The sequence below is a fragment of the Eschrichtius robustus genome, chromosome 10, assembly GCF_028021215.1.
Source record: "Eschrichtius robustus isolate mEscRob2 chromosome 10, mEscRob2.pri, whole genome shotgun sequence".
Taxonomy (NCBI): Eukaryota; Metazoa; Chordata; class Mammalia; order Artiodactyla; family Eschrichtiidae; genus Eschrichtius; species Eschrichtius robustus.
This window is the reverse complement of record NC_090833.1, coordinates 35,851,793-36,140,150: the sequence shown is the minus strand read 5'-3', so window position 1 is coordinate 36,140,150 and position 288,358 is coordinate 35,851,793. Positions and strand designations below refer to the sequence as shown.

The window sequence follows — 288,358 nt, the reverse complement described above, 5'->3', positions numbered from 1 at the left end:
ACACGTGACCCATGGAGACCTCTATAAAATGGTAGCTGCAGGCTGCCAAGGCCTTCCTACTCCAATCCCTGCGGCTAACTGGCCAGCGCCAGAGGGTTCTGATTCCGAAGTCTTGGGTGAGAGAATCTGCTGGGTCAGCTTACGTAAGATGTCAGTCCCTGGTGCAGTCACCTGGGAGCAGGGGCAGGCGAGGCCCTCACACACGATAGCTGTCCCCTTGCCAGCTGTGTATGTAATAGAGAGATAAGGACACAACAATAGTTCTTTTTTTTTTTTTAATTTTTTTAAATTTATGGCTGTGTTGGGTCTTCGTTTCTGTGCAAGGGCTTTCTCTAGTTGTGGCAAGTGGGGGCTACTCTTCATCGCGGTGTGCAGGCCTCTCATTATCGTGGCCTCTCTTGTTGTGGAGCACAGGCTCCAGACGCGCAGGCTCAGTAACTGTGGCTCACGGGCCTAATTGCTCCACGGCATGTGGGATCTTCCCAGACCAGGGCTCGAACCCATGTCCCCTGCATTGGCAGGCAGGTTCTCAACCACTGCACCACCAGGGAAGCCCAATAATAGTTCTTTATTATGTCTCTTCCTTTTAGAAGTCGAGCGACTTCCCTGCCAGTCCAGTGGTTAAGACTCCATGCTTCCAATGCAGGGGGCACGAGTTCAATCCCTGGTTGGGGAACTAATATCCTGCATGCTGCACAGCCCGGCCAAAAAAAAAAAAAGGGAAGTTGAAATTATATTTCTCTCTTATTTAGAGGAATATAGAGCAGTGATGTATAATAGAACTTTCTACAAATAATGGAAATGTTCTATATCCAATACAGTGACCACCAGCCACCTGTAGCTATTAAACACCTGAAGTGTGGGCAGTGCAGCAGAGGAACTGGATTTTTAATTTTATTTGATTTTAATGAACGTAAATGTAAATAGCCACTTGTGGCTAATGGCTACTATACTAGACAGTGCAGCATAACATTATTATTATTTTTTTAAATTAATTTATTTATCTTTATTTGTTTATTTTTGGCTGCACTTGGTCTCCGTTGCTGTGCGCGGAGCTTTCTCTAGTTGCGGCGAGCAGGGGCTACTCTTCGTTGTGGTGCATGGGCTCCTCATTGCAGTGTCTTCTCTTGTTGTGGAGCACGGGCTCTAGGCACGCGAGCTTCAGTAGTTGGGGTATGCAGGCTCAGTAGTTGTGGCACACGGGATTAGTTGCTCTGCGGCATGTGGGATCTTCCCGGACCAGGGCTCAAACCCGTGTCCCCTGCATTGGCAGGCAGATTCTTAACCACTGCGCCACCAGGGAAGCCCAGCATAGCATTATTAAGCTTATCAGCCACACCACACTTGGGGCTCTCAGGTGGAACAAAACGAGGTAGGATGAGGAGAACAAAACATAGAGACAAAGGAAGAAGTTTAATTACAACTGGACAAAAGTTAGAGAGGATGTGTGTTTATGTATGAGAGGGCATCTGAGGTGGCATAAACTGAGTTGTAAACAATAAGAGGCAAGGAGAAGTGGGTGCTTGATATATTCAGTATTCTCAGGCGGGGTTAGATAAGGAAGGAGGTGCGCAAACAGCAGAGGTCAGACAGTTCCATGTCTCGGCCACCAGGGGTCCCCATAGATCCAGCACAGCTTGGTTGCAGAGATCAGCGGTGAGGTGTATGTGGTGGGAGAGGGAGGATGAGATACAGAAAAGCCAGCCCTGGGTGGGTCACAGAGGAGTGGGGGTAATGTCTTATCACTCTGTGTTAAGCGCCACTTTAAGTACCTTATAAATAACAGTCCCGTGAGGTACGTACATAGTATTTTATCACCCCCATTTTACAGATGGGCAACTAAGGCACAGCAAGATGGATACCTTGGCCAAAGTCGCAGAGTGTTAAGTTCATAGTTAGGAAATAAGGTCTGGGTTTATTAAAGTCTGGCTCCAAAGTCTGGGTTAACTGTGATGCTCTGTTACTCCCAAGGGGAGCCTGCCTCTACATGGTTCTAGCCCAGCCTAGAATGTGTAAGTATGTCACCACTCAACTGGGTTATCTTCATTCATCTCTTACTGTTAACCTGTGGGGAATGTTTCCATGAAATATTGTACTCTTTTTCCTTTTTTCTTTTGCCTACAGCCACTTTTCGTTCATTTATTCATTCTTGGATTCAACAAGTAAACATGGAACATGCTATGTGCTGAGGCTGGGCATACAAAGAATCAAAGAACTTGCTTGGGGCCTCACAGCTCGTTGGGGATATAGGAAATGGAAATACCTGCTACACAGGGTATGAAGGGCTGAATGTCTCGGGATAGGGACAGAACACAGGAATGGGGTCCTGACCAGTTGGGATGTTCTAGGTTTCTTGGAGGAGGGGGTCCTGGAGCTGAACTTGAGGACCAGGCAGCCTTTGAACATGTCCCCATGTCTCCATTTTGGGTTTCAGCGCCTTCCTGCTGCCTGCTGACAAGATATGTCACTACTGGGAGGATGACCTTTTACAGGAAATTCAGAACTCAAATCATCAATGTCCAACTACCCCCGGTGCTGAGTCCCAAGGTAGTCACGGCCTGGCTGCTGGTAATGCCTCCTCCACACACAGACCCTCAGACTTGCGAGAACAGTGAGAGCTTCCCTCCAAGTCCCAACCTTCAGTGCAGGCCTTGCCCACCCTCCGGGCGCCTGGATTCCTCGGAAACCGGCTCCTGGGGCCTGGCCAGCAAGGCTTGGAAGCCCAGGTCCCTGCAGACTTGCTAGTTAATGAGTTCGGCAAAAACTAGGTCTGTCTGTAATCGAAATGGGAGCACAAGGCTCGCACGGTCCCCGAATTAATTCAGTTCTGTTAGAAAAGAAGCGAGGCAGAGCTTCCGCTGCTGCCTGCAGGATCCACGGAGCGGTTCTGAGTGCTACTACTTCCATTTTGGGACCCGTTGTTTCTCATCACTTCAGCATAATCATGAAAACATTCTCCAAGTCTATTATTCCTGTCTCCTGCTGCCACACTGAGGCAGTTGTTAACAATGCCCTCTGCCCACCCCAGACCCCTCCTCTATTTAAATACTAGTCTGATGGGCAAAGAGAGCATTTAATGACTGCTCCAGACTAAAAAGTTCCTATTATTTTATTCCCTTCTTACTCTCACTTGATTTCCTTCTAGATGGGGACAGGTGGGTACAAAATAAATGAAGCTGGAATTAAAAATGCAAGAAGACGGGTCTGGATAAGGTGGAGAAATTGGATGTGGCTCAAAAATTTGTCCAGGTCGTTATGGATGTGTCCTCTGTGAGCTTGCAGGCCACCAGCACTACCACCCCCAGCCTGGCTTTCCTCTGAGTGGTCTGGGAATAGGGAATCAGAGTGACCAAAACTTTCCCTCCCATTGGAGTGGTCTGAGTATCCTGACTGAAAGAAAGGAGAAATTCAGCAAGGGGAACTTTCTGTGGCGGCCAAGAAGCGGTGCAGACAATGCCAGCTTCAGGCTACCTTGATCCCCATACCCTTTGCCCCCAGTATAAATAGTGCATAGCCTTTGTGCCATTCTTCTCTCCTGTCTTTATTCAAATGTAATCACCTCTGGGAAGCCTTCCTTGATTACCCCTCTTCTGTGCTCCCTCCTAACCCTGTTTATGTCCCACTTACTGGTCTATCGTGCCCTTCTGCATTACAGGCCTGTCTCCACTTTCCATGGCTGCTGATTCTTGTACAGAGGAGGTTTTGGTGACATGTGCTGGGTGGCGACTCTTCTTTCCCTGTTTGCTTGCTGTGTGACCTTGTGTATGTCTATCTCTGGTCCTCAGCAACTCCTGTTGCAACATAGGGATGCTAAGACCTACTTACAAGGCTGTTATGAGGAGTAAACTAGATCCTAGCTTCCCTCTCTGCCTCACAACCCTTTGTATTCACTACTATTAGGGCACTGGGGCTCTGGAGCCAGACCAACCTGGCTTTGAATCCTGGCTCCACCATTTTCTAGCTGTGTCTTCAGTCCGGTTCCAATCTCTCTGGGCCTCTGTTTCTTCGTCTATAAAATGATGATGATGACTCCTAACCCCTATCTCATACACTTGTGGGGAGGATTAAGTGGGATAAAACATGTGAAGTGCCTAGCATAGGCCCAGCACAGAATGAACATTCAGAAGCTTAGCCATTATTATTGCTGTTTTTACTAAAATTGTGAATTGGTGGGGGCAGCCATGTCAGCCTAGTACGGTGCCCAGTGACCAGTAAGTGTTGAATATATAAAGAAAAGGAAAATGTTTTCAATCTAAGCTGGGGAGTATTGTACAAATGCAATGCTCGATAATGTTACCCTTCGTCAATCAGGAATGATTAGGACTTGATGTAGGTGATCAGAGAATACGGGCCTGAGAAAGTGCCTGGGGGTCCCTGCCCCTCCCTAACTGTCACGGTCCCCTTCAGCCTCCCAGCTCTCCCAGGCTCTGCGAGATGCAGGTGAGCTGGAGGTGACAGAAACTCACCCACTGATAGCCAGAAATTTAACCTAGAAGGAAAGAAAATCCATGGCTGCCAGCTTACATGCAGCCAGGAGCAATTGCTAGTGAGTCAAGGTCGATGGCCAGACAGACGGGAGGAACCAAGGGGAGGGTTGGCATTTGCTGAGGTTGCTAATTTCCAAGCTCTGGCCTGTGGTGGAACAGCAGCAGTGTGCTTGTGGAGACCTTGGCTTTCCTTCCAGGCTGAGATGGTCTGGGGGTTCCTCGAGCCATCCACTGGAAAGACTTACTGGCCCAGAGCCGTGCCCATGTTTGTATCTGTGCCTATGTCTGCAACTATAATAGCTAGCATTTAATAAGGGCTTATCATGGGCCAGTTTACATGGACAAACCTGAATATTACACAGGCTTGTCCATGACACAGATACTGCAGTTTCCTCACTATAAAATGGGGACCATAACAGGCCCCACGGGTATTAGTCAGCATCAGCTAAGTTATGCCTTGGTAACAAGCACCTCCTGGATCTCAGTGGCTTAAAGTGGCCTCAGTCACACCATGTGTCCCTCTTGGATCAGCAAGGGCAATGGTCTGTGCTATTGCCATTTTCACCTGGGGAACAGACTGACAGAACAGCCATTATGTGGAAGACCACTGGTCTCTCTCTTTTTTTTTTTTTTAATATTTATTTATTTATTTATTTTGGCTGCGCCAGGTCTTAGTTGCGGCATGCAGGAATCTTTTAGTTGGGGCATGCAGGATCTTAGTTGCAGCATGCATGTAGGATCTAGTTCCCTGACCAGGGATCAAACGCAGGCCCCCTGCATTGGAAGCACAGAGTCTTAGCCACTGGACCACCAAGGAAGTCCCTGCTGGTCTCTTGACAGAGGGAGAGAGAGTGACAGATTGTGCACTGACTTGTAAGGCTTCCTCCTAGAGGCAACAGACAGTGTCTGGTACCCAGTAAGCCCTGCATGGATATTAGCTAGGAACACCTCTGCTGTTATTATTATTTGTTTTAAAGATGAGGAAATAGAGCACAGAGAGGCCAAGTAACTTACCCAAGGCCACACAGGGATTGCTCACAGGTTGCCCTCCTAACCAGGACACTATACCACCCCACCCCCAGAGTGCTGGGCCGACTTTGAGGGCTGAGCTGGGTCAAGACAGACATGATGTGCCCTTGAGGAACACCCAGTGTATTGGGGTGTGCAAAGGGAAGCTATTGTTTAGTGAACACCACGTACACGGACTCCTTGAATTCTCACAGCAGCCCCGAAGTACAGATTATTATTCCCATGGCTAGGATGGGGAGACAGGCTCAGAAATGTGACGTCATTTGCCCCAAACTAAAGGCTGGTTGGGGGTAGAGCCAGAATTCACACCCGCCTGTTGGACTCTGAAGCCTGTGGCTCCTTCACTGCATCAGTGGGGCACGTGGCCAACAGCGTCGGGTGTTTTCTTTAGGACAGACTTGGCTGTTTGAGGGGACTTGGGTGAATTTAGGGAAGAACAAGCTGCACTATCTACTCCCTAAGAGGAGCCTAAGGTGTGTATGAGAGAGAGAGAGAGAAAGAGAGCGATCAGAGAGACAGAGGAGAGACACAGAGAGACAGAGAGTTGAAAACAGAGCGAGGCGGCCCACTCATGAATCATCCTGGTATTAACTCGCTGAGGGAGAAGTACAGGGGAGGTTCTGTGCGGATCCCTGAGGAAGCAGATATGGCTTCCAGTTGGTGGGATTGGGCAGGCTTCAGGGAGGAGGTGGCATTTTCTCCGTGCTTTCTAGATTAGATGTATCTGAAGATGGGGAGGAAATTGCAGAGGAGGGAGTAATGTGGGCAAATGCTGGGGAGTCGGGATTTCTGTTCAGTGTGTTTGGGGAGCCAGAGTATGGGCTGTTGGGGAGCCAGAATATAGGCTGTGTGCTGGGAAGAGTGAGACCTGGGATCAGGTCTGATTATAGCAGGGCTACCGCAGACCAACTTCGGGGCTGCCATCCATATTGTAATCATGGATTAGAATGTTTATCATGACATCCCGGCAGATGGCAGCAAAAGTCTGGAGGAAGGGGTACTTGTTGGCCACCTCTGTTTGCCCCTAGCTCTTCTCTCCCTACCCCCCACCCCCTTCTCTGTGCCCTGGAAGACCTACCGCCATAGCCTGCATCCACCAAGCTTCCTACTCTCTGGCTTCCTGTTTAGCCAGTGGGATGCACCAGCAGGAGACAGGCGGACTGATGGAGAGAGAGGTGGGGTATTTATTCCCTCATCTCCCTCCTTTTCGGGCTGGCAGTGGCTGTGACCCTCTATCAAGGCCCCCCGCTCTTATGAGGTGCCCCTTACCAGAGATGTGGCTCAGTTGGGGTTTCCATAACTGCTTTCTCCTGATGTCCCTTCAGGCCTATGGGTGGTAATGACCCCCCTCTCTTGCTAGGGTGTTTCACCATCTTTTGCTGGTTTTTCTTAATTCTGGTCTCACTTTGGTAAACCATCTTTTCACTAAACTCTCTCCAATCACCCATTTTGAGTGAGCCATCTATCTCCTGCCAGTACAGGGCTCTTTCCTAATTGACCCAGAGATGCCATTTGACTAGCAGCCACTTCGAAAGCCTTCTGACCTTATTCTGTGGCATTTGGGGAGTTATTCCCATCAGGGGACCAGGAAGCAGCCCAGACTCCACCACTCATGGGGTGGCTGAAACGAAAGTGCAGGGGCAGAGCAGGGGCAGCATGGTGAGATCTTTTGCCTTTTTCCAGACTCCTGGCACCTAGCAGCATCCCTATGAATGTTGTGCTGAGATCACTTGAATTCTGAAGCCAGGGCAGGAGAAGCTCAGAGCCTCAGAGAAAGTGACCTACAGGTGCTGCCCCTCGCTGCTCTCACCTGCAGGTGCCCCTTAGATTGTGAGTCCTCCAAGGGCAGCTGGGCCTCTCCCATCTCTGTCTCTGCCAGCACAGCCCCGTGGGAGCAGATGGGGAGTGGCTAGTGGAATGACCAGAGCTGGCTTGAGCTGATCTGAGTGCTCCTTTGGGCATTCTCCAGGTTTCTACTGGAAGGTACACCTGCCCGTATCCGGGAAAAGCCTGACTTAAAAGGATTTTAGAAAACATCATTTTATTCTTTTTTGAAATGTACAGAAAGTAATCAGGAACATTTCTCTTGAGTCCAGTACTATTTCTTCTCCAGTTCACTGCCCCTCAAGCCAAATCCCGAAGTCTGCTTTAATGAATATAGAAAACTCACTTGTCATTGGTTGGACAAAAGCTAATGGACTGGAGTCCTTGAGAACAGTGGGTCTCTTGAGCAAATTAAACAGTCCCCTTGCAATCTTCAAGTCTATGTTAAATTGTTTATCAAACCCTTCCCAGGTAGCATTAAGGAGACAGAAAGAAGGAAGTAATTTCAAAACAGTTTTGTTTTGAAGAAGAAAAAGTCACACTAGCTTAGGGAAGGATCCATAAATATACTTCACCTCTGGTGTCACGCTTACCTTCACTCATGGCAGACATTACTAATCAATCATGTATTCTTTCCTATTCACTCAAAACAAAACCTACTTGTAAAAAAAAAAAACAAAAAACCTACTTGTAAACCAGGGCCTAGGGTAAGTGAGTCTCCATGATTTTGGTGGTCAGAAAAGAAGATGAGTCGGGGGGGCAGAGGAATGAGCAGTGGGCTGGGCATCAGGAAACCTGACCCCAGTTCTGCTGTGATCTCCTTCTTTGAGTCTAGTTCCCTCTTTGTTCAAATGGGAATCCTTCCTAGCCTGCCACCTGATGCTGTTGAGAGGATGGTCAAGGTCATGACCAGAGGAGCTTGCCAGTGCTGTGGAGTGCCGCCTTGCCAACTGGACCGTCATGGCTGGGCACTGCCACTGAGCACGTTCAGAAACAAGCTCTCCAAGGAGTCAAGATAGTCCTTCTGAGGTTTCATCATCATGGGACTGTTGATGTTTGGGTCCCATGTGCTGTGTATCCACATGTGGCCATGGGGTGAGGGATGTGACTTGTGAGGATGCCCTGGGTCCAGGGCTCTGAGGGCAGCATCAGAGAAGCAGAATGATGGAGCACGGGGGAGGAGAAGGGAGCCTTGTCCTAAGTGGCAGCAGTTCACTCAATTGTTCATTTATTCCTTCGTACATGTTTCCTGCCAGGGCCTGAGCTGGGCTTTGCCGACTCACTATCAGTTCAATTTGGAGCTGGCTAACGCCCTTCTCTGACCTGAGGTATCATGGGTGACAGGGGCCTTAGGAAAGGGCGTGGCTTTGGAGAAAGTTCCGCTGCTGACTGGCTGTGTGTCCTTGGGAAAGCCATTTCACCTTTCTGAGTCTCCGTTTCCTCATCTGCGAAGTTGGGGTAAGATGGCCCCCAGGGGGTTCTCATGGGGATTAAAAGAGATCATACATGTAAAAATGCCTGCCACGTAGTAAGCAGTCTGGCACGTTAGCCAACTGCCTGGTATCAGGACCAGTAATGCCTCAGCCAACGCTTACAGAAATGGAATTCAGTGCGAATACCCAGAAGAGGGGCTTTCAGAGTGCTGGAAACGCTTTTACATTTGCGCAGGGAGAAAACAAATTATTATTTGCCGTTAACTGTGAGGAGCGGGCTAAAGGCTCGGAGTGAGGCCACTGGAAATTGAATAACTTCACTTGCATCAATTTCATTCAATTTGTAAGCACTTGTCTCTGTATTCAGGAGGAAAAATGAATTCAGCTCAATCAGTCAGCCTGTTCCGGGTGGTTTGGGGGAAGCCACCCTCTCTCAAAGGCCCAGGGGATTCAGTGCCGCCTGGAGCCACGTGTCTGGAACTTGGATGTTTTTGCGGTGAGCTGGGAATAGTCCAGCCTTAATCACTGCCTTGCTCTTCTTCTGCGCTCCCAAATCAGGCACCTGCAAGGGGCAGCTTTGAGAAGGTGTCTCAGCCCCAAGTTGGGGGACATTTACAGAGGGTCAACAAGGACTTCAGTGGCTACCCTTGTCCACGGCTCAATGGCATGGGAGTAACACAGAAGCAGAACAGGGGCACGTCCACCCAGGAAAGACAAAAAGCAGACGGGGAGGAATTCCAGGAAGCAGCCACTGTTTCTCTCTCTCCTTCCTTCTTACCTCTGTTTCACAACACTTAACCTGAATTGCCCTGGGCATGCCCCTGGCCACGATTTAGTACAGAAATAGCCTTTCTTTGGGCATGGACATCACCGTAGAGGAGTCCAGAACTGGATCTCCAACACTCACCTTGTCACTCCTGCCCTGGCCCGTAAGTAAAGGTTTGACCCCAGAAACTTAAAGGAAATGAGATCCTAAACATAGACATCATTTAAACCTTTACAGGTCCGTTTGCCATCCTCTCTCTCCTGTCTCTCCCCTCTTCCGTGCCTGCCATTCCGCCTGAAGTTCCACGGGGATTCTTTAAGTTAGGATTTTCCACCATGAGCTGCTCTTACATAAATTGAATGTTCGGGCACAACAGTTGCTACTAAAGGCATGAAGAAGTAAAAATGACCTATATTCTCCCCTCCCTGGCCAGTGACTGCTGTGGAGTGACAGGTAGGTAAGAACACTTAAATGAGGCCGAGATGGATGGCCAGGGTGAGAGAGGTGAGCCCTCGAATGGGGCCAAGGTTTGCACTGGTCCTGCCCTACCTCCTTGATAAAAGGCAAATAGGAAAGGGGGAATGAGGAGGAGGGTCTCATGGGAGAATTCCGTCTGTAGGCGTTCGTGCTCAGTCGAGAAGCCGAGCCGGACTCAGCCCTGCCAGCCCCCCACCCCAACCTCCCCACGACGGAACAAGCTCTGATTGTGTTAAATGTTGACGATTCTCATGCCACAGCTCCGCGGGGACAGATTCTGGCGAACATGATAGATAGACCTTGGAGTGGGAAAGCAGATGATGTTTGAAAGCATAGCACTGGGGGAGAACCAGTCTGGGGCTTAGAGAAAAGAGCACGTTTTGTTTGTTTTTGTTTGTTTCAGCTGGATTTGTTCAAGGGAGGTGGAGGGGACACTGCAAAATGCCATTTTTGGTCCGCTGTGGAAGCTTAGTCCTTGGGTAGCTGCCATTTAAGCATCCTCTTCGGCAATGTCAGAAGCCCCCACTCTGGGTCTGGCCTTGTGGGGTCTCCAGGGATGCAGAAAGAAGTCGATGTGGTCCCTGCCCTGAGAGCCTCAGTCTGGGGGGAGACAGAGCGCGCACAGACAGGGATGATGCAGAGCGACTCATGCGGTGATGGGGGAGGGTACGAGGGGTTGGGCGATGGAGGCAGGGGCAGCTGATGTGCATGTGTGTGTGGGGGGGGGTGTGTGTGCATGTGCACACGTGTGTACATGTACATGTGAGTGACTGGCTGAAGAAGATTGAAAGGATCAGGGAGGAGGGGATTCCTGCACGCTTGTGCCTGGGAGGTCGGGGTGATAAGCTGTCTTATGGATGGTGGCCGGCAACAGGGTCTCATGCAGAGGAAAGACAGGAGTAAAAACTGGAAAGGAAGCAGGGACCAGCTCATGGTGGCCTTGTGTGCCAGGCCCCTCCTGAGGGCAATGGGGAGACATGAAATGGTTTTAATAAAGTGAAGAACCTAGTGAGGTTGGAGTTTTAGGGGGAAGGGTCCCTCAGAATGGGAGGGAGGGCAACAGACACAAGAGGATGGTCAGGGAACTGTACGAGAGAGGAACTCCATTCACTCTCTCCCTCAACCTTGGGACCTAGGCTATATTTGTGAGAAAAAAAAAAAAAAAAGATGGGGAACCAAGGAGAATTTCCAGAGGGAATTTCTGACTTCCTGTTGGTCAGAGTGGAGTGGGACAACATACCCGCGGAGCACAGTTATCCAACCTGCAGGCTGGGATGGAGAGGCAGTGGGGCAGAGAACCAGGGAGATAGGAAGAGAGGGACAGTGTAATCATGTAGTGGTTGGGGCACAAGCTTTGAAATCAGACAGACCTGGCTTCCTATTCCAACTCCAAGGCTGTGTAACTGTAAGCATGTTATTTAACCTTTTTGCATCAGTCAGGATAGTCTAGGGAATGCTGCAATGACAAATAGCTCTGAAATCTAAGTGGCTGTAAATGACAGAGGTTTATTTCTTGCTCATGCTACTTTTCATTAAAGGCAATAATAGTAACTCCAGAAACCAGGTTGATGGAGGCTTCTTTTCATTACGGCTTCTCCAATGACTAAGGCCCCGTGGAGAGAGAGCACAGTGACTCACTTAAAATGAGCCGCCTCACTTCCACTCTCATTTCATTGGCTAGAGCTTGTCTGGCTGTGACTATCTTCACAGGGTGTGGGGCAGTGAGAATTGGGATAGTGGTGAACAGTTTACATAGTGAGTCTCAATTTCCTTATCTGTAAAATGGGAACAAAACTACCAACCTCAGGTGGGCATCTTGAGTCTAATGAGAGAATACACATCAAGGTCTAGTCGCACTCAGACAATGAGAGCCAGGGGAAAAAAGATGTGGGCCAAAAGGGAAATGAAGCTTTTGTTGCTTTTGGAGTTTCCTAGACAGCGTGGTCCATTTGCCCGGAAAAAGCCGCTGTACCTGGAATAGCTGGAGCGAGCGCTTTTGCCTTGTTTGGGACCCAGGGAGTCCCTGGTGCTCCTGCAACTCCTGCTTGAGAAAGACTTTCCCACCTCCAGGAGTCTCAAGGCTGAGCTGGGTGTTCTCCGAGGCAGCCTCAGGCCTTCTCTCCAAGACCATGCATTTCAAACACCGACCTAATGCCTTTGCTGCTGCCGCAAAGGCCTCATGGAAATTGCATTTCTATTCCAAGAATCAGTTCCCATTCATCACCGTGAAGCACGATACCTGGGGGAAGCGGTAACTGAGACTTTGTGAGTCTCCAAAGACAGGAATGTGTCTGCACGAGCTGAGTAATTAGAGCGGTTTTCTGCACACATGCCTAATCTTTATTTAAGACATTTCACTTAGGTACACATCTAAGTTATTCAAAAGTCAGTTCGATTTGAGACATGTGTATCATCCAACAATCTCTCTTCTCTATTTTAGAATAGTTGAATAAGCACCAATAACCATAATTGCAAATGTTTACTGAGCCTATGTGCTAAGCAACTGCACTCCACACTTAACTTGGAATAACTCAGTTTTCATAATAACCCTCTGTTCTTTCTTGTACATGATCTTAGAAACTCACAGGACTCTCACTTGTTTCCATATGAAGGAGTCTTTAGTAATCTTTAAGGGGAAAGTGGTGAATAAATGGAGAGTATTTTGTCTGTGAGACTAAGAAAATAATGGTAGCTAACATGTATATGGAGCTTATTATGTGCCAGGCACTGTCCTAAATGTCTCCCATGTATTAAGTCATTAATCCTCTCAATAGCCCTGTGAGAATAGGTACTATTATCCACCCTTTACAGTTGAGGTAACTGAGGTATAGAGAGATTACATGACTCTCTCAACATAATCATAGCCAACAGGTGCTAGAATCAGCACTTGAAACCAAATAGTCAGGCTCTTCACCACTCTATCATACTGTCTCTTGGGGTCTAGCAATCTCGATGTCCTTAACTACTGTAGGGACTGGCATGTGGAAGAGGATGATAGGAAGACTTTTCACTAACTTCTAGATCAATAGAACCAGGACCAATGGTACAAGACACAAAGAGGCAGATTTGGACTCCACCTAAGAAAAAACTTCTCTCGACTAATGTGGTTTAAAGATCAAAACAGGGCTTCCCTGGTGGCTCAGTGGTTGAGAATCTGCCTGCCAATGCAGGGGACATGGGTTCAAGCCCTGGTCTGGGAAGATCCCACATGCTGCGGAGCGACTGGGCCCGTGAGCCACAATTACTGAGCCTGCGCGTCTGGAGCCTGTGCTCCGCAACAAGAGAGGCCGCGATAACGAGAGGCCCACACACCGCGATGAAGAGTGGCCCCCGCTTGCCACAACTAGAGAAAGCCCTCGCACAGAAACGAAGACCCAACACAGCTATAAATAAATAAATAAATAAATAAATAAATAAAAATTTTAAAAAAGATCAAAACAGAGTTCCTTGTAGGCAGTAAGCTCCCATCACCAGAAGTCCTCAAGAGTAGACTGGATGACCTCTCCCAGGGAGCCATGGGTACAGTTCCTTCCTTGGGCTTGAGGTTGACTTAGATGGCCTCTGTGATCCTTTGATGTGACAATTTTATGAACACAACAAATATCATGACATCTGAGTATGGCAAATAGTTTTTAAACTAATATATCCTCTCCCTACTTAAAATTAGGAGCAGATGACCAAGGCACATGAGTGGCTAATATGAAGGCCCAGGATGTACCAGAGCTCAGTGGTATCATCAAATTAAACTTACAGTGAAGGTACTCTGACACATGATAATGATGCAAATAATTGTTGTTACCTGGATGATCAATTAACCTAAGTTCACTTCACTGACTCTAAGTAGGGTAATTTTCATTAGTCAAACCTGCATTTTTATGTTTTTCATTTCTAGCTTTATTAATCTACCTGACTTTCACAGCAATGCTGAATTTGGTAGTTTCTTTTGGTGCTCTATAGGGTTTTATTCTTCTTGGTGCAGCCACTAGAGGATGAGAAGTTGTTGGAGGTGGTGGTGGGGGGTCACTTGTTCGTTGGCGTGGGAGAGCCAGGCAAGGCCAAGGACCTGGCTGGTGAGCAGGCGCTGTGGGCAGGGGAGACTGACAGGTACACAGGGCAGACAAGCTTGGGAGTCTGGAGGGAGGAGAGAAGCTGGCAGCAGAAAGTGCAGTGCCCACCCCCACCCCCCAAAAAAAAAACCCACAACCAGACCCTTGGGGCTGAAGCCCAGGGCAAGGGGAAGGAATTGGTCACAGGCTATGAAACAGGGTAAATGCAGGAGGAACTGTGTGGATGAGATGTGGCCCCCACTTCAACTTCTGGACTTTTGTCTGGGTCCCCTGGGGCAGGAGGCAGTTCTAGGCAGGAGGGCATAGGTTCTGGATGTAAGGACAAGAAATCGGTGGTAACCGATGAGTAAAAAGGACCCAGCACAGGAGTCCCAGGAGCTCCTGGTAGCAAATCCAGACCAGTGCTTGTAGGCAAACCTCCTCCCTGCTCAGCTCTTACTCTCGGGGGGGTGGAGGGCACAGGGCCAGGATGCCAGTCCCAGCGATGCTCTGATTCAGCGCGCAGCCTTGTCAACTGCGCTTCCTTCTCTGGCCTCAGTTCCTCATCTCTACAGTGGGACAACTGGCATAGATATTCCCTAAGGACCTCCCAGTTCTAAAGCACGGTGAGGGCTCTCAAACATCTTCTCCTTCAAACGGGCTGTCGGGGAGGTTAAACCAACTTTGAGTCTCTCTTTCTCTCCTCTGCATGAGAATTGAGGATTTCTGTGAGATGGAATTTTTGATTTACAGTCCCAAGAGCAACATGGTACAGGAGGGAATAATAAACTCTTTAGACTTGGAAGCTCCTGCAAGAAATGATGGATGTCCCCAAGGGAAGGTACATCCAGGAAGATGCCCCCAGCCCCCCAGCAGGAATCAATCTCCCTGTCCCCTGAACGCCCAACACCTCCCTGGTAGTGTTTTGTACTTGGTATTTCCAGCAGCTGCTTATGTGTCATATCCCCCAGTGAGGTCCCAAGCCCCCGATATCAGCAACTGTGCACCTAGTAGGCTCAGGCGAGACCTGAGGTATGGATGCTGTCTGGCTGGACGAGGGGACTTCTCTTATTTTCAACCAAGTGTCTCACTTCATCTCGTTGGGAAGATCTACTAGGCTTTGTGCTGCTTAAACGCACGGAAGCCCTACTACTTTGGAGTTCTTGCAAATAGGAAAAAGGCAATAGGGGTAGAGGTGCGGTTCTAGGTGGAAGCTGCCCAGTCTTCTGGAACGCAGACCCCTCGAAGCTTTGTGTCTCCCACCTGTGGCCCTGACTCCACTGACACTTCAGAGCAGACGCTGGGGGGATGGGACCTGGGCTGGCCTGCAGGCTTCTAAGAAACCTTCTTGCCACTTTCTTAGTGGTGGAGGCCCAAGAGCTGGGACCTGGTGGGGTCACACTCTAAATGATAAAAATCATCACTGATGGTGAGTTTACATTTTGGCAAAGTCTGTGCCAAGCCTTTACCCACTGAATCCTCATCACAACTCTATGGTGATAGAACTATTATGACTCTCAAGTCACAGATAAGAAAACCGAGGCCCAGATGCACACAGCCAAGGATGCTTTTCCTCTGGGTCCTCACATGGATCCTCCTCATCCCTGTGGCCTGAGCCTTGAGCATCACTTCCACAGACCAGCCTCTTGACCGCCTTCAGTCAGGAGGCTCTTCCCTCACCCCATCATTCTATATCCGGGTCTTCAAACTTGAGCATGGGCCAGAGTCACCTGGAAGGCTTTAGACACAGATTGCTGGGCCCCACCCCAGAGGTTCTGAGTCAGTACAACTGGGATGGAGCCTGAGATTTTGCATTTCTAAAAAGTTCCCAGGTAACGCCTATGCTGTTGGTCCAGGAACCAGACTTTAAGGTCTATCAATCATAAGTCTGTTTATTCACTTTGAAACACTAATCAGAGTCTGTAATTGCTAATTTATTTACCTGCCTAATTGCTTATTGTCTCCTCCACCAAATCATAAAGTTCAGGAGAGCAAGGACAAAATCTGTTTGGTTCGCTGCTCTATCACCAGCTCCCAGCACAGTGCCTGGCACATGGTAGGTGCTTAATACATATTTGTTGAATGAATGAGAGAGTGCGGGAGTCGAGACTAAACCCGATCCTGTCTGACTCGAATCCATGTTCTAAACACCACTCGGGACCATGTGCCTTTGAATTCACACCCTCTGGCTGTGCTGGCCTGTTGTTGCTGGGTGAATGGGTACCAAACCTCTCATGTATCCACAGTGACCGTTCCACACAGTCCAGTCTATACCCTGGAAAATACCACGCATACCCTGGAAACTGCCCGAACCTGGAGAGGCCAAGAGGCCGGGCGAGCAGTGTGCGGGGTACTGTGAGAAGCAAGGCCCCCAGTGTCTGACTGTGCCCACACGTGACAGGGCAGCCGAGAGTCCAGGAGGAACCCACCCACCCCATCATCGGCCCGCTAGCTCTGCTGAGGCTGTGTGCAGCCAGCCCCGGAAGCCCTGGGACCCAGCCGGGTCTGACCACTGAGGCAGCTGGTGACACTGGCATCCTTGCTGCCTGTTGAAGCCCACAGCCTTGTCGATGCGTCCTCCTGAAGAAGGCAGAGGAAGAAGAAAAAGGAGTGGAAGGACAAAAAGAAGATAATATAAGCAAATTGTTAATGTGCTTCTCTTTGGCAAACTAAGTGCTTATTGAAATTAAGATAAGCTTGACAGACTTTTGTAAGCAGTTTGGGGGCCTATCTGAGAATATCTTGCCTTGAGAGACTTCTATTAGAACTCACCCCACAACTAACAATGTGGTCTCTGTCACTTAACTCAAAAGTCCCTCCTGGACCCGCACAATGAAGCGTTAAGGAAATAAAATCTTTTTTTTTTTTTTTTAACATATACAGCAAAGTTTGATTTGTTGAGAACATTTCTTCAACTGACAAGTTACAAGCCATGTCTGAGAGGCCCACTGGGAACTTTCAAAATTTGAGCAGCAGTTTCTAATCACTGATGATCATTAGCATTTTAGTGAATAGATTTTTGATAAGAAAAATCTTTGCTCTGTGGGAAGAAAAAAAAAAAAACCCTGACATTTGATAATGCAAACAGAGTAGAAATTTTAATTAGGCCTCCAGTCCTCCTTGGTGTGGCAAACATTGTACAAGATCCAGATGTTTTCCATCTTGCAGGATGTGAACTTAAGTCTGTGTCAAGCCACTGGTGCTGGGTACCATGCCACCGATTGGGTCTCCAGGGCAAACAATAATAACCACTGTTTACTGAGCAATTATTGTGTGCCAGATGCTGCGCTGTTTCACGTGTATCCTCTCAATTAGTCCTCACATCAATCTGATGAGATAGCTACTATGATTATCAGTCCCACTTTACAGATCAGAAAACTAAAGCCCAGAAAGTTTCACCAACCCAGAGTCACCCAGCTTGTTAGTGGTGGGGACACCAACCCACGTCTATGTGACCCCAGAGTCTCCACACTTACCCACTGTGTCATCCTGCGTCCCAGATGCTACTCAATGGGGACAGACAGAGTGAGCAAGCAAGAGCATTGGGCTCTTGCCCTGGCTCTGTCATTGTGTTTGACGAGTCATGTGACCTCCCCCAGCCTCAGTCTCTCAGTCTGTGGAATGGGGATGCTATCAGCCATCTCTCCTTCACTGGACTCTGGGGGGGCTCTGAGGAAAGAGTGGCTGTGCTAGAACATTTTTTCCTTTTGTAGAACTAGACCCTGGCACTCTGTCTTCTTCCCATTGATCTTAGCCTCACCCTTTGGGGCCACTCAGAGCCCTGATCCCCTTTCCCTGTGATCTTTAGGAATTTGTAATCAGTTCTTGGGTTTTCTTAATTTTGTGTTCTCAGACTGAACACCTCTGACTCCTTCATCCAGTCTCCATATGCCGTGGCATTGAGTTTCAACACTCTCTGTAGCAGAGGTCTGTCATCAGCAAAATGGGGTTAATAATGGTCATTGTGAGGATTGAATGGGCTTATGTATGATGCTATGAGAACAGGTCTGGCACATCATATGTAAGTATGTGTGTGTGCGTGCGTGGGCATGCACGCACGTCTGTGGTTCCTGCCCAATTTCCATTCTCCCCTTTACTTAGTGACAGAATCTTGATTTTATTTTGAGCATCAGGAGAACAACATTTTCCAGCTTTCCTTGCAGATCGGGGTTGACCCACGAGGTATAATTTGCACACAGTGCAAAGATCTTAAATGAACCATGCCATCAGTTTTCACGAATGCACATCAAGACAAAACATTTCTAGGCAATCCCCTCTCTCCCCCGAAAGCAAACACTAATCTGAGTTCTATTAACACTGGCCAGTTTTGCTTATTCTAGAATAAATGGATAAATGGAATAATATATTCTACACTTTCTGTGTTTGGCTCCTGTCCTTCATCGTAGTGTTTTTGAGATTCATCCATGTTGTTGTATGTATACGTAGTTTGTTCCTTTGTCTTATTGAGTGGTATTCCACTGTATGACTCTACCCCAGCTTACTAATTCATTCTCCTGTTAATAGACATCTAGGTTGTTTCTAGTTTTTAACTATTATTATAAAATTTCTGTGACAATTCTTGACCTAGCCTTTTTGTAGATACATGTTTTAATTTCTCTTGTATGAATACCAAGGAAATCTTGGAGAAATTGCAAAGATAGTTTTCAAAAGTGGTTGTACCATATTACACTCCAAACTGTGGGAATTACAGTTGCTCTACATCTCCAACATGTGGTGTTGTCAGCCTTTATCATTTTAGCCATTCTAGATAGTGTATAGTAATATCTCATTGTGATTTTGATTTGTATTTTCCTGATGACTAATGATGTTAAATGACTTTTCAAGTATTCATTAGCCATTTGTATATCTTCTTTTGTGAAGTGTCCACTCAGATCTTGTCTATTTTTTTTAAAAAAACTGTGCTGCTTGTCTTTATTATTGGGTTGTAGGAGTTTATATCTTCTGGATAGTCTTTTATCAGATAAGTGTGTTGTGAATATCTTCTCTTCATTCTATGGCTTACCTATTTATTTTCTTTTGTTTTTGGCTGCATTGGGTCTTTGTTGCTGCGCGTGGGCTTTTTCTAGTTGTGGCGAGCAGCAGCTACTCTTTGTTGCGGTGCACAGTCTTCTCAGTGCAGTGGCTTCCCTTGTTGCAGAGCACGAGCTCTAGGCACGCGGGCTTCAGTAGTTGTGGCGCACGGGCTCAGTAGTTGCGGCACACGGGCTCAGTAGTTGCAGCACGCAGGCCCTAGAGCACAGGCTCAGTAGTTGTGGCGCGCGGGCTTAGTTGCTCCGCAGCATGTGGGATCTTCCTGGACCAGGGATCGAACCCATGTCCCCTGCATTGGCAGGCAGATTCTTAACCACTGCGCTACCAGGGAAGTCCTTATTTATTTTCTTGATGGCAGTTGTGTTTTTTTTTAAACATCTTTATTGGAGTGTAATTGCTTTACAATGGTGTGTTAGTTTCTGCTTTATAACAAAGTGAATCAGCTATACATATACATATATCCCCATATCTCCTCCCTCTTGTGTCTCCCTCCCTATCCCACCCCTCTTGGTGGTCACAAAGTGCTGAGCTGATCTCCCTGTGCTATGCGGCTGCTTCCCACTAACTATCTATTTTACATTTGGTAGTATATATAAGTCTATGCCACTCTCTCACTTTGTCCCAGCTTACCCTTCCCCCTCCCCATGTCCTCAAGTCCATTCTCTACGTCTTCGTCTTTATTCCTGTCCTGCCCCTAGGTTCTTCATAACCATTTTTTTTTTCTTTTTAGATTCCATATATATGTGTTAGCATACGGTATTTGTTTTTCTCTTTCTGACTTACTTCACCCTGTATGACAGACTCTAGGTCCATCCACCTCACTACAAATAACTCAATTTCATTTCTTTTTATGGCTGAGTAATATTCCATTGTATATATGTGCCACATCTTCTTTATCCATTCATCTGTCGATGGACACTTAGGTTGCTTCCATGTCCTGGCTATTGTAAATAGAGCTGCAGTGAACATTGTGACACATGACTCTTTTTGAACTATGGTTTTCTCAGGGTATATGCCTAGTAGTGGGATTGCTGGGTCGTATGGTAGTTCTATTTTTAGTTTTTTAAGGAACCTCCATACTGTTCTCCATGGTGGCTGTATCAATTTACATTCCCACCAACAGTGCAGGAGGGTTCCCTTTTCTCCACACCCTCTCCAGCATTTATTGTTTGTAGATTTTCTGATGATGCCCATTCTAACTGGTGTAAGGTGATACCTCACTGTAGTTTTGATTTTCATTTCTCTAATGATTAGCGATGTTGAGCATCCTTTCATGTGTTTGTTGGCAATCCGTATATCTTCTTTGGAGAAATGTCTATTTACGTCTTCTGCCCATTTTTGGATTGGGTTGTTTGTTCTTTTGATATTGAGCTGCATGAGCTGCTTGTAAATTTTGGAGATTAATCTTTTGTCAGCTGCTTCATTTGCAAATATTTTCTCCCATTCTGAGGGCTGTCTTTTCGTCTTGTTTATGGTTTCATTTGCTGTGCCAAAGCTTTTAAGTTTCATTAGGTCCCATTTGTTTATTTTTGTTTTTATTTCCATTTCTCTAGGAGGTGGGTCAAAAAGGATCTTGCTGTGATTTATATCACAGAGTGTTCTGCCTATGTTTTCCTCTAAGAGTTTTATAGTATAGTGGCCTTACGTTTAGGTCTTTAATCCATTTTGAGTTTATCTTTGTGTATGGTGTTAGGGAGTGTTCTAATTTCATCCTTTTACATGTAGCTGTCCCGTTTTCCCAGCACCACTTATTGAAGAGGCTGTCTTTTCTCCATTGTATATTCTTGCCTCCTTTATCAAAAATAAGGTGACCTTATGTGTGTGGGTTTATCTCTGGGCTTTCTATCCTGTTCCATTGATCTGTATTTCTGTTTTTCTGCCAGTACCATACTGTCTTGATCACTGTAGCTCTGTAGTATAGTCTGAAGTCAGGGAACCTGATTCCTCCAGCTCCGTTTTTCTTTCTCAAGATTGCTTTGGCTATTCGGAGTCTTTTGTGTTTCCATACAAATTGTGAAATTTGATGGCAGTTTTTTAATGAACATGAGTTTTAATTTTGATCAAGTTCATTTTCTCATTTTCTTAGTCTTTTAAAATTTTTTTAACTTTTTATTTTATATTGGAGTATAGTTGATTAACAATGTTGTGATAGTTTTAGGTGTACAGCAAAGTGATTCACTTATACATATACATGTAACTTCCTTTTCAAATTCTTTTCCCATTTAGGTTGTTACATAATATTGAGCACAGTTCCCTGTGCTATACAGTAGGTCCTTGTCGGTTATCCATTTTAAATACAGCAGTGTGTACATGTCAGTCCCAAACTTGATCAAGTTCATTTTCTCATTTTTTAAAATGCTTTATGCTTTCTGTGTCCTTTCTAAGAAATCTTTGGTCATAAAGATATTCTTCTACGTTTTTCTGTTTTCACTTTTACTTTGAGTTTTCTAAGCCATTCAGAATTTATTTTTATGTATGGTGTGAGATGAGGGAAGGTTGTTTGTTTTTCATATGGATGTCCAGTTGTTCCAGCACCACTTGTCAAAGACATTTTCCTTTCCTCAAGTGACAATGTATGTGTTGACCTATGTCTGGACCCTCTATTCTGTTCCAGAAATTTATTTGTCTATCCTTTTACCAAAATCACGCTGTTTTGATTTTTATAGTTTTACAGTAAGTCTTAAAATCTGGTAGGAGTCTTTTCATTTTGCAACTCATTTTCAAGATGTTTGGCTACTGTTAGTCCTTTGCCTTTCCAAATAAAATTCAAAATCATCTTGATTGAGATTACATTGGATCTTTAGATCAATTGAAGAATATTGACATTGTAATAATATTCCTATTAGTCTTCTAATCCATGATTTTTCATTCAAGTTTTAATTTACTCAATTTAGATCTTTTTAATTTATTTCAGCATTGTTTTACAGTTTATATAGTTTCAGTGTAGAAGACTTTCACATGTTTTCACATTGTTAAATATATCCTTAAGTGTTTGACTTTTTAAATGCTATTGTAAATTATATTCATTTTTAATATCATTTTCTATTTGTTCACTTCTAATGTATAGAAGTACAATTGATTTTTATATATATTATGATATCCTAAATTCTTTTATTAGTTCCAGCAATTTTTTTCTTTGTAGGTTCTTTAGGATCACAGTCATGTCATCTGCAAATAGAGACAATTTTAGTTCTTTGTTTGCAATCTGTATGCCTTTTATTTATTTTTCTTGTCTTGTTGCACTAGCTAGAGTTTTCCCTTCAATGCATCTTGATTTTGATAAAAGTCAGTCTTTGCACAGGTCTCAAGTTTTTTTGTTTTTTGTTTGTGTGTGTGGGGGTTTGTTTTTGTTTTTGTTTTTGTTTGTTTTTTGCCTTTCTTCATAAAACGCACAAATAATCAGTTGTAAAAATCCCTTCTACCCACAGAGTTGATATTTTTCCAGACCTAAGAAGAAACTAAAAAATTTGGCTTAACTCTTTTTTATTTTGGCATGGGATGAAATTTAACTTGCATAGTAGTTATTAGTGCTGTTTGCCACGTACTTTTGGTCCTCCGACCTTCTGGGCACAAGGTGGCATTGCACTTCCTGGATACCTTATGGTTAGGTGGGGCCATGTGACTGGTTTCAGCCAATAAGTGAGTGATGAAATGATATGTATCACTTCTGTACCAGGACATTGAACTACTACTGATGCAGGAGTCTCCAGAACTCTGTTTTTCCTCTAGCATTAACCAATTTCCTCATACGTTAACCAGTGATGTTTAAGATGAAAGTTACTCCATCTCCCTGTATCTCTGAATGTCTACAATGAGCAAAGCCCCCACTGCTGACCCACAGGGACATATGGCTTGAGGTAGAAATAAAATTTTGTTGTTTTAAGGCACTGAGGTTTGGGGATCATTTGTTACAGCAGCATTATTTAGTCTATCCTGACTAATTCAACTGCATGAAGTTTTAAGAGAGATGGCTAAGCAAAATGATAGGTGGAGGCAATGTAAGAGAACATATTGCTCTTCTTCTCTAAGTGAGTCAAAGGCTATATATCCCCAGAGAAGCCAGCAGTGAGCCAGAGCTCAGAATCTTACTCAAGTCTTGTGTATAACTAGATTCCCAGTGCCCGGCACATAGTAGACATTCAAACAAAGTGTTTGCTTGATTCAATTAAGCCAGAGTTCTCCTTTCAGATTGTGCTTTTTTTTTTTTTTTTAAATGGAATTTCTTGGAGGGGGGAATCAGATTCTTTTTAATTTTTTTTTTTTAAACTTTGGGTTTATTTGTTTGTTTATTTATTTATTTATTTATTTATGGCTGTGTTGGGTCTTCGTTTCTGTGCGAGGGCTTTCTCTAGTTGCGGCAAGTGGGGGCCACTCTTCATCGCGGTGCGTGGGCCTCTCGTTATCGCAGCCTCTCTTGTTGCGGAGCACAGGTACCAGACGCGCAGGCTCAGTAATTGTGGCTCACGGGCCTAGTTGCTCTGCGGCATGCGGGATCTTCCCAGACCAGGGGGCTCGAACCCGTGTCCCCTGCATTAGCAGGCAGATTCTCAACCACTGCGCCACCAGGGAAGCCCCTAGATTGTGCTTTGTAAAGAGGAAGCACAGCATTTTCTGTCACTTTCCCCCACTACCTTCTCATTGCCTGCAAATGGGAGTGACAAAAACAACCTGTCCTCAATAATTGTTGGGAGAAATTGTGCTGATTACAAAAAGCTTTGCAAAATGTGAAATCCTATCTAAGTAGCAATTTTCTCCATTGCTATGCCAATTGTAATAAATAAATATTGTTTTTAAAGCTGACTCCTGGCTTGCTTTCCCTTGGCCATCCCATAAAACACTCCAGCACACTGGGGGTTATTGTCTACTCTGGATTTGCATGTGTGTGCATGACGCTTGTGTAATGCTGTTTGTTTATTGAGGAGTTGAGTAATCCCATCCTGTAGCAATAAAACTTGAGAACGATGTCATACCCCATTGGAGAGGTGATGGGTCAGAACGACTCACCCAGGACAACTGTACTATATGTTCCCCAAGGGCAGGGGGACTTTTTTCAGTCATTTCTGCAGCCCTAGTGTGCCTGGATTAGAGAATGTTCTCTGTGGGTATTAACATTTTTTAATTCTTGGCCCAGCTTGTATTGAGAACCTAAGTTCCTGGCTCACGCATAGCTATGGGTAGAGTCCAGGAACTCCCATAAACTATGCATCTGCTGATTGTTAAATTCATGTTCACTGACCACTGAGCATTGACCACATGCTAGAAGCTATGAGGGATGCAAAGATTACTGACATACTTCCGGATTCCAGTGAGCTCCCAGTTAGTAGGGAGCTAAAGGAGACATTCATCCATTCATTCATTCACCCATTCAGTCATTGATTCTACTAATACTAAGTCTACTAATGTCAATTGTTGTTCTAGGTACCATTCTAGCTACAAAACAAAGTCATGGCTCTCATAGGAGCATAAATTCTAATAGGGGGATACAGGCATTAATCAAATCATTACAGTGGTAAATATTTTATTATAACTTATGATAAACACAGTTGAAGAAGATTTTAGAGTTCTGTGAGCACAAAAAACCAAAGGAACAGAGTGTTTCAGCGGGAGGCAGCCAAGGAAGTTTTCTCTGAGCAAGTGACCTCTGAGTTTAGGCCTAAAGGGTGAGTTAAGAGTTACTTGGTCTGGAGGTGGTATGGGGAAGGGGAACAGGTCAGGCAGGAAAAACAATACATTTAATGTGAGAAAGACTATATAAGGTGCCACAAATGAGAGGCAGATAACATGCTAGGGGAGGTTCCAAAACAAGTTTCATTGTTACTAGGGGAATGAGGAAGGCTGCCTATAAGAGGTGGTGCTTGGGGGCTTCCCTGGTGGTGCAGTGGTTAAGAATCTGCCTGCCAATGCAGGGGACACAGGTTCGAGCCCTGGTCCAGGAAGATCCCACATGCCGCAGAGAAACCAAGCGTGTGTGCCACAACTACTGAGCCTGTGCTCTAGAGCCCGCGAGCCACAACTACTGAAGCCCGTGCACCTAGAGCCCATGCTCTGCAACAAGAGAAGCCACCGCAATGAGAAGCCTGTGCCCCTCAACGAAGAGTAGCCCCTGCTCGCCGCAACTAGAGAAAGCCCACGAGCAGCAAGAAAGACCCAACAGAGGCAAAAATAAATAAATTAAATAAATTAATTAAATTTAAAAAAAAAAGAGGTGGTGCCTGGGCTGGACCTAGTAGGGCAGGGAGGACTCGCACAGGTGGATTTTCTAGAGGAAGGAGGAAGAATAGTACAAACAAAGACCCAGAGGTAGAAAAGAGTAGAGGATGAGGAATCTAGGGCAGACTGTGAAGAGCCTTGAATGCCAGGCTAAGGAGTTTGGACTTCCCCCACTGGTGGTGGAGAGTCACTGAAGGTTTTGGAACAGGAGAGTGATGTGATCAGAAAACTTGGGTGAGAGGGGCTCCTTTGTCCCCCCTGGAGACAGCTCTGTATGTAACCCAAAAGGATCTCAGAGCTTCTGGCCTCCTGGAGCTCAGCGAAGGGTTTCAGGGGCTAGTTCTCTGCCCACCAAGGAGAAACCACATATGCAAGAGAGGCAGGGAGTAAGGGACACAGGGTCCTGCAGCTGGCACTTTCTTCCTTAGTGGCAAGGAAATGTGTGTGTGAGCATTGTACCCAAAGTGGCCCAGAGCAGAGGTCTGTTTGTGTGTGTGCTATTGTATGAAACAGGCTGATATGAGAAAAGACCTTGTATTAGTTTTAGGACCCTTTAAGGTGCGAGGAAAAGAATTTCAACTCAGTCTAAAAGACTAAAGAGAATTAATTGAGCTATGAGACTGGGTACCTATAGGAGATGACACTGACTTTAGGCATGGCTGAGTCCAGGGCTTAAACCAAGTCATCAGGATTCTCTTTCTCTCTCCATCTCTTGGGTTTGCTTCCATCTATATATTGGACTCATTATTTCCCATTGCGGTTGGGCTTCCTCTATGCAGGTGAGGAAAAGAACTGTTGAAAGTTCTAGGCTTACACTGCAGTGCAAAGAGGGAGTTTCTGTGTGTCAGTATATAAATCCCAGGGAAGCACTCTGATTGGTCCTGATAAGTCACATGCTCATCTCTTGGACCAATCACTGCTGCCAGAGGGAAGAGGTACTATGGTTGGTCAGGCCTGTCTGGAGACTGACTGCCAGCCCCAGCCAAATCACACACAGTGGAGGAGAGCAGAGCCCCAGTGGAAGCAAAGCTGAGTTGACAAAAAATAACCCAGAGCCATTATGGTCCTTTTCTCAGGCTGTCCACTATAAGGCAAGTGACCCATAGGAGTGTGTTTGTATTCATCCTGGCAATCTGGGAGGCTGGGTCATTTAAGGAGAGAATAATATAATAATATTTATAAATATAATAATTATATATTTTTTAAATGAGCTTTTTTATAGAGACATTCATTTTTTAATATTCTTTTCCATTATGGTTTATCACAGGATATTGAATATAGTTCCTTGTGCTATACAGTAGGACCTTGTTGTTTATCCATCCTATACATAACAGCTTACATCTGCTAATCCCACACTCCCAGTCCTTCCCTCCCCCATCCCCCTCCCCCTTGGCAACCACAAGTCTGTTCTCTATGTTTGTGAGTCTGTTTCTGTTTTATAGATAGGTTCATTTGTGCCATATTTTAGATTCCACATATAAGTGATATCATGTGGTATTTGTCTTTCTCTTTCTGACTTACTTCACTTAGTATGATAATCTCTAGTTGCATCTATGTTGCTGCAAATAACATTTTTTCATTCTTTTTTATGGCTGAGTAGTATTCCATTGTGTATATGTACCACATCTTCTTTATCCATTCATCTGTTGATGGACATTTAGGTTGTTTCCATGCTTGGCTATTAAATGAGCCTTTGAAGTCAGGCATGGTCAATAATTTTGATATGACAAGATTAATTAAAGCTATGGAGTTCTGCTTTCAGTAGAGGTCTAGTTGCTCCTCTAAGGGGTTTTAATGCAGAGGGGTCGGTGGCTCTGTTATTTTGAGGGAAGAGCCTTGGAGGGAGGTCAGGTGATTGAGCTCTGGCTCTGGGCCTGCCCGCAGCTCACTCTGTAATCTTAGACAAGTCCTTTCCTCTTTCTGGACCTCAGTATACCCATCTCTACAACAAGAGGGGTGATATCTGCTGGTAGATCTCATGGAATTGGGCCCCTCCTGCAAGATCAGCTCTTTCTGAGTTAAATCACATTGCAGGAGACGCCCATTGCTCCCACAAGCACAGGATGCCCCACAGGGAGCATGTGAGTCCTGCCCCCACCAGCTTCTCTCTGAGAACTGAAGAGTCTGGAGCATGTGGCTAGTGCTGGGGTAAGGGATGAACTAAAGTTCAGTATTCCTGAAACGCCTGGTCCTGGCTCCACTCCCCTGACAGGGGGCTACAAAGAGGGCATTTGCCAGCTGTGGTTTCTAAGAAGCCAATTCACAGAGTCACAGAGACCCTGGGCTAGAAGGTCCTGAAAGGTCCCTGAGCCAAGACTCTCGTTCTGTGCTGGAGCTCCTCCCTAACAGCCAGGAGAGTGCTCCTCCAGCCACTGTGCACACCTCCCGTGATGTGGGGCTCACTCTCATCCTTGGACCCCTCAAGAGTACAATTTGCCTTTGACATCTCCCTACAAGTCCCAGTGGTACAAAAGAATATTCTAGTCAGAGATATGGGGAAAGAAAAGGTCAGAATGGCTGGAGCACTGAGCAAGTGGCAGGCGCCGGAGATGAGGGGGAAAGACGGCAGGGCCTTGAAGACTGAAAAGGAGTCTGAATTCTGCCTCAAGGGCAAGGCGACAGGGGCCCGTTCCCCCCTCCTTGATCCTGGAGGTCCAGACCAGTGGAGGTGGGGGGAGGCTGGGGGGCAGGCAGGGTTGGGAAGGTAGGACCCCCTGGTGGGTGGCGGGAGCCCTGGACCCTGAGCCTGCTCAGCGCCGGGCTCTGGCCTTAGCCTTCGCCTCTGGAAAATGGGGCGAGGCGCCTGCGGGGCGTCCAGCCTGGGGGCTGAGCTGCTGATGGGCACGAGGCAGGGGACGGAAGGAGCCGGCTGGAAGCTGGTAATTAATAAATGAAATGCCCTGGGACTACCGCTGAGCCGACTCAGATGACATATCTGTCGCGGGCTCGGCAAACCATTAAATGACCATTTTCTGACAGAACGACTTCCCCGCTGCCGCGGCAGAGCTGCCTGACTTGCCGGGACGTATTTCCTTCTCACCCTCTTTCCTCCCCGCCCCCCGCCCCTCCCCCACCTGGTACTCTGCCCTCCCTGGGGTGCCGCTGTCCTTGGTGTATCTCCCTTTCTGTCTCTGCATGTGTCTCTCCATCTCTCTGCCTCTCTGTGTGTGCGTGTCTCTGTGTGTCTGTTTCTGCCCTCTTGGTCTCTCGGTGTCTCTATGTGGCTCCATCACTGTGTGTCTCTGTCTCTCTCCTCCCCTCTCACCCTGGTTTCTCTTCTCTTTGTGGCCACCTCGCTCTTTCTCGGGTCTCTGGCCCTCTCGTCTCCCGGGCTGCGCGCTCTCTCCCCCGCCCCCTTGCCCTCTCTCCCTCTCTCGGTTTCTCCCCGTCTGTATAAGGTTTAACTACCCCCACCAACCTCCCCCCACCCCGCGTCTGGCTCAGCCTCCCCCCTCCCCCTCCCCCCCCTCCCCGGCTGCCTGACGGCTCCAGTTCATTTCTGCCTGTTTAATTGGGCCCCGGATGAGTTTGGTCGACAGGGCCATTCATCATGTGGCCGCGGCTGGCGGCAGAGCCCGGGGGAGCGGGGCTGACAGCTCCGCCAGGCTGGGATGCGGCCTGCGTCGGGAAGTTCACATATTTGGGCATTAGTGCAGCTATTAGTTTAACAAGCTTCGTTTATCCTTGTCACTACCACTTCAGCTTCCCATGTAATCATTTGAAATGTAGATTACAGCCAGACAAATGGGACAGCACAAGATGCGCAGGGTGGAGGGAGTGACATGCTGCCGCTCGTTAGGGCTGCCTTCCCAGCCCCATCCCTTCCCAGGCACAGCTTTGATTAGCTTAATATTCACATGATTTCGGTGGGAAGCGCCAGTCACCTGTGCTGAGCCCCTAGCGCTAGGCGGAGGTGCCTAGGGTGCCCCCAGGTGAGGGTTTAGGTCCTGCCAGGCTAGGGCCCCTCTCATCCAAAGGCCATCCACCCTTAGGCAAGAACACACGTGGGTGGCCAGAGCCTCAGAGCCTGTCCCCAAAACTCCTCCCAAAGGGATCTTCCTCCCGGGGTGAGGGGGCCTCTAGACCTCCTTCTCCCTCTAGCTCTGATTTCGGCAGCCCGGAGGCTGGGCCACTGTCTCCCTGTGACCTGAGTGAGGTCTGCCCTTCTCTGGGCCTCACGTCCCCATCTGGATGGGGGAGTTTCGAATTAGACCACGTGGGCCCACTTGTCTCGCCTTGGTTCCTCTGATGGAATACCCTAGCTTCTAGTCATTTCTGTTCTTCACCCGGTAGACTGAGGGCCCTTTTCAAAATGTGAACCTGGCTGTCGATGCCCTGCTCCAGAGGCCCTCGTGGCCCTCAGAAAAAAGGCAGAGCCCCTTGGTAGAGCTTGGGGAGTGGTGGGGAGGGGGAGGTCGTCAGGCTCCACCGCTGCCCCCCTCCAGCTTTACCTGGAGCCCCCTCCTTTGTTGGTGCGCAGCAGCTCCCTGTGCCCCTGGCAGTTGTCAAATGCCCGAGCTCTCTCTCACCTCTGGGGTTTTGTGCGTGCTGTTTTCTCTGCCAGGAACACCAGTCTCCCTGTGGCCCCTCCCCCCACTCCTCTTCTCAGACATCTTTCTCATCCTCCAGATTCTCAGTGTAGAAATTCCTTCCTCCAGCAAATCCTCCCTCCCCCTGGTCCTTCTGCCCAGGGCCTCTCCTCCTGTGTGCATCTCAGAGCCCTGAACCTCCCTACAATAGCGCCTGACACACGGGATCAGGCTGTTTGCATCCCCACTGGACTGTAAGCTCCAGGAGGGCTGGGCCTGACGAGCAGGGACGCTGCCCAGCCCAGGTTTGCTGGAAGAGTAAATGCAGCACAAGCAGCGCCGTGCCTGAGGAGCCTCGGACAGAGAGGCCTGGCCCCAGTGTCCCTCACGGAACAATTGCGTTGTGTCAAAGCTCCTTTTCCCCAGCTCCCTTCTTCCCCGTCCTGCTGACTCTCTCTGGAAGGGTCGGAGTCTGGTTCTCATTGGGGAGGCTCCTCTGAATCAGTCAGGTCCCAGGAGAAAATGATCAGCCCACTCAGAGTTCAGCCGAGAAGAGTTCAGTGGTGAGATTGTGCAGAGGAGTGAGTAGCGCTGAGGAGACTGACGCGGATGGCGAGGCCTCCGTGGGGACCGGTATAACCCTGGGCTGAGGGGCAGCGGGAGCGAACGTCATTGCCAGAAGCTGCAGAAAGAGCAGGAGCTGTAGAAGAGGGGCCGCAGGAGGATGGAACTCTAGAAGCAGCCACACAGAACTGGGGTGAGGCGAGGAGGGAGTGGGGGCTGAATTCTCTGATGAATTTTCTCTCCCTCCAGCCTCTGGCTGCTGTCTCCTGGAGGACCAGCGTTCTGTGTGATGTGGGCCACAGAGACCAACCTCCTGGGGTACAGGGCAGGGCAGAGGAAAGAGAAGGCCTGGTGGGGTGGGGGACAAACGGGGAGTATGGAGAACACCCCACATACTGTCCCCTCGCTCCCTCAGGCGGGCCCCTTTGCACGGAGGCCAGGACACCCCAGAAGGGCCACAAGAAAGCACGTCTCAGGACCAAGTGGACTCCTCTACAGAGGGCTCCACAGGGTGTGGACACCATCAGCAGCTGCCTTTACCTCGTGCCTTCACTGCCACATCTCCCTGCCCAACCCGGCGGGCCGGGCAGTCCTAAACTCAGTTTCTTTTTCCACCTCTTCCCCTGCCAAGGTGCTTGTCTCCATTTTCTTCCTGACACCTTCTGAATAATGGCACCAGACCTTGAAGCCAACGAATCGTGAGTCAAAGTGGCTTCTTGATATCATAAAAGAGATGTTCTAAACCCCAAACATAAAGATCGTTTTATCTTTATTAATAGTTTAATGCATCTGAGAAAGCTATTTGACATTTTTTACACCTCCAACTCTTTCCTTCATGCATTGCTGGTCAGATTACACCAGGGTTCAGCCACTTAAATCCACTTAATAACTGACTAAATTCTACACTGAATTTACATTGAGCTACTGATTCTAGGATATAGATGAATTTTCTAATGGGGGGAAAAAAAAACCCCACACCAACAGATTTCCAAAGTTGTAAATCTGCTTTAATAATGAAAAAGGAATTAGTTAAATTATTGGGATTGATGTCATGTTTAACAGCATTTCCTGATGAAGACTCTGCAGCATAAAGTGAAGAAATAGACCTGGATTAATAATTGGGAGTATTTTCTTCACCTATTTAATTGAAGCACCACATTTGCAAACACACGTGAAATTAATTGAAAACACATGGAATTTGAGACACAGAGAACACAGAGACTCTTTTCAACCTCTGGCAGACCCAGTGCACATCAGTGCATGACACTGTAAGGAGAAACGTTTGGTCATTAATGACACTGACTTGGAATAACATCTAATTGGCTAATTGTTTCTACTGTAAATACACACACCCACCACTACTACCACCACCATCACAGAAACATATCCAAACACATATGACCACATTTAACATATAAACGCACACACAGTGGAGCCTAGCGCACCACACACCTGCATACATGCAAATATTCTCTCAACAAGAGACATACATGTGTGGGTCAATAAATTGTACACACATACTCCCAAGCCAGGCTTAGTAGAGAAGGGGGGAAAAACCTGCTCTCTGCCTCGCCCCAGCTTCCCAGAAAGAAAAAAAAAATGTCAGTGTCAGAAATGTGATAGGACTGTCAAAGACATATGGGGAAAACTCAAACAAACCATGGAAGTTGTGAAACATAAATCTCAGTTCTATTTGTTCTGCGACAGTGTACACACCACACATTTTTCAAACCACACATTTTCAGATAGAAAATTAAAACCCTCACCAGGTTCAGAATTGCTGGGGAAGTTGGATGGAAATTCTAGTATCCTGGCAAAAGAACTGTTAGCTGGCCTAGGACTGAAGGATGCTTCTGGACCACTGTCAGCAAGGCTTAGCTGGCCTCTTTTCCTCCACATTTTAGAGGGGTTGTGACCATGTCTGTGCAACCCAGGGCTGTGATGGGACAAACATTCCATAGATATGTTCTCCACTAAAAAACATTCCTCGGTTAAGCATAGGTTCTACTTCTGGGGAGTCCCCAAGCAGCCCTGATCTCCACATAGCTCCTGGGGCTGTCCTCTACTCGCCTAAATCCATAGCCAGGTCTGTTTCTCCACTGAAACTCACCTGATTCATTTCAAACCTCCAAGTGGCCTGGGAGTTTTTCCAATGCTTTAGTTCCAAATGTCTTAACTTCTTCCTCTCAAGGAACTCTCCCTAATAACCATCTAATATTGACTAAACCAGTTAATCCCAGTCCCTACTAGAAAAGTAGATAATGTTACTATGTACCATTCAGAGTAGTGTCTGTTTAATGCCCACATCTGGTTTTTCTTTCCCCTAAGCCAGTTTGTTAATCATGAAGAAATGTCCCAAGACTTCTTAAAAAGCTCCATGTTTTGGGTGGGTTTGTTGTGCAATGTCCCTAAAACATTTGAAGACCAAATAATGACACCTTTTGGTACATTCTCATCCAAACATCATTCTTCCTCAAAAGAAGCTTCCTGGATCAGACAGGCAAGCTTCTCTTTGTGGAAGCCTCACTCCCCCCTCCCCACAGTTTGTCCCTTATGGACCCTCAAGCCACCATTCTTAATAGCTCCTGCTAGAAACATTCAACGGACAGGCAGTCTGTTGCCACTGGCAGCCTGACACTTCTTTGGCTTGGGGTTAATTTCCAATGCCAGGTGCCTCATTGTGGCCAGAGTTCTGCAATTTTATTCTCCACTTTCTTCCTAGCCCTAGGGTAGACACCCCTGTTGACTGAGATCCAGATGGTTGGCTAAGCAGAATCCAGTGCCCAGGGGCTTTCAGGGGGCCCTTTGAGGGATGAAGATCACAACGTGGAAGGCCAGATCCAAGGAGCCCTCCATATCTTTGATCTCTCATTTTTGACTCTGAGTCCCCCTGGTCAGTGCTTGGTCTCTTGCCCTTGATTCACTGAGAACCCCAGTCTCACTGAGCATTTGAGAGGGAAGGACTGGAGAACATGTGGTTCAGCTTTATGTCCCCTACCCTGTTGTGCGGACGGAGACACTGATCCCCACGTGAGGACCTTCTGACATGGGTGCGAGAGGAATTAGGCAGGAAGATGACTGTTCTCTCTAGGGGTGGAGTAGGGTTCTTAGATGATCCCTCCTGAGTTTGTGAAGCAGGTCTGGGTCCTCTGTCATCCTCACCCAAGTCCACCCTATCTCCTGTCTCCCTTCAATTCAATTCAACAAACATTTATTCAATAACGATCAGCTGAATAAATAATAAAGGAATGAGTCTCTCTGAACCAAGCAGTGTGCGGTAGGCAATGGAGACGTGGTGGTATGGCAGAAACTGCTGCTCGTGTTCCAATAGCCACCCTCTCCTTTGCCCATAGTAACAGAAGCTGTAGCTGGACCAATAGGGCCGCTCAGAATAAAGATCACCTTCTCCAGTCTCCCTTGCAGCTAGATGTGGCCACGTGACTCAGTTCTGGCCAGTGAGATATAAGCAGAAGGGTCAGGTGCCAGCTTCCGGGAGACGGCTGGTTCTCTTTTCTTCGTCTCCTCTGTCCTGTTGCCTGGAATCCTGCTGCTGCCATCTTGGACCTCGGGGCTGAGGGATGTAGTCCAGGGAGAGCCGAGGATGTCTGAGTCTGGTCCTTGTGGGCCTGCTGCAGCCAAGTTGCCATATCAACCCCGATTACCAACTTCCAGGCTCCGTATGTGTGAGAGAGAGTAAATCTTACGTCTTATATAAGCCACTGTTATTCTGGATTTTTCAGTCATTCATAGCCTATCTATTCTGTTATAGGCAGTAAAATAAGTACTTAACAAGTGTTTGAAAAAAAGATTGTATTCTTCCTAGCTTTGCCAAGAAAACATTGGACTTTTTCAAGGGGAAGTTTTATTAAGAAACTAGATCCTCTTGCTGAAAATATTTTAAATGTAGAGATATGTGTATATACACACATACAGCTCACGTTGCCCCAAGCCCCCACCAAGCATGGAGCAGAGATCAAGGAGCATTTACTGGCCGAAGGGAGAAGAAAGCAATGGGCATTTCACTTTAAAATGCAGGTCCTGACAGCAGTTCCCAGTCACCCCAGTTGATTCATGCTTTTTCCTGGAATTTTAGTTTTTCTAGTATTCAACTTTCAGCCGCATCAAGGCATGCCAAGGTGAGGCATGTAAACACAAGGGCAGGCCACCAGATCTGCTGGCCAAGAATATACCCACACAGGAAGTGACATCCCAGTCTCTCCTTGAAGATACCTTCAAACTTCCAAGGGATTCTCTTAAAGCCACTTTCCCTTGGCTTTGGAGAGAGGAAGCAGCAGCCCTGCCCACAGGGCTCCTGAACCTGCATTTCCCCTAAGCTCCCCACCACTTCCTCTCTGTCTCTATATTTGAAGTGGTAGGGTGACTGTAGGAGAGTGGTACTGGGCAGTCAGGTCCCTTCTCTGAATTGTCACCTCTCAGCACTGCAGGAGGTGACTGGACTCAACTGTTAGTGCCTCCATGAACTTTTAGCTTCAACTTTGGGCTTTGGCTATGCAATTTTTGGAACAACAGGAAAAAGTCCACTAAGCATCAGTGCCTGGAAGATAGTTAGTGCTCAATAAATGCTAGTAGGTATTATCGTTCATAACTCAACCCAAAGAGTCTTGTATTTAGAAGCAGGGCAGAAGATCAGAGTGGACCAGGAGCATAGCTGCTGATGACAAGACGTGGGACACCGTCAGTTCTTCAGGCCAGGAATACGCTTGTCCTCCAAGCCTGGTGTCAGTTTGAGTTCAACTGAGGGTAGGACAAAGGTGAGGAGCAGGGAGCTGGGCATGGCGGAGCTGGGCATGGCTCAGCCATTCTTTTGCTTCAGCCTATCTGTCCTTCACTGCCCCAGAGTTAGTAGAAAAGAACTGGGTGAAGCTGAGGTTGAAATTCTCTGGAATTCATGAGTGTCATAAAGATACAGCCTGACTATCTGTCCCCAGGCCCATTTCCTCTTCATCAGCACACAGCTAGACGGCATTTCTCAGCCTCCTTTGCAATTGGGTGTGGCCACAGGACAGGGTTCTGGGCAATTGAATGTGAATGGAAAGGAAAACCTCCCAAGGCATGAACCTCCATGCTCTTTCCTTCTTTGCAAGCTTGATGCAGATAAACAGGATAACCTTGGAGGCCATACCTTAAAGATAGCAGAGCCAAAAGATAAAAGGAACCTGCATCCCTTAGTCACCTTGTGGAAGGCTGCCTGTCTACCAGGAACGCCCACACTTAACCGTTGTGTAAGTGAAAAACAGACTTCTATTTTGTTAAGACACTGAAGTTATGAGTTATGTTTGTTACATCAGCAGGCATTGCCTTAACCAATACGCCAAGTTCACACAGTAAATGAGGAAATGAGTCTGTGCCCACATCGTCCATGCTTTAAGAACCTCTAGGCATTTCAGGAGTTTATCTGCCCTGCTCTATAAAGTATGCACAATGTTTTAATTCCACTTTCTAGAAAGGTTTTCTTTCCAAACCTTCTTCTGGGCCTTCTCTATTAAAAAGGCCCATTTATAGAAACTACTACTTAGCATTTTTGGAACTTGTTATCCTATTCAGCAGAGTCTAAGTCAGGAGGCTTTGAACTCGGACAATTACTGCTCTTGATTAACAACAAGAACCGATGAGTTGGCCTTTCCAGTGTGCTAAGCAAACTCAGCCAAGCAGAAAATATCACTGAAAGGGAAACAACGGGAAGTGATTTTCTTGGTTACATTATGCGCCGTCGCGATATTTACACATGTTTGTGGATAATGTGGGAACCTCTGCTGCGCGTGCCCTTCCAGATGACACCATTGGGCTTGAAACGCCATGTTCCCTACTTGACCTGGGCTGTAAACGTCATCCTGTGACTGCAGGCAGCCAGCCTAGTGGGAAAACCACAGACCTGGGAGTGGGAGTAGGCAGACCTGGATGCAAGACCCCCGCTGTGCTCTTTTAGAGTCCCTGCTCCTCTGAGTGTCCCCAGAGCCAGCACCCAGGCCTGGCAATCAACAGGCAGCTGTGGCCTCGTACTGTCGGACGGCCCAGAGGCAGCCTGGAGGAGCGTCCACTTCCTTGCACCCTCACCCAAACTGGGTATTTAAAAAAGATCTTTGTGACGTTGAATCATGTTTTTTTCTAATCTTGGACTGGACATTTACTAATATTTAGTATTACTTCATTTATGAGTGATCTATGCATGTCCGTTACCCATTTCTCTTTCTTCGAGATAATAGTATTTTTCATATAATTGCATACAGCATTTTCGTATATTAAGGGCATTGCACCTCTTCACATTTCATAGGTTTATTTTCCCAGGTTATTTGTCTTTTGTTTCTGTTAAAAAAATTTTTTTTGGTATATATAAAAGTAAAAGAAGAGAAACAGTCAAATATTTCTACTTTTTCCCTTAAGACGTTTCTTTATAAGCTTATAAAGTCACATTCCATATGGAGATTTGAGATATATTTATCTCTAAACCCCTAGTTTTATTTTAAAAAATTAAAAGTATTTGTTTAACCTACCAGGGATTTATCTGAATGTAAGATGTGAGGTAAGGATCTTCCTAGGGGCTACACTGGGAGTTGAGATCTGGGAAACAGAGCCTCTGGCTTGTGTGGAGGTTTGGACACACAGGGGCAGACGTCCCTGGACAGAGGTGGCACTGGACAGGCCAGGGAGGAGTTGATGTGTGAAGGGCACATCCAGGCTGGGCTTGGGTCTGGGGGTCTCTTTTTTCTCAGGTGATTCTGTGGACTGAATTGTGTCCCCCCACTATGCCCCCGACCCCCCGGCCCCAAATTCATATGTTGAAGTCCTAACCCTAGTGCCTCAGAATGTGGCTGTGTTTGGAGATAGGGTCTTTAAAGAGGTAAATAAGTTAAAATGATCATTAGGGTGCTCCCTAATCCAATAGGACTATTGTCCTCATAAGAAGAGATTAGACAAGTACAGAGGGAAGTCCATGTGAAGACCCAGGGAGAAGTCAGCCATCCACAAGCCAAAGAGAGAGGCCTCGGAAGAGACCAACACTGCTGACACCTTGATCTTGGACTTCCCCACCTCCAGAATTGTGAGACAATACATTTCTACTGTTTAAGCCACCTGTCCTGTGGTACTTTGTTATGGCAGCCCTAGCAGACTAATACAGGTCGGCCCTCTGCTAAATGCCCTCAGAGCTGGTCTGAAGTGGGGCTTGCAAAGCCTCCCATTACAGTCTGCTGGTGATACCGAGTCAAGATAGCAACGTGAATTTTTTAAAATTATCTATACATTGTGTATAATGCATATTCACTAGGAAAAATCAGGATATACAGATTAGCAAAAGAAATAAGATCACCTGAGGTGCTAATGCCCCCAGTGGTCCAAACTCACACTGGCTGTGTGTCCTGCAGGGGGCCCTCCTCCTGACCTGCTCCAAGTGGTGGCTACCCCCTTCTCCTCGGGCTGTGTGGACCATGTATCTCTCCCAGAGACAGCTGTTGCATCGCGTATGGGCGAGGCCACTGCAGTGCTAAGGCTGCCAGAAGAGTCCCTTTACCCCATCACCACACAGCTGGCCAGGAGGTCCAGAGGCTGCTAGATTCGCAGGGCTGGAAGTCCGCCTGCTCCCACCCCCTCTGCAGCCTCCAAAGAGTCTTCACCCTTTGCTTGCACTTGCCACTGCCTCCTCCTCCTTAAGCAATCCTATCTGTTAGGAGATGACCTGAACCCAGTCTAGCCCTTACCTTTGACCCAGTGGCACCCACAGAGCCCCTGAAGGCAACGTGGGGGAAAGGCCACAGTGCCTGGTTAACTCAGAGGTAAACTGTCTACTGGCTCTTTCTGACACACCCCTATTCTCACCCTGGGGTTTTGTGCACTGTCCCTGCTGCCTGGAATGCCTTTCCTTCCTACTTTCTCTAAAATTTCTTATTGGAATCCTGCCCACCCTTCACAGCTCTGCTCAAAAACCATGTCTTCCAGGAAGCCTTTCCTGATCACCCTTCCCCCAAATGAATGGAATCCCCGCTCTGAGCCTACACCTCACTGTCTGCTCCACCCATAGGTGGCACTGGTCACGTTGCCTGGAATTAAAATATGCACATCACCTGCCGCAGATGGCAGGCTGCTTGTTGGTTCATTTCTGTATTCCACCCTTGTCTTGGCCTATTGGGGCTGCTATAACAAAAACACTACAGACTGGGTGGTTTAAACCTGGGGTCCCCAACCCCTGGGCCATGGACAGGTACCAATCTGTTAGCAACCGGGCCGCACAGCAGGAGGCGAGCGAGCGAAGCTTCATCTGCCACTCCCCATCACTCCCCATCGCTCGCATTACCCCCTGAACCATCCCTCCCCCACAACCCCCGTCCATCCGTGGAAAAATTGCCTTCTATGAAACCGTTGGTCCCTGGTGCCACAAAGGTTGGGGACTGCTGGCTTAAACAACAAACATTTATGTCTCACAGTTCTGGAGGTTGAGAAGTTCAAGATCAAGGCCTTGGTAGATACAGTGTCAAGTGAGGATCTGTTTCCTATGTCCTCATATAGTAGAAGGGATAAGGAAGTTCTCTGGGGTTTCTTTTATTAGGGCACTAATGCCATTTATGAGAGCTCCACCCTCATGACCTAAGCACCTCCCAGAGGTCCCACCTCCATACACCATCACAAAGCAGAGTAAGTTTCAACATACGAATTTTAGGGGGAACACAAACATTCAGTCTATAGCAATCCTCCTCCTGCATCTAGCACTAAGCCTGGCTCAGAGAATCTTCCAACTAGAGTTTGACCTTTGGATGTAAAATTTTGATTTCTTTGTGGCAGAGAAAATAAAAAATCTCACACAATGCATAACATGTTCCTTATAACATCTTCCAAGTAAATGTTATAAGGTTTATACCCATTGTACAGATGAAGAAACCAAGGTCCCTAGAATTTAAGAGAAGGCTCACATAAGCAAACTGACCATCAAGAACTGGAGCTGAGACTCCCAGCCCCGGCTCTTAGGAGCCTTTATCCCTCCACCTTTTTCACGGCCCAGGTGTAATCTCATCCTCCCAATGGATCACCTCTGTCCCCATCACCCAGCATGGGACCTGGCTGCAGTGAAAGTTTGAGGAACAAATGGGCCTGAGGCTTAAGCCTCACATGGCAGGCCTCAGGCATCTGCTCTGCCTCTCTTGGTGATGGTCGCTGAGGGCAGAGGTGTTGCTGGAGACAGAACATGCCTGAGCGTATTCAGGGTGGCATTTCCACCCTCCCTACTGGAGGCCTGGCCCGAGACCTCCATCCTGCGTCATGAGGGGGTGGCACATGCCCTGGTTACTGCAGATACTGGTGCCCCACGAGGAGGGCAGAGGTGTCTCCTCTCTGTCCCAGGAGAGTCAGGGACAAGGTTCTGCAGCCTCAGGGACGAAAGCACAGCTCTGCCTCACCGGTTCCCCTAGGTTTGGAGCCCAGCTTTCAGTTCCCAAATGCCGCTGCTTCGCTTTGAAGTTTGTGCCTCTCAGTCCTGAGCGTGGGGAGGAGAGGAGCTGGACCAGTTCTCCGCGCGGCATCTCTCTCTCTCTCCCTCAGGAATCACCTCCGTCACCATCCATTGCCAAAATGAATGGAGGCTGCTCAGCTGGCTTTATTAAATATGAATGAGTCGCAGCCCACGGCCCCACGCGGTCACTCGCCCACTCCATCTCTGGCAATTACTGCATCGCACACACTGTGCCAACGGGCGCAGCGGTCCCTGCCTGCCCTTGCAGACTGACACCGCCCAGCAGGGGCAGGGCTCGGGCTGTAGCTGCCCTGCCCCCTGATGGAAAGCCACCCCAGGCTCCCGTGCAGCCAAAACCCTCAGCTCTGAAGGTGTAGCGACAGGGCACCTCCCACAGAAGGATTGTGGATTCTTGGGCTCTGGTCTCCTGGCACGAGCGGCTTCCGAGCTTTGCTGCACGTTAGAGGTGTGGGAAACGCCCAGACTGCTTAGGTTCCAGGCAACTTAAAGATTCAATCCAGATCAAGGTTAAGAGCATGTTTGCATGCACGCACCATTACTGAGCATATACTCGTGCATGATAACCTTCACGAGAACCCCCTAGCAAATAAGCTTCACGTTAGCAGGGTCCTTGTTTGCCAAGTTCTCCACTGTGTCCCTAGTGCTGGGGACAGAATAGATGCTCAACCACTCTTTGTTGAATGAATGAATGAGGTGGGTGTTACTGACCATTCTGGAGCTAATGAAATTGAGGTTACAGAACTCAGCCAAGGATCCCCAGCCAGTGAATCAGAGCCAGAAGTCAAATCCGGCGGGGGGCTCAACCATCACTCCCCCCTGCCATGGCTGCTTGCCTGGAACCTCTCAAGGGTGGGGAATCTGCCTCTCCTGCCCCTGCCCGGGCCACAGTCCAAAGCCACAGCATACCGTTCTAGCTGCACGGATTTGTTCTGACCCTGATTTTATCAGGAGAGCCAATAAAACTCCCCACAAGCCCAATGGGCTTTGTCAAAGTTGTAAAAGACCATCTATGAAGTTGTATAAACAAATGAGATCAAATTCTTTTTCTGAACTTAAAAAATTACTTTTATTTTAGGAACCAATAAAATTATGGCAAATATTTACAAATAATTATCTCACATAAAGGTTACATAAAATCAATTCTTCACAAGTAACAGTCACTCATGAAAAGACACACAGATATTGAAACTACGCCAGTCTTATTGCAGGTTTCTCCAACTAACCTAAAATAAATGTGTTGCAGTCAACCATTTAACTTAGAATAAAACCACAAATTCCAGGTTTGACAAGAAAAAAAGTTAAAAATGAAACCAAAATCCCACCCCTCTTTTCTCCCAAGTCCCACCCCCAGCCCCTGCCCTCCTCCCAACAAAAGAAAAATATGTCCAACATCTTTGGCAAATTGGCACTGCTGTAATTACATTCAAATATTATTACACACAAAAGCAACACACATCACTAAGAAAAAAAAAAACCACCAATATTTCAAGTCAATTATTTTCTACTAGAAAAAAAGAATACAAAACATACACATTTTTAAGAAGCATTTTTTTTTTTAATCTGTTGGAGACAGATCATCTCCCACTTTCAAAGGCAATTCAATTGTGGTTTTTTTTTTTTTGTACATTTTTTTTTTTTTTTTTTTTTTTTTTTACAAGTAAGCGTCTATGCAGGCATCACAAACTTTGGCGGTAACAGTAGATATGTATTTCTTTGATGCTGGAAGGTCAGTCCCTAAGACAAAGTCAACTGTTTCAAAGAATGAAAAGCAAAATCCACGTGTCTTCCTGGCAAAGAGTTCCATTTGCAATGTAATCTGCATTTCTACAAATACTCCATGTCCAAGGCCACTAGAGACTGAAAAACCAGGGCAGCATCTTCCAGCAAGAGTCAGGGCAAAACCCGAGTCAGATTTCCACTCTTGGCCCAAACTTGGAGGCCCAGAAGCTGGGGCCGAGAAGTGTGGCCTCACTGCCCGCTACCCCACACCGTGCTGGTGGCTTGGGACCAGGGCATGGGCCTGCCTCTTCCTGAGCCCCGGGATAGGCTGCTGCCAGGTCTGCTCATCTCCTCTGACCAAAGGTGAGAAGAGCAGGCAAGAATTGGCATGAGGAGACTCAGTGCTTTCTCTTGAGTTTCAAGTACGTCTGAGGTGTCGGGGTGTGCATGCCTGTGCGTGCGTGTGTACACTCACCTGGGCACGTGTGGAGGGGGAGGCCAGATTTGGAGGCTCTGAGCTTTGCAGGGTGTTTAAAATAGACTCAGGACTTATTTATTTTCTTTTTAGCTTTATAGCAATTAATTGGCTATTGACTGGTTGGAATGTTCAACTCTCCATTTCCTCAAATACAATAAAATAGTTTCATTAAAATGTATTCATGCTTGAAAATAAGGGAGCCATTAAATGGTTTCCTTTCTGTTCCACTCCAAGGGAAATGCACCATTTGTAAATCAAAAATCCATCATCGAAAATCACTTGTTCTTAATGGTGCTTTTGGAGAAGATGAGGGATGTGGTCGTGAGCGTGGCAATTGTGGGGATGAGGGGCCCCTCTGGCTGCAGGAGTGGGTGAGCCCAGGTTGGGATGGGTGAGGCTGCAGCTGGGCCTCCTCCAGCCAGGCCTCAGAGTCAGGGCGGGAGGCACGTAACTCCCAAGGGGTCCCTCCCCCTGCTGTTCCACACACCTCTCCCCCTGCCAGGCTCAGAGCTGCCCGAAGCTGAAGGGCAGGATTCCTGCCCTCTCCCTCCTGCCCAGAGGCCAAATATACCACCTGAGACTGACTCCCTTTTACAATTCATCAAGATTTCCTCAATAAATGGATATACTGCTGCATTTTCTCCTCATGTGGCTCAGGGGTCTAAGATGTGGGAAGAAGAATAGACTTACTGACTGGTAGTTATGTGTACCCTTAACTTGGAGATGAGCTAAACAGGACCCCTGGGAACATGTGGATTGAAACTCTAAATGGCAGGGACGTGACCCTGAGGTCCCCTTTGATCCGGGGGGTCCAGGAACGGGACCCCAGTGTTGAGAAATTACAGTGAATGAAAGATAGGCTGGTGCCTGCCTGCTCCCGGCAAGCAGCCCGTGTCAGAGAAGCTGCAGGTCCCTGGTCAGGAGAGCGGGCAGGCAAGGGGCTCGCTCCCAGTCGGCCCCCTGGGACCTGGCCGCCACTCTGGAGGCGCAGCCGCGCTGACAGTGGGGAAGGTGGATCGACACCTCGGCTCTGCCATGAATATGCAAGAGGAAATCCTGAGGTACGGGAACAACAGGGGACAAGGGGCCAAAGGGGCTGCCAGGAGGTGGGGCAGAATGCAGGCTAGGAGTCATGGCCTGACTGTCCAACTTTCCAGTAATGTATTTTGTTACCTTTTAAGAAATGCACTTGCCTTGGACCTCTCCGAGGCCAAAAGAACTAAAGGAATGTATTCTCCAGGAGCGCTGGTGTGCGTGCCTGGAAACCGTCAGAGGCGGGCTCCTGGATGGGTGAGAGGCCAAGGCTGCAGAGCCGCCTCTTAGCGGGGCCGCCGGGGAGCCGGTCTAGCCCCCGTGCTGTGGATCCACCCACTCTGGCCTGGGCCTGGCCTATCCAGGGGCCTGGATTTTTCCTCTACCCTTGTGGCAGTTGTGTCTCAGACATATCTTGTTTCCAGGTATTTGTCAGGAGTGCTTGGCTTGTTTTTAAGATTTGCTCTCCATGGCTTGGAGCTAAATTCTAACTGAAATGTCATCTAGAAAGGGGTGGCTGGAGTCAGAGGCTGCCAAGGCAGGGCAGACGCTCTGGGATGTGACTTCTCATAAAGGGATTTCATCCCTCAGTGCCTTGTGGCCACATCTGGGGCTCTTCCCTGGGCATGTGAAAGACGCCGGCAGCACTGACCTCCCCTCGAAGCCAACAGTCCCCTATCCCGGTCTACCCGTCCCGCCTGCAAAGCCCAAAAGCCTGCAAGAGCCCAGAGTGTGGGAGGGAGAGAGTAGGTACTGGGGGTGCCTGTTCCTGACACTGACTTGCTGGACAACTTGAACCTCATCTCTTACCTCTCTGAGCTCCCATCTCCCCCGTTGTCCTTCATCTGCAATGAAGGACAAGGAGGTGAAGAAGAAAGGAAGCATTGGACAAAGAATGGGGGTCACAAGCTGGTGACCCGTGGGTCAAATTTTACCCACAGACTTTTTTTTTTTTTTTTGGCTGACAGAGCATTTTAAAAGTTTTCACACTTGAATGCCACTAGGTAGGGCAAGCCCCCACTGCCCAGGCTGCCAGTGCCTTGCAGAAGCGGCAAGGTCACCCCCACCTGCCTGGCCTGGGAAGCAGCTGGTCCAGGGCCCTTGAGATAGTGATCTGTGCTTCCCAGGGCTCTGGGCACCCCTGATGGCCCGAATCTGGGGACTGCTGCATATTGTCACAGCCAGATTTGAAGTCTGTTCCACAGCAAGAAGGACAAAGACAAGAGGAGTGTGGGGACAGCTCATGAGGCTGGAGCCCTGGACCCTGGGAGTCAGAGCTGGGCCCACGTCCAGGCCCTGTCAGGGCTTGTGCTATGGCCTTGGATAAGCTCCAACTCCCTCTGAGTCTCAGGCACAGCAGGGAATGAGTCGGGGTGAAACCTCAGAAGAGTTGGTGTGAATCTGGCAAAAACTCTGCAGTTTTCAGTGTTAATGGGAATCAAGTTGGACCAGCAAAGCTACCAACCCCCTGGCCCCTACGTCAGGCCAGCCTCTGAGTCTCTGTTTTTTCTTTCCTCATTGCAGGTCTGGGGGTTTCTAGGGGACTGAAGGGTGTTTCTAAGCCACACATGCCCATGACAGGAGCATGAATCTGGAGAGAATGAGGCCTGGAAATCTGAGAATTCTCTTTACCTCTATCTTGCCCTGTGAGTCTTAAATCTCAGTTTTTCCATCTATAAAATGGGCATTGTGATCTTTGCCCCATGGGATGGTCAAGGATTGCAAAGCACCATACAAACATCAGTTATGAAAGGGCTAACCCTAACTAAGGCGCCTTGGGAAAGGGATGTTGGGTTTGATATGTCATCAAATTTTTCTTGGTTTCAGATAGACTAATGGTATGAAAAATTTTCGTAAAATCTACAATGTCCTTTTCAAAAAGAGCTGGAACACAGGGCTGAAGGCCCATGGAGGAATGCCCCAGGCCTCCTGCCACAATGCTGGTGAAAGCCCTGGCCTTGTGTTTTCCTTCAGAATTCTCTGGCATCTACTTAACGGCTTGTGTCCTTTGGAACCTTCCTCTCCAAGCTCCCAGGAAGCTCCTTGGGCAGCGTGGGGAACTCAGCTAGTGAGAGCAGGTACATGTGTGGCAACATGCACGTGCGTCCATGTGCGCTTGTGCTTTCTGCCTGGCAGCCCAGGAATCAAGTGGTAGTAATCAATATAAATGCAATCTGAGGACCTGCAGAGCCTCAGGGGAGAGAGAAAAGGCATGGAGGGAGCTCATCACAGGTCAGGAGGAGGAACAGGATGGGGAGAGTGGTGCACTTGGGGCCAGGTGGGCTTTGCCGAGGAAGGACGGTGTGCGCCTTAGGTAGCCGGTTCAGGGAAGGCTGACCTCCTCCCAACAGCCTGAGACCATAGGAGCATCAGGATCCAAGGATGTGGGTGCCAGAGGCCAAGAGGCCGATGCTGCAGGCCCCAGACTCCACCACTTTCTCTGGAAGGGAGGGAAGGTGGGAGGGTCCAGGTAACATATCTGCTCCTACCTTGCCCGGCAGGTGGAGGCTGGAGCTGGTTCATCTGGGCTCCCGGAGGCGAGCTCTGGCCCCAGCTGCCTCCTTTCTTGGCACAGCAGGTTCCAGGGCGGTGGGTGTGCCTGCGGTGAGCTCACTGGCTCCACTGCTGCCCTGGGTGACTGGGCTTCCTCGGCAGTTCTAGCAGCTCCAGGACACCTCGTCTGAAGTGGTGGCCCAGAACCATCTCCTGCTGCCCTCACTGTCGACTTCCTGCCCCAGGGATGAGAGCATCGCTACATGCCAGGGGTCAGGGGGCCGAGTCCCAGCCTCACCTCCACGAGTCACTGCCTGGGGACTCCACCTTGCTAAGCCTTGGTTTCTTCTTCTATCCCACCACCTTGTAGGGGCATTGTGGGGCGGGGGGATACTTGGTGGTGGCCAGAGGAGATCCACTCTGTCTCCCTGCACGGTCCTGGGCATCCCCAAGCTGGGCCTCAGTTTCCCCTAAGGGGAGCTGACCTAGGTCTTCCTCAAAGCTGAGTTTCACCCCCCTAGGTGTTCTTGTTTTTCACTTGGTCGGAACATTAGCAGGACTCCGGTGCCCCACTATGCCTGCTCAGACCTGGAGGGCTTGCCCAGAGGCCCGTGTCACAGCCTCAGCGCCCCGGGAGAAAGGAAGGGAAGGAGAGAGCTGTCGGGTAATTCTGCAGGGGACCCTGCTCTACCAAGGCAGCTGAGGCTCAGAGAGGTGAACGGTCTTGCCTGAGGACGCACAGCAAGGCAGGCAGAGGTGCGGCCAGGACAAGACCTCTTAGGCCTGATAACCTCAAGTGCAGGCTCTCTCTGCCCCAGCTCTCTGCCAGCTTGGTGACATGCAGACATCAGGCACACTGTCACAGGAGAGGGCAAAGTCCACTGTCATTGTGGTAATTCAGTCCATGTTTGGATGGGGCCTCTACCTGTCTGTTCTGAGTTGGCAAGAGATATTGTGCAAGGAGTTGAGGCCCCAGGCAAAGAGATGGTGGCCCTGGTACCTCCATTTCGAAACCATTCCCAGTTCACACACCAATTCCTCACTGCCTGTCCTGTTCCTCTCCAGGAAGCTTTCCTCTGTCCCCCAGATCCTCCCAGGTGGCTTTTTCTGACCACTCCAGCCCACAGTGAGTTATCCCAGCTCCCACTCCAGGCTCCCGAGGCCCTTGGCCATGGCCCTGACCATCACAGCCCCTTGCATCAACAGGTAGATACCCACTGTGCAAGTCAGGCATCCGCCCCCACCAGAGCACCTCTGTTCCTAGCTGCATACTAGGCTCCATGAGGCCAGGGAGGGGCTGGTCAGGAAGTTCTGGCTGACTGCTGTAGGTGTTTGTGGTCCTTGGTCCAGGCAAAGTCCTTTTTGTTAATCATTGTCTATGTGGCAGGGACAGGCTTGCCCAGAATCCACTCACCGGCATCCTGGAGGGTGGGAGAAGTGTCCATGGTAGGTGTCCAATGTGACTGGAGCCTGGGCACACCTCAGAAAACACATCCCAGTTCAGTTCAGTGGTTCCAGGGGCTGGGGGTCTGGAGAGCCTCAGGCCCGCCTTGGACCATCATCTCCTGGGTCCCGTCCAGCCCTAACATTCCAAGTCCACAATGCAATCAGCACCTTGGATGACATCTTACTTTAAAACAGAAGCTGAGGAATCTCCTAGACAGTTCTTTTTGAGTCCTTTGATATGGAAAAGAGCTGCTCGCACTGCACTGGGCCCAGGGAAATGGGGGCAGGAAGCCAGGGAGGGGTCTTGGGGTGGGGGGTGCTTAGAGCAAAGCCAACCCAATGAGACTCTTAGTCCAGATATTAAAGAAGTAGCAATGAGCAGGGAGCTGGGGCCTGGGGGTGGGCATCCTTAGTCTCAAGGGCATCTCCAAACCCACCTTCAGGGGGCACCCAGAGCAGAGGGGATGCTCTGTGCACAGGTCTAAGTCATCCTGTGACACGACGGGAGTGCTGGATGCATAATGGCTGGGCAGTCTGCTCAGTTGGACCCTCGGGCCCACAAAAAAGCAATAAGGTATTTACACGGGTGCTGTTGAAGCAACAAAAGCAAAAACTCTCCTTCCCAGGCCTGAGGCAGGAAGACGCACGGGTGGTCAGACAGCTAGGGGGCTGGCAGGCTGGGCTGGGGCTGCAGTTGTCTGCAGAACAGTCTGTTGGTTTGTGGAGACCCAGTCACATCGGGAGAAGCTCATCAACTGACTCTTAGAAATGGACGGGTGTCTAGAAGTCCAACAGTCCTACCACAGAAGCCCAGAGTCCCTGGCAGGAAAAGGGGGAGGGAGTTTCAGGCGAGTGGGGGGTTGCTGGGGGACGGTCTCATTGGGCCCTCTGGCTGTGTTCGGAGGGGGCTGGGAGGCTATGGCCTTCAGTGATATGTGTCATAAGTGCTTGGCGCCTGCCTGGCTCCTGGGGTCAGTGACGGTCGTAGGCCGTGGCAGCTGCGGGCGGGGCGGCTCCTCGGGCAGCGGCGCTGTAATAGTACGGGGAGCCTGGAAGAGACAGAAGAGGCCACGGAAGTTGGAGGGAGACCCTGTGCCCCCAGCTCCGTACCGGGGGTCCCCTTTCCACCAGTGTCCCCTGCCTCTGTCCCTTCCTCCCCCTCCCCCAGTCCAGGCCACTGTCCTCTCTCACCAAGATCTCAGTCCCTGATCAGGGCCGCTGCCTGGTCATAGGTTTCAGGGCCTCCTCACCACCTAGAGCTGGGGTGGGCAGATGGGGCCAAATCCACCCACCCCACCCCCGCCCCTCGTCCCGCCCCCACGCTGCTGCCTGTTTCAGTAATTAACGTTTGACTGGGACCCAACCTTGCCCATTCCTTTCTGTATCGTCTGTGACTGCTTTCATGCTGCTACTGCAGAGCTGAGTGCTACAATAGCAACCACACGGCCTGCAAAGCCTAAAATATGTACTATCAGGCCCTTTACAGAAAAAGTTTGCCAGTTTCTGAGCAAGATGATGAAAAGTCATCACTTCGTAGTCTGGCCTGTGGAAGCTTTGTGACCTAGCCCTGCCGACCTCTGGATTTCCCTCTAGGACCACCACCCCTCCGGCTCACTCCCAGGCACCCCGCTCCTGCAAGATCACACTCTGCAGCCATCTCAAATATACCAGAGGGCTAATGGCAGCTACCACAGGCTGAGCACTTCCTGCCCCACCCTGCCATATCCTTTACACACGTTGTCTGATTTAATCCTACGGGGCAGGTAGAGCTAGCCCATTTTATCCAACTCGCATGCCTCCGCGCCTTTTCCACGCTCTGCCTCCTGCCTGGAACACGTTGGCTGCACCTTCACCCCCTTTCCTGTCTGCTGAATAGTGCCGCCTCCTTCAAGTCCGAGAGCCCCTGTCTCCTCCTCTGGGCTGCCCCCTGTCCTGAGCCCACACCGTGCTGCAGGCTGGCCACGGGCTCTGATCATCTCTTTCTGTGCTTCTTCCCCCTCGCCTGCACGGAGAGCCCCACACGGGCAGGGGCTGGGTTCTGCTCTGCTCGGTGTCCGTCGCCAGCCCCCAGCCTGGAGCCCGGCACATGGCACGTGCTCGGCTAGGTTTGCTGAGAAGATGAGCAACAGCACTGAGTGAACCAACAATAGTAAAGACCCTGCCCATTCATTCATTTATTTTCCAACCCTACTGGGTGCAGCACTGGGCAATAATGAACAAACGCAGGCCAATGTTCAGAGTCAGGAGGGGGATCAGAGCTCTGGGAAAAGAGCTCTGGGAATGCAAGATTATTCTGGCAGGGTCAGGCTTCCTGGAGGAAGCAGGTTGGGTTGAACTTGGAGGACATGAAGATTTGGATAGATGAGTACGTGGGCGAAGGGCAGGGGGCAGCCCTGCTTCCTGTGACCTCCAGACAGAGCCAGTGTGGGGCCTTTTGTACCGATGCTGGGTTCTTCCCACTGTCTCGGGGCTGCTCTCTTTAACTGCGTGCTTTGGATGAGGCCTGCTGGAGCCCTGCTCTGTGTTCAAACTCCTCTCCAGGGACAAAAGGGTCTGGGGGGCTCAAGGGGACGAGCAGACTCTCAGAACCACAGAAGTTAGAGACACTAGGCCGTCTCTTCCTTTTACAGGTGGGGCTGGGGGTGGTAGAACTGAGGCTCAACAGACCACTCATGTGCCCAAAGCCACAGAGCCTCTCAGGGCCAGAGCCTGGCCTGGAATTCTGGTTGTCGGCCCCTAGTTCAGGACTCTTTCTGCCATGACACAGTTCACAGCCTGTACAGCTATGTCGGAGGGCTGTGTTTATCCAAGTGGATAGCAGCTGGGGTCCTGTCAGCCACTGTAGGCCACGTGTCTGCTGGGGCAGGAATAGTAAGCTTCTTAATTCCCCAGGGGAGGTGACTCATACTTATTCTGAAATCTCACCCAAATCCAAACCAATCCTGGCAATTCTCCCAGATGCCATAACTGGGCACCAAGGCCTGAAGATTGCCAGTCAGGCTCTATCGCTCCTGGCTGAGTGAACTTGGCCAAGTGGCTTCACTCCCCTGAGCCTCAGTTTTCTCATCTCTAAAAGCGGGGTCACAGTGGGGCTATACGAGGGCACCACGAGGTAAGGATGTGAAGGTGCTCTGGAAATGGACACTTTTCTAAGCCCTTTATATGCTTTCACTCTTTTAATTTCCACAACAATTCTATCAGGTAGGCACTAGTATTGCCCCCATTTAGCAGATGAGGAAACTGATGCACAGAGAGAATAAGTAGCTTGCCCAGGGTCATGCTGCTAGGAGGTAATCAAGAGGGCAAGATTAGCATGTGCCACCGCCCCTCCAAACTCAGCCCCATTTAGTGGGTATAATTCTCCCTCCCCAGCCCCCAGGAAGGCAGTAATGGCTCAAGCAGCAGTGACGATGGGGGAGCAGGCAGTGCCTTGCTGTGCTGTTCCGGAAGGTATGGACACCAGTGCCAGGCTGAAGTATTCCCAGAGATGGATTTTTCTGCTGCCTTCTGTCACCTCCCTGGCCAGAGCCCTGACTCAGACGCCTGGCAGCCTCCTCTGCTCTCTCTCCTGAGGGAGGGGGCCAGTCACCCACAGAGTATCTGCAGTGCCAGCCCTGCGTCCTGCCTTCAGGGCCCAGGTGAGAGCAGTGTGTGTGTGTGTGCGTGCGTGTGTGTGGGTGGGTGTGTGTGTGTGTGTGTGTGTGATGTGAGGGCCAGCCCTGTGGGCCCGGGAATGGCACAGGAGCAGGAAAACCACAGGGGCTGCCCCCGCAAATGAGGGACGGGAAATCCTGGCTCGGGCCTCAGAGTTTCCCAGGGGCCAGCTCTCACCCTGGGCTCCGACTCGCTTCCCTCTCAAAGCCTAATCTCTCGGCCAGGCTGTCCAGCGACCTCAGTGCGAGGGCCCCATGGCAAAAATCAAAAACGCTTGCATTTACCGTGAGAAATGAAAACATCACCTCACGAAGCTCTCTGTCTTCCTGGTGCCCATTAGACCTCCATCTAGAATAAACTTGTCCTTTCTTCTGTCATTTTTCCTCTCTAATTCACATTATCATCAATTTACTTCTTGACACAGTCATTCCGGGCTCCTACTCGCTCTCTAATCCCTTTACAGTGGCCACAGGCGCTCTGGTTCTAATCCTAATTGACTGTGGCAGCCTTTCTTCCTGCCACCAGCCTGCCGCCCCGCCTGCCCGGGGCCCCAGTGGGATGCTGGATCCCGGCCGCCCTGGCTGGGCCGGGTGTGGGCAGACCGCAGGCAGCTCCTGGGGAGGAGGCTCAGCGGGAAGGGAGGCTCTCCTGCAGCTTCGTTAGGTGGCATTGCCCATCCAGGTGTGGGCAGGGTGTGTGAGGGTCCCACCTGTTTCCACAGCTCCCACTGATCTAGCAGAGCACAGAGGCACCTCAGAGCAGGTTTCCCCGCTGGCACCCTCCCCAAGTAGCAGAAATACTCTACTTCTCCAGCCCAGTGGGATTCTTTCAGCTAAAGCCCTGAAGACACTGGGGGAAGGGCAGGCTGGTAGATGGGAGAGGGCCTGGAACTTATTTGCAAGACTATGGCAGAGCAAGCCTGGCATCTCACTCATCTTCAGGAAAGTGGGATCACCGCATTCCGGGCCTCAAGAGAGCATCGGGTTCAGCTCCTGCTTGAATGAAGCTGCCAGTGGCCACTATCCTCATTTTACACCTGAGGCAACTGAGGCCCAGATTGGTTGATGACCTGACCTTGATTCCCCAGGTTACAGACTTGGGCAGAGCAGGGGCCATTTCTCATGTTTGTAACGGTCCAACATTGTTTAAACTTTTCTTGCGTTTGCAGAGTTTTCTGTGGTATGAGGCCTGCCTCTTTGAGTTAGAAGTCAGAACTCATTCTCCCAGTTGCCTTTGCTGCTAGGGCACAGGGGTGTCACCTGGGCCCTGCCAATTGGAATCTCTTGAGTTTGACCTCAGTTGGGAGGGGAGCAGCTTGAGGAAGTGGGCTGACAGCCTCTACCTGCTGGAGGTGGGTACAGAGGCAGGGCAGAGCTCTCAAGCACCCCAGCTGAAGCAGTAGCACAGAGCGGGCTGCTTGCGGGTACCAACAGTGGAGGTGTGTATGCTAGAGCAGCCCTGGTGTTGTTCCTGGCTGTGTGTCCCATGCCTGTCTCTTTGGTCCTCCTGGAGATTCTGGGAGCCCCCAATATTCCTTAATAAATTCACTTTCTGCTTAAACCAGCCAGAGTGGAATCTGTTGTTTGCAACTGAAAGCCTGACAGATAAATACAATAACCTGGCTTTCAAAAATAGATCAGCGCTGTTCTCATGGCATACAAGGTCTGAGTAATTGGGACTCCCAGGCTTGTTAGTATGGAGAAATGAGCCTCTTTTCCTGGCTGTAGTACTGTTCAGACTGAATTGGTCAGGAAGAGTAAGAGTACTACATCACACACTGATTATGAATACAGGCTCTAGAGTCAGGGTGACGGGAGTCTGAGTTCTCATTCTGCTCCCTGCATGCTGTGTGACCTCAAGTAAGTTAATTAACCTTTCTGAGCCTCACTCTCTTCATCTGTAAAGATAATATTGATACCTTGTGCCCCCTAGGACTGTTGATAGGATAAAATGAGGTAACCCCCACGAAGGGTTTTGCCCAGTGCCTGCACAATTAGCAAGTGCTCATTTAGATGAACAGAGTTTTGATTCTTTTTCCTCTTCTCCACACTGGTTCTGGCCCCCCTCAAGTCACTGAGCACATCCCAGCCCAGATACACTTGTCTGAGGCTCTCTCACCCCCAGCCTGTGAGCTCCCTGGGACATTGTCCACAACTTTTCCACACCAGACACATAGTCCACACGTATAATTGGGGATATGAACTGGATTTCACTCCAGCTTGAGCAGCAAAGGCCTTGGATGTGGTCTAGTCCCCTCCTCCCCTTGACATCCCCTTGGGGTCCTAGCTGCCCGCACAATCAGGTGCAGACTTCTCAGTGTGGCATTCAAGGTCCCCCACCTGTGGCCCTACCTCCTACTCCATCCCTTTGCTATGCTTGCCTGAGCAGCTCCTTTCTCACTTCTCTGATTCTTGAACTCCCAGGCAAATAAGCCTATAAGATACCTCATAAACATTAGAAAAAGCAGCCATACTCCTGTGCCAGGGCTTGGGGCTTTGTACCATGCATGGGCTCGATTTCAGCCCCCACTTGTCCCCTTGGGCAGTACACGGCCATATGTGGAGGCCCTAGATCAACATGGCCTCATTGGGATCATATCCCCATCACAAGGAACCCCTCTTGCAGCCTGGCCCAGGCCTCCTTTGTGCCACATCCCCTGTGGGTCTCACAGCAGCACTGGGACCAGGGCTCTGTATGAGGCCGATTTGCAGGGAGCGGCTCCCAGGCTCAGGCCTCCTGACCCATCCCTCCACCCCAACCCCTGCCGAAAGACTCTGGTTCAGGGTCAGCGTTTGCCTCCTGACACTGACAACTGGGCCAACTCAGAACCCAGGGCCTCTCAGGGGGGTTGTTTAAGGAAAAGCATTAAGTAAGCGGAGACCTTACTTCATACCTAGAAGTAATTTTTACCAAAACCAAAAAAGAAGTCTGAGCAATCAGTCCACAGATTCAGCCCCTCCAGGAGGCCACAGATGGCAAGAACCCAGTCTGCTATAAAACGAAATATTCAGGCACAGTGCCTGGAGTGCTAGTTGGCATTGTTCCTTATTTCACCTGAAGTTTTGCATGCTACACCAAAATGCTTTGGGTGGCCCAAGGCTCAAACGCATGGAAGGATTGCAGCCAGGAAGGGATGGTGTCTACGTCATTGTCTGTCCTAATCACCAAAGCAGGTTGGGGAAGGGGCCAAGGCTGTGACTTCATGGCCTCCTTCGCAGACCCATGCCTAGCAACTTGAGTTTGAAGACACCAGGTTCTTGCTTTTTTGATAAAGTCTATGTTTCTCAGTCCTGAAATAATTCAGGATCCAGGGAATTAACAGGTTCTTAATTAAGCAGGCCTTGTTAAGCTGTACAGATAAACCTGGATGGTCTCAGAGGCCCTTCCATGCCTGACCTTAGTGGAAATTCCTCAGCTGACTGCTGGGGAAAGATCGGTGTTGCTCCCTGCAGGCTGATTCACTGGCTCTGCCCCCAGGGTGTGTGACATCTGCGAGCCCTGAGCCCCTGCTTCATGCTCCAGAATCTTCAGCTCCAGCTGGCACTCACCAGCTGGTCTCATGTAAGTTCATTGCAACAAAACAAAGGGCTCTCCTTGGCCTTTTGAGGGCTGAGTTAGCCCTCCTTGGTCTTTGGGGTGGCCCAAATATCTTTGATGATGTACACAGATCAGGCTGGCCCCAGCCATGGACCATCTGCAGTCTGAGGCCTGGGCAGAGTCTGGGCACCAGCTGAGCTCGGAACGGCATGACTTGGCAGGCCTTCAGCCACAGGGCAACCCATTTCTAATGGAGCTGGCTCTAGTGGTGTCCATGGCAGACATCACTAATCAATATCCATGCCTCAGAGTCCTTACCAAGACAGATAGCCACTACCAATCAATCCAAGTTGGTCTCCTGGCTGCTCTTATTTAGAGATTTCTCACCAAAATATTCAATGATTCTTAAGAAATATGTTACTCTTGGGCAGGCACTTTTCCTACCTTTCTCTTTCTCCCTCAGTGGCCTTTTTAAATCTGTTCCCCTTCTGTGCCATTTTCCCTTATCCACTAAAACATCTGGGGGAGGGCTGAGGGCACAAGCAGGGCTGGAGTGGTGTTTACTGTCCTGAAGCCCCATCACAACTCCCACGTTGCAAGCATCTGGGGAGAGCTACCCACCCCACCTCAGTGACCGGACCTGAGGATATTGAGGGACCCTGGCCCAACGGGGCAGCTGATGGCCCAGGGGCCCCACAGGGCCTCCGCCAGTACTCACCGAGCAGCCCCGGGTTGGGGAACCTCCAGGAGTCGTTGTACGAGGGATATTGAGGGTGGCTGTAGGGGCTCCCAGAAAACTCACTCCCTGCATGTGGTGGGTGGGGAGAGAAACAGGAACCAAATGTCAAGTCAGGTTCGGAAAATGCCAATGGCATTTGTCTCTTTCATAAACTGCGGGTACTTTGTGTAACCAATAAAGGCAAGTCCGGTCCACCCCCTTATCAAGTGGACAGCTGTCATTGGCATTGTCTACATTTTCCCCTATAACCTTTTTCTTATTAGTGGGATTGAATACCAACCTCTCACATGAGTACCATTGGATTACCATGTGCCAGGTGTTCCCTGGGGTTATTGGCCCATTTTATAGATGGGAAGACTGATGCCCAGGGTCTCTCACAAAACAGCCTGGATTCACCCAACCCAAGTCCAAAGGCCCAACTGCTTGGTTCTCAGCAGTAGCCTAAAAAGCCACTCAACAGCCAGCTACCTATACAACTGCTGAGAACCAAGCAGTCTGGGGCTTGGGACTTGGTTCTCAGCACTGACAGAGGCCACTCCAGAACCCCAGTGTGGATGCAGTGCCACTTCCCATGTGTTTCCTGAGTGGCTCTGGACTGGGAAGCCAAAGATGACCCCAACTCTAGTCTAGACCTCTGTGCTGTGAATCCAGAGGTGACTGCTCCCCAGGCCTCAGTCCAATGGGGAAGATGAGACATAAACTCAGGCCCCCGGCACTTTGCTGAGATGAAGGGACAAGCTGAAGGGCTGGGGGAGCACAGAAGAGGGACTGGGTGGGGACTTCTGGGCATGGGGAAAGGACCAAGAGCTGCAAGCTGCGCCAGGTGGAGAGAGCAGTGGGTGTGGGCGGGCAGAGTGGTAATTGAGGATGGTTCACTTTTGCCCAGCTGTTCGTGGAGCCATGATACTTGCATCTGGCACTTCCTTGTGCCCTCACTTCCAGCCACAGGAGAGCCTCTTTACCACTAGCCAGTGTCAGGAGAGGAGCTCAAAATCCCTGCCCTCAAACCTTGCTGCCCTGGCTCTGTAGCAGGACAGGCCCCTCCTGTCTCCTCCCCGTGGCTGGAGCTCTTGGGGTGTGGGTGCCCCAGTGTGGCAGCAGTTGTGTAGGTAGCTGGCTGTTGAGTGGCTTTTTAGGCTACTGGTTACAGAGCATGTGGGCCCCACCCTGGCAGTGGTGACAGGAGTCACACAGCCCCATGAGACCACCCTTGGCACCATCCATGCTTCCATGGATTCTTGTTAGGGATGCCAAAGGGCCGAAGGGCAGGAGCCTCTAGAAGGACAGCCAGCCAGAAGTCAGGACGTGGAGCACTGCTCTTTCTCTGGGGGCCTCGGCCCAAATGTAGGGGCCCCAGGGCTCCACCAGGTGCAGCAGGAACAATAAAGCAGGCCCGAGGGCCAGCCGCTCCCACCCACCCCCGGGCCCAGCTAGCCTCCTCCCCACTTCCACAGGCGACTGCAGGCAGGTCATGCGCACGCGCGCGCACACACACACACACACACACACGCACGCGCTCGCACGCACACATGCGCTCCTCCTCTGGCCTCTCTGGGGGCCACTCCCAGCCTGACAGGCTGAGCCTTCCAATTCTCTGTTTTTTATGCCTCAGTGGTCAGGGTGTCAGGTTCCACCGTGCAAGGGAGAGCATGGTGACAGTGCTGGGCCGCAGCAGCCCAGCCTCTGCATTTCCATCAGCGCCACAGCACCTCCTCCTCCTCCTCCTCCTCCTGGGGGGTCAGGTGGGGGAGCAGAGCCACAAGCCGCCTGGAGAAGGGGGACAGCCACCCTCTCCCCAGGGCTCTGGGCAGCCACGGAGCTGCCCCATCAGAGGCACTTCCTGACAGCTCTGCGCCTGGCCCGGGGCATCGGACTACACCAGCAAAGGCCGTCTCTGCATCTCCATCTAGCAGCATTGCACCTGTCTGCTAGGCCCAGCTCCAAGGCCACCTCTTCCAGGAAGCCTCCTTGATCTCCAGCCCCCAAAAGTGCAAGTCTCGGGCCTGTTCAGCTGGAGTTAATTAATTAATTGTATCCTTGTTATCCATCCCACACCTTTCCCCCAACTCTGTCCCCAAATTGGCAAAGGGCCATAAACAGCTCCAACTCCTCGAGATGATGTACCTGTCAGTGTTGCCCACCATCCTCGACCCCGTCCCCACTTGCCTGGCCTTCTAGAATCCCACTCAGGTACCTCTTCCTCTGGGAAGCCCCTCTCCTGCCCCTCCTGGGGCGCACCCTGTCTCCCGCTGTGCCCCACAGCGCCAGATTCGCCCTGACCTGCACGGGAGTCTCCTGTGACATGGGAGTGTCTGTCTGCAGGTCAGCGTCTGATTCCTCTCAGCACCCACATGCCACCCACCCCCAGTGTAATACCCCGTCCACAGCAGACAGTCGGTGCTCCATGAACCGCCGGTAGCTCGCTGCCTCTACCTGTAACATGATGCTCTTGTCCACGTGGCTCTCTCCCTCACCTCCTTCCAGGCTTTGCTCCAGTGTCACCTCCAAACCATCGCATTTCCAATGGAAACTCCTTCCACTTTCCCTGCTTAACTTTTCTCCATAGAACCGATCACAATCTAACATATCTAACTTATTGTGCTTATCTTTCTTGTTAATTCTGCTTCCTCCACGAGGATGTAAGCTCCATGGGGGCAGGGAGTTCATGCCTCTATCTCAATGTCTAGCAGGCCCTGAAAACTATTTGTTAAATGAATGAAAGAATGGGAACTCCTCCCATTCTTTCATAGATGACAGCTCTCACTACTTCCATTATTAGTACCGATAGCCAGGGGTGTATTGTGCACCTGCTGTGTGCCAGGATTCAAACCAGTTTATCTGATCCATTGCCCAGGTTCCATCCACCACGCGATCCTTCTCCTGGTGGAAGAAATGAACCCCCAGGGACCCACCCTGCCTGGTGTGTTTAGAGCACTGGCATGACGGTAACTTTGGTGGGGCCCCTGTCCTGTGAGATGCCCTGTGAGAGTGTGCCCTCTGGGTAAGGGGAGCTTGATGGTCTCTGGGGCATGAGGCTGACCTCAGGTCTGGTCCAGCCACATGCTGGGGACTCCGGGATGGTGTCATTATCTGAAGTGCCACACAGGCAGCTGGCTGGGTTTAGGGAGTCCTCACCCATGAGATGTGGGGAGACCAGGTCATCAATTGCCAAGAAAGCTGCCTGTCTATGGACCCGGACTAGCTCGGCCACAAAGATGGCTGGGAAGCAGCAGACCACCCAGATTCAAGCCCACATGCTGCCACTGAACCCTTCAGAGCAAGGGCTCTGGAGCCAGACTGCCTGGGTCCAAATCCTGCGTCTGCCTCTTCCTAGCTCTGTGACCATCAGCAGGTTACTCAACCTCTCTGCGCCTGTTTCCTCCTCAGTAGAGTCAGGACAATTAATAGATCCCACTGCACGTGGTCACTGTAAAGACTGAATGAATGATACACAGTGTCTGGCACGCAGTGACTGCTCAGCAAATGTCAGCCACAATGACAATGACCTGACTTCGGTCACCAAGGCCTCCTTGGCATCTAGAATCTCATTTAACCCTCCCAACAGTCCTGTGACGCTCATGAGATGGATGCAACCGTCTGCATTTTATATGTGAGGAAATGGAGGCTCAGGAAGGTGTGGGGGACTTGCCCAGGCCAGGAGGCAACCCCAAGTCCAGCTTCCTGTCTCCCAGCCCAGGGCCCTCTGCCCATGTGACACTGTGACACTGCCTTCCCACCCTGGGCCTCTGTCTTCCATTTGTGTCTAAAGGCCCTTCCTATCTGCTGAGCCTGAATTTCACTTCTCAGGGGCCACAGTGCTCCCAGCAGGGAGGGAGGCCTCTCCTTGAGGCTCTGTGGGCCCCACCTGATGATGAGTTTCTTTGGGTCTGGAGGCTCCAATCTCCTGCTGCGTCTCCCCTGCTTGAATTCGCCACCATCATGACACCTGAGGCGCATTCACCTTCTTTCCTTCAAATCTTAGGACTGCAGCTTAGAAAAGAGAGTCTGGTCCAGCCAAGAGAAGGTCCGGGGAAAGCACTGGGGATGACTTCTGGGTGGAGGGGAGCATGTGAGCCAGGATGGATAGGAGTTTGATATGCAGAGGCAGACAGGGCATTCCGGGCACAAGCAAAGGTATGGGGTGGGATGGACAGAGTGTGACCCCCGCACACCCAGGTCTTCATGAGGCCCCAGCAGAGGCAAGCCATGGAGCAGAGTGGGGCGGAGCAGAAACGTTATGCATTTCTCCCATCAGGGCTGGGACCCGGGCAGCCTTCAGACTCAGGAGGACCAGGACCTGGAGGACGGGCTGCAGGAGGTGAGCCCGTGGTCAGGGAGAGCAGCTGGGAGGCTGCCGTCACAATCCAAGCCAGAGGGAACGGGAGCCCGAGGGACAACACAGCTGCAACATCCACAGGCACGAAGCAATGCTCCTCCAGCGCAGGAATGAGATTCTCAGGCATCACATGAAAGCCCCACTTCTGGCTCATTGTTGGGAAACCCAGAGGTGAGGCCAGATGGCCCAAGACAGAGCTTGCACAATAGACGCTTCTCTTACGATTGCCCAGCACCAAGGACACCACGGGACCCTTGCCCCATTCCACTAACTGATCCGTGCTTTGGGCATCTCTCAAAAATGCCAACCCTTTAAACTGGGAAACCTTTTCTTTATGCATTAAAAGAAAAGCTTCTGTGAGGCCTGACTGTGGTGCCAGCTCATGCCCAGCAGCTCATGCCCAGTAGGCAGTGAGACCTCCATCTGGGAAGCACACAGCACATGGACCCTCCTCAGAGACCGTGTCTGGAGGTGCTCCGACAGAAGCCCCAAGAACTCTCAACGACGAAACATGGGTCATGATCTTCTCCATCTTCAGCCCCCCAGGAGCGAGCAGTCCTGAGGAGAAAGCAAGACTGGACCTTCTGAGACCAGGCCTGGAACTGGCACTGTGAGCTGGGCCCCCGCACTGTGCTGGGCCACCAGAAAGTGGGGAGGGGGCGGGGAGGAGCCTGCCCACAGGGTGGGTGTGGGCTTCCCGTGGCAGTGCTGAGAGGGAGCCTGCCCCCATGGTCTGTAGTCAGCCTGCCGCTTATTGGCTGTGTGGCCTTGGGAAAGTAATGGAACCTCTCTGGGCAGAGTCTTGTCATCTTGAATATGGACCTAATAAAACACCTACATCATAGGATTGGTGACAGGTAAACGAAATAATATTATTGGAAGAACAAAACTACCTTCTCCTGTGCCAAGGAGACTGGGGAAGCTGGGGAGTGAGGCAAGACTGAATCGGTCCCTAAAAGGAATTTTAGAGCGTTATTTATTTTTATCGCTGAGTTCTTGAATATGCAAAAGGAGGCCCAGAGCTGGGTTCAGGGGTGGGGATGGTGACGGCTCACGTGCGGTGCGCGGACTGAACGGCCTGAACTGAGGGAGGTTCTGCTATCAAGAAGGAGAAAGCGGGAGACAAAAGGAGACGTCCGTGCCCCATGGGGTGGGGGGAGCGAAGAACATTCAAGAAGTGGGCGTCTAATTCCCATTTTAAGTCACCCACATTGGGACGTAAAGCCTGCTACACACTCAAATGCCGGTACGACTGGGCTGGTGTTTTCTCCCCACGTGGAAATCGAAGGAAGCAGCTGCGTGCCACGTTTGGGCAGCCAGTGGGGTTGAGGTGAAAGACTGTGGTCCAAGAACAGTGTGGATCACAGGGCCCAGGAATTCCGTGATGTCAGGAAGCCTGAGCCACAGGGGTGGGCGTGCGAAAGTTAACCGTCCCCCCTCCAACACCCCGTCTGAGTGCAGTTAGGAAGCACCCAGAGGGCGTGGCACTCCATCTCATGATAACCCCATCCAAGATTTTAGAGCAGAGAACTCAGGGGCTCGGGGCCGAGGGACTTGGCTTTTCACTAGGTATCCGAGGGACTAGCAATCACTCCCCTCATACCTACCCAACTCCAAGCAACTCACTCCTTCCCAGAATTAATGGGAAGTAAGATAGGCCCGTTCCCCCACCACAAACTTATCTTACATTACACCTCGCCAACCTCTGCTGGGACTCATAGTCCCAGATTACTTGGACTGGACAAACTTGAGAGATAAGTTCCTTCAACCTCCCCTCCCGCAAGCCACACACCAGGCAGGGCCAGGGCAGGACCAGAACACCGGCCTATTCCCAAGTCCCCGGGCTTCCACCATCCCAAGGAAGACATCACTGGGCTGGGCCAGCGGGGGAGAGAAAGTCTTCCCCTCACCACCCTCCCCACCTCTGGTATGTCTGAGAATTTTCAAACACACAGCAAAGTTGAAAGAATTTTACAGTGAACACTTGTGTACCCACTACCTAATTCCACCATCAATATTTTCTTATATTTGCTTATCATCTATCTCTCCCTCCAGCCTTTCATTCATCTTATCTTTTATGTATTTCCAAGTAAACTGGAAACATCAATACATTTTCCCCTAAGTATTTCAGCATGCGTATCATTAACTGAAGTTCATTATTTGTTTAAAAGTTTTTTCTTTGACGTAAAGTGTACACATAATGAAATGCACAGATCTTAAATGTACTATTGCTGCGTTTTGACAAATGTATACACCTGTGTAGCCCAAACCTCTATGAAGATATAGAACATTATCTTCAACCCAGAGAAGGAAAGTTCTCTTCTGCTGGAGAAGGGGGTCTTTTGACCATGAGAACCCAGTTATCTGGGGATCTGACCAAGTCATTCCCCCATGAACACGGGGCTCTAAGATTAGCGCTGATATCGTTCCTTCTGTTAACTAGAAGAGGGCAGTGAGTACTTTCATCTGCATTGTCTGTTAGAGCAGGGGACAGTTAAGTCCTTTGTGCTTGGCCGACATATCAAGCACATTAAGGAAGTTATCAAGCGTGACGTCTTGGAGGGTATAACCCCGAACATCGAGGACTGGGTACTGTGACTAAAACAAAACAAGGCGGGCTGACTAAATCTGTTGATGCCCGCTACACTGTCTTTTATCTCCTCATTAAGCAGCATCCGGAGGCTCACTGGCCATGGACTAACATTCCAGCCTTTTCTCCAGCCGCCCTCCATACGGAGCGCCGCCGAGTTTTGATCGCTCAGTGGAAGAAGGATCTGCAGCCAGAGCCCTGTGGCCCTAGTAGCAAGGTACCTGTTATTCTTAACAGGACCACTCACAAATACAGCGAGGTTGTGGACTGGCTAGTCGAAAACGGAATAACTTCTGAGAGACAATGGCTGCTGGAAGACAAAGAATCCTTTCGCAGCTTTCAAGCGAGCTCAACAGGGCAGCACTGGAGAACACGCGAGCCGAAATGCTCCTGACGAAGTCGGCCGAAGACTACCTGCTAGGCAAGCTTCCAGTCGGGGACACCACCAAGAACAAGGTGTTCCAACGTTTCCAGGTGAATCGGTACGACCACGTCTTGGCAGCGAACATCCTAGTTCGCTGGGCCCGGTGGGAGTTCAACAAGTGCAACGCCATCTGGTTCTACAGACCTGCGACCACCAGCAAGACAAGCATCGTGGAGGCTATTGCCCGTGCTGTGCCATTTTATGGCTGTGGAAACTGGACTAATGAGAACTTTCCTTTCAATGACTGGGTAGATAAGATGGTGATTTGGTGGGAGGAAGGAAAGATGACTAGTAAAATTGTAGAGTCTGCTAAAGCCATTTTGGGTGGGTTGGCTGTGCGGGGTTGATCAAAACTGTAAAGGTTCTGTGCAAATTGAACCAACGCCTGTACTTATTACCAGTAATACATATAAGTGTGCTGTGGTTGATGGGAACAGCACTACCTTGGAACATAAGGAACCTTTGGAGGAAAGAATGTTCCTTTTTAGGTTCACAGTAAAACTCAGGCATGATTTTGGGAAAATAAGTAAATGGGAGATAAGAGAATTTTTCCAGTGGGGCCATGACAATGCTATACCAGTTGAACCGGTGTTGGAGGTTCCTACAGGTGCTAACAAACCCCGCTTACCTGAGACCGCTATGACTAGACCAGTTGTAGTTTCGGTAGAGAGGGGATTTCCATTGCCTTGGTGAGCAGCTCCTGAAAGTTCCCCATGTCAGCTGGAAAGTGCTGACGTTCCCCCAGCTCCTCCCTCGCCCCCTGCCGCATCTGCTGAATCAGCAGCTGACACAGGGATATAAGGGCCCACCAGGAGGCAAGGGAAAACACACCAGAGGAGTCTCTTGACCTGTTCACAGTGTGCGCTCTTGACACCACTGGTCTGGCTGAAATAAAGGCGAGGTGCCCAGAGCGCAAGTTTAGCCGTGATAGAGCTGTCCTGTTGTGCGAGGAACATAAGGGGTTGGCGAAGCCGGTGGCTTTGGATCAATCTAATAAGCATACGCGGGAATATCACACGTGCGTGGCTCATCACAGTTTTGACTGTTAATGAATGTTATCCTTTCGACCCCGCTGAGTTTGCTTTGCCTGGTGATGGTGACTCGGAACAATAAATGAGTAAAACATAGATATGGCTGGCTTTCTAGGTGCTTCTGAAGAGTGGTACGAGCAGGCAGCGGCTACTTGGTGCAACTCAAAACCTGGACGCGCTGTCCCTGAACCAAACCAACAGCAGCCGTGGCTTCCAGCTTTGTCTGGATCTGGAGGACGACCTAAACACTCTGCAATGGGTCTTGTCCTCCCTGGCTATAAGTACCCTGGCCCTTTTAACGGCCTTGCTAAGGGCCCTCAGGTCAACAAGGCGGACGCAGCCATGCGAGTCCATGACCTACGACAAAATAATCGAGGAGGGAAAGAACCCTTATCTCACTTTTAATTCAGCAGACCAAGAGCTGATAGACTCTTTCCAAGGAGATACCTCCTTTGGTGGAAACCTTGCCCGAGGTGTCTTCCAGGCCAAGAAGCGCCTGCTGACACACATGGGCCTCACAGACACACACCCCCTCCCCCCCGCAGCTGCTATATGTCCCAAGGTCGCAGACACCAGCCCTGGAGAGCCCAGTCTTCCCGTGGGAGGACGAGGAGGAGAACGTACCCCTTTGGTCCCCCACAGATCCTCTGGAGGGGCTACCACGAGAAGCACAGGAGGCAGTAATGCGGAGATAGCTACACGAGATACAGAAGTTTCAGATGCAGGCGGTGGCAACAGAGGCATTGGAGAGTCCTCAGGAAATTGGCATGTGATTCTCAATGGCAAGGGAATCTCATCACCACTCGTTCCACCAGAACTTGGGTGCTCCCCTCCTATGACAACAATCTCTACAAGCAGATTAAAGGCAATGCCTCTGACATGTCCTACTTGGGTTACAGCACCCCTGGGCCTACCTCGACTTCAACAGATTCCAGTGCCACTGGAGTCCCCGAGACTGTCAGCGGCTCATCAACAACTACTGGGGCATCCGACCAAAGGCTTGTAGAATCAAAATTTTCAACATACAAGTTAAGGAGGTCATGGAGGCAGCAGGCACAAAGACAATTGCCAATAACCTAACGTCAACCATCCAGATTTTTGCAGATGACACACACCAGCTGCCATATGTGATTGGAAATGCCACTGAGGGGTGCTTGCCCGCTTTTCCCGGTGATGTTTTTATGTTGCCTCAGTACTGGTACTGCACTGTGCACACGAAGAGCAGAGGGAACACATCCCCTACTCCACGCTCAGCTTTTTATTGCCTAGAATACTTTTCCAGGCAGATGCTTCGCACCGGCAATAATTTCAGTTCTCAATATGCCTTTGAAGACCTCCCTTTTCACTCTTGCTTTGCGCATAATCAAAGAGTGACTCATCTCTCCAACCCCCTTGTCGACCAGTACCTATATGGGTTCTACCAAACTTCAGAAGATGGCACAATTCAAACCACAAAAATTAAGAAGAGTAACTATGGGCAAAAATACACCAACTATGAGCCAGGCCCGTGGCAATGCATGCAGGGGTTCTCAACCAATAAAGAAAACAACCAACCTAACATGTCTGCAGAGGACCAAGCAGTGGAGAATTGGTTGGCAAATGCAAAGAGCTTTTGAAGGCCCAGACCAAATGGCAGGAGCAATTGGAACGACAATGCAGGGAAGGTGGTGTGGATAACAGCTTGATAATGCAGACCACCAACAAAGCACCTACCCCACATTTCAGCAAAGAAGATGAGACTGAAACAACAAATATCTATGCAGCTACTTCTGGCAGAAAAATTCCATCGAGTCAAAACAACGCCAGCAATAAACCACAAAAGGAAGTGCCCTTATATATGGGTGTACAGCCTGGTCAGGTATGTATGGATAAAGACATCTATCTCCAGGGCCCTATTTGGGCGAAAATTCCTGACACTGATGGCAATTTTCAGCCTCATCCTAACATGGGAGGCTTTGGGTGCAAACATTCACCTCTGATGATTCTGCAGAAAAATACTCCAGTCCCTGCAGAACCTCCTGCGGCCTTCACTGAAACGCCTATTAAGTCTTTATTAGTCAGTATTCCACTGGTCAGGTAACAGTGGAAATTGATTGGGAGCGAAAATAAGAATCCAGCAAACGCTGGAATCCAGCGATCCAATTCACAAATAATTACACCCCAACTGATTGGGCAGAGTTTTCTCCTAATGAAAAGGGAGAATACAATTATTTTCCTCGCTTTATTGGGTCAAGATACCTTATTAAGAACCTGTAACCCTGATCCCTCTATAAACCGTGTAATTCCTGAACCAAATATAAGTGTGTGTGTATTATTTTCGTCTTTTGATGTTTCCCTCTTATCTGGTTCATTCATTCATGGTCACGGCGGTGGCGGGGGGTGGGGTGGGGCGCGGAATGGTGGCTGGTACAACCGGAAATCAAGATTGCATCAGACGGAAGTGATGCAACTGGCAGCACATCACTGGACCGGAAACACGTCATCAGAAGGCAACAGGGCGGGGCTAGTGTTAGGGTTAACCTCACCAATGGGATGTGCCAGGGCCGCCCGATTGCTGAAAGGCCCCTGAGTGGCAAATGGAAAGCTCTTCCAAAGCTACTGAACAGACTCAAGCTGAGGAATAGATGTTCTCTCCTCAAAGGCCCAGAAAGAAAGTAGAGGCTTAAGAAATTTAGGATAAATGGTGGATTTTCCCAAAACAGCACCATCTTTCAAAGATAGAAGAGCTGGCTGTAAAAAAGCAATAACTATTGTAAAAAACAATAACTAGGTAACTAGAAAGGAGTGATTGAAATTAAAAGTTTAAAGGGGGCCACAAGAAAAGGCACTGAATGCAGCTGTCCTGGAGATTCCAGGGCCAGGAAAATCGTCAGAATCAGAGATGTTTTCAGTTTCCCCTTTGCTAAAAGCTCAGAGATGGCAAGAAAGTCAAAAATTCTCACTCTCACTAAAATTCTCAGAAGTGACAGGTAAAGGGCTCAGTGTAGCTCTTAATTAACCCAAAACGACACCTGCCAGATGATGGGGATTTGCAGAGCGCGCTGGGGGCCGACCCCATCTGCAGATGGTGGGCTCCCACCTCTGCTCAAGACCTTGGCCAGCTGTAATTAACATACAGAAAGTCTTTCAAAGTGACTTCGCAGCCAAGTTCTATTTCTGAAGGATTCAAACTGGGCTTTGAGAGAAAATCTCTGCAGAGGAAGAGGAGGAAGAAGGAATGATTTGAAAAGGACCGTGAGACTTCTGCAGTCCTTCCCTGTGGTTTTGTAGAACTGCATGACGCCCCGTGGCTCAGGGGTCAGCGGGTACCTGGGCATATACAACACTGTCTATGGCCAGAGTGATCCTGACCAGAGCACCCAACACAGGCACAGCCAGCCTTTCAAATATATTACATATTATTTATATAATCACATTATATAATATACCACATACGTTATTATAATATACACGTATATATACACTGGATATATACATACACATATATGTGTGTACATACAATATATATAACACACGTATCCACAGATATCCATATGCACATGCACACACTTGCAGGATTCTGGGGCTCCATCAAGCCTCTCTGAGTGACCTTGATCAAGTCTTTTCTTCTCACCAAGACTCAGTTTTCTCATCTGTAAAGGCAGTGTGTACGGGAGAGATTGAAATAACTGACCTCAAAGGGCTTTCATGGCTCAGATCCCCCCTTTCCTATCTTCCCTGCACCCACCCCCAATCTGGCCCCCTTGAAGGCCAAGGTTTCTCAACTGTCTTCTCTCCAGAGCAAGACCTTCCTGGGCTCCCAACGGAGAAAGGAAAACCCAAGCAAACTCGGTAAAGGTCAGCCCTGTCAGCCCGGACAGCCCAGCACACAGAGCATTGATCTGTTCCTGGGAAAAACCTCTTCTCCCACCAGCTAGGCCAGCCATGAAGCCCTTCAGAAAAACAGAGAGAGGAGAAAAACCAAGGGAGAGGGTGAGAGTGAGGGGGAGAATGCAGAATGTCTCATTTCTGCTTCTCTGGAGCGCCGTGGACTTTGCAGTTAGGTGGTGGTGCTGGCAGGGGCACAGCGAGACGGAGCTGAAGACTGGGGTTGAGTCGTGGCTCTTCCACCATGAGGCAGTGGAGTGACCATTCTGAGCCTTGACTTGGTCCCCAGTAGAGAGGAGGCTGCTGTGCCCTCAGCCCACTTCCTGTTGTCTGCAACTCCAAAGCCCCGAATGCAGGGCCCCTTCAGGGAACTTAGGGGAAACAAGGCCACAGTCACATTACAGCGCCTCCAACACAGACCACAGAACGTGCACAGACCCCACCTGCTGGCCACCCATCAGAGGCAAGATTGGGGCCCCCGAGCCACATGGGGCCAACAGAAACATATTGCTGGTCTGCTCAGTGTTGTTTGGTTTTTTTTGTTTGTTTATTCCCCACACTGTGCATTTCTTCCCTGGCTGCCTAGTGTTTTAAAGGGGCAAGTGTGTCATCAGCTACAGAACAAGCAATATACAATTGTCTTGTTCCCAATGCTGATTTCCCCTCTTTCTGTGACGTGCCTGGCCCCTGTAGGTATTTCAGTGTGAGACCCATGGCTATGCTATGACTCACATTGAGCACTTCTGGTTCAATTTTAATCTGTTCTCTTGGTGTGGTGTTATTCCAAAATTCTGTCTCAGTGCTCTCATTTAAGCAAACAATGCACAAGACAACGTAATGTCTCACTAGGGTGCAAGACAACACCTGATTTGTGAGTATGTGTGTGGAACTGGGGAGTTCCTGGTTTCTAGCGTGCCCTTACCTGGGAGTGCCCACAGGCAACACATGTGTGAGGACCAAGCCTGCAAGGTAATGCCCAGAAGCCTCATAGTGGCATTCAAGGCCCTGCAGGGTCTGTCCCAATGAGCTTCCCAGCCATACCTCCCACTGCCCCATTGCTCTTCATCTGAAATGCCACCTTCCTCTCCCTCCTCATGTCCAATCCCTCACCTTGTCAAAACCCAGCTCAAATACCACCTCCTCCAGGAAGCCTTTCTGGATTGATCGTCCTCACTTTTCCGTGAGCCCCCAACCCTGGGTCGATCCCTGGCTATGGCCCAGAGCACTTCCTGCCCAGACTCAGGCTGGTTGTGACCCTATCTTGCTTCCCCTGTTGGTAAGTCTGTGGCTTCTCCTTGAGGGCAGGAGCCAGGACTGATCATGTGTGACTGACAGATCCCAGTGGCCCCGGCTGCCCCCCAGCGCCTGGCTCCACCCATAGTACAAATGCTGGCTGAGTGAGCACTGCGTGTGTCCGACAGCTGTTCCTTGAGCCAGGTGCTTTCAACGTCAGATAGAAACAGATCGTGAAATTATGCTACAGAGCATTAGTGAAACACTGGTCCTTGCTCTTTGATAGAGGCATGAAGCATGAGGCAGAAAGACAGACAAAGGCAACAAAACACACAGAAAAGAGAGGTGGGCTATGTCTGCTGCAGGGGCCAGGGTGCAGGTCCCGCAGGTGGAAAGGGACACTGGATGGGTGCCATCCTGAAGGGCTAGGACCCCCATCAGGCCTCTCTGGGCCTCCCTGCCACATAATGACAGCACCAAGGTTGGCTCACTCCAAAAGAAGAAAGAAGTTTAAAAAAACGAAAGAGAAAAAACTCTTTCGTCTGATAGTTACAGCTCAGAAACCAGGACCAGACTGCATTCCAAGGGGCCGAAGCTGGGTTGGAAAACTGGGCAGGTTTTTTCCTGAGAACTCATTTGGCCATCAGAAGATGCTGGGTCTGGAAACCTGAAGACTTTCTCTGAGTGACCAGGAGGTGGCCAAAAGCCCCCATTCCAAGCCTAAACTGCCAGACTCCAGGTTCTACAGGATGCTGCGGGAATAACACTGAATTGCATTCCCGAGAATATCCAGCTCACACATTTGTGATGGATGTCTAATAAATTCACAAGAATTCTGTTTATCCATTCAATTCAGCATTCACAGTGGCTCTATTCAGAGCTCTCTGCTAGGCCCCCCTTCCCCCGACTCGGGATGGTGCACAGGCCCCGTATTCAGGGCACACCCTGCATCTAAGAGACTTCCTTAGACCCAGAACTAGGCATTTAGGCACCAGCAAATGGTGAGGAGGACTTAGAAGCAGAGCAGAAGTTATCATTTATTCTGGCTGGGGTATCCAGGAAGGCTTCTTGTAAGAAGTGACTGTGATCTGGGCTTTGAAGGACCTTGAAGCACCATCATTTAGTGGGTTACTGAAATCTGTTCCTATGCACCTCCCACCAGCCCCGGCTGCATTCTGAAGATCAAAGTGCACTGCCACTGTCCCCATGGAAGGGAGCCTGGGGGCGAGGAGGCAGTTCCGCAGGACACAATGTGTCCTGGTGTGGAATGGGCCACAGAGGCCTGACTCTTATCTCTTTCAGCTCCGTCGACGCAACTGCCGATGAGGCACATTGACCGATAAACCCTGAAACCCTTGGACAGCTCTGAACCACATCATGACTTTTGTAAATTATGGTAAAAAGGTGGGCACTGATATTCTGCACAGGTAGTGAGAGCAGCCGTGGCTGCCACTCTGTGTTGATAACTGAGGCGATGGGGAAGACCATGGGCTTGGAGCCGGTCAGTCTCTGTCAAAACCCCTCGGCCACTCAGCTGAGTGACCTTGGAGGAGTCACTTTACTTCTCTGAACCTGAGGTCATTTGCAATGTGGCATTGCAGCATTCACAGGACTAAACTGTATCAACGCATTTCAAAGTCTTCTGTGAATCAAAAAGTGTTCTACAGACGTGAGGGGCTATTTGATGCTTAACCCAGGCCTTGGCACATAACACACGCTCTGTGTGACAGTTGAAAAAATGGATGCACTGGGACTTGTTTTTAATGAAAATTATATTTCCAGATGATTTTCTCATATTTCAACAAGTGCTCCAAATTCTTGATTGTAGGGGAAGCCTTGAACTAGGAGTCAGGGTCCCAATCTTGTTCTGCCTCTACCACTGTGCGACCTTGGATATATGCCTTGGATGTTCACTTAGCCTCAGTTTCCCCAAGTGAACCATGGCAGGTGGGAAGTAGACAAGATTGGTTTCCAATCTCTCTGCACTAAGGAACACTTTTTCTCCCGGACTCCTGCTCAGTCACCCCTCTGCTTGCTTAAATGATGAGCCCAACCCCGTGCCCTTTGAAAGTGTTCTTTGAGGTCTTTTTGTGGGCAAATAGACAATTTCCACCAGGCCGCCTATAAAGCTGAACAAGCCCCCAGCCCCAGTTACCAGCTCCCAGACTCAAAAAATGGCCCCAGCCCCCTGCAACTCAGAGGCCCTCTCACCTCCCAGCACATTCCCGGAGCCTCCTGGGATGCCTTCTCTCAGCTCACGTCAGCCCAAAGCTGAGTTACTTTCCTGTGGCCGAGACCTTGGCCTGTCCCTCAGAGCAGCCAGGGGTCCTCCTCTGAAGAATCGCCTCCCCCCTGGCTGGGCCTGGCTCGGCACGGAGGCCTGAGCGTCCTGCCGCTGACTAATGAGAGGGAGGTGACGGTGTCATACCTTGCTGGGAAGTCGCAGTGCTAGTGCCGACCCGCGCCGCCTGCCATCAAATTTTAATGTTGCTGCTGACAGATTTACGGAATGCCTCACCAAGTGTTTGCGAGGAGACCAGCCAAGATTTACCTCCACAATTACTACCACGATGTGCAGGCTTTGCTGTGTGCCGGGAACTTGCAGCAGAGCGGCCCGGAGCCACAGTGCACCCCGAGGATCGCACTCAATTCCGCACACCTTTCCCGCCCCCAGAGCCAAGGGTCCGGGGCCGGAGGCAGAGATGAATCAGACTTGGTCCCTGCCCACCAAGAGAGCTCGCGGTCCGCGGGAGGGGGCAGCACACACATCAATTACTCAGGTCCTGGGTGGCTGGGGACCAGCACACAGATACAGGGAGAGAGGCAGGCTGGGCTGAAGAGGGGAAGGGGGTTATTTCTCTATCAGGGTCAGGGTCAAGGACGGAGCCACAGATGGGGCTCTGCGGGACCATCCAGCTGCTTCAGCTCTCCTGGTCACTCCTCTGCCTGGAAGGGCTCCGGGGCTCTCCATCCCTCCCCACTGCTGGGCTCAGGGTGTCGGCAGCCCTCTCCATCAGTAGCTGTGCCCGCCATTCAATCCTTGGGGTGCCCTCTCCCGAGGCTGGTGGAGTGGATGTAGCCTCCCAGCTCCTCACCCTTCCTCACCGTGTCAACGAATCCCTTGCTCTTTAAGTGGTAGGGCTCTCCCCGAGCAGAGATGCGCCAGAGGGCAGGAGTAACGTGCAGTGATCCAGGCCCGTGTTCTCAAACCTTGCTACCTGTTAGAATCATCTGGGGAGCTTTAGGAAATCCAGACGGCCAGGCCACACCCCAAACCAGTTAAATCAGAATCTCTGGGGTGGGGCCAGGTGTCAGTATTGGTCTGAACTCCTGAGGTGATTCCACGTGCAGTGACTTCAAGAAGTAGTGGACAGGCACTTGCTACTCAGAGTGCAGCAGCATGAGCGGGGAGCTTGTTAGAACTGCAGTGTCCTGGGCCCCAGTCTAGTTTTACTGAACCAAATCTGCTCTGGAAGACGATCCCTAGGTGGTTGGTGTGCAGTCGAGTTTGAGAAGCACTGACCCACGTTAAAGAGTTTCCCAGCATCCTCAGGGGCACACTGTGTCTAGTCCCCAGGCCCTCTGAAACCAGCCCCCTAAGAAGGCCGGCCTCTAAGAAGGTTAACCTCCCACAGCTGACCGCTAAGAGGGGCCGCTGGTGTGGGTGGACCGGCAGGGGGCTGGGCACCTGCCACAGGTACTCGGCAAGTTTGATGAGGCACTTGTTCTGTGGAGGGAGCTGGATCAGGACACCCCTCAGGCCAATTCTCACAACTGTCAAGGCTGGACCGGAGGCAGGAGCCCCAGTGAGGTCCCGTCTCTACCACAGACTCACTGGAGCAAGGGTCTTCCCCAGTCCAGGCCTCAGTTTCCCCATGGGTGAGAAAATCAGCCCTGAAGTTTGCTGTGCCAGTGGAGTCCTCTTCTTTCTTAAATTCAACTGACACTTTCATCCGTGTTCTCTGTGACCCGCCCACAGACCTGGCTGAGATGAAGCTTTGTGGGGAGGGACCTGGGAGAGGGGAGGGGAGATGTGTTTGGGGGCCAAGGAAGGAAGAGTGAAGAAGCTTCCTAAGGGAATAAATGCAGGGCGAGGTGGGGGAGCCCCCAGGTGTGCCAGGGAGACCTGGTGTGTGTCTACCTTGATGCCAGGCACACAGCAGACGGTCAACGCTTCGTCCGCCTATTCATTCGGCAGATGTTGGCTGAGTGCCTACTGGATACCAGGCACTGCTCTGGACACTGAGAATATAGCCGTGAACAAAACAAATGTCCCTGTCCTCGGAGAGCTTATATTCTAGTGGTACAAACAGATAATAAATAGGAAAAAGTAAAGCATAGAGTGTGCGTTAAGGAGAAAACATAAGGAGGTGATAGGGTGGCTGGGGACGGCTTCACCAAAAAGGTGACCTTCGAATAAAGAGGCAAAGGAAGTGAGAGTCACCACGTGAATATCTGTGGGAAGAGCACTCTGAGCAGAAGGAACGGCAGGTGCAAAGGCCCTGAGGCAGGAGAGTGGGTGGTGTGTTGGAGGATCAGTGAGGAGATCTGTGAGGCTGGAGGGGAAAAGCGGGGGGGCAGGCAGAAGATGAGGTCAAGGAAGGAAGTGGGAAGGGGAAGATCAGGTAAGGACTTTGGCCTCTACTCTGAGTGAGCAAAAGAGGGACATGACCCAACTCAGATTGTAACAAGCTCACTCTGGCTGCTATGGTGAGAACAGACTCAAGGGGGCACGGGTGGCACTGGGGAGACCATTAAGGAGGATTCTGCATATATTTACTGAAAGATTGACCTACCCACAGAGTGGGCACCTCCGGCCATTTGGAGCTTAATGCTATGGGGCTGGGAAGGGCCAGGCTGTGTGGCCATGCAAGCAGGTGGTCAGCTGGCCAAAGCCAAGGACACTCATAGGGTGAGGCCAGATATGGACGGCTGGGTTGAGGGGAGCGAGCACCTTGGATTCCAGTCCTGGCTCGGCATGGCCCTGGGCCAGCACCCTCCTCTCACTGAGCCTATAACAAAAGTGATAACCAAGGGCACCCACGGGTTTGTGGTGAGGATTCTGTGAGAGTGTGGATGTAACAACTGCGGGTAAACTGAGGAGGGGTGTGGCGGCGGGGTGGTCCTGCTTGTCCTGCCCACACCAGGAACGCCACAGGCAGGAGGGCGATGTGTCCCGATTCTCCACTAGGGGGAGCCTGGGCAATTCCTCCTCCAGCAGAAATGAAGTTTGCAAGCGTTCATCCTGTCTCATCCGGGGAATTGCGGAAGTGCCCGGGTCCCTGGATGAGAATGTCCTGAGCTGTCCTCCTAGCCTGGGATTCTGTGTCTGGGGGGCTAGTCCTCTCCAAGACATGTGCTGAACAGCCCAGCAGCAGCTACTGAGAGGTCGCTACCTGGAGACCTAAAGTTCCATCAGGCTCACACCATAGCCCCCAAATAACAAACCAAAGAGTAGGTGGAAAGGAAAAGCCACCCATGGCTGAAGGCATTTGGTCTGAGGTAAGCAGGATGGGTGGCTTTTAGTTCACCCCTGCACGTGTTTGTGTGTTCACTTCCTCTCTTGGTCCACACATTATTAAATGTGGCTTCTCAAACCTTCACTGAGCGTCTGCCCTGTGCCAGGCTCTGTGCTGGGTGGTGCTGTGATGCAGCAGACACTCAGGCTCATGAGCCTCCTTTGCCCCCCAGACAGCCAGCAGCCAGCTGGGGTTTTGAGTTTCTTAGGGTCTCTCTCACCTCTCCGTTTATCTGAAGGCTAAAGAGTTCCAATAAGATTCCCTTAAAACAAAGGGGCAGGACAGCCCTGTAGGGATGAGTAGGTTGTTCACTGCACAAGAGCAACCAGCTAATTGGGCATGCGGGGACTGAAATCCAGCCCCCTCTCCACTTGCCATACCCTGAATCTTGGAGTGGGGCTGCATCCACCCACCGGGAGGAAGGAGCAAGGTCCTGAGAAACAGCCTGGGGGAAACTTCAAGATAAGCTCTGTGGCTTCCCCTCTCTCTCCTGCTGTAGCTTCTTCACTCTGCTGTCACAGATCAGGAGGAGAACACAAGGGTGGATACAGTGGATCCCAAAGACTGTCAAACCTGGGCCACCTGGGTTCTCTTCGTTCAGCCCACAGTTATTTAGTACTAAGAATGTGCCAAGCACCGTTAAGAGGCACAGGTTGCCTGCAAGGCGGTGTCATCACGCCTTTCACTGTTGAGGCAGAAGCATGATCTGGCTTTCAGGGTCCTGCCTTTTCTCTTGTTAAAAGGGCTCTGAGCAATCAAGACTAGACTCTATCCTGGCCCTGCCCCTTGGGCAAGTTACTCTGTGTGAGCTGAGGCCTCAGCCTCCTCCGCTGGCAGGGAAATGGGGTACCATCAACACCAACCTGGTGAGGTTACTGTGAAGGGCAAGCAAGCTGGGAAATGACCAGCCCACAGACGTTCTCACTAGATGTCAGCTACTTCTAGAAAGCAGGGCCTTCTCCTCTCTCTTATGCTCACGGCAGCCCTTGGAGGAAGACCATAAAGATGTCTCCACCATAAAGATGCCAAGTGGGGAAGGTGACTGGAGGCAGGACTGAGGCCACGGGTGCCGAGTCCTGGGCCAGGGCGTCCAAGACACCCCACACACCTTCTCAGCCTCCCCCAAATCTCCCTCCCAGCTGGAGGAATTCCACGCATAGATTTGGACAGAGATGTTCCAGGCATGCGAAGGCTGAGACGGATGTGTTAAGTCAGGCCTGGGAGACAAAGAAGGGAGAGCGAGGCAGGACTTGGACTTGCTGCTTACAGGTGTGCAGGTGGGAGAAAGTGCCCCAGGGTCCCCACGGGGCCACTCGCAGAACCCACGCACTGAGAGGCTCCCTGGGCCCCGGGTCAGGGGGCCCCACTCCACCCTCACGCTGCCCCACGGCTCCATCCAGTCAAGGCTGGTGGAGCTGAGCACCGGCCGGCCTCCCCCAGCAGCCCGCCCGCTTCCTCGCTTCCTCCGGCTGGCCGGCATGGTGGCAGGCCCTGCCTGCTCCCCGGGGAGCCTGCCGCCAGGCCTGATGGCGCTGACGGAGGGAGGGAGGCCGCCAAGCTGTCAGTCTGGAGGTGCCCCTCGGAGCCCCTCCTGGCTGGAGTGAGGAGGGCGGGCCGGCGCCAGAGCCGGGCTGTCAGGGCCTTCACAGAGACGAGGCCGGAGAGGCACTGCCTGACAGCTCGCCCACCGAATTAGGACCATTTGCATGCTAATTTCCAGCGCTCTAACGGGCTGGCAGGCTGGCTGGGGTGTGGAGAGTGTGCAGAGAGAGGCGCCGCGGCCTCCCTGCCCGCGCTGGAACAATGCTTGACTGATCTAGCTGCGTTAACGAGCAAATTATGGTAATTTTGTTATTACAAATGCATAGAAATTTCCAAAGCAGGCAGCCATTCAGGGCAGCTCCCTGCTCCTCCCCGCTCTTAAATACTGAACCCCTGTTTGTACACATGGGCCTGGCACCCGCTTCAGGGACAGAGGTTCCGAGGGGCCAGGCTTCCATGGGAGCCTCTCGCGGAGTCCCAGGGTGAAACGGCCTTAGGCCAGGGGATCCCTTCCTGTCTGCAGTCCAGCCTTGCATCCCCCAAACCCCACCCTCCTGTCCCCCAGGAGTCCCTGCCTAGTCCCTGGGCCTAGCGGTCCCACAAACCTGCCACAGTCAAGCTGGTTTCTTTCCATTCTGAGCAGGTAACATGGGTGATTCTCCTCATAGATGCTCTGAGGTCTTGAGAAATTCAGTGATTTCTGTATCCACTCTGTGAACCGGGCTCAGCACCCATGAGGAGGAGCTCAGGGATTGTCTGATGAATGAATGAATGAATGAATGGGAGAGTAAGTGAAGGAAGGAGGAAGGGAGGAAGGAAAGAGAGGAGGGAATAAGGGAAGGGGGGAAGGTTAGGGAGGGAGGTAGTGAAGGAAGGAGGGAAGGAAGAGGCGGAGGGAGGGAGGGAGGGAGGAAGGAAGGAAGGAAGGAAGGAAGGAAGGAAGGAAGGAAGGAATGGAGGAAGGAAGGAAGGAATGGAGGAAGGCCAGAACTTATCCCACAAATGAGGACAATTAAGAAAGACCCCGGTCAGCTCACTGGTGATGTAATTAATCCAAGACCTCACCAGAGGAGTTTATTTGCCAACTGGCAACCCCTCCTGGCATTTATAATTGTCCACTGCTGGACAATCACAATTTGTCCCAGTTTTTCTGGTGACCTTCTTTTTGATTACAAGTATGTTTTTGGAAGCATGCTCTGGAATGTATCCAGATAGAAACCTTTTCCAAGAAAGTGAGCTCCCTGCTCCCAGCAGCTCGGAGTGGGTAGCTCCAGCCGCAGGGCGGGGCGACCACAAAGCTGGATGGTGGGACCCTATTAAAAACCAGTGCACTTGTGGGCGGGGCCCACTGCTTCCCTCCGGGGCCTCTGCCTGTGACCTACTGGCAGTCCTCTGATTTCATGACAGGGATTTCAGGTTTGGGCTGATGTTATTGAAAGGTCAAGAGGCTGCCTCAAATCCATTTGGGAAGTCAGTGGGGAAAAAATCATCAGTTACGGGGGAGCGCAGCACTGAGGAAGGTCTGCTCCAGGTGGCTGAGGAAGCCTGAGCCGGCCCGGCTCTCAGCTCTCGGAGGGGCGTATGGGAGGCAGGGACCTAAATGTGAGCCGAGACTTTAGAACCGCAGCTGGGGTCATGGCCAGATTTTTCTATTTGTCTGATTTTCTAATTGGGCCACAACTTCCAGAGGGAAACTGAACCCAGGAAAGAAAACAATCATTTCTTTTCGTCCAGCTGCCTGACTCTGTGGGGAAAGCCGAGAGCAGGGGGAGTCAGGACCTCAGCATGGCCCCAGGCTGAAGCTCTGACCGGCCTGGGGACGGGCACAGCCTGCATCCCGGGAGATGCTCTTGCAGCTGACCAGGTAGGGCCTGGGGAAGATCTGGGCTCAGGAAGAACATGAGAAGGTTGGGGTGGGTGGAGCGAGAGTCGTGCTTTGAGTTGTTCTAGAAGCCGGGTCACCCAGGGACCACCCCAGGAATGCCAGGCCTGCATGAAGTCAGGAGACACAAAGCTTCCTTTTTTTTGCTTCGGTGAAGAACTAGAGGGTGTGGTATTTCCCACCAGCCCAAGGGGGGACAAGAGGACAGGCTGCTGCCACAGAAAGAAAGCCAGCCTGGCTCTTCCTCTGACTTGCTGTACGACCTTGAACAAGTCCTTTCCTTGACCACATCTGCACACTCCCCTGCTGATTTCTAAGGTCAGTCCAGCCCTGTCCATCCCTGGCAAAGGGAGAAGTAGCTATAGAGTGTACAAGGGCCATCTCCAGCCCTCTCTGAGGCATGTGTTAGAACAGATCCGCACCCAACACCCCACAGCTGCACCCCAACCTAGACCTGTGCTAGCTGCCTGCAGTGCTTTGCCCGCGGGCAGATTCCCCCAATGCCACGGGCAGGGCCTCTGCTGAACCAGTACCTTTGTTGCTGCCCCCAGGTACCTGCTCTACGTTCCCCTCCTAGGGTCCTGGGTGGTGGTAGGTGATACACAGCTGCTGTCCAGATTCCAATTCTCCTGCAGCCGTTTCTGCAAACGGCTCCGACTCCTTCCTGGGGAGTTCTCTTTCTAGGAACCCCCCACCCAAAGTACTCTCAGAAAGTCTGCATATTCACAGAGTTCTGCGGCTGTGGGGATCTGCTTCAATCCAACACTCCTCAGTGCAGACCCGGGACCTCCCCTTATCTCAGAGCTGCCCGTGCAGCACACTTCTCTTGGGTCCTGCCAGAGAAAGCACTGTGTTTCTAAGAGTCAAACTCCAAATTGGCAAAGTCCTTCCCTTGTCATCTGGACCCGACCGCTCGCTAGCTGTGTGACCTTAGCCTCGGTTTTCATCTCTGTGAAATGGGGCTAAAAACCATGCCCTCCTGATGCTATGGTGGGGACCTGCTGAGGTCACACAAGAAAAAGGCTTGTACTTTGTAAAGATCTGTCCAGATGGTGGTTCATGTTCTTCTCATTGCTGTGAACAAGACCTCAAAATGGCCACAACTGTCATGCATCCTGCTCTGGCAGGACAATGCCCAAGGCATGTGTGACCTGGGATTGCGCTTCAGACAGAAGGACATGATAACACAGTTGTCATCTTAAAATTTCCTTTCCCCCCTCTTTTATGTCTTGCTCTCATTCCCACTCCTTCCCTCTCTCTTTCTCTCTTTCTTTCAGCCCTGGATCTAAGTCTCCCTGATTCGGGTCCTTTATCTGTGCCGTTGCACATAGACTCCTTATAAAGAAAATTCATTTGTTCAGGGTCACCGCGTGGTTTTTCATTAAAAACAAATTACCCGCATTCAGGGAGGACATCTGGGCTTCTCGGGTCCCATTAATGACTATATTTCCAGCCTCCCCGGCCCGGTTGGGCTCCCCTTGCCTGTCACCCTGCGTTCCCTGCCCCAGGAGGACAATGAGAGTGACAGTCAAGTGAAAGGGAAAACATGAGGGATGAGGGCGAGAGGCGAGTCCCCCGAGAGGGGAAGGAGGCAAAAGTGAAAAAAATAAATAACTCAAACAGAGGGTAACAAGGGCCATTGTCTCAGCGTCTTCCAGTGAGGAGCCAGAGCAAATATGGGAAGAGCGGGCCAGGGTGTGTAAGTCGAGCTGAAGCCCCGTTTAATTATGCAGTCGGGCCCCAAGTCCCTGACTCTGGACCAGACAAGGTCGGGAGGGCACGTGCCTGATTCAGATACATCCCACCCATATCCATGGAGCGCCTACTGTGTGCAGGGACTGGGCAGGTGGAGGACTGCAAGAGGAGCAACCAGGAGCTGGGAGAGCCCGGTCACTCCAGCTCTGAGCGAGGCGGACCACGGGCAGTGCCCTGGCGCTGCTCAGGGGAGAGATGAGCCCCGGGGTGGGGAGCGTAGGCTTCCTGTGAAGGAGAGCACTTGACCGGGGCCTAGGAGGATGGCTGAGACGTGGACAGGTGAAGATGGGCAGTAGAAGGGGACGTACTGGAACCTGAAGTGTGGTCCCCTGGTGTCCCAGCTGGGAAGGACTTCTCCCAAGCCATAAAAGATCTCTGGATCAGGAAGGCCATCCACAGCCCTGAGGGAGGACTGAGGAAACCAAGGCCTTTTCCAGGGCCCAGAGCCCATTCCCTCTCACTCTCTATGGGCACCAGGGGTTGGGTGAACTCGGAACCAGAGTTCCAGGCACCAGGCCTAGCTGCTCCCCTGACTGTCTGTGCACCCTGGCGAGGCACGGCACCTCTCTGAACTGAGCTCGCTTGCCTCTGAAATACGGATAAACATTCCAACCTCAAAGGTGCTTTCAGGACTTCCCTGGTGGTGCAGTGGTTGAGAATCCGCCTGCCTGCCAATGCAAGGGACACGGGTTCGAGCCCTGGTCCGGGAAGATCCCACATGCCACGGAGCAACTAAGCCCGTGCGCCACAACTACTGGCTAGCGCTCTAGAGCCGGCGAGCCACAACTACTGAGCCTGTGTGCCACAAGTACTGAAGCCCGTGTACCCTAGAGCCCGTGCTCCGCAACAAGAGAGGTCACTGCAATGAGAGCCCCTCGCCTCAACTAGAGAAAGCCCGCGTGCAGCAATGAAGACCCAACGCAGCCAAAAATAAATAAATACAAATTTTTTTTCAAAGGTGCTTTCTAATTGCCACTGGGGGTGACAGGCATGCCTCCCTTATAGACTGTAAAGCACCATGTGTGTTGAGGCCAGGCTTGTTGGTGGAATTAACTTATGGACGGAGGTAATTTGGCTTTATTCCAAAGCATTTTCCTTTTGGAGGCCAGGAGCCAAGCCCCACTGCTCTCCCTGCCCCCGAGAGCTCTGGGGGCTGCCAGAAGTTCTCAGGAGAGAAGCGTCGCAGGTGGAGTGACCCACAGGCTTAGTGGTGGCAGTCCATCCAGCTGAGGGCTGACAGCTGATGAAGTTTTAGAGACAAGGGCTGCAGATTCCAGTGGATCAAAGGTAGGAGAACAAAGATGACCCCAGTAGATTTGGTTTGGTTTTTGGAAGGACTCCAGTATGTACAGAAGCTAAGCATGCCTCAGAACCTTTATATTCACTATCCCTGCCCCAGACTGAAGCATTCATTTCCCCCTCCTCACTCCACCTCCCACCAGCTAACATGCTGCTCCAACAACATCAAGCCTGAGAATCGCCTCTTCCTAGATTCCTCCCCTGACCCAGGGCGGCACCACTGGGAAGCTTTAGCTCTGCCCCTGGTCTCCCCATTCTTTGATGTGGACAATGGCGTCTGCTCAATTTTAGCAAAACTCTATGCAAAAGCTGCTTCAGACATGCCCACCGCCCCCTAACAAACCCCTCTATAGGGAAATTCTGGAGCCTTCTATGCCTGACATCCCCATTCTAGGCTGGATCCCCCTTCTCTGTGCTCTGTGCTCCCAGAGTCCCTGGGGTTACCTGTTGCCACCCCTGTCCTCATAGGCCCTACTGACTCGCCTGTATGCACTAGAGACTGAGAACTTTTCGTGTCCATGTCCCATGGACAAGGGCATGGCTCTCCCCCTCACATCCCTAGGCTATGCCCGGCACATGTAGATGGTCAATAAATGTTGGAAGGAAGGAAGGGAGGGAGGGAAGAGGAAAGGAAGGATGGGGTGGGAGGTGGATTGGATGGACGGATGGATGGACGGATGGATGGACGGATGGATGAATGGATGGAGCAGACATGGGGAAACTAACAAGAGGGTGGGACCCAGAGTAGCCTAGAGGAGGTGAAGGTGTCCTCAGTGCCCGCTCTGAGCTCCCCCAGTTGTGGCCACTTCCTGGGCAGCCTGTCCTTGCCATGGGCCTGACGTGTGTGAGAAAAGGCTGAGGTGCCCTGCCTCCCACCTCCGTGCTCCCCAAAGGGACGCTCTGCTTAGATGAGGGAACAATCATGGTCATCTTTGCTGCCTCTCTTGCCCTGAGGTTCTAGACTCCAAAGTCTGTAAGAACCCATCCCAGGTGGGATGCCCTGAAGGCCGTCCTCGCCTGTCACAGCAGTGTTAGGGGACACAGCTATGGGTGTATGGGATTAGCATATTCTGAGGCACCATTCCTTCAGCTCCACTCCCTGGAAGTGATTACCCAATTATATATGATAGCCCAGGGGCCATTGCGTTAGCATGTCCCAGCCCCAGAGCTGAATGGAAACTGGAAGGGAAATTGCTGCCCACGTCAAACAGAGGTGGCAAGGCTCGGGAGCCCTCCAGTTCAGCTGAGGGGTGATACCAGCAGGCAGGGACATCACAGATTTAGAAGCCCTTGTGTGGCAGGACCAGAAAGCCCCCTACGGAGCATCTAATTCAATCTTCTCACCCCCTGCCTCCTGTTTTAAGAGAAAGCAGGAAGTCCCAAGACCACATCGCAAGGTCACACTGTGAGTGTCTGGCAGCTGGAATCAAAATCCAAGCCTCCTAAGTTCCAGTAGGACCTTCATGCCCCAGCGTGCTTTCCATCTCTGAGCCTTTGCTTTTGCAATTCTTTTCTTCCCCAATGCGGCAAAGCACTCATAAAGCCCACATGGAGTTTCTCCCCAGTCCCAGCGTCACTACAATGCAGTGTTCACATGGGGCTTTAGTCACATGCACTGTACAGATCAGGCCACTCCAAACCCCTCATTCTCCATTCTACGAAGGCACAGCAGCCTTGCCTCTGACTCACGTCCAGATCTTCCTGGGCCAAGCCTGCCATCTGTCAAGGCTGCTGTTTGCAGCACTTTGTGCCACAGAGGTTTCCAGGGGTTAAGGCTCTGGGTCTTCTTACACATAGTCCCTCACCCAGCAATGCCCCTCCAACTTCTCAGACTGACAAACTCACCCTTCAATGTGCAGCTCAAATGACCTTCTCGGGGAAGCCTTCCCTGATTTCCCCCACTCCGCCCCATTGCCCCAGCAGACCTAGCAGTCTCTCTCCTTTATTTCCTCAGCACATTCCTAGATTTTAGCTCTAAACACAGCATGCAGGGATGATTTTTTTTTATATCTGTCTCCCCAACTGGACTTTGAGCTCCCTGAGGGCAGGGGCTGTGTCTGTAACACCACACCTAGCCCAGAACGGGCACCCAGTGTCTCTCAGGAACTGTCCGAGAATGAATGAATGGACAAATGAATGGCCACCTGCCATTTCCTCCTAGCTGTGCCTGTCATTTCTTGGGGTCTACGTTCCTGGTGTGGCAGAGTGACTGGAGGCCACTAGAGGGCAGCAAAGAGTCAGGAACGAGCAACAGGTGTGCACCCCGAGCCCAGGGCGGGCTTGGAAAGGTGTGGAGGGAGCTTGGAAAGTGCCCAGGCCACAGGACCAGCAGGAGCCCTGGTCAGGGGGAATTAAGACCTAAAAACAAAGGCCATTCATCCCCTAAGCAAACACTCTGATTCTTGGGCCAGGGGAGGCACCTGGGGACAAAGCACTGATCCAGTCTCCTACCTGATGCTCCAGCCCCTCTGCCAAGTCCTCCCTGGCTTCTGCTGGCCCCTCCCAAGCCTGCCCATTCCCAAACCTTCAGTTCTAATTTTGGAGAAGGGTCTCTATACAAGGCTGAAGAAGGTGTCCCTCTGACTCCCATCCATGGGTCCCGGCCATGCCTATGGAACTGTGCAGAGTGTATGGTCCCTGCTCTACAGGCTGAGCGAGGCCCAGAGAGTGGAAATGGCGTGTCAGACCACACGGTGAGGCCCTGGCTGAGCTCGGCCAGAATCCAAGCTTCTGCCTCCCCGCCTGGTGCCGGGCCCCCACCCCTCAAGAGGCCTTTCACAGAGCGAGCAATGCTCAGTCAGGGAGGGGCTTGCTACAGACAGACAAAAGAAGCCCTCCTCTCCTCCCCTCCAGACCTCAGTACCCTTTCTACCTGACACGGCTGGTGCCTCGGTAACTGCAAACCTTCATTTCAAATGCTCCTCCAAAACAGCAGGCAGGGCAGCTCAGAGAGGTCACATAGCTCATGCATAGTCCCACAGCTAATCAGTGCCGAAGCCACACTCCTTCCACGGGACCCCTACTTCTCTTGGGACAATTCCACGTCTCTCTCTGGGCAGACTGTGCCCCTGTGTTCCTGATCTGCTTCACCACCTGTCTGCAGAGCACCTCACCAGGATGTCTGCTTGGTCTCCAAAGTTGGCAAGTTCAGATCCTAACCTTGTTGGCCCCCGGTCTCCTCCTCAACCATCTCCCCTTCCTGTCAACCCCACTTACCCAGCTGGGCTGGCTGGGCCATGCTCCCGCCCACGTGAACCCCCTCCAGTCGCTGGTGGGACCCACTCTCAGCTCCCTGCCCCACCCTCTTCTTCAGACGGCCAAGGATACTCTGGTTACAGCCCAGCTCATGGCCCTCTTTACCAGGACACCTTTCTCAACTGGACCAACCCCAGGTGCCTCTCCGTTTTCTCCAGGCCTGGCACTCAGAGTCTGCCCTACTCCTGCTTGGCAATGCTCTTGTTTGTGACTGGATTCTTCTCTAACTGGATCTCCCACTGATCCATGGGATCCATGGGCTGTGGGCTCTGCTGGAGAGCTCTTGATCTGATGCCAGCTGGGCCAGGCCAGCTTTAGGCATGCCTGCTAGGCTTCTCTCCTTACCACCGCACCCAGCTCAGACCCCTGTATAAATAACAGCAATCATGAATAATAATAATAATTAATGCTTACATTGCACTTAATATGTGCCAGGCAAAGTTCTAAGAGTTTTTACCTTTATTACAGCCGTCCCTCAGTATCTGCCAGGGATTGGTTCCAGGACCCCCTCGGATACCAAAATCCACAGATGCTCAAGTTTGTTCTATAAAATGATGTAATATTTGCATATAACCTACACACATCCTCCTGTATACTTTAAATCATCTCTTGATTACTTGTAACACCTACTCCAATATAAGTGCTATGTAAATAGTTGCTGACACTATTCAAGTTTTGCTTTGTGGAACTTTCTGGAATTTTTTTCCAAGTATTTTCTATCCATGGTTGGTTGAACCCATGGATGCAGAACCCACAGATACAGAGAGCCAACTGTACATCATTTACATGTACATCTCATTCCCATTATCATTATCATTCCCATTTTATAGATGAGGAGGAAACTAGGGTCTAGAGAAGTTATGTAACTTGCCCCACGTCACACAGCTAGTAAGAAGCAGGACGGTGACTCAGAACCAGGCAGTCTGGCTCCAGAGCCCATGCTCTTAACCACTCAGTCTCCCTGCTGCACCACGTGGCTGCCAGTGCGGGCCCTCGGGCAGCCCAGCCTCCTTGGCGGCAGTGTCCCAGCACTGGGCTGAGCTCTCCCTGGCAGCCCAGCCCTCATCGCCACCACCACCCCTCTCCACCACCTTTTGTATCTCATCTACTGTTGCCTGAGTGCTACTATGGGCCAGGCACTCTGCCAGGAACCAGGGACACAGCGGCGAACAAAACAGACAGAACCTTGTGTGCTGTATGACCCTTCTGTACTGTATAGACCTGAGAGGAAACTGGATGAGGAAGGAGTAAACCGCTAATTAAATCCCTTCCATTGTGCTTAGTATCACAAATGAAAAGAACAGGATGCTTTGAGAGGGTCGTGATGGGGTTCTGGTTCAGATGGTGTGGCGGGCAGAATAACACCGCCATCCCCCAGAGATGTCTACGTCCTAATCCCTGGAACCCAGGATCGTGTTAGGTTATATGGCAAAGGGGGAATTAAGGTAGCTGACCTGAAGATATGGAGATTATCCGGGATTAAGCAGGTGAGTCCAATAAAACAACAAGGGTCTTTCTAACTTGAAGAGGGGGCCAGGAGAGAGCAAACCTGGAATATGGAGGCACGATCAAGACTCAGCCCAACGTGAGGCCCCAAAGCAAGGGATGCAGAGTATCTACAGGCTGGGAAAGGCAAGGAAACAATTCTCCCCTGGGGCCTCCAGAAGGCACACCTGGCATTCAGCCCAGGGAGACCCATTTTGGATTCCCGACCTCCAGAGCCGTAAGATGAGAAATTATCATTGTTTTTAGTCACTAGTTTGTGGTAACTCATCACAGAAGCAAGAGGAAACTAACACATATTTGGTGATGGGGAAGGCCCCTCTGAGGAGGTGATACCGCGGGGGTGAGAGGGAGCCAGGCAGGCTGGGCCAGTCGGCAGCGGCAGCAGCAGAGGGGGTTGAGCGCGCTAAGCAGAGGAAACTGCCCGTGTGAGGGGAGCAGGTGCCGTCATTCCTCCCGCTGGAATCCGGGGCCCTGTGCCTGCCCAGACGGCCTCACTGGCCTCAGGGGTCTGCTCCACCCTCACCCTCACCTCCCACTTCTTCAAGAAAGCCATCAGTTGATTGAGCAATTTAACTGAATGGCATCTAGAAGTGATGTACACCAATCCATGGCAAGTAGGGCGCCCAGGGCAGAGGAGCCTGCCAGGCTCCTTCTAGGGCCTCCCATCAAACAGCTGCTCGTCTGCTGCAGCACAGGGAAGGCAAACACGACAGGATTTCCTGGCACTCTGGCCTGAAGCCCCCAAAGAGGAGTCCAGTAAAGGATACATGGGGGCGCCCAGGTTCATCTCAAAGACAGTTGGTTACTTTCCTTCTTAGACTCACTGAAGCCAAAGGGCAGTGAACGCCCCTTTCTTTCCCCCAGCCTAGAATTTTTAAGAGTTTCAAATGCCATGTCGATATCTGTTAGGTTGTGCAAATATCTTCAGGTGGGAATCAACTAGTTATACTGCTCAAGACACTATGGAATCTTTGGTGCAAAACTTTTGGCATTTGATGAAGATAAAACCTGAAAACTGTCTCCACTCTGAGCTGACGTGATGTGCCGCACTTGCTTTAATCAACAAAGCAAAGGGCTACGCGGGGTTGGCAGAGCCACAGGAACTGAATCTACCAACGCTAGAGAAAACCAAGTAGCCCTGTTTTGCAGGTGTGAAAACACCCTGGAACCAGAAAGGGCAGACAACCCCTGATGGCGGAGTCAAATTCGAAATAAACAAGAGTCCAAGCCACCAAGCTGGCAGTACAGAAAAATGTACGATTTTTCCAGGCCCCAAAGTTCAACTGCCCAAGTGTTCCCTGGACATGATCCCTCCTCAACTTGTCCTAAAAGCAGACCTTATCCATGGAAGCCTCCTTTATAAATGGAAGAGGGGGCAGCCAAATGTTTCCCAAAACCTAGGGTAGGAAAAACAGCTCAGATTTCAGTTTCCCTCGGGATTCACTGCCAGGCGAGGAGGGGGGACTGTTCCATACAGCGAAACAGACCTTCGCTGTGTAACAGCCTCAGAGATACAAAAGCAAGATAAACGATTCTCCTAAAACCTTGCTCAGCTTGTTTCTCCAAACGCTGCCAACATGCCCTTGGGGTCTAGAAATGGTATCGCCTGCAGTCACAATTGAATGAATGCCTCCCAGATCCAGAAGCCCCAGGGGTTATGAATCAGAAATCTGAACAACTACAAAGTTGAAACCCTGAAACAGGTTGTGGTATATCCACATTCTAATCCCTAGAACCAGGGCGCATTACGTATACGACCAAAAAAAGTGGGGGGAGGGGTCCTTGTAGATGTGATTAAGTCAAGGATCTTGAAATGGGAAGATTACCTCACATTATCTGGGTGGGCCCTAAATACAGTCACATGTATCCTTACAAGAGAGAGCTTGAGGGAGACTTGATACACACACACACACACACACACACACACAGAGAGAGAAGTGATGTGAAGATGGGGCAGAGAGTTGCAGATTGGAATGATGCAGCCACAAGCCAAGGAACGCCAGGAGCCGCAAGAAGGTAGCAGAGGAAAGGAACGGGTCTTTCCCTGAGGCCTCCAGAGCGAGTACAGCCCTGCCCACACCTTGATTTTGGCCTGGTGATACCGATTTCAGCCTTCTGGGCTCCAGGACTGTGAGAGAAATTTCTCTATTGTTTTCAGCCACCGAGTTTGTGCTGATTTGTTAAAGCAGCCACAGGAAACTCATATGCGGGTCAATGTTAATTTTCCCTCCCTCCCGCCCTCAGCCAACACTCACAAAAAAGTACCTATTCCGTGTTATGGGCTATGAGGGGTGCAGAGGACGACTAAGGCAGAGGCCTGGCCTCAGTGAGCCCACCTCCTGGTGGCAAAGCTAATTGGTCCACATGGCATAACAAACAAATGTACAGCATTGTCCCCAGAGCAGGGCCTCACCAAAGGCATCAGGGGCGGAGATGCTTATGCCCAGCCCTGGAGGTGAAGCTGGATCCCAACAGGCTGAGGCAGGAGGTGGTCTAAGCCAGAGACACAGAATAAGGAGGGACACTGACCGGTCTGAGAGGCCTGCTGGGGACCAGCGAGCGGTCAGGGAGGGGGATGGGCTGGGAGAGTTGGCCAGAAAGGCAAGTTGAGGCCAGACTATGGTGATGCCTGAGTGACAGGCCCGGGACCTGCTCTGCTGAAAGGTGGGCCATCTCTGCTGTGGGCCAACTCTGGGCAGTTCCAGCAAAGACCATGCATGCGGGCCAGCACTGCCCCATGAAGCCTTGCAAGAATGAGTTTGGAAATCATTTTGGAGACAGAGTCCCAGAGATGTGATGCTGGTTTGGACACTGAGGAACAGGAACTGAGGACCTGCCTGCTGAGCGTGGAGTCCCAGCCCTGACGCCAGGTCTGGCACTGAAGGAGTGCTGAGCTGCATGAGAAGAGAAAGCGGAAAGAGAAGGAAAAGGGGGAGGAGGGAGACGTGGGGCTCCCCCGCCAAAATGCTTGTCTTCCTTCCTCCTCACTGTGCACCCTCCCTCTCTGCAGAGTCTCAGGGGACCACACCACCCGGCTGGCCCCTGTGGCTGCCCCAGTCCAGCTGCTGCCGGCAGGTTTGGTTAGACTGTACCCTTGTGCAGGCCTGTGATTCCTGCTGCCACTGTTAATGGGCACCGGTTCCCGCTGGGGGCTCTGCCAGGCCCCCAGCCGTTTGTATCCTGAGCCTGGTAATTAGAGCTGGAAGAATCCCAGGGGCTGGAGGGCAGGCTCTGTCTGGATAATCTCGGGAAAGTTCAGCTGCTCCTCTGAACTCAGCCTCTTTGGGGTTGGCAGCAGGGAGCCAGCAGGGCCAGCCGGGTGGCGTCTGCTTCACCTGCCAATGTGTTCTCGGGACAGGGCCCAGGGTTGCCGCCTCCCCCTCTGCTATCACTGAAAGCGTGCATTGACAGACTGAACGTACACGATGGCAGAGGACAGGAGTGCTGAACTGGAGGGCAGAAGACCCAGATTCAAGATCTCCCACCACCAAGCTCTGCAGCCTTGGGCAGTTCCCTAACTTCTCTGAGTCTCAGTCTCCTTCTGACCCTTGGGACCCTGCCCACCACACAAGGTTGTAACACCAAAGGGCTCCTGGGCAAGCACTCTGCACTTGACAAAGGGCTCCATAGACGGAAGGCAGGGTCCATCTCCTAAGGCTGCCCAATTTGCTGAGGGCTGAGAGATGAGTGGAGGTGGAGTGGGGGGCAGGAGGGCATGTGTCCCACCGCCTCCGCTTGCCCTGAGCATGGTGTCTCCCTGTGCTCTGCCACGGCCCATCCTGGCGGCAGAAAAGGCAAAGGCTTTGCAGGCGTGAACCTGGCAGGCCTCCCCAGCGTTGGCAAGGCCCAGGGCAAGAGTACACACGGAGGCCATTTTCCATATGTCTCATATTTAAAAGTCATAAATCAAGCTAACAAACCGTTAAATGAAATATGCTCTGTCCTCCTACCTTGTTAAATACATCTTCGTAATAACCTGGAAGGCCAGGAGCGAATTTAGAATTCTGGGACTCCCTGGCGCCTGCGCCGGGCTCTGGCTGCGTGGGGAAAGCCCGCCCGAGCTCTGGTCTGCCTAGCTTCCTTTCCCATGCCCAGCCCACTCATCCTCACCCCGGCCTCGAACGCAGGTGTGGACGCCCAGCCTTCACGTCCAAGCTCTGTCCACACCGTCGCGAAGAGTCGGTCCTCAGGCCCTGGGGTGCACGCGTCTGTGACGTGGGCTGGGAGGGGGCTGGAAGAAGCTTAGGGCTGTTTGGGCAGGACCCCTGGGTGGGCTAGAAGGAGGGGTATGGGCACCAGATGGGCACGTCCCCTTGGCCTGCAGACTCCCCAGTCCATGGGTGGGGGGACACTGCCCCTGCAGTGTGGAGGTGGCTCCAGAGCAGGGGCCCTCCTGCCTGGTCTAAGGGTGGTTCACGCTGGGTCATGGCTTCTAGTCGTGGCTCAGCCTCCTACTTGATGGGTGACTTAGGCACGTCCCGGCCCCTCTCTGACCTTCGGCCAGGTCCCGTCCCCCTCTGTGTTCAGGCTCCCTGTGTAGCCAGTGAGGGGTGTTTGAGCGACAGTCAAGGGCCCCCCTCTCTCTGATGTCCTCCCAGGTGCTGCCGCTGGCTGGTCCAGCCCCACTGCCAACCCAGCTGCAGAGAAAGAGGCCGAGAGTGCAGACCTCTGCCTCATTTATTCCGGTCCACTTCTCAGAAGCAGAGAGGTCATCTGGGCTGTTTGCGGGGATGCCCCCCGGAACCCCGAACGTCGCCTGCTACAGAGACGCAGAGAGCGCAAACTCACCAGGCACCATCCCTGTCAGTGTCGGTGCTGAGTAGCTGCCCTGTCCGGCGGGGGGGACATGCGGAGGGTACCCGGGGAGGGTCGTGCTCGCCAAGTCGCGGCCTGAGGAATCAAAGCAACAAATCACAGGGTGAGCATCTCCACGGCCAGCTGCTCATGTCCACAGCTCCCTGGACATCTGCACATTTGTCACGTCTGGATGCTTAACACCAATGTGCCTCCAGTCCACGTGCATGTGCATGCACGCGCGCATGCGCGTGCGTGCACACACACACACACACACACACACGCTTACCCACCCCTCCAGCCGCCCAGGCTCCACTCAGCAGGAAGCAGGGATGGCTCTGCCACATCCCTGGGAAACTGGAGCTCTGACCAGCTCCCCTTGCTCTCTACTCCCCATGTAGGGCTTGGACTTCTCCATCCCACACCTTTTCTTCTGCTGTGCCCTCTGCACACGGCCCAACACCAGCCTCCTTCAAAGACCAGCTCAACCGCCTCCCTCCTCCTCTTCCTTGACAGTGTGCGGGGCTCTGCCTGCCTCAGACCCGTATCTGGTCCTCACTGAACTTTTCCTCTTTGGGCTTAGAGCTTGTCATTCATTCAGTGATGGTGCAGGAAGCACCTCCTGACACCAGACACTGTTCTGGACTCTGGGACATGGAGGTTACGGCCTCAGCCCTCGGAGGCAGACATCCAGTGGGCACATGTCCACCTCGTTGCAGGCTGTCAGCTCCTGAGGGCAGGGGCGACCCCTCGTTCAGCACCCAGAACACCTGCCTCCACCACAGGGCTTAGCATCTATAGTAGGTCTTCATGAATAAATGTGTGAATGAATGCAGCAGCCAAGTGGTCTGGGTTCCAGGTCGTGTGGAAGAAAACCCCAAAGTGGTAGAACTCTGTAAGGGAAGTGCCACTGAGGTTTGCCGCTCAGGGAAAGAGCGGGGCTACAGCTCTTCAAACACTGCCAGTCACATGTATGTACCAAGGTGCTCACGCACAGACCAGCAATCCAGACCCTGGGAGACGGGACTGTTCAGTGATTACCTGCTGAGCTCTGAGGACGAGACCCTACCCTGGTGGGCGGAATTGGCAGTTGCCCCTAAAAGAAAGGGATGCCCCTGCTGTCAGCCATCCTGGGAAATGGGTGGGAAATCAGGTGCCCTTGGGATGAGGGAGGGAGAGAGGGCGGAACCTTGACCTCTTCTGGATGTGGACACTGAGGACCAGGAAGGCCAGAAGAGGTCCAGCGGTGTGGGGGACCAGCCCCTGACCCTGCAGAGCCAGGCTGGGGCCCAGGAGCCTCCCCTAGGGCCCAGTGGGGTGCTACCAGCAGGACACAGGTAGACGACTTTGAGCTCCCGCACCGCTAGCAGGTGGCCCAAGAGGAGGGACCACCTCTGACCAATGCCGCCCAGAGAATCCAAGGCAGCGTGTGGTATGAGCCTATAAATGGTCCCCCATATGAAATAACAGCCCTTCCAGTGCCAGTCACTCAAAGACTGTCCAGCCAGCGCCCAGAGGCTGCCTCATTTCACAGGTTCTGCTTGTCTTCCGGACCCTTACAGAGCACAAGGCCCCCGGCCCCCTCCCTCTGCTCAGCACCTCCCTGGCTTTGGACTGGGCATCTGGCTTGTGACAAGCATGGCTCGTGTCTCTTCACACGCGGCATTGCTGCAGCACAGCAGGTGCCCCAAGGTTTACCTCCCGGAGTCCTGATCGCCCCCCGAACTGCACGTGACTCCCCATGAGAGCTGAGATCAGACAGAAAAGTGGGGTTGACAGAACTGACCACACTTACATGGTGATTTCAAGAGGCTTGCCCCCTCCCGGCCCCCCCGCATCCCCTCCTTCTTCTGACCCAGCAACCACAGCCCTCCACGGCAGCTCCTTTCTGCACAGTCTAAGCCCCAGGATCAAGTCTTTGTACCCTAAGGCTGCAATGGCAGAGGCCTACAAACATTTAAGTGAACAAAAGGCGCGGCCCTGCTAGAGAAGCAGGAACTCTCTGGAGGCCATAATACTCCCCTCCAACTGGGGTCAAGGGCTCGCAGAGCTCTTCTTGACCAACCCCTGTGCCATTCTGCAGAGGGAAAAACTGAGACCCATGGCAGGGAGAGGGGAGCAACTGGCCCAGGTACGTCTGCCCATGTTTCCTAACATCAGCCCAGGAGCCACCTCTATCTTAAGCAGCATCCTGTTGGGGGTTGGGGGAGCACCCAGGCCCAACACAGTCTTCTCCACACTTGCTACAGAGATTTGGTGACCCAAGGGCCACTGAAAAGATGTCTCAGGAAGCAGAGTGAGCACAAGTGTCAGAATACTCGGTGCAAGATCGTGGTGCCAGGGGCCAGACTGTGAAACGTGTAGAGAGAGCACAGGCTGGGGCTGCTCTAATGCGTCGGCTTCCCTACCGACCCGTGGCACACCCACTCGGCCCCGGCCCCAGACTCAAACCACAAACACCCTGATGACAACAACAAACCACAAATGCTTACATAGAAATTGTAAACACCAGGCTCTATTCTCCGTCTTTTAAATCATTAACTCATTTAACCCTCAACAACCCTATGAGGTAAGGTACCGATACTTTCCCCACTTTATAGGATAATGAGACAGAGAAAGGTCAAGTAATTTGTCCAGGGCTGCACAGTAAGGGCCAGGGTTTGAACCCAAGCAATCCAGTGGCAAAGACCATATGTTTAGCCAGTCCACTCCACTGCCTTGCACAGGTACATGGCTGTGCTTCTGTCCACCCGACTCGCAGCTGGGACAGCAGGCTGAGCCCTGCCTTCAGGCCACAGCGTCACCATGGCTTACTGGCTCCCTCATGCAGAAGGAAATTCAACTACACGGTTTTTGTGATATATGTGTTGAGGTGGGAGCCAGGACCACACCAGCAGGAGGCCAGATCTGCCTCCTGAAAGATGCAGGCATTATCCTGATAGGAGGCTGCCTGGTGCAGGGGGCTCCTGGGGCCAAGCTGCACGAGGTCCACACCCCACCTGTCTGCCTGAGAGGGATAAGAGGCTCCTGAGAAGGGAAGGGACTTGCCCATGACACTCTACTGATTTGAGGCAAGGCTGGGACTGGAATCCAGCTCTCCTGTCTCCTGGGATTTGGTTCTTTCTTCAACAGGGGCTGTTCTTTGGTCACATCTGAACCTCAACGGTTTCTGCCGCTGTTACATATGCTTTAAAACCCTGATCCCATCTAAAGAAGATATACAAAAATGGCCAATTCGCTATCAGGGAAATGCAAATGAAAACCACAATGAAACACCACTTCATACCCATTAGAATGGCTATAATCAAAAAGATTTTGACAGCATTGGGAAAGATGTGGAAAATTGGAACCCTTATACACTGCTGGTGGGAATATAAAATGGTGCAGCCACTTTAGAAAAGTCTGGAAGTTCCTCAAAAAGTTAAACATAGAGTTACCATGTGACCCAGTAATTCACTCCAAGAGAAACAAAAACATATGTCCACACAAAACATGTACACGTATGCTTAAAGCAGCATTATTCATAGTAGCCAAAAAGTAGAAACAATTCGAGTATCCATCAACTGATGAATGGATAAAGAAAATATGGTGTATCCATACAATGGAATATTTGGCAATAAAAAGGAATGAAGTACTGATACATGCTACAACATGGATGAACTTGAAATCATTACGCTAAGTGAAAGAAGCCAGCCACAAAAGACTACATATTGTATGATTCTATTAATATAAAATGTCCAGAATAGGCAAATCTATGGAGACAAAAAGTAGATTAGTGGTTGCCTTAGTCTGGGGGTGGGAAACAGGGGGAAGGGAGGAACTGCTAATGGATATGAGGTCTTTTTTTTGGGGGGGGGGGTGCAATGTTCTAAAATTGGTCATGGTGATGGTTGCATGACTTTGTGAGTGCACTAAAAGTCATTGAATTGTACACCTCATATGGGTGAATTGTATGGTATGTGAAGTATATCTCAATAGCACTGTTATTTTTTATTCTTGCCATCTATCATCACCATCATCTTGAAAAAGAAAAAGTCATTTGACACCAAAAATGTAGGAAGGACATACTATTAAACTGTTTCTGAAACCAAATAAAATTATCTTTAAGCAAAAAATATACAATAAAAGAAAAGATTGATAAAATGGATTACTTAATAAAACAGACCAAAAATCTCTTGCCTGGTAAAAACAAAATAAGCAAAGTCAAATGATAAATGGCGGACTGGAAGAAATTATTTGCAGCATATACCGTAGATAAACAGCTACTATCCCGATATATCAAGAGCACATAAGAATCAAAGGGAAAAGAACAAAAATCCTGTAGAAAAATGCGCAAAATTCATGAACATAAAACTCACCAAAAAAAAAAAAATATATATATATGTAAAATGACAAACAAATTGAAAAGACGTTCAGTTTACTCATAATACTAGAAATGCAAATTAAATGCAAAATTGTACAACCCCATGTGGAGGGGGATTTGGCAACATCTAACAAAACTGCACAAGCGTTTACCCTTCCAACAAGCAATCTCACTTCTAGGGATTTACCCTGAACATACATACGCCTTCAGCAATACAAAAATGCATACACACGGGTTAGTCACTGCAGCACTATTCGTAACTACAAAGTACTGGAAACGACCTAAGGCCCAAGCCTAGAGAACCGGGTGAATAAACTGTGGTGCGCACACACACTGGGGTGCTGTGCAGCTGTGCAGAAGAACGAGAAGCCGGAGGGCCGCGCCTGGCACAGGCGATGGAAGCCAGGAACTGAACTCTGGTCTCCCCGCACCTTTGCAGCAGGTTGCTGTCCTCCACACAATCCCAGGTCAGAACCCTTAGAGAACTTCAAGTTCAGGTTCCAAATGACTAACTTTGGAAAACCACGGAGGGACGATGGTAGGGAAGGGACAAAAGTAGACTGTTGGCCCTGGAGGTGCGTGAGTTTGGAATGCTCAAAATACAAACGAGTGAAGGGGAGGGGGCGCAGGGCTGGCTTAGCCACAGCTGACACTGGTGGAGGAAGTGGCCTCTGGAGGCCAGACCCATCCCGAGGGAGGAGACGCTCAAGCCAGTGCAGCGGGTGTCAGGCTCCAGGGGGCACGAAGCCACCTTCACCTGCTCAACTCTCATAGAGGCCCCCAGTTGCCTCCAGAGCCAAATCTGGACTCCTGGGCCTGGCAGGGGGCGTGGAATTTGGAATCACACAGGTCTGGGTGCAAACTTAGCACCACCACTTCCCAGCCATCTGACCTTTGGCAAGTAATACAATCATCTGAGCTTCAGTCTTCCTTTTGTAATTGGAAAAAGAGCGTATTTATTGGGAGCAAAACAATGTGGTGCTTGCTGTGACAGTGTTAAAACATGTCCGCAAAACTTGTCTTCTTTGCTAGCCTTCTCATAGAGGGAAGGGGTCTATGTCCCCTTGCCTTGAATCTGGGCCACTTTGGTGACTAGTCAACCAACAGAGCAACAACTTCCTTAGAGGTTCCTATGAGCCAGGCCCTGGGCCAGTACTTTACATGCCTTATCTCAGTCAACACTCACAACAACCCCAGAATGTGGGTGCTATTATTTTCCCCACTCTACAGATGAGGAAATGAAGGCCTCAAGCAGTTGATGTGCCCAAGGTCGTACAGCTGATAATCATGATCGCCAACATTTTTGCAGCCCTTACTATATGCCAGGCACTGTTCTAACACTAGGCAGCATTCCAAACACTGTTCACTGTGTTTTGTAGATATTAACCCATTTAATGCTCAGAAACTCTGTAAGGTAAGTCCTACTATTATCCCCATTTTACAGATGTGGAACTAAAACACAAAGAGGTTAGGTACCTGCCCAAGGTCTCACAGCTAGTAAGAGATGGAGCCATATCCAAACTTAGGCATTCTGGCACCAGATTCCTCACACTCCCCCAGTACACTGGGCGCTTGTCCTTTTCCTGCCCGTAAACTGGAGGTCCCCAGACAGCAAGAGCTGCTCACATCCCTCCCTTCCCTGCACTGGCCGGGCACACAGTAGGTGCTCAGAAAACGTCTGCCAAGGTGAAACTAATCAAAAGACATTGGTTCTCCCGTCTGAAAGAAACTTTGGTTCCCAACTCATCAACATCTCAGAAAGCCCTTCATCATGAACTCCACAAGATAACTAGGCCTGATTTATCTGTTTTTTTGCTTGGATGCAACTTTTTCTTTTTCATACAGGCCATTTCTAGGTAGGCTCTCTCTATGTACACTAATGGGGGGAAATCTGAATCCAATTAACTTCAAATTTAGCTCATAATGAACTTATCTCATTTTGCTACCAGCTCCATTCTCATCGTGTGGCAGTAATTAACCACTGGGGGTTGTCACTCCCAGACACATGACATGGAGATCCTCCCATCCCCTCACTTCAAACCCTTACAGAATTCATTACCCTGACAGTGTGCAAACCCTTCATTCTGAATACCGCAGGGCACCAACCAAACTCCCCCTCTACCTGCCTGACTGTGTGTGAGCGAGAGAAAGAAGAAAGCGAGCCACTGAGGAGGCATGAATTATTGTGAACAAGATGGGAGCAGGATGCTGGTGATGGTTCAATGGCCAGAGCAGGTCTGCCAGCCTTGACAGCCTTGGGTTGGAGGTTCTGCCCAGAGGAGGGTAGTCTCCACCCACAAAGCCCAAGCTCTAAGGGAATATGGCAGAGCTGGCTGGGGAAGGCTAAGTCCCTTCCAAACTGGCGATCATATCCACTGGAGACTCTTAATGCCCAGGAAGCCTGCACACCCCAGGCTGGGGCAATGGTGACTTGCTGTGTGACCTCAGGTAAGTTCTACCACCTCTCTGGGCCTTAGTTTTCCCATCAGAACACTCAAGCAGTGGGAACAGATGGCCTCTGAGGGTTTTTTCTGCTCCAACATTCTATAGGTCAGAAGCCTCATTTTACCCCTGTGTTGTTGGAAATGGAGGCTGGGCCAGCTGCTATAGAGATGGAAGTTCCTGCCCACCTAGCCTCAGCACTCCTGCCTAAAGCCTCAGGTACCCTGGGGCCCCTGGATTAAATCCTAGTGAAAGGAGGGTAAGCATCAGTCTTGTTTCTGTCTTCAGGAAAGGAACTTACGGCAGGAGATGGGGGCTGTCGACCTGCACTTTACTGCCATGGCTTCCTCACCAAGTGTCCACAAGGGCGAACAGGCACCTGGCCCGGAAAGCAGGTCCTACTCGGCTGTGGCTAGTTTTCAGAAGAAGCTGGTTTCATTTCATTTGGGAATCGCCTGTCTATGTGAATGTTGACTCAAATCCAGTTTCTAAAATGTACACTGAGGGCCAAAGAAAACTTATCCGAAGCCCATGTTAGCCCTCAGACGGCCAATTCTCAACCTTTCCTATCCTCAAAGCTCTCGAATCCTGTCTGAACCTCCCCACACCATCACCCCCACCAACTTCACCAGCTGCCAGGCCTTTTAAGGACATGAGCCCTTCCTGGGTGTCCAGGTAACTACGAAAGAGGTAACCACCGTGCAGGGCAGAACAGGCCAGGGGATGGAGGAAAAGCACTGCAGGAGGCGACTGCTGAGAAACTGGGGCACGACCACAGCCAGCTCCCTGCGGCCATCCTAACCGCCTGCCATCTTCCTTGTTTCGGGGGGGGTGAGGGGACAGTCCCAGCCTCCCAGCCTCGCCAGCTTCCAAGACACCCGTTCTCCCTCAAGCCCAGTCAGTCCCCAAGCCCCGCCTGACTCTCCATTGCCTCGGTGCCCTCTCCTCCCTGGCCCGACCTGCCAGGTCAGACTGTTCTTCCCTTCACTCTGTTTCCTGGCAACCTCCTCTCAGCCCCCTGCCCTGTCCCTGCCCTACCGTCTGTCTGGATGGCCTGTCAAGGCTGCTCTTCCAGAGCCCCGGCATCCAGCCACCAAACCGCTCGGCTCACCCTGAAGGACAGCTTGGAATCGCGCAGGAACTCAGTGAGGGCTCTGAAGCCAACGCTTCTGATTCTGTCTTGGTTCAATAATTTAACCAGAACTGCAGACACTTCTACTTCTACAACATTTTCTCAGAAAACACTTCCTCAGAGCCACAGAACCATGAGAAAGCCTTCTGCATGTTAAGAAACATTATGAAAACTTAAAAAGAAAAGGTCATAAAGGTGGGAAGCATAGCCTTTCAATGTCACAGGGCACTATTTAACAGGCACACCCAAGGATCATACTTCTAAGAGAATATGCCTGTGTTTGATGATTCTTTACTGTTTGATTAGAGCCTAGAAATAGGGAAGTTACACATTAATGTGTAGATTTCTATCAAGTAGAAAAGATAACCCCAAAGGTTTGGGTTTATTGCCCTATAGGGCATTAACCAATTTTGTATCTAATCTAGCAATTTTATTCCAACATTTTTTAAAAATGCCTTTCTCCATGGACAATATAAACCCTGTTCCTCAAATGTTCTTGGAACCACTTTTATCTTTTTATAGGTTCGCTCATTAATACGAGTTGAGTAAAATCTTCATGTGTTCATTCTATATTTGTACATGAGCTATGTTCTTAATTTTTTAAAAATTATACTTTGACACTCGTTATAGGAAAAAGCCAACAAACCCTGAGTGAGTTGAGTTGAAGATTTTCAACCAACACCAAAGCAGGTGACAGTAAACAGTTGCCGCCGTAGGAGAGGGAAAGAGGAACAACCCGACACCCAGGATCTGGGAAGGGGATTAATCCTGCTGCACAAACCCCCGGCGTGTGTGTACATGAAGTGCGTATGCCACCAGGCTTGTTCTTTCCAGCTGGCGTTTGAAATGTGTGACAGTTTGAACAGGGGCTGCTCCGGAGTCTCCCTTTGTTCAGACCTGCCACAAGCAAAGGGTGTGTGAGCTGGTGGGCGCAGGGGGAGTGTTTCACCTAGAGGGGAAAGGCTGGCAACGAGGGAGTAGCCCAATTGCCTGCACACAATGGACGTGCTAATTGCAGACGGGCCTATCCAGTCATTAAAGCAGACCTGGCCGGCTCCTAATGACAGGTTTATCAGCCATTAGTTTAGGTGGTGTTATTTACTTAGAAATAATAACCCTCAATTTCTTTCCCCCAAATTACTTAATCCCCACTTTCAACTAATTCTGACTAGCCCTCCTCTAACTGCCCTGGCTAAAGATCTAATCTGGATTTGTCTAGCAGGGAAGACAACTCTGAGAATTCATTCATCAGGGCTCTGTTTACTTTGCAGCCTCAAGCCTCCCCATTCCTTCATTCCAACCGACCTCATCTACTCCCCTGGAATCACTGGGAACTTCCGGACTCCAACAACTGTGTTTCAATTTCAAGAAAATGTTTGAATTTCATCTGCCTGGCATTTTAGAGCAGATACTGGGGCTCAGTCAATATTTCCATGTACATTTATGACATGATCTTCCTCAACTAGCAACTGTTGATCCAACGTAATAAACCAACAAAGGCAGGGTTCTAGTGAGCAAGACTGCAAAGTGGCTCTGCCACGCTCATGGCTCCGGGCGTCCCTGCCAGGACAGGCGCTGCTCCAGGGAGAGACGGAAGCCAGTATTTACAGCAAGAGGACAGCAAGGGCCACTGTGGGCTAGCTCAGGTCTTCACTCATTCATTTGTTCACTCATTCATTCATGCATTATCTGATCCCTACTGAGTTCTAGCACCAGAGGACCTGGAGATGATAATAACAGTAATAATAATATCCACAACAATAACAATGATTGTTTATTCAGCTCTTACCATGCGCCAGGCACCATTCAAAGTGCTTGTATGTATGATCTCATTTAAGTGTCACAGCCACCCTGGGAGATATAAACCTTTATAATCCCTAATTTGCAGATAAGATAGTGGCACTTGGAGGCAAACTGAGGCCAACTGATGCCACAGTCCATACCTTTACCACCCCCCTCCCCTCATTATTCTTCTTCAATAGGTGAATTGCAAAAAACAAAACACACCTCCTTTTGACCTGCAATTCTACTTCTAGGACTTTACCTACGGAAACACACAGAAAAGTACACCAAGATTTACATTTAATGGGAAGGAAGGAGGGAAGGTGGGGAGGGAGGGAGACAATCCAAGTGTCTATCATAATGGCTGGATTAAATAAATTATGATACTTCCCTGTGATGGAATACTGCACACTTCTGAAAAACAACGAGGCAGATTTGAGTGTGCGGACTGTGGAAAGAGCTCCAAGATACATTATCGAGTGAATAAAGCAAAGTGCAGAAGAGCACTGTGCACAGTGTGATTTTATTTGTGCCAGTAAAAAGTGGATAAATCTATCTGCTGATAGATGCATAAAAATGTTACTGAAAGTATACACAAGACACGGTTAACTTTGGGGTGAGGGATTACGGATGGGAGGGCTGAGGTTGGGGAAAGGAGAACTATTTTTCATTTTATATTTTTCTGTATGGTTTAAATATTTAACCACATGCATGTATTACTTTTTATTCAAAATTAACTTTCTGATTTAAAATTAACTTTTTCTTAAGAATCAGACACTGTCTGTGCCCCAAGGGGCTCACTGACAGTCTTGAAGGGGAGGTAATAATGAATCTAGGATGCACAAAGGGCACACTCCCCCCCCCTCCCCCCTGCTCCCACCTCAGCAGCTCCTGGGCCAGAGCTGTCATGGCGGGAACTCCTCGCTTTCAAGGACAACATCATGATGCCAGGAGCATCTTGGCCAAGTCACACATCCACAGCTTATGGTCCCACCAGGCCTCCCCCATGCCAGCACCCAGCCCTGCACAGACAGAAAATGCAGTGAAGTCCCGCCCATCCGAAATGTGCCATCAGGGAACCTCAGTCCTGACAATCTGGCTGTGAGTAGCCAAAAGGTGGGCACAAAGCCTGTCCCTAGAGGCCCCCTGGGCACCAGCTCTGGCAGGTCAGGTCCTCATCTGCACACAGTTCCAACGAGCTCAGTGGCTTGGTTTCCCAGCTGCCAGCAGATTGAAAACAGCAAAATAAGAAGAGAGAGAGAGACTTCTAGAGCCAGGCAAACTGATGTTAGGAGAAGTGACAGGTGAGCAGCAAGGATGGAGACGGGAAAACAACATAATCCGACATAAGAAGCCCAAACCTCAGCAGCCTGGGGTGCTTGGCGGAGGGCAAGCTGCCTGCTTACAGACCTCCAGAGCCTTCGCCGCTGCAGCGGTCGAGGTTCAGGGATGCTGGTTCACGGAGATGAACCTGGGTGCTGTCATTGGAGGAGGGTGAACTTCTGACTCTCCAGCATGATTATGTGCATCTCTTATCTGAGAAACTGATATGACAAACCACTGTTTTGAAAGTTGGCTTGGGACCTATATAATCATAAGTAGCAGATGGAGAAAAGCCCAGTTGTCCATCTCAGTCCAGGATGGGTCCTTGGAGAACCCTTGTACGGTGCATGGCCATGGAAAAGACCACCAGGAGATTCGATTGCTGATGGAAACCCTCCTCGCCTCCACTCCTGGTTATGGTACGCACCCACCCAAGCTGGCTGGAGGATATTGAAGATGTATTCTTGCCTCCCAATGTCTCGGAACCATGGAGTCCCATGGCTGGACTGAAACTTGGAGGTGTCCCAGTCCCCCTGCCGCCCTGACTCAGGGCTGACAATATTCTCATCACGTTTACCGACCCCAGGCTGCTAATGCAGAACACACTTCCCAAATCCAATGGTTGGGAGTCTCTTCCTTCCCAAGAATTGGTTTATACATAAACTAGATGATTACTAAATGGAAAGTGGAATGAATAAATGAATACACAGAAAGCATCGAGTTCCCCTGAGGTGACCTTCCAGATTGGGGGACTTTAAATCTTTGTAAAAGGGCACAGTGTGGCATGGTAGTTAGGGACAAAGGCCACAGCCTGGCAGTCTCAATTCAGACCCTGGGTCCACCCTTGTTGGCTGTGTGATCTTGAGCAAGTTGCTTAGCCTCTCTGTGTCCGTTTTCTCATCTATACATGAAGATCTGCCTCATCGTGTTGTTGCGTGGATTAAGTTAACAAATGCATGTAAAGCCCCCAGCACAGGGCCCAGCACAGAGCAAACACTCAATAGCGCCACCACAGCTCCATAGCTCACCCGAGAGCACAGCCAGATCAGTCTTTGAAGGTGTGGCTCTGCTCTCCTCAAGCCATTGTCAGAACGTGCAATGGCTCCCCACTGCCAACCCAGCAAAGACCGCACCGTTAACTAAAAACACGAGCCCACCCGGAGCCCAAATCCCAGTCCTGACTCCTACCCGCCGTGTGACCTTGGGCAAGTGATCCAGCCTCCCTTTCCTCACATGTTTAAAGAAGCAGGAAGGCTCTGCAACAGTTCCTCCCTGGTGGGGTGATTGTGCGTGAGGCAAGTGCCTGGCTCGAGCCCCTCACTGCCCACTCCCTACGCAAGCGCACTGCCCTTTCGGGCCGCCTGTCTTCCTTTGTGCCCCATAAATCATTTGAAGAACGAAATGTGAAAGACGGTAAGTGAAGAAGGAAGCCGTACTCTACACGAAGGTGGAAAGTCTCAGAAAGCTCACCCACCCACCGCTGGGTGTCCCCGCCGTGCGGTTGAATTCACGTACGATGGTTGGAGCTCTGCTGAGCTCTATTTGCCAGGTACTCTTCTACGTGCTTTATGCGCCTTGTCTCATTTAATCATCAAAACAATCCTACAAGGTAGAAGTTATTATTATTGTTGGTGGTGATACTGAGAGGATGAGCCTAGCGGTTAAGCGCACCGGCTCTGGGAGCAGACTACTGGATTCAAATCCCAGCTCTGCTCCTGACTAGTTGTTTTGTAATCTTGGGCAAGATTTCACCTCAGTTTCCTCATCTATAAAATGGGGCTAATAATAACACCACCTCCTTAGAGTGTTTAAAAGGATGAAAGAGGGGCTTCCCTGGTGGCGCAGTGGTTAAGAATCTGCCTGCCAATGCAGGGGACACGGGTTCGAGCCCTGGTCCAGGAAGATCCCACATGCCGCTGAGCAACTAAGCCCATGAACCACAACTACTGAGCCAGCGCTCTAGAGCCCGTGCGCCACAACTATTGAAGCCCTCACGCTTAGAGCCCATGCTCCACAACAAGAGAAGCCACTGCAATGAGAAGCCCGTGCACCGCAACGAAGAGCAGCCCCTGCTCGCCGCAACTAGAGAAAGCCCACGCACAGCAATGAAGACCCAACGCAGCCTAAAGTAGTAAAAAAAAAAAAAAAAAAAAGGATGAAAGAGTTACTACAGGTGAGGCCCTTAGAAAGGTGCCTGGCCCATGTAAGTGCTCCCAGCTATGCTTGTTATTCCCTCCAGTATTTAGAGGAGGCCACTGAAGCTGAGAGAGGTTAAGTAACTTGCCCGAGGTTGCACAGGCAGAAAATGGGCCAGGCAGGGCTGTGGGGCAGGATTAGAAACCAGGCAGCCTGTGCTCTTAACCACCAACCTCCAAATCTAGGGTGGGTTTGAAATGAAGTCAAGCATGGTGGGAAGCACCTGCTGGACCTTTCCAGCTAAAGGGTGAGGTCAGGGCTTGAGGACCGAGTGTAAAAGCCCTGGACTGGGAGTTGGACGCCCTCCACGTCCTACCGGGCCTTCAGGCAGATCCTCCCCTCTCTGAACATTCTCATCTGTGAACCCAGAGTCCCAATCCCAGGCCACCCGCCTGGGAGGAGATCAGACAATGGTAGAGACTTGAGGAATGTGTATTATCAGGTTCTCAGCCTCCTTCCACGTCGGGCTGACTGCCCATTTATTTTAAGAAATAGTCAATAGGTACATGTCGAAGTCAGAAAAGCCTCAGATAGGCTTCTGATCTCATGAAAAGGGACCAAGGCCTGTCACAAATCCTAAACCAGTGCCTTGGCCCATCCACTTCTGGTCTAGAGGGTAACAGGCTGGTGGATGTCACAAGATATGGGCCCAGAACCAACAGAGCCGAACCAGATACCCTCTCCCTCCAGTTGTTTCCCCAAACCACACAACAAGATTGGAAACCACCACCGAGGGGGCCCACACGAGACACAGGCTGGGCAGGTGTGCTGCTTGCCGAGGAAAACCAAGCCCACCCCGCAGAGGCACCTCCCAGGGTGCACGGCAAATTAATGTGCTGCAGAGAACACGCATTAAATTGTGCTGCTGGCCTGCGCCACAGGCTGCTGAAGCACCAGCCCATCCCTCCCCGGCCATCCCCTCTCAGAGAGGCCGAGTCAGGTGCCGGGGCTTCTGAGAAGCCCAGCGTAGCTTGGGCTCTTCTTTGCAAGCCATTGCCAGTTCTGGGATTGCCCGTGCCCTGCCTCTCTCGTGGGCCATCAGGAGACCCAACTGGGATCACAGAAGTGAGAGTGCTTCGTGCAACACGGAACGGGCCCTACTGAGCAGGGGCATCACGTGGGGACAAGTGCACGAGTCCGTCGAGCCTGGGTTCAACTTGTCAGTTATTCACCATCTCAGTGACCACAGCTGGGGAAACCGAGGCTCAGAGAGGCTCAGAGTAGCAAAGATCCCACATGCAGCAAAGAGCGGCCCTGAGATTCAGTTCCTGTAATCGGACTGCAGGCTTCCTGGAGGCGGCAGGACTGGAACTGGGTCTCAGTGGGTAAGGCTCCTCCAGGGGGATCGGGAGCAGGGCTCGGGCTGAGTCAGGGCCGGTGGGCAGTACTGGTGGGTCCCGTCATGCCAGTGAATGAGCCTCGAGGGGCAGCGTGCTTGGGACTGGTCTGAGTCTCCTCAGGCACAGGCAGAAGTTGGGGTGAGGTGGGTGGGCAGCTGGGGTGTAAGGTAGGAGGACCAGGTCCCAGAGGTGGGACCGAGAGCGAGGCTGAGAAGAGAACACACACGCTGTGTGAGTAGCCTTCACACTGTCTTGAAAGCCACTTTGGAACTGGAGAGCACCAGAGCCCAAAGGACACGAAAGGTCGACCAGGCAGGGGTTCCAGCTGTGTTCCCTGGGGCTTCCTGGGGCACCTCGGGGGGCCTCTGGGATGGCCACCTCTCAACCACTGAACCTCAATTCTGACTGTTTACATAAAGGCTTCCCAGGAAGATTTCATCTGAACAAAACTTTTCTGGACAAAAACTAAAACAAAACAAAACAGAAACAAAAAACTTAATTGTTGGAAATCACTAATTGCCTATATACTGCAGGTGAATGAAGAAGCCCCTTTGAGGGCGAGGCCTTGCCCAGAGCGCCTCACACAGTAGGCCCAGGCCCTGAGCTCCCAGAGCCCCCGATCCAAACAGGCGTGGGCACTGGTGAACAAGCCAGGCTCCTGCCCATTTGTATCTAAACCTGCCGTGCGAGTGTGTGTGTGTGTGTGTGTGTGTGTGTGTGCGTGTGTGTGCGTGTGTGTGTGTGTGCGTGATTTTTGTCACATCTTTGTATTTATTGCACCTGCCGGACAGGACCAGGTAGGGGAACACACACAAGAACCAGACTTCCCAGAACGTGCCACTGGTTTCTTCCCTCTGTGTTACCAACAAATGACTGCACTTCCGTGAGCCTCACTTTCCAAATCCACAGAATGGGGATATACCCTTTGCCCTGCCTCCCAGGGTTCCTGGGCTTGGGAAATGGAGGAAGGAGAGATGGAGGAAATGAGAATGACAGGGAGGAAGAAGCCAGAACCTTCTGGTGAAAAACTGGAAACATTCAAACATACAACCCAATGTGGCACCAGCTTGAGTTTTAAAGTCCGGAGGGCCGGTGTTTGCCACCCCCGGCAACCAAGCACTATTTATGTGGTCTCAGCAGGTTCCCTAATTTCTGCCACTCAGTTTCCTTGTCTACAAAATGGGATATAATACCCATTTCACAGGGTTATTTGAGGTCTGAACCAGGTCATCGTGGAGCCTGGACTCGGCCAGCACGCGGTCAGAGGCCTCTCCCGTCCCCTCCTGCCCAGGCCCCAGGTCCCCAGCTTCCCCCTCCCATCGCGAGCTCCTTCTGCTCCAGCCGATCCCACCAAAATGAACCTCACCGGGCAGGAGGACTGGGAGAATTAAAACACGCAATCAAACAGCTTCTTCACGGGAAATGCTTTAGAAATTTTCGGCTCCATTTACTTCTCAATCTAATTTTGTCCTCGGATGCACATTAGGAGCGAGATGGGATCTCATGTGGTTTGCCCGCGCTCCACACACCAGCAGGAGGCGGCCCGCGTGTCTCCACTGCCTTGAGTGGCATAATGAGGGCGCCCTTGAGCAAGAAGTCCCGTCCTGGACACCCTGGCACCCTCGGCCCAGCCTCTCCCACCGGTGCCCCTGGGTGGGCGTTGGGGGAGGTATCACCAAGTCACAGCCCCTCCGCATCCACGGCCAGCTCAGGCCCCAGTGCAGACGCCTGTCACCACCCACCCCTCAACTGTCTCCCTGTCCGGCTCCAGCCTCCTCCAGGACCCCAGCCCCTCTGCAGACCGACCCTGCGCTCCTCACTCCCACCACCCCAGCATCAAGTCCAGACTCCAGGCTGCCCTCCATTCCTGCTGGAGGAGCGGAGCCTCCACCTCCCCACCCCCACTCCAGTCCCACATGGCTTGCTTTCCCCCAGCCGCCTCCAAACCTCAGCAATGTTGCTGCTCTGCCTTGGCAGCTCTGGGCAAACACCACCCACGTCACCTCCTGCGGAAAACCTTCTCAGATGCCCCGCCCTGCCGGGCCCTGCCCTGCCCACCCATTAGTCCCCTCAGAACCCCTGTGCCTGCTCCACGTCACAGCGCTCATCAGGCTGCCCAGGATGGCTGTCCGTAGAAGACACAAGACTGAACCCTGCCAGGGCAGGGACGGTGTCCCACTCATTCATCTGTTTTCCCGTGGAGGCGGCGTGGTGCTCAGCTGGGGCCAAAGAAATGCTTACTGGTTCATTCATTCATTCATCCATTCATTCAGAAAACCTTTCCAAGCCTTTCTTCTAGGCCAAGCCCTATGTCAGGTACTGGGGACGTGCCCTTAAGAACAGGAAGCTTTCTCTTTGAGACCAACGGGTGATAACTTTCCATCATCCCCACTGGAGAAAAGCCGCCAGCCAAAGCTCAGTTCTAGCAAAGGGAAGTGCCTCTAGCCACCGCCAGAACTCCCTGGGGCTGGGACTGGGCCACTGGGTCCTTGCCTCCTCCCTCTCCCTTACTCTTTAGTCCAGTTACTCAGCGAAAGTCATCAAATCCTGGAGAAACAGCCCAACCCCACCTCCAGGCTCCAGGGCCCACTGCAGCTTCTCTCTAGCGCTTTCCTGGTGACCAGTACAGTCACTTCCCCCACTCTTTGGGTGCTTTCTGACCTGTGTGCAGACGTCCTTGGGTCTGAATTTAATGATGCCTCAAATCCTATGGAAGGGGTTGACTGTAGTCAATAAATGACTCAAAGAACAAGACCCTCCTAACTGCCAAAGCCACGGTGCTTCTCAGTCCTGCTCGCTGGGATCTCTGCTCGCTCCCTAATTCTTCAAACATCTTTGGCCACCTCACACCATTGAACACCCTTCTTTTGTTTTTTGGGGGTTTTTTTTTATACATTTTATCACAGTCTTTTTTTTCTATTAAATTTATTTTATTTATTTTATTTTTGGCTCCGTTGGGTCTTTGTTGCTGCGCGCCGGCTTTTCTCTAGTTGGGTCGACCAGGGGCTACTCTTCGTTGTGGTGTGTGGGCTTCTCATTGCAGTGGCTTCTCTTGTTGCGGCGCACAGGCTCTAGGCGCGCGGGCTTCAGTAGTTGTGGCACTTGGGCTCAGCAGTTGTGGCTCACGGGCTCTAGAGCGCAGGCTCAGTAGTTGTGGCGCACAGGCTTCTTTGCTCCACGGCACGTGGGATCTTCCCAGACCAGGGCTCGAACCCGTGTCCCCTTCATTGGCAGGCAGATTCGTAACCACTGCGCCACCAGGGAAGCCCCCTTCTTTTGTTTTGGGAATTTTCCACCTTAAGAGCTTAGGCTCCTCACAGTAGAAGTCAGGAGCTTGACCTCCCAGCCTCCCTTGCAGCTGGAGCACAGGCGCCATCCTGGCTCCATCAAGTAGACACGTGTGTGAGTCGTTAGTCTAGAGGCAAGTGACGCAGAGAACTAGGTGCCTGTGGGATAGAGGTTCTACTGGTGACATCTGGTGTCCAGTGACAGCGACGTGAGCTGAGGGCTCTGTGTCCACAGGCCAAGGTGTGGCGTTTCCACAAGACCAGTCCTGTGCTGTTTCAGGTGTGGTTCAGGTGCTCAGGTGTGGTTCCTGGCTGTGAAGCCTCCAAGTCTAGTTCTGTGGGCCTCTTGAGAGTCTTAAGTTCTACTTAAGCAGCCAGAGAGAATTCTGTTGTTCCCACATCAGGGCTGTGACTGCTCTAGGCTCCCAGATGGAGCGCATTCATGGTCTGCTTTGTCCTTCACCCGTCACCTCTTCCCAGACTTCTCCATGGCTTCTTCTCTCTAGCCATCCGTGTTCTCCAGTTTCTTCCTGGAGCTCTGCTGCTCTCAAGCCTTTCTATCTATGCATCTTCACTAGGTGACCCATCTCCTCCATGCCCACGACTTCCAAATTGGTATCACCAGCCCTAACCCCTCCTCCATCACCCTCTGGACGTTTCCACCTGGGCGTCCCTGGGCCACCAGAAAATATCCAAACCAGCTCTTCTTCCTGTCGTCTTTGTCTCAGCTGGTGGCTCCGTTATCCACCCAGTCCCCCAAACTCCAGCCAGGGGAGCCATCCTTGACTTCCATGTCTCACCTGTCCCCCACATCTGACTATTGCCAATTCTACTCCTCAAAATTTTTCCTCCATACTCATCTCCACTGCCTGGGTCCAGGTCCTCATCCTTTCTCTCCTGGACTTTTACACCCATCTTCGATGAGTTCACTCTTCTTGCTGGTCTCATCCACACTACGTTCACCCTCTGTCAAGACCCCAGAGAGGGTTCTTGGAAGATGCCACTCCTTACTTAAAACCCCGCAAGGTTCCCCAGAATCCAGAGGTTATGATCCCAGGTCCTTGGGAGCCTCTGTGGTCTGACCTTTTCTCATCTTCAGCTGCACAACTCGCCACTCCTGGGGCTGCTGGCTCTTCTTCACCCACCTGGTGCTGTTTCTGCCTCTCTCACTTGTTCCCTCTGCCTGGTATGTTCTTCCTCATCCGCCCTCCCCAGCCTGGCTAATTCCTACTCATTCCAATCAACTCCAATGTCACCCCCTGCAGGAAGCCTTTCTTGGCCACCTCCCCACACAACCTCAGGAAGGCATAGGTGGCCCTCCTCTGCTCCTGTGACATCTACCACATGCTTCTCTCATGGTAGTTCCATCTTTTATAAACATTTATTGAGCACTTCTGATGGGGCAGAACCTTGCTAAGACTCTTCCATGCATTATCTCATTGAATCCTCATAACAGGCTTATGAGAAGAGTGTTATTCTCATCTCCAGGTGAGGAAACAGAGGGTTATAAAGTGGAAGTGACCATCCCATGACCAGCAGCTAGACAGTGGAGTCTAGGATTGGAACCCAGGGCTGTCTGACACCATTCCTAACAGTGATGCTCTGTTGCTTCATCCAGGGAGTTGCCCTCTGCATCTGCCTGGTGTGGCATAACCTAGGCCAAGTTGCTTCACCTTGCTGAGCCTCAGTTTCCTCTTCTGCAAAATGGGGCTCAAGTCTCTCCCTGCCACACCCCCACCCCCAAAGGATGGAAGGAAGATCTGAAAAATAACAGCTGTTAAAATCAATCCGTAAACTGTAAAGGGTGGTGCACAGGCAAGAAGTTATTAGCATACTTTTAGGAACTGGTTTCACTGAACAATTTCTTTGCTCACCTTAGAATCAAAGGCCTGCCATTTCCCCTTACTTTAGAGTGGGTAGGCCTCCCACTTTCTCCCCTGGACCAGATTGCCCCTGAGATTTTTAAAGTCACCATCCAGCTGTTCTCATCCCCCCTCCCAAAACACAATTGTGACAGTCAAGCAAAGAAAGGCGAGAGGGGAAAAAATCCATAAAGGCTCGGCAAAGCGGCGGCCGGTGGAATTCTCCAGCTCCTGACCACCAGTTAGTGACGTCAGGATTTATAACTGTATTAAATGGTGTGACAGGCAGCCTTGATATATCAGTTCCCCCTTCTTCCCAAATCACAGACAATAAAAGCTTTGGCAGTGAAAGTCATTCATCATCATAAAGACCTGAGACATCCCAGTCATCAATTTCACTCACATCCTTAATACACTGGAGGGAGCGCAGGAGTTGAGCACCTTGAAAAGGGGAAGGAAAAAACACGAAGGAAGATTGAACAGGAATAATTACAAAGGTCAAAGAAGGGATTCCTCTCGGGGCGGGGACATGGGCAGGGCTGGTCCCTGCCGGAGGTGTGCTCAGCCCGCAGAGAAGCCGCTCAGTCGCTGGGCGAGCTCCAGGCAGCCCAGAGGCCGGGCCCTTAGACCAGACCCTGGGAGCCTTGGGGTAGGAGCCGGCTGACCCGGGCTGCAGAACCAGAGGAGGGAGGACAGGGAGCCCTACTCTGGGCTCCGTGGCTCCAGGCTGAGCTCTGTGGGAATCTTTTACTCCATCAGCCTCATTATCCAAAAGAGATTTAAAGATAGTAATAAAACCACAGGTATCTTTTGTAATCTACCCCCATATTGGCACAGATGGCTATTCGTGACAGCTAGGGTCTTCCTTTTGGCAACACCTTTTGAATAACTAACCAGGGCTGACACTACTTGTTGTGAAAGACACCGTAACACTGCCGGGCCAGCTGGGAAAGAGACACTGCTCACAGCCCCTCAGGGCACCCTCTGCCACCCCTGCCCCTCCCCAAACCCAGCCACCTTGACCATGATGCTTCCATCCCAGGAATCCAAGAGAGGACATACACCCCAAGGCCCCGGTCAATTAGGCGAGCCCTCCCACCCCAGCCCACTCTCAGTGTGAGGACCAGGACAGCCCAGCAGGGCCCGAGCACTCACCCCAGTGTCCTGCCTGCCACCCCGTGGTGGATCCCTGCCGGGCTGCCCAAGCACCTGGGCCAAGGTTTCCCACCCCTGACCACCTGGACTGTTGCTTAATGTCCTTTTTGCTCTCAGGCAGGCGGGGCAATAGAGGATGAGAAAGCAGGAAGCTGTGCTGGGTGCTGTGTGAAGAGCCGTTGCTTTAGCTGACTTCTTCCTGAAGACAGCCAGGGCTGAACAGGCTTGACCCTCCCAACGGGTGCTTGCCCAGGGGAAGAGGAAGAAAGTCTGTTTAAGGAAAGCAGTGACCATTATTTTTCTTTTGCTTGCTTTCCTGAAAACAAAACAACAAAAGAGCAGCTGGGTCTAGGTGGGGAGTTGCTGGAAGTGCCACTGTCATCTGCCCATCCACTCAACAGACCTTCCCTGAGGGCCTACTGTGCTGCTGAGGCTGCTGAGGTCTGCCTGGGTGCAGGCTGACCTACACGGTGCTGGTTATTGGAGGGAGAGTCAGCCCGATGCCCTTCAACCAGATAGCACCCGGGATCAAGACAAGCCACATCACACGTGCCCCCCGTGCATGGCCCTGATCTACTCAACAGCCTTGTTTGTGGTCTGTTCTCTAAATTGGGCTCTGCCCGACTCGGATCTCCTCTGGCCAGATTGCCTGCCTGCCCCTGACACAGCAGGTTGGTGAGGAGCAGTGTGGTACAATGGTCAGGTGTGTGTCCTCTGGAATCTGACAGTATGCATTTGAAACCTGGCTCCACTACTTAGGAGGTGTGTGACCTTGAGCAAGTTGCTATGCTCTTCTGTGCCTCAGTTTTGGCATCAGTAAAATGGGGATAATAAAACTAACTTTCTCACAGTGTTGTTTTGCAGATTAGACAAGTTAACACATGTAAAGTGCTTAGAACAATGTCTGTTGCCTGGTGAGTGGGAGGCAAGTAGTAGTTATCACTCCTGCTGGTGACTCTTGCCTTACTGGATCTTATTCAGGATTGAGACCAGCTCTGGGGAAAGAGCCCTTACCTTAGTCCCCACTCCAGAGGCCAACCCTCCAAACAGGCTATTTGACCCCCCTATCCTTGAGGTGGGCATGTGACACCATCCTGGACCCGGGTTAACAGAGGGTTACAAAAGGAGCTAGTGGCTCCAGAAAGGCAAACACTCCTCTGGATGGGCAAGTCTGGACAGGCAGCAGGTGCCCCCTAAGGATTCGTGCCCAAACCAGCCTTACCAAACATTTATAGAAGATCTAGGGGTGGGAGTAGAAGTTCTATAGCCTCTTGGGTAATGAAAATAAAAGCTAATAGAGATAAATTAGAGGGAGATTTTTTTTCTGGGCTGTGAACATTGGTGGGAAAAAAAAAAGGCTGCAAACCAGTAGAAGCTAATGCATTTGGAGAGAAATGATAATTGTCATAATACCTTGCATTCAAATGTCCCTTTTGCTCATCAAAGATGTGTGTGTGAGTGTGTGAATCATGTCGATAACCTTGATAATAACCTAGATGGGTATGGTTTGGGGTGATTAGTAGCAACCCAACATATTAGACAGCTCACTTGTTCATCCATCCATCCGTCCATCCATCCATCCATTCAACAAACACTTCCCGAGTACCTACAATGTTCCATGCCCCATGGTAGGCAGAAGACAATTCAGAACCTCATAGTCTAAGGATAAAGTTAGGCTGGACACAAAGAATCATAAGTCAAGGCACAATGGGATAACAAGTAGGCTGATCCAGGGCCCAGAGAGGGGGATATCATTCTGACTGTGGGGTAATTAGGGAGGGCTTCCTGAAGGAGGCGGCGCTTGAGGACTGCTCCCTGGAGACATGCCCTGAAGTCACATGGACAGAGACTGGCAGCCCTGCTGGTTCCTCAGCCCTCAGCAGGTGTCATGAGAGCCTTTCACAGGCAAAGCCCTGCACCAGGTCACACTCACCCCCCCCTGCTGGGGACACAGGACCTGAGCACCTGGCACAGTCAGGTCAAAAGAAAGGCTATCGCTTCTTACAGCTCACGTACACTTCACTGAAGTCCTGCAAGGAGAGGATGAGCCAGGATGATAAATTCCCATTGGGCAGATGTGAAAACTGAGGCTCAGAGAGAGAAAGCGTGTCCCAAAGTCACCAGGGAGTTATGGCAGAGCTGGAATGAAGATCTGTGATCCTGATCCAAGTCAGGCCATGGCTCTTCCTTTCACAGCAGACTACCGCCACCTCTGGGCAAATGACAGGAGCATCCTAAGCAGAGGAACCAGCAGAAGCAAAGGCTTGGAGTCAGGACTGGGTGTGGTTGAGTTGGAAGGTGATAAAAAGGCCTGAATAAAGGGTTCCATCAGGCATAGAACCCAACGGATGGCAGTGGACCAGTCAGGCTGAGAAATGAGGACAGGAGAGGGGGAAAGTTCTGTTCTGGAAGGCTGAGTCTGGCAAGGAGGGGGAGCCAAGAGATGTGGGTTCTGGAGCTGTCTCATGTGGGGAGAACTTGAGTTCTCAGTCCTCCGTGTCTCCATATGCTCGGAGTTATGCTAATGATCTCCAAGGAGCACCAATAGTCCAGTCTCTTGACCCTAGGTATTCCAGCACGATTGTCACAATACTGGGGCAGATGGAGGAGACACAGTGAGGACCAGCCAATGCTGACAAAGGTGGTGGGGAGAAGTCAGGCAGATACAGCAAAAAAGGTGCTGATCCCCTCCCAGATCATGCAGAGTCCTCAAGGAGACCTTTATAGTGGGCACTGGGGAGGTGTGGTAGACAGAATCATGGCCCCCAAAGCCTGTGAATATGTCACCTTACAAAGCAAAAGGGACTTTGCAGATGTAATTAAATCAAGGATTTCTGAGACGTGGAGACAATCCTGGATTATCCGGGTGAGCTCAATATAATCACCAAGAGTGCCTATAGGGGAGAGGCAGGAAGGTCAGAGTCACAGAGAGAAGATGTGACAACAGAAGCAGAGGTCAAAGAGGACAAAAGATGATACCCTGCTGTCTTTGAAGACAAAGGAAAGGGCTACAAGCCAGGGAACGTGGGCAGCCTCAAGAACCTGGAAAAGGACTTCCCTGGTGGTACAGTGGTTAAGAATCTGCCTGCCAATGCAGGGGACACAGGTTCGAGCCCTGGTCCGGGAAGATCCCACATACCGCGGAGCAACTAAGCCCGTGCACCACAACTACTGAAGCCCGTGTGCCTAGAGTCCATGCTCCGCAACAAAGAGAAGCCACCATAATGAGAAGCCCGTGCACAGCAACAAAGACTCAACGCAGCCAAAAATAAATAAATAAATTAATTAATTAATTAAAAAAAAAAAAGAAGCTGAAAAAGGCAAGGAAATGGATTCTCCCCTAGAGCCTTCAGAAGGAATACAGCCCTGCTGACACCTTGATTTTAGGACTTCTGACCTCTAGAACTGTAAGATAATAATTTTGTGTTGTTTTAAGCCGTGAAGTTCATCGTAATTTGTTACACCAGCAACTGGAAACTAATACAGGAGGCCAGTGGAACATCCAGAACAGGGAGCCATCAGGCCTGCTCCACGCTGGACAGATCCCAACCCTGGCAAGCTCCTTCTCCATCCCCTTGCTGTGGAGGACCCCTAAACCTGGCTCTCTGGTTTAGGCTGCTTTCCTGAGCTCCAGATGTTTAAAACAACACTTATTTAGCACTTACCATGTTCCAGGCAGAGTTTTGAGTGCTTCTGAAATATTAACTCATTTAATCCATGTAACAAGTTTCTATTCTCATTTTATAGGTGGGCAAACTGAGGCACATACACCCAGTTGCAACTGAGGTCACCCATTCATAAGTGGGATAAGAGTTGAGATCCAAAGATAGGCAGTCTGGCTCCAGAGACTGTACAAGAGATTCTACAGTTTGATCAGCTTCCACAGACCCCAGGGGCCGCCAGTCTAACTGTGCTGCAGGTGAATGTGAAAGAGCTCTGCTTGGATACCTCTGATGATGTGGAGCTTATTACCACCAGGGGCAGTACAGTACAGGGGTTAGGAGAAAACCAGCTCTGCTACTTACTGCTGTGTGAACTCAGGCAATTTCTTTTTAACTGTTAGTTGGGACAAAAATAGTACCTAGTTTCATAGAGTAAGGGGTGAAATGAACCAAAGCACATAATACATGCTCAATAAACATTAGCTATCACTGTTATTATCTCCAGATGCAGCCTATTCCAGCTTCAGAGAGCTCAAACTGTTAAAAAAAAAATTCTTCTTTGCGCTCAGCTACAGCTTGCCTCCCTGTGGCTTCCCCTGATGAGCTCAGAGCAGCCACATCTCCTCCTCCCATACCCCTGAGCACGTGGGAGGCAGCAGCCAGGCCCCCAGTCTGCCGTCTCTAAGCTGACAGTCCTGGGCTGCCCGTGGATGACAAGGTTCCCGTCCCGCTCCCCTTCCTGGACCCTGTCCTTCTCTGTCTGCAGCCCAGGTATCAAATACTGAGAGGGATTCACCCCTTAGCCCTGAGGTAGGAATTCCTAACCCCTTACTGCTAGAGAAGAGTTCATTATGGTTCATCCAGAACATTAGAAAGGATGGAAGTTCTGGACCTACCGACATGTTGGGTGTCCATAAAACATGAAATAAAATTTTTAAAAAACTGACCAACAGTATGAAGAGCAAAATCCCCTTTGTAGGAAATGAACTATATGTGTGTAACCTGATATAGTTTTTTATGCATAGAAAAGGTTCTGGAAGGATATTTACCAAACCATCAACTCTGCGGACAGCAGAACAGGCTAGGAACGGGGTGAAGGGATACAATCACATGTTTACATGTACTTCCGTACCATTCGAATTTATTTTACAATGAGCACGTATTCCTTCGTGATTTAAAAGGGATTAGTAAAGCTGGGGGTATTGCAACAGACTAGACCAAGCTTCAGAGCAGAGAAACCAAGAGTTCGTGGCTCCCCAAGAGCAGCTTCCATGTGGTCTCCCACAAAATGTTCCCAAACCCCACAGTCATAGAGAAGCAATATTTCCCTCCTCCACGCCTTCAGAAGCACTTGGCTTCTCCCTGGTATTTCTCTTTCTTTTTCTTATTTGTTTTGTTTTGCCCTGTACATGTATCCACATTTACCTCCCTCATCAAATTATGGGTATGTTGAGGGCAGAGACCCTACAGCCACAAGACCCAGCCTAGGCTAAGGTCTGATGTGAAGGAGGAGCTGGGTTTTGATGGAGAGGTGAATGAGTGAATGAGAGAATGAATGAATGATGAATGGCAACCGCCCTGCTAATTCCTGTAGCCAGGAGCTACAGTTTGGTGTGTTTTCTCCTGCAGATAATGGCAAGGCAGTGGAGATCTCTGACCAGGAGGACGAGCTAGTGAAATCGCTGTTTTAAGAAGATGGATCACAGCAGGGTCAGCTGGGAAGCTGGAGGCCCAGAGACCTGCTCGAAGGCTATTTGGAAAGGTCGGCTTCCAAGCTGCCCGCAAGTGCAAAAATCTATGAGTGCATTACCAGGATGGCCATCCACCTTTGTTTATTTTTATCCTACAAAATACAAGGTCAGAAACAACTGGAGTACTTTCTCCTGAAATTATTTGTTTTAATTGACACTGCTCCTTACACAAACATTAATTCATTTATTCAACAAATAGTTCTTAGGAACACTGTGCTAACCTGAAAGCAGATCATATTTTCCTTTGATGTGCATTTCAATTACAGAGATGCCTGAATTTCATGTGGGTTTTTATTTATTTATTTATTTATTTTTGGCTGTGTTGGGTCTTCGTTTCTGTGCGAGGGCTCTCTCTAGTTGCGGCGAGCGGGGGCCACTCTTCATCGCGGTGCGCGGGCCTCTCACCGTCGCGGCCTCTCCTGTTGCGGAGCACAGGCTCCAGACGCACAGGCTCAGTAGTTGTGGCTCACGGGCCCAGTTGCCCCGCGGCATGTGGGATCTTCTCAGACCAGGGCTCGAACCCGTGTCCCCTGCATTAGCAGGCAGATTCTCAACCACTGCGCCACCAGGGAAGCCCTCATTTGGGTTTTAAAATGATCAGACCTCTGGCTTCTCTGAACCTCTGTGTATCCTTCCAAACATTTAGATTCCAAAATTCTAGGTTTCTCTAGAATCTGTAACTGTGAGTCTATTTAACAAATACTTTAATCCCCAATTGGATTCACCTTGAATCTTTCTGGAATGCAAATAGCCTTGTTTTCCCGGGGGAAGTTCCGATCTTGGGTGCTGAGTTTTCTCTCCGGTTTGTGGTCCCCTGAAGCAGGTTCACAACATTTAGTTTGGACAGAGTGTGACATCACTGCACGGGGCTGAAATGCCCAATTGTCACACATCCTGGAAAACCTTGCACTCGGCACTCCAGGCCCTTCCCACTGGATGGCTTATACACGGAGCTGATATTTGGGGAAAGCCATTCCAGACAGGCAGAACAGCGTGAGCAAAGGCCTGGAGTCAGGGACAGGCAAGGCCAGTTGGACAGCCTGTGGTCAGCCCTTCCTGGCCTGGGTTTCTATTGGGCAGGAATAGGTGTCAGAGGAGACAGGAAGGAGGGGCTGGGGCAGGTGGAAGACCCACAGGGAGCAGCAGGCAAGGACAGTGAGTGAAGCTGGCCAGGTGGAGTCTGGGACAAACAGGAGCGTGTGGCTGATGTAAAGGGATGGCCCCTTCTCAATGCTCCCCTAGCGTGGCCACGTGGGAATGTGGACCCTGGTGGACAGTCTTCCAATTTTTCAAAACAAGTTAGACATTTTAGCCTTCATGTGAAATCTCCTAGTTTTAAAGGAATTTTTAAATTTAACTTTTTAATAGTGATATATTAATATATATATAACGTTCAAAAAATTTAACATGTAGACGATATTCAGTAAGAAGTCCTCTTCCTACACCCACTTCATCGTCTATGCCCAAACGTGGTTACTGAGTATCCTTCCAGAACTTCTTTATGCTTGTGTGAACAAATAACGCATTCCCATTGCCCCTCCCTTCTTTACACAAAAGGTAGCATTCTGTATATATTATTCTTGCTTCTTTTCATGACTAACGTATCTCCAAGATCTTCCCAGTCAGGACATAAAGCGCTTCCTCGTTCTTTCCTGCAGCTGCACAGTACTCCATCTTACGGGTGAGCTCTTCTTTATTGAACAGTCCCCTTCTCATGGACATTTGGGTTATTTTCCTCTGATCTGTAAAATGTGGGCTATGATTTTTTTTTTTTTAGGTCTAAAAAGCACTATTTGGGCTGGACCCTGAGGACCCAGAATGCCAGTGCCTGGGTCTGAGTTCACAGCACGGATGCCGGCCTAGACTTTGCCGACAGCTCAGCTCTGGCTTGCCAGTGGGAAAGGAAATCACTTCAATGGAGAGTAGCTTCAGGTAAGTCCTGTTTGAAGATTCTTTGCCTTTGAGCTAGTGAAATCCCCATCACTAGAGGTAACCAAGTCCTGATACAGAATAGATCCCAGGGTTGGGTGATGGGTTGGGCTACCCAACCTCGAAGTTTCCACTAACTTCCAGAGCCCCTGAGGCCTGATTATGGGCTGGGCCCAACTGGCAGCAGAGAAAGAACTGAGAAATGGCCCCATCCTCTCAGCACCTCATTCACTCATTCATTTATACAGTTAAAAGGCATTTCCCGAACAGGAATAAAGACACAGATGTAGAGAATGGACTTGAGGATAAGTAGAAGGGGAAGGGTAAGCTGGGACGAAGTGAGAGAGTGGCATGGACATATATACACTACCAAACGTAAAATAGATAGCTAGTGGGAAGCAGCCGCAGAGCACAGGGAGATCAGCTCGGTGCTTTGTGACCACCTAGAGGGGTGGGATAGGGAGGGTGGGAGGGAGACGCAAGAGGAAGGAGATATGGGGATATATGTATATGTATAGCTGATTCACTTTGTTATACAGCAGAAACTAACACACCATTGTAAAGCAATTATACTCCAATAAAGATGTTAAAAAAAAAAAAAGGCATTTCCCGAGGCTGTATCTTCTGTCCAGATGCCTTTTCCCCAAATCTTCCCAAGGCTTCTCCTGGTTGGGGTCTCAGATCAAATGCCACCTTTTCAGAGAGGCTCTACTTCATCCCCCACCCCTCTTGTCACTGCCCCCAACCCGTTTCTCTCTACTCTCTCTTCCAGTTTTCTTCAGATCACCTGCTAGTATGAAATCACATTACACATTTCTTTCTGTGTTTGCTGAGAATTGTCTGGCTCTCCCCAGCAGGTAAGCTCAGTGAAAGGAGGGACTATCCACCAGGGCCACCATCATACTCCCAGCTAAGCCCCGAGTGACAGCCTGATACACAGTAACTATCGATATTATGTTCCCCTTCCAATGCACACAACTTTGAGAGCCTAGCATCTTCCATGGGGCTCCTAGGAAAGCTCCATGGCTGAGCGCTTGGTTACGGGGTATCATGCTGTATTGTGTTGTAGCTTTTATTGTCATATTTCCAGCACCTTTCAGCTGCCTGGATACATGAGGCATTCTTCGTATTTTTGCTTTTATTTTTCATTATGATTTCACTTTGAGTGAAGAGGTTTATTTAGTTCGGTCTGATTAAGCCTCAAAAACGCTCATAAAAACCAGGTCAAAGGAGGTGTTCCCCACGGAGAGATAAGCAAACGGTCGTTCAGAAAGGCCTGGCACCTCGCCAGACGTTTTGGTACAAGAGCCCAGGAACATACTAATAGCTACCATTCGTTAAGTGTTTACCATGTGCCAAGCACCGGGCCAAGACTGCGTGGACCATGCATGAAATCCTTGCAGGAAGCCTGTGAGGGAGTGCTATCTTGGGCCCCATTTTACAGATGGGGACCTTGGGCATGGAGGCTAGTAACGTGCCCAAGGTCACGCAGCTAGAATACGGAGAAGCTGGGCTTCAAGGCCAGGCAGTCTGGCTTTGCTGCTGACATTCTCAGTCATATGCTAAAAGAAATGCCTTCTGGAAATTTAAACTGGGATTTTTTTTTAGTCCATCCAACCACATATTGGCAGCAGGCTGTGGAAGCCAGGGCCCTGGATGAGCCCCAGATCCAGCTCTAACTCACTGGATGTGGCCTTGAGCAGGTCACCTCCCACCTCTGAACGGGGGTCTCTCCAACTGTGAAGTGAGCAGTTGCTCTGAAGGACCCTCCCACCCTGCCTGTCTGTGGTCGGATATTTGCCCCAGAGGAGGCTGGGAAGACCCAACACTGGATCCCAGACCTTCCAGATCTCCTTTCCGGCCCACACACACTCAGATGCCCCCTTAGTGGCTCTCAAACCCCTCCCCGTCACTGTCTCATTATAGCCTCGAAACAGCCAAAGGAGGCAGGCAGGGCAGGAATTGTCATCCCCATTTCATAGACAGGAAAACTGAGGCTCAGAGAAGACAAGCTATTTGCTGAATGATAGGACAGTTAGGTGGCAAAGTCCAGGCTTAAACCTGTTCCTCTGACTCCTGGGTCTAGTGCTCTTTCCTTCAGCCCTCAGCTATTGCTCAGATGAGAAAGGCGGAAGAGGATGGACTTACTTGCTTTCAGGTACCAAGTTTGGGATACAGAGACTCCAAACATTGAGCCTGGGGGATACCAGGAAATCAGAGCTGGTGGTCCTGGGGACTCGGCAGCCATCTGTCTGTCTTCGTAGGTGCTCACCCACTGGCCCATGTATGGTCTCTGTTGCTTAGAGGGGACAGTGCCCAGGGGATGCCTCAGACCCCAGGACCTGGGTCATGCACCAGGCAGGTGTTTCCCAAAGTTGTTTAACCAGAAGAAGCCTCCCTCAGTCTCCACCTCCCATTCCAACTGGTGATGCAAAGAGATGGTCCTCAGGGGAACGGGCCAGAAAGGACACAGGCTGGCCCCGTTACTTTGTTTTCCCAGGCAAAGGGTCAGGTGGGCACAGCCGGGGGCAAGACTGCCGGGTCCTTTGCTGGTGTCCACCTGCTGTCCTCCCTGGCAGGTAGGCACAGTGGCTGTCCCATCAGCAGGCCTGTGGTCCAAGGATACACCTGCAGATAATTAGTCCCCATCAGGACAGGCCCAAACTGCTGACGATGCAGGAACGGGTGGGCCATGTCACTGCTTTGCAAATGGTGAGCAGTTTCTAAACCGTGGCCCTGGCTGGTAGAGCAGGAGTTTAACTTAAAATTTAACATGGCATATAAATGATGGAGAGACATGGACTCGTTCTCTAATGAGATCTCCCTGGGTAGCCGGGAGCGTGAGGGCTAGGGTGGAGCAGTACACAGACCAGCTGCCTCCTAGACCCCAGGCTGGCAGTCTAGCTGAGCACCTTGTGAGGAGGGGAGAAGGAGCAGGTGGGGCTGGAAGACTCAGCCCTCCCCTGAAGAGTTCAGAACTGTGTCAACACATCCATGGGCACAGGTGGAATTAAGTTAATGCCACATGGTGACATGTAGGCCCATCCTGACAGCTCTCAGGGGTATTCCTTCAAGGTGTTCTAACAGCTCTCATTGGGATCGTCAACTGCCCCCAGAGGGTGTTTTGAAAATTTGTGGGAGCTTTTATATGATTGACAGGTGTTATTGGCTTGTGGTGGAACAGTCCCACACAACGAAGAATCTGCCTTTATCCTGCACTATTTTCATGTCCTGCCCAACATTCACGTAGGTGGTAGGTGAGAAATCTGCTTGTAATTCTTTAAATCTAGAACGGAACTTCATTTCCATATAAATGTGACCTTGCAATTTCCATGGTCTTAATAAACACTGAATTTTCTAGGAATGCAACTACTGTGTAAACTGAGCAAAGCTTGTACTTTGTTTTATTTGGAACGTTGCCAAGAGTTCCTCACCTATTGGTAAAATCCCACTCACAGTATGTGAAACACAGTAAGTCTGTGTTCGGGATTGTTGCATTCGCGTTGATTCTGTGCATGGAGCGAGCCCTGGGCTACTCCATTATGTCTTGCAGTTTAGACATGCCGAATACTTACTTATCAAAGTACATAGCAGTTAATTATAAACAATTTCACTTTCATTTCTCCTTTATCTTATAGTTAGGTATTATTTTGATTTTATTTGAAATTACTTGTGAAGATAGGCTATATTTTTTATGAACTTAATTTCAGGAGAGTAAAGGGGCAATGTAAATATTTGTTATTCCCCAGGGGACACTGGGTGGGACTGAGCAGAGAACCCCAGTGTCAGCACAGCACTACAGTGCCCCATTAGAGGCTGGGGATCTTCTCCTACCGAATCCTCATATGCATGCATCTGATCTACACATGTGTGTCCATGCCTCTGTGTGTATGTACTTTATATTTTTTCACACTAATGGAATCATACTAAACATATTATTCTACAAATTGTTTATTTGCTTAAAAGTATATCTTAAACATTTATTCATGTCAGCACAGATAGCTCTACTTAATTCTTTTTAATGGTTGCAGAGTAGTTTATTGTGTGAAGGAGCCATAATTTATTTAACCTGCTCCTATTGATAAACACTGAGTTTTTTCCATTTGTTTTTCATTATAAATAATTCTGTCATTATTATATAGATTTAGGTATCACTGTGCATCTTTGTGAATATATCTTGACATAAAGTCCTTAAAATGCGTATAAAAGTTCTGAGTTAGATGGTAGGTATGTCTATTTAAAATATTGATAGCTACTGACAAATTTCTTTCCAAAATGATTGCACTTATTTATACACCTATGACTGTGTATGGAAATATCTGTTTCTCCTATCCTCTCCAACACTGGACCTCAAGAAACATTTCAATCTTTGATAAGCTAATGGGTTTTATTAAAGTATCTCCTGGGAATTCCCTGGTGTTCCAGTGGTTATGACGTGGGCTTTCACTGCTGAGGGCCCAGGTTTAATCCCTGGTCGGGGAACCACAATCCCACAAGCTGCGTGGTGTGGCCAAAAAAAAAAAGAGTATCTCATGATTATTTTAATGTGTACTTTTAAAACTATGAGTCAAGTGCATATATTTTCATATGCCATTGGACATCTGTATTTTTTCCTGTTCATTTGCTTTACCTGTGTTTTCTACTGATTTTTTTTCTTATTTGCTTTTTAAAACCTCTTTATATATTAAGGAAATTAGCTTTTTGTCATCTGTGTTCCACTTTAAAAAAGTTTTTTATTCTTTGTTTTTTTGGGTGTTTTTACGTACATATATAAAATGTTTCTGTTTTAAGCAGTCGTTTATATCATTTTTCTTTGTCTTTTGTATTTGGAACGGTTTTTTTTTTTTTTTTTTGGCCACACAACACGGCTTGTGGGATCTTAGTTCCCCGACCAGGGATCGAACCCAGGCCCTCAGCAGTAAGAGCGCAAAGTCGTAACCACTGGACTGCCAGGGAATTCCCTGGAACAGATTTATAAATTTATTTATTTATTTTTGGCTGCATTGGGTCTTCGTTGCTGCACGCAGGCTTTCTCTAGTTGTAGTGAGCAGGGGCTACTCTTTGTTGTGGTGCATGGGCTTCTCATTGCAGTAGCTTCTCTTGTTGTGGAGCACTGGCTCTAGGTGCACGGGCTTCAGTAGTTGCAGCATACGGGCTCAGTAGTTGTGGTGCACGGGCTTAGTTGTTCCACGGCATGTGGGATCTTCCAAGACCAGGGCTCAAACCCATGTCCCCTGCATTGGCAGGCGGATTCTTAACCACTGTGCCACCAGGGAAGTCCTCCCTGGAACAGATTTTAAAAGGCCTTCTCCACTCGAAGTTTATTAAAAAATTTCCCTTATGTTTTTTTTTTCTAGTTTTATTATGATTTCATTCTTTAAATTTAAAGTTTTGATCAACCTGGAATTTCTTTTGATATAGAGAATAAGGTATGGATCCAACAGGCCTAGCTGTCCCTACACCATTAACTGAATGATTTATCTTTTCTCCACTGATTTGCAATGTTGTATCTGTAAACACCCACATATATTTGGATCTATTTCTGGATGCGCCATGCTGTTCCATTTGTCTATTTACTTCACTTTCAGTAACAGTTTTAATTGTTGTAGCTTTATCATAACATTTTAAAATATGCTATGTTTTACTCATTTCTTTATTTCAGAATTTTTCTAGCTACCTTGAGTGTTTATTTATCCAGTATTTGAGTCATTTTGACAAGTTTTAAAAAGTTAACATTTTGATTGAAAATGCTTTGAATTAATATATTACTTCGGGGGAACTGACATCTTCATGATACTGAGTCTTCCTACCTAAGAACAAGCTATATCTCTCCATTTATTCTTTTATGCTCCTTAGTGGAGTTTTAAAGTTAAGTTTATTCCTCAGCATTCTACCTTTTTTTTTTTGACGCTATTGTTAATGTTTTCCCCTATTATTTTTCTAGCTAGCTATTGTTTACTTACAAGAAAGCTAATGGTTATATTTATAATATTATACTATTATATAAGTATTATATATTTATAATTAGAGTAATTTTAGTATTTCAACATTAGGTGTAATTCTGACTTTGAGATATTTATATTCTTTTTCTGCTCTGTGATGTGACTTTAAAATAGATTGATCATAATACAAACAAGTCTTTGGTCAAGGGTTTACCTGAAAACCCAGCCCACATCCAGACTTACCTTCTGCAGATCCTGGACAGCTAAACCACCCAGCTGGCTTTTAGCACCAACTTTCTAAATCAGGAGTATTCAACTCAAATTCCTTTCCAGGTTAGGCTTGTAAGATAATGAGAAAGCAGGTGGGCGGGGGTCATATCTCGAGGGGCTGCTGCCACTAAGGCCCCGCCTCCCACGACCATGTGGGAATACGGCCCAGTCTGGCCAGATCTTCTTATTTTTCAAGGGAAGCCGGAGATCCAGATTCATAAATTTTCAATGTTGACTCAAATTTATAAAAAGTCCTACATGGGGCCAACTAACCATATCTGTGGGCTAGATTAGCCCTTTGGGCAGCTGGCCACCAGTTTGCCACGTCAGTAGACAAGAGTCTCGGAAATGCAACTATAGTCTCAGCGTTTACTGGATTATTTTCCATCTAAATAGGCTTGTGCAGATGGTAGAATATGTCTTCCTGTGATTTGTCTAAACCCATGAACCCCAACCCTAATAACAAACCCTCCCTCTGCAGAGCAGTCCCCTCGGGGATCTCATGAGATCCTCACAAGGGCCCTGAGAGATCAGAGACACATCCAAAATCACAGCAAGGAAGTGACGGCGCCAGGATTAGCCCCCAGATTATCTGTGTGGTAGAGTGGCAGACTGTACTGGCCTGGTGTTCAATTTTACCTCTGCTGCTCACTAGCTGTGATCTCTGGCAAGCTGCCCCGGGCTTCCATTTCCTTGTTTACAAAGTGGATGTGATGTAAGAGTACCCACCTCCCAGGGCTCCCCTAAGGGTAAAACAAGTTCACCTACCAGAATGTTTGGTACTCCATAACTACTCAGTAAAGTGACTTATTATTGTTATTAACTAGTTCAGGCTTCTTTCTACCCTACCACAACCCCCTACCCAATTATTTGTACTTCTTTGAAAAGAGTAAGGACCCAGGAGACTGAAGGCCGGCTCCAGCTCTCCCCTTTACCCCTTATATTGGGCAAGTCACTGCCCCTCCCTGAGACTTGGTTTCTGCATCTGTAAAATGGGAATGCTGTCAGAGGTCTTGTCACGGACTCTCATGACCCCAGGGGGGAGGATTCATGGGACACCTGTGATGTTAGGAAAAGTTCATTCTGACTGAGGTTCGCCTCCCCCATCCATGCCCCGTTACTGACACCCCCCCACCTGCAGGCTCAGCAGCCCTCCAGGCTCTTGCCCCATCTCAGGTAGACAGGGGACCAAGTCACTCTTGCCTCTTAACTGATCTCCACGCGGTGCCCAGATCTACAGCCAGAGTCCTGGCTGCTCCTGCCTGAGCCCCACAAGCCCCAGTCTCAGAGCCGGGCCCTCCCTGCCTTGGGGCCTACATGAGGCTGTGAGAGAGCCTGTCTCGTCCGGCCCCCAGCCCCACCTAAAGTTCTAACCCGAGTCCAGCCCTGTTGCAACTACAGCCCACTCACATTTCTCAGAACCCCTTGTCTCTGTCACTGCTTCCTGTGTCTTGCCTACCAACCTACAGGGACATCCTGCTACCTTAGGCTGGACCTCAAGGCTCTGGCCAAAGTGTGATCCCCAGCCCCTCACTGTCTGTTAATGTGAAGTATCCAAGACTGCCTTCTGCCTGCATGGTCGGACAGCCTCCTGGACCTGGTGGCTGAGTCTGTCCGTCCAAGTTATCCCGGTGCTGCTGGAGCAGGGAGGGGTGTCTGCCTGTCCCACCCTCCTGGCCCAGCCCCTTCACAGCAGTGAGCCTGACGTGACCGGCCACCATGAGAGGAGTAATAATCGCAACATGTATTGGGTGCTTGTGTGTGCTAGACCAGAGTCTAAGCACCTCATATGTTTACAGCATTAATCCTCACAGCAACACTGTGGGCTGGGTGCGATCACCATATTACAGATTTAAAAACCACAGCCCAGAATTCTTATATAACTTACCCAAGAGTACACAGCTCGTCAATGGCAAGTTCAAACCCAGCAGTGTGCCTCCAGGGCCCAAACTCTTCATCTTTACACTGACAGCTAAAGCAGCTGGTCCCGAGCCTTCCAGAAAGGAAGCCTAAACCTCCTGCCCTTCTTAACTCCACCTCTGCCTGGAAATCTAAAATTCCTGCCAGGAAACCTACAATCTGCCAGGAATCCCACTCATCCTCCAGGCTGATGCCAAACAGGGCTGCCTTTCTCCTGAGAGGGCTAAATCCCAGCGCTCTGAACACTCAGCCCCACCTACAGGGGCCCCAAAATCACCCAGCCCCTCTGACACGAGGCTTCCCTGGCCCCCTCCCAGCCCATCGTCCATTTGCCATTTGCTCTCCTCTGGCTTTACCAGAGCGTCTACAACCATGTCTCATCGAAGCCACAACTCCTGGCCCCAGCAGTCCCCTGCCTGACCTGTTCCAGGACCTCATAACCTCATTAAGACAAAGATGACCAATCAAGTCCAAAAGCACCAAGCCACTTTCCTCATCACACACACGTCCTTTCTCTCTCTCTCTCTGCCACTCACCCCCCATGCCCCAGGTGCCCTCACCTGTCACAATGGGGTAGGACTGCGGCCCCGGCACGCTGCTCCCGATGTCGGCAGGGGTAGGGCTGGTCAGGTTGGCCTTCATGTCGTCCAGCCCTCCAGCCAGCGAGGCCATGGTGGAATAATCGGCGGTCTGAAAGAGGAAACAAGACAGACACCTCAGCACTGAGACTCCAAAGCACCCCAGCCAAATGCCACCATCACATTCTGGGCTCAGCCAGCTAACCCATGCCAATGCCAAGGCCCCCAGGGGGCTCACGGACCCCCAGTATTGAGAGGGCAGATTCAGCTCGACAGAACAAGGCAGGTATCGAGAATCAGCAAGTCTCCCCAAGTGAAGAGGTAGACAAGATTCAGTGCAGCTGCACAAGAATTCAAACCTAGCTTCTTTATGGCCTGCAGGTTTCCCTTACCCAGACCCAGCTAGCCAGAGACAACCATCCTCCTCAATGCCAGGAGGAGGAGAGAGACATCTGTAACCAAAAGCAAGGCAGAAATAAGAGTCTTGTAGACAAGAGGTTGGAAAGAAAGGTTTCTGATTTCTGTGCTCTTAAACCACAGATGTAGAATCACAGAAACAAGGGTTAAAGGGAATTTGGGCCATCACTCAATCCAAATCCTCATTTCACAGATGAGTAAACTGAGGCACAAGGGGAAGAAGGCTTTGTTCAGAGTCAACAGGGGATGGTTCACCATAAACTCCCACCCAAAAGCCAATATATCAAAGCATATGAGTCACAGTTGGCAAGTGTTTTTGAATTCCGGAAGCCTGTAAACACCTGTATGCCGAAAACTGTAGGGTGCGCACATCTGATTTACCAAGTCCACACTAACCATGAGCATTTGGCCCATGAGTCATGCTCCTTTCTTTAAGCCATTTCATGAAATCAGAGCTTGTGATGAGTCATTTCCCTGGCATCCAAACCACTGTCAGAATGGTCTCCAGGCAAGGTTGTGAAGATGCCAACCTTTCTTCCCACTCAAGGATAGACTATGGTATAGGCATGAGTGACAGATCTCTTCCACTCCCCTACTCCCCTGGCCTATCTTCAGTAAAAGAAATATCTGAAAACACCTAAACCAAAGAGTCTAGTTGTGCCAAGCATTGGTGCAGGGAGTTTCCTCTACCACCCTGGCACTGCCAGTGGAGGACATATTACTGTCTGTCCAGGGTTATGTCCTTGGCAGAGAGGGACAGGGAAGTGAGCAGTCTTCTGATAGAAGTTTGCAGGCACCCTGGGTAGGAGGATGAGGACTGAGCCACTGGGAGGGAAACCAGAGGAGCCACCAGGCAAGTGGCAGGCAGAGGGGACTCAGGCTCAGGCACGTTCCTGGCACTTTTCTCTGCAAACGAATTAGAAAGTAATGTCAGGGTAGCTCAGATGCCAAGCGGGGTGGATGGCAGCCGTGAGTCCAGGAGGTACTGCAGGCCCAGGCACCCTGAGATGGATTCTTGTCCAGAGCTCCCGGGGCTCTCCACCCATCTCCGGCAGAGGCTGATTCTGAAACACGCAGAGATGAACACAGGCCCGAAGCCAGCCCAGGTAGGACAAGATGGGGGACAGGCCTCCCCGACATCAGAAATCACTATAAAGCTGCAGTAATTAAGACAGTATGGGACTGGCACAGGCACAGAAAAATAGACCAATGAAACAGAATCAAGTCCAGAAATGGATCCATGCATATATGGAATCTTGATATATGAGAGAGGTGATGTACAAATCAGCAGGGAAGGATAAGGCTCTAATAAAAAATGCAGGGTAACCAGTTATCCATTCAGAAACAAGGGGGAAAAAAGAAATTGGATCTTTACACCAGACACAAAAATCAATTCCAGGTGGATTAGAGACCTAAATGTGAAAGGCAAAGGTATCTAACTAACATGGTCAGCTCTAGGTCCAGCCAAAAATCCTTGGGAACAAGTCTATCCTTCATGGAAAAGGAAATGAGTGGCCCTGGGTTGCTCACACAGAGTTCCTGGTCACTGTGAGGACAGCAGTGGGTCCTGGTCAACCTGCTGCCTTGCTTCAATGCCTCCTCCTCCAGGAAGTCCTTCATGACTACCACTCCCCAGGAAGCAGGAGTCCCAAGTGGTACCAGGACAATAAAAACCATAATCTTCACGACCTTGTCAAAGCTCATATTTATTGATCACTTACTCTGTGGCAGGAGCTTTACCTATATTATCCCATTTATTCCTCACAATTACCCCATGTAGTAGGTTCTGTGTTATTCCTATTTTACAGATGAAGAAACTGAGACTTCTATTATAGAGGGAAAGTGCTTGCTTAATGTCACACGGCTTCCAGGTGCCAGAGCCAGGATACAAACCTGGGTACATCGGACTCCAAAATCTCCACAATTACCCTAATGATTTTCCTATTGTGTTCTAACCCTTTAACAGGTATGAAATCACTTTGCTAGTACCAACCGTTTAAAACAGAAAATAGAGTAGTCTAGAAGAGAAATTTTCTAAGAGTCTCACACATAGAAAGAGTAAATCCTGTTTCATTAATCTTTGTTTCCATATAAGTGGAATTGTGTGTACTAGGTGGAGATGACAATATATTTCTTGCTATAGGTCACACCCAGCAGAGTCTTCATTCCATAAAGCAGGGAGCTATTGGGAAAAGGTCACTGTCTAGACTTTATCCTACGCAGAATGGGACTTGGGCACGACATTAGCCCCCTAATTTGCTTAAAAAATTAGGAAGTAAAGCTCAATGGAAGCTCCTCCTTCAGTGCATTGTTGTGTGCAAAGACAGGAGGTCAAGATGCCTCTGTGAGGGTCTCTGGGGTTTCTGGGACACCGGGGTGAGGACCACGCCTCCCATTTCCCTATGTTCCTGTGTCCTACTGGAGACCTAAGCATAGTGGATGCTTAGCATTTATTGAGCTTTTCTTGTGTGCAAGATGGCACGTGAAGACCAGACATGCTCTCTGACCTTTATCCACAAACCTCAAGGGAAAAGACACGTGGCCCCGAAGCTCCATCCAACAGGGACAAGGGCACAGAGCCATTCATTTACACGGGGCAGGAAGTGGTGAGGAAAGGTTTCTTGGGCAGGCTGTATTTATCTTGGGCCCGAGCAATCCCTGACCCCCAGGCTGAGAAGAGCTGAAGGAACGCTTAGAGGTGAGACAGGAGTGATCCAAAAACAAGGCACACGCCAATAGCTGCAGGAGGAAGAGGTGGAGATGAAAAAGTAGACAAGCTGGGATTCGACTCTGAAGAGCTTGCGCAATGAACACTTGGATGAGCAAATGAATGAATGACCCCTTATCCTCAGGAGAGCCAGGCAGCGTCCTAGCCAAGAGGGGCATCCCTGCAGCTCTCCCCACCCCACTACCAGGCCTGGCCCCTTCCTAGACTCCAGGCTAGGCAGCTGGGTCCACAAGGGAAAGCCTCTGATTCCCAAGAAAACATAGCCAACCTGGGTTTAAGAAAATGGGGAGAGGATGGCCAATCCTGCTTCTTATTTAATGTCCAGATGGAGGGGCCTTTTTGTTATTTGATTTTGTTTTAGTCAATAAATTCAGTATCAAGGTTTGTCCAGTCACTTCAAAAGTTGGCTTTGAATCATCTTCCCAAGACACGAAAATCTTCAACTTGTGTAACACGTGCAGTGGGAGGTCCAAAAACCCAGTTTCCCAACCACCGATGGTTGCCAGAAGGTAAAGTGACCTTTCCTAAAGAGCTGGGGCTCAGGGGACAGCGGATTCATAAACCAGCTCTCACTGGCCTTTGCCATTTGTGTCTCCCACCGCCCCACCTAACAGGGCTGGCCTTGAGCCCAATCTCTTTCTTTGCTGGGATTCCACAGCTCTTGCTCTGCTCCTGCATGAATCAGGGGATGCTGTCATTTCATTTGCTGTGTAATTATTCCCTATTTTCTCCTGACAAATGGTCAATTTGCCTCTGATTGAACAATAGTAACATTGGAAACCACTACATATCCCTCCTTGTCTTGGGTGCCAGGAAAATCAGTCAAATTCAGTGCTCAATCACCACAACGACATCATTGCCAGAGCCTCCTGCAATGATCTTACTCTTTCCTCTGCACAATTTCTGAACTTTTTTCAGCCTTAACTAACTTAGATATATGTAATTGTTTATTTTGCAGGACAAGTCCTCTTTGAAAATGGAGGCTGGGAGAAGTAGAAAGAGTGACAGAAAAAGAAAACGGGAGAGAAGATCAGGACACGGAAAGAGAAGAGAAGAGAATACATTATTGGTGTCTCTTTTCTTGGTAACAGTGGTATCTATTTCCATATCTCATCGTTATTTGGGAAGCCAAGGGCTGAACAGTGGGGTTGTGTTGGTGCACCTATGCCCTTGGGAACATAGCCCCCCATCCTCCCTCCATCAGCCCCCAGCCTCCGACAGCCACAGGCAACAGCTGTGTTCCACATTCCTACTTCTCCAAGCTTTTGGAGTTCTTTCTTTGGCTGTCATTTTGGGCTTCTGCTCCCTTCCCATCAGGGCTCCCTGGTGCTGTCCTTGACTATGACCCAGGAAGGGAAATGAACAAGATCAGCAATTCACAGAGCATCCACTCCAATGTAACCAATTGGGATAAAACTTCTCCACCAACTCACATGAAAAGATGTTCAACGTCGCTAACTATTAGAGAAATGCAAATCAAAACTACAATTAGATATCACCTCACACCAGTCAGAATGGCCATATCATCAAAAAATCTACAAACAATAAATGCTGGAGAGGGTGTGGAGAGACGGGAACCCTCTTACACTGTTGGTGGGAACGTAAATTGGTACAGTCACTATGGAGAACAGTAGGGAGGTTCCTTAAAAAACTCAAAATAGAGCTACCATATGACCCTGCAATTCCACTCCTGGGCATATATCTGGAGAAAAACATGGTCCAAAAGGATACATGCACCCCAATGTTCATTGCAGCACTGTTTACAATAGCCAGGACATGGAAGAAACCTAAATGTCCATCGACAGATGAATGGATAAAGAAGATGTGGTACATATATACAATGGAATATACTCAGCCATTAAAAAGAATGAAATAATGCCATTTGCAGCAACATGGATGGACCTAGAGATTGTCACACTCAGTATAGTAAGTCAGACAGAGAAAGACAAATATCAGTATATCACGGAATCTAAAAAAAAACCTACACAAATGAACTTATTTACAAAACAGAAACAGACTCACAGACTTAGAGAATGAATTTATGGTTACCAGGGGAGAAGGGTGAGGGGGAGGGATAGACTGGGAGTTTGGGATTGACATGTACACACTGCTATATTTAATATGGATAACCAACAAGGACCTACTGTATAGCACAGCGAAGTGTGCTCAATATTATGTAACAACCTAAATGGGAAAAGAATTTGAAAAAGAATAGACACCTGCATATGAATAACTGAATCACTTTGCTGTACACCTGAAACTAACACAACGTTGTTAATCAACTATACTCCAATATAAAACAAAAAGTTTTTTTTTAAAAAAAGATAGGCAATCATCCGTCAAGCATAGTTTAGATGGGTGGGTTCCACATTTTGTTTGCATCAATTAAAAAAAAAAACAAAAACTTCTCTGCCTACTGCCACAAACTCCTGGGAGGCCTCAAGTTCAAGCACTGGCAGGTATGCACACCCTCCTCTCAGACACCATGCTCCAGATAACAAACCATCTTGCACTCTCAAATGTGTGAGCTAGAAGGATGCTCAGGGTCATCTTTCCCAACCTGGAAAAACTGATTCAGGGAGGGGAATGGACTTCCTTAGCTAATTTTTATCTGCGTCATTTATAGAGGTTGATCCCGTGGTAGAAAGAACAGTGAACTAGGAGCAATAACACGGGGTTCCTGCCCCAGCTCTGCTTCTTTCTCACCTGTGTGACCTCAGGCAAGCTGGGCCAGCTCTCTGAGCCTCATTTTCCTTATTAATAAAATGAGATTTAAGTCTAACCCCTTGCTGCCTGCCTGCCGAGGCGATTGTGAAAATCTGAAAGATAAGGAGAGGGATCACACTTCGGAAACTACACAGCATGAAGGGTCAAGGAATCCTAGCAGGGACTCAAGGAGGCGCGTGCCCCAGGAAAGTGTGTGCTGGGTGTCATTTGGGTCCCTAGGAAATTACCTGGAAAAGGACTGCCTGGGGCTGCACCAAGTATTGTCTCATCAGCACGGGGCACCACTGCCATAGCATGGAGGAGAAAAGAAACACAGACACGTGAGAAGGAGGGCAGCACGAAGCAGGGCAGTGCAGGGGGACAGGCTGGAGGGCTGGCTGCCTCAGCTGGCCACTTGGGGCCACAAGGCTTCCCCGTCACCTGCTGAGCTCCTCCAGGCTCACCGTTGTGCCAGAGGTAGCCCTCAAGAGCTGGGCCAGAGGCCAACCACTCCCATCCTGAGGGACCAGACACCTGCCCCCTACACACCTACCCAGAGGAGGACAGAAGCTGGAGTAGGGGAGGCGTGTCCCCAGGGCCTGGACTGATGACAGGCAGGAGTGTGGCTGAGGAAGCCCACCAGCCCTAGGGACAGGAGGACGGGGTTCAAGTCTGACACAGCCAAGTTTGTGCTGTGTGGAACCAGGCCAGGCACCTCAGTTCTTGGCTCCTTTTCTCATTTGTAATGTGGGGATATATGACCTACCTCACAGGGTCGTGAGAAGGCACACAAGGAGTGATAAGAAAGTCAAGTCCTGAGGGCAAGCCTTTTTGTTCTCATTTTTTTTTTTTTAAACATCTTTATTGAAGTATAATTGCCTTACAATGGTGTGTTAGCTTCTGCTTTATAACAAAGTGAATCAGTTATACACATACAATATGTTCCCATTTCTCTTCCCTCTTGCATCTCCCTCCCTCCCACCCTCCCCATCCCACCCCTCTAGGTGGTCACAAAGCACCGAGCTGATCTCCCTGTGCTATGCGGCTGCTTCCCACTAGCTATCTATTTTACATTTGGTAGTGTATATACGTCCATGACACTCTCTTACCCTGTTCTCATTTTTTTAGTCCTCAGGGCCAATATACCAGTGAGTTTATCAACATCAATATCCCAGTGTGATTTTGCAAGATGTTATCATTGGGGGAAACTAGATAAGGGTATATGGAATCCCTCTGTATTATTGCTTAGCACTGCATGTGAATGTACAATTATCTCAAAATAAAAAGTTTAATTTTAAAGAGTTAGAAAACAAAAAACAATTAGGTTTTAGCATTGCATCTCCACTAAACCAAATAAAGATGAATCAAACTTGAAAAAAATGTTTGCTGAAAGGAGGGACTACGAATAACACCTGCAAAAAAGTACCCCATAATCTACAAAGGGCTACTGTCAGCATTATCTGAGGGGAAGAACTGCCAAGAATTCTGAATGGCCTCCCTCTTCCAGGAAGCCCTCTTGGATTTCCCCTCCTCTGTGCTCCTAGAACCCCAAAGTGGGCACATCCCTACCACTGCACTTAACACTCTGCATTGTATACTTAATTGCTCAGGGTTCTCATTCCCCAACTACAGTGTGAACTTCATGAGGATAGGGCTGTGTCTCCCTCATCTTTGTGACAGCAGCTCCTGGCCCAGTGCCCAGCTCTGAACAGATGTGACATAAATGCCTGTGGAGCCAAATGAACAGGGACAGGTACTGTGGCCTGGCTCTGCCAACAGCATCATAGGTGCTTCCTAGGGTCACTGAGAGGGTAAGTGATGGCAAAGTGCTTTTATTCATCAGAAAGTACCCTAGGCATGAATGAGACACGCTTGTTATTCATTTGGTTCTCCAGAACGGTGCCCATGCCTGGGTCAACATGGTCTGCAGTGGAATCAAGGGGCTTCCAAGAAGAGATTTGCAAGGTTTAACTGACTCATCTCTCCCTATTCTGTTTACAGCCTGGCAGGCGCCCCTCCAGCCCACCCCCAGACACACTTCCAGGTGGTGTGGGACAGCAGGGGAAGCCCCAGAGAGGAGACTGAAATCAGGTGTTGTGGTTTCTGTCCGGGAGAAACTTTTCCAGAAATGACTAATCCGGAGGCCCCCTTCTCCCGCCCTAGCCACTTAGAGAATCTTAGTGAGCCCCAAATCTCAGGGCCCAAAGGAGCTCAGGGGTTATGGAGGCTGATCTTTAGCTGATGCTCGAAACTCACTGGTGACAGGAAACTCACTACTTCCTGAGGCAGCCGCTTGGCGGCCACACAGCTCTGGCTACAACAAAGTGCTAAGGCCTCCCCACGTTGGTCTTGAGTGTGCTCTCTGGGGCCCCAGTTCCAGAGAATGTCCTCTCGGGGCCTAAGAAGCCTGCTTCTGCTTTTTTTGTTGCCTCATCACCTGGTTAACTCATGCTCTTCTCACAGTCAATGCAGAGCTCACCACAAGCGCTTGTGAAATGGAAAGTGATTTTGTAGATGATTTTTTCAAGTATTCATTCTCCCCCACCCCTAACCAGCATGCTAGTTGTAAGCGAATGTTCTGTGCTGGTAAACCCTCCCTGGCTCCTCACCGCCTCCAGGTAATGTTGACCCAAACCATACAGGCCCCAATCCAAATTCCAACCTACTTTTCCAGGTTCAACTCAGATCTACCTACTTCCCAAACGGCACCCTCTACTCCAGCCACACCACACACACGAACTCCTGAGCGCCCCAGTCCCTCCACTCAATGCCTTTGCTCATGTTGTTTCCATCCTCACCCCAGTCCAAATCTTGTCCTCTAAGGCCCACTTCCAATGCCATCTCCTCCTGGATGCTTTCCATAAATCTCTTTGGTTGAAACAAATCATTCCCTTCTCTGAATTCCCCTGGCATTTTCCCCGCACCTCATCTAGGACGTTTGTCCCCTGCTACTTGATCCCAGTCATCTGGCAGCATGTCTGCTCTCCCTCTGAGACGAGGAGGCTCCTTCGGGCAGCCTGATCTGAACCTGGGTCCCACCAGTAGGCCTGGGCAGGACATATCCTGAGTGAAGCTGAGAAGGGAGAGAGGGAAGGAGCAAAGGAATCTGGGGCCCACCCTGAACCTCAAGAAATCTGTAAGAAAAGCAGGGAGAGTAAGGCCCTGGGCTCGCAGCATTCCGGCTCTTGTCCTCCCCCAATGCAAGAGAAGAAATGACAAAGCTTGGAGCACAGAGTTCCACTTCCAGAGGACAAGAGCTGGGACCCAGCAGCCAAGGCCCCCTGAATGATAAGAAGATGCAAGAGGGTGGGTGGTAGACTCGTGTGGACGAGGGAGGGGAGGACTCCCTGTTTGGGAAGCCCCAGGGTCTGCTCAGACTCTGCCATCCAGATCCTGATGTAGAGAAGAGGAGGGAGATTTCCGAAAACGAAGCTCTATCTTGGAGCAGCCAAATTCCACCAGCTTCTTCCAGGCAGTTCATGGTGGGGCCTAGCTGTTCCATCCTGCTACAGGGAAGGGAAAAGGGCAGGGAGACCCACTACCCCCAAAGGAATGCAAGCCTCCTGGCTACCTAGGGGCCTGAAAGGGGGCATGCAAAGGGAGGTCCCCCATCCTAAAGTACCTGGTACAGGAGTGGGGAGCATCCCAGGATGCTCATAGCTCATTTTCTTTTGGACTTATTTCCCCACTGTGGGAAGACAGAAAGGCTATCCTGGGGCCATGAAGAAATGAAAAGACTTCGCTCTGTACTGCAAGATCAATAGGATGGGGGCAGGGAGGTGAGCCTGGATGCCCCTCCCCACCACCTCTGCCCTGTTACCGCTGAGTGGTGACACGCATGTGTGCACACACACACACACACGTACACACTCACGTATACACACTCCTCAGGCCAAAGGCCATCTCTCTGCCCCTTCTGCTCCCCATCAGAAAGAACTTTCTAACAGGCAACATTCTGAAAAGGCAAACAGGCAGCCTCGGGAGGGTGTGCCCTCTTTGTCACCAAAGTTTGCTAGAGCCAAACAGACACCGTGCAAGAGAAATACCAGAACAAGAAGGCTGAGAGGACCAGGCCTCTCACGGCTATTTCAGACTCCAATTCAGATGTCTCTACCAGTTCTCATCTAAACCCTCAGACACAGAATAAGTCAGGAGTACTTGCATTTCTTGGATGCTTACTACACACCAGCTAGGTGTTCTAGGTGTTAAAATCTATTAATTTATTTAATCTGACAACGACCATGTGGGGTAAGTATTATTATTCCCGCTTTACAGAGGATGAAAATGAGGCACAAGGGGCCAAAATAATGTGTCTGAATCACCCCCCAGCAGCGCAACTCCAAGTCTGAGATCCTGAACGCCACCAGACACCACCGTCATCACCTCTATCCTGGTACGAATGAGAAAACTGAGAATAGGGAGTGGAGTGAGCTGCTCAGGGGCTGTTAAGACTCAGGTCCTGTCTGATGCCAAAGTCTGTGTTCTTCACCACGACTCCACAGTGCCTCACGCTGGGCCCAGGAGAGGGAGACCGACTGCTAGGCCAGGAGCATCTGCATAGGCTTCACAGCCTCCTCAGACACCTACCTGCTCCTGACTCTCTACCTGTGACAAGGCCGGTCCTTCTCCCTGAGTGCCCTTCCCTTTCCTCTCCTTCAATCTTGTCCCTCCACCCCTTCACGTCCCGGCTCTAGAATGACCTCCAGTATGAAATGTCTCCAGGTGGGTTCGGCCAGTGATGGTATGAACCTCGTCATTTATTCTCCCCACTTAGTCGCAGAGGGCAGCCTAAATGATCAACTCAGAGGACAGCTGCGCTCAGACTGATGTCAGTGTTAGCAAGTAATCTTAATATTCGTGGGAAACAACAGAGAAATAAAGGAAAACGTGACATTGTTAGCACTGTTAACAGAAAAATCACGCATCGGACTGTTTGCTTGGTTCAAGCGCTGTGTTCTCTATTGAAGGCAACATTCTGGTTTTAGAAAGATGAGAAACTAAAGGAAGGAGACACTAGGCTTAGATTTGAGCCCTTATGTGTAAGCCCAAATTTTAGCTAATGTAAATGATAGAGCTAAAACTAGCACAATAACAATGGTGTTTCTGTTTATATGCCTCTTTATCAAGATTAACTTAAGAGCCTTTGCTTTTAATTACTGAAAATATGTTTGCATTTTGCAGTCGTGTCAATTTCATGAATCTTGCATTTCATACCTGGAAAGAAAGCATAATAACCATTCTTTGTGCTAATACCTATAATTTATTTGAACAAGCAAGCCATTGGCCTTGAGACTGGACATGTAAACAAATACACTTCGGAAGGCTTGGTTCGAGCTTGATTTTTAACAGTTCCTTTCCCTCTCTCTCCCTCTCACACACACACACACACACACACACACACACACACACATACACACGTTAACTTTAGCCTCCTGGTTTTATTTCCTTCACCTCTCAACCACAAATCAAACCTCAAATAATATAAAACTGCTGGCTAGAAAGAGGCTTCCCACAAATAAACAAAAGCTTTCAAGCCAAAGGCAGAGACGTTCACATCTCCCCATCCAACCATCTCCACCTCCTCTGCCTGCTCCAACATAACAGCCTTTCTCTGCCCAACTGCCCAGGAAAACCCTGAAATCTCTCATTTTCATTTCCAGGAGAGGAAGAGGTTTGATCCCTCACATAAAAAGAAAAGTTCAGTAATAACAGTAAGCTGGGAAAACCCAAGCAGACTTTTCCCTGCCACCCATGTCAAGCTCACAAAGAGAAAAAAAATCACATCATCCGACATGGTTGGGAGACTTTAATCCAAAGCACTGCTAATTAATATCCCCAGCTTTCCAGAAGCCAGTGCCACATACAGCTGCGAGGGCAACAAGGCTGTTCTCCCTTCAATGTTATGGCAAGAACATTTTCATTACAAAGCCTCCTCCCAGACCCTCCTCTCTCACCAGATTAGCCGAGAAGGAAGCGGATGATCCATGTATCAGAACTCCTTCTCTCCCCATTAATTTTATTACTTATAACCCATTTTACAAGTTTATTGGTGCAACTCACTGTGCATCTGGCCAGAGCCCTCTGACAAAAAGTGGTATCTTCCTGCATCTTCTACTCAGGGGGAGTTTATGAATTGGTCACCAGAATGTGCCAACTTTTTGAAATTTGCCTTGGAGAGGGAGCTGACTCTAGTGGCATTGCCTGCTACCCCGCACAAACATACCATTTTTAAAGACGAATGTTGGAGGCTCTAAACTCACTCATTTGTGAAATGTAGGTGTACTTGATGGCTTAGCATGAGCTCTGGGTGCTCCCCCAAGGACCCCCTAAAACCCTGGGGAAGTCCTACATGGCCCCAACCAAACCAAGCATCCCCAGCGGTTCCAGCAGAGTTGACTCATTTTTTTAACCCAAACTGCCAGACCACGGACAGGCCTGGAGAGGCCACGTGTCCTACCATTTTATTCTGAAACCCCACGTGCTCAAAGCTGTCTCTTTCCAGACTCCTAGAGGGACTCCAAATCCAATCTAAATGTCTTGAATTCACCTGTTTGTCTTTTATACATATAAATAGCTGCATTTCCATTCTCTCTTTGTTTCTCATTTTCATTTGGTTCTAATATCTGCATGTAAATGTCGGAAAATAGCATCTGTAATTGGAGATTATGAAGTATGGCCAGCTCCTGACAGGCTGCTAAGGAAGATGGATTATCCTCATTTTTCTGTAAATTTTGTCAATTTTGGAATTCATAAGCTATCAACACTGATCAAAATGGGACTTCACAGCTGTGTCAAAAAAAAAGAGAGAGAACAAGAGAGAGCGAGCGAGCGAGCTCTGGAAGGCAGGCGGGTGTGCGCAGGGGCCAGGCGGCAGGCAGCCGTGGTGTTGGCGCATCAGATTGGATGCCGGGTATCATCGGCGGCCACCCTCCTCCCTGTGCCCTCCCCTCCACGGTGGCAGCTCACTGCGCAAGGGCCAACCTGGAAATCAGAGTGGGGCTGCCTAGTCCCCTGGCTAAATCAAATAGCTAAATCACACTACTGGAAGGCCACAAATCCTCCAAGGCACCCACTCAAACCCGAGGCTTAATTTATTGCCCGGCACAGCCTTCCTTATTTATCCGAGGAGTCTGCAGGCTCCCTCAGCACGGGCCTCTGAGATGTTCTACTCCTTCCAGACCATCACGGCCCACTTGAGGCAATTGTGTTGGCCTCTCTCTCTCAATTTTCCCATTACTGGGAGTAAGTACTGTTGGGACTCTGTAATAGCCCGACTGCAGCCCATATCAATAACAGATGAGGTTTAATCGTCCAACACAAAAATTATTTAGGCGCAGTAAGGACATTCAATGTCATTTGCATAATGGCATTTCTATCGCACGCACCTAACCCGTCTTGCATAAACAAGGCCTTGGGACCATAAATAATAATAAATCATGACGTCTGCAAGCCTCTTGCGGTAATAGGAGCCACTCTTTGTGGAAATTATTTCAGCAGGAAATGGGCACTGTAATTTTAAAGACATGTGGCGAGGACAGGTGCAGTAAATCATGCCTGCGCACGAGCCTCAGGAGCAGCCGGGGACCTGCCCCAAGCCCACAGCGACATCCCTGGGCAACTGGAAGAGCGGGCGGGTCTTGAGGGGGAAACATCCGGGGCCTCTAGAACGGACAGATGAACGTGCCACTGCTCCAGGAAACTGCGAGAAGGCAGGACGCTCAGAGCCCAGCACAGGGAGAATGGGCTTCGGACCCGAAGAAGCACCCAGGCCCCAGGTCAGAAACCGTCTTTGTTCCAGGAGAATGGAAGCTCCGTGAGAGCAGTGATTTTTGATTTTTTGTCGGTTCTGTTCCCTGCTGTACCTACAGTAATGCCTGGCGCCCGTCAGGTGTTTGGGAAATACCCTAAAGACATGCAATGAGAGGAGAAGATCCTGGGCTCAGGTAGTGAGTGGATGAGAAGAGCCCTGAAAACAGGTTAAGGTGAGACAGACGGAGGCACAGCCCAGGGGAATTAAGGCAGGACGAGGCACAGAAGCACAGGTACTGCTGATCTGTGAATGACAGAGTGAAAATGTCCAATAAACTCTAAGTCGTATTGCAAAGCAGCTGTGGGGTAAGAGAAAGGCACAGATGGGGGATGGCTAGCACAGCGGCAAAGACTGCGGGTCCAGGAGGCAGACACAGCTGAGTAAGAATCCCAGCTCAATGCATCTCGACTGACTGCCCCTCCCCTCCACACCCCAGCTTTCTCATCTGTCGAGCGAGCCTAATAACAGTACAGGCGGTACTGTACGGTACTTGGTATCTGCGAGTTCTGCATCCGCGGGTACAGAGGGCCAACTGCAAGGGGCTTGAGCATCCCGGGATTTGGGTATCTGCAGGCAACCTGGAACCAATCTCCCGAGGATACCAAGTGATGACTGTACTCAGCTCACGGAGTTGTTCTGAGGGTTAAATGAGATAATGTGTGCAAAGTAACCAGCGCTTGATCAAGCTTTGCTGTCATTGTGATTGGTACAACTGCTGTTATCTATCCTTCAGGAAGCAACAGCAGAGAGTTCAAGTACAACTCCGCCTCTTACTGGCTGTGGGCCTCAGTTACCTCTGGTCTGTCCAAGACGAGCATGTTAAGACAGTCCCTACCTACCTCCCAGAGCTGCTATGACAGTCAAATGAGGTGGTGCCATGAAGCTCCTTGTTAGTATAACGTGCTGTCTGCACAGGAAGGATGAACATTAACATTCCTCATGAGTGCTTGCAAAGAACGTGTGGGAGAGTTCCCTACACCTGCCCCCTGTCATCTCCAGCCACCCCTGGCAGCACACTCAAAAGTTTGTTCTTTCCAGAAAAGTCCTGAGAGGATACACACTAAGGCAACCACAGTGTTGCCTCTGGGAGGGAGAAGAGGGACTGAGACTGGAGCTGTTAGTTTAATTAAGCCTTATCTGTAATGTGTTAATTTTACTGGAAGAGAAGTAGTACTTGAGTCATTGGGATTTTTAAAGCTGATGGAGTTTCATACCTCTATGCCCTGGCACACCCTATTCCCTCTACTGGAATACCAAAAGCAACGAACATGCTGATGGAACGGCAAAAAGGTGCCAACCCAATGATTTAACAACAACACCCAAGTTTCTCACCCAAAGGAACTGAGAGAAGCAGCATGACATCATTTCTCCATCAAGTGTGGCTTTCCAGCTCAGGAGGCCTGGGCTGTGGGCTGTGCTGGCCCACAGAATGATGTAAATCACAGGCACCCACAATCTCTTGGGGGGTAGATGGCTCTGGCACCTGCAGTGCCACCTTCAGCTTACACATTGACCTCACCCTTGCCAAAATGAGAAAACTGCTCAGAGCCAAATAAGGTCTGGAGTTTAGTTATTAGTATTGTACCAATGTTAGTTTCTTAGCTTTGACAAATGGATTGTGGTTATATGACGTTAACAATAGGGGAAACTGGGTGAGAAGTATGTGAGAACTTTCTGTACTATCTTTGCAACTTTTCTGTAAATTTTAAATTGCTCCAAAATAAAAAGTATATGTAAAAAAAGAAAAAAAAAAAAAGCAGCCAGACTACACTCATAATAAGAGAAAAGCCCAGCAAAACCACAGCGTACCCTTTTTGATCTGTCAGATTAGCAATGATTCAAGGGGTTGACCCCGCACTGGGTGGGCAAATGGGGAAAACAGGTCTTCTCACTTCAGGGAGGAACCTCTTTGGAGAGCAAGGGCTCTATCTTTCAAAATTCACAATGCACACACACGGATCCAGCCATTCCAGTTCTGGGAGTTTATCCTGCAGGTATAGTCTCATAGCGACAAGGATGCTCACTGCAGCCTTTATTTATTTATTTTTATTTGGCTGCATCATGAGGCTTGCGGGATCTTAGTTCCCCAACCGGGAATCGAACCTGTTCCCCCTGCAGTGGAAGTGAAAAGTCCTAACCACTGGACCGCCAGGGAATTCCCACTGCATACTTTTTTTGAAAAAGAAAAAGGTTGGAAGCAACCAACAGGAGCCTTGTTAAATAAGTTATGATACCCCCCCATATAATGGAATACTTTGTAGCTGTTAAAAAGAATGAAGCAGCACTCTATCCATGTGAAACAATTGCCAATAAATATTTGTTATGGAAAAGAACAAAAATAGAACAATGGGAGGGGAGTTTTATGTATGTGTGTGTGTATGTGTACATATATATATACACATACACATAAATATACACATATATATGTGTGCATATATATATATATATATATATATATACACACATACACATAAATACAGACATATACCTTACCCTCACCAAAGTATTATATGTAAATCTCTAAAGAATACAGAAGAAACTGCTAAGAGTGGTTGCCTCCCAGGAGGGGAACTGGGTAGCAGGGAGAAAAGGAGTCAGGAGGAGACTTACTTTTCACTGTATACATTTGATATTGTCTGAAATTTTTACCATTTGCATGTACTACCTATTAACATTTTTTGAATAAAAAAATAAAGAGTGTTGGTCAGGTAAGTGGCAATGAGCACGGGCTGCCTGGACTTGACCAGGGCCATGGCTGTGCCCATGGGCACCTCAGGACCCCATCTGTCTTAAAGGGTGCCCCACACACCTCTGCATCACCCAGCCTGTCCGGCACGAGTGTCTGGGCAGCGAACTCAGCAGCTGGTGGCCAGATGCATGAATTCCTGTGCCCACCTGTGTGTCTAGAACCCTGCCCCACTCCTCAGCTCAGGGAAGGACTGAGGCCCTCCTGCATCAGACCCGCAGCTGCAGACAGTGTCTGAGCTGGAAGAGATGTGGGGTATCCCCATTCATCAATTTTCAGATGGAAAGTTGAAGCCTGGTGTGGGGAAAAAAAACTTGCTCACTGCAGAGAAGTAAGTTGGCCCAAATCAGAGCTCAGGTTTCAGGAAAAGCAACACTTGCCATTGGGAGCAGGAAAGAAACAGGAGCCATTTCTCTGGCTCTCAGTTGCTTCATTGGCAAGATGGGAATAAGAATGTCTGTCTGCCCTTTGTATCCCAAAAGTGTGAACAGGGATCAAATAAGGTCACCGGTAGGAAAGCAGTCAGGAAACTTCTGAGCACCTTACATGGATAGAATCCCCCGCTGATGTGCTGGGTGGGCCCTGAAGAAGATCCAGGATGGGTACATTTACAAACCCCTGCTAGGTTACAAGTGTTGTGCTAGATGCTGACACAGCTTTTTTTTTAAATTTATTTATTTTATTTATTTATTTTTATAAATAAAAAATATATTTATATTTTTTATAAATATATAAAATTTGGCTGCGTTGGGTCTTCGTTACTGCGCGCGGGCTTTCTCTAGTTGCGGCGAGCGGGAGCTACTCTTCGTTGCGGTGCCAGGGCTTCTCACTGCAGTGGCTTCTCTTGTTGCGGAGCACGGGCTCTAGGTGCGCGGGCTTTAGTAGTTGTGGCACGTGGGCTCAGTAGTTGTGGCTCGCAGGCTCCAGAGCGCAGGCTCAGTAGTTGTGGCGCACGGGCTTAGCTGCTCCATGGCATGTGGGATCTTCCCGGACCAGGGCTCGGACCCGTGTCCCCTGCATTGGCAGGCGGATTCTTAATCACTGAAACACCGGGCAAGCCCGGCACAGCTTTTATGTTGAGCTTTGCTCCAACTCAATCAGAGAGGTACTGTCATTTTTACTCTTCCATTGTGCAGATGCAGAAACTGAGGCACAGGGAGATGAAGTGAATTTCCCGTGATCACACAATTAATAGAACTGTAACCTAGATCATGCAGCCACAAATGCTGGTGCTGGAGGCTGAGCTTTTCGCAGAGATGCTGCTAGCAGTAGTGCAAACGGGCTTTCTTCCCAAGGTGCATGGGCACCATAGCACCAGTTACCATGAAAGGCTATGGCCAACGGGCAGGGTCTCATGGCCGGTCAGCTACCTTCAGCACGACCAATTATATCCCAGGAAGGCTGCAAAATGTGGACCACCCACTGACCCTCCTCTCCCAGCCACCTCCTCTGCGCCCAGCCCTCGGTTTCCCCTCCACAGAGACTCCTCTGTCTTAGCTTACTCTCCCCCGGTGCTCGCCCCATCTCAGCCAAATCCATGTATTCTTCTCCAGCTCAGACCCACCATCCCCACCTCAACTGCTTCACACCCTTGTCTCCCCATTTCCTGTGACATGAACAGGATCGTCTTGCCTGGTGGCTCTCTGGTCTGTCTGCAGGACGACTGAATGAATATACCTCCCAGGGACATTACCTGACGTGGGTGCAGTCCGAGGGGGCAGCTGCAGCAGAGGGAGGGGGTCTGAGGTGCCCAGATCCCCCCCAGTCTTATGGCTGGCTCCTAGCATCCCACAGGCATTAGCTCCAATTCATTTCCCATCCTTTCCTATCTCTCATTTTAACTGGCTATGCCCAGCCTCCAGAACATGAGCCTGGAGTTTTACCACCCAACATTTCTTTTGAAAAGCAGAACTTTGTGGTGAGATAAAGCTGATCTTACTCGCTTAGTTCAACTCGACTGAAGACAATGCTGAGGATTTGTGGGTTAGTTCGACATTCACACAAGCACACAAGAGCCACATCTTTGCAAGCTATTTAATACCCAAAAAGAAGGCCTAGGGATCTCTGTGTCAGGATTCAGAGTAAAATAATATGGCAAGAGAATTTTCATATTAAAATCAGAAAAGATACATGAAAGACTTCGAGAAGAATAGACGAGAGTCCAAACAAGTGTGCCTATCAGCAATTGTTGTATTAACTTTATTTATTCGTTCACTCATTCTTTCATACCTCATCACTTTCCAGAAGAGATTTACGGCGGCTCACAATGGGGCAAAAAAAAAAAAAAAAAAAAGAAAATACGAGGAGGCGGGGAAAGGCAGAAAGGAAAGCAAGAGGAGAGCATAGAATGGAACCAACAATAGTCAACTGGAGCCACCAGTGAGCACATAAGACCTGCCCAAGTGGGCCCTGCACTGCACAGGGACCCTCGCATAGACCATCACACAGTCCTAGGAGGCAAGCCCTCATTACCCGCATTTTGTAGATGAAGGAACTGCGGCTTAGCAAGGCCAAGGAACCTGCCTGAGACCACGCAGCTGACGGACAACAGAGTTGGGAATGAACCCAGGCAGTGTGGCTCCAGAGCCCACACTCTCAAACACCACACAATCCACACCATCAAAGCCAAGACTGGGGCTGGAGGCTTATGAACTTGCTACAAGGAGGGACCACGTCCAGCCCTCTTTGTTGCCACCTGGAGAAGAGGAACCTGGTGTGTTACTTCACAGAGTCCGTGAGATGCAAACTGTCCATTGCTCACAGGTTCTCACTGCTTTCAGACTAGGAAGGGGTTCTCCCCAGGCCCTCCCTAAAGAACAGGCTGAGAAATTGTGAATTCCTCCAGACCCAGGGATGATGAACGCAGGTTGTTTCTTAGGGTGTACCTCATGCAGGTTCAGGCATCACCCTCAGCTCAGTAAAAGTAACTCTAAGGGGATCACACAGGTAGTTCAGTGACTCAGTTGAATGGCCCAATCTGGGAATCATTTGAGAATAAATGGAAGACTCATCGATTATATGTTCTCCAAGCAATCATCCCTATATATTTTTTCTCTGAACCAAACTGATAATAATGAGAAGTTTTTGATTCTAACAAGTGGCAGGAGGGAAGCTCCTCTGCGCACAGTTCAATGTTGACCCAGCTGGCAGCTGACACCCTCTTATGAACACTGAGGGGCCTGGTAGGAACCTGGGGCTGAAGTCTCAGAGGTAAGCAGAGAAGCTACCTGCCGCAGGGACAGGAATCTCCTTAGAAAATTGTTTTGGATCCACTCCAACACAGAGATATCTCGATGACGGAGACCCCAGAGTTCTCCTCCACTTAGCACTGTCACAAGGCTTATGGCCCAGAAGATATTTGGGGCAGGTGTAGCCACTCCCATCTCTGTCATTAAAAAACAAAGGAAATAAAACTCCCTTTGGACAACTAGCTTTGATCAATGCCACTTCTATTACCTTCTAGGATGAAATCAATTCCAAGATAACCAAAGCAAGTAGCTTGTTAAAAGGGACTGCTATTTATAAATCTGTTCAAACATGGGAAACAGGTCCTAAAAACAGTAACTTTTATTTTAGAATACTTGGCCTACAGCCATTCTTTCAGGCAAGTTGGATCAGCTGGTCCAATTGTTTGGGCAACTCTTGAAGACAGAAGAGCCTGTTTTCGAATCCCAGTACCACCACCCACCAGCTGCGTGGCCTTGCGAAAGTTACTTAGTCATTCTGTTCCTCAGTTTCCTCATCTGTAAAATTAAGATAATAGAAGTCCCCACCTCACAGGGCTGCTGAAGGGATTAGATGTGTTAACTGGATAACAGAAGGGGAAACCAGATGTTGGTGATGGGTCACAGGCTCACCGGGCTCTTTGGGGTTGGAGTCCATTTTAGGATATTAGGAAGTCACTGGTGAGCTATGAGGCGTCCCCAGGAGACACCTGAGACAACTGGTTACCAATAGGCAAGTCCCCAACAGAATCTGAAAGCCCCACAGCCCCCTTTCTGTTTCTCAGCTCCTAACCTCCCAAACCACAAAGAATAAACGATGTCAGCCATGCCCAGAGCCAAAACAGGAGGGAAATGCTTACCTAAATGTCCCTTCCAAAGAGGATCAGAAGCCCAGAAAAAGATTAGTAGCAAGAGAATCTATAGTGCTGTCCACAGGGCAGAGACAGCACAGGATTTCCCCAGATTTATTCCATATGCTATAACTTAACAGCCAGATGCTGTTCATAAATGAATTCGTTGAGAACAATCTGTATAAATTAATACACCTACTCCTACAAGAGTGTCCCACAGGGGAGCAATACTCCCCTTCCCAGCAGCTCCAGACGCAGCCCTATCCGCCCCGCCACCAATCCTCACACCACAACATCCGAAAGTGATGAGCGCTTAAGCTGAAAAGACAAAAATCACACTGTGTCACCAAACCTACTGCATGTGTCTTGCCAATCAAATGTAATGTAAAAATTTTAAACCTTGCTGTATATCAAGTAGCATCCCTTCAGTTTCCTCATCTTTTAAATGAGGCAAATAAACACCAAGCTAGAAGGGTGTGTTATGAGAATTAAATGAGATAATACAAAGTGTTGAACCATATGCACTGTCCAGATATTATAGTATTATTTACATGCCATATTATATTACATTTTATTGTATTGTACTGTGTGTTTGTGTGTGCACGCACATGTGTGTGTGTGTGTGTGTGTGTGTGTGTGTGTGTGTTTTAAAACGGGCTTTTCAGAGTCATCAAATCTAGCCCTCACTTTCTGGCCACCTGAAACTACTGCCCCTTCCCCAGACTACACCTGCACAGGACTCTGTGCTTTCGCTCTTCCTCTTCTCCTTCCAGCACCCTCTTACTCGTCCACCCCCCCACCCACTTCCTGTGCAGCCCCCTGACTATAAGCTCTGTAGGGGTAGGAGGAGCCTTGTCTGTATCATTCAGGCATTCTCTGAGGATGTAAATAATAAGGATAAATAACACCTACTGAGTGTTCCCATGTGCCAAGAGCCGTCCAAGACGTTACACACACGAGCCTCCCGTTCTGTCCTCACACCAACTCTGGGGCACACTAACATCCCCATCTTCCTCTTGTGGGTGGGGAAACTGAGGCTCAGTGAGGTTGGGCAACGTGATCAAGATCACACAGCCAGTAGGTACAGGCGCCAGGTTCCAGAACCAGGCGAACTCCAGAGCCCTCACTCTGAACCACCTTGCCTGTGGCCAGCATGGGTGACCAGTGCAGTGCTGCCTGAGTTCCCAGACAAGCTGAGCATGACAGGGAGGGGCAGGCGTCCCCGAGAGCCCGATCACAGGCGCTGGCGGTCCCAGCTCCTCCTGCCAGAAGGGACATTCACAAGCTCAGAAGTACCAGAGTCTGGGTTGGAATACCCTGTTCTCCCTTCAAGACAGATCTAGGGGGCTGGAGAATTCCTGTCCTCTGTTGTACCAAAAGGGAAATATTAATTTGCTTGTTTGTAGGGGAAGATTCTTATAACACAACCCAGAATTAATAATTTATTATGGAGGTTTCTTAGCTCCGCAGGCAGAAGTTCTAAAAGTGATACAAATTGTTATTTTGATTACTTTAATAGGATTTTCCCCTCAAAGCCTAAACTCATTTGCCTGTGTAATCTGTAGCCAGGCAAACAGTGAAAACAGGGAACGCCTGGGGAGAAGAAAGTTCCCAGCAACTCCTGAGCGCAAACGTTCTACCACTGCGTCTGGCCCGTCTCTCATCCCTCCCACCCGGCATCCCCCTCTCTCCGCCTCCTCTCAAACTCCCCTCCTGTCCATCCAGCCCTGGTCCCTTTCCCACCATGACCCTGTCTCTCTGCCCTGTGGAACCTCAGCTGTGAAAAATGCTCCTTGATGATAATGATAATAACAACAACAATAATAGAAGTAACATTGACCCAGTGTCTATTATGAGCTGGACCCTCTGCTAAGCCCTTTTGACATTCACCTCATTTAATGTGTACAACCAAAATGGCACAAGAACTGTTATTATCCCATGATATGAGAAAACTGAGGTTAAAGCAGTGGTAAAGCCAAATAGGTTTAAAATAGTAACTTTGCACATAAAGGAAAAAAAGCTAATGTTTGTCTAAGTGATAGGGCCCAGCGTGCTCAAGTCCAGGAATAAAGAATCACACAGACTCTGGAGGTAAACCTGCAATCACCTATTACCAGAATCTCCCCAGGCTCAAAAAAAAAAAAAAAAAGTAACCTAACAGGTTGTGAAGTCACGAGCAGCTGCTTCAGAAGCCTGTGCTCTTAACCACAACACTGTACCTCCCCCAGCGGCCCCGCAGATGTGGGTCCCTGACTTCCGCCCCAGTGGAAAGCACGCCTCCCTCCTCTTGCAGCGACTTCCTAGGAGAGGCAGAGGGGTCTGCACACTCACTGTTCCCCAGCGCCAATCCCAGGCCACTGCTCCCCGACACCGTCTTGCCACACCATCTCCTCCTCAGAACCCCACCAGTGGGCCCAAGCCAGTCCCTCCACACTGTTAGTGGACTGCCTGCATCCCTCCTGACAGATGCCCCCTTCCTGGGGCCCTCCCACCGTCATCTTCACCTGCCCTTGACCTCACTGAGCACACCTTTTTGACTCCATTGGTCTTGATCTCCAACCCCCTGCCCAGCCCCATGGATGGCCACAGGTAAGACCTTATCCTGCCATCCGGAGGTCCACCTCCAAGACCTCACCCCCTAAGCCCCTTCCAAGTACAGCCTCTCATCATCTTCCTTTCACACCCTCCTCCTGAGGAGCTGGCTCCTGCCAGGAACCCGCAGAAATTACAACAGGTGGATAAAGTTATCCGCCCTTTTGGTGGACTGAAATGGAAATAACATCACCAATTCCCTTACCTCGACCCTGGAATTGGCCATATCCTCTTAAAAGCACTGACACTGAGTTGGTCTATGTGATGGTCTTCAATAAGTTCATTCTGTTGTGTTTAACAGCCAAGATATCAGGAAAAGGGCAATAAATCCATCTTTTCTCCAAAATAGAAGAGAGGAAAGACAACCCCATATGTCACAGAATGCCAAAGCTCTGTGCTGGAAAGGAAACTACTGGTCATCTCTTCAAAGCCCCTCTCCGATGCCTGAAGACTTTCCTCAGCCTTCCTTCCAAGAGGCCACATTGCCCAGGCCAGACACTCCCAGTGACAGGAAACCTACAGCCAATCCACATGTGTGCAGTTCTGCCTGTTTGAAAAGTTTCCTTCGACTGAGTTGAAAGCTGCCTGTCTCTAATTTCCACTAGGTCCTGGGTCTGCCCCCTGGAGCCACAAATAAGTCTGCTTCTCCTCCATGGGAACCCCTCTGAGATAGGATTACACTCTTGTGTATCCAGTGAGTTTTCCCTTCTCCAGGCAAGTTCCACTTCCTCCACAAGTGCCTCACAAGACAGGTTTAAGGGATGGGGAAGCAGGGTGGTGTAAGTGGGGGCAGGATAAATGGTGGTTCAAGGCACAGGCCCTGGACTCTGACTGCCTGGCTTCAGGATCTGGCTCCAAATGTTTCTACCTATGGGTCTTTGGACAAGTTGTCCTCTCTCCACTCAGTTTTCTCACCTGTAAAATGGGAATAATTCCACACCACCCACTTCATAAAGCATAGAGTAAGGAGCTACATAAAGAGTTCAGCACAGTTTCCTGGCACATACTAAGTGCTTAGTAAATGTTAGAGATGTAGTCACTTCCCCAACCTGGTCACCTCCTCTGGTCATCTTCCAATTAGTCAACATCGTTCTTAAGGAGAGGCACTCACCTGGAATCCCACATCACAGGTGTGGCCTGACCAACACAGAAGAGTTCACATTCACTGGAAGCTACGTCTAAGTTCACAGACAGCTAAAACCCCTAGATTTTTCTCACCAGTGCTTCTGTTAATCTTCATGTCCACTTGCCTTGGTTTTCTGAAATTTTACTTTTATAACTAGGAGGTTATTATTTATGAAACCACTGAACCATTCCTATGCCGAGGTCTATTCACTTTTACTATAGCTAGAACTATTCACCCATACCCATACATACAAGTCTAGAAACTCTTCTGTCATTAGTTAACGCTGGCTCCCTGAGACACAGATTAGGCGAGAAGTAGGAAGAGGGTCTTTCACTTCTACTTAGCATGATTCTGTATTGTTCGAATTTTTTTGCAACACATATGTGTTACTTCTGCTTTACCAAATTGGAATTTAATCTGCTGCTCTTTTTCTAACTTCTTGAGATGAATGCTAACTCATTACTCTTTTATCCTCTGTTTTAGATTAATGCATTTAAAGCTATGCATTTCCCTCTAAGTACCACTTTAGCTTTATTGCACAAGTTTTTATAGGTAGTGCTGGTTTTTTGTTTTTGTTTTTGGTTGTTCAGTTCTAATATTTTGTAATTTCCATTAGGATTTCTTTTTTGACCTATGGATTTTTTCAGAAAATTGATTTTGTTTCTTTGTTTGTTTGTTTGTTTTAATTTTATTTATTTATTTATTTTTGGCTGTGTTGGGTCTTCGTTGCTGCGCGTGGGCTTTCTCTAGTTGTGGCGAGCGGGGTCTACTTTTCATTGTGGTGCGCGGGCTTCTCATTGCAGTGGCTTCTCTCATTGTGGAGCACGGGCTCTAGGCGCGTGGGCTTCAGTAGTTGCGGCACACAGGCTCAGTAGTTGTGGCTCACGGGCTCTAGAGCACAGGCTCAGTAGTTGTGGCACACGAGCTTAGTTGCTCCACGGCATGTGGGATCTTCCCGGACCAGGGATCAAACCCGTGTCCCCTGCATTGGCAGGCGGATTCTCAACCACTGCGCCACCGGGGAAGCCCCTGATTTTGTTTTTTAACTTTCAAACACAGAGAAGATTGGAAGCCGTAATTTGCTTTAGACTATTAATTTGTAATTTTAGTGCACTGCGATCAAGAACATGGTCTACGATGTGGATTTGGTGTATTGCTGAGATTCGCTTTCACAACCAGCACACAGTCCATCTCTGTAAGTGTTCTTCCATGTGTTTGAAAAGCACCTGTACTCTTGAATTGTTGGCTTTCGTTTGTCTATTTGATCAAGCTTGTTAATTTTGTTGTGCAAAACTTACAAATGTCCTTGCCAATTTTTTGTCAGCTTGATATATCCGTTAATAAGAGGGGTATGTTAAAGTCTCCAAAAAATATTATGGGATTTTTTTCCCTTTGTTCATTGACAATTTTTGCTTTAAATATTTTGAGGTTCTGTCGCTTAGTATATACAGGTTCAAGATTGCTATATCATTTTCTTCTTATCATTGAGTAATGATCCTTTTTGTCTTTGAGGATACATTGGGCCTTAATTTCATCTGAGAGTGATATTACTCTATCATATTTTATTTAGTTTTCCTATCTTCTTACTTGCAACCTTTCAGTGCCATTTTGTTTTAGGTCAATTCCTATAAATGGCATATTTCTGAGTTTTGGTTATTTTTCATAACCTCTGTATTATCTAACAAATTCAGTCTTATATTTATTGGGACTACTCAAATATTTTTATTTCTACCATCTACTATCTAATTTTGTATTTTTAACTGACCATGCTTTTTCCTTGCTTCTTTCTTCCTCTCCCCTGTCTTCTCTTGGGCTCACTGAGTACTCCATATATCTCTTTGCCTCTTACGGTTCCGAAGTTATACATTCCACTACTATGCCTTTAATGATGACCCTTAATTTGCTCACCTGCATCCTTGACGTACCCAAATTCACAGTTGATCAATGTATCTATCCTCCACCTGAGTAATACAAGGATCTTAGAATTTTTAACTCAGAGCAGCCCATCGCCAATCTTATATATTATTATTGTCTTTTTTTAGTTTGTTTTTAAATACCCCAAACTAGTCATTATGTTTATAGTCAATAGTTATTTAAATTATCCTTTGTTTATCAGTTATTTGGTTACCATTGCTTCTTAAATCCCATTCTTTCCTTCCGTATTTCATATCCTTCTCATAGGCAACATACAGTTGGGTCTTGTGGTTTGTTTTTTTTAATGCACTCTTTTAATGGGTACACTTAGACCATTAACATTGAAAGCAATTATTAATATAGTTGGATTAATATCTACTATGTTCGTAAATGTTTTCTATTTATTGAACTTGTTCTTTATTTCTTTTTTCCCTTTTTTTCTTCTTTCTCTGGATTTAATTAAATATGTCATATGATTCCATTTTATCTACTTAGCACTACTGAACCATACACTTAAATATAGTTAAGAGGGTAATTTTTACATTATGTGTTTTTTATCACAATTTTAAAAAGATTTTTAAGTCAAAAAAAATAGTTTTAGTGGTTGCCCTAGAGTTTTCAGTATACATTTATAACTAATCTAAATTCACCTTCAAATAACATTGTACTTCTTAAATTGTAGTACAGTTACCTTCTAACAGAGTATTCCCAATTCCCCTTTCCTGTCCCTTGTGACATTACTGTCATTCATTTGACTTATCCATATGTAATAACCATATGGATACATTGTTACATTTTTACTTTAAACAGTTTCCTTTTAGATCAATTAAAAATAAGAAAAATCAAAGAATTTTTATCTTCGTTTATTCCTTCTCTGACTCCCCTCCTTTTTATTTTTTGTAGATCTGAATTTCTGACCTATATCATTTTCCTTCTCCCTAAAAAAAATTTTTTTTAACATTTCTTGCAAGACAGGTCTGCTAGTCATGAATTCACTCCATTTCTGTTTGACAGAAAGTCTTCATTTTTCCTTCATTTTGGGGGTACAATTTTCCAATATATAGAGTTCTAGGTTGGTGGGTTTTTCCTTTCAGTGCTTTAAATATTTCACTCCACTCTCTTCCTGTTTACATGGTTTCTGACATGAAATCCACTGTGACTCTTATCCTTGTTCTTCTTTAAGTAAGGTGTTTTTCCCCCTCCGGCTTCTTTCAAGGTTTTTCTCTGTCTTAGGTTTTCTGATGTTTGAAAACAATATGTGTAGGCTTAAATATTTTGATATTTACACCTACTGCTTGGCATTTTCTGAATTTCCCACATCTGTGGTTTGATTATCTGACTTAATTTTGGAAAGTTCTTGGCCATTACTACTTCAAATATTTCTTCTTCATTCTCTCTTCTCCCTCTGATATTCCAATTATGCACATGTTATTCCTCTCAAAATTATCCCATAATTCTTGGATTGTGTTCTGTTCTGGTTTTTGGTTTGTGCCTTTGCTTTTTCTTTTTCTTTTTTTCTTTTTATTGGGGTATAGTTGTTTTACAATGTTGTGTTAGTTTCTACTGTACAGTGAAGTGAATCAGCCATATGTATACATATATCTCCTCTTCTTTGGATTTCCTTCCCATTTAGGTCACCACATAGCACTACATAGAGTTCCCTGTGCTATACAGCAGGTTCTAATTAGTCATCTATTTTATACATATTAGTGTGTATGTGTCAATCCCAATCTCCCGATTCATCCCACCTCTGCCTTTGCTTTTTCATTCTTTTTTTTTTCTTTTGCATTTCATTTTGGGAAGTTTCTATTGACATGTCTTCAAGTTTACTGACTCCTTACTTGACTGTGTCCAATCTATGGATGAACCCATCAAAGGCCTTCTTTATTTTTGTCACTGTAATTTTTAAAATTTCTAGCATCTTTTTAATTCTTTCTTAGTGTTTCCATCTCTCTGTTTACATTGCCAATCTGTTTTTCCATGCTGTCTACTTTTTCCAGTAGAGCCCTAAACATATCAATCATAGTTATTCTTAAATTCCCTGTCTAATAATTCTCAAATCTCTGTCATAGCTGAGTCCGGTTCTGATGCTTACTTTGTCTCTTCAGACTGTGTTTTTTTCTTGCCTAACTTTTTTTGAAAGCTGGACATGATGTACAGACAGGGTACAGAAACTGAGGTAAATAGGCCTTTAGTATGAGGTTTTATGTTAATCTGGCAGATCTCAGCTGTAACTCTCTGTGTTCTCCTGTCTTTCCAGATTTTTCAGTAGCTGTTTGCCCTGCAACCTTAATTCTCTGATGGGTCGAGAATAGTTGTTGTTCAGTTTGCTCAGCTTTATTTCTTGCCGCAAATATGGGAGTGATGACTCCCAAGCTCTTTATACATCAGAGCCGAAACTGGAAGTCTCTCATATCCTTCTTACTGAAGTACATTGTTTAGCAGCTCAGCAAGAGTGTGTAAGTGGTAAACTCTCCTTTGTCTTAAAATGTTTTTATTTTCCTTCATTATTAAATGATCATTTATCTGAGGATATATGAATTGTTATTATCTCTTAACATTTGAAGATAATTTCTATTGTCTTCTGACTTCTATTGATGCTTTAAAAAGTGTCCTGTCAATCTAAAAGTTATACTTTCTCTCTGGTTGCTTTTAATTTTCTCTTTGTCTTTGATGTTCTTCAATTTTACCAAAGCTTTGCCTAGATGTGCATTTATTGTTATTCAACTTGTGTGGGATTTAGTATGCTTCTTCAATCTAATGACACGTCTTGCAACAGTTCTGTTCTATAAATTCCTTAGCTGTTAGTTTTTCGAATGTTGCCTCATCTCTGTTTTTTCTATTTACTTTTCCAGAGCAACTATTAGATGTATATTGGACCTTCTCATGAAATAGTGTTTTATCTCTTACCCTCTCTTTCATATTTCCCAACTCTTTAGATTTCCATACTGCATTCCTGACAAATTCCTCAGCTCTGTCTCCCAAATCACTAATTTTCTACTCAGCCGTGTCGTACCCTGTTATTTAACCCATCAATTGAATTTTTAACTTTGATGACTAAATTTTTTATTTTTAGAGAATTTATTTGGTACTTTTCCTAATCTGCTTATTCTTTTTTCATGTTGTTTTGTTCTTTTTTAATGTTTCTAGTCCTTTTTTCATCTCTTTAGTCATTTTATTGTCCCTTTCAGATTGCCTGGTATTTTAGGTTCTTGGAGTACTAATTTTCCTGGTTATGTCTCCTGACTTGCCCTTCTGTGGTTTGCAACTTTTTAATTGTGAGCTCATCTTCAGTAGTTAACATTTACTCTGTAGGCACGTTGTACGTAATGGACTGTGAAAGTATCCAGATGAGAACTTTTCATGTGCTTATGCTCGGCTTCTCAAGAATTTCACTGACATGAGCCCAGTTTTTATATTAATTTCTCTTCTTTGGTTTCTTGCGAGTAATATAAAGTGAGATGCAACACCTGTATGTGCCATAGTTGGATTTCAATTTGTCATAGGAAACTTTGGTTCTCCCCTGAGTCCCATACAGAATCAAGTTTCCTTGCTGCTTCCCTCAGCCTACTGTTCATTTCATGGAAAGTGTGGTCCTTCCAGGTTTCAAGTTTTTAGCAAGAGTTTCAGTTTCAACTCCCATATTACATAGGTCTAAGAGTGGATCTTCTATCTTAACACCAGCATCAAAACTCCAGCCCCTGTTCACTAGGAACAATATCCAGGACCAGTACCCTGGGCCACTGGGACATTAGCTCATGCATGTAGAATTCTGGCTCTGAGCTCCATCTAAATTTCCAGCTCCAGAGGATTTCTCTCTCTTTATTTAAACCTCAGATATATATATAGATAGATAGATATATAGATATATAGATATATAGATATATATTTAGGTATTTAGATATATATTTTTTTCATTGTTATACTTGATCCAGTATTTCTATTGTTTAAGATGGGAGGGAGTCTGCAATAGGTCAGACCTTGTTATCAGAACCAGAAACTCTATGGAGGTTTTTTGGTTTTTTTGTTTTTTGTTTTTGTAATTTACAAAATAATGTTTGCTTTTTTTTTTTTTTTTTAAATAGAAATCCATTTTAAATTTATTTATTTTATTTATTTATTTTTGGCTGCGTTGGGTCTTCGTTGCTGTGCGTGGGCTTTCTCTAGTTGTGGCGAGCGGGGGCTACTCTTCGTTGCAGTGCACGGGCTTCTTATTGCAGTGGCTTCTCTTGTTGCGGAGCACGGGCTCTAGGCACGTGGGCTCAGTAGTTGTGGCTCATGGGCTCTAGAGTGCAAGCTCAGTAGTTGTGGCACACGGGCTTAGTTGCTCCGCAGCATGTGGGATCTTCCCGGACCAGGGCTTGAACCCGTGTCCCCTGCATTGGCAGGTGGATTCTTAACCACTGCGCCACCAGGGAAGCCCAATGTTTGCATTTTTTTAAAGAGCTTTGTGAATAACCAAATTCCTTAAGCCAAACTTGCGGTGCACTCTCAAGACAAATAAGCTGTAGGACTGGAATTACCTATTCTGTTAGCTTTTTTGTCTTTCTTTATTGCAAGTATTGGTTAGCATTGTTTACGGGGAAATATCTCTACCCAAAAATCAGTTTTCACATAGTACCTTTGGCTACATCTATTGCTGTTACTTCATGCCACACAGCACAGCGCAGGTGGTCAATGTCACTGACATGGCACATCTGTAAAAGTTTCTTGGATGAATGAATGAATAAATGAATGAAAGAACAACCCAGCAAGGCACAGGCAGCTCTTTGACAATTCGCTTGTAATCTTTAAACCCCACATACACAGAATTTGCCTGTCATCTAAAAGAGTGGAACAGACAGGAAGAAAAAAATGTAAACAAGTCAAAATAAAAATAAGAGATGAATTCCCAATTTGTTTTAGCTCTCACAGAATGTTAGAGCTAGAATGGATCTCAAGGATGACCCAGGCTAATCCCCCACCCCAAATGCAGAAACCATGACCCAGAGAGAAGTGACTAGCCCAAGAGCCATTATGAAAGCCCAGTGGTCCATCCCATGCTTTTACACAATGGCAACTTGCTCAGTGTTCCCTCAAACATTCCCCAGTCTTGCAAAACAGGCATGATTTTTCTTGGGCAGAAAATTGGGCATCCTCAGGCAAGATCCTCAGAGCAAAGCTGAGATCCCACATAGTCCATGTAATTTTCACCCTTGGGTCACTTTGAGATGATGACAGTAGAAGGATAAGGGACAGTATGGCTGGTATAGAGGCACCCAGTACCTCTAGAGATCTAGGAAGCAAGAATTCCAGCATAAGACTTGTCATTATCTCATTTCAAAGTCAAGATGATATCCAAGTTAAATCTCGCTTAAGCATCTCAGTGTTCAGGATTCTAGCCCCTCTCATCCTGGGAAGAACTGGGTAGAGAATTCTTACCCTTCTCCTGCTACTACCACTCTCTCTCCACCCTCCTGTAGCTCCTCTCATGGGTGCTGCCATGGACTGGAGAGAAGGTCAGCCCCAGACAGGGCAGGCAATGATTTCCAGGGATGCAGTGACATTGTCTGCACCTTGGCAATCGTCTACCAACACTCCAAGTCTCCTCACAGCAGCCAGAATAATCTTCTAATCCATATTGGATTAGATCCTGCTAGTCCCTGGATTAAAATCTTGCAGAGGCTTCTCCTTACTTTCACGATAAAACCCAAGCCCCTGGCCCTGGTCCACAAGTCCCCTCACAGCCGTCCCCCACCACCTCCCTGACTGTACCACATACCACATACCATGCTTACCCACGGGACATCTTTTGGTTACTTTCCAGCCTCAGGTCTTCATTCAGGCTGTTCCTTCTGCCTGGGACACTGTTCCCACCACCCTTCCTTATCTTGAGCTCAGAGGCGCCATCCTCAGATAGACATTCCTGACCTCCCATCTAAATGAGGTCCCACTCTTCACTCTCAGCACACCCTGATCTGTCTCTTCACAGCACCCATCATGTTCTGTAATTACTGGTAATGATATACTGTTTTTACTGGCATAATTCTTTTGCTAAAATCTGTCTCCAGGACTTCCCTGGTGGCGCAGTGGTTAAGAATCTGCCTGCCAATGCAGGGACACAGGTTCGAGCCCTGGTCCGGGAAGATCCCACATGCCACAGAGCAACTAAGCCTGTGTGCTACAACTACTGAGCCCGTGAGCCACAACTACTGAGCCCATGTGCCACAACTACTGAAGCCCGTGCACCTAGAGCCCGTGCTCTGCAACAAGAGAAGCCACTGCAATGAGAAGCCCATGCACCTCAAGGAAGAGTAACCTCCGCTCACCGCAACTAGAGAAAGCCCGCATGGAGCAACGAAGACCCAATGCAGCCAATAAATAAATAAATAAATAAGTTTATTTTTTAAAAAAATCTGTCTCCATTGCTATTGGGTAAATTCTAGGAACCACATCTTTGTTGCTGCTGTGTCCCCAGCACTTAGCACAGTACTTGGCACAGAGCAGGTACTCCATAAATATTTGCTGAATGAAATCAATCACTCAGATGTCTATACCTGCAGGGGTCAGGGAGCTGACTCCAGAGAACTGTTTACACCCACAAAAGGCAGGAAGCAGGGAACGTGGCAGTCTTACTAGCTACATCATTTGGGGCATGTTACTTTAATCTCTCTCTGCCTCAGTTTCCTCATCTGCCACATGAAGATTATACTGCATATACTCTACCTCATAGGGTCGCTGGGAGCAAGAGTGCTATGTGAAAGGTTATTGGGGTTTTTTAATTAGTAAGTCCTCTACCTTCAATTATGCCTCACACTCTGCCAGCCCCCCTGCAGGCAGTGGCACCTGCTGGCAGGACACCGTCTGTTTAATCCTCCGCTCCACTCCCTACCCCCGACGGGTCTGGCCATGAACTCCTGGGCAGAGGATGCCGGTACTGTGTGTGGGTGGTGAGGCTGGCACCAGCCACTGGTATCCAGGCTTCTGGCCCTGGTGTCTTCACCAGAAACCCCAGCCCTGCTCTGTGCACTGGCGGAGCTGGACTCATCATTGGCCTCCCAAGACCTTGCAGCCTCCAGCCCTTCACTGCTCAGAGCCATGGCCCCTGTGACCCAGGCCTCTCTGCCTACCCTAGTGAGGATCCCTGAGGGGAAACCGCCCTTCAGTGTCCCTGCCATGCTGCAGCATGAAAGGTCTTCTCCTTTTGTTGCCTCCTCTACCCCTTCCCCTCTTCCCAGTGGACCTTCTCACTCTTCTTACCTTAGAATCATTCTTTCAGGTTGGAAGGACCTTGACTTTTAGCTAATCAAGCCCTCCGTGGATTCTTTTTTTTTTTTTAATTGGGGTATAGTTGATTTACAATGTTGTTTTAGTTTCATGTGTACAGCAAAGTGATTCAGTTATACATATACTTATAACCACTCTTTTTTAGATTCTTTCCCATATAGGTCATTACAGAGTATTGAGTAGAGTTCCCTGTGCTATACAGTAGGTCCTTATTAGTTATCTATTTTACATATTATAGTGTGTATATATCCATCCCAATCTCCCATCTCTGTGGATTCTTAAACTTTTAATACAGCATATATGAAAAAGGATAGATTCTCCTTATATGCCTCCAGTGACGGGAAGCTCACTACTTCCCAAGGAAGCCCACTCCACTGTGAGAAAGCTTGGGCTATTAGAAAGTTCTCTTAGCTTGTTTCCTTCCCTGCTCACACCCCCAAGTCTTCCCTTCTTCAGACCAAACAGCCCTAATTTCTCCAGTCATCCCTCCTAGGTAAGATTTTTAATCACCTCTTCCGAGCAAACTCTATTTTGTCTGCAGTGGAGGAGCCTGGCCCTGAGCACAGCCCTACGAGGGGAGGGGCAGAGTGAGAGGAGCACGGCTAGCTCAGAGTAGAAGGGGACAGTCACTGCCCCGACTTTGGTTCATACCTCCAGAGACTATATTGGTTTGCGGGCAGACCCAGCACTTCCTAATTCATGCATAGCTCCCAGGGTGAGCAGACTGGACCCTCAGGGTGTATCTCTAGGACACTGCCCACCCGGAAGAATCGGTGGGCAGCCTAATTGTGCTGCAACTGGGGGTAACCCAGTGGCTACCAGCCTGGACTCTGGACCTGGCTTCCGACTTGGCTCCACACTTACTCTGCCCTGTGGCTGAGTCATTGCACTGATCTCACCAAGCCTCAGCCATCCTGTCTGCACAGTGGGGGTAATAGGAGCTCTGTGACTTTGTAATGAGATGGGGCTAGAAGCGTTCTCCTCAGAACAGAGCCAGGCCCATGGTCAGAAATGAATACACAGTTGCTACAACAATTACTACAGTGATGATTAGAACCCGGTGCATTTATGAACTCAGACAAGAGGTAAGTCAGTGCAGGCTAAGTGGGTCAATGAAGGCCTCCCAGGGCAGGCAGGACTCCTGCTGGGGCTGGACTGCATAGATTTAGAAACAGACTGAAAGGATGTTCCATTCGGAGAAACTGTGAGCAGGAGTTTGGAGTGAGAACAACAACATCAAGAAAGTAATAATAACTGCAGTCCCTGCCACCCTGCATGCTCAGAGCCATCCCTGGGGTTCCCGTGCCCGCACATACGCCCAGGCACGCACACACACACATGCACACGCCAGCCCATCGTCTGTGGCCCCCTCGGACAGGAGGAGCCCAGCCCATGAGGAGCAGTGAGGGGTTAGGCCCGGCTTCAGCCGGAGCATCTTGTAGGCAAGCAGAGGGCTGTGGGAGTGGTGAAGGGTCACGCTGAAGACGAAGAGCTGGGATTGAGGTTGTGAGCAGCGGGAAGCCACGAGGGGCTAGTATGCGAGGATGAGCTTCAGGAAGAGAAAGCCAACAGTGCAGCAGGGACAGGACAAGAGGCAGGAGCCCCACTGAAGGTTGTTTCCAGGAGAGCAGACTAGTCCAGGCTACAGACTCGGGGCCCTTCAGGGCACACTGCCCCCAAAGCAAAGCCAAACCTCCTCACCTCCACCTTCCAGCGCTCTGGGGTTTAGGGCCCTCCTGCTTCTCCAGCCCCGTTGTCTCTGACTTTCTTTCACTCAGCCCATATTCCAACCCCCTAGACCGGCCTGCAGTTCCCTGCCACACTTGCACTCCTCCATGCCTTCATCTGTGCCATTCCTTCTGCCTAGAATGCCCTCTCCAACCAACTCTACCTTCTCCACAGAGCTGGATTCTGCCCATCCCTCAAGGCACAGCATGAATGACACCTCCTCCAGGAAGCCTTCCCCCATTCTTAGCCTGGCACACCTGTCTCCTCGCTCCCTTTTCTCCCCACCCTCTCTCCTGGAGCTCCCTGAAGAAAGAAAGCATGCCCACCACCACCTCATCGTTTTCTCCACAGTCCCCAGCCCTTTTTCTGACTCAGGGAGGGTTCAAGCCACCTCTGATGACCAAGCTCAGTCATGCTCAGAAACACAAACCAGCCCCTCCCCAGGAGGAGGATGCCCACAAGAGTAGGCAATGCTCAGCCCCAGGCCCACCAGCCTGGAGAGATGCCACCGTTCAGAGGGCAAAGCAGCTTTTGAGAGCAGGAGGCATTTCTGGTGGCTTCTCTGTTAGAGAAGGGACAGGACTTCTCCCGGTTTAACCTTCCATGACCTTTGAACTTCCTGAGAGGTCAGCAGCACGTCCCCCTTCCCCAGCTGTCTTTCTGTCTCTGGCCCGATGGGAGGGAGGGCCCTGGGCCTGTTCCATTTTGCGCCCCTATTGATCTGTTGGCAGCAATGGGCTGGATAATTAGCCAGGAATTAGGGTTTCTATTACAGCCAGGAGGCTGCTCCAGCTGATTTATCACCTGAATAATTTACTGTGATTGAAAGGAAATTAAAATGAACTCCATTTGACAACTGTGAGCTTTTATGGGCTTTAGTGAAGGCTCAAAAGCCAGATTAATAGCCTAGTGTTGGTTAATAGTCTGCCGAGAGTAAATACGGCAGGCTGTGCTTGGTGGCGGCCTTCCTGGTGGCCAGAGGAGGGACCAGCTCCCGCCAGGAGCTCAGCACCCACCACAGCGTCAATGCAACTTTTACTGAAACAGATGCCACTGTTCGAAACACACGCACACGTACCACCCACCGTTGTTTCCTTTTTTTTTTTTTCTCTTCTTCTCCAGGTGATTTTTACTCACTCCACATGTAGGGAAAACAGAATTGCTTTTTCAATAACTATTTTGAAAAGGAAGTGTTTCATTGCCCCAGGAGTGTGTATATATTAACCCCTTCCACCCAGGGACAAGGGTTTACTAAGTTCCCTCATAAAAGGGAGAAGCCTGGGACTTCTCTGGTGGCGCAGTGGTTAAGAATCCACCTGCCAATGCAGGGGACATGGGTTCAAGCCCTGGTCCGGGAAGATCCCACATGCCGCGGAGCAACTAAGCCCGTGCGCCACAACTACTGAGCCTGTGCTCTAGAGCCCGCGAGCCACAACTACTGAGCCTGCGTGTCACAACTACTGAAGTCCATGAGCCTAGAGCCCGTGCTCCACAACAAGAGAAGCCACCGAAGTGAGAAGCCCGCACACAGCAACGAAGAGTAGCCCCCGCTCGCCGCAACTAGAAAAAGCCCGAGCACAGCAATGAAGACCCAACGTAGCCAATAAATAAATAAATTTATTTTAAAAAGGGAGAAGCCTGGGCCCACCCACCCAGGGCAGATCTTGGCAGGAAAAGCAGCCAGGTGAGGGCGGGCTCTGAGATCGTGGAAGTGACAGGCGGGACTCCAGCCTGGCCCTGAAGAGGAATGTTCTTCCCTTGGGCAGTTAGGGGTGGGTGATTAAGGAGGACTTGACCACCCAAGCCTATGGCAAGAATCTGAGGGTTCTACAATGACCAGCAGACTCTAGCTGCAAAAGGCCAGTTCTGAAAACCAGCCAGTCAGAAAACTGGCCCCTAGAATTGTTTGGGGACATGGAGGCCCATGTAACCATCTTGCACGAGATGGACAAAAGATCTTGAGGTCAGATTCCAGCTCTGCACCCTTGACAAGTCCCCTTTAGGCCTGAAAATGGGGTGAACAGTCTGGAAAAAAATGTTCCAATCGCAAAATGGAGCTCACAAATCTTGCTTAACCTGTGTAGCAGGCAGTTACACGGAGAGTCCGATGAGAGGATGGATGTGAAAGACCTTAGATGACTGTAGAGGATCACACATAGGTGAGGAGGATCACTGCCGCTATTGTTAGGCTATTGCTGTGCTGTTGTTGTCACCATCACAATTACTACTGTCCCAGACATGGCAACGGAGGTCCAGAGAAAAAGTGACTTGCCCAGCCGGGCAGAAGCCGGTCTCAAGTCAAACTCCCCCATCTCCAAGGCCGGCACACGATCTTTCTTCCCCACAAACTGCCACTAGACCGTGGAGACCAGATGCTCACAAATGGAAGAGGGGTCAGTATCAGCAGACAGAGCTCTGGGCCCCTTCCTGGCACCGCCGCCACGCACTCTGGGCTCACAAGGCAAGGTCGCCAGCGGGCACGAGGGGCTCAAGGAACCCGTACCCTTGATGCATCCCTTACCAGCCTGTGGCCCCTTGCTCGGCCGACATTTGTCCAAAGTGACTGGGAGTGGGGAGCAAGGGTATGTCATTCATAGTCCAGTGCCTGCGTGTGTGCCCGGCAGCCCCGTGGCCTCACCTCCCGTCTCTCCTCATTACGCCCCATTACGGGGAGGTGAAGCAGATTAACCAGAAAGCACTGAGTCAGTCATTATCCTATCGGCAGGCCCTGCCTCAGAACCCACACGGTCAGACAGGCCCTCAGCGTGTCCACGTCATTCTGAAGGACACTGCATGGCCAGACTGCTAGAAACAGAGTTTGTGATTCAGGTCTCCTCCCCTGAGGCCCACCTCTACATGGGCCTAATGACCTGTCCCCTAATGTCGCCTCCTCCATGACTTCCTCCCTGTGCTCCCAGCAGAGGCAACATCTCCATTCATCAGGGTCCATAGAACCTTCTCCCTCACCTAGGAGGTTATGAATCCATGTCACACTGCCCCTGTGTGGCTGGAGGCTGAGCTGATGCCTGATTCATCCTGCCCTCCCTGCCCTGGGTGCCGGCACTGTGCCAGGCTCACAGCCAGCATGTAAGAAATACGCTGGATAAATGAGCATCTGAGCGCCTGAGCAAGTGAGTGAATGGGTACCTGGATGGACTCCTGTCACATACGAAGCCCTATAGTCTGCCCAGGCTTCCAGGGCATTCCATGCTGGATGAACTATGATTAGACTCTGAGTTTCCATGAGAATCACATGAAACGCAGGGAAACACAATCCCTAACACCTAATGTGTTAATTCACCTAATGAATTAAGTAAATAAGGGCTTAATAGAAATGCCAGAGGTTTTGTGCAGAGGTATGGCCCTCGCTTGCTGGGTGACCTCAGACAAACCCTATCCTTTCTCTGGGCCTCTAGAAGATGAGGGGGTTGATAGCTTGCTTCTTTAGTCCCTGCTGGCTCTAAAATTCTGTAATATTGTCAAAGGTTTGCAGGTAATTTTTCTCCCAGATTCTGGAGGGAAAGGTAGGCCTCATCCAAGGAAGGTTCCGGGTTGAGTTTCTTTTCTCTCTCCTCCTGGGTCACATGGAATGTGGCTTCGGCCATCTCTCCGAAGGGCTCTGAGTGGGAGAGGCTGCCTGTGATGGAAACAGACTCCCTGAAGCCCAGGAACTAGAGCGTGTGAGATCAGCTCTTACCAGCACATACGACTATGTCATTCCCGGAGGAGGTGTCACTCGACTTGCAGGAGAAAGACTGAAATCCTGAGCACAGTCTACGAGACCAGGCCTAGCTCCCCAGAATCTCCTCCCACCCTCCCCAGCCCACTCCCTGAAGCCCAGCCACACTTTCTTTCCATTCCTCACTCCTGCCACACTGCCCCTGACCTCAGGGTCTTTGCACTCACTATTCCCTCTGCCAGGCACGTTCTCCCCACCACATCCCTTCGGGGCTCAGCATAAGCCATTGTGGCCTCCAGGCTGGCTCAGCATCTGCTTTATCCCTTTAGAGCACCTCAGACATCCCCTCCTCAGCGCCTAGTGCATCTGTAATCCGTGACCCTTTGAGTAATCCTTCTTTACTGTGATTCTTCTACACATCTGTAGGCTCCCTGAGGGCAGGTCCAAGCCTGTCTTGTTCACTCATGTACCTAGTGACTGGCTCCATGCCTTGCACATAATAAACACTCATCAGTGTTTGTTAAGTGAATACATGACTTGCTGGGTGGCCTTAGGCAAGTCTCTTTGCCTCTCTGGGCCTCAGTTTCCCCGTCTGAAAACAAAGTAGCTAGATGGTCTGTGAGAGCCCTCATAGGAACTGCACAGAGACAGCCAGACTATCATAGGATGGTGGTCCCTGAGGCCTTGCTCACTCCTCCCCGTCCAAGGTCCCCTCCAGCACCTATTCTCTCCACAGGAGCCTGTGCTGCAGCCTATACTGTTTTGAGTGGCTCTTTGGGAAAACTTCAGAAGCATCACCTAATCAGCCTGTAGAGGAAGCTCAGCAGGCCAGTCCTCCCCACCAGGACCAGCCAGCAAGTGCTGGGGAAAGTTACTACTCACAGGCCTCTGTGACTCACCCACCAGGTGGGAGCTCTCGGCAGGCAGGAGCCAAGTCTGAGCCGCCCGTGCCTGCGAGGTATACAGCCCAAAGCCTGTCACAGACGGGGCACCAGGAAACAGTCTCCTGAATCGAATCTGGTACTGGGGGGACCTTATCCAGGCCCCAAGAGCCTCTCACTGGGCAGAGCCTTTCTGATGCCATCTCTGCAGCCACAGGCAGTGACTGCTTCTCGGCCCAGGTTAGAGCAGGGAGCTGCTCAGCAAGGGATCATCCTGCTTCCTTCCCTCTCTTGCAAATGACCCAGCTGCGAGTTTGTCCAATGAGACACTTCCTTATTTCCAGACTCTTGGATTCAGTTCTAAAAGCATGACAGGACAACGTGACGAGAAGGCTGACAGTAGGGGACACACCAGTGTCATCATAACCTGGTTTATGGCGATACGGTGCTTACGTATTTCCGCCTGCACCCTGACTGACAGGATAATGACCCAAGACCACCTCAAGTGGCCCAGAAGATCATCACACCACCCTGTGCAAAGAGCCCTGGGAAAAGACACCACCCCTCAGCAATGGCAGAGCAGCCAGACACGGCAAAACCCCCCGCCGGCCAGAGAGAGGAGGCACCAGGGCAAGCAATTGCAGAAGCCCCAGACACATCCTCCAGACCTCGTGGGATGCTGCCACTGGCCACGTTTGGCGGAGAATGAGAAGCCCGGCTCTGAGTAGAAGCTGGCACTCTCACCCACTCCCCACTGAATGTCTTTGGGTGGGTCACCCAGGCCTGCGTGCAGGTGGCAGGTGTGGAGGCAGCGAGTCGGGGGCATACCTGCTCGGGCTTGATGGGCTCTGCGGTGGTGAAGATGTCCGAGTAGTGCTGCCTCTCAAACACGCGGTCCAGCACCTCCAGCTGCTGCTGCGTGAACAGGTCTCCCCGCATCTGCTTCCGGAGGAAATCTCTGCCCGGCAGTGAGTGACCGTTCGGCACAGGAGACTCCTGAATACCTTTGATGAGCATGAGAGAGGAGGGGTGAGTGCAGGTCACGCAAGCTGCTGGGGAAGACATGTCAGACCCTGGATTGGGAAGAGGGCCTGAGAGACCCACGAGCCCAGCTCCTCCCTTGATGAGAGAGGAAACAGACAGGGGCTCAGACAGGGGGGTCTTTGGCCAAGGTTGCCCTGCTGGTTAGGCCAGAGCCAGCTTCCCACAGTCACAGGCCAGGCCCTGCATGAAGCATGCGTCATTGTATCTAATCCTCACAATGAACCCTATGTAGATGGCATTATTTCCCCCATTTTGCAGATAAGAAAATTGAGGCCTAGAGAGATTAACTGATTTGCCTGAGGACTGGAGCTCGGGTTGACTCAGAGGCTTAACCACCAGGTGCCACCACCTCTCCTGCTCTGAAGATCCCCTTGGAGGTATAGTTTTTTCCCAGAGATGACGCCCTTCCCCGGGGCAACTGCCACCACATCATGTGACCAGCCAACAAAACACTGTGTTAGGAAGGCTGTAAGGAAACAGATGCTCTCACACAATTCTGATGGGAGTCTACTGATCACACACCTGTGATGGACAATTTGATAAAATCTATCAAGATCACAAATGCAAGTTCCCTTTGACAGAGCAATTGTACCTCTGGGAAATTGTTTTATAGTTAGACTTACACATATGGGAAGTAATATATATGCAAGGTTCTAGTAGCAAAAGACTGGAAACAACCCAAGAGTTTATTTGTAGGAGCTGGTTAAATAAGTTATGGTATGCTTACACAGTAGAATACTGTATGGCAACAAAAAGGAAAGAGGATTCCATCTGTGAATTGATATGGAAAGATCTTCAAGATTCATCGTTAAATGAAAAATAAATAAACAAGATGCAGCACAGCATGTATAATATACAACGTTTTGGGCTTCCCTGGTGGCGCAGTGGTTAAGAATCCGCCTGTCAATGCAGGGGACATGGGTTCGAGCCCTGATCCCGGAAGATCCCACATGCCACAGAGCAACAAAGCTCATGTGCCACAACTACTGAGCCTGTGCTCTACAGTCTGCGAGCTACAACTACTGAGCCCATGTGCTGCAACTACTGAAGCCTGTGTGCCCTAGAGCCCGTGCTCTGCAACAAAAGAAGCCATGGCAATGAGAAGGCCATGCACCGCAACGAGGAGTAGCCCCCGCTCACCACAACTAGAGAAAGCCCGCGCGCAGCAATGAAGACCCAACGCAGCCAAAAATAAGTAAATAAAATAAATAAATTTATCAAAAAAAAATATATACAACGTTTTGTGTAAAAAAGGAAGAAAATAAGACTTTACACACATTGTGTGTGTGTGTGTGTGTGTATACACACACACACATATATGGCTCTGGAAGGCAGCACGAGAAACATTTAGAGTGGTTACCCATTCAGGGAGGTAGGAGCTAAATGGATGGAGGCAAAAGGGAGGGAGACTTTTCAAAGCATGCTTGTTTTGTTTTGTTTTGTTTCGTTATAGAACTTTAAATGTATTGACTATTCAACAAAATGTAAATTACTAAGAAAGCACAGGATTAAGTTCTCTATGGGTTCTGTATTGTTAGCTCTTCACCGTGATAATGCCTACATTTCAGAGAAAATACTAGGAATTATCAATTAAAAATTAAATGGGTTGAAATATCTTTCATGAGCTTTGGGCTTGACCCATTCAAAATGAGAGAAAACAAGGAGGATGAAAGATTCCAGTGAGGAAATGGCCTGCAGGACCATCATTCCCCAGGGCCCTCTGGGACCGAGTTGCTCGTGCAGGGCTGCCCAGAGACACTGCTGGAAGCCAGGCCCGGAGGTGAGGCCTGCCTTTGCCACTGGGAAGCCCCCGTGGGAAACCAGTGTGTGTCAGATCTCTCCCGGGCAGGTGCCCTTACCCAAGGCCTTGCCCAATCCCCCTCCCACCCCCCACCCCGCCAGTCCACTGCCGCCCTAGACTTCATCCATCATGTCAAAACCCCACCCATGTGAGGAAGGAAGCCGAACCAAGGAGCTTGAAGCAGTGGGATATTGTGTCCCTGAGACACTGCCCCAGGTTGGTGTTTCCCCAACTGTCCTACCCAGGGCAACTGCAATACAGGCTCTGACATTTGAACAAAGACACCAGCTTTGGGTGTTCACATGAGTGCTGGCCTTTCAGAGTCCCCCGTGGCGGCTGACAGCTCAGAGCACCCCAGCATCCTCGACAGGAAGGGCCTTTAGAGGTGGCTTAGGACACCCCTGAGAAAATGGATCCCAGATCAATTTTGCCCCAAGAGGATACCTAAGCTTGGCTGTAGACTGAATGACCAGACACCCCAACGTGTGGGCCAAGGAGGGAGCAGGTCTCTCTGGTTGATGTCCCCCAGTCTAAAGCCTGAGGCCCTCCCCTGGAAGCCTGTGACACTGGCCTTCCACGAGACAGGTCCCTGCTCCTGCCCACGGGACATCATCCTCAGAGACCCCTCTTTCGTCATGGCCTATATCCATGGGGGTCATTCCCACAAGGGCACCAAGACTAGCAGGATGTGGGAGCTCACGGCCCAGCCTGTGTCTGCCCAGCAGTGTTCTCCCATTGGCTGGCATCCACCAAGTAGCCCATGTGTGCACAGGTACACACGCACACACACGCACACACACGCACACACACACACACACACACACACACGGGAAGGAGGCTCAGCTGGCTCTGGCCAATCATCCTGGCCCCGGTCACTCCTGCCAAAGCTTGACCTTGGCCTGGGTCCCCAGTGCTCCCACTGAGTCTCTCCCTGTCAGAGAGACCACGTCCACTTTTAGGAGACTTTTCCCTGTCCACCAACTTCACTTATAGTCCCCAGCCCCCATCCTACCAGCCAGACCCTATTAAAGGCTCCTTCCTATCTGCCAGCTCCTGACATCTCCTGCCAAGGCTTCTCCCTGCTGAGCCCCTTGGGCAGTTCCTGCCTCTTGCCTCCCACTCAGGCTGCCCCCTCAGACACTCCACATCTCTGCCCCTGGAGGAGGCCTCTCCCTGGCAGCCAGCCGGTCCTCCCGCTGATGTCCTCTCCCATGGGCTTCACAGGCTGGGCTCTGTGCACAGCTCAGAGCTCTGGAAAGGCAGGGCTGCACCTCCGCTGAGGAAGCTCTGAGGAGATGGCTTGGCTGAGGGCTCCTGTGGGCAAGGTCACTGTCTGGTCACCAGGGAGACCCTGGCACAGAGTTAAGGCTCAGGGTACATGCTGACTCAAGTGCATGCACTGCGGGTCCTTGGAGGACCAGCCCCCCGCCCAGGACACCACACATTCTTCAGCACAGGCAGCCGCGCTGGGGCCTGCTCTGAGTCTTCCAGAAGGAAGGCTCACCGCGTCCCACTCGGGCCTTCTGACAGTCAGCCGCAGCACCATGGGCGGAGCCCGGGAGAGTGTCCAGGCTGTCTTGGTGACCCAGAGACTCGGAATGGAGGACTGGGAGCTGGGAAGAGGCACCTCTCCAGGCACTCGGCCCAATCCTGACCCCTCTGACCGCTCCCGCCTGCCAGCACCTGCACCTGCTTTCTCTCCTCGGGAAGGAGGTGAAGTCTACCTGCCACTTTGCAGGTAGTCTGTCATTTCCTTAAGAAGGCCTGGGGCACTCCTAAACGTACAATCATTTATTCATTCATTTAACAGATATTGATAAAGAGTTTACTCTGCACCAGGTAATATTTTAAAAAAACAAAACAAAAAACAGAGGATACAGTGATGACCAAGACAGGCCCCTCTTTGCAAAATAGAAAGGGCAGCCCACTTTAGTCAAGTGCTCACACAAACAGATATGATTACAAACTGTGATAAGTAGGAAAAGTGCCTAGAAATATATTCAAATGGCCGTGTGTAATGACCTCACGGGGAGGAGTCAGGGAAGTCGCCCAAAGCGGAGTCATGCTCGAACTGAGAGCAGAGGACAAGATGTCAGCAGGGCAAAGCGGGGGATGGGGGGGGGGGTGTGTGCCAGGCAGAGGAGATGAAAGGGACAGAGGGAGTGGGAGGAAGAGACCCCAGGAGACTCTGGAGCGGCAGGCGGGGGTCCGGTCAGGCAGCCACAGAGGCCACAATAGCCACGGAGGTCATCTGAGCCTCGCTGGGGGGAGGGGGGGGCCACAGAAGGGGGCTGGGGAGGCAATCGCCCTCCACATTTCTCAGTCCCAGGGCCTGAACTGCTAGTTCCTGTAGATCAGGCTGTGCTTTCTAAACCCTGCTCCCAAGGTCTGGAAAGACTAGGAACTGGCAAGATGAATTTTACATTTGTGCACATTTGAAGGTGATGCCTGGAGTCAGCCTGTCAGCCACAGGTGATCCACAGAGCCCATATGGAAGGTAAATCACTCCTCATTGGCGTGTGCCCTGTCGCCAGGACAAACACTAATCATGTGCACGCATGCCGCCTCCTCTAGGGTGTCTTCCTTCATGCTTCAGTCACTGCTCCACCTGACCACTTTCTCCCTCATCTTAGGAGTCAAGCCCCTGGGCCCTTCACTCTCACATAGCACTGTTAGCTACCTTGGGGAGAAACACCACAATTAATTCATCTCTGTCTCCTCCACAGAGAACATCTGTGGAATAAACAAACAAATTAGTAATACCACCTTCACTCCGCAGGTCTGGCCTGTAAATGTCACAGTCCCTCCATTTGACCCATTCATTCATTCGTTTGTTCGTTCTTCTCTCAACCAACCTTAGAGAGCAGGCGCTGGGCTAACGCTGGGCATAGAGAGATGAGCAAAAGCTGGCCCAGCCCTGTCCTCATGGAGTTACATCCAGTGGAAGAGGCAAATGTTAACTGAAAAATAATCAGACCAGTAAAGGTGCAAGTGTCAACCAAGACAAATATTCTGACAAAAAGGCTCATGGTTCTCAAAGGCCAGGGACATGGCTGATCCATCTCTGGGTATCGCAGACAGTGGGTGAGCATGAGCCAAACAGATTACATGCAAAGAGACGGCTACAAAAGTGAACACCCGAAAATCACACCCTGTACAAGGACAGGTCTGAACCTCCAGGCCTCCAATGGACGCTTCCATGGCGTTTCTCATCCACAAAGGTGCTGCCTCACTTCAATGGAGAATGTGATCTTGGAGACAGGCTCCAGAAGCACTCGGACCCATTGTATTCCAGGGAGAAAAATCTGAACTCACAATGTGAATGGTATGCTTAAATATATGGACAGACATGGGCAAAAGTACAAAGGTATACAGGGGGCATGGTATCTTTAAATCTTTTTTTCTACTCCAAATCAAATAATATGTAATAGACCCAGTGCTGGGCTTAGTCAACCATGGCTCGTAGAATTAACATTCTGGAAGCTAGCTTCAGGGGAGCAAGGGGCAGGAAGCTCCATCTCGGGGAGCAGAGAAATGCTGGCTTTAAATTTCAGGTTAAACCAATGTTATTCACAACCTGGCTTTGAAGCTAAAAGCTTTACACAGTCGGGTCTGGTCACGCAAAGAGGGAGGAAGCAAAATAGCCTCAGATTCCCATCTGTCAAGAGAAAGCTGTCTCCTGTGTGTCTTAAAAGATCATAAACCCATTGCGTTTTCTTCAGAGCACAGCAGATTCAGGGGTTTTGCATTTTTCTTGGAGGGTTCTGGTTTGTTTCTTTAAAAATCATCATGTACTTTATGTCTGCAGATGCTCCCTGGGAAGAAAGAAAATAAAAACAAACAGGAATCTCCATAATTCCTTCTGGCATCATGGCCTTTGGGATGCAGCCCCAGCTGGAGGCTCCAGAGCCCAGGAAAGGAGGCTGGAGCTACTGGGTCAGTCTCTGGCCTTTCTCAGAGTCCCATTTCCCCGCAGAGCCCAGCCCAAGCCAGAGCCCTGACACAGCCTCCTTAATCCTCACAGTTGCTCCTCAGCATGGCAGGGCAGTGGCAGGGCCCAGTGGGAAAAGGGTTGGGAGCCAGCAGACCTGGGTTCTAGCCCCAGCTCTGCCCTTACTTGCTGTGTGAGCCCAGACAGGTACCTCTCCCTCTCTGGGCCTCACATGCTCCATCAATAAACTAAGCAGGCTGAGTCAGTTGTTTCTAACCATTTTCTCCTCCAAAAGCCACCGAGATTTTGTCTACTAAATAGTATTAAATGAGCATTAACCTATTTCTCCATTTTGGTTGTTTGTGCAGTCTTTGTAGGGGACACTCCCCAATATTCATTCTACCCCTAAATGATGGCCAAACCTACCCAGGAGATCCCATTCTCTTTGCTAACACTTACTTTAAGAATGGACATGTGAGGAGAGGGGGCCCTTGGAGGGGGCTTCTAGGAGAAAGTCAGAGACAGGAGAAATCTTTTTTTCTTCACTGGGCTGCATTCACCCTTAATCTTTTTGAAATTGTGAAAATAACTCCCATGCCCCACCCTTACCCCAGGCTCTGAGGTCTTCTCCCAGTCTGGCTGGCAGTGCTCCAAGGAGGCTGACTTCCAGCCAGTTTGCTTCTTCTGGACTCTGGCACCCACCATGCTCACAGCCCTGCCTCCCCCAACGAAGACAGGGACAGAGCCAGGTCTTGGTGGGTCATCTGCCACAGGAGTCTAGAGCAAGGGAGGTTGGGAACATTGAACTGGTGTGACCTGGGGCATTTCCAGCTAGGGTCAGGTGAGTCCAGGGAGCTTGGGGTTGGTCTTCCCAGATGGCTGCCATGGCTAATTCTTAAAGCAATCCATAAAGCAGAGACCAACCAAATTCAGACCATGCTAACTTGCAGCTTTAAGAAATTGTTTCTGATGCAATGGAAGCTTGCTGAGGGCAGTAGTGGCTCTAGAATTTTCTCCATAGGAGGTGATAGGCATGACTATGGGTTACAAAAGGGGGGGTGAAGGTAGACAGGGTACTTGTTCTGGGGCTACATCAGCAAAATGCCCTGCATACCACTGAAAGTGAGAGAGCATCATCTGTCCCTAGCTAAGAATACAGGGGTAGTGACAGAGATGATGGGGAACACAGGCTCTCCAAGCCCCACGATCTCCCACTGGATAGAACACTGCTCCGTGCCAGGGCTGAGCCAAGTTATTTTCGCATCCTTAAATTTCATTGATCCTCAGAACATCTGGGTGAGGTGTGTATTCTTACCCCATTTTACAGATGAGAAAACTGAGGCTCAGAGAGGATGAGTAACTGAGATCACTCAGGTGGGACTTGGACCTCAGTCTCTTGTCTGCAGATCCATTGCTCTCTCCACTTCCCTTTACTCCTCAGGTCAGCTACTAAGACTAAAGCCCTCTGTTTCCTTATCTGTAAACTGGGAACAATGGTAAGCAGGACCATCTCTAGGGCTTTTATAAGGATTAAATGAGATAATCCCTGTGACACACTTAGCACAAAGTTAGTGTCCAAACACCGTAAGCTATTGTCATCATCATTTACATCAGGAAAACCCTTCCAAGGCTGTCCCATGACAAAGCCCAAGCCTCCCAGGCCTCCATGACCTGCCCCTCCAGTCAAGGTCACCCCTCTAGTCACCCCCCAACACCATCCAAGTAAGCTACTCCTCATTCCCCAAGTGTCCCTGATGCCACTCCCTGACACCACTGTTCATTCCGTTCCCTCTGCTGACTCACCTTTTACCCCTGCCCATCAAAGGCTCAGCCTCTCTGAAGCACAAGGCTCAATTAATCACCCTATCTTCTAGGTCTCCTCAGCAAGTTGCATGGGCCACCACTATTATCCTGGATTTCACTCCTCACAACCCACCCTGTGAGGTCCATCCTCTTGGAATCCCCATTTTATTGCTGAGGAAAGTGGAAGAGATAATAAGTAACTTGTTCAAGGTCACAGCAAGGTCACATGGCAGAGCACTTGCACACCTTTTAACACATCTTAAGAGTCAAGCTGAGCACCGTGATGGATGTGATACAGCATACTAGGGAGGTTCAAATCCTCACTCTGTCTCTTACAAGCCTATGATATTTGAGAAACTTCTTTAACCTCTCTAATCCTCAGTTTTCTCATCCATAAAATGGAACAATACATAATGATACATGGGGTCAATGAAAGAATTGAATGAGGATATATATAAAATGCTTAGCATAGTACCTGGCACGTAGTTAGTACTCAATAAACCTGAGCTGTTTCTAGGATTATCCCAGTCATACCTCGTTTTACTGAGCTTTGCAGATAATTGCATTTTTTACAAATTGAAGGTTTGTGGCAACCCTGCATCAACAAGTCTATTGGTGCCATTTTCCAACAGCATTTGTTCGCTTCATGTCTCTGTGTCACATTTTGGTCATTCTCGTGATAGTTCAAACCCTCTACCAGCAAAAAGATTATGACTCACTGAAGGCTTAGATGACAGTGAGCATTTTTAGCAATAAAGTATTTTTTAATTAAGGTACATACATCATTTTTAGAAATAGTGCTAGTGCAGACTTAATAGACTACAGTATAGGGTAAACATAACTTTTATATGCACTGGGAAGCCAAAAAATGTGTATGACTCCATTTATTGTGATAATTGATTGACTGGGATGGTGTGGAACCAAATCCGAAATTTCTCCAAGGTATGCCTGTATTTCTTCCCTTCCCTGCTAAGAGTATAAGCTCTCTGAGGACAAAGCCCACATCTGGCTCACCTCAAGCAAGGGAGATGCTAATCAATGTTTGTTGACTGAATGAGTGACCTGGGAAGACTTGAGGGGTTGCAGGTCCGAATGGTTCAGGGGAACTCAGTAATAGGATAGTGTCTGGCATCATCAGAGAACTCCGGAGAAAACCTTTGGAAGTGACCTCCATTATATCAGTGATCCCGGAGGAGAAAGAGTGAACCAAGTAAGAGTTTATGTTCTACGTTCTAAGAAAGAGCTGAGGCAATTCACAAAATTTTAAACAAGAGGATGATAAACTACCAAAATTCAGTTGAGCGCTAAGCTTCCTGGTGACACACACCAAAAGGAAAACACAGCAAGTCTCATAGTGCTCAGAGCCCAACAACAACAACAAAATGCCATTAAGTCTTCTACACAAAATAATTCACAGAGCTTCTCTTCTCTGCATGGTGTTTTGAATGATTAGGGTAACTCAGAGATGACTAACAACACAGAGGTGCATCCTGGAGGAGGAAACATCAGACCCAGACCTCAGATAAGGGGAAGGGACAAGGTGCTGGCATAAGGGGATAGGATTCCAGGCCCAGACAACTAACTTCAGTCGGCAACATTTCTAGAGCATCTATGTGAGCCAGGCCCTGTGCTGGGGATCAGGGTGGCAGGGCTGGAAAGGTCCCACGGCAGCCCAGAACCAAACTCGATGTTCCGGGTGATTTTATAAATGCCATCCTAAACCGGGGCAGCACGCTGAGAAAAATCAGAGCGGCATGGAGGAAAATTCCATTGGAACAACCATTATTCAGCCATTAGTTTCACTCAATCTTTCTTCTCGGGAAGGAAAACGCAAAATTGTAAAATTGCCGAATACGTTCAGGTTCGACCAGAGTGAATCTGATTGTGCCGTGTGTTACCCAATGAGTCATAGGCTGTCAGTGAGGGAAAGACCCCAAAGGACTGATGATTCCACACTCAGAAACTGCAAAGGGATTTGTTTGGGGCCAGAAGGCAGGTCCAAGGTGAGCTGAGCCTAGGAACACATGAGGCCCCTGATTCCTGTTCCAAGCCTCATGGATCCATTCATTCCTGAGCAGCATGCACCAAACTCCTGCTGAGTGTTTGGCCCTGCACTTGGCACCTGAGCTAGAGAGGTAAGTTCTAACCCCTGTCTTCAAGTGGGGGACACAGACAAGTGAAAAGTCCCAATGCAGTACAGTAAGCCGCCCTGAGAGCCAAAGGCAGAGAAGCAAGCCTGAGAAGCAGAGGCAGCCGTGGGAACAACACGGTAGTAGCCACTCCTTATACAGAGCTTACTCTGTGCCAGGCACTATTCTAAGCAACTTATCTGTTTAATCCTCACAACAACCCAGTGATGTCAAGTCTGTTATTGCCCCCTCCCATTTTACAGATGAGGAAACTGAGGCACAGGGAGGCACAGGGAGCACAGGGAGCACTTTGCCCAAGGTCACACAGCTAAGAGATGGACGAGCTGGGATCCAAACCCAAGCAGTCTGGCTCCAGAGTCTGCTCCCACCCCTCCACTAAACCACTCCACTTAATCCAGACTGGGAGCAGAAGTGATCCAGAAAAGTCCCCTGGAAAAGATGAAGCCCAAGTCTTAGGGATGAGTAGAAAGGAGTTAGCCAAAGAAAGAGGCAGTCAAGAAGTGCATTCCAACCAGAGGGCACAGCACATGCAAAGGTCTGGAGGCACAATAAAGCCTGGTGCACCAGGGAATGGCTATAAGTCAGTAGGTTTAGAGGGCAGGAACTGGGGGAAGGGGAGGGAGTAAAGTGTGCAAGGCTCTTTCCTCCCCATTTAGCGGCCTGGTACTATTATCTATTATCCAGAGCGTAATATATACTCTGATGTACAAACAGTACAAATACAGTATTGAAGCTCCCATGGTGTTGGTATGAAGAGATGGGATTTCTTTGTGCTTAAATGAATCAAGATGACCTCAAAGAAGAGGCAGGAAGGAAGTAATACCTTAAGCATTTCCACAGGACAAGTCTGTTCTCTCTAATCCGTACTGTCCAAGTCCATTACTTCGTACAGTAGTACCTAATTACTCCACCTTACAGAGAGATACGCACACTAATTAGGAAGGATGTTAACCACCATAGTGAAAATATTCCAAAGCAAATGAAATACTACTAAGAGCAAAAGGGTGATTTGTTTCTGTGAATTGTGTTTTCAAATGAGATCAAAGAATGCTAAAGGCTTCGTTTTAATTACACCTAGAAGGACTTCTCAGGCATGCATCCCTTTTTCGGCTTTCATGCACACAGCAGTCTGTCCCCATCCCCCACTGTGCAGAAATAAATAAATAAAAGGGTTTAAAATCATATTTACTCTGATATCTTTGCATTACCCCCATTTGAGTTTTTAAATTACTGTCTTTATTTTTTTCCGAGGACAATATAACTAAAAAGAAGGTTCATATTTTGAAGTGTATCTATCTGATCATTGCACAAATGTTTTCGGGAGAAATCACTATATTTCTCCAAGATGGGTATGGGTTTTGTCATAGATCAAAGTGAGAGGGAGGAAAAAAAGATAAATCATCAGAGATCCAAAAATACTTTTCATTTGGAGAAGATATCAGGCCATTTCGATGGGGCTGATGGAGTCCCTGTTCTGTCTCCATTACCCAAGGCAGGCAGCCCCAGCCAGGAGCCAGCTACCGAGATTATATTCCCCATAAGATGGTCCCCCATATATATATATATATATATATGATCTTCAACCTCTATTGATTGACCAATTTCACAAGCAAAGACTGGTGAAATGAAGCTGAAATGAACATCATGCTTTAACTCATTGAACCTATCAGGCCTGAGTTAATCTCACTGTCCACTGTCTCTGATAGAATTCAATTGATCAATCATGTTTCGGTGATAGTACCATTTCACTGGCTTATTGCTTCTTCATTTCAGAGCTTGACCTGTTAGATATACTTGGACTGGCTTGACTCCTCTTGGATACACAGAGATCAGCCTCTGTCTGCCAACGTGTGTCATCTCCTGTCCCAGCTGAAAAGAACTCAAGAGGCTTTTGTGTAAATCTGTGGTGTGTTTTTCCACCAGACATACACACATGAGTGGTGGATTTATGATGGCATGGAATTGAAAAAGCACAAATTATAAGAGAGGCTCTTTATTCTGCACGGAAGCACCATCATTCCCTTTTACATAGCTAAATTGAGGTGCTTGGGCTCTGTACTCAGCGGGGGCATGTTCTTATATTGGCAGCTGTATGCGCCCAGACAGAGTAAGGCACATGTGGAAATGGTAACAACAACAACAATAACAAGCGCCACTCCTCAAGTATACATTCACGCTGACCTTTCACATTCATCAGCTTCTCTGATTCTCACCATAACCTCAGGAGATGGGCAAGAGATTATCATTCCCATTTACAGACAAGAAAATGGGCTCAGAGAAGGGCAAGCAGCTTGCCCAAGGTCACATAGCAGAGCTATCAGGCCAGTTGAGCCTGAGGGCTCTGGTATCTCAGCTCCTGAGTGCCTCTTACCCCGCTGAGGCCGACCTCCAGGCAGTTTCAGAACTGTGGAGTCATTTTGGGTACACCACTCTGTCCCTGACTACCTGGACGAAGGAAACGACCTCCAAATTCGGTTCAGAGAATTTTAGAGCTTACGATGGATTCTAAGATCAGCTGCAGCGTCTTCTACAGCTTAGAAACTGAGACCCAGAGGGCAGAAAACAGTTTTCCAAAGTCACCGAGACACTCAGCATCCCAGTCAGGACTCAAACCTGGATCCCAGGCCCTCAGCCCAGGATTCTTCATGCTTTCTCTCAACACGTCCCCTGATTCACGCCAAGCCACATTCTCCACTCTCAACATGGCCCAATGTGCTGCTTTGGTTCCTTCATCGCAGTTAATTTAATTTTCCTAACTGCAAGCTAAGATGTTGTGCTTTGGGAAATCAGGGCACAGGGGCTCCACCCGGCTGTCTGCCTGGGGGAGGAGGCTCTTGGAACCACAAAGCTGAGCCCAGCATGCAGGTCTCTGGAGGAGGCCAGGGCAATGACAGTTTGCAAATAAGCCTTGCATCTGCTTAGAGCTGGCAGAGTCTGCAAACACACTAATGGACTTTCCTCTGCCCACAGGGAGCTGGGGAGAAGCAATAAATAAAGTAGGCGCCTCTGGGGGGAGCCATTGCTGAGGCCAGAGATGGGGCTGAGATGAAGGGCTTGTTGAGGGTGGGGGAAGGGCTTCTGGGACTCACACTGCATCATGTTGCCCCCCCTCCCCGTACACCTTCCAGTAGCCCCAGACCCTACCTCCCAGATCCCTCAGTCTGTATTCCAAATAGTCGGGCCCTTGTCTGATTATATCAATACACTTACAATTCAGTCCAGACACAGAACGGTTGTGGGGTAGAGGGGCTCATATGGTTGCTGTGGCCACAGAGTAGAGACCCTCTTGGAGGGGGATAAGAAAAGGCCCAGGGGCCAGATGGAGGCCCTCACCCAGGAAAGAGCGCATGGCGGGAATGGCTACCCAGGTTCAGGGGCAGGTCCAGGAGACGATGAAGAGGGAAGTCTGCCAGAGTTAGAGACTCACTGGTGGTGGAGGACAGAACGCACCCCTGAACTTCCCTGTTAGACGTTTCGGGCTGCCACCCACTGATGCCCCATCTCACTGAGAGCAAAATCCACAGTGGGTCATGGCTGACAAGACCCTACTGTATCTGGGTCCCCTGGCCTGCAGCCCCACTTTCCTGACCTCCCCTCCTCCCACCCTCCTCCCACTTACTCTGCTCTGGCCACATCGGCCTCCTTGCTGTCCCTCAATCATGCCAAGCACACCCTTGCTTCACTCAGACCTTGCCATGTGCTGTTCCCTCTCTCTGGAACATTCCTCCCCCAGTACCTGTTTGGCTCCCTCCTCCTTCCCCTAGAGTCTCTGCTCAAATGGCATCTCATCATTATGACCACCCTCCACAAACCAGCATGTACCCTACCCCCGGCCCTGCTTCATTCTCTGTCTCCTTACCCAGCTTTGTGGTCCTCCAGAGCACTTAACAACATGCTGTTTATTTTCCTTATTTATTTATTCTCCCTCATTAGAATATCATTCATGAGGGCAGAGGTTTTGTCTGTCTCGTTCATTGCTGTGTCCCCAACACCAAGAATAATGTCCGGCACATAGTAAGCGCAAAAAAAACACTTGTGGAATAAACAGGTAAAAGTGGATATTTCATTGAAAGTGAAAAAAAAAAGCAAAAACAAAAACAGGTACAAAGGAGACAGCCACAGCCACTCCTTGGCAACCTCCCATTGTGAAGGAGTGCTCACTCCCTCCCTGCGGGCATCTGATGAAGTGCCTTTCCATGCTTGGCCTAGGGCTTGGGAGACAGAACTCCCTCAGGGAAAACAAAGGGGGCCACCAGGCCTTGACCATCACTGAGGCCGCAGTGCCCAGCTCTCAGTCAGGAGCCAGTGAATGGATGAATGACTCCCCAAGGGGGAGGCCCGGCCTTGGAAGAGTTTAAATGACAAAGATGGTAGTGTACCAGGTGCCAGCTCTGGCTCTGCCACTTGCCAGCCGTGTGACCTTACACAGCACATCTCATCTCATCTGTGCAATGGGGTCAATAAATCCTGCCAAGCCTGCAGCACTGGGTCAGAGCAAGCAAGCCAGGGGGACCACAAATTGAGACAGTATCATCTGCACGGCAAACATCTTGGGTCAGCCGATGAGGACAGGGAGTGAGAACAGGAAAAGGGAAGCCATTTGCCTAATTAAAAAGGACAAGGTGTGTTCAGAGAGGAGCACCTGGCTAAGCTGCACCCTTTGGTTCAAGCATTCATTCGTCTTTTGCTGGTGCTCCGACCCCAAGCATAGTCCTGTAAGGGGAGCCCATTTCCTAGCAGGGGGAAGAAGCCTAGAGATGGAGTTAGGATTCAAGCATCGGAAAGTGCCCTACGAGAGCACTGAAGAGCAGACAGTGGGCGCCAAGAGACAGAGTCTGTTTGGTGTTAGGGGTCAGGGAGAGGGTCAGGATAGGCTTCCTGGAGGAAACAGTTGGCATTTGAGCCAGGATTTGGACTTGGGGGCATGAGAGAGGAGGCAGAGGGTATCCCAGACAGAGACAAGATGCAGGTGGGGCTCTCACCAACCGTGGTTCCCTGGGAGCTTGGTACCCATGGAGGAGCCCCAGATGCACATCAGGCCATGCTTCTCTGTCTTCCCAGCACAGGGTCCTCCACACAAAATGCACAATATATGCAGATTTTGCTTTTTCACAGAGTCACAGAACTTCCCAAAGGAAGAGACCCCAAAAAGAAACTCATTTGTTGCAGTGGATCTCAACAAGGGTGATCAAATCAGAGGAGATTTTGGAAATCTGTGACTTACTGTTATTTGGGGAGGACTTACGGCATTTAGTGGGCAGAGCCAGGGTGCTCCCCAGTCCGGGCCAGTGAAGGATCGCCCTGCGTCTCACACATCTTTGGAATGATTCATCACACATTCAAGTTGGTGAAAACTCTCTTTATAAATATTTGAGCCATGAACCTAACGCTATTTTACTTATATACACAAACTTGGTGTTTTAATTTACACTGAATTTTCCAGGAATACAACCATCACATAAATTGAGGGAAGATTATGCTTTGCTTTGGTTGCAATTTTATCAAGACATGTTCACAATTTCAGAAAATCAGTTTGCTGATGGCAACACCACCAGAGGTATTTGTATTGCCAGAAAACGCAGCTGTCCACATTTGTAGCTGCCACGTTCATGGTGATTCTACGCATAAGTGCAAGCAACTGACTACTTTATTATGTCTTCTGGTGTAATCAGGCCTGAGCATTTACATAATGAAATACATCATTTAATTATGATTTTATTTTTCTTTCCTTTTTTTGTTACAATTGGGGCATTATATTGATTTTTAAATTATGTGTATAGGTAGGTTATATTTTCTCTAAATTTCATTTTAGGATAGCAAAGGAAGCACTACAAAATACTTGTTTTAAAGAGGGGAGGATTTAACAATTTTTAATTTGACAGCATTTACACTCACTGTATACCATTTCCAAGGTCCCTTCAGCTCTGCCAATTAGGACTATCTCATATTGAGACTATCACCCTAATCTGTCTTTCTGAAAAAGGGTGTCTTTGGGGAGAGAAAGAGTTCTCCAGACCCCTTCTGAGGAACAGGAAGACAGGTGCCAAAATTAACTATAAAATAAATGTACTTCCTCAGGCATGAAAAGTAAGAGCTTGTTCCTAAAAGACAACACTGGATTCCCCCTATTCTTTTTTAGCAACCCAATTCCAGATACAATAATCCAGCTAGGACAGAGCCAAGAAGGGACCCAGGTTCCACAACAGCTTCCCCCTCCTGCCAGGTCTTCTCTCAGCCATCTGCGTCAAGGAGAAGAGCAAAAAGCCAGGGGAAGAAAAGACACCTTGACAAATCAGTGCTCCTGCTGCCCTGCAAACATGCAGAATGAGCTTTGGAGCTCGGAGAGCAAGGGAGGTGGGACTAAGACCAGGTGAGGTGTAAGCGCAGGGGAGGGATTGCAGGGTTGGGGGGGTTACGTGCTACCTCTGCCATTAACAGAGTGATTAAGTGCACAGGCTCTGAAACCAGACTGCTTGGGTTTGAATCCCAGCCCTGAAACTTACTAGCTGCATGACCCTAGACTGATAATTTAACCTCTCATCTTTTCCATCTGCCAAAGGGAAACAGTAATAGTACCTACATTTCTTAAGGCTGGCGTTGTACACGGTGCCTGTCACACAGTGAGTGCTTCAGTCTCAACGTCAGCTGCACTGGTCACACTGCAAGACTGGGCTGGGAGCAGAGACCTGGGTCCTGCCTCCATCTCCCCTGTGGACGACTCACACTCATCTGGTCCTCAGAGACCATCAATTCCAATTCCCCCATTTTACAGACAAGGACACTGAGGCCCAGAGAGGGGAAAAATATGGACAGAGCTCACACAGCAAACTAGCGTTAGATTCCCAATCTAGACTCCTTCCACAACATCGTGCTGCTTCTTAAACACACTAAGCATCAGTTTGTACATTTCTGAATAAGAGTGGTTGTCACAGGGTGGCACCAAGGATCACTGAACGCAATGACGGGGGGAAAGTCCTCAGAGAGCCCTTATTAAGCCTGTGCCAACTCAAGGAATTCAGGCCGTTACTCAGCACACAGTAGGCGCCTGACACATATTTATCACGTGCATTGTACTATCTTCTCTCACTGGTCAGTAAGTTCCCCAAAGTCAAGGGCCTTTCATATCAGAGTATCTGACACATGGCTGCTTCTCAGTAAATATTGGTTGAGTGAATGAATGAATGATAGTGTGCCTGAAAACAGAACTAGAAAGGGGGGTGGGGTGGGGGGAGAAAAAGGAACGCTTTGGTTCTCTAACTAGAGGGAAAGCAAGAGACTGAAAAGAAGAAAGAAATGCATCCCCTTATCCACTCCTTCCACATCTGTGCTCTGTGCCAGACCCCAAGCTGGGTGCTAAGGGAGCAACTGGGAGGAATCGGAGGTGGTCCCTGCCCTTGGAAGTCACCAACCGATGGGGGAGGCAGAAGAAGGCTGCAGAGACTCAGAGGTGGCCATGTGGCTGGCAGCCTTCTCCGTGGGGACAAGGAGGGCTTCCTGTGGGGGGTGCCACGCCACAAAGAATGGGGATACAGACAGGGGACAGAGGTGGAAGGAAGGCCCTCTCTCCAGAGCAGAGGGCACAGAGACAGCATCACCACATGTGATGGGCTGATATGCAGCCCTGAATTTGTCAAGCCATGCCCCGAGGGGCAGGGATGCCTTTGTGTCTTTTTCTACTTTTCCACTGGAGCAAAAGACAAAAAACTGATGTCAGGGCATCACTCAGCAAGACCAGAAGAACCCTAACACTCAAAAGCAGAGGGAAGAAGCGGCCGCAGGAACACCAGGAGGACGGGCCAGTCCAACAAGAGAGCAAGGAATTTACGAACCCCCAGCCCAATTCTGCACTGCGGAGCAAGGCGAGAGTGGTGTGCATCACCCACCGCAGCACCGCGGTGCAAAGAGGCCCAGCAACCCGGCCTCTCCTCCGCCGGCTCCGGGGCGCAGTGTCCCTCGGGCTCCTGACATTAGGTGGGCCGGTCCCCCGCCGCCGGCGCCCCTCGCCTCGGCGCGCTTCATCTGCTCCGCTGCCCAGCTCCCGGCTGCCGCCGCGCCCGCGCTCCCCGGGGCCCGGAAAGCTGGCATCCGTTGTTACCATAACAAACTCAATTGTTCTCAGCAGGGCCCCGGCAAATAAAGTCATTCATTACGGGCCTATCCCGGCCGCCGTAGGCTGCGCGGCAATCAGCGGGCCGCCCGCCGCCCCCTCGCGGGCCGAGACACGCGCCAACGCCGGTACCTGCCGGGGCCGGGCCCGCGGCGCCACGGCCGCCACGCTGTGCCCGCGGCCCCGCCGCGGCCGTGCCGGCGGGAGGAGCGCCGGCCGCCGATTAGTTTTATCTCGGCACGTCAATTGACTTATACTGATTGGCTTCCTGCCGCCAAATGTCAATTAAATTGCAAATGCTTGGCTGAGGCAGGGCAGGCGGGCCGCCTCCTTGCCGAGGGCGCCGCGCTCTCCCTTTTTTTGCGCCATGTTCTGACGCGGTTGGATTTCTTTCTCCTGCCAGCCCGCGCAGCAAACCCCCATGCCCTCCTGGAAGACAGTTGCCCTCCGTTCCCAGCCGATGGGGCGCCCCGAGAGCGGGGCGGAGGAGCGTGGTCTGGCCTCTGTCTTCTCCCCAGGGCCCTGGGCCTCTTAGAAGGGCTTTCTTTATTCGCTGGGTGGCACGGCGGAATCCCTGAAAATTCCCCAGAGATCCTGGCAGGGGACTCCTGGTGCGACCTTGAGCGTACCCCTTCCGCTCCACTCAGGCCCGGCTTTCTTCGCCGACCAAGGGAGCTTGAAGGAGATGGCGGCTGGGGGCCTCTTTCTGGGTGTGCGGAGGGAGGAAGGTCAGCAGAATCACAAACATTCACTGGGCGCCGACTCTGTGCCGGGTCATGCGTGGGCACGGGCTAATCTGCTCAACAGCCCTCTGCAGCAGGTATTATTATCCTTCTTTTACAGGCAAGAGAACTAAGGCACAGGTTAGGGAAGCGGCCGATTGGGTTTCAGAATGGGCAGCCAGGCTTCAGAAGCCTGTGGCTTCAGTATTGTACGCGGTACTCACAGGGGAGGCACCGTGAAGAAATAAGAAAGGGAAAGGGACAGGGCACTAAGCTAGACCTGGGCACCTGCCACTGTTACCGATCAGGGTTCTTGGCCTTCCCCAATCAATAGAAATTGACTAGAGGCCAGACAAGAAATTCAGGCAAGGCTTTATTGGGGCCCCTTGTGCAGCACGTGAGGGCCAGCGAGAACAAACCACAGGTTCTCTTGCTCGCTCCCCGAGGCGGGGCAAGCTTGTTTCTTACATGGGGTGAGGGTAGGGGTGTGTCCAGGGGTCGGGCCAGAGGGGTGACTTAGGTGTTTTGCCCACCCCTTAGGTGGTGGTGTGGGCAGGGGGCGTGCACAGTACCCTGCTTTTGCTCCCGACACCCTGTTTTTGCTCTGGACACCCTGTTTTTGCTCCAGACTCTTCAAAAGTGGCAGTTGGGTTTTTTTGGTCTCTTTGTATCTTTTGGGTCCAGAATTTGCCCCAACTGGGCATGCATACAGTTATTTTTAGTCCCAGGCAGTTTCTTTGTATTTTGTTGCTCCAGGAGAGGTGTGTCCAGGTGCAAGCACTGCAGCGCTGCAGCAAAGGGTCCCAGGTCCCAGCCTGTCTCACCACTGCCAAGAACAGTTATTCTTGCCGGTTGTTTTACATCCATATGAAATTCTCACATTAATTGTATGATCTAAGGATTAGAGTCCCCGTTTTACAGATGGGTAAATGGACCCTTGGAGAAGTTAATTCTCCAAGGGTAAATGGACCCTTGGAATTTGTCCAAGGTCACAGAGCAGGCACTTGAAATGAACTACAACACCCATACCTACATAGAGCTTGACAGTTTATAAAGCACTTTCTCACACATTGCTCCTCCTGAGTTGGCACAAGACTTTGAGGAAGGAATTCTGCTCTGTCTTTGCCAGTAAGAAAACCCAGGCCCAGCGTGGCTTGCCCAAGATCACCAGCACTCAAACCCAAGGCCCTGTGATTCCTGATCCTGTGCTCCAAGCCCTACCTCAAAGAGACCTTGAGCGAAAATGACTCAGGCACAGGTCCCACTCGTCCCCTCTCCCCATTCTGTGGGGAGCTATAGAGGAGTACGCAAGTCATAACTGGAGTCAAGCTGGAAAATGCTTAGGGTCACAGGGAGAGCAGGAAAGGGGGCACCCAGGAAAGACGGCATTTTCGGGAAGGACCATACATTAGGCCCCCAAAGAGATTTGGTGGGTTTTCCTTCACTGTCTGCCATAAACCTCCCCCTTTGCTGCTTCTGTCTGCCTCCTTAAAGCTCTGTCTTGGGAGAGAGGTATGCAGGTTCTTAACTGATGAAATGTGCCAGCGTTTAAAAGATACAAACCTGACCAATCGTTCTTTTCAGAAAAGAGATGTTAGCGGAACAAAAGTCCCATTCAAAAGTGCTGGATGGCGTTTGTATCTCACACAGAAAGGAACCGAAGAGAGAGAAGATGGAGGAGGAGGGAGGGGGAACAGCAGGGAGGAGGGAGGGGGCAGAATCTGGGGATGGAAGGGTGATCCGGGCTCATTGCATCCAAATCAAAGACCCAGAGGGTAGGGACCTGACTGAGACCACACAGCAAGATAGTGGTGAACTGGAGCCAGGAACCCAGCCTCTCCACCCTGTGACGGGCTCATCCTGCCTCTGCAAGCTGCCCTCAGCTACAACTCGAATTGTTTGTTTCTGAGAAAAAGTGGAGCTAAAATTCTGCCAATGTAAATTCTGGTGCGTACATCTTTTCCTTCTGACCCTAGCCTGAATAATCCTATCATTAGACTTAGCAATATAAATAAAATAATCATTTAAAAAAGAGAGAAAAATGGGAATTCCCTGGCGGTCCAGTGGTTAGGACTCGGCACTTTCACTGCCGTGGCCCAGGTTCGATCCCTGGTCGGGGAACTAAGATCCTGCAAGAGAAAGAGAAAACAAAAGAGCTGGGAATTTAGAAAGTTCTTAAGAAGGTCTTCTTGAGGAATTTGGATTCAGGGTAAAAACTCTGCTCTGATGAGTTAAATATTCTTAAAATGTGCCATGTGCCAGAGCTGATCAAAATACTATAGATAATGTTTTTTAATTACCAGGAATTGCAGGAATTATTATCCCCTTTTGACAGATGAGGAAACTGAAGCTCAGAGAAGTTCAGGCCCTTGTCAAAGCTCGCACAGCTAGTAAGTGGCAGGGCTGGGCTCGAACTCCAATCCACCCACTGTGCTACCCTGCTGTGGTGTGAAGTCCATATGTGATCAGCCAACTGCACTTGAAGGTGACCAACTGGAGGATGTGACAGGGAAGCATGCATAGCAGTGTCAGGGGAAGCCTCAGAAATGGCTGAGTACCTGAGTGAGGAAGCGGGCTCTCCACCAAGGTCGCCCTGAGCTCAGCCTGGCAGGGTGATGGGGATGGTAGAACTGAAATACAAGGTGGGCTCAAAGCCCCCTTTTGGAGAGAGCTGAGGACATTCCCACTGATGCCATCCTGTGCAACACTCTGTGAGAGGCAGACCAGGGTGGCAGGTAAGGCTACTCTGGAAGCCAGCTGCCCAGGGGCTGGTCCCAATAGTGCCGCTGTGGAGCTGTGTGACCTTGGGCAATTTCCTGGATCTCTCTCTGAAACTCTATAAAATGGGGATGATAAGAGCTTCACCTGGTACAGTGGCGGTATTAAATGCATTAATAGTTTAAAATATATATGGCAAACACTCAGTAAATGCTAACCATTAGAGTCACAGTTCCCATTTGAGGCTGTGATCTATATACACCTGGAGCATATGCTTACGTAAGGCAGGCAGAACAAGGGCCCTAGGCACCAGCATGCAGAGCTATGCACGTGTGTGTGTGTGCGCGCGCGTGTGTGTGTGTGTGTGCGCGCGTGTGTGTGTTTAGACCACGGGAGAGCTCCCTCCCCCTCTCGAATGGTTGTCATGAAATCCTTTCTGTGGAGCCAGACAGCAGCGCTGGAGGATGGAGACGATGGAGTCAGGCAGGAGTGAAAGGAAGAAGCCTTTGATGTGTAAGGCTCTGGGTTCTACTCAGCAGCCTGCACCTACGGACCAGATGGGCTCCCGGCTTCTGTGACATCAGTCCCTATTCAGTACATATCTGTTACCAAGAACCAGCCCTGTGCTGGGCACTAGGGCCACAATGGTGACCACTACAGACACTAGTCCCGCCTGCACAGGGCTCCCAGTCTCACAGGGAAGAGAGATGAGTGACAAATGTGATACTTTTGTCAACAGGCAGGCTCTGGGTGCTGCAGGTGGGCCCAGGGGAGCTGACAGTTAGGAGGGACCCTCAGGGAAGCCTTCACTTTTAGGAAGTGACATGAGCTGGATCCTGAAGTTGTAGAACGTCAGCTGAGTAAATGGTAGGATGGAGAAGGGGGGCAGTTTCCAGGCGGTGGGAACACCTTACCATAAAAGGCATCCTTTATAGAGCACATATCATGCATCGGGGTCCTCCAGGGCACTGTGCATGCATTACCTCATTCAATCCACGTAACAACCCAATCGTAGGCACAATGGGTGCCCTTGTTTTACAAAGAGGGAAACTGAGGTCAAATAACTTGCCCAACGTCACACAAGTAGGCATTGGTGGAGTCAGCACCAGAACCCAGGTTGCCTGACTACAACCCGTGCATATAACCCTTAGGCTGCCAGCAGGAAAGAACAAGTGGTGCTCAAGGGATGGAATGAGGTTTGGTATGACTGGGGTGAGCATGAAAAGAGGAGGGTGGTGAGAGACGAGGCTCATGAGATGGGCACGGGTCTGACCACAGAAGGCCTAGCAGCCTTGTTAAGAAGTTTAGATGATTTCTGAGAACAATGGGCAGATTTGAAGGGTGAAAACCCTTCAGGTGAGTCACTGATCCAAACTGTATTTCGGAAGTGCCCCTGGGGCTGCTATGCAGAAGGTGGACTGTTTGGAGAAGTCAGTGACATTGGAGGTGGGGACCCACTAGGAGGCTACAGCAATAGTCCAAAGGAGAAGAGAGGGTGCTTGGACCAAGGCAGTAGCAGTGGGGACCAAAAAAAAGGAGCAGATTCATGAGATAGTTAGGACAGAGATGCAGTGACCTTGAGAAAACACCTACCATAGGCTTTGATTTGTGGTCACAGGCAGAGGCACAAACTTTCTGAGCTGTGAGGATGGTAGAAGGCCTGCTTCTGGCTAACCTAAGTTGCCTGGAAAAAAAATAAATAGCAACCCCTCCCTCTCCTACAGCACCAAAAGAGATTTCAAAGCATTTTCCAACCTGCTATTTCATATAACAGACTGTGAGGGAGATGTTACTGCAATCCCCACAGATGGGAAGTGAGCTGCCCAAGGTCACACAGCCAATGGAGAAAGATCCTGAATTTAACTCCAACTCCAGTGCTCTCTCTGGCACACCACAGAATGTCAGAGCCCAAAAGATCCCTTAAGTCATCTGTTCAAATATCCACATTTTAACAAAAGGAAAACAAGACTCAGAGAGAAGTGACTTGCCCAAGGTCACACAGCCAGCAAGTAAAAGCTTAGACTAGAACTGAGGACTTGACTCCCATAAAGGTTTGTATTAAAATATCTGCACCATGGAGGTGAGGAAGGACGGGACTGATCCCCAACAGCAATGGCCCAGCCTCCCACTGCTGTGACTAAATGCTGGCAGAGAAGTGAAACTCAGGCAAATGGTCAGCCTACCTGGGCACTGCTGCCCCCCACCGAGTTACAAGCATACCAAGCTCGGAAATGGTCAGTACACACTGTCCTGTAACCCCTCTTGTCCCTAACCCTGGACAGCAACTAAGCTGTCTTGGGTCGATGGTGCCACCTGGTGGCTGGTGCTGGGAAGAGTCTGACCCCTTTGTCGCTTTTTACCGTCCTCTTTTCTAGTCTCTCTAGGGGCCATGCCTTTCTCTCTGTTTCCTCTCATAGCTCAGTTCATCTCACTATGAGCATATCTCCTCCAGCATCTTTCAAGTCTTCCTAAATGACCTTAGGAAATTCTCTTTTTCTTCCTCTCCTCCATTTTAGTCCATCAGTCCAAGGAAGGACTAATGCAAATGATAAACTTGTACCAATGAAAATGAAAACTGGAAATTTCAAAATGAAATTACACACACACACACACACACACACACTCACACACACACACGTGACCAACCACTGACATTCTGGAAAAACTCAGAAGCCCCGGTGGAATCAGAACAAAAATCTCCCTTTTTTTCAATTGCCTTTCACACCTGCTTTTCCTCAAAGGCCAGGAGTCAAGATAAACACCAAACCTACTTCTTTATTTCATTTTATTTTGTTTCATTCCAAATCAACATTATTTGCTGGGGTTTTCCCCACCAAAACTATGCGCTGGGTGGGGGTCTCACGGGCCTGCCCTGAACAACTGCAGAGCTGAGCTGGGATGGGGAGAGGTGGCTGGGTCCCCAAACGCCCACTCCCTGGGCTCTTAGGGAGCACTAGGAAGCTGTTGTTGGCCCCAAAGGAAGCCTGCTGGACGGAGTTCAGACCTCAAACCCTATGATATTCCACTGGAAGTGAAAGGAGCCTCCGTAGCTGTGCCGTTCTGTGGAAGTTCAAGCTTGGGAGAGGACCCAGAAGCCCTGCACACCCTAATCTGCTAAAGAACGGTTTCCAAAGCCCAGCGTGTCTTGTCACTCCCTCCCCAGCTCAGAAGCCTGCCATGGTTCCCACTGCCTTCAGGAGAAACTGATGGCACCTTTCTTTTAATGAAAACCACTTAACTGCTCTCCCTCTCTGTGCGAGTGATAAGTAAGCTCAGAGTCTGCAGCAGCCTGAAGCAGAGATCCTCAAAGTCCAGTCCAGGGACCCTTTGAGTGATCCCCAAGACCCTTCCAAGGGGTCTGTGAGGTCAAAGCTATTTTCATAATCATACAAAGTTGTTCTTGGCCTTCTTCACTCTGATGCTTTTCCAAGTATACAGTGGCGTTTTCCAGAGGTTCTAAGATGTGTGATATCACAACAGATTGGATACAGAAGCAGATATGAGAACCCAGCTGTCTTCTATTAAGCCAGACACTAAAGAGATTTGCAGAATCATAAAGCAATGTCACTCTAAATGTTTTGGCTTGGAAAATACAGTCCTTTCTTATTTCAAACAACACATTATTTATGTTATTTATTACTGCTATTTTTAATACATTAATAAATATTTTAAAATTTTGTCCATTTTAATTAACCCACATAAATTCAAAAGCTCCTTGAGGTCCTTGATCATTTTTAAGAGTTTAAAAGGGTTGCAAGACTGAAAGTCTGAGAACCACTTGTTTAAAATAATGCCAAGAGGACTTGAGATGGGACCAGGAGAAGCTCAGAATCTTGGTACCAAAGAGAACCTTGATCCCATGTTTTAGATGAGGAAACTGAGGCCCAGAGAGAGAAAGGGATTTCTCCAAGGTCACCAGCAAGTCAGCCACAGACTGAGGACTGGAACCCAGAGCCCCAGGCTCCCTCCTCTGGGTTCCCTCCCCTGCCTCATGAGCCTCTAGTACTTGGAGTGTTGCAAAGTCCTGAACTGCAGATTCTGCAGCCAAGGATTAACCATATTCCAAAGACAGAGAAAGGACCATGGGATTCTCTGCCCCACAGGGCACCAGGGCATGCGGAGTGGGGAAGAAAGCCAAGTCCACTCCACCTTGAGCTCCAGGCGGCCCTGGCAGGGGGCCTGCCCCCCATGGATGAGACCGCACAGCTCTCCTGGTTGACCCCAGAGCCGACTCACACTGTGGCCCCTGCTCTTTACGTCCCCCAGGGCTCTCTGGGACACCAGTGCACAGTCCCGTGGGAAAAGCTGGTGGGGGAGGGGTGGAGGAAGCCTGGGTGAAGCAGGTGTGCAAACAACAGGGGTGGGGGGAGGGTGTTGGCTCTCACGAGGGCTCTTACTCACTGAATCAAAGTGAAACTCAGGGACCTAGGGGCCAGGAGGAACTGAAACCTGACCCCCCGCCCAAGGGACAGACCCTAGGCACCAGGGAAAGGCCCAAGGAGCCCCTCTGATTGACCACCTGGCCTCAAGTCCCCTGCTTTACCAAGGAAGCCTCGGACACTTGTCTGCCTGGCTGAGGTGCCAATGACTGCAAGGCCGGAAGGACGGGAGAGCGGCCAGCCAGGCTGGGAGATGGGTCCTTAGCATCACTGCCACTAAGCGCTCCCATGCCTGGACCACCCATCTGGCAGGTGTGAACTGAATGACCACCGTCTCACTGTTCTTCTGGGCTGCTAAGGGGTGGGGCTGCTTGGCCCTGCCCTACTGCCTTCCCTCCCTCACCTACCTCCGGCCTGAGAGGCTGACTGCCCAGTTCCCTGACCGCATGCACGCACCCGCGGGTGTGCGCGCATGCGCGCGCGCGCACACACACACACACACACGCACGCACACACACACACACACACAGCCCCATCCAGCTCGATCAGGGCCCTGCCTCCCATAGGCTTTAGCTGCCACAGGCTGGACTCAACCAGACTTGTTCTTCAGAGTCCATACTAGGACTCCAGAAGCTCAAAGGCATTCAGGTAGAGAGAAATAGAGCACAAACGCCGTGAACAAGGTGAGTACAGAGCAGTCTGAGAATCACAGGCCCAGCAGCCCCAGACTGGGGGTAGGAAAGCCTGCCCAGTGTCACAAGATCTGATTTTTTTTTTCCAAGAAAGGCTAGACATCCAGATGGGAAATCTCCTTATTTTTAAATGTTGGTAACTAACTCAAAATCATTTTAAATACAGGACAAGCCAAGTAAAGCATGACCAGAAGGCTGGCAATCAGATTCAAAGTGATGCCCTCTGAGCAAGTATGTTGGTCTGGGCCCCTGCCCAGACAAAAAAAGAACTCAGGGAAGGGCCCCCTACATGTCCAGCCTGAGGGTACATTCAGGGGACACCCTGTGGAGGGCAGGGAGGGAACCTGCCCTGCTGAAGCCCCAGGAGAGACCAAGACAAAGTGGTGGTCATTTCCTTCTCTCTCTGCAGAGTCTGTCTGGTCTCCAAAGCTCCATGCTGGCCTGGGATGAATCCAAGGGCCTCAGCCAGTTGTGAGGGACCAATGGCCCAACACTGAAAATCCCCCAGGGAGTGGACTGGCTCTGGAAACCAGGCCAGGTCAACAGACCAGCCTCAAGGACAGCATTCCAGGTGGAGGGCTTTGCCTGGATAATGGCCCAGAGACAGGAGAGCTCAGAGACTGTGCGGCGACCGGAAGCACAGAAGGGATGGGGAGGAGGAATGGGAGGCCAGGGAGGGAAGGTCAGGGCTCACTGTCAAGAGTTGAGGCCCAGGGGTGATGGGCTGATGGGGTCAGGTCAGGGTTGCTCATGGCTTTCAACAGTGGGGGCAGCAGATGGGCCTAGGAGAATGGAGGAAAGGAGGGGAGGTAAGAAACTAAGATTTGGCCTGTCAAATGGCAGTAGGATATCAAGGATGTTCTGAGGAGTCCGTCTGTCCCTCTAGGTTTTCTGGGTTTTTACCATGTGAAATGCCATTTTTACTGGTCAGACCCCTTCTTTTCTCCAAGCCTGTTTTCCCATCTGAATAATGACAAGGTGACACGTCCCAGATGCTCTCCAAGGCCCTTCCAGCTCCGACAAGGGCTTGTGAAAACCAAGGTGGTGACCCCAAACCCCTAGAGGCCCAGCCCTCCCAGGTCCAAGTATTCTGCCTTCTGCCCTCCATCCTGGAGGTCTCCACCACCTTGTGTACCCAAGACCTCACTTCATGGAAAACTGAGGCTTAACCCTTTTATTCTTCCATCAAGGGGTTGAAGTGAAGGTCCTGAAGGAAAAGGAAGCAAAGGAAAGCCGGGGGCCCTTCCCTTTGCAGCTGACACCTGGGGGCGCTGTTGTTCAGTCTTGGCGCCCAGAGAGGCTGACTGTTACAAACAGGAAGTCAGGGAGGGGGGCAGGGGGGGATCAGCCAGTTTCAGCTGCCAAACAGAGCTGCAGCGGGAGCCTGCTAGCCCTCAGCCTGGACCGGCCTCACACGCTCAAGCCCCGGTCTCCTTCAGGGGCCATTTATTAAATACTTAGGACCACCAGGCCCTGGAGCTAAACCCTTTGCCAGAACGACTTCATTTTATCCTCACAATAACGCCCAAAACTTGTGCCCCCTCTACTTTCCGATGGCAAAATGCAGGCTCCGAGAGACTAAGTAACTTGCCAAAGATTTCACCACACAGAGTCCTCGAACCAGTTGGTCGCTGGCCTGTGAGCCTGGGTCCTTGCCTCAACACCTCACGTTATTTGGGGTTCTCCAGAGATCACTGATCTGTGGAATGGTGGTGCCGCAAGGGTGCCTACAACTCCCACCTGACTCAGGAATCCTGAGCTTTTCCACACACCCCAGTCCCTGCTGGGAAATCTGAGAGCAGTCTCTGCATCTCCTGCTCCAGCTGGCTGCCTTCGGTCCTGAGTCCGGGAGCAACAGAGTCTGAGTGTCAGTAAAAGAAGAGGGTCCTAGGAGAGGAAGGCCAGGGCCTGCCCAAGGTCAGAGGGTCCCTGGGGCCCCGCATGGTCTGTGAACTTCTGAAACCCCTTCCCTCCCCAAGATGACTCCCATGGAGGTCTGCAGGGCAGGGCTGAGCTGAGGCTCCCAGCCTGGGAGAAGGGGAGGGGGGAGCTGGTAAGAGAGAGCAAGAGCCAATACAAGAAAAGAGAGAGAGTGGGTGAGTGCACATGAGAGAGAGAGAAAGAGAAGAGAGTGAATATGAGAAAAAGAAAGAGAGTGAGAGTTGGAACAGCAGACAGAAGCAGACACAGAGGAAGTCTCGATAAACAGGATATAAACAGAGGCAGAGGGTGCTGGATGAGATGTACCCCCAAACAAAAGACACAGGGAGAGACACAAAGACAGAGAGGAGACAGGCACCTCCAGAAAGAGGGATGGACATAGTCATGACAGGAGCCCCCGCTAAATGCCCCCAAACTTCCCCATGAGGGTCTTACTGGACTTGGCATCTTTTGAAAAGGACAGGCCCCTTCCTGTGCCCTCTGCAGGCAGAGGGCAGTCCAGAGCCCAGAAATTCCACCTGCAATGTACCCTCCACTGCCCCCAAAGAAGCTTCCACACTGGTGCTGGATTGGCCAGCTTTCTGAGCTAGTGAAAGGCATTCGCACTCGGCTGACCTCGGTGTGTTGAGGGCCTTTCAAACTGGCGGGATGAAGGGAGGGGGAGGTCAAGGGGACCTGAATGGGGGCCCTGGAGACGGCGGAAGGAGGCCCCACCAGAGATCAAAGGCCCAGAAAGGAACAGAGGGTCTGGGGCTGCCCTTTCACCCATGGCCGCTATTCACAGCTCTGCCTACTCCGCCAAGTCCAGCCCCGCCACGACCTCCTCTGGGCCTTCCGGGGAGGGAGGCACTGCCCGGGCTCTGTCCCCCTAGCCCCGCAGGATTCCTTAGACCCATGCCACAGCTTTCTCCACGGACGCTCTCAGGACAGCCCAATCAAGAGACGAAGCTGCCTCTCACGCCTGGGCAGCACCCCAGCCTGACTCTCACCATCCACAAGCCTCCTGAGCCCTCTGGGCACCAGGCCCTGTGCCAAGGGGCCAGGCTGGGGGTAGAAACACAGGCGATGCGGCCCCGCCCAGTCAAGCCCACATGATGGCGGACTCAGAGTCAGGCAGCAGGAGGGAAAACAAGTAGGCAGAAGCACTTCCAGATGCCAGGCAGTCACAGAAGCACTTGTCCCCCAGATTGTAACAGGCCTCAAAAGTCATGGAGTCCAGAGACTTCCCTGGTGGTGCACTGGTTAAGAATCCGCCTGCCAATGCAGGGGACACGGGTTTGAGCCCTGGTCTGGGAAGATCCCACATGCTGCGGAGCAACTAAGCCCGTGCACCACAACTACTGAGCATGCGCTCTAGAGCCCGCGAGCCACAACTCCTGAGCCCGCGTGCTGCAACTACTGAAGCCCACGTGCCTAGAGCCCGTGCTCCGCAACAAAAGCCACCGCAGTGAGAAGCCAGCGCACCAGAACGAAGTAGCCCCTGCTCACCGCAACTAGAGAAAGCCTGCGCGCAGCAACAAAGACCCAACACAGCCAAAAATAAATAAATAAATTTAATTTTTAAAAAAGTCGTGGAGTCTAAACCAAAATGCCTTCTTTGACTCTTCTGCCCTTCACCCCTGCTCATACCTCCAATGACAGGGAGCTCACTACCTTTCTAAGCTAATGCTTCTAACCTTGGCCCAGCCTGGGTGTTGTCTGAAAGCTGTTCCTTGCACTGAGCCATGATCTTCCTCCCTGTAGCTTCCTTTAACCAGCCCCAGCTCTGCCCTCAGAGGCCCCACGCACCTTATCTGCTGCCTCAACCGCAGAACCGTTCATCTGAGATTTGGACACAGTGGCCACATCCCCAAGGCTGGTATTGGAGGCACATATCCCAAGGAGAATCCTAGAATTTCTAGACTAAAAGGGCCCTTGGCAATCCACTGGTCTAACAGTGTTTTAACTTGTTTGTTTTTGCTACAGAACTCTTTACTCAAATAGAGCTTTCCACGGAAGCCAAAAATACCAAGAGAAACACTTCTAGTTGAGGAGACTAGAGATTCTCCCCACCACCACTATCCTCACTAATTGTGAACCCTCTACAGGCACGTGACCAACCCATTCTACGGAGAAGCATTTATTGAGCACCCACTATGTGCCAAGCATTTGTATTCAAGCCATGTTATCCAACAGTAGCCACTGGGCACATGTGGCTACTGAGCCCTTGAAATGTGTCTAGTGCAACTGAGGAACTAAAATTTTAATTTTATCTGATTTTAATTCATTTAAGTTTAAAAACAAGCCGTGTAAAATATTTTTCCCTTTATAAAGTGCCACTTCCTATGAGAGCCCTTACCAGATCCTTTTGGTCAATGTTGGCCCTTCCCTGCCCTGCCCTGCCCTCCCACTCTGGTGCCATCCTCCCAGCACAGCATCATCCCACACACTGCCCATCAGAGGGATTTTGGGTTGTCAATCTTGCCCACTGGCCTGCAAGGTCTAGAGGGCAGGTCCTCTGTGACGGAACTCTCCCACCACCCATCCCTGCCCTGAGCCCATGCCCACAGGGTAAAACCCGAGTCCAAGTGGAAGATGACTGTGAACCAGAGCTGAGCAAGGAACTCCACCCTGCAGAACCTCAGTCACCTCATCTGAAAAATGGGGGTGGGGACCCTCAGCTGTCTTCCTCTTGGCCCTCTATTGCCTCTCTTGCCCCATGGCCCTTGCCTCAGGCTGCTGACGGCTCCTGAGGAAAATGGTGCCACGGTCTGCAGCCTCAACGGGCCGGCATCCAGCGCACCAGCATCTCCCCTGCGTTTCCCCAGTGGCTAGTTCTTACTTTCTCACCGCACTCTTGGCAGCATCCAGCCTGCTGACCACGCCCTTCTGCTTGAAACCCTCCAGGCTCTGCCCAGCCCCAGGCTGCTCCACCTCCAAGCATCACTCTGGAGGGGCTGAGGAGCAGCAGGTGGCTGGACAATGCCAGGGAGCTGAGGCCTCAGGGGGGGGCTCTCTCCACTCCTTCCCACCCCACCCCACCGCCTGGCCATACCAGCCCTGTGGCTTTGCCAACATCATGGAACTCCCTGGGGCCTTGGTTTCCTCCCCTATAAAAAGGGGGTGGCAATCTCTGCCTCTTCAGCTCCTCCTGAAGCCAATGCAAGGATGCAGGGAGCTATAGAGGGAGGATGGGAAAGGGCAGTAGGGAGCACCACACTGTACTGCTCCCAGGCAGTTTGCTGATGTGAGCAAGGGCACTTCTTTTTTTTTTTTTTTTTTTTTCAGTATTTTAATAACAATCAAATGTTAAGTGATTATTTTGAGGAGCAATGTATTTATAACACATCCTATAAAGTGGGTGTGTTTTGGAACCACAAAGACTCAGGACTATGTACAACATGGAAATCCACTGTGTCTAGTCTCCACAAGGCAAGAATAATGTTGACTCTCTCAACCCTTCCAATATTTATGTGCAACATGTGTATCATTTCAGCTGATCTATTTTGGAAGCTTAAAAATGGAGCTATTCCTAAACAAGTAAAATTTTAATGTATCTTGGCACATGAAAGTATATAACCTGTGAAATATGCACATTTCAGAAGCAGAAAATTCTCCTTTTCCTGCACAACTATGCCTATTAATCCTACTATGGTAATTTAAACAACCACTTGGAGAGTTTAGTCTTAAGGGTTAAAAACAAACAACTAAAATCTGAGAAACACCAAGTTCAACTTGATTTACTATCTTTTATATATTACGCTTCTGCCCGTCGTATAAAGGCCCCAGGGGCCAGACTGAAATTTGCCAGATTCCTTTTCATAATAGAGATTTTAATTTCATCTTTTGTTCTAGAACTTAGAATTTCCAAGTTTCATTATGTTTTTTTTGTTTGTTTGTTTATACTGTAGGTTCTTATTAGTCATCAATTTTATACAAATCATTGTATACATGTCAATCCCAATCGCCCAATTCAGCACACCACCATCCCCACCCCACCACAGTTTTCCCCCCTTGGTGTCCATATGTCTGTTCTCTACATCTGTGTCTCAACTTTTGCCCTGCAAACGGGCTCATCTGTACCATTTTTCTAGGTTCCACATACATGCGTTAATATACGATATTTGTTTTTCTCTTTCTGACTTACTTCACTCTGTATGACAGTCTCTAGATCCATCCACGTCTCAACAAATGACTCAATTTCGTTCCTTTTCTGCCCACGTCTCTGCCCAGCCACACCCACTCTCAGTGATGCAGGGCAGGGGGCAGGCGGGGGCTCTGCTTGTTGCTTGAGTCTCTCAATCTTCCCAATCCTGTAAGCTTTCAGGACCATCGAATCCAGACCACAAACTGGATCACCTCCGAAGTCTTTCTGGGGATCAGGGCTCAATCATAAATTCCAAAACTGAAAGGATCTCAAAGATCATCCAATTCTGCATCTGATTCTTGATAGTCTTATACAGCAGCCCAGCAAATGGCTACCTAGGCTCTACTAACATACCTCTAGTGACAAGGCACTCACTACCTCCTGAGGCAGCCCCCTTTGGCCGTAGACCACTCGCATATTTACAAAGTTATTTTTTACTCTGAGCTGAAATCTATTCTGCATCTGCCACACACTGGCCTTTGAGGCCACACAGCAAAGTCTCATTCCTCTTGCCTTCCATGTCAGCCTTCCAAATATTTGAAGGCAACAATCCAGTCCTGCTCATTCTCCTCTTCTTGGTACCAAAACATCCCTAGAGCCTTGAGGTATTCTCCAAATACCTCTCCATCCGGGTTATACCCATCTGGACACATCCCAATTTGTCACTGTCCCTCTTAAAGGTCAATACCACAAATGAGTCACAGCCTTCAGGAAGGATCTTCCAGCACAGAGCAGTCTAGATGAACAACACTCACATCCTGACCACTCTTACACCTTCTCAAGCAGCTTGAGAGGCTAAACAGTGACCACTGATCAGAGGCTGAAAGCCAACAGAGCACTCAACAGACACAGTGACACAGTCCCCCCAGTTCAGGACCTGTGTGTTTGATGGTAAACATCAAAGTCAATGTTTTTCTCTCTTCAAAACTCTCTGCCTGTATCCCTCAACCTCTGAGGGAACCTCACATACCCGTCCCTCCACATGATCAAACACAGCGGGCCCCTGCTTGGGCACATCTGCTGTGAGTCCAGGTGACAAGGGGAGAAAAGATGACACCATCAACGCCATAAACCGACAGAGATGGTAGGCCCACTGCCTCCTGCAGTACCCAGTACAGCAACCCTGAGTTAAAGACTTCCCACATCTGCTCTGAGTGTTGGGGGGTGAGGGGGCGGAGAGGTGAGGCAGGTTCCAGAAGCTGTGACTCATCCCCCATGTACTCCACAGCTCCTAACAGAGGCCACAGGCCCAGCTCCTGCATGGACACCACAGGCCAATCCACCGCTGGGCCGACTCAATTTTCTAGTTACAGATCTTAAGTACTTGGGCATGCGCTCGCGAGAACATACATCCCTTACAGGGAGCCGAGAGAGGGAATTGTGCTGAGGAACAGAATAATTGAATCAAGATCTCTGTCACCCTGCTCTCAGCCCCTAGACTACAGCCCGTTTTTTTGTTTTTTTTTTTTTTCCTTTCCTGACAAAGGTTTTACAGACTCCCAGGGGGTCATTTCTCCTCTCAAACCCATTAATGTCAGCCTGCTGGCAGCCTATCCAGGGAAAGGAGACCCAGGTTAAGGTGGGCCCATGTCCGGGACAGAGGCGGCGGCCAGCTCCCAAGGCCCGGGTGGCACAGCGAGGGTTGAGAAAACCAACAGGGAAGATTGTCATCTATTTAATCCCCGGGAGGCCCCCTGCACTCCTTCCTTCCAGGCCCAAGGACAGAGATGAGAAGATTATTCACTTCCTCAACGCCCCCCATCACCGCACTGAAGGCCTTCTGAAAGAGGTGTGCTCAGACCCTCGGAGAGCCCACCCGCTGACCCTGCCACCCCATGTGTGCCCCTCTCACTTTGCCCAGCCCCTCCCTCTCCCCTAGGCCTCCCCCCAAAAGGGACACTGCTGCTGTGCTCGTACCCTCCACACCCTGCCCTCTGGGCATCACATCTGCAAATGCAAGGGCTTCTTAGAGGCCGCAAAGCACAGGCCCCAAGGGCTCTGCCAGGCCCGCCTTTCCCACCAAAGGGGGGAAGATGGGAGGAGGCCAGCGAGAAGTCCAGTCCCAGCCGGGCCCTCTTCCTCTCCCGGAGGGCTCAGCCCCTTCCCCGTGGTCAGGACGGGACTGGGCTGGGCCAGATGCCTCCAGCGCTCTGCAGTTAAGGGGTGCTCAGTGGGCGTCTGTGCTTCCACCCCTGACTTGAGGGCCTGGAAACAGATCCCACAGATCCGCTCAGGCCCATCCCCGACGGGCAGCGCCGGCGTCTCTTACCTTCATCTCTCTTGCGCTTGTTGGTGTCGGCGCTGGGGGATGTGATGCCCAGGATGCCGCTGATGGAGTAGGAGGAGCCGGCTGAGTCCGTGCTCACCGAGGACACCTGCGTCACGGAGCCGGTGGACACTGCGCAGAGGGAGAAGACGGTCAGGGCCGGCACGAGGCTGGGGGGCGGTGCCGGGGAGGAGAGAGGTCGGCCCCGCCTTCGGGCCAATTCAAAGGCACTCCCCCTACAGGGAGCTGGTGCGACTGGGAGACAGCCGGGCAGGGCAGGTGTGTGCTGAGGACACTCGCCACAGGGCAGCGGCCAAACCTGGGCGATGAGAGTAGCCCCGAAGAGAACTGACACTGCAGAAGGGAACACGGGCACTAGTTCAAACCCCAGCTTGTCCGAGGATGCAGGAAGCAGGGGGATGGAGCAGAGAAACGGGGGAGCTGGGGCCCACCACCAGCCAGTGCTAGAAACGACCTCACTCCCTACTTACAAATCCACCCATACACGCAGACATAAATATCTGCACACTCATACACAGAGCCAGCAAAGCACCAAACGCAGACTATCTCTTCTTTTTATAGTTCCTCGCTGTCTTTTCTCCTTCCTCTTTACCTGGATTTTAATATTTTATATTAATTATATAATATTAATATACTATATGTTATACATATATTGATTTATAATAACGATAATTTTTTCTGAGAACTTACTCTGTGCCAGGCACTCAGGCATCATCTCATTTAATTCTGAGAACAAACTTATAAGCTAGGTCACTGGAAAGGTAAGGGAACCAAGGCTCAGAGAAGGTAAGTGACTTGTCCAAGGTCACACAGCTAATACGAGGCAGAGTGGTGACTGGAACCAAAGAACTAAAGTCAACCCCTATAGTAATCTGCTCCTCACTAATGAATAATGAAAAACAATAATATGCTTCACGTTCATAAAGTGCTTTTCATTTGATGCTTGCAATAACCAAGAGTGCTATTATTCATCCGCATTCATCAGGTGAGGCAACTGAGCCTCCACACAGCAAAGTGATTGGCTCAAAGTCATCTAGCTAACAAGCCGTAGCACCAGGGCTCAGCCTTGGTTCTACTCACTTAAAGTCTAGACTTCTTCTGCCCAGAAATGTGGGTTGGTGACTTATTGTGACTGAGACCAGGTATCTAAGTTCCTAAAAATAAGAATGGGGGAGGGGAGGTTTGTGCAAGTTTCACATTAACTGCTGGCCCCAGAATCCAAGGGGGAGACCTGTCGGTCATCAGGGTCCTCTCAAGCCGTACAGCTGAATTTCCATTTCTGGGCTGTGGGAATTCTTTCTTGGTTTATTAAAACCTACAGACCAATCTCAGACACATTTCCTTCGGCTATAACTAGCTGGAGGCGGGTGGAGCTGCTTTTGACTCTAAAGTGTAGGAAATTACTAGAAATGGTGGTGATTGGTTGAGAAGCTGTTTGTTGCTTTCCTTGGAGCACATTCAGCTCTTGCTCCTACAGACCTAAAGGGAGCAGTGCCTTTCTTCTCATATTTGAGTTTGATTTTAGATCTTCCTTAGGAGACACAGAAGTAGAAATCGTTAACTTCTCTTTTCCTTCACCAGAAGAAGCTCCTCAAAATAGATTTATGCAAATCTCACAACCTTTTCTGTGTTAAGGTGCAAAGAACAGAGGAAGAAAGAAGCTCACCAGTCATTCGGTACTTTAAACAACCACCACATATAACCAAGGCTCACCACGTTGCTGACAGAGCCGATGACATGTGTTTCAACATTTTGTAATCACACTCGGCTCAAAAGACTCAGGTTCCAATTCTGGCTCCACCACTTACTGGCCATGTGACCTTGGGCTAGTTATTTCATCTCTCTAAAGCTTCCATTTCCTTACTCCTCAGTAAGTTAATAAATTATAAGGGGCTGTACACAAATAAGATATGGATTTTATACAAATTTCTGAGATAAGGCATTCTGCTGACTGTCAAGTGTAATTATTCCTCTTACCCAATTGAAAGAATATTATCAGTTACCCTAAGTTTGATATACCTTGCTATGTGACCTGAAATTGTTAAAGCTGCAGATGAAATCCCAGCCACAAACACTTCCCCAGAAAGCTCTCCTTAACCCTCTCCACTCCAGCTCAACAAAGCTGATCTTTCCCTCCCTTCTGCTCCCACAGCACCCTGTACTCTCTTCTTGAGCCTGATCTCAGTGTTTTGCAGACTTCTCTTTGTTATTTTCCCCCATTAGACTGAGAAGCCCTTGAGAACGGGGATTTTGTCCCGCCTTCCTTATAACGTTAGTCTCCACCACCACGGGCTGCATAGCAGGGGCTTAGCAAACGCTTTTTGGATGGATTACTAAATGAAGAATTATTTTATGGAAGGGAAGAATTCTGTCTTACCTTTATGCAAAGAAGCAACCATGAAGAATCAGAGACCTCAGAGGGCACTGGGTTTGTGCCCCTTGCTCCACAAATGGGGAAACTGAGGCTCACAGAGGTGAAGGGGCTTACACAGTTCACTGGTTGACTTAATGACAAAGCTGGAACTATAAGCCAGGCCTCTGCCTGTCCCCCATCACCATGGGGAGTTCAAGTTTTCAGTCGAAGAAGGAGCAACAAAGGGTACACAATCTTTGTGTAATTAAGGTGTGATTAAGTGGAATTGACAGGGCCTGTGGCAGCCAGAACCGTCAGAGGCTTGCTGAATGGTGGCCCGCTTTCTTATAGTAGAATAAGCTTTCCCCCAACTAACCAGAGGTGTCTCCTTTATCCAAAGTGGAGAAATCATACACCTTGTGTAGACACACGTCACTTTCATCTCACGATCTTTGCAGGGAAGGAAAGGCAAGGGAAACTTCTGAACTCCTGGGTAGTAGGAAATATGACTCTTCTCCTTACGAGTCATGGTCACTCTCAGACTTCACCCATGAGTGTCAGAAACCCCACTGGCAGCCCTTGACAGTTCACGGAGCACATGAGATCGAAGCAAGAGAGAGAGAGAAAGAAAGTTTGGGAAGTTTTGCCACATCTTCACTCAAGACTGCAAGTGCACAAAGAATTGTAGAAGGGCTGGTTGATAGAAGAAAAAAACACATTCAAAACTACTTACTGACTAATGATGCAGAAAATGTTATGAATAAGTATCCCTTTCTTGATTTATTACTTTAATTATCTGACATTCTATAGACCCCCATTAGTGGATTTTTTTTTTTTTTTGGCTTAGATTTCAATTTTCTGTCTCATGGTGAAAGCTATTTATCATAATAATCAGTAAAATTCAAAACCTTTTAGCAGTATTTATAAAATTCATTTACCAGTTTCAGCCCTTGGAGAATGACAAAGAAGGCGCATTAGTACGTGTGCCGAAGTGTTTTATGCAGAATTACCTGTCCATAAGAATGATTAAAAGTTCTTTAGAGTATTTGGAGCCCATTAGATTTTTAAATTTTTTTAAAAAGTTCTTACCTATGCTGTGACTGGAAGCTGGGACCGGCTGGTTGGGTGGCTGCTGTACTTTTGTCCGGATGATCCTGTGAACAGTTGGGAAAAAAAAATAAATGGCTATTTACCATCATGGAGGAAAAGAGATCTCAACTAGCCATGCCAGAAACCCATATCCAGCTGGGTCGTGGGTCAAGTTGGGGCAGAAGTGGGGGCGGATTATGAACCCAGGTCCCGAGTTGGGGGTGTGGAAGAATTATAGATTAGTTCCAACTCAGCCCCTACTTCCCTGGGTGTCTTTGGGTAACTTGCACCCCTCTCTGGGCTTCAAGTGCCTCTTCTGTAGGAAGAGATTGATGTGTTAATATTACAAAGAGGCATCCCATTCTTGGAACAGCTTCAACTCCATAAGGAACTCACTGAGTGAGTTAGAAAGTTCCATCCCTTTCCTGGACCTCAACCTCCCATCTGTGGAATGAAGGCACTGAACCAGGTGACCTCCCTGTCCCCTGGCAGCTCTCACACTCTGGTTTCTCTGCCTTAGAGAGCCACAGGAAAAATAACATCCCTGCCCATCAGAAATTATCAAGGGGGTGGGGGGAGGGATGTGAATGTTGCTACAAAACTAGAAAGGGTTAAAGTGCTGCCAGGAGAGGCCTGGCTTGGCTTTGCTAAGAGGAAGCCTGAATTATGCAAAACAGTGGAAGGCTCTAAGGGGCTGGGAGCCAGGGCTGTCCTGGACTGTCTTTCCAGAGACCTTGCTCCAGTTCTAATATGAACTGGATTGTGACCCTGGGCATGTCCATTCCATTGAGGGCCTTGATACAATGAGGGAGTTGGAACAGACCAATCTTTTCTTACTTTAAGTAATCAAATCCTTTTTGGAAAAAAAAAAAAAAAATTCTTATGGAAAAGTACAGAGTATAAAAAGGATAATAGCAGCAGTGCCTTCCATTTGCTACCCGGCAGCTCTGATGTCCTTCTGCAGAAACTTGGGCTCTGAGAAGCTTAGTTTGTAACTTTCCAATTGGGACAACACGTGAGGCCTCCATGAGACCCCAAGCCCGATACGTCGTACAGCAGCTGACCAGGGCCAGGCCAAAAGTCCCTTTTGGGTCTGCAAGAAAGTTCCTTCCCTGGCACTTGGGAGAAGGATAGGTGGTAATAAAATGTGCAACTTCTTTGGTAAAGTTCTATTCCAGTCTCCAACTATGACCTTTTAAAATAACATTTATTAGAGTTTTTCCTAATTATAAAAGTACTTTGTGTTCATTGTAGACTATTTGGCCAACAGGTATAAAGAAGACATCTAAAACCACATTTTGGTATATTTCCTTTACGCTAGCATTTCTGTGCATATTTGGAAATATCCATTTCTTCTTAACAAAATCAGGATTAAACCATGTATACGGTTTTATGTCCTGCTCTTTTCACTCAGCTTTTTCACATTTCAGACCATTCTTTCTGGAAGCTCTTTTCAAGCTGCACTGGTCTCCAGCTTGTGCATGGGGAAAGGGAGAACAGAAGTGTCTCCTGAACTTCACTGGGCCATGACCCCTGACCTCTGTGATCTCACAGCTCAGTGCTGGGCACTGAGGGTGCTCAGCATCCTCAGCTGGTAGCCTGGAATGGATGTTTCTGCTCACACCACGACCTAGCCACAGGCCCTCTGGAGCCATGGCCACTTGAGCTCAGCATAGGGCCTTTGCCATTTTCTGATGAGTCAGCATATGTACTCCCTCAAATATACTGAGCGTTTTGTTTGTTTTCTCCAATACTCAAATAATTTATTTTGACTAAGAAAACATGGAGCGTATTAACAAAGACCTGGGTTTGAGGCAGTCTTTTTGACTACCTGGAATTAAGCTAGCATCTGACCTAATTTTGGATTTTTGTGTGTGTCACCTTCTCTGTATACATGTATGTGTGTCTACAGAGATATAGCTAGATGTGTGAATATACGGATATGCCAGATTTAAATATAGTTTATCTATATTATGGTTTATGTTTATACAAACATATGGTAAAATATTAATAGATTGTAACTATTTCCTGTTGAAGTCCTGTATAAAGTCCTAACTTTTCAAAGCATTGTCTTGCCATTAACTTTCTACGTAAGCAAGTAAAATTATGTTTTCCTTATTTTTCTTTAAAAATATTTATAAATCATTGGTAAAACATTATCAATTTTTATAAATCATTGACAGGCAGCTGCAGCGGTGTGAACAGGCTCCGGATCCGGACTTCTAGAGTTTGAATCCCAGTTTTGCAATTTGCCAGCTGTATAATGTTGGGTGAATTACTTACCCCTCTGTGCCTCAATTTCTTCATCTGCAAAATGAAGCTAAGAATCATTCCCGCCTCATAGGGTTATTACAAGGATTAAATTAATTAAGTATGTAGAACAGTGGCTGCTGCATAGTAAATTCTCGATAAATGTTAGCTGTTGTTATTTTCACTGGTATCTTCATAAAGATTAATGACCAGCTTCAACCTTTAAAGGTTCATATTTTCCACAAACGCCTTAAAAACACATGGGATCCCCCTGGGAGCTGGGGAGGGGAAGGTAGCCATCCCCATACCCTGTTTTAAGGCTGTAGTGGGGCTTTCCTTTATAAGGAAGACTTGAATCATAGGGAACCCTCCAAACCCATCCCCAGAGATAGAAATTCTGCCCATCTGCTTGTAGCAGCTGCCAAGAAAAGAACAAAGAGCATCATTTTCCATTGAGAAGAAATGGGAGTGGGAAGAACAAGACTATAATTGAATCATAACAATTCTAAAAAAATTAAAAATTAAAAAATTAACATCAGGACTCATCACAATAAGAGCCATGCTCTGGACCTGTTCTAAACCAGAGACATTCAGAGCTAATTGACAGTCAACGCTAAGAGGTGCAGCCTTTGCTTTGCTGAGCATGAGCATGACCTTGGATGCCATATGATCATCCTAGATGGTCCAATGGAGAAGGAAGCTCAGCAATCAAAGAATTCCTATAAATGAGGAAACTAAAGCCCAGAGTGCTCAAATGACCTGCCCAAGGTCCCACAGCAAGTCAGCTCCCATGCCCGAGCACTTCTCTTTGAGCCACATTCAAAGGAAGCAGTCCCTCTGCTAAATACTGCCTGTATGAGGCATAAAGCCTATTTGGATTCAAAATCCATCTAGAGTCCGAAGAGTCAAAGTCCGAGGAACTTTAGACATTACAGGCACTTGTAAGGATCCCTTTTCAACATCACCCCCACTGCTTTGAAAGGCTAGGTCTTCTCACCATCACCCCAGCCACCACCTCCCCAACACCACATACAAAATTCCACTGAAAGAGAAAATCGTGGTGCCTTAAAAAAAGAAATGGGGCTATAAGACTGAGAGAAATACCCACGTCTACCTCACTGATCAAACTGCCATCTTGCAGTAAGAATCCTGGGCCATCAGCTGTGTTAAGAATCCAGAAACCAAGAGTCCAACTAGGCCAAGCTGGGAGAGAGTCCACAGGTGACACTCACACCTGTGGCTGATGTGGAGAAGAAAGAGGGAAGGGATGAACAATCCCAGAAGGCTTGTTGCCCAAGTCAGGATGAAGAGCAGAGTTTACAGATGGTCATCCCCAGGCCACATCCATCCCTGGACAAGGTTTGTTTGGCCTGCACAGTATATTTATTTTCATTTGAATTAGTTGCCAGTATTGGTAAGTTGGGAGCGTTTACATAAATACGTGGATTTCTAGCTTCTCTTGAAAAATCAGAACACCCAGAATACTGGCCCCGCATCCTCACAGGACAACCACTGACTGCTACTAAATAGAGCTGCCCCTCTAAGCTGGGAATGTCACTCGGCCCCTGGTTTAGAGCCTCGGGACTGGAACGGACGAAGAAGGAAGACTCCGTTCCACCCGTCATTGGGGTCAGCTCTAAGACAGCCACCTCCAACTGTCTCACGCTGGATTCCAAGAACCTTCATGCAGGTTGTGCAACACCCCAGCATGTATTTGTCCTTAAGAAGCCACATAAACATGATGCTTTGTGTCCCAGGGAATCTCCCACAAGCCTAGCAGAACTGGTTCAGTGTTGCTTCACCCCATGTCAGTCATGGTTTCCCAGGCAGGATCCCCAGAAGGCAGCAGGAAGGCACACACTTCTGGTGGGGAAGGTGGAGACGGCCCTGTGGCCACCAGGGTAGCTACAGATCCAGCCACCCTTCCCTCCCTAGATGTCTGAAGTATTGGAATAGTGAGACGTTGCCTCCCGGGGAAGCAGGGGCTGGGAGAGGGAGCTATGGACCCTCTTACACAACATTTGCAAGACAGTTATTTAGAAGCTGCATCTGTTTGAATGCAGTGGGATCTTTATATGGAAAATAAAACTGTGTGCTGGGATGCCTCAGGCTTTGTGGGTGCGGAGCTGGGGGGTGGATGCAGCAACACAAGACTGTCCCGCACTTAGTTTATTTGCATTGCGCGGTCTGTTGCTAAAGACACAAAAGAGCTCTCACAGAAGAATGTGGTGAGGAGCCAGAGAGTGCTCCCGGGAGGAACCCCAGAGAGGAGCACAGGAAAGGGCTATAGATCACAGAGGAAGCCTGCCGACAGGCAGCATAACATACAGGCTGTGAGGCTCAGGAATGGATTGGGAATGCAGTAGGGATGGCTGTTTGCCCTTCCTTGTCTCTCTCCTCACAGATCTTCAGTTCTGTCCTACCAGAGTCCTACTGGAGAGTGGCGGAAAGAAACATCCCTTCTCTTACCATCAGGGAACCTGGGCTCTACTCCCACCTCTAGCTCAAAATCATTGTTCCTGTGCACTCCCCATCTGGGCCTTAGTTTCTATACCTGTCACAGGAGAGAGCTAAGCTTTGAGGGCCGTAGGAGACCCCAGATGTGGCAGCACCTTAGAGGTACAGCCGGTGGAGCCACCAGGCCACCGTTATGGACTGGGACACCCAGGAGGCCCCTGAGGCTAGTCATGGCCCCAGCAACTAGCAGTCTGACCCTCCACACAGCACGGCTCTGGGCACAAAGCATCAGTTGAGCCATGATTTCCCTGGACACTCATTCAAGTACCCCTTCATAGCCTTCACCACATCTGTAATCACTGTGCTCTATTTGCTTCATATGTTTCTTTCAAATCACTTACTTTTTGACTTAGACTTATTTTATAAAGCAATATTAGTTCTTTACCATAAATGGGGGGGATAGTTCATAAAGTTCACACTCACTGGTTTCAAGTGCTAGTTATATTTTTCTAAAGTACATTAAAATAACTTCGTCACAAAACAGTTTTCCTCCTTGTATGACAGAAGATAGAAGTTGGGGCCCTGAAAATGATTTATGCTTGTCCCGCAAAGGCATTTTCTCATTGACATTAGTTGCCACTGTTTAAAGATATAGAGATTTCATATACACAAATGTACAAATACATGCACACACAAGTCCTAGTTTCTGGCTCCTCTTTAAGAACGGAAAAAAAAATCTGGCTACCACCAGGCCCACATTCCTGGCAGCTTTCAGCTAGAGCCGAGAGGCAACTGCCCCTTCAATAGAGCTTGTGTTCCTAGTTTGCCACAGACCGACCTTCCCCTGTTGCCTTATGCCTGGGCCACTTCCCTTGTTACATCATCTGTCTGACCCCATATTGGCATTAAGGTTTGTGACCCCCACGGGCAACCTGAGGTATCTTTCAAACCACATGTATAACCTAGATTGAAAAATCTCGGTGCCTCCAGAGCCTGACCACCAGTTTGCTAGAGGCTCCTCTGCAGAGCAGGCTGACTGCTCCTTCACTGATCTCAGCAGAGCAGGCCTCACTCCATCTTAGGGATTTTGGAGACACAGGTAGGCGGAAAAGTCATGTTGCTTTGTGTCATAGAAATCTTTCAAAGAGCTGGCAGTAGGGGACTCAGAAAGCACATGGAGCCACTCATAAGCCAGAAAAGAACCGGAGTGATGCCCCTCAGACCCACCACAATAATTGCTACCTCTCCAGCAATTCTGTACCTATGGCGGGCTATCCAGACTTCTCAGTGAAGGCCAGAGTCCCTCCCTGGATAAGGAGCCCCTCTAGAACAGAGACTAAGAGACCACATGCCTGATTCCCCTCTCTCTTCGTAGCACCCTGAAGGATGTCAGAGCCAAGGTAAAGGTTTGCCGAGAGAAGAAACAAAAAACAGGCTAATCGTTTATGAAATAGCAGGACTCAAAACACCAACACGGAAAATCACACAGTGATTCTGTGCATTTGAGTCATCACAGAAGGAACAATGTCAGGACCAGAGGGGATCTGGTCTGATCACCTCAGTTGCTGGGGGTGAGGGATCCCCTATGCCCAGACAGGCTCTGCACTGACAAGAGCAGGGCGTGGCCTTGGAGAAATGGGAACTGTTCAGGTTTTCAGTCTGCTGGCTTCTTTTTTCTTTGTGGGGTTTAGAGAACAATCATTTCTGTCATCTCACAACGTCATCCTTGACTTTATGGCTTTCAATGGAGTTGAGACAGCACCATCTACGGTAGAAAACTTTCCTTCAGGAATTCAGTTTTGAAGCTCTGAGAGCTCTGTTGGATGTATTCTGGACCAGACTGGAAAAAAGAAGGAGCTCCCAAGAAGATCCCCAGCCTGGTATTCATGGTATTTCTCTGGATCTTTCTCCCCCCAGGTGAGATTCGGGGCAACTGGGGAGAGGGCAACCCCCTAACTCCACAGGATCTGAGCATCCTGGATGTCACTCTTGGAAATCACAGACCCACATCAGCACCACCAAGATCCTGGGCTCTCAGAGAGAGGAAGAGCTTTGTCACGGTCACACTGAGTTTGTGGCAGAGCTGGCACAGGAGCTAAAATCTCCCAACTGCAAGTCCGGGCTCTGTTCCCCACACTCAATAGCTCAAACTCTGCGCAAACTAGAGGCTGGAATTTTCCTCCTGGGAAGCCCTGAGGTGGGCCAGTGCCAACCTTGAGGATGGGCTTGCAAGGAAGTGACATTTGTGAAGGCCTAACAGGACAATTCACTGTGCGGTGCTTCACATGCAGAGGCAAGTGGTGAAGGGAGTGATGGAAATGACTCTGGGCTCAGAAGAATCTGCAGCAGCCAGAGTGTTGGCATAGCCTCCCCTCCCTGGGCTTAGGACACCTGCCCAATTTGGAGAGAAGAGAGGGTGATAGAGCGATGCATTCAGCCCTGTTAGCATCTCTCCTGTCCGATCACCCCTACGGGGACTTGGTGAAAGGAGAGACCAGATCTCCAGGAAAGGCACATGCAGAGCCCCCAGTATCCCCACCCCACCCAGACCCCTAGCCTCCCACAGGCACCAGCCCCTCACCTGTTGATGGAACTGACGCTGGGCACCGTGTCATTGTCACACACCCGTTCCGCCAGCAGCCGGTCCCTGATCTCCCAGGCAAACATGGTGGGATTTTGGCGTTTATACTCAGCGATTTTTTCCACCACTTTGGGTGTGGCAACCTTTGGTTTGGATCCTCCAATTACCCCAGGCTTGATGCTCCCCGTCTCATAATACCTAGGACCCAAGGAGAGAGGAGCTTAGCCATGAGAGACCTGGAAAATGGGTGTTGGTAACAAAATAATGGACTACTCTGTCCAGGAAACGTCCAGACCTGTGCTGTCCAGTACGTACCCACTAGCCTTATGTGGCTTTTGAACATTTGAAACGTGGCTTGTTTGAATTGAGATGTGCTATAAGCGTCAAATACACACCAGGTTTCCAAAACTTAGTACAAAAAAAAGTAAAAATCTCATTAATGATTTTTCTATTGGTTACATATTGAAATGATCATCTTTTAATATATTGGGTTAAATAAAATATAGAATTAAAATTAATTGTACCTGTTTCTTTTTCCTTTTCTAATGTACTATACTACTAGAAAATTTTAAATGTCATGCATGGCTCACATTACATTTCTATTGGACAGCGCTGGTCAGAATGCTCTACATTAATTAGTTAGTTAATTAATTAATTAATTAGTTCTGTCACATTTATCTACCATTGACAGTTTACAGAAATCTTTCAAGTTGGTTTTCCCCTTTGATCCCCACAACACTTCTAAAGCACATAATTTTGAATTTCTAATTTCTAAAGCACAAAATTCAGTTTTGAATGACTGAATGAGTGAACGAATAAACAAATAGGTCCCCATCTACAGATATAAACAGAGATCCACAGAGGTTAAATGGCTTGCCCGGGGTCACTCAAGATCCAGTGGCCAAACTAGGACTGTGGCCCAGCCTCCTGAGCTACAATTTCCCAAGAAAGTTGCCCTGTGCCTTTAATTTGCCAGCTCTCCCATCCCCTAGCAGACTCATTTTGTGAAACTGTCCCTCAAAGTGCAACTTCTTTTTCCATAAGAGATAAACAATAACCCTGGTGTAAAATTAAAAAGAGTGTTGGATTCCAGAATTAACTAGAAATATGAGTTACGTATAAGTCAAAACCCAAGCAATCAGAAAAACAAACAAACAAACAAACAAAAACACCCAACCACAAGTCACTGCAGCTCTTCCAGGGACCTCCCCTGAGGTAAATCACTGTTTCTAAGCACATTTCCATGCTATCAGCTCTTCCTCGTTAATGCAAATAGGATGTCAGGGTTTTACAGTAAAACCGAGACCAGGGAAAAGAGTGCCATGAAAGAATATTTCAGGGGAAAAAAATTACTTGATTCCTTTTCTGAATCTGAGCCTTCACTGGACGTCTCTCTCAACATTTACAGAGGAATTCTTGACTTCCTCTTGCAAAGATCATCTTGCAGTTGAAAAAAGTTTTTAATGAAAAAGACATTTTAGAAATTGCTGGAAAATTTTAAACCTAACAAGAGTTTATAATAGCTAAGGGAAAGCGGTGATTCTCCCATGTGATGGGTGGGAAAGGTAACCCAGAACAATGACTGGTTACGTTTAAAGAGATGCTTCTCAGCTTGGGTAAGTCTGATTAGGGCCAAGTTAGTGAACATTCTAGAAACAGATGAAATAATTTGGGACCAGTGACGTGGATGCGCACATTCTGTTTTTCAATAAGAAGAGTGAGTCATGTACAAATTTGGACCATAAAGCAAAACTCAATCTGTGCTCTTTCATTCTCTAATTGCTAAAAATTTGTTATTAGTCACAAATAGGTTTTTAGAGATATCCAAGAAAATACTTTTTTGCCAAAAGTCTAAAAAAAGTATCTAAATCAAAGCACACAGCAATCTCTGCAGATTCGGCAGATCCTTCCAACTTTACAATAGAAAAATATCTGTTACTATCAACACAACAACTCATTATTTAGTCACAGTGCCTTAAAGTTTACAGAGTCTTCCTTGAATTATCTTCATCCTCACACCAATCCTGAGAGGCCAGTATGGTTTTATAGAAGGGAAAACCGATGATCAGAAGATTAAGTACCTTGCCCAACTCCCTTCTGGAACTTAGAAGCAGTCCTGGGCTTTCAAACCTGACTCTGAATCCAGTGCTCTTTGCACTAGAACAAGCTGCTGCTTTAGTTGTAAAAATTAAAATAATACTAATACTAATAATAATGATCCCATGCAATTGTAGAGAGCTTTACTGTTTACTAGGCATTTCCATATGCATCTTGTCACTCATTCACTCACTTAATCAATAGTCACAGAGGGTCTGTTAGGACAGGCACTATCTTGGGGCGGGGGTTCAGACACACAGACAACCCTGCGCTCAAATATGTTAGCTGAATGGGACTGCAGTATTCACGCAGAAACTCTGAGAGGGTGGCAGGATGAAACCTCACCCCCCAGCACTTGTCTTGCTTGTATGGCTGTGGATGGCAGTGCCCATGGCTCTCCATCCATCCCACCTGAACACAGCCAACCATAGGCAGCTACGGTCTTGACACAAGAGGTCTCTGTCTTCCTTTTGACTGACACATGGGCCAGGCACTTAGAAGGTAGCCCTGTCACTCCAGAAAACCCCAACTGGCAACTGTGTCAGACTAAATAACCACCCTTTCATCTCAGCAAAACAGCCACGCAGCGCTTTGGCTTATACACAACAAGACGAACAATAGCCACTAACACACAGTGCAGTTCGGCGCAAAGAACATTAGTTTGCGAGTAAAGAGGTATAGGTGCCAGTCAGTGGCTCTGATACTAACTCGCTGTGTGACCTTGACCAACTCAACCTCTCTGGGCCTCAGTTATCCCATCTGTATAATAAGGGGAGGATGTTCGCCCTGCCTACCTTGCAGGGCTGTTGTGAAGACAGAAATGCAGAATGGTTAAGAAAAAGCTTTGTAAAACATAAAGAGCACGTGTTGCGGATTAAAATCCTCTGAGTGTTTACTACTGTGTAACATACCACCCAGTTCCAAATGGCCTGAACCTCCCAGCCAGGCTCCAGTGAAAGAAGACAACAGCCCAGCTTTCTGGGTGGATTTAAATGGGTCTCACATGCCACCGGGCTGTGCCCCTCGAGCCCCTCCAGAGCCTTGAGCTCTGTGGACTGAAGGCCCATACTCCTGGCAGACCGCCACCTTCCCGAGATGACTCTGCCTGCCCCAGGGACTCTGCCTGCCTTGCCATGCAGCCTCTAAAACCACAGCCACCACACACCACACGCTCTCGACAATCTGTCACCCTGTGTGCGCCCATCAAATTCTTCGGTGACCAAAAAAAAAACAAAAAATCAGTGGATGGAACAACCCCAGTTCAGAAATTCCCAGTCACACTGTTTTAGGGCTGAACTTGTTTCTTAAAAGGCAGTTCTAATTAGAGTGACATTTTGTCCACTGTGGTTCTTAGTTATGAAAATAATGAGCTATGAAATTCCAATTTATTGTTGACAACTTAAACGGCCAGGCACCGGAGCGGCGCATAACTTCCGAGTGCCACTCTACCTAGTGACAAATCTATTCCGGGCCGCGGGAGGCTGCCGGCTGGGCTTGGGAGGGTCACTGTCTCTCTCCTTCAGTCCCCCAGGGAAGACGTGGAGGGCTCCCGGGCACCAGAACATGAGGACCCGGCATCTGGATGTCCCCTCTGAGAAGGGCTCAGCATCTTGCCCTGAGAAGATTTCAAATAGCAAGCAAAATGTCGGCTCAGCAAAGACATCTCAGCAAAAACAAAGGAAGGGCCTCTTTTTTCTCTCTCTCTCTACCTCCGTACAATGAGAAGGCTTCCCAAGAAGATATCTAAGATTCACTCGGAGATGGTCTAAAATATTTTTCTTTTCTCTCTCTTTCTATCTTGTCTTCATTTCTCTTTCTGTTTCTCTCTCGTTTTAAATCAGTCCATTTCTTTTCTGTTTTGTTTTTTCTTTCTCTTCTCTTTATCTCCCTCTCCTCTAGTTTTTTTCTTTTTCCTTCGACTTACACTCTCATCCTCCTGCCTAAAATCACCATCTAACAAGAACACCACGCTGATGTCCTGACCTTCTCCTTGAACTCGGGCTGGGGCTCGTTTGCTGCTGAGTGCTAAACAGGAGTGGAGCGCACAGCCTCCATGGCTAGGGTGACCTGGGGTGGGCAGGGGCATAAGGAATAAACAGGGGGATATGGTCTTTAAAGGGGTTGCCATACCCCTGGCCCTGAAACCTCTTCTCTCGGCCTCCAGCGAGTCTCCTCAAGGTTAAATACTGTTGTTCCCTCCATCTGAGAGGACGTCTTAAATTCCAGCCGATGGAAGGGAAAGAGTAAGCAGGAAATCACGATGGCACTGACATACTTCAAAATATTTATTTTCTATTCAGGCGCCTGTTCTCAAACCATAACGCAAGCTACAGGCCAAAGGTTGTTTTCTGACCTGGCAAGAGAAATCCTGAGAGAGCATTGACAGCTAAACCCGAGAATGTTCCTGGCTGCCAGGGCAGACCTATAACAACTTCACATGCCTGGAAACACACTTGCGGCTTTGGTTTGGGAGTACAGCGAGATGCAGATGGTCTCGGAGTTCTTAAGGCCTCTTCCCAGCCTGAGTGCTGGCTGACTGGCTAGATGGACCTGAGTCAGTCACTTCGCCCTCTAGATTTGTCTCCTCATCTCAAAACAAGCTTCCCTGGACCATCTCACCCGAGAAAATAAACAGGCGCATTAAGAGGCTGCAGAGCCCTCTGGGAGAATTGGCATTGTTAGTATTTTGCTTGCAGCAAATCACCGGGTCAAGTGGCACCTTTCAAATGTCAGATTTGAGAGTTAGTGTTTGTTTGGAGTTTTTTTTTTTCCCTTCTCTAATTTCATATATATTTAGGATGCCTGTCACTATGAAGGAAACAAAACATACAGAAGGAAAACACTACAGCCCAAAATAATAAGGTAGATGATAACCCAAAACTGAAAATGACAGCTGACTTTTAAAAATGGAATGTGCTTTTTGAAAACATTAAAATGAAACATTGAAGTCTGGTTATGTGATTTTATAACTTGTAGATTTTCCACTCAGCCCTGCTAAGGCCCTGAGCTCACCAAAGATGTGTAGGGGAAATTCCTAAGAACCTCTTACTCGTGGGTTCTTTGGAATAATTCACCAGGCTTTCAGAAAACATGTCACCCTCTTATCTGAGTCACCCCATTCCACAACAGGGGTTTCCTGGGGCTACTTTGAACTGAATGGCCTCAAAAGGGCTTTGCAAACTCCAAAGTGCTATGCATGTGAGAGAAGTGCCACCATGATTCTCACTATGACACTGCCACATTGGACAGCTTCTGGGTCATGTTTTAGGTCATTATTTGAAAAATCAAGGGAAGCCTGAAGCGCCTGCCTTTACCTGCCGAGGATTTTGCTGACACAACCATGGCTGACTCGAAGCTGCCTGGAGATGTCGCAGGGCCTGACACCTTGATGAGCAAGTTCCACTATCCTTTGGCGGACTACATCCGGGAGTGGCCGTCCATTCACAAAAACCCCCCCAAGCTGATTCACTCCTCCATGTCCTGAAACAGATCAGAAACAAAAGGCAAGGGAAAGGGTGGTTAGAACCAGTCACACAGGAGTAGAAACACTGCTTTGAGCACCCAGAGTCCCTCTGATCAGAAATGGCTGCGGGCTGGCTATCTTGAGCCTGGGGTCTGATCATGCAGGCTACATGAACACCTCAGATTGTTTTTTAAAATTAACCTTAGCCTTTGTCCATCTTCAGCCAGTCAATTGGGCTATTGATAGCAAGCATCTCCATACTATGTTTCCTTTAGTTACTAGCATTTTCTTTATAATTTTTTTTAACAGTGGAATATATGAAGACCTCAAACTATACCAGGGACAGAACTTATCATATACATGATGCTGAGGTCTAAGATAGATCCTAGGGAGAAAATACATTTCAAAATGCATAAAATTTAAAGAGATTTTTAAAAATGCAACTCTTTCCTTTTAACAAATATCTTTAAAAGTGAAAAGGACTGCTCTAAAAAGCTAGATCTCGGGGGGGGGGGGGAATATTTTTTAAATCAGCAATCTGATTCAAGGGCTAAGGACTTTAAAAAACATTTTTTTAGTAGTATCTGCAGATTACTGAGACAAAACCCAACCATTGCCATGATAAAAACCCTTTCTTTAAGAAGGTGCAACTCATACCTCAATAAAGATGGGGAAAAAAATAAACAAACAAAAAAGGTGAGGCTGACATGCAGACTTGACCACTGTACCCTCTTAGAGCACACAAAAGAAATGGGTCAAAGGATCACATTTCACTCTAGTGTATCAGGATTTGTTATAAAGGAGTTTCCCTGGAATTTTTGGAGTGTTTTGCAATCAACAAGCAGCTTTAAGTTGGTTCAGGGGAAGTAAAGAAGCCGGAGAAGGCTTCTGAGTCCCAGGTTTTACAAGGGCTCTGGGATGGATTTTAAGTAAAAAGAGCTCGGGAAAGTATCGCCTGCACCCAATAAGCTCCCTTCTCTTACATCAAGGTCCATCTGGAGGAAAACAGGGATCTAAGTAAATGAAGAGCCAAACCAGTAAACACAGAGTGATCCAGTGTAGCAACATCATTGACCTTGTAGCTGTTAATCAGCCACTAACTGACATCGCTGAGGACTGTCAAAAGCCAGAAGCCAAGTCCAAGCATTCACCAGTGCTGCTGGCAGCTCAGAGGCCAAGGAGGGGGAAATCTTCTCCTAAACTGGGACTTGCCAGGGACTTGACTGTACCAGGGAAGCCAGGGCATCTCAGAGGTCACACACACACACACACACACACACACACACACACAAACACACTCCAACTATAAAACATAAAATAGCCACCTCATCTCAGCTATTCCCCCCCAGCACTCAACTACTATCCAGGTTCATGCACAGTATCTGAAATAGAGGGGGAAACACTACCCATAACATAACCTATTTCTTAAAAACTGCCAAAGCTATTCACTGAAGTTTACCATGAGAGTCCAAATTGAATATTTCCCCAAATTTTCAAGTTCAGGCTGATTTCAAGGGGAAAAAAAAACATTTTATAGGTGACGACAGTACTTAATTCTAGTTCTAAGCTGAATTTCTTTTTTGATTTTCAAAATGAGCTTTAAACAGTTTTAATTGTTCTAAAACACTCCAGACATAAGAAAAAGGAAAACCATCTCGAATAGAATTTTATAGTTAAGAACACAACTGCATAGTTCATCTAAAACAAAAAGACTACAGCCACCCCTAGTCAAGGGGCTTAAGAAAGCTTTGTTCTGGGGTTGGGGGCTCCTAATAAAAAAGAGTTGTATGGATCTTTCAATAATAAGCTGGATTTACGAGGCAAGTAAATTGAAAATTGGTACAAGCTTATCTGAGAGGACAAAAAGGAAGCTAAAAGCACCTAGCACACTTTTGAGATAACCTATTAGTCAGGCATTGGAGCCATCTGTAATGGCCTGTTCCCTATACTACTGGCAATTTAAATTTTCTGCCCAAAACACAGTGGCAAACTTCAGAGGCCTTAAATTCCAAAAGCAGTCCTGCAGGACATTTGTGAGCTTTGGGGACTGTTTGTGTCATGGAAAAAAACCTAAGGGTCAGACACTCTAGGTGACAGCAGGTCCCCATACCCTCTAGTCTTGACCTCAAAGGCCAGGCTACCAATGCTCTTGCAGAGTCTGATCCACATATCCACAGCTGACACCAGACCCAGGATGACCTGGGGGCCCCCTATGTCCCTCAACTTCCTGGAAAGGCCCCCAAACCCACTTGGCCCTCTGCCTCTCTCCCAGTCCTATCTATTAGAGCATGTCAAGGGTGGTGGGTTGGTGATTTAAAACTGAAGTCTGAGAAGGCAATGTCTCTCACTTACCCCAAGACTGGAAAGAAGTGAAACCAGAAACCCGAGAGAAGGGAGGCAAGAGGACAGGGAAAGAAATCAGGAAAAGAGATGTGAGGGCAAGTGTACAAAGAGCGGGAACTCAATGAAATGAGACACACAGCAAGGAGAGAGAGCCTGGAAGGGAAGCCTCAGGTTAGAAATGAAGAGGAGGAGAAAAAGGAATGGATTGGCCAGAACGGGGAGAAGAGAAAGGAAAGAAAGGTAAATGTGGTGTACAGTGGGAGGCAAGAGGAGAGAAGAGAAAAACGGAGGAAGCCCAGCATGGGGGCATTTGGAAGACAGGGGACATCTGTGGAGGGGGACCTTTGTTTTCTGGGACCCCAGCTCCAACCCTGCACTTCTTCAGAGAAGCCAAGTCCCATCCTCTACTTCCTATGGACTCCAGCTGAGTGAGGGTTCGTTATGTGGGAGGTGCTGGGGGGAGACATGGACTCAGCTACACTTTTCAGGGTCAAGTAGAATTTACAGAGACTGACACAGAGACAGATGCAAACAAATCAAGGCAAAGACCAGGAAACAGACACGCAGATACAAGAGAAACACAGCCCCGCCTCCACAGGGCAAACAGAGCAGGGTTTGGAGGAGGGGAGGGCAGGGGAGAAGGGTTGAATTGCAGATGCCCCTGGGGCCTTTGTGGCTCTGGTCTGGAAGGGGCTGGACTCCACAGATGCTCCTCAGGCCCTGATAAGGACATGCTGCCCACCAGGGCCCCCCCTGTCCACAGCCCCAAAGACCACACCTGGGCATAGCGTCTTGGGGAAAGGGTCTGTGCTGACTCAGTGGTAGATTCAACTCCAGGATCCACAGGGTCATTGAAGTTCCCCCTATTGACATCAGAGAGGATGACTGAAGGGACACACAAACATGCAAACAGGAACACAGGAAAGGCAGGGATGAAATCTCCTTAATGGACTCTGACAGACAGGTGCCGGCACATATGGACAGTGGGGCCATGGATACAGACATAGTTAAACCAGACAGATAGTGCCTTGCACTTGTGTGCAGCCACCCAGAGGTCCACTGCCCACTCTCTAGAATCTGAGTCCCTCTCTCTCCCCTTCTGTGAATCCTCAAAAGACTGCCTCCAGCTTTGTCCATGTGAACTTCCTGTCAGTCCTTTTGTCTGTCTGACCTCGAGATCATACTCTGTAAAATAGGTGTAGCTGAAAGTTTAGAAGACACTCAGGGAGGAGACTGGGTATAAAGGTGCTTAATAACTGGTAACTATAGCTGGGGGTGGAGGCAACAGAACTCAGAAGCCCATATCCTGGCGATGCCTGCCCCTCCCCCTACACCACCTCCCCACAGAAGCCACCCTCTAGTGGGGGAGAGGGGAAAGGAGCTGGAGGAAGAAACTGACCAGGGCCAAGAAGGAAGATGAGAAGGTGGGACATGGTCTGAGTCCCTGCTAACCAGGCAACTTCTCAGGATCTACTGTGCACCCCTCCACTCAATCTCCAACAAATTGGGGCCTACATTGTGCAAGCAAATAGCTTTGGGCGTCAGAACCAAGGGCACTTCCAGAGAAGGCAGCTCTGGAAGCTAGGCAGGCCGGGGCCAAGCCCCCACCATGCTGCAAGGGAAATTGAAAACGGAAGGAGGGAGTACTTCTCAAGGAGGGGGCAGATGAGAGCTGGGACAAAGAGGGACAGAGACAGGCATTAGCGGTTGGCTAACCCGCACCTGGAAGGAGCTGCCTTCTTCAGCCTCATGCACAGTCATGGGACCACCAGTTCTGATGTGACCTCCCCAAGGGCTGGGGCACAACCTCTGGGCCACCAGGCTCTGTGCAGAAGGAAGCAGTGAGCGGATCCCTGCAGGCGAGGATAGAAGCGCAAGGGCAGCCCTCCTCATTTTGTCCTCAAATCGCTCCTTGACTAAGCTAAGGGCTTGGTCACCTCTCAGAGTACTGACCCCAACTCCTTTGCTTTCTGGCTCACTCTGCGAGATCAGAGCCTCCCCTGAGCCGGGCTAAGTCTGCACAGGAGACGGCTGCTGGGGGCGCTGGGGTCACCACGGACTGGAAACCGTTTTGGCATAGGCCCCTAACGGTGAGGAATCGTTTGGGCTGGAATCCGAGAAATCGGCTTCTCTCCACAAATCTCTCCACTGCTTTGGTGGATGATCTCGGACTCGTGAAACTGACACAAAGAGAAACTGACTTGCCCGCAGCCAGCCCAGCAGCTTAGATCAGCATTTCCCTGCCTACCAGGCCGTTCGGCCCTCCGGGGCAGAAACGGACATATTCGCCCGGGGAGCTCGCCTTCTCTCCAGCCGGGTCTCTGCTGCCTTTGTTAAATAGGGGATCCAAGGCTAAGTAAGCAGGATCCTGGGCTGTCTGAAGCTTTGGGGAGGGCTCCCAGCGCAGAAGCAATTCCCTGACCGGAGGTCCGTGGGGGCCCGAGCTGGGCACCCGGCTGGATGCCGCCGAAGCCTGGCGCCTTGCTCCAGCCCAGCTGTGCAGCGCTCAGAAGGAAAATACGATTCGTTCCACTTGGAATTTCCTCGAAATCTCCGAATCTAATCCGGCGTTAACTCACCGTGAGAGGACCGCTCATCTCACAGGAGGGTGTACTAATGGGTGAACTGGCGGATCCCGACGGGTCAGGCAGCCGGCCAGCCTCGCCTGCGCCCAAAATGACCCTTCCCGTCTCCTACACACGCGGTGTCTTTCAGAAGGCGAGGGTGCCTGTATGGTGACTAATTGGCTTCTTCTTCTTGATTTTTTTTTTTTTTTTTAAGGGGAGAAGCCATCATGAGGCAAGCGTCCTGCAGAGGACTTGATAGTGTCTTTTAAGGGTCTCTGTATGAACTGGAGGCTTCTAAGCAGAAGCTCAGCTCAGGGACGGCTACTTCGTTGATTTTTCAAATCCCACTCCTCAACTCCAGGATGCCTTTGGAGCTCTGGACCTGGTGTCCTCGCTTAGCTCTCAACCTCTTCCTCCACACATACAAGCACACAGGCACTTTTGGGGCCCCACTTTCCCTCCAAGCCCCAGTTTTGATCAGCCCCACCGCTGAAAAAGGCGCCATCGGGATCCGGGTGTGGGGCGCTGTCTGAGACTCAGAATGACCTCTCCCTACAACTTCGTGCCCTCCAACTGGCCCGGCCCAAAGCCCTCTCCGGGTCCGAGTCAGGAATCTCCCGGCACGCTGAGATGTTGCTGCCGAAGCCCCGGAAAGACTGCAGCTCGCTGCCTACACTACCGGTTGCTGGAGGCGGGATTCCCGGTGCCAGGTGCTCCGGCCTGGTCGACCAGGAGTTTTGCTCCACATCCCCTGCCTGGAAGCCCTGCCCTTTGCAAACTTGACTGCGCGGCCACAAAAGTCCTGGGTCCTCCCGTCCTTAGTACCTGCCCCGCGGTCCGGCACCCCCAACCCCGTCCCGGCGGGAGAGTGAGAGAAGCGAGCTCGCCGCCTACTTACTATGCATGGATGCAAACGGGTCGTGCTTACAGTGTATTTCCATCGGGGCGCTCCAGACTGCAGGCCGGCCCACGCTGCCGCCTCCCGGCGCCAAGGGGCTGCCCAGCGAGGCTACGGAGCCGCGCCGCCAGGCCGGGAACTGTGCGAGCTGGGCTCAGAAAGCACTGCTGGAGCTTCTGTTCCTCTCTCAGACCCGCTCTGCCGGAGATCGCCGAGAGCTGCGCCTAGAGGCGGGAAACGGCGCTAGTACAGTCCGGCTGGGAGCAGTGCGCCCAACTCCTGGTGGCTTCCCTCCCGGGCTGGCTCAGGCGTCGGCTCCGCACCCGGCCCGGGGTAGCTGCGGCCTAGGCGCCCGCAGCTTGGGGGGCATAGTTTAGGGGCCCGCCTCCGGGACGGCCTGGAGCCCCCCCGCCTCCTGTAGGAGCGGCTCTAAGGAGGCCTGTGGGACACACAGCCCTTGGCTTCACTCGGGGGGCAGCGAGGCCCGCGGGCTGCCAGGCTGGTTCCGCGGCCTCGCTGCCTCTGGAGTCTCTCCTCGATCCCTCGGTCTCCACCGGATCCTTTCCCTTTCTGCTTCTTTGAGTCTCTGGGGCTCGGACTTGCCGCTTCAGCTCTTCTCCACCCGGCTCTCCGACGTCTCGGACGAAGTTGCAAAGAACTTCCTCTCTGGCGGCGCTGGGGTCCTGGCGGGTTCTGAGACGCTTACGCCACTGAGGTTGGGGCCAAGACTCTGGAGTCCCCGGGAGCCTGCAGCCCTCACACGCTGGGACCCACTGCCTTCAAAGTTCCCGCGGCCCCCGCTGCTCCCTCATCGCCGGGACCAGGAATGGGGACAACAGCGACGATCTCCTCCTCGCCTGAGTATCTGCCTCGCACCCACCAACTCTTCGAGCTTCCGCTGCCTTCTCTCGGGGGTCTGGTTCGACTGTCTTTCAGTTGCCTCTTCCGGGACGGCCGCCACGCCTGCCCCAGGCGTAGAGCGAGGGACAGAGAAGAGAGCGAAAGGTCCCCTAGACCAAGGCCGCCGGGACTGCCGGTGCAGAGATGCAGCCTCTATCTGCTTTGATTCCCAGCGTTGCCGCCGCAGCCGCAGCCGCCGCCGCCGGCGCTAGCCCTCCGCCTGTTCGGCGCTCACAGTGCGCCACCGCGCCGCCCCGGAGCCGCTTTCAGGACCCGCTGCGTGTGGACAGCGCCGCCCGGGGCTCAGCCTCCCTCCGGGCGGGGGCGGGGGCGGGGCGGGGGCTAACCTGCCAATCACGCTTCATCAAGCCAGTCAGAGCGGTGGCAGCCGGCTCTGACCCGAGACACCGCCCCATTGGCTGAGCAACCGGCGGGCTCCGCCTGATTAGCCGATACCTGGGCAATGGGAGAGAATGGGGGGCGGGGCCCAGGCGGCGGCGCCACGTTCATTGACAAACGCGCGGGGCGAAGGCCTAGTGGAGCGCGGACTGGGGGAGGGGGAAGGGGATCAACACAGTGCCTGGAGAGTCCAGCTGCAGGTCCAGCAGGAGCCTGGCCTCCTCTCCGCGGCATTGGGACCCAGGGATGCCCTGAGGGATTAAGGGCAGCCGAGGCGGGGATGGAGGGTGGGGAGTGAGGGTGGGGAAACAGTCTCCAGAAAACGCGCGCGCGCGCGCACACACACACACACACACGCGCGCACACACACACACACACACAACGGATGTTGGAGGAAAACAAGGAGCTCAATAGAGGTCAGGCTTTCAATCTAAGCACCATCAGACTCGCGATGGAAACGTAGTGTGTGCACATCTGCTCCGTTCTGACCTCAGTTTCCTCATCTGTAAAATGGACAGAGTTGGCTTACCTAGTTTTTAATGAAGGCTCCTTCCAGCGGAAATATTTCACAGTTTTATCAAGCGCCTACTAAGCTGACGCTGCCGCCTCCTTGTCCACCATCCTCCCCTGCTCTAACTCAAGGGCCCCCAATTCTGAGCTAACCGTAGGCAGAGACATAGAAGGGGAAAATCTCACAGTCCTTTAAAGTTAGTAACCAGGGTGTTCCTGGGGGAGAGGTCTATCTGAGGCTTTGGACCAGGTTGCCCAAGCACTGAGCCGTGAGCCCCCCTTTCCAGCCTCAGACCAGGAGCTGTCAGACGCTTTGGGGGCTAGTGATATGCGCAGCTGAAGGCTTCTGTCTGCAGGGGCAATTCTGCATCCGGAGCAAGGCCTCTTGGGAACTGAATGAATCCAGTCCCGTCCAGTGCTAATGAGAGTCCCTGAAGCGGGCGGGCGCATTCAATCTGCAAGGGCCACGCAGAGCTGCGCTAAGGGTGCTACTGTGCTGCAGCTCTGTCGTCGAGAAAACCCGACTTTTCCTCTCCTGGGTAAGTTCTTGTCGCTTTTAAGACAAAATGAGTGGATTTCTAGCAGGACTCTTTTGGTCCAGAAGGGCAGGGTATTTGGCCAAAGAGACTCAGTTTCTCAGGCGTGTCAGGCTCTGGGACCACAATCAAAGGAACTGTACGACAGCCATTCTACACCCAGGAGGCAATAGTTCTGTGAGCGCCTATGTGCACCCGAGCCCAGCCCTGGAATAGTAACTGAAGACTCCCCTGTCCCAGCAGCTCATGGGAGTTGTCCAAGACCCACCGTTTCGAATTCATAAGTGATGATCTTCTAATATTAAACATAAATCCACCAAAGCAAGGGCTCTGAGATGCCTGCTCTGGACGTGGGCTTGTAAGGAGGACAGAGCACGGGTTGACCCTGGGAGGACTCCCAGGTTATTCTCTACTTCAGTCTCCCTTCTCTCTACCTCTGTCCAATTTCTCACACTCCTACATGGGATCAGCCCTCGGATCCATCTTCTGTTCCTGCCCCAGATCCAGCTGCCCCTGAACGGTAGATAAGTTTCCGGCAGTGACACCGTCCCCACCCCCTCCAGGGCACAGCTGCTGAAAACAGACCCAGGAAGTCCTCTGGGGGCCCAGGAGGCTGCGTATGCACTGGGGTGGGGTGGCAGTGGGTGTTATCTCTCCTTTGTCTGGAACCCCGCCTGTCCCAATCTTCGACCACACTCCCCTCGCCCTGGAGCAGGAGGATCGCAACGTCGCAGAGGGACCAGGATGGTTGGGGTTTCCGTGTTCGTTCCAGCCGGTGGCGCTCGATGGATCAAAAGTGGACTAAGAATTCGACGTGGCGGCTCTGCGTTCCCACCGGAGAGGCGGGAGTATGGGGACGCTCAGAGGGTCGCAGCCAGTGACACCTCCACCTCCAGCCCCGCTCTAGTTCAGGCCTAGAAACTCAGATTCTAAAGTCTTAGAGCTAAAAGGGCCCTGAGGCTAGGCCTTCCCCATTTTACAGATATGAAACCTGAGGCCAAGACAGGAGGCTACCTGTCCAAGGTCACAGAGCAAGTCCGGGATAGAGGAAAGGCTGTGAACCAGAAACCTCTTTCTCAGAAGGGTTTCTCCAGAGCCACTCTTGGGATGACGGGGTGGTTTTTTTTGGGGGGGGGGGTGGAGGGGAAACCCAGCCAGGGTATGTCCATACACACCGATTTTCCTTCCGATACCAGTGCGGCTTGGACCGAATCCCCCCAAAGCGCTGCCAGGGTTGAATGGAACCACATATATTACCTGAACTGGAATAGGTCGGCTTCCCATTTCACACAGAAGGCTTTCGCCTTCAGGACGGTGTTGGGCAGCCTAACCTGGGCGGCGAGAGCAGCCCCCTTTCTCACCTTGTGGTGCGCAGGGCAGAGGGTATTTCCCTTTGGATATAGGATTATTCACAGCCGCCTGAGCGTGCCGGCCTCCCGGAACTTCTAACTCCAAGAGGCGCCATCAGATATCCTGGCCACCTAACCCAGTCTTATAGGCCAGCAAATGGCGGCCCAGAGAAGTTACTTGACTATTCGGGATAACACAGCGATTCCTTGACCAAGCCGGGCACCGCGCCTCAGTCCTGCCTCCGAAAGCTCACCAGCCCACGAGTCTGCGTCCAGGAGAGAGAGGCTATCAGGGGGTTGGTCTCCACGCCGCTGCGCTGAATGCGGTAGGGTGTCGCTGTGAGCAACAGTCGCGTGGTTTCTTTCCTCCGCTGCGTGACTTTGGGCCGGGCCTTGTATTAAGCGGCGGAGGCAGCAGACGGGGAAAGGAAACCCCCCGGAAAGAAATTTAATTTGTGTAAATGGAATTGCCTTTGAAAGTTTTGTTATTGAAAGAAAGCCCATTGAGAATAATGTTTGAGAAGCCACTTTCAGAGGAATGTCCACCTCCACCTCGGTCTCCATACACAAACCTGGCTTTACTCGGAACACACCCCCTCCCCGCCTCCCCCTCCCTCCCCCTGGGCCAGCCCCTCCTGCGCCCAGCGGCGTCTGGGGGTTGGGGCTGCTACAGTGCTCCTGGGCCTGAAATCGACTCCCGCAGCCCAAGTCCAGCTCATCTCCCTTCTGGTGCTTTGGATAAAGCGAGGCCTACAGGGCTCAGATTGGTTGCTCAGTTCGAGAAAGCCAGAGAGGCCCTAGCGGTGCTGTCCTAACTTGGTGGGTCCTCTCTCAGCCTCATTTTAAACGCATCAAAGAGAGAAATGAACTGACCCTAAGTTACACAGCTAGTCGGGTCAGAGCCGATTCCTGCATGATTCCTGCGCCTGGATCAGTGGTCTGCTCTGCCTGGCCCAAGTCTGTTTGTAGGAATGGTCGAAGTGGGAGAAAAAAGGGGAAAATTTAACCAGATTTTTCAAGAACTGTGCAAAGTGCCTTTGTCAGGGTTTGTTATCATTACCAGCGCACCTCAAAGGCCAGGGACTCTGGGACTACGTTTATTTCTCCCAAAGGCGGGTCCTGCTTCTCCTAGGGCTCAGTTTCCCCATGTGTCTGAAAAGAATCCCTGAGATGAGACCCCCCCAAGGTTCTGAAAGATGAAGATCCATGGGTAGAGGGTATTATTCCACCAGGCTCATTCCAGAGCTAGGGGAATGGATGCCAACACGCAGGCAGTGTTCAGCCTATCCTGCTCTCCCTGGCCTTGGGACTCCTTAACCCTCACCTCAGCTAATTTGCCTAATTGTCATTTTCCTCCAAGGGAGGCCGTGGGGGGAGGGGGGGTGCGTGGGGCTCTATCGCCTTTTCCAGCAAGAATGAGAGGTTTAAGGGCAGAAAAATTACCTTTCAGTCCTACTCCCTCCATACTTCCTTCTGTATGATCTCAAATAAGCCCCTGCTCCTCTCTGGACCTCAGTTTTTCCTTTTTTGGCACCACAAGGAAGAGGCTAGACAAGAATACCCTTAAGCGGCTCCTTGCTCAGGTGGAACCTCACCGACCTTGGGCTTACAGCTAGAATGGCATATATGCCTTCCCCATTATACAGATGGGGAAACTGAGGTCGAAAGAAGGAATGGAATACAGTTCTGAAGGAGGGAAAGGGCCATCGAGCGACCCATACAAGGCCCTGAAGTTGGGAGAGGGGAACAGCCCGAGCAAAAACCCCAAAACCAGACCTGGACGCCCCTAGACTGGCCAGTTTCTCAGCTCTCTTTTCTTCCCCGGCCCAGGCTGGTGCAGACAGGCGGAAGTGTAGTGTTACCTGAGATACCGCCCTTTCCCAGGCAGGGCCCTCACCCAACCCGTCGGTGAAGAGGGGGCATGGCTCTCCAGATTTTTAAACTCTGGCCAGCCTAGGGGTCCTCAGCCCCACCCAGGCCTGTCTCGCAGAGGAATGAAATGCTTTATTGATTAAACGATTATTCAGACGATTGAACTAATCAAAGAGCCCATCGACCGCCATGAATTACAGTCTTCGTAGACAGCATGTCTGGAGAGGCAGCCAGGCCAGCCATGCAGACCCTCCAGTGGACCCTCACAGGCCTCTGACCCATTCCCAACACACACACACACACACACACACCCTAGTCCCCAGTGCAGACACCTCTGGAGTCTCACCTACTAAGGGACCCACTGCGGAGTAGTGGGGAGAATAAGGATAGAGCAGAAGGGGATTCCAGGTTCCCTTTCCTGTGCCTTTACCCTGGAGAATCCTCTTCAATTCCCTGCCTCTTAGATTTCTGCCCTCACTTCTCTTCAGTCATGATTTTGGAAACACATATATGCCTAGGGAGTTGTCCTGGGTTTCAGATACAAGTTCACCCCCCCACCTCTCTCTCTGCTTTTTGACCTGTATTTAGGGCTGGGGTGGAGGTGGGTGCTCACAGAACCATATGGATAGGGGAAGGGGAGTTCTGTCAGGGCCAGAAGTGTGTTTGGATGGGGGTTTAGCACATTTGGCCTCATGAGTAAAAGAAGTGCCCATACCTGGCTTTTACCTCAGGGCAGACAGAAGCTTCCTGCTGCCTTCCACCTCCTCTCAGACATAAACACACCCTGCCACCCACTGCCTGGGCCTGTGGGGGGAACACCAGGCTCTGTGCCAGGAACGCTTCTGTGCATATAGGTTCAGAGCTGGATGCCCCAGTTAGGCACACATGTCCACCTACTTGTGCTCTCCTCCTGGCACCCAGAAGATAAAACCTGAGCGCACACACGCATGCACACACACACACACACCAGTGACAGAGGCTTGTCTAGGTAAGAGCTAAGGCAGGCTGGGGGTCCCTAGAAATGTCACAACTAGCCTATAGGTAGGCTGCCTCCTCTCACCTGCCAAGGTTGTGCCTGCAATGTGAGACCCTTTTGTACAAATGGTCGGCTCAACAGTACCCACAGAGGGAAGCAGTGTACACCACACAACGAAGGGCTGCACACCTCCACTCCTGTTCTCTCAACAGAATGGAACCTGAGCCTGACTGATGGCAGACTTAGTACAACAGATCCCCACAGGTCCCAAACCCATCTTTGTGCCTAGAGGCAGGCACTTTTGTGTACATTGGCATGTGCACAGTGAACAGCTGTTGACATCCAAAAATGGAGGGGTTGGTGTAACCATCTTATTCTCACTTCCAGAATCACTTGGGATGTGATGGGGAAACACAGACCCTTAAAGAAGTAGATGTACACTCAGACACTCATCCAAATTATGTATACACCACTCATAGACACACATTTTAGATACTCAAAAGAACAGTACCCAGGAACAGCAACTCATAAACACATACTAACAGACTCACGAATATAAAGCTACACATACACAGGCACACAGATTCTTCAACACATACTCAAAATTTTTGATAATATATATATATACAGGGACACACAAACTCATTGTCACTCATGCACACCCTGAGCCCCTATGTAAACACACAAACCCAAACAAACTTTCAGACACCCAGATAAACATCCACATAAACATTCAGAAATAGAGAAAAATACACGCAAACTCGCAAACACTTGGACTGATGCAGAAGTGTGTGAACAGATTGGAGAAAAGAAACGTGCCACAGACAAACGCGCAGTCAATCCCTGCGAAAATGAGACGCGCCCCCTCCCCCAGGGCCGAAGTGTTTGAGGGCCAGCGCCCGGCTGGGTCTCTGAGTTAACACGCCTAGTGCCCGTATCGCGGTCCTACCTGTCCTGCCGGTCCGAGGAGTCGGGTAATTTTTCTCTAAATCCATTTTGATTTTTCAGAACTTGATGTAATGGACAGGGAAAAAAAGTTTCCACTTTTTGGTGCTTTTTTTTTTTTTTTTTTTTTTTTTTTTTGGTCTCAGGGGCCGCTCGCAGGTCGGAATAATTCAAGCCTTCCGCTCCCCCGCCGAGCTGGGGTAGCTGATCACTGAGCTGAAACTAAACGTTTTAGGTGGAAAAAAAGCGTCCGAAGGCACCGTGAAATGATTAAGGAACTAAAGAGCTTCTCGCCATGTGAGATCATGTCCTGTTCTCGCCAACATCACAAGATGTCCCCAGACGCGCCGCGCCCCCAGCGTGCCTCCCCGCACTGCAGGCCCCGAACTGGGAAAGGGTGTCCGCGCTCTGCGGCCCGGCCTGCTCAGCTGGCCAGACGGGGCGGGCCGGGCCGGGCCGGCAGCAGTGCGGGAGGCCGGGAGAGCAGCAATGCTGCCGCCGCGCCGCCCTGGACTTTTATAGGGGGTTGCGGGGGAGGGACGGACGGCTTCAGACGGAGCCGAGCGCTAGCCTTCGTTCTAACGGCAAGGAGCCGACCGCAGGCGAGCCGGGACCCCTGGCGTCGCGACCGCACCTTTTACAAATCCCTAAGTCTGGGTGTCGCGGCCCTCTGCTCTGTGCGCGAGGCCGGTGACCCCTTTAGATGCAAACCCCGCCACGTAAGAGGGTGCAGGCCGCGTTTTTGTTTTTTAAGAAATTAACCACTCGGCCAAGCAGGTGCAGTTGAAAGGGGTGTAGAGGCAAGCCGTGTTGCCAGACATAGAGGGGGGCGTTCCAGTTTCCTCAGATTCACCCCTAGGGCGGCGTCCGCCCTCCAGAGCTCTCAGCCACTCCACCCCACCGCAGTTTGCAGCTCTATTATTACTACTGCTGTGTCCCTGACCCTAGGGCAGTGCCAGAACCCTAGAGCGCCCAGGTACCATTCCTGGCCCCAGAGCCTTTCCACACACCATGTCCCATCCCGGCCCCGAGCACAGAGGTTAAGCTGTGAAATGCTGGAGATAAAATCCCGGCCTCCGCTTTGGAACACCCGGGCTGAGCAGAACCTTCTCAGGAGGTCCTGGAGGCTGGCATGAGTCCCGGACACCTTACCCCGGCCCATAAGTGGAATCCCCTTGCCCTCCAGCCCCGAGACGTTGAGGCGTCCCCGAGCCCCAAGACTTGACTTCAGAGGGGAAATCAGAGAGACCGCGCAGAAGTTTGGCATGTCCAGCCCGTTCTCTTCGGCCCAGGCTCAAGACTTCCCTCCCCTTTCTCCTCCCAAGTCCCGAGTCCAGCTGCTGGGCTTGGCCACTGGAAGCCCGTGGGGCCCCGCTGCGGGGTGGTCGCAGGGGCAAGGTTCTCCAGGGCGGGGGAGAGATCCGCAGGAGGACTCTTGGCCCGCCGGACAATGGCAGTTTCGAAAAGTGAATCGTCCTCAGCGAGAGTGTTGTTTGTTTTTTGGAGGGGGTGGTCACGAGGATGGGCCGAAACCTAGGGGGAAGAGCCCAGAGCTCGAGAAAAGGGGGCGGGGGGCTCGGGAACCGGACATCGCTTATCCACTGAGCCGATTTCGCCACAATCGGAAACTTGGCTGTGGATTCCCCGGCGGCTCCCTCCCCCCCGCCCCCCACAAGTAGTCTGCGCAGTCCCGCTGCGCCGCCTCTTCCTGCAGCCTACGCGTCCGGGTCCCTGCCCCGGCGACTTGATTTTTGGCCATCTCCAAGCGCTCGACTCTCCCTCGCAACCGGGCCCCAGCCCTTGCTTCCCGCCCTCCCGCCTAGCCCGCGCCGGGAGGCTGCGCAGAGGAGGAGAGGCCTGGCCGCGCCTAGAGATCAAAAAGCCCTCCCGGAATTGACATTTCATCCCGGGCTGGGGACGGGAGTTGTTTGGGGGTTTTTTTGTTTTGTTTTTTTCTATTTAGAGGGTTTGTTTTGTTTTTGTTTGTTTTCTTTTCATTATCCATGTGAGTGTTTTGTTTCGGGTGTTTTGCGTGTTGGTTGTTCGTGGATTTCATTTTAGCGGGTTTTGCTCTGTGAGTCTTGGTCTTTTCTGCCTTGTGTTTTGATTTTGTGTGCGTGCTGTACTTTGTCCTTGTAGGCTTTTTGTGTGTCGTTTGGAAGGCTGCTCTTTCTGCACGGTGTTTTGATGTGTTTTGATTTTGTACTAGTGGGTGTCGTTTGTGTGTTTTGAGTTAGGTGAATTTTGTGTCTGTATGGATTTTGTTTTCTTCAATTTTGATTTTGTTTTTATGAGCAGTGCGTTTGATGGGAGCTTTGGTTTATGTTTTCGTGTGTTGGCTTTAGTTTTTGTGTTTGTGGGATGCTTTGGTGAGTTTTGCGTGTGTGTTTGGCTTTGTGGGGCTTTTGGATTAGGGAGGGGACACCGGCCACTTCTTCATTCTTGTCCGCACCCAGGAAGGGCAGAGGATTAGGCCAAGCACCAGGACCCGTGGACTCGCGGTGCTCGGAAATACCTGACCCCCGCGCGGCCGAGTCGTACTCTGGGCGCTCCAGACCAACGCGAACAAATATGCGTTCCCGAGGGGGCGCCCGCCCTTACTCATAACCCCGCCGGTCGTGTGGCGCCAGTGCCCAGAATTCACAGAGCCCCCCCCCCCTCGCGGGGTATCCAGGCCCAACCGTCATCCCCTTGCCCACCCTGCCCGCTGTGGGTTGACCTCCCCTTGCGCCTGGCCAGCGTGCTTCGGACCTCCCGGACTCCCGCAGCGTTGAACCGAGGGGCTGCTCCCTGATGCGGAGAAGGTGGCGAACCTCTTCGGGGGACCCGGAATTGATGCTGCGACCTTAGAGATACTGGGCAAGGGGCTCTGGACACAAAGAGTCTAGGCGCAGATCGGCATTGGAACCCCCGAAAACTCCCCCGTCTCACTTGGCCGCAGTCTCAGAATCCTAGAAACCCAACTCTGCTCAGCTTTCGGTTCGGAGAACTTGCCCTAGTTTGCAACCATCGACATACAAATCCACACTCGAACATACGCATACACAGCTAGAGAGCGAGAGCGAGCGAGCCGGCGCCTTGGTAGCAGCGGCCTGCGTGGCTGAACCAGCGCTGGCACCACCTCAAGGGGAAGACGAAGTGTAGTGACCGGAAATGTCCCAAGGACAGAATAAGGCTTTTTTTTTTTTTCCTGTCCACGTTGCCGGAACTTCTCCAACCTCGATACACGTGGATTTGTTTAATGCTACACCGGGGAGAAAAAGAGAGACAAATTCAGAGAGGCAGAGAGACATGCTGGCTAAAAAGGCGAGGAAGTGCGGGGAGAATCTCTAGAGAAAGAAATATGGAGAGGGAGAGAAACGACTGTGAGGAAAGGCAGACTGGAGACCCAGGAAAGGGGCTGGTGAGGAGGCTCCTCCAAGGCCCCCGCGCGTTCTGGCCTTCTGTGAGAGGGAGAAAGCAGAAACCGAGAACAGAGAGTGACAGGAAAAGAAAAGAGTCGCAGAAGGGGTTGGCCTAGGCACGCTGCGAGCTTCTCTCCAGCTAAGACGCTGCAGTCCAGGATTGGGGAGGCCGACGTCGGGAGGCGAGGAGCCTAGGTCGGGCTCTGCTATTCAGCCAGGAAACACCCGAAGACTCCAGGGTTTGTGGAGCCGAGACTGAGGCTCGATTTCGGCCCGGCGCCACCCCGAGACCCCCAGCCCGGAATCCAGCAAAGATTGGACCACCGCGGTCCGCCGCTGGGCCTCCCTCTGTGCGAGCCCTGGGAGAGGCGGCGGGGAACGACTCCGGCCCTGTGGCTCTGGGACGGAGCCTGCTCTGAGGGCGGGTGGGAACCGACGTCCAGGCAAGTAGCTAGGAAGAGGCCCCGCCCTAAAGCTGGGGGCCCAGTTCTGGGAGCGGCTGAGGCCGCAGCTGGACTCGCAGGATTTGGGGTCCGCGCAGCGCACACGTGGCACCGCACCTTCCGCTGGAGGCGCCGCTAAACCCCAGCCCCGCCCCGCCGCGTTTGCTGGGTCTGGATGGTGTCAGGATTGAGGGTGGACGCCGAGTCCCGGCGAGTGGGTTCCTCACGGCCTAAGCTTGGGGCTTGCCGGGGGGCGGCCCCCGTGTGGATGGGGGCACCTCTCCACTGGCAACTCCCGGCGAGCAGAGCGCAAAACGCGCGCAACGCAGGCCAGCCGCCGCCGCCGCCGCCGCCGCCGCAGGTTTTCAAGCGGCGCCCGCGGTGGAAAGGGGCTGAGGAATGGTTTGGATAGAAGCACCCATTTCTGCTGGCATTGGAGTCCTCTGCACATAAAGGGCTTCGAGCTTCTGGCTGCTGGCTTGCTGGGACACCATGTGCTAGCGGCTCGCCACCCAGCAACACAGGGGTAGTGCTAGAAAACACGATGGGGCTGTGTTCGGGGAATCTGATGCTCATGGTGGGTTATTGCTACTGTTGTTTACTGCCTTTCTTGCTTTAATTAAAAGTATTATTGAGAGAAGCCTCAAACAGCGCAGAGACTCGGGTCATTTGGATGGGTTCATTTCAACTCAAATCCAGTAATTCGATTCAGTTCCACGACTGGTTTCCAGCGCACAGGTACACACGGCAGACGTCGTGTCTGCCGTATACCGGGACGCGATTTGAAGGCAACCTGTGGAGAATTTTGAGATAAAATTCACTATCCTGTAGTTACATTCGCAGTATATGAATATGGAAAACAGGGAGTCAGTTGTATTTAAAATTGGCCAACATATCCCAGCAATCCACTATTACCTAAGAATCCAAAACGGGGCATTGAAAAGATTTACTGGCACTCTGATTATTTAACATTGAAAACAGTGTAAATCAGTTTATTTCTTCTTCTATTTCCTTTTAAATTTAACAATACCATGATTTGTAAGTAATAAAATCATATTTTGCCAAAGAAGACTTACATGCAGGATGTTTTATTTCTGCCAATATTTATACGATGAACTGTTAGCTCTCCCCACCCCCTTTTTCTTCTGCTATTTCTCCGTGTAATGTAATGTGAGCTTTAAATATTCATGTGCCAACCCTGACTTGCATTTATTTAATATGTTTTAAACTAATAACATTTTAATGTGGTATAATTTGATGCCATGAAGTACTGGAACATAAAGGAGCCCACTTCACCAGCTATTTTGACTGCGTGCACAGGTTAAATGATTCTTATAGTTTTTGGACACAGATCAGAATGTTAAATGGAAGTGAAGCGCCTGTAAGTAGGCCCTTTAATGTTCTCGCTTACTTCATTCTCCATTTTTCTGTAATAACTTCAGAGCTGTGGCAGAGGATCACAGCAGGATTGGGGTGTTTTTCCTGGAGCCTGTAGTGTGACCTTGCAAATCGCCAAGTGAGTACTTCAGTCTTATGGCAGGTTTTGGACTGATTATTATTACTTTTTTTGCGGGGATGTCTTATGGAAAGAAAAGCAGACTGCAGGATAAAAAGTCTGGACTTGAGAGCATGCCTGAAATAAAACTATACGCTGTAAAATTCTTTCAGATTTGCTGCTGATTACATATTTTTTTTTTTTACGTATTTTTAACAAATCAACCTGCTATTTGCTGGTAGCTTCTTCCAGAACTCAGCCCAGAATAAGATGGGGAAAAGGAGCTGGGCTTGGGTCCAAAGGGCCTTTGAAGTGAGCCCTATATCCAGCCCAGTGTCTAGCAATCACCAGAGACACTTCTCAAAGTGCTTATATTCTCCTTTACTTTGTATTTGAGGTGGGGGCCAGACCTTCAGACACTGAATGCCAGTCAACTAAAAAATTGTCAACAATAAGAAAAATTAAAGATGTCCCCTAATTTATTTTCAGTCAGATAAAAGCCATTTGGCATACCAAGTTGGTATGAGAAGCTTATGAACATAGAAGTAGAAAGTTGTTTTCCCCCAATCATAAAAATATTTCTAATGGGAAATCATGACACTGTATTCTCCTGTATTCACAAAAGTGTCTACTCATCACACAAGGAAACTAACAATCCACTATTACTTAAGAATCCAAAATGGAGCACTGAAAAGATTGGAGGTCTAGGACAAAATATTCATACTAAAAGAATCATACTAAATTATTCAACTAAAATGCTGCTAAAATTTCAATGAAAGCAATTTTAAGGACAAGTGTTGGTAATTTTCTGGAGACATCTTTATAAATTCTCCCAGAAAAAAAAACAATTAAGGAATATCTATTCATATTTTGTATTTACAGCATATGTTTATATATACTATAATTATTATATAATATATGTAATATATAGTTCTGTGCATAGGCAGGCGGAGAGCTGGAAGATGGGCTTCTTGTTAGGTACAAATTCTGACAAACAAGGTATGAGATGGAAACGGTTTGGTGAACTGAAAGGGGGCAATTTTTTCCTAGTTTGGTATAGCAGTTGGTATCTCATTTCTCATGCAATTTGCACGTAGACTCATGTACCCCATGAAGTGACCAAAGAGAATTAGGCAGGGATGGAAACCTGCCGGTATCTGCAGGCGGTGCCTCAAAGCACTCCTTTGGACACACGTTCCTGGTGGTGGGGAGTTTGCTGCCTTTAAACCAGGCCTGACCTTTTGTCTTTTGACCTCTGATGCATGAAATTAGGTAGCAAAAGACAATGTGAAGAAAAAGATACAAAAACATGGAAAAACAGCCCTCCTTGACAATAGTTATTGTATCAGATCATAGTGGAGCTGCGCTGCTCAGCCCCAAGTGCTTATTTGTAAGGCTTTGGGTCTTCCTGGCCACTGGTGTTCCTGTTCTCCTTTGTGGGCGATCTGCATTTCTTGGGGGAGGGATTAAGCGCTCTTTTTAATTAAGCTTAGAGCTGGGTTTTGTCCTGGCTCCAAGCTAGTGAGTGCTTGGTTCTTCCATTTCCCCTGAGGCCCTCAGTGCAGGCCCAGTGCCCAGGTTGCACCAACCACCAGGACAGCTTTGGAGACCCAGAGGAGTCTCCAAGCCCTTTTGGCCACCCTGGCAGAAGCTGTTTCCCAGCTAGCACCAGGAAGGAGGAGCGGCATGCTTCCAGGTCCAGAAGGGCCACATACTCCAAGTGGATATCCCTCCACTCTCTCCAGACCCAGGTGGGGGAATCTGATGCTTGAGGTACTGGGGTCCCTGCCCCCTCAGCCTAAGAGATCAGCACAGTCCCCTCTACTGTCATGAACACCAGAGAGGAGGGCAAGAACGTGTGCAGACGAGCCCTCAGGGAGTCTCCAGGCAGCAGTCATTTGATCCTCACAGCGACCCCAGAAGAGATGCCCAGCCATGTGTCAAGAGCCCTGGCGTAATGTCACTTGAGCCCCAGGCCCTATCCAGAGGGGAGACAGACCTATACTTAGACCATAAGAGTGTGAGGATGGGTGTCACCAAAGGGGGCTGAGGGAGAACCAAGCAAGGGGGGTCAAGCCAGACTCTGGAAAGGGGGAGGCCGGAGGAGACCTCACTGGGGGAGTGACCTATATGAGTGTTAAAGGGTGAGTAAGACTTTGCTAGATAAATAATGACACAGGGAACGCAATTAATGTCCCCATTTTGCACGTAAGGCTGCTGGATATCAATGTAAATGTAAAATGCTATGAGAAGAGCTGACTAAAGGCTCAGGGTTGATAGGAATGGCAAATGTTTCTGAGGGGAGGAATTCACAGTGGTTTGGGGAGTGGGGCAAAAGAAGGAGGCTCAATAAGGTGGGCAAGCCCCTGCCACACCTCCCTGGAGATTATCAGATTCTCCCTTTCCCAGATGGAGTGGCCCCAAGGGTCAAAGGGAGAGATAGGGGAAAGGCCCTATGACCAAGGAGAGAAACACAGGAAAGCCTAATTTCTAGCAGTTTTCCACTTTCTGCCCTGGGAAAGTTTGTAGCATTCATGAAAAAAAAAAATAGCCTGGAAAAAAAGAAAACATATTTTTTTTTTGGAATGTTCCTCATGCACCTTAGGAAATCCTCCAGCTGTGGGACACCCTCCCGGAGCTACAGGTGGTGGCCACTGCTCACTGCTCAGGCTGCACAGCCCTGAGCTCTCCCTTGTCTATGTCCCTGTGTGTCTGAGATGGAATATTGTGTCCAGTCCTCATGGTCAGGGCTCCACCTCTGGGACCCCAGCTCTTTGGGCAGTAAGTCACTCAGTTCCCTGATAACAGTAGCTTCTAAACTTCAGTGTGAAAGGAGTCACATGCAGATCCTTGGGCCCCAACTCCAGAGAGCTTGATTTAGTGGTATAGGACAGAGCCTCAGACAAGCTGAGGAAACGGAGTCCCCAAGGAGATATGGTAAGTATTGCATTAGAGCAATCTTAAGGTTTGCAGGTGGCACCCATGGGAACAGCTGAACTTCCTTTTGATCTTTGCAAGAACCTATTTCTTGCTGAGCCCTTCTGACTAAGCAGAGGTCACTGCCACCTGCTTCTATGGGCTTTATTTTTTTTAAGATTTTTTTTGATGTGGACCATTTTTAAAGCCTTTATTGAATTTGTTACGCTATTGCTTCTGTTTTATGTTTTGGTTTTTTGGCTGCAAGGCATGTGGAATCTTAGCTCCCCAACCAGGGATCAAACCTGCACCCCCTGCACTGGAAGGCAAAGTCTTAACAACTGGACTGCCAGGGAAGTCCTTCTATGGGCTTCTGTGTCTGAATCTCAATGGGTCCACACTGCTGCTAATGCCTTTGTCACACTGTTGTAGCAATTTGTCTTCTGGCTTTCTCTCGTGAGAACAGGGACAGTGTCAAATTCTCATTTGTGGGTCTGACGAATGAACAAAGGTGGTGAAGGGGAAATCCTCTGTGGACTGGGCCTCTGCGGTCCACGAGTCTAGCTCCGCTTTACCACATCCTAACAGTATGACTTCACCTCCCTGTCCCTCAGTTTGCTAACCTGCGTAATGGGGAGATTGTCATTCACTCAACCTACTTCTCAGGGCTGTTATGAGGACCAAATGATATAGTAGCTGGGCACTTGCTTCATGAAGTATTGTTACAATGGGTTTAGATTCCCCAAGGCTGTTCAAAGAAAATGTTTTTTGGTTGACTAGATATATTTCTCCTTTGGTAGAGGAGCAGATGGCCCAGCATTTGACAGGAGCGATGAGTGAAGGTTTGTATAGGAAGAGGCCGACAGTACTCATGTGTCGAAAAATTGTGTGGTTCTTTTTGAAGTATCCTTTACCAGCACTTCAAGAGAGAAAGCAATGAACAAAAAATTCAACTCAAGCACATCTGAGAGCCATAGGTTAACAGCTGTCATGATACTGCTGCTAAATTTCTGAAAAGACAAGGTTGGATCTAGAATTTCTGGGGGGAAAAAACACAGCTGGGTAGAGCTGAAAGGGAAAGAAAACCTCAGATCCTAGAGGGAAAATGAAAAGGCATAATTGCAGTCAATAATACATTAACAAGGTGAAATCTACTGTACACACACACACACACAGACCCCCTATACTTTGTAGAAAGAATTTCATACTGTAGGAAAGAAGGCTCAGAAAGATGAGTCAGAAGTCATGCATTCTGTCTGATTCTCCACCAACCCCTAACCCCAGGAGTCCTCCAGTGGGCATTCTCTTCAGAGAGAAGCCAAAATAAGCCAGAGCCTCTAAGATGGTACAGATAGTAGTTTATCAATTAATGTATTGCTAATTAAGTAATAAATCAGTAAATAGTTCATTAATAGCACAGGGAATTGGGGTAGTGAGCGTCATTAAATTGTATGAGTTGTATCTAGGCTGGCCTCTCTACAGCACCCCAGTAAATAATCATCTAGCCTGAGCTTGAATACCTCCAGGGACAGTGAGCTCACTAGCCCCTTTTGGAATTGGTATTAATGGAATGGCTGCCAGGGATTCCTTTCCTTCATTGAACATGCACTGGTCTCCATGTAGCATCTGTCCACTGGTCCTAGTTCTGCCCTTTCGTCCATTGGTCCTAGTCATTGTCCTCAGGAAACAAACAAGGTGACATAGTAAAGTCTCCTGTGAAAATATCTGCTTAGACAGTGCAGGGGTTTGGGGAGAGGGTTTCAACATCTCTTCTACGTGATTGGACAAGTAATCCCAGCTAGAAGGGGTGGTCTTGGAATGTCAACTAGGAGAAGTACATTCAAGAGTAAAGCAGAAACAGGATTATAAGCCTGAGAGTCTAATCTGCAGAACATTTCTGGAATCCCATTCCCACAGCTGTGTCCCCATGGGCTACAGATTCCCACACAAATCTATCTTTAAAAGGACAATGTTACAACCACCACTGTGAAACCATTGTCCCTGAGATAGCCCTGGAAGGCCATTGAATCCAGCACCTTGCCCCATTTGACAGGTGGAGGCACTAAGGCCCAGAGAAGGAAACAGAATTGCCAAAGGTTCCACACTGAGTTAGTGGGAGGGGTAGGACTAATAAGTGTAACTGACATTTCTTTAGTGTTCACTATTAACCGGGCACTGTGTTTCACATATCACCACGAGTTGAGTCTAGTTTGAACTCTGAGGCTCAGAGACACAGAGACTTGCCCAGGACCACGCAGTTAGGAGATGGCAGAGCTGGAATTTGAAAGCCAGTTCTGAATTCACAGTCAAATTTCTTAACAGCTAACACTATACTGCTTCCCTAAAACCCAGTCCTCCTTCCTCCCCCACCCTCACCCTCACCCAGATTCTACCCCTGTTTTCCTCCATTATGCCATACTGACTCCTAAAGAAAAAATATCCAACTGGACACAGTTCTGGAGCATTTGCAAAGCACTTTGGTGTCTTCCTACACATTATCTCAGGGGATCCTGACAATGGACTTAGGGGGCAGCCTGGGTAGAAATGAACATGATCATTTCACAAGGCAGGACCAGTTGGGGTCCCCGGTCGGTTGAGAAATGCATAAGGTAAGAATGGGGACCCAGGCCCCACTGACAAGACAAGGAAGAACAGACATCTGAAACTTGGCTAGGGAAACTTTTAATCCAAAAGAAAAAAATGAGTGCACTTTCTTTCTTTATGTGTTTTAAATAGAATAATGAGATGATCTTGGATTTAAAAAAAATTAACTCTGGTGTTTATATTTTAATTTATTCTTAGAAGGGTAGGAGGGTCTAGAGGAAATGCAATATGTGGGTCTTATTTTATGATTTGATATGGTAAGCCACATTTAATCCCTTTCTTCAGTGAAAGGATTTATGAAGGATACAACAAAATGTACCTATCTGTTGCTTTCATTGCGTTTTTTTTCCAGATTTTTATTTAGTTCACAATGTTACAACAATAAAGAAAATTAAAAGGAAAGAAAATTATCTGTAATCCTACCATCCTAACAAATGAACTGTTCAGTGTTCCTCTTCTGTCCTGACTTACATGCTGGCTAAATTTACATGGGTAATTTATTAGTGTAGTTACAGCTTTGTATTCAGCTTTCTCACTTAACAGTTTATCATTATAATTCCATACTGTCTTCATAATTATCATTTAAAAATAAGTGTTTTAATAATATTTAATAAAATTATTACTTTAATGGTTGCTTAATACCCTTTTAAATGGATATGTCATTCCCTAGTATTGTATATTTAGAAGAACTCAAATTTCCACTATCACAGATAACCCCAAAGTGCACGTCTTCATACCTCTCATTGTCTCTCTCTTTTTTTTTAATCTCCTAAAATCCCCAGATCTAGATTTGCTGGGTCAGAGGGTCTTTGCATGGTTCTTGATATCTATGGGAACATCACTTTGCAAAAGGCTTTTACAAATTTATTTTGCCTCCTGTAATGGATGAGTATAATAATTTCATACTACCCGCTTGCCCTAACCAAGGGAAATCTATTAACGAATGAAAGATAATGTGATAAGGAACATTTTTTACTCATTAAGTAAATGGTTTGACAAACCTGTCATCAGTTCTCTATTATCTGTGTTGCTGTCACAAATTAAATGCCTTTACCAAGAATGTGAGGAAAGCAGCAAAGCAATTGCTATACCCACTTTATAGCTGAGGAAACTGAGTCTCAACTTAGGGTTTTGCCCACAGATGCCCAGTGAATAATTGGAGGTGCCGAGATTTTTGTGATACTATTATTTGTAGTGAACCAAAGACGATTGCATTGGTCTCTTATAACCTCCTGGCATATCCTGGGGTGTTTGTTTGTTAATCCCTTGAGTTTCTGGAGAAGCTGGGAAAATACATCCACATCATGTATATCTGTAACTTTTTTTTTTTTTTCTCATTTGGCTGCACTGAGTGGCCTGCAAGAATCTTAGCTCCCCGACCAGGGATTGAACCCAGGGCTATGGCAGTGAAAGCACTGAGTCCTAATCACTTGACCGCCAGGGAAGTCCCGTATTTGTAACTTCTTTTAACAAGCATCATAGACCTCCTTGCCTCCAATTGCTACTCAAAGCATGGGCTCACTTCGGAGGAGATCTTTGATATATTCTTGCCAGAGAATCTCTGAAGTTCAGAGCTGGAAGGAACGTCAGAGATAATCTCAACCAGCTGGCTTATTTTAGAGGTGACAAAGCTGAGGCCCAGAGAAGAGAAAGGACTTGCCCAGGTTTATTCACAGAGTTGGCAGCCCAATCAGTATCCACCTCCTTTTGCACCCTCTGGTTTAAAATGTTGCCTCAGCTCATTAGTGGGTCATTGTGTTTTATGAGATAGTAATAAAGTGAATATTTTTAGAAAGGATTTCAGGGTCAAAACCATTTGGGAGGGACTTCCCTGGTGGTCCAGTGGTAAAGAATCCACCTTCCAATGCAGGGGATGCGGGTTCAGATCCCTGGTCTTGGAACTAAGATCCTACATGCCATGGGGCAACTAAGCCCACGTGCCACAACTACTGAGCTCGCGTGCCTCAACTAGAGAGCCCGCGTGCCACAAACTACAGAGCCCAGGCGCTCTGGAGCTTGCACACCTCAACTAGAGAGAAGCCCTTGCAGCATGGAAGGAGCTGCACGCCATAACGAAAGATCCCGCGTGCCGCAACTAAGATCCGACACAGCCAAAAACAAATAAATAAATTAAAAAAAAAAAAATTGGGGAAACGCTGGATATCTTATGTTTCTTTTGGAACTCCCTGGTGAAATAAGTCTGGTAACACCGAGTTAAAATAAAACAGGTTTATTAATTAAAGGACTTCCGAAGTCTTTAGTACTCCAAATGACATTGTTTTAAAAATTTTATTTATTTATTCATTTATTTAATTTTTGGCCGCACTGGGTCTTCGTTGCTACACGCGGGCTTTCTCTAGTTGCAGTGAGCGGGGGCTACTCTTTGTTGCAGGGCGCAGGCTTCTCATTGTGGTGGATTCTCTTGTTGCAGAGCACAGGCTCTAGGCTCGCAGGCTTCAGTAGTTGTGGCACATGGACTTCAGTAGTTGTGGCTCACGGGCTCTAGAGTGCAGGCTCAGTAGTTGTGGCGCACTGGCTTAGTTGCTCCGCGGCATGTGGGATCTTCCCAGACCAGGGCTCGAACCCGTGTCCCCTGCATTGGCAGGCGGACTCTTAACCACTGTGCCACCAGGTAAGCCCCTGACATTTGTTTTTATTTTTATTTTTTTGTGGGATTTTTTGGGGGGTTGGTTTTTTTTTTGAGCAAATATTTTTTACTAGATTTTATGTTTAAATTTAATATTTATTATATATTTTTTTGACTCAGTAGTACATACGTATGGCTCAAGTTCAAAAGGCACGAAAGCAATCTGAGGAAGAGCCTCTTCCTACGTCTCTCCCTCAACCACTCGGGTCCCCTCCCAATCTGGTAATGAGTGTTCCCAGAATACTTCCAGAGGTAGTTCATAGGTGTACACTTAACAATATAACTTGGTGTCACATGCTGGTACATAAAGAGCTTTCTCATTGTTTGTTTCTTTCTATAGCATGGTGTTCTGATCAATATTTGAATCTCCAATTGGAATATAGTCTCCACCCTCAAGGAGCACAAAGATCCCTGGAAAAATGAGTTGTCTTCATTATGACCACTAAAAAAGGTAGAAATTGCTCAGGGAGGAGCATACACGGTGTGGTGGGTATGTGGAGGAAAGAAAAGATCCCACTCTCAGGTAGGTTTGGTTTTGGGCAGGAGATGGAACCTGGAAAGGTTTCTGCAGCAGATGAGTCTCAGCTGAGGGATAGCCCGAAGCTATTATTCATCACACTGACCTTTGTTTTAAAACAAAGAAGGCCTGAATATCTGTATCTGGCCAATCCCAACATTTAGATGCTAAGCATAAAGGCTTGATATTTATTAGCTCTATTTGTTGCCCACATATTGGAACCAGTCTTAAAGTGGAATCAGACATGTATATCAGATATCATTTGGAGTAATGAGTGTATTTTCCTAATCTTTCCAACACCGACCTTACAATTCATCTCCAATAGCATGCATACTAATTAATTTGTTTTCCATATAGTAATAAGATTAACAACCTCACGTTTACATGGGGTACTGAGTCATGTTCAAATAAAACAAGTTCTAATGAGAAAAATTGGATGCGGCAGCAAATCATGTCCCACTTGGCAATCCAGGTTTATGTGTGTTTGTCTGTCTTTGCTACACGTATTTGTGTCAGGATCTCACTGTAAACAAGATGATTTCTTTCATGTTGGGTTAATCTGGGTAAATTTGTTTAATGAACAACAAAGTCATTGTAAACATTGCACAAATCTGAGTGCCTTGCAGTGTGGCTAGGAATCTTTTAAGCTGCATGAAAACAATAGTGGGGAAAAACACTATTAATGTATGAACACTCTTAGACATGCAGTCTGGACCAGTTGTCTCTGGCTAACTGAAGAGTTTGTGGTGGAATGGGATGTGACCTTGTACAGTCACTCTGCCTCCCCTAATATGAGCCTCAGTTTCTCCCTCTGTCAACTGGAGTTTTCTAGGCATGTGAATGTCCCATCAGAATCAACTGGGGGGGGGGTCTTTAAAAAATACAGATGGCCAACCTGGCCTACTAAATCCCAGTCCTTGTAGACTCCAATTTCTGGGGGTCACTGTCCCAGAATCTGTATTTTTCAAAATAAGTTCCTCAGGTGATTTGACGACTAGGCTGGTTTGGGCCCCGCTGGATTAGACAGATGACCAAGATCTTTTCCAGCTCTTATGTTCTTTCTTCCTGATTTCATGACCATAAAACCCCACGACTCTAAAAACCCACCTTGAAAAATACTGTTGCTTTCATCTGGGCCAAGAACGAGAACTGTTTAGGGTGGTGGGAACCTGGATTCTATTGGATTGGCCAAAAAGTTTGTTTGGGTTTTTCTGTAAGATTACGGAAAACAAGGGCTTCGGGCCAGGCGATGTTGGAAGGTCCTTTCTCTCTGACATTCCGGAGCCCAATTTCTGACCCCATTGGGATTCATCCATCTGCACATAAACTGCCGTCTAGTTGACTTTTGAGACCAGAGGTTGGCATGAAGGCTGGTTGCGGTCATCTGCAGTAATCTACTCATTCTTTCTGAGGCCAAGGGAATCTCTTCTGGCCCCTCCCTCACGGTGGGTCCTGCTCCATCTGGCACTTTTCTGAAAAAGGGCCACGAGGGTGTGTCTTGGCTGACAGCCTGGCACTTCCAAGACTCTCATTGTTTCCCCTCACTTCAGACTCAACTGATTCCAGCTTTTCTTACTGCTCTGGGGCAGGATCTATACCTCCATGCTAGACCTCCCACCATTCCTAGCTCAGAGGCCCCTATGTAGTAAGAGCCTCAAAGCATCTGAGGAATGAAGGAAAAAATGAGTGAATGAAAGTCACCTGAGGTGGCCTCCAACCCTAACATTCAGGGCATCTTGGTCCTCAGTGGGGTCCGTGCTCAGTGAGGTGGAGGGAGAAGGCTTTTGCCAGATCTACACACTGCGTAGGAGTGAGCTAAGAGCTTGGTCACTTCATCCAAACATAGAGCTCTTTGTCAGTTTTCTAACTTTATACGAATGGGATCATACCGGATGTATTCTCTGAGTTCTGCCTCTTATATGCCAACGTTATACTCTGTTTCCTGACTGGAGTGGGGGTTACCAGTATTCACTTCTAATTATTCATTGAACTATACACATGTGCTTTATGTATTTTTCAGCATCTGTACTACATTTCACAATAAAAGAAGGAAAACTGAGGGAGCCTAAGACAATTACTGTTCAATTTTGCCCTCAAGAGACAATCTAGAATGTCTTAGAAAAAGACTCTTTTAGTCTTAGGAAAAAGTGACTTGGGACTCAGCAAGAATTTTTTGTTTGTTTGTTTGTTTTTTGGAGTGTTACCCTGACAGTGGCGTCTTGATTTTACCAGGAGATCAGGTCTTTGGCAGAGGGATGATTCTTTTTTTTTTTAAACATCTTTATTGGAGTATAATTGCTTTACAATGGTGTGTTAGTTTCTGCTTTATAACAAAGTGAATCAGCTATACATATACATATGTCCCCATATCTCCTCCCTCTTGCGTCTCCCTCCCACCCTCCCTATCCCACCCCTCTAGGTGGTCACAAAGCACCGAGCTGATCTCCCTGCGCTATGCGGCTGCTTCCCACTAGCTATCTGTTTTACATTTGGTAGTGTATATATGTCCATTGCCACTCTCTCACTTCGTCCCAGCTTCCCCTTCCCCCTCCCCGTGTCCTCAAGTCCATTCTCTACGTCTGGGACTCAGCAAGAATTTTTACAAAATGTAAGGGAGCTTGGGGAAATCTTTCCACTTGGCGACATTGCCTCAGAGCTTCCCAGTTACCTTCTCTTTTTCTCCACCCCATAGCGAGCATTCGCTCAACAAACAGCAGCACTGCCTTCTCTTCCTACCTCAGACACCAGCCCCTGTGCCTCCCCCAGCAAGTCCCCTAGCCTGTCTGAGCTTGGTTTCTTCACATGTAAAATGATGGTGTTGCCTGCAGCTGGTGGCGGTGGCGGTGGGTGGCGTGTATGCATGTGAATGAGGTTTCAGGACCCAACTTGCCATACTTCTGATTGGGTCTGAATCTACACGTGTGGCAAAGTAACAGTGTGGAAAATGGGGGTTATAGGCTCTGTGTTGATAAACCTGAGGAAGAGTGGGGGAAAACCATTTTCCATTAGGAGACCCAGTTCAACAACACTTCAGTATTACCTGCCTGGGCTGCCTTGTGCATTGCTCTGTGGGGAGTCCGGGTTTAATGAAGTAGGATAAACCACACAGGCACATTAGTTAGCTTCAGCACAGGCAGGATTAACTTTACACTCCATTTGCAAGAGCAAAGCTCCTCTCCTAGAGTTTGTTATAAAGGGATTTAGAATCACAGAATGATAGAGCTGGAAGAGAGCCCCTAAGACATCATCATAATCCTCCCCCGTCATTTTACAGGGGTCAAACTGAAGCCCAGAGAGCGGAAGGGTGCCCAAGGTCACCTACTGAATTAACTGTGGAGCTCAGGTTGGAACCTGGGTCTCCTGATCCCCAGGCCTGTGTCCTCAACATTTTCTAATGGATTACTGCCCAGTTGTCTTGTAACAAGGGTGGGTAACGTAGTTTTCTTGATGGCTTTGCTCCACACTCCTTCACGGGTGTGTGAACAAGCCAGGTGATGCTGGGGAGGAAGCATCCGTGTTGCACGGGTTGCGTTAGGAACACTGTGAGATCTTGGATCTTTCTAGGAACTGTACTCTAGGGGCTGAAGGCAGATAGCCCTCATAACGCCACCAGCAGCAGCTAACGCTTAATATAACATTCACCACGTGCCAGGTTCTGTTCTATATTCTATATAAGCACCTCCTGTATTTACATTCATTCGATCTTTACAACAATCCTGCAAGATATTTATTATGTACATAGTAGTATCATCCTCATTTTACAGAGGAGGAAACTGAAGCAGGGGTTAAGTAACACACTCAGGGTCACGGATTGTGAATTGCTGAGCTGGGATTTGAAGCGAGCAATCTGGCTCCAGAGTTGGGGCTCTCCTAATCTAGTCCCATCTACCTTTCTTCCTAGTCCACCTATCTTCTGGATGCCACCCTCCAGTACACATATACTCTTCCTCTTCTCTTGTGTATTGTCCTCTGCTCTGGCCACGCTGCACTTAGAGATTATGGTTCCTGAGCTTTTGCTCATGTTCCCGCTTTTTTCTGGAAGGCCCTTTTCCTATCTGCACCTGTCAAGGATCTTCAAGGCCCAGTTCAAATGCTCTAGATAGAACTTCATATCTAGAATCTCTCTCTTTTCTATGTTTGTGATTCTTAACCTTTTTCAAAGGGTGCTGAATGTTTTCAAGAGAAATAGATGCTCTTCCAGACCCACTCTCTATCCTTCTCCCCTCTGTTTGGTGCCCTCACAGGCTGACCTCTATAGACTCCATCAACCAGACCTTCTTGCCTTTTTACTTTCTTTTTGGTTCAGCCAATGGGAGGCATCAAATAGAAAGGAGAGGACAGGGCTTCCCGGTGGCGCAGTGGTTGAGAATCTGCCTGCCAATGCAGGGGACGCGGGTTCGAGCCCTGGTCTGGGAAGATACCACATGCCGCGGAGCAACTAGGCCCGTGAGCCACAATTACTGAGCCTGCGCGTCTGGAGCCTGTGCTCCGCAACAAGAGAGGCCGCGATAGTGAGAGGCCCGCGCACCGCGATGAAGAGTGGCCCCCGCTTGCTGCAACTAGAGAAAGCCCTCGCACAGAAACTAAGACCCAACACAGCCAAAAATAATTAAGTAAATAAACAAACCCAAAAGTTAAAAAAAAAAAAAAAAGAAAGGAGAGGACAGGAGAAGAGAGAATTCAGAATATTTATTCCTCTGATGCTGTAAAAAGGACATAGCTAGGGATGTGGGCTTAAAATGATGAAAAGTAAGATGCTGTTTAAAACTTTTCTATGGTTCTCTGGTCCGTCAGAGTAAGGTGCAAATTCCGTAGCATGACATTCAGGGCCCTTTGTGGCCTGGTCCCTGCTCAGCTGTCAGTTCCATCTCTCCCCATGGACCTCTCTGTGACATATCATAACAAAGGGGTCTGAGGTCCTGAGAGGAGGAAGGGGAGGGGAACACAAAGGCTGCCTTCAGTACCTGAAGGGCCACTAAAAGAGTCATCAAATGCCCCTCTTTGACAGGGAGGGTCAGAGAGCTTCTAAGCAGTTCCTGGGGCCAGAGGCTTTTGCCAACAGCACATCTTGGAGAGGAGAGGCAAGGATGGGTCAGCAACATGTCTGAAGATTGCCTGTGAGAAGCAGTGGGAGCCAGTAGAGACATCAGACACTGGGAAGGGAGCAGGAGTTGTAGCAGGGCCTTGGTGGGGAGGGCGGGGAATGGGGTGGCCTGGATCCATGCTGGAGGTCAGAAGAGCTGCATAGATGGGAAGAGGCCAAGAATGTTGTGCTCCCCAGAGCTGAGAACCAGGCTAATGATGGAGAGGTTATGGAGAAGCAGAGTTGGGCTTCCTGAAGGGAATATTTTTCTACCAACTAAGTCTGTCTCTGTTAGTCAGGCTTATTTTGGGCCTATGAGCCCCAAATCAAGGAAAACAAGGGACAGAAGCCCAAATCAAGGCAACTTAAGGGAAAAGGAGACTATTTTGATTCATGTAAATGGGTAGTTCAGGATAGAGCTTCAGGGACTTTAGGAACTTGAAGGATGTCATTGGATGTCTCCCCATTCCTTGCTGGTTCTTTCTTTGTGCTAGCTTCATTCTCTCACTCTGCAGATGGGTGTTGTAGACATAGCTGCAGACTCCAATCCTACCCTACCCAAGCTCAGTGACCCTCATTGAAAAGTGTATATACAGCCTTAGAGTAGGACTTTGATAGGTCCAGCTTGCATCACATGCCCAGAACAGAGCCAATCACTTGGCTGGAAGTAGGCACTATGATTGTCAGGCCTGGTCACAAGTGGAATCATATCAGATGGGATCCAAAAGGAAATATAAACCACTCTGAACAGAGGGAGTTTACTGGTTATACACAAGTGATGGAAGGGCTTCAGGAGCCTTCCTGAGAACAGTGAAGCAACTGTTCTCAGATATTACCAGGCCACTGCTAATCCTAAATTGAAGGGATAAAGGGAGGTGGTGGTGCTGCGGGGATCACCCAGTGGAAGCTGGAATCATGGTGGATCTGTGCAGTGGGAGCTGACTCTAAGACATGGAGGAAACGCAGCTGCAGTATAGGAATCTGACACCATTTCCCTGTCTATAAAGGGGGACAAATACCTTGACTTCTCCCCCTCCAATCTCCTGCCAATGCCTCCCATTGGTCGGACCCGCTAAAACCCAGCTGACATGGGAGTCCGGGACTGAGGGCCTATGGCGTCAGCCCCCTCCCCTGTGCAATACAGAGAGGGGCAGGGGAAAGGCAAGGTGGGATGTGAGGGCAAACAGGTCACGGAGCAGCACACCACCCCTGTGTCCTGTTGGAACCACACAGTATGAAGAAGTAGCAGTTCATCCAAGGAAGCTGGTGCTGTTACCGGAAGGGGGAAAGTATGTTAGACAGCATTTGCCAGCTGTCCAAGTATGAAGTGGGTTGCTTTGTGAGGTAGTGAGATGTCCATCAGTGACGGTGTTAACAGAGACTGGATGCCCATTGTCAGGGATCCTATAGGGGCATTGCTGAATATAAGGGAAGATGGTCAGGACTGTCTCTAAATACCTTCCATTCTTACTTTGTGTATTTCCTATTTTTAGACATGTTGTTTCTTCCACAAGCCTAGACCATTCATTTCTGTGATTAACACAGACTAACAAACTTGTAAACTGCAACACACTGAGGAATCTGGCACCATCAAGTGGGCCACTGATTGTACTTCCCCTTTGCATCTATCTGGTCCTTCTCGTTACATCTCTGCTCCTGTGCCAGAAGTATCGTTGCCAAAAATGAGACTTAAACGTTTACGTTTACCTTTTGGCAGAATCAATAAGCTGGATTATTAAAGTTTTGTCTTCCCTCTTTGAAACTCCCAAAAGAAAAGAAATCACAAGAACAGATCTTGGCATAGAAAGAAAATGAGACAAAGAATGTAATCATAATACTAGTGAATGGTTTTCAGACTGACATCTGTACATTAAGAATATGTAAAAATACCAATTTCATGCTGACAACTTATTCTGCATCGGGGTGGGGTAATGCCTTGGGAATGCCAAATGTCAAAGCATTACATAATGTCAGCTATTCATGTGCTCCTTTGATGAGCTATCACTGGGAATGGGAATTCCTTAAGGGAGAGATGTCTTAAAAAGAGGGAGGGGAGAGGGGAAGCATAAGGAAAGGAAAGAAAAGAAAGGAAGGAAAGAAGAGACAAAAGAAGAAAGAAGCTTTCAAGTTAGAATAAAAGAATGACTGCACCAAGAAAAATTAATATATACATATATATTTAAGCCATACATACAAACCCAACCTAAGCTACCATGTGTAGGAGTTACTCATCTCTGTTTTGATTTGCTACAGTTGGAATATCCATGTTTGATTTCTTTTCTTTCATATGTGTAACAGTGTTACTTTTTACCTGAATTTTTGTAACATTGACAGATATCTAAATGTAAAAATTCATCTATGATACTATTGCTCCAATATATCAAACTTGCTTTTTCTATTCCATTCTGGTTCTTGCCCAAATGCATAATTTCACACAGTGGCTATCATATAAGTAAAAATTCACATGCTTTCTAAGTTTTTATCATAGGACTTTCCCTATATTATCATATGGACTTCAAAAGACCAATTAAATTACTTAAGAATATTCCAAAGTATACTTGTGCTAAAATTTACTTATCCAGTCTTGTGTCATTGGACTTTTAGGGTTCCTCCTCATTTTTCCATAGTTATAGACAATGGCAAATGCACATCTTCATATATTCAATGCTTTCAACAAACTTTTATATGACAGGTACTGTGTTAGGCAATAGGGTTTATCTGGAAGGATTCTGCTTCAGGGTCTGGAGGGAAACAGGCAAATGAACACACAATTCACAACTCTACCCCTCTGCTACCCGAAGTGTAGTTCACTGACCAGCAGCATCAGGTTCACCTGAGAGCTTGTTAGAAATGGAAAATCTCAGGCCCCACCCCAGACCTACTGAGTCAGAATCTGAATTTTAATAACATTCCCAGGTGATTCATGGGCACATTAGAGTTTGAGAAACTGCCAATCCCAATCCCCTCCTGTCTACCTTGGTAGGTCACTTGATTGATCATTCCCAAGTCTTTCCTGCCTTTTCAGCCTCTTCTCTACTTTCCCAGAGCCACAAACATGCTCATGTCTCTCTTAAAAACACACTAAAACCCCTCAAACCATGATGTTGTTCCCTTCCTGGTAGGGCCCTCCAAAGACTCGTCACGTGTTTCTCTGTAACCTCACGTTATTGATGACACACTTTGAGATTTTTTGTATGGAATCTAATGATTCTTAAATAAACTAGAATCTCAAAAGTCTTGCTACTCAATGTTTGTTATATAGTCACTTAGACCTAAGCCTTGAGGAACACAATTCCAACTAGGAATAATAACGAATGAGAATACAGTCCTTGAAATACTAGCTCCTTATCCCTAGGATTTTATTAGAATGAGAATATTATCATTTATATAGTTTAATTTATGGTGTATATTTTTTAAATTTCATGATTTTATAAGGAAAAGCAGTCTCTAAGAAAAATTAAAAGCCATCTATATGAATGTCTAAATTTTCAAGAATGATTTCATGGATGAAAATTGTGTGCTCTCTCCATCACCTTGCAATTTGAAGAACTGCAAAATCATGAATAATAAAAAAGGATGTTAAACTTTTCAACAAATCCAGATGGGTACCAATGTCATTGAGAATTCCCGAGAATCACCTTGATTGCTTCCTCAGACTAGGAGCTTGAATTGAATATTGCTTACCAGCTGCAACATATGGGCTTTAAGTTAACAAGTTTCTATAATTACATTTTAAAACTGTACTGACATTAAGTCTGTATTTGCGGCAAATGAAAAACATCCAAACTTTAAAGGGTAACAGTCACTTCGCTTTCCAGTCTCTATTTCTGTCTCAACCTTTCAGAATTTTGCACAACAGAAAGAATAATGGACTGTGAACTGGAAGCCAGTGTTAACACTTGCTGGGAACTTGCAAATCCTGCCTTCATTGTGGGTCTTCGTTTTCCCTTCTGCAAAATGATGGAGTTGTCCTAGACGTCCCTTTCAGCCACTGTCCTAGGGTTTCTTATTCTATAGTCACTGGATGAAGAGAAATTGTCAATGAAATGACAGGGCAGCCATAAGAACTTGAGTTATTTTTTGCAGGGCTTGAGGCTGGGCATAAAGAAGGCTTAATCTTCATTTCCGATATTAGGTAGCAGGGAACTGGGCCCATTTGTGGGTCGTGTTGCTCATGATTCCTACTCTCTCCCCTCCCGCTCTCCCCACACCATGCCATGTTCTGGACACTCAGAGCCACTGATTGTTTCTCAATGCAAGACTCATGCTTGTCAGTTTCCTTTGCTTATCTTGTTCCTTTGCCAGAAGATTCCCCCTGCCTTCTCTACCTGGCAAACTCTTATTCTTTTTAGTTTTCCTTTTAACTTTATATTTTGGCATAATTTCACAGTTAGATATAAATTGCAAAATTAGTACCAAGAACTCTTGAATACCTTTTACCCAGGTTCCCAAAATGTTAACTTTTTGCTACATTTGTTATCCTTCTCCTTTCTCTCTTTCTCTTGCCCCCAAAACAATTTTTTTCTGAACCACTTGAGAATCAGTTTCAGACATGATGTCCTTTTACTGCAAGTGCTTCAGATTATACAGCCTAAAAAAGACAAGGACATTCTCTTACATAACCGTAATACAAATATAAAAATCAGGAGGAATACAGCTATAGAGCACTGTCATCAAATCTAGATTTATTTGGATTTTGCTAATTGTCCTAATAATATCCTTTCTAGCAAAAGAAAATCCCAGATCATGAATTGAATTTATTATGTATCATGTCTCTTCTACTGTCCTTGAGCGTGGAACAATTCCTCAGTCATTGTTTTTTATGACTCTAACATTTTTTTTTTTTTTTTAAGAAATTCACGTTCTTTTTTATTTATTTATTTATTTATGACTGTGTTGAGTCTTCGTTTCTGTGCGAGGGCTTTCTCTAGTTGCAGCAAGTGGGGACCACTCTTCATCGCGGTGCGCAGGCCTCTCACCGTCGCGGCCTCTCTTGTTGCGGAGCACAGGCTCCAGACGCGCAGGCTCAGCAATTGTGGCTCACGGGCCCAGTTGCTCCGTGGCATGTGGGATCTTCCCAGACCAGGGCTCGAACCCGTGTCCCCTGCATTGGCAGGCAGATTCTCAACCACTGCGCCACCAGGGAAGCCCGACTCTAACATTTTTGAAGTGTTTTAAGAGTCAGGTATATTGTAGAATGTCCCCTAATTTGTTTTTGTCTCGTAGTTTCCTCATGATTATATTCAGGTTATGTGCTTTGGTAGGAGTACCCCAGAAGTGATGTGTGTTCTTCCCACTGAATTACGTCTCTTTTTTTTTTAAGTGAAAGTCCCTCTTTATTCCCTTCCACTCCCACTTCCTTCCTCAGAAGTCAGTAACCACTGTTATTGATTGACATCCATCCAGTATTTTCTCTATGCATTATATACACACATATCTATATACAGCCACACAAACTCTTTAAACTATAACAAAAATGAGTACATAATACACCTATTGCTCTGCAATTTGCCTGTTTTTTTCACTTAACTGTATGTCTTGGAGATCTATGTCAGTACATACAGATTTATCTCATTCTTTTAAAAGCAGCATACTTTAAAAAAACATAGTATCGCTGTATCTTTGTTTATTTCATTCCCTATTGATGAATATTTGTTGTTTCCTTTTTTTTTCTATCACAATCTTTCTACATACATTTAAGAACATAGCTCACTTACAATTTTGATGGATACTGTCAACTAACTCCCCTAAAAGGCTTTTCCAATTTGTATTTCCATGCACAGTGTATGACGTCATTCATATTTTTCTGATTATTAGTGATGCTGAACACTTCTTATCATAGTTCATGGCCTTTCGGATTTCTTCTGTGAATTGCCTGTTTGTGCTCTTTACGGTTAGAATGCTGGACTGTTGTTGTTTTACTAACCACTTACTTGGCCTCCTCCTCTGCAGGAGGCTTCTCCACTGCTCCTAAGCAGCCAGCAGCTCCCTCCTTTGCTGTTCCACAACACTGTTCAAACAGCACCCAGGCTTTCATTTGGCAAACATTCCATGCTGAATCCACTCACTCCACCAGTGACCTCTGGGAGCCTGAAACATACTCTGCCTTGGGTTAAGTACTGGAGAGACAGAAGCAGGTCATCATAGTCTCCACCCTCGAGGAGTTTAGTTTTGAAAGGCAGTTTGGGTATAGAAAAGAGCATAGGTTTTGGATTCAGACAAGACTTGAGTTTGAATACCAGCTCTGTCATTTAGAGCAAGTCACATGACCTCGCCAAGTCACAATTTCCACACTAGTGAAATGGGCTAACACTCCCTTACAATATATCTGGCAGACAATATACCTGAAGTGGCTCACAAGGGGTTATTACATAGTAGGCTGCCAGTGAATGGATAGTAATGGAAAGGCAACTGATAAAAGGTCAAAATGATTAGTTTTTCAGAGGTTCTAGGTACCACTAAACCGGAATAAAATAAAGGAGGTAGCTCCTCCCTCTGCAATGGAAGTGTAAGGGTAAGTCACTTGCCCAGATCCTGCTACACTATATCCCCCACCTGGCCTGCCCTCTGCAGCAGGTTTCTGCTTTCTCCTGGCCCCTCACCCCAGTTCAGCTGCTCACTGTTGATGTAGTACTGCCACTGCCCTGGCGAAAGCAGGTGCTTCCTTTCTCAAATAAATGGACTCCTTAGGACATTCTAAGAGAGGCTCCAGGATATTTGTGCATGCTACTACTTGTGATCTCAAGAGGTGTGGGCCAGAGACAGTGTGAGGTGGTTTGGGGAGAGACTCAGAGACCTGGATTACACACACAGTTCTGCCTCTGCCAGGTGACTCTTGGCAAAACTTCAGTTTCCCCGTCACAATAGGAGACTGAATCTCGTGATTTCTAAAAACCGTCTAAATGAGAACTTATCATGTAAAGGCAGGGTGTATGTATATATACACTACTCTTCTTGGTCAGAAATCTCTGTATCCTTGGGGTCCCTGCAGCTCTTTATACCATGTTAGTATCATGGAACACTACACTGCATTCCAGTTATTTGGAGTCATGACACGTTTCCCACTGAACTGATAGCTGGTGGATCCATATCTGGTTCTTGGTTTCCTAGAACCTCAGGTAGTTAGAGGTCCTTCATTCCTTTAACACCATTACTGAGTGCTTGCTGTCTGTCAAGCACTATATTAGCTGGCGAAGATACAAAGATAAAATGTCAAAGCTTCTGCCTTCTGGGAGCCCACAATCCAGTTAGGAGACAATTTTAAGACAATATAACTGTCTTGATGGAGGTTTGTCCAAAGTGTAGTGGAGCCCAGGGAAGGAATGCCTGTTCTGTCTGGTTGAGTTGGAAAATTTTCCTCAAGACCCAGTCTTGAGCAGAGTAGGGTGAATGACAGGGAGGACTTTACAGGCAGTAGGAATGCTCTCTGTAAAGGCACAGATGTGATAGAGCATAGTGTGTTCTGGCAACGGCCCAGTATTCAGCATGGTGGTAAAGAGGTAGGCAGATGTCAGCTCATGAAGTGTTCTTTATGACATTCAAAGATTTCTAGGTTTTATGACATAACCTGTTGGGGGTGCCTAAGCATTTTGAGCATGGTAACATAGCAAATCTTTGTTGAATGCAGGAGTAATAGTGAGAGTACTGGGCATAGTAATTGGGAGCATTTCCTGGCCTTGTGGCCTTGGGCAAGTTACTTAACCTCTGAATCTATTTCCTTTTTTAAAAACTCTCAACCTCAAAGGGTTGTTAAAATTTAAAAGTTTATACATAGTAAATTTATAGGCGTAAGCCTGGCACTTGATAAAAGATCAGTATATTATTATTTTTAAGATAACATTTGTTCTACACAATACACATTACCTAATAAACAATCTAGTAATTTCTGTGGCCCATTTCTTAGCCTGTTTCCTCCTCTGCAAAATGGGTCCTCCAATTTTACCTTTTCATTGTATCCTGTCCTCCTTCCTAGCACTTACCATAATGTTAACTAAAATTTCTAATTATTTTTCCGGTCAAACTCTTAGACTATAAGCAAACTATCTGTATTCTGCTTTCTCAGGTAGACTCTAGCTCTATGAGACCAGAGACTTTAAAACATTTACCACTATATTCGCAATTGCTAGCACTGCCTGGCTCTTAAACAGATGTTCGATAAATGTTGGCAAAAATAATCAGTGTCAAACTTATCTTTCAAGACTGTTGCCAAGGGCCGACGAATTGATAAAGATGTAAGGTTGGGTTTAGTATTACTGTTAAAATAAGGTGCGAGACGAGGAACCGAAGCCAGGGGCTCCCAACACAATCTGTAGCCTCCGGAGGTTTCCAAAGGACCAGTATTGACTTCAATCTTTCGAAAGAGTTCAGCTCTTCAAGGTTCACAAAGAGTTAAATCTGTTGTCTTGTACAGTAGGGGAAAAAAGGAGCCGGAAGTGCCCCAGTGTAAACTAAGTTTACCTTCAACTTAGAGGTAGGAGGGATCTGCCTAAGGTCACCTAGCTCGAGAGAAGGATCTAGACCAGGCGCTCTCAAAGAGGCTTCTCCCTCGCTGGGATTCCCCGAGTCCACCAGCCAAGCCGCCTGCCGCACGGGTCCTCGTCCCCTTGCCGGGTCTCGGCTCCGCTCCCGCGCCACGTGGCACATGGAGGGTGTCCTCCGAGGTCAGGGGGAAAGGAGGCGGAGCCCGGGCTAAACCTCGCCCCGGAGCATCATGGTAGATGTAGTTTTTCTCGCCAGCACAGAAAGGCGCTGTCTCCCCGATTTTGCTCGGTAAGTAGCATATATTCTGTGCAAGTCATTCAAACATGGTGTCCCCTGTCACAGATGCAGCTTAAGTATCTCTGAAAGAAGCCTTTGGGGGGAAGGACTAGAGCAAGACAGGCACATCAAGGGGAAGGGAAAGGGTTAATAGTTGTTACGCATGCGTACAGAAGGCCTGGTGGGTGGGCGGGACGGAAGACGACTCCCGGGAGCTGTGTTTTCCCCGGAAGTGCCTTCCCTTCTCCCGGGTCCGCGCGGACGCGGTTTTCTTACCTCATTTGTCCTCGCCCCTCCCCGTCCCTCTACGCGTTTTGGTTCCTGGTTGGTGCTTCCTGGTCGCAGCCGCGGCAGTGAGTATGTGTGTGACGGACCCCGAGTCGTCTGCGGCCGGGGGACCCCTTCCCGCCCTCTGCCTCGCCCGCTGGGCTGTGGAACTAGCGCGCGTCCCCCCTGTGTCCCTCACTCGTGGCGGGGCTCGGCTCGTGGCCTCTCAGTCGAGCTCTGCTCCACGCGACTCCGCGGACCGGCTGGGGTGTCCGCTTCTCCCTGCCCCTCCAAGGCCTGAGGCCGTGGTTCAAAAATGGCTGGGCGCCCATGGCCTCGGTGAGGAGTGGCGTTTCTGCCTATTTTACCTCCACCACTCCCCGAGGTTCCCGTCTTTTAGGAGAGCCGGTCAGTCAGTTAAACGCGAAGAGGGCTCGGCCTTTGAGGACCGAACAGTCCTGGGCCAGATCCAGCGTCAGCAGTCAGAAGCAGCAGCTGCAGCTGTGGGGACAGAAAAATTTCGGGAGATGGGCCCCTTTCCCCACGTAAAACAAGGAGACTTGGACTGTGTTCGCTTATTCCCTTTATCCTTCACATCTTAGCCGGCAGTTAACTTCAACTTTAAGAGCTGCAGGTGTAGTGGGAAAACTGGCTGAGTGGAGAGTCAGCAGGCCTGCGTTCTAGCCGGGGCTCCACCACCAACTCGCGCTGGTGACTCCAGAAATCTTCTCTTTAGGCTGTATTTACCTTGATTTCAGATTACGGGGTTGAATTAGGAGATCTTTTATGCGCAGTGAATAAATAAGCTTCTCAGAGCCCATTTCTCGATGTATAAAATGAGTGTTCAATTTAATGACTTTCAGGTCCCTTCCAAAACTCTTGTGTTTTGAATTTTTAGGCTGTGTATATTTCAGACGGTATTGTGCTTTGGGGATGATTCACTATCGCTGTTTTCAAGAGAGTCTGAGGGTGGGAATAAACTGAGGAAGAAGTGGAAGTGAGGATTGTACAATAGCTTCAAGGATAAGATACTGTGTAATAACAGGAAAAAGGGCTGAGGGAAAGGTGAAGGAAGTGTTTTGAGATAGGATTAGTTATTCTATGAAGACTTTATGTCAGGAACAGCTGGACTTGTCTGAATAAATTTAGCATTATTTTCTCCCACCAGCATCTTGTATTCTGTCTGAATTTTTTTGTGACCATTGTTTCCCACATTTGAATTCTCTGTCCCAGTTTGATTTACTTCAGATTGAAAGCCCATTCGAAGAGTGGGCAGAAATTTTAACACTAGAGTCAGTAGTGTTTCAAATCTGTCACTATCAGGATAGTTCACTAAATCAGAAATTTTAATTTGAAATTAAACTGTTAATCACGTTCTAAAGAAAACTAGGCTTGATATCAAGCTGTGAATTTGATAAATTTCCTTGAGATGGATAACTATCTCATCAAAAAGAAACATCTAGGCTAAAAGTTCTTTGAAGAGAAATAAGAGCACAAGGACCGAAATGACCAGTTGGTAGACTGTTAGAGCAGAAATGTTGGCTTTAAAGATTGTATAATAAAATCTGAAAGCTTAAATAAGCCTTAAGTTGTCTAGTTTAAAAAAAATCAGTGAATGAATACTGCTCTCACTTTTGAACAGCGAGAGCCTTTGCAGTTATTCTCTATAGCTGTTTTATATTTGTTAAGCCATTTAAATTCTTCAGAGAAGTTTTATTCCCAAACTGATATTTTAAGTTCTTATATAAGAGCCTTCTTTTTTGGTCATGGCATTGCTATGGCCTTTGTGTACCAACTTGGGAAGCTCTTGGATGGTAAACTGACAAATTCAAATGTATGCTTTTCTTTCCAATTAAAATGCCTCTTTTATAGTTTTTAAACTCCACGGAAATAAAATGGATATTTGTTAGGTAAATTTAAGTGTTAGAACTACTGCAAATTTAGCTTTGAAGGAAGGTTTTTTTTTTTAATCTTTGTTTGAAATGATTATTATTTTTTTAATCAGGGAAATGTGAATCAGTTTTAGCTGTGTTCTTAACCAGCTAAATAACTTTGGATAGGCCTCCTTATCTCTTTGGACCTCAGTTTCCTTATATGTAAATTGAGGAGGTTGATGAGATAATCTGAAAGGTCTCTTCCAGATTTAAAATTTTGTGACTCTCATAGGGACTTTATGTTATCTAGTTAAGTATGCTTGAGAATTGTGTACAATGATCAAAAAGCTGAGAAGTCCTTATGAATCAAGACAGTTACATACATACATATTTTTTTCATATTCGTCCTTGGAGTATGAATTTAAAAAGTTAACTTAATGCATTTGAATGTAATTAAAGTAGTAACATAAACCAAAACAGCCTCAGGCAAACCTTAACTCTGGCGTACATAAGCTACATAAATAGAAGAGCCGGTTATGCTGAGCACAATTTTCAGTACAGAAGGTGCAAAATCCTCTTAAAGGCCATAGGGGCTAAATTGTTAAATTCATTTTTCTACATTTCAGGGAAAGAGATAAACCCTTAGACCCAAGGAAGTCTGTTTTTATTTTATTTCTGTAGTTTATTTTTGGCATACATTCACAGGTGTGCCTATGGCTCTATTCTTAATCCCTTTCCTTTGGGATAGCTCCAAGAGTAGTACAAATTTGTAACTCTGTAATTTAGCTCTTTAATTTTTTCTGTGCTGCACCGGAATTATGTTTTATCTTAAGTCCACACTGGATCCTCAAGATGGATCCAGTGAGGATTTTGAAGGACACATAATTCCTTTGACTTCTTTTAGAATTAATTTACCTATTAAATAAAAAGGAAAGGATTCATCTTTTATTTGTATTCCTCTGAGGCTAACATTTCAATATAAACTGATAAATGCTATGAGCATTATTTTTCAGACAGCCACATTCAACTTGTATGACAATAGCATAGCAACCTGAAGGACAGTGCAAGAAGGGAACAGGTATATTGTACCTTTTAGAAGGAAAAAAAGGCATTAAAAGTTGGGTTTCCCCCCCAGCTTTATTGAGATATAATTGACAAATAACATTGATTTTAAGGTGTACAACATGATGATTTGATATATGTATATATTGTGAAATGATTAACACATTAAGGTTAGTTAACACATCCATCACCTCACGTATTAACCTTTTTTGTGTGTGGTTAGAACATTTAAGATTTACTCTTTTAGCAGATTTCCAATATACAATATTGTTAACTCAGAACTTTTAATCATCTTTTCCCCCCAGCTTTATTGAGATATAATTGACATATAACATTGTATAAGTTTAAGATGTACAACAAAAGTTGGTTTCTTTATTTCTGTAAAACAAGAAACTCCAGCATGAGTGTAGTACATTTTTGGCTCTTGTTCGTTTGATTTTTGGAGTCAGCAGGTTGTATCACCAAAAGTACCCTGCCATTTTGGGCAGAGAATTGATAAACTAAGGAAACAACTAGTCTTTCTAAATTGTATCTGTATAGCTAAAAGTAGAGTAGAAAGAATAAATTGTCATTTTTAATTGTACTCTATACTGTGCCTGATTTTTTTTTTAACAAAAATGAGTTTTTTTCCAGCACTCATTTTGATCAGTGTTCCATTAGTACCTAATTGAAACATCTGTGTAGATTTTTGGTTGATGATATGAGAATCTTTGAAATAGTTGGAGACAACTACGAAATTCATCTCATCATAATCTTCATATTTTAGACACATATTAGATTTATTAGGGCTTTAGAACAAATACCTGATGATATTATTCATTTATTTATTCATTTGTTAGTTCAGCAGACCTTTATAGAGGTCTTGCTAAATGCCAGTTACTCTGCTTGGTTTTGGGGATCCATTGTTTAACAAAGCGCATATAGTTCCTGCCCTCCTGGGGTATGTGATTTGTGCTTGTGGGAGATTTACATTGCACTAGTAATTAGAAATGTGAATGTTTTGAAATGTAAAGTGCTGTGGAAACCTATAAAGGGTCGACAGTTTAGTCTGGTGGGTCAAGGAAAGCTTCCCGGAGGAAGTGATATTTAAACAGAGTTGAAGGATGAGCAGGATTTACTATGCTCACAGTAGGAGAGTAAAGTGCTCCTAAAGCTGAGTTTTACCTCTATTTTAGGTCTTTAGTTAGTTTGTATTTCATACATATCTTTATAGGTAGCACAGAAATAAACTAGGTTTATCAACTATTTTTATGTATTCTTTTGGTCAAAGATCAGAAGGCCTGGAGATTAATTTTTTAATTGAGAAGACAAATATATACCAAAACAGTAAATATGATAATTATGTCCTTTTGTGGATTTTAGTCATAATTGAAGTAATATTCCTGTGTGAGAATGTATACCAGAAAAGATGAGATACAGAACCAGAACCAGGGAAAAGATGAAGAATGGATGGAATAGTAGTGAGAATGACCTAAAATATTTTTGTGATTTTTAACATTGTGGAGAAAAAGTGATTGGTGTCTGAAACAGTGGATCTCAACCTGTTTTTCCTTTCTAACATACTTGTGAAATATAACATTTCCATTAATAACTGTAACTCAGTTTGTTGGCGGTAATTTTCATTTGGGAGGGGCTGGGCATTATTAGAGTGGGTCATAAGAGAATTTAGAAAATCTTGAAAAATGGTACTACTCTAAAAGAAAAAGTTATTTTAATATGTCATTGAGAAAAATGATGGCTTTCACAGAAGTTAGCTCTAAGAGGTGATATCATTATGCAGTAAACAGGCATGATCTGAGCTGTTAAAATATATTCTTTCTATGACTTTCTCTTTTACAGCATCAAGGTTACTGACTTTCCATGATGTTTGGTGGTTATGAGACCATAGAAGCATATGAAGATGACCTTTATCGTGAAGAGTCATCTAGTGAACTGAGTGTTGATAGTGAGGTGGAATTTCAGCTCTACAGCCAAGTTCATTATGCCCAAGATCTTGATAATGTCATCAAAGAGGAAGAACATGAAGAGAAGAACTCTGGGAATTCTGAATCATTCAGTAGTAAACCAAATCAGAAGAACTTAATTATCCTTTCAGATAGTGAGGTCATCCAGCTATCAGATGGGTCAGAGGTCATCACACTGTCTGATGAAGATAGTATTTATAAATGTAAAAGAAAGAATTTTAGAGTCCATGCAGAAGAAAAGACCCAAGGTCCTCCTGCTTTTCTTCATTCTAATGAGTTGGCAGATAAGAAATGCAAGAGGGATATTGAGAAGACTAAACCTGGAGAGAGATCAGGTACAATCCAAGAGGTCATGATTATAGAGGTCAGTTCAAGTGAAGAGGAAGAGAGCACCATTTCAGAAAGCGATAATGTGGAAAGCTGGATGCTGCTGGGATGTGAAGTTGATGATAAAGATGACGATATCCTTCTCAATCTTGTGGGGTGTGAAAAGTCTGTTAATGAAGGTTAGTATCATATTGGCCATTAAGAAAAGTAGTATCATCTTTAATAAGGAAGACTGCTTTTCCTAAACAAAAGACCATTAGGGTCTGCTCCTTTTAATTCCTCACCTTTTGGTCTTGTTTTTTGGCTTGTTTTTCATGAGACTCTTTTACCAATGGCCACTTTAATGGTGGTCTGTCTGAACATCAGAAAAGTATGTCAGGATATCAAAGACACTCTGCTTCTGCTATAAGCAAATTCATAACTGCTTCTTCCTGTTTGGCTAGAGCCAGTTCTGGACCTGAAATCTTAGTTCCCCTCTCTCTCTGCTTGGTACCACAGGTGAGTACTCCATCCAACTGACATTGGCCCTATGCTCTTATTTGGCCATCCTCTGTTGGTTCTGCCTCTTCCTAAGTGATTTGCTTACCCAGGAGGTAGCCATATAGCAAGCATGGGGAATGCCTGGTATACAGAAGATGTGGAATTAGTATTAAGATTTTTAGAAACTCCATAATCAGTAATGTAGGAAACTATGAAGAGCTATAAGTCTACAGTAGACTGTAGGAGAGAATGCAAATTCTTGAGAGCCACATAATCGAGAATTGAAATTTTGGTGTTAGTTTTGTCTCTGTCACATGTAGTCATCAAGTATTGATGCTTATCCTTTTAAAAAGTCCCTTTCATTTTTCTCCCTTTATGCTTAATGTGTTGTCTCTTGCAATATTTTCCTAAATGATCTTTTATATCTTCCCTGTATGCTGTTGTTAAATTGGTAGTCTTGAAATGCACTTTACTCAGTACTTTACTGCTGCTCCAAAACCTTTAATGGCACCCACTTGTCCTCAAAAGAAAATGATGATATTGAATATAGATCATGCTTTGGAGCCCCAGAGATTGACAAACTTTTTTTTTTAAAGAGCCAGGTAGGAAATATTTTAGGTTACCAAGGCATAGGATTGCCTAACTACTTAACTTTGCCCTTGTTGTAGGAAAGCAGCCATGATATCTGAAAAAATGAGATGGCTATTTCAACAGAATCTTATTTACAAAACAGGTGTCTGGCTCAGGCTGTAGTAGACCAGCTCTGAGAATTTGACACCAAAAGGAAGAAAAGAAATAGAATAGTAGCTAGAACATAGAGCAGAATCAAGTAAAGTTTCGTCAGAATAAGAGAGTTGATAATGTTTTTAGGTGGAAGGGGAAAATCTCTTGAAGGAGAGATTAAACATGTTTGGTGGATTGGGGTAAGGGAGGCAAATAAGAGATGGGCTCAGGTATATTGTCTGAATTAGTCTTAAAAGGGAAGAGACATTTAATTGCTAAATTACCAAATATTTATAGAGGTGGAGAAGAAAGAATAAATTCAGATGGATTGAGGTAGATGAGGGAATATATGAGGATGTGTTTGATTTTCTTGGGAAAATGAAAGTGGAAGTGGATCTGGAATTGGGCAGGGGATATTTAGAGGCTTACAGTATGGGAAAGATGTTTAGGTGCTATGGGGAATACTGTTAGGCAGTGGATCCCAATATGTTGAAGATGACAACTTCTTTAACTTCAAAAAAATTTGTGGACCCCCCTGCCCCACATAACTATAGTTATATTTTTAGTATTTGTTAATTGAGAAAATGCATGTTAGCAAAAAGCTATTCAGTACATTCATACATGACTTTGTATTTTATTAACCACAACATTGTCTACACATTTGAAAAATATTGTATAAGGCCTGTCTGCAACATATATGGCCTTATATAAAGCATGCCTCTGGCTACCCATTGTGATAACTAATTCTCCAGCTCCCAGGAGTCTGAAGCTCATAGGTTGGAAATCATTGTGCTACCAAATCAACAATAAGAGAATAAAAGCCTTGCTTAAAAGTAGTATTCAATCAAAATTGAAACAATGTGAACTTTTAATGAACTCACTCTGAAGGATTTCATAACTTTTTCCAGTAATACCTGGGGCAGGGTGACAGAAACCAAAAGATCCAGGGTTAGGCAAAACATTACAGAACGTCAGAACAATCATTTAGCCTATTCCTTCTCTAAATTGCCTTCCTGTAACATGACACCTAGTTTCATCAAATACTAATGTGTTCACGATGATCAGCCACTTTTCTTGAATTCAAGTTCTGTATGTCCACTGTGCCAAATATTTCCATTTGGGTATCTTATTGTTATTTCACATTTACATACTGAAAATCTTGATAAATTGAAAAGAAGGCTTATCTTTCCACAGAAAGAGGAGCAGGTTAACTGGATGGTGGCTCATAATGTAACTAAGGTTTCTCAGGGCAAAATGAAAGGGATTGATGAGGGGTGGTGAGGATGGGGTTAAGGGTAACTGAGCCATATGGAGATGAGGATTCTAGAGGAAAGGGAATGATGGACTTAGTCAGGTATGGCTTTTAGGAATGAAGAAAAAGTTGGTAATCAGGTATATAGAGAAATCTCTGGAAAACAATTTTAGTATTTTATGTTATAGACAATAAGAAGCATGGCTGTTCTTGAACTGTATTTTGGGGGGATAACTTGTGTTTATGGTATTTGTTTATTTTTTAATGAGGTGAAATTAACACAGAATTAACCATTTTAAAGGTTCAATTTGAAGGCATTTAGTACATTCACAATGTTGTAGAACCATTACCTATATCTAGTTCCAAAACATTTTCACCACATCCAAGGGAAACGCCAAAATGTTTTCACCACATCCCAAAGAAACCCTGCACCGATTGAACAGTCACTCCTCATAACCTCCTGCCCCAGACTCTGACAAGCACAAGTCTGCTTTCTGTCTATGGATTTACCTATTCTGGATATTTCGTGTAAATAGAATCATCCAGTATGTGACCTTTTGTGTCTGGCTTCTTTCACTTAGCATAATGTTTTGGAGACTTATGCATATTGTAGCACGTATCAGTACTTCATTCCTCTTTTAAGGCTGAATAATATTCTATTGTATACCTGCATTTTGTTTATCCATTTATCTGTTGATGGACATTTGTGTTTCTCCCTTTTGGCTGTTGTGAATAGTGCTACTCTGGACATTCATGTACAAGTATTTACTTGAATACCTGTTTTGGGTATTCTTTTGGGTATAAACTAGGAATAAGATTACTGGCATTTCTCTGTTTCACTTTTTGAGGGACTGCCAAACTTTTCCACAGTGGCTGCACCATTATACATCTGCATCAGTAATGTATGAGGGTTCCAATTAACTGCAGTGGTTTTTATGATTACTTGTCATGTTGCACATTTCTATTTGATTTACTGGTAGACTCTTTGTTATTTCTTAGCAACATTGGTAAAAATATTTATTTAAGACCTAAGTAATTCCAAGTAATTCTTGATTCCAAACAGTAAGTGTATGTTCCTACTATCCATATTGAAATTTATCCCTACTCTGTGCTCCTTGATCTACTAATGCCATAATCCTATTTTTTTCTAGTTAATAGGCAATATATTCAGTACTGATGCATATTTGAGTGTGATGTTACTTTCTAATCATTATTATCCCATTCATAAATAGACCTGGGGGTAGATCTGGTTCAGTTTGTATAATAGTCTTTAGGGAAAGTATTTTTTCATATCAGTGGAAGTTTGTGGAAATTCTGGCATACTTTTGAAATGATGATGATTGTTAAACAGCAACAATAATGATTTTGTGTACTGCTCCCCCTCCTCCGCAAACCCCCCAAACTGTGGCATATTTGAAATATCAATATAATATAAGAGAAGAGATTAGTAACTCCTTGAGGACAGGTCTTGTCCTCAGAAGCCTTCTTAATACTATTTAGAGTAATTCTTTGCCATATATATTACTTTGTTTTTCATTAATTGCTAAATGATCAAACACTTATTGAGCATCTACTCTATGTAGAATACATAGAGGGGATTTAAAGTGGTAAAAGATGTAGTTTTAGCCTTAAGTGGCTTGGTGTTTCATTGAAGAGACAAAATATAATAAGAAGCTTAAGTAATTTATGGAAGTCTCTTCTTAACCATTGGAGTTAAGTCTCTCAAAATCCTGGGGATAGATGTGGTTGAAAACTTAAAACTTTTTAAAAAATAGGATTAGTGAATTTGAGGTAGTACATGAAAGTCTGAAGGACTATGTAAGTACATCCATATTTTCCATTGTTAAATTTGTAGTAATGAGTGCAGCACCACTCTTGCTCTGTGGAAATGTGAGGCTCTTTTGCACTACTTCAGTTTCAGTGAGATGCCTAAACGTTTGTTTTGCTTTAATACACAATTAGAATACACAGTCAGGCAGATAACATACAACCAGGAGACATTTTTCCCTCTTTTTTTCTTCCTCTAAATGTTAAATACTTTTCTGATTTTATGATCTGAAGCTGTCGATTAGCTTCCTTGGGTTCCATGGAGACCTTGGTGATGTAGCACTCAGGTAGTGTGCTCAGCCTAGCTTTCCTCAGTATATACAGCTTTATGATGAGGGCTCTGCTTATAATAAATCCATGCCAAAACACAGGCCTTCAGTACCTGTTACATATGACTCTCAGCCCTCGCTACTGATGGGTGTAGGAGTTTATTTCTAAAGTCTAGAAACAAACTTCATTTGCTTCACTTTCTTTACTCTTTCCTGACGCTTCTTTATGTAAATGATACCTGCTCTGTCATTTGTCTTCCTTTTAAAATTCTCACTCTTTACTTTCTTTAGTTTATTATCCCCAGTAGGAGTGGCTTGCAATTCTCCTTTATTAGAAAGACAGATTTCTTGGTTGAAGACAAGATGCAACAAAGGAAATCAGCATGTTTTTAAATTTGTCAGGGAGATCTCTAGTTTGGGAAGGATTATTGTATATGACAGCCAAATGATGGGAATAAGTGCTATAGGAGTTATACATGAATAATCACCAACTTATTTTCCTGCAGAGGGAAGGGATATTATTAGCTCTAGGAGTAATTGTTAAATCTTTGTTAATTTTTAAGTATGGAAATTTTAAAGTATACAAAACTGGAATGTCGTAATGGTCTCACTGTTCCATAAACCAGCTTCAACAATTACCAACTTATGACCGATCTTTTCTCATATGTAACTCCATGTCCCTGTATTATTTTGAAGCAAATCACAGTCATCATATCATTTCATTCATTTATTTACATACATATACATACATATATACATTTCAATATGTATTTCTAAAAGATAAGTTTTCTTTTTAAGAAACAATCATATTATTATCACACCTAAACAAATTACCAATAATTCTTTTATCATTAAATAACCAGCCTTCAGTTTTCAGGCTTCAGATTTCCCTGATGGGCTCTTAATTTTTTTTCCTACAGTTTATTTGAATCAGATCTATTTATTGTAGTTGGGTGGTAACTTGTGTCCTTTAATCTTAGGTTCCTCCTTTATCTCTTTCTTCTATGTGTTTTTTTTCTTCCTTATAAATTAATTGTTATACTAACTGGATTGTTTATCCTCTAGAATTTCCTGAGTTTGAATTTTGTGATATTGTTTAACATACTCCACTGTCCCCTGTATTTCCTATGAATTGGTCCTTAGATCTAGAAGCTTAATTAAATTCAGGTTTCTATCCCTGTGATTGTGCTATTAACTAGACACATAGATAGGTTCATTTGTTTCATTTTGCTTTTCATATGTTAATATTTAGTATTACCTTTTAAGAATTCAGTTTGTTTCATAATTATGTAAAATATTTAGAACGTTCCAAATTCAAATCAATAAGACAAGGTAAAAAATATTCAGAGATGTCTACCTTCTGTCCAGTCTTCATTCTGTTCCCACCCTTCCTCTTAGGGGTAACTGTTAAGAGAAAATTGATAGTTTGTCCTTACATTAAAAAAAATATAAGCAAATATGTATATATCTTCATATCCTCCCTCTCCCTTCTTGAAGTAAACAGTAGCATATGATCTACACTTTGCTCTACATTGTTTTTTTTCTCTTAACAGTATATCCTGGAGATCAGTCCATAATAGTACCTAAAGATATTTCTCATTTCTACGACTATGGACTATTTTTGTGGCTTCTACACTAATCTGAGCTGGACACATTAGGCATGTAACAAATACTTTTTGGAAGTGAATGAATAGTAATTTTAAATAGTTGATGAATAATATAATTGTTACAGTTTTAAAATGTATTTTAAATAAATGTATTATAGTCTAAGTCCACTTTCAGAAGCATGCTTTATACCTATACTTATACTCCTGGTCTTACCGTTTCTTTCTCATTTAGTAATTTTGAAAGATTTAGATTTAGCAAAAAATTAAATAGGTTCAGATTTTAAAAGGAAAATACCTTTTAAAGAATGAAGAGTTCAGCATTTTTAAAAGTGGAAGAAACCTGTTAGTTCCTAGTGTATGTGACTGTTATGGTGTAGAACTTTACATTAATGTAGAACTCCTTCAGTATGTACAGTTGGGTACATCGTTCTTTTATAATAGTTTGTCAGCATTTGGCACATAGTGGGTACCTAGCAAATCTTGGGTGAATTTAATTGAAGTTCTACCTTTCCGTATAGAATAGTGCTCTTTACATGGTACTACATGAGGTTGAAGTGAAATTATGGCTTTAGTAAAGTAAAATCATGAAGTAATTGATTGAAATTGAAGTATAATTATGGCTTTTAACGACTTAGTGCAGTAAGTCTTTTAACTGTTTTTGTGTCAAGTCACTTTCACCCCTAAAAAATAGGCACATAAAAGTTTTGGATACATTTTCAGAAGTTGAAGAACTCATCTAGAGGCAATTGCTGAATCCCTGGTATTTATAAGGCACTCAACCAAGACTTGATAACTAATTAAAATTTGAGTAGACTGGATTACCTACTTGAATTTCAGTTTTTCAAATACATCATATTTTATTTGATCTGGGTCTTTATATATGCCTGGATCAGTTTCTACCTTGCCTGGCTGATACCTACTCATCCTTCAAGTCTTAGTTTAAAGTTTACTTCTGAAATGAGGTAATGGACATAGGTTCTCAGTGGTGGCTACTAGGTCTTTTACAGCTCCATAGTTGACTACCTGTGACTTTGGGTAACTTAATTCTTTTACTGGGAAAATAATAAATTTTATTTCATTAAGGTTATAAGCTAAAATGAGACAATGGATAGACTAAATTAATGTAATAGGAAAATATTTTGACAAAACTCCTAACTACAGGATAAGTTCACTGTCAACTGTGGCAAGCATGGGCATATAGCTTCTACTTGGTTTTTTAAAATTAGAAGTTCTCAGATTTTTTGGTGAACCCAAGTTGCTTTTGAACAACATGTGTCTAGTATGGCACTTTATTTGAATAAATTTTATTTGATTTGGTGACATTTTATGATCTACTAGTTAAAACCTAAATCATGTGAAGTCTTAAAATCAATCCAACAATTACTTACTGGATGCTTACAATGTACAGGCACTATACCGTTAAGATGTTGGGATTCAAGAAGTGCTATGTAGTCCCTGCCTTTAGAAACCTTAAAGTGCATGACAGTATGGAAAGTCCACTCTATTACCAGAGTTAAATACATTTCTACAAATACAGGAGATGTCCCAGCACATACATAATCATTTCCAGATGAATGTAATAGACTTTTTAAAAAAGATTATTACAGATAGGCAAAGTACAAGAGTGAATTGAAAAGTAACCCTTTGAACTCAGTCTTGAAGAATGGATAGGATTTAACGTTCAGGTTAAATGCAGGGTGGAAGAATAAAAGCTGAAAACCCTAAAACTATATGATACCATTAATGTTTAATTAATGGCTTAATATGTGGCTGGGTATGATTAAACATTTTAATAGCATGTCCTTTCAGAAACCACCTCAGCCTAAATGAGAAAGGGTATTTATGTTCTGCATATGCTGTTGGAAGATTTCTTGGTTATTATTTTATTCCAATATTTTCCACCTATTTCTTGCTCATATGTCTCCTTTTTTTTTTCCTTTAAAAAATTGGATATTTCATGCAACTTTATGGCAGATAGAAAAATTTTCTCAGACGGACCAGATGCTATATGTTAGTCAAAGGACATGACCGGCTGCTTAAAATGTGTGTTTTATGCAAGGCTGTTCAAAGTAGAGCATGTCTTGAAATATAACTTTGGCTCGTCATAGCTTGTGTTCTTTACCATCTTTTAACATAGAAAAGGAACACATTCTGTTAGTTTGGAAATACAAATAAATTAAACTTTCCTTTCAATGCTCTTCAAATCTTCAAGGTGGTATTTTTTGCCCCCTTTCTGCATTCATCAGATAACCAGTCAGTCATAGGGTCTTTTTTTTTTTTTTAATAAATTTATATATTTTTGGCTGCATTGGGTCTTCGTTGCTGCGCGCGGGCTTTCTCTAGTTGTGGCGAGCGGGGGCTACTCTTTGTTGTGGTGCGCAAGCTTCTCATTGTGGTGGATTCTCTTGTTGCAGAGCACGGGCTCTAGGCACGTGGGCTCTAGAGTGCAGGCTCAGTAGTTGTGGCTCACGGGCTTAGTTGCTCCACGGCATGTGGGATCTTCCCCGACCAGGGCTCGAACCCGTGTCCCCTGCATTGGCAGGCCGATTCTTAACCATTGCGCCACCAGGGAAGTCCAAGTCATAATTTCTTGAGAGATCTTATGGCCTAATAGGTCGTAAGAGTGGGTTGCTGTTTGACATACTTCTTATGGATGTATAGTTTAATTTCTGCCTTATAATTGAAAAGTGGCCGCATGCTGGAGTTCTGGTAACCGAGAGCACCAAAGAGCTCCCTCCCTGATGTTTTCAGCTTTTGTAAGCATGCACTACACAATTCCTAAAGCTGCTTTTGAACTGTGTCTGTAGTTGTAGCATGTCACCTTACACTTAACTATTGTGAGGGCATCTTTTTATTTAATTTCTAATTAGCATAATGACTTGAGCTGTGTTATTCACTGTTCCATGGTGAAGTTGTCATAGGGAGAGAAGAAATAAAAATGTTCAATTTCAACTTTACTTGTGAATGGAGTGAAGTTTGAAAGCCTTTTATTGCCATTGTTCAGCAGACTGAAAATCTCATTAGAAATCCCAGAAATGCAAAGGCAGCTTTGGGTTGGATTTTAATAACATTTTGGAATGTTGGTATTGTATGTCGCTAATTTTTGTGATTTCATTGTTGATCAGCAACTTAGCTATGCATTCTTCCAAAGTCAACTTAAGACTTTTAGCCTAAATTCATTTACAGTAGCTTTTCTTTTCAACAGTAATAAGTACCTAGGGAGAGAATTAAATTTTACTTTTTTTTTTTTGACGTTTCTCTTAGAAACTGATTTGATTTTCATATAAGATATACTAAATTTGTTGGAAACTGCATGTAAGGTAATAGCATGCTATAAGAAAATAGCATGTTTATTGAACTAATGACTTAGTTTTGTTACCATTAAAATATTAGTCATCTTCAGGTCTACCTTTTTTTTTGTTTGGTTTTGAAATGGAGAAGCATAAAATAAGATGGCAAGATTTTCATTCTTATCTAATTGTCATAGGAAGTTGAATCCTGATGTCTGGGTAAAGAGTGTTTAAATATAAAATTCTTATAGCTGTTTGCTATAAAAATATTGTATATAGAGATCACTTGTTTAAGAAGATAAGTATAATTTATAGATAGTATGGTCAGAAGGTAGAATTTGATATGAACTATATACGATTAGACTGTCAAACATTTTTCAAAAGAAGTACAGAAATGAGAACATTTACTTTTTTTCCCCTTGTAAGAGTAAAGGCTACTCAGAAAATTCATGACTCTTAAGTTGATCCTGTTTTTAAGACTTTGCTAAATTTGTATTTAATTTCAGGGTAATTTACTAATCTCTTGCTAATTTCCTCTTGGTTGTTAACACTTAAGTAAAAGTGTTGACTTATTGGAAGTTTTTTAGCCAGAAGTTTTTAATCTCTTAAGTGTTTTGTTATAAATTAAAGTTATTGTCATGGTTAAGTTTTTGGCATTTTGAGTTACTTGCCAGATTGTTGTTGATTCTGCTGATAATAAGGAAATGAATATTTTAATTGAGCATCCACCATGTGTAAGGTCACATTTTCTTTTTAAATTATACAGATACACTTAAGAAAATCTACAAGAATAGATGTGACTTGTTTTTTAGTTTTTGAATCTTGATCTAACAGCATTAGCTCTGGATAGAGATGTAATTCTGGGGATAAAAATTATCTTTGTAATACATATTTGGATTCAAATATAAAGGCAGTCTAATAATGGGTTATTTAAAAGTGGATCTTGTCTGATGTGTGTACCTTTTATTTCTATGACATTTTTACATTAGAATTTCATAGTTTTGTTATAGTTTTGAAAATTAGTTAACGGTGGACTTGAGAGCATCTGCTCTCCCCATCTTTTGCAAATACATTTTAAGGGAAGACAGCATAATTCTATAATGGGAAAAAAATTTTTACTCTTCCCTTCTGCTTTTGCCTAAATATATAGTCAACTTATAATTACCTCAAGATGAAAGAATGCTGTTTAGAGCTACTCATTGAGAGAAACTGTTTTGTTGGGAATCCCTTAAAGTGCGTAGGTCACTTCTGATTTTGCTTTGTAACTAGCGCCTGTTACAGAATTATCTACTCTAGGGAGGGAAAGCCCCAATTTCTAGAAGACTTTTCAATACTCTTTCTATATTTTTAGTTAATGAGAAACTCTAAAGATGTAGGAAACAGACTGGTTTTGGCTGATAAATAAGATTGTTAAAGTAAGTCAAAAATTAGGCTTTGAAAAGTCAGGTGAGAGGAATTTGGGATATAAATTCGCAAATTTAACTGAAGAAAGGTTTTATTTAAAGAAAAGGTGTGCAACCATATCAATCTTGTAACTCCTTGTATTGCACTAGCCATTTTTTATTGTTAGATGGTCTGATTTAAACAAAAATGAACTTTGTCAGTGGTTTTATTTAGAAATAGCATCACTTTCTACTTTTAAGGAGGATTTTAATTGTCAATAAAATTTCATTGTTGAAAAATCACCTCACTCCCATATAATTAGTATTTTGTTCTTCATTCAATACCCTGTATCTAGTCCACCCCTTTTGGGTTTGCTTTAAAAACTATATAAATTTTGTGGGAGAATAAATATAACTTATGTATTGCTATAAATGTATTCTTATTTGAATCTAGTATGAATGGTTTTTATGTGTATGAAATACTTCCCTAAAAACATAATATTCAACCTAAATGTTCTAGATAGGTGAGTTACTGGTAAAAAATCCATCAGGTCTTAAGTTGTGGAATATTTGTATTGGTACTTAAGACTGTGACTGCTTTGGTTGTTGTATAAGTCCCTTTATTCTTCTGTTTGAGATGTTCTAGTTTGGGAGATTTCCTTTATTATCAGATTTAACAGATGAAATGTAATGGTTGTACCACAGATCATCTAATTTTCAACTTTTGGTTAGTTAAACTAACTTTGGTATATAGTTCTTTATGGATAGTCAAAGAGGAGTTGTGTTCAGCTGTGTGATTGTGCTACCACTTAAGTTAACATCAGCAGCGAAGGGTCTCATCTCTGACTTTTCTTCCTTTCATTAAAATTTTCAATTGCTTTTAACATTATTTAAGTATAGAAGGAGATAGAGTTGTAAAACAAATTTCTGATTTGGTGATTCTCAATATTTAGCAGTGGGGATCCTTTTTCTTCCTTTAGCTATATCACATACATATGTATATTTTGATTTAAGGGGAAAAAACTTAATTTTCTTTATGTATGATGTAGATACAGTTATTGTTTATTATTTTTTAAAGTTAATAAAACTAATCTCAAAAGATCTTTAGTAGTATACCTGCAACCTCAGCAGTCCCTTTTTATCTATACAGATTTCCCTGCCTATTGTGGCCGTTTGCTCTAATTTAAATTTCCCATGGCTTTGGGTTGCAGACTTGGTTTTCTGCAAGAGTGCCCATGCTTACATGGTCATATATTCTGGGTGACTTTTCCACTTTTTCTTTTTTGTTATTTTGTTGATTGCTAAAGGGAAAGAGGATTTTTTTTTTTTTTTTTTTTTTTTTTACTTGTTTCTTTGTTTTGATCTTTCTTCCTTAGCCTATCTATTTGTGTGTTGTTTTGTTTTGTTTTGCAGATTGGGAAGAATTATTGTGTGGACTTAGATCCATGGGGAGTAGCAGGGAAAAACTAATTTTGTTCTTGGTTTTGTTTTCTTAATAACAGTAGCAATTTAATTTTTGAGCCATTGAGAAGCTCAAAAGATATGTTAGCTTTATGCATGAAATTGATAGAAAATTATTAATCCCGAAATTTTCTGTTCATGGTTGCTCTACTGTTGGAGTAAAAATGTTGTGTTATAGTTGAACTAAGTAAATCCTAAAAATACTAATTAGCAGTATATAGTACTGTTAAAAATTCTTAATTTAAATATTATTGTATATTCAAAAGTTATTCATAGGAAATCAGTTGTAATCTGTTATGTGATTTCTTTTTTCATTCAGTTTTTGTTGTCGATGGTGTGTATATATTTAAATAGACATATGAATATACATTTGACTGGAAACAGACATTTTTAACTTGACCAGATTTAAAAGTTTGCTTTTTCCTGCAAAACATGCTTATTTTTCAAATATGAAGAATTTTGTTTTATGAAACAACTTTATGCTGCTGAATGTTAAGTCCTTGGAGAAGTGCTGTGGCAATTTAAATATTGGGTAATTCAGTACTAATGTAAGGGAAAAGTAGAGGCCTCTAGTCCTAACATCTCCCCCAAATATTTTTTCATTAGTATCTGAAGACTTTAAAATATCAAATTAATGTGGTCAAAGCTACTTCTGTTTTACATTTGTGAGGGTGCCATCACACAGTAGCATTATTTAACTGGATTTTGTATTTATTAAATTAACATACAATAATAAAAAGATCCATTTTAGCATTTAAGAAATTGTAATAATTTCCCAATATACCATAAAAATGTTGTTATGATATACTGTTAACTAATCGGCTAGGAGAACTTTCTAATTTGATAAAAAGGATGAAAAAGGATTAATTTTGATATGCATAATTTTAGGGGTTTTTGTTTTTTTAATTGATTATATACCATGGCAGTGAAATATCTAAAATTCTCTTTCTGGTTGTCTGTTAAGTACTTTGGGAATTGGGGTGAGGGCAAGTTTTCTTTCTGTGTCTGCTAATTATTTTTTCTTGTGAATTTTAGTGCTCCTAGCATATGAAACTGATTTATAGAATTTGCTGTTACCGAGAAAAAAAGAGCATTATTGAAATTTTGTTTCTTTTAACTATTATTTTCTAGTTACTGTATTTCACATTTTGATTTCTACCAAATGACTCCTCAAGAAGCAATTTCTTTTGAAAAACAGTGAGAGTTTCAAACTAAGAAGAAAATGTATACTGATAGTCTAATTATTTATTGTTTGTTCATGGCAATTAAGATAATCTTTTGAATTTCTGCTCTTTAACCATAGTTAGAGGCTTCATAAGTTTGTAAAATTATTCTCCCTAGTTCTGACTAGTATTTTAAAAGGTATTTTATAAGTTTGTACTTGATATTCATATGTGATTACTGAGAAAAACAAATAGCTTGTAAAATGTATTTGTTTCTAGTATTTCCATCAAATCAGGGTATAATCTGTGAGATGAAAAGTGATCCAATTGTGAAAGTATGCAGCTTTTAAAATAACACAAAATTCTTCTGTTAACACGTTTTACCAGCAAATGTTCGTGTAAAATGTTATTAGTTCTTAAAGCTCATGCATAGACTTTCTTGTGTGTGGCTTTTCATAGGAGAGCACTATAGAGCCGAACTTGAAATTTATTAAAGAAAGAACAAACTGGTGAAATGCTTTCATGCTATTAAAAAACTTCACAGACAATTGTCAGACAACTTTTTTTTTTTTAAAGGTCATGATTGCCTGGTGCCTTTTCCAGTCTTTATTTGAAACTCTTGTTTTGTAGGATTTCTTTTTTGTTCGCCCTCTCCTTTTTCTTTTGGCAGTGGGTGGAAGATTCTTTTAAAACTGAATGGCTAAACATGTATAGTAACTATTAAAGTATAATGGAAATACTTTTATTCTTGATATTTTTTAGGCCAGAAAATGCTGTGAAGGTAAGCCAGTTAGGGTAAAATTACATTGTGCCTTATGGAAACTGTTCAGAGTTTTCTGTTTAGAAAAGTGGGCTCTTGAGTTTGGGCTTAAAATAGGGGTTGTTTGTGAAATATTTTGCAGTTCTCTTATAGGTTGGTGAGTTTGAGGTTGTTTTTAATATTTTAGTGTTCTAGTTGATTGTTGGTATTTCCTGAAAAATAATATTATGTATATGGGAGAAGATAGGGGGTGAGAACAGAATAAGAACTGGGGGGAAAGAAAACCTCCTTCCCAAAATGTTGCCACCTGACAGGTGGAGATTATCTGCCATTATAGATTTTCAAAACAGAGTACTTAACTCTTTTTCTAAGAGTTCACATAAACTTTGACATATTTCACAAAGTACGATTGTGATAAGTATTACAATTTTAACTCTGGTCTTTATCCTAAATTTAAGGCTTACAAAATTAATCAAAAATGCCTTGAGGCTAATTGCTAATGTTCAATTAAGTTACTGTGTTCAGTTAAGTAACAGTTCTTTGACTATAGTATTTGTTTGATTTTATTAATATGATAAGCTAAGATTATGAAAGGTCTATAAGAGTACAGAAACTGAACTATGAAATTAATTTTTATATTTTGCCATAGAGACAAAATATGTCTTGGTGTGTAGTAATTTTTTTCTTAGTATTATATGGACATCTATTGGCTTTCAGCATATGGGAAATTTAAACCTTTTAATATTAAATATTGGCAGTCATACTTTTTTTTAAATTGCAAAAACTTCAGGCAAATATGTAAAATATGCTAGTGGTTGGTTTATTTAGATTTTAAGTGACTAGACTTTGTGAAATAGGAATAAAGCCTGGGATCTTATTTAATCTAAGAAAATATACTTAATTTAAAAATATTACTGTTAGAACTAGAGAAATCTTTTCAAATATAGTAAATCCATATCCATAATTACTTTAAATCACTAGTTAGAGAGGAAGGTATGAGATGCTAATATCTTTGTTGGAAGTCATAAACTGTTTTGAAAAGGATGAAAGGGGAAAAGTAAACTGCTTTCAGGCAGATTCATATCATTTTGACATTGGATGTTATTCGTGGGTTCATGTTACAAAAACCTACAAAACTTAGGTGTATTTTAATTCAGTAGGCTCGCTGAAAACTGTTTTGTGATAAAGCTAGAAAATTTATAAATGTTTTTTTCTTGTTTAAAGCTTAGTGATTCATCTTGGTGCTTGTCTCAGTCTTCTTAATTTAGACATATTGTGATTATTTGTTTTAAAAATTTATTTCCAGTAAAATGTTATCGCTTGGATACATTTTCACCGTTTCTATTACATTTTATCCATCTATGACATCTTATCAGCCAGCTATTACTGTTTTATTGTTCTTTTTGTGGTGGTGTTGTAAGGTACAGACTTCACATCTAAAGTAAGAGCTAGTGTATATTATTACAGTGTATATGACCATTTCTAATTTGACCTGTTACTGTAAAGAAGGCTAACAAGTGTGTATGACTAGCCCTCCCCTTCTGGAGCAGTTGAAAACAGGCCTCAGAAGACTCAAAGGAATTCTTTTAACTCCTAGCAGGGCCACGGGGTCAATGTCAGATTTAGTCATGCTGTTATTTTAGCCCAGTGGTCCAGAGAGATGACTGAAAAGTGAGTCTTTTATTTCTTTTTTTGTGTGGTTATTAACAGGATTAAATGTAAGCCATTGTGTACTTAGTACCAATTAGTTTCTCATCTGAGAGGTTCATTATGATTTTTTGTCAGCCTTCGTCTTGTAATATTTGTTTCATTGTTTGATTAGTTAAGGGGCTGAATGGAATAAAGAAAAGTTTTATAGCAGTACTTTTAAATTCATTGAGCATTTTAATAAGTAGTCAACTTTTCAGATACGTAGACCTTGATTAAAAAATGGACCACGTTGAAAATGGGCATGGAAGATGGTGAAGTTAAGTAAATTGTTAAAAATTTTTCTTTTCCTGTTGTACTTTTCTTTAGTTTTAAAAATAGACTCTCTTTGTTACATCAAATAATACTTTTATATTTTTAAAAGTTTGCTTTGGTTCTTATACATATGTCTAAAAATATGTTCCGTTTGCTGTGAGTATGTAATTGTTGTTTGGGAGGCACACACGCCAAAAAAAACCCTTCCAAATTAAAAAACCCTTATAATTTCTAGATTGGAAACATAGATTGAGCTATTAAAAACAGAACATAAGAATTCTAGAATAAAGATAATTGTCAGGTGTAAACAGGCCTTAATTTAAAGGGAAGCAGCCTGGAAGTTGATTATTTATGCTATTATAAATAAGTAAAAATGCCAAGTTGTATGAGTTCAGAGAAGAGGAGCATACCTAACTTTTTAAATTGCTTATTAATTAATTGGTAGTTTTTAAAAAACCTTTGACTTAAAGAGATTCTATTAAAATGAATTTTTCATTGAGTAATATTCCTCATTTAAAATATTAAGATATTTCAGTAAAATTTTGGACAAAAATTATTCTTATCAATTGGATTGGAGATGCTGATTTCAATTAGAAGCAAGGAATATAACCCAGAATTTAAATAGAAGTATTATTTTGTTAGTAGGTAATTATCTGGGACAGTAGGTCTTGTACCCCGTTGTTGAAGTGTATAACACACTTTTTCACATGCATTCATCTTTGAATGGGAATGCTTGTAGGCTGGTTCAGTTCTTTTTTTACACATTAAAAATGATCAATATTAATTTAAATAAGAGCAATTACTATTTTAACTTACTCTTTTAGATGAGTTGCTTGATTTTTCTCACATTGTTTGATGTACCATATTTAGTATTATACCCTTGTACTAAGTCCTTTGCTTATTGCCAAAGTTTTTTGGTACCTAAATTACTTTATTATGGAGTTGGTTATTCAAGGTTTGATGATCCACATAATTATGAAGTATATAGATCCTGACATATAGGGTTTTTTTGCTCAAATTAATTTCAGGCATAGTGAATTTACAGACCTTGCTTTTTTGTATTTGTGTATCCAGTTTTCTCAGAAACAAACACATTTCTATTAAGTCTATATATGGATGTTATTTTTCTTTTCTCTTTAATTGTAATTTGGAAAGGATTTAGATCCTCCCAATGAAAAACCTTATTTCTGACCATATGACTACATGATCGTATTACCAAATTACACCTGCTTTATCATGGTATAGCAGTAAGTCCCTCTTTACTCTCTCTACCCTGTTTTTAAAAGCAAAATTGTGTGGTAACTATATTAAATTGCCAGAAGATTTTTAATTAACAGGAAATAAATCACTAGTAATTTCCTCTGATGATTTGTTGTTCATCACACAACAAAGTAGTTTCTTTTGAGAGAGATGCAGTTTTTGCTACTCAGCATTCCCATAAGATCTTTGGAAAAATAAGAAGGAAATGTTTAGTGTAATGGCCTTGTAATATGCAAAGGGCAGATTTTAGAATAAGTTAATTTCTCCTTTTATTTGTTTTTGACTTCAGAGGAAGCTATTAAGTTGAAAATCTGACTCAGTAGCAAGTGCTCTAATGGTCATATAATTTAGATAATTTAACATTAATGATTACCTATACTGATTGAACTAATATTTTAAAAACATAGCTAATAAAGTCAACTAATTTAACTACTCTCTTAACTTATAAGTTGAACTAACCGTAGATACCTGATAGAGTAGGTCCAGAAATTCGCATTCAAATAACTGAAGAAAGTATAAGGTAGACAGGCTATCCTAAAGATAATTTATTAGGACTTGTGTCTCTTTTAGCATCTTTAATGTAATAGTAACTGTTGTAACAATTGAATTATATATATCAATTTAGTAAATAATCACACCATTAATAACATTTAGCCCCCATTCCTTAATAATTGCTACCCAAACACCTTCAAATTATGGTATTTAAAAAAACAGTTCAATAGAAGTTTGGGAACTTAAAGTAATACTACTTCATCTTAAAGCCACTACAGAATATCCTTTCTTTATAAATAAAGTTTTAGAGATAACGGACTTTGTAATGTAATTGAAAAATGTTGTGTCCCACAAAAGCTACTTTTATTTCATACTTTTTCTCTCTAACTAAGTGAAGCCTAACAAGTATAGCAAACAAACAAAACAAAACAAAACTTTTTTGACAGTCTAATATTGTGTAATGTAGAGATATAGTTGTGTGATCTTATTCCATAAAATTAAAATGCAAAATTAGAAAGAAAAAAAAAGGAAAAAAACCCAACCTCCCAAATGTCTAAATCCCAAGGAGATAAATGGAAGTTGAGTAAAGAGAATAGAGATATAGTTTTTGAGTCAGCTAGCTAAATTTTATATCCAGAGCTTTAACCTTTTAGTTTTTTACATTTTCTACAATGCAAATGACTTTCTTTTGCAAAAGGCATGACAATCATGATAGGATTAAAAGTAATACCTCATATAATGCTTTTTATTAGCATCTAAGGAACTATCCATATTTGACTATATAGTAACTTAGAATTGATTTTTTTAAATGGATTTTTAATGCAAACCAGACCTTTGTGGCTTTCGAAAGAAAAATAAGCATTATTTTATTTTAACTTACTGTGTTTGATGAATTTTATTTCATTTTGCACAAAGGGTGCTATAGATCCTTATCCACAAAAATAGTCACGTAAATGCTGTGATTTTATTGGTTCCGCCAGGCTCATTGACCACTTAAAAACATTTAGGTTTTAAAATCACTACTATTTGTCAGCTAATTTTTGACACATTATAGCATATGAGAATTTGATTATAAAGGAATTTCATAAAGATGCTCTGTACAAGCACTGATGGTAATGATGTTTGTATCTTTTACTGACTTTTACTTGGTATCGTAAACTATCAGTAATTGTTTCTTTATATTGAGGAGGAAATACAAAGGCTATACTTACATCTATTGTGACTGTTTTTTTAATCTTATAAGCATGTTGTAGGAATTGAATTGAAAAGTCGGTAAACTTTTGATGATCTCTGATACTGGTTGGGAATAAAGACATAAGTAATCTGAGACAGCAAATAGTAGCCAGAGAGCTATATTTCATCCATTCATTCAGCCAACAAATCCAGGGCATTTGTGAGTCTCTGTGTAAGATGTGCTGATCCGTACAGAGATGAACCAGGCACAGACCCTGACCTCAAAGATCCTATAGTTTAAGAGAGGAGACGAGATGAGGGGTTTAAGAGAGCTATTGGGGTGCAGAAGATGAAAGACACTGCTTTCGTGAGGGTGGAGGTATGTGGGGGAGACAGAGTATGTCATGATTAGGTGGGCAGCAGACTCTTACTTCTGTTTTGGATAGGGCATTGTTTCTCAGAGTGGGTTCCTTATACTCCTAGGGTCCATTTTGAGGGAATGGTCTTTGAGCTCCATAAGGATTGTTAAAATTTGTATTTTTATTTTGATGCTTAAAAAAGGAATTATACAACTTATAAAGACAACACTTTTTAGTGATAATTCACAATTGAAAGACAGTTGTTATAGAATGAGACTTTAGTCTCTTAAATGAGTGTTTTCTCAATTTGGGATTTGTGGACCAATTTGATGTTCCAGAGAACTTTTCTTTTTTAAAGGGATTCATATATTTCTTAAGTTTGAGAAACAAAGGCTTAGGCTAATATTTTGTATTCTCTGAACCACATGGAAGTGGCTGGCTTAGAAATATGTGAGTAGCAAGGGGAGCCATTTTGGGATTAAATTTATTTTTTATTTTTTATTTTTTTTGGAGACAAGGCAATTCAGAAAGGTAGCTGAGGGTTCACTGTAAGTCTCCAAATTCTCTGAGCTTTTTCTAAGTCACCACCATTTAGGATTTGAATTGAATTCATCAGCAGTGCTGATGAATGGGCACAGCTTGTGTGATTTAGAACAATAATGAACTGTGAATTTATTAAATAGAGGGTAAAATTCCTAAATATATTCTGCACATAAACTAGTCCTGTTAAAATGGTTTCTGTTATAAGCCTTGTACTGTACTTCTAAACAGTATCCTATACCGTAGTTAAAGCTTTTGTGTAATTGATTACTTTTGGAGTCAAATTTTACTTTCTGCTTATAGTTATATAATAAATTAGCAGTTTAATTTCATTAAAGTTAATTAAACCTAGATTATTTTGTAGACTATGGTATAGGATTTTGTTTCATAAATTGGGGTGAACTCATAAGGAATAAACAAGTACTTTAACTTATAGTTTGTTGTCACGAGATATTTGGGTTTCAAACTGGGCAAACAGAGCATAGTAAATTTAAGAATATCTGTGCCAAATATCCCAAACATTGTAGAATTTGGGGGGGAAAAACACTGAAGAATATTCCCCTTTATCTTTCCCCTTCTTTCCCTCTTAAATTTTTTAGGGGTTAAAAACTGCTTCCCCTCCCCACAACAAACAAAACTGACCAAAGCAAGAATTAGGTGATTAAGCTTTCATTTCCTTACTTTTTTCTGAAATCAATCCAGGCTTTTAGAATGGGGGATTTCCTAGGAACTACTATTCTTACCTGGGGAAAAGACTATTTTACTAAGGGAGAGGACACTGGGGTGACATTATTTGTTCACATCATACATGGAATCATTTTGGTTCGTCTGTAGCTTCTTTATTTCTTATAGTGTTTTGCATATAATATATGCTACTTTGAGGATATTTTATTACTGTTGGAGGTTCTTAATAGTTCATGTGTCAGCTTGCCTTTATGTAAAAATATGTTTAAGTTGCTTTGACAGATACTTTAAATAGCAAATGGGAAGCACATAAATTCAGTGTTGCCATGTTCTCTTTTGTTTTGCCATTCTTATTTTGTTTCTTTTAATCCCTGAGCAGTTGTAAGCATTTCTCATAATTTCCTGTGCATAGAAATTCCCTGAAACATTAAGAAGCTGCTAAAAGACTCAAGCTCTAAAAGAAGTCCCAAAGATACATCACTGCTTGGCTGCAAACATTTTTAAGAAGTCACTGATTATAATGAACACAGCCTTTAATGGCAGTTTTTCCTCTCCTTTTCATGAGAATGTGACAGAGTGTCATTAAGGTTTTAGAAATGAATGCTCCTGAGGAAAGGAGGATCACTAGGACTACAATGATGCCCAGTATGTGGCCGTGGGATTCTCAGTTGGGCTCTTTTTAGGTTTTTAATCAGGTTGGAGAAGGGGGAATGGAGAGGAGGAAGGGAAGGGGAGTAGACAGGAGCTTGCGGACACCTGTACACCAGAGCAGTTTACTTTCTCATTGATCTCTTTAAATGTTGAATTTGTAGGGTCTAACGTGGAAAGGTACGCTAAATTCTAAATATTTTGAGGGCTGATAAACAAAATAAGCCCTAACTGTTACATTTTGAAGCACAGAATTCTTTTTTGCATTTAAGTTAAACTGTTTGGATATATTAAATCTGAGATTTCATTTAAATTGTATTTCCACTTCTGCTCTAAGGATATTGTTTTAACCCATTGTTCTTTTGTATGGTGACAGTAATTGCCCTTGATGTATTCTGCAGGTCAATCAGATGTATCACAAAAGAGGGTAAATAATAAGTGTGTGTGTGAAACAGCTATGTCTCAGGACTGGAATAGAAAAGCATATTTTTGCATCAGACATTGGAATAACATCCAGAAGGCATTGCATCACATATGTGTATAGAGCTTTTTAGTGGAGTGTAGGGTGGAAAGAGGAGTTATTTTTAAGTATACAACCATAATTTCCCCTTTAAGTTTCTTAACAGTAAGAAACGCTACAAACCTTATATTTAATGCATCCTAACATTTAACATCTGTGAGTTTGTTTTATGATTCTTTAACATTACAGTGTGTACTAGACTTGAGAAGTTTAGTAAGTCTTAACATAGTGTTTAATAAGTCTTAACATCGTGTTTCTGAGCAGCTTTTTTTTTTTCTTGTGAATCAGTGTAGCATTGGAATTTATAGAGACCTGATTATTTATCTATTTCTTTCAGCTGAAATCAGAAAGAAATTTCTAGAATACCTCAAGTCTGTTTCTCAGAGAGAGTAAGCCTTTTTTTCTAGCTAAAATGATCCTTCTGTACTTCAGTTTACTTGGGATTTTCTGACGTTAAAGCTGACATTGGAAAGGTAGTTTTCATTTTACTTTTTGACATAGGTACTTAGGTTTTATGAAAAATTATAAAATGATCTTCATATGTTAAAGCTTAAAAAAAAATTCTTTTTCCTTTGACTCTAGGGTAATGGTGGGGCTTTTTTGAGCTTTGAATATAAACTTAGCTCCTGTGGGTTGTTTCTTGGTAGGTTTTCTGGTAGCTCAATGCTATATGAGCAATTCTTTATTTTGGCAGTGTATATCCCCACATAAAATACAAACCCTCATAAGCATCCCCCTTCCTTTTTTTAAGTGAAGAATAGAGACCAGTAGTTCTAATCTCTCTGTGGAAATCTAGATTTAAATTAGAGCAAACTGACAGTGATGGTAGCATATACTAGGAAGGTTTTGAGAATTTCTTTCCCTTGAGTTTTAAAGAAAGATTTCTAAGTATCTACAGAAGGTTAAATAACCTGCCTTAAATTATGTAGGAAATATGTAGGAAAATAGTGACACCTGAACTTCCCCCTTTCTCTCTTTTTGTCCTGTTTGCCTTTACTTTTTTTTTAAAAAAAATGAACTTTTGATTTTAGAATGGTTTTAGGTTTATAGAAAAATTGCTAAGATAGTGCAGAAAGTTCTCACCCAGTTTCCCGCATTAGTAACACCTTACACTAGTGTGGTACATTTGTCAAAATTAATGAACAAATATTGGTACCTTATTTTTAACTGAAGTCCATACTTTATTCATATTTCTTTAGTTTTTACCTAATGTTCTTTTTTTGTTCTAGAAT

General features: G+C 47.6%; 2 protein-coding genes across 5 annotated transcripts in view; one reads left to right on the top strand and one right to left on the bottom strand.

Moving 5' to 3' along the window:
* Window positions 1-48,035: 48,035 nt before the first annotated feature.
* On the bottom strand, window positions 48,036-213,145 carry PAX5 (paired box 5). The gene is made up of 8 exons (XM_068552469.1): window positions 213,060-213,145; window positions 205,772-205,836; window positions 202,312-202,440; window positions 167,457-167,632; window positions 126,943-127,072; window positions 90,021-90,122; window positions 54,973-55,059; window positions 48,036-48,112 (listed from the first exon to the last, which is right to left on the bottom strand). Exons 1-8 carry the CDS (start codon window positions 213,143-213,145, stop codon window positions 48,036-48,038), a joined length of 852 nt encoding a protein of 283 aa, XP_068408570.1.
* Window positions 213,146-259,774: 46,629 nt separating this feature from the next.
* The window catches only part of ZCCHC7 (zinc finger CCHC-type containing 7), a 241,384-nt gene continuing 212,800 nt past the window's right edge, over window positions 259,775-288,358 (top strand). Inside the window, exons 1-2 of one of the 4 annotated variants that reach the window (XM_068553461.1) lie at window positions 259,775-259,792; window positions 264,823-265,453. In XM_068553461.1, coding sequence (XP_068409562.1) covers window positions 264,844-265,453 — 610 coding nt within the window. In that variant the 5' untranslated portion in view covers window positions 259,775-259,792; window positions 264,823-264,843. Of the gene's footprint in view, window positions 259,793-260,061; window positions 260,387-264,822; window positions 265,454-288,358 lie in introns of those variants that run through there. The other 3 variants (XM_068553459.1, XM_068553460.1, XM_068553458.1) reach the window with 3 other exon arrangements.

What these genes read in the sequence shown, in the direction of transcription:
- PAX5 (XM_068552469.1), bottom strand. Translation starts at nt 213,145, where the DNA reads ATGTTTGCCTGGGAGATCAGGGACCGGCTGCTGGCGGAACGGGTGTGT. An exon ending in CAAGCGCAAGAGAGATGAAG is followed by an intron (nt 167,633 to 202,311) that starts GTAAGAGACGCC and finishes TGCTCATCAAAG; the next exon opens with GTATTCAGGAGTCTCCTGTG. An exon ending in CCCCAACCCGGGGCTGCTCG is followed by an intron (nt 48,113 to 54,972) that starts GTGAGTACTGGC and finishes TGTCTCTTCCAG; the next exon opens with GCTCCCCGTACTATTACAGC.